Genomic DNA, 267,572 nt, shown 5'->3' on the forward strand with positions numbered 1-267,572 from the left:
AGATCAAAAATTCATATGTCCAAAATCATTTATTTGAAATCACACTTTCCAAAATTGAAGAATTTCGACTAATAAAAAAATTTGGTGCACAAAACAAAAAAAATTATTTCTCTCAAAAAAAACTTTAGGCACCTGTACTATAAAATAGAAAAAATCAAAAATATCTAAAAAATTATATTTAAAGTTGGTTCATATCGCCCTGTAAATAACGGAATATACATTTCTATTCGCTATCGGACAAATCTGAAGCATCTGACGAAACATTGACGGATGAATAAGCTTTTAAATCTTTAATATACCAATTTCCAGCATTGGAACCATCTGGATTCCTAAGAACGTAAACTAAAGAGGATAGTTTTTTAATTATGGTACATAAAATATATTTGGGAGCCAATTTTGCCATGAAATGTTTCGGGGCGCTAGATAAAACCATATTTTTCTCCAAACTTGATCGCCAACGTTAAACTGTACGTCGCGTTTACGCAAATTATATGTTTTTGCATTTCTCTGATATGCACGAGACAAATTTTTACGCACGGCCGTGAAAACTTCTTTTATTCCCGTTACTTCGGACGCGTAATTATCGCGATCACCCGGTAGGATTTCTATATCAACAAAATCATGGGGTATTTGACCGTAATAATTTCCAGACAACGGTACGTGTCTAGCGAAATTTAAAAATGCCGGTGAATATTTGGTTACTTCATGTTTCGCGGTGTTCATGGCTTGCCGAATTTCATGTATGTGTTTGTCCCAATCGCGATGTTCGTCAATATAACTTCTGATTGCCGTACCAATAGTACGATTGCTCCTTTCAACAAAATTTACTTGGGGAGAATAAACCGCAGAGAACCAGATTTTTTTGAGTGCATATCTCTCACAAAGATCTTTCATTATTTTACAATTTAAATTAGAGGCATTATCACACATGAGATGTTGTGGAACTCCAAATATGAGAAACACCTGTTCCTCTAAAAATTTACAGATATTTGAAGCAGTAGCCTTGCGAAGAGGATGTAACAAAGTGTACTTAGAAAACCAATCTGAGACCACCAGCAACCACGTAAAACCGTTTCTACTTCTGGTTAAAGGGCCTATTAAATCAACAGCGATAATTTGCCATGGGTATTCGGCTTTTTTCTCTTTACCCATTTTACCCATTTGCGCCATATTTGGTGCTTTTTGTGCTCCACACGTTTTGCAGACACGGACATATTTAACAACATCTCTTCGCATTTTTGGCCAGTAATAATTTTCTTGGATTCGAGCAAGAGTTTTATAGACACCAGGATGGGCACAAGTTGCAGGATCATGACACGACTTAATAACATCCTCACGTTGAGGTTTGGGAACAAGGACTTTCCACTCGATTAAATTTGAATTAAAAGGAAGACAAGCCGGAATAAATTTGTATATGAGGTCGTTCTCTACTTTCCACTGTGGAAAACTTTCTGGGTTAGACAAAATCTTTGTACGCAAATCATCGTACCAGGGATCGATGCGATCAGTATCAACTTCAAGATAAGCAATTTGATCATTCTCATGAATCCTACTAAGTGCATCAGGCACCTTATGACATGCTCCTTTACGATGGACGATTCGGAAATCAAACTGTTTGAGACGCATAGCCCAACGAGCTAAACGGCCTGTGGGATTTTTTAAATTTCTAAGCCATAACAACGAATAATGGTCAGTGATGAGGGTAAATTCAACACCATCTACGTAAGGACGAAATTTTTCAACAGCAAACAAAGCTGCAAGGGCCTCTTTCTCGGTGATTCCATACGAACGTTCTGCTCTTGTCAAAGACCGACTAGCATAGGAAATCACCTTTTCTCCACCGTCTATTTCTTGAGTCAATACAGCTCCTAGACCGGTGTTACTTGCGTCACACTGAATAGTGAAGGGACGAGAATAATCGGGTTATACTAGAACTGGGGAAGATACTAAAGCTTCCTTTATGGCGATAAAAGCATTCTCAGCTTCTGATGTCCAAACTATAGGTTCTTTCTTTTTCTTTCCTTTCAAAAGATCATTGATAGGGGAAACAAGGGTAGAAAAATCTTTGACGAAGCGTCTATACCAAGAACAAAGACCAATAAAACGTTTAATCTCCGTTGTGTTAGTTGGACGGGGATAATTAACCATAGTGGAAATTTTGTCGGGGTCCGACCGAAGAGAGTTATCACCAACGATATAGCCTAAATACTTCAAAGTTGTTTTGAAAAATTCACATTTGTCTACATTTATCGTAAGGTTAGCATCCTTTAGTTTATCTCGCACTTGTCCTAACAAGGCAACGTGTTCCTCAGCAGTGGAAGAACAAACAATAATATCATCCAAGTAAGTAAAAATAAAAGGTTCGAATTCTGGTCCAAAAATTTGATCTACTAATCTTTGCTGGGTTTGAGCACTATTACAAAGACCAAAAGGCATCACAGTAAATTGAAATGATCCACGGCCAACAACAGCAAAAGCAGTTTTTTCTCGCGAAGATGGATCAAGAGGGATCTGCCAAAAAGCTTTTTTCAAATCTATCGAACTTATATATTTAGCGTTACGCAATAATGACAAAATTCGGTCAATATTGGGGAGAGGATATGTGTCATGACGAGTAACTTCATTAAGATTCCTGCCATCAAAACAAAACCTAAACTCGCCTGTCTTTTTCTTTACAAGCAAGACTGGACTACACCAAGGACTGTTACTTGGTTCTATAACTTTAAGTTTGAGCATCTCATCTAATTCGCGATTTAAAATATCTGACATGTATGGCGACATAGGAAAAGGACGTTGTCGAAAAGGCTTTGCGTCACCCGTATCGATAGTCATTTTGATCTTATCTGTTCTTCCTATACCATTCTTTTTGTCTACCTCCTGAAAACTATGGATGACAGCATCCGCTAGAGGTCTTAACTCGGCGGCAAGAGAATCAATCGAACACAAAGATTGTGGAAACGAAACATCGCCTTCAGGTTTTGAAGTTACTATCTCACAACAAGGATTTCTGACACTCCATTTATTTTGTTCGAAATTTATCGCTAAAGAAAATTTTGAAATGAAGTTACTTCCTAAAATAAAATTTATTGGTAGCGATGGCACTACAAGACAACTAATCACATGACAAATTCCATTCGCCACAAACGGCAAATCTACAATACCAGAAACCTTTTTACTCGATCCGTCGGCTAAAGACACATTCTGACTACACGGTAAATCGATCTCAATGTTGTTTCTCTCAAGAAAATCCAATCCCTTGGATCCGACTACAGTAGTGGAACACCCGGTATCTAATAAAAGCGTAAAGGGTTGCGAAAGAATTTGAACCTCCAAGTAAGGTCTGTTATCGAATGGCTTTGAAGCAATGACCGGAGATAATTTTGACGAATGTTTATAAAAATTTTTTACTGTACCTAGCCATTTGTACCAATCAGAGACATTAAAATTTTCTGGAAACTTATTATCGGCCGCAAAACATGAATGTTCGGGGTTTGAAATTTTATTGTGAACACTCTTACCGAACTTAAGGGTGTTGGTTATTCGTTTTTTGAAGGTTTGACACAGTTTGGGCATGTCCTTACCGTAACATTATCTGCGCCACATCGGAAACAAAAATATCTATCAAAACGCTGTTTACAGTCGTTGAAATTGTGCCCGCGTCTTCGGCAATTAAAACAAACGATCATCTTCGATTTATTCGAAGTACTTTTACTAGGGTTTTTCGCCTCAGAATTTCGCGGAGCCGAGCGATCGTCATTATTTTTAAAATTTGCTTTTCCGTTAGGAACATTGGCTTTTCTGGAGGGACCGGGGAACTCATGATTAACATAAGCGACGGACGTTTCCTTCTTGACACTAGGCACGACCACATTATTCTCTAGTTTACGAATAACAGCAGACAACTCCTCAACAGTATTGGTATCGACTAATGCAATCAACGGAATATATTCAGGGATAATATTTTGCCTCAAGTGTTTCACGATAGTTTTCTCTAAAGGCTGCACCGTCAGCCGTTTTGCCAAAGACATAACCTGTGCCTGAAATAAAGAGAACGACTCATTTTTCTTCTGCTTCCTGGATTTGATCTGGTTCCATAAATCCTCGTCGTAGTCTTGGGGAAGAAACGTAGCCTTCAAAAGACCAATCAATTCGTTCCATGAAGAAACGGTACTACGAACACTCCTGAACCACACAGCAGCGCTACCTGTAAATAACTGGACAGCTGATCTGAAAAGAACCTCTTGTCCTACATTACGGGATTCAGCCAGGTCTCTAACTTTTTCTAGGAAAGGGAAAACTCCTTTAGAATCTCCACTAAACTTAATGTTCCAATCAGCTAAATTAGTTGGATGCGACACCTGAACGACGGGAGCTGGAATATTAACGACCGGCTGTGAAGGAATTATATTCGAAGAAACTAATGGCCCAACAGGAACGACTTTGTCATCTAATTGCCCTTCTAAAAGTAAACAATCTGCAGAAGCCTCTGCCTTATACTCTTCTTCTTCCTCAAATTCTACGGGTAACCTAGCTATTCTAAAAGATAAATGCGTAAGATGAGCCTTTGCCCTACGATAGACCGAATCTCTAACGTCTCCTTCGAAATCTCCAATTAAACTACGGATGTCAACAGCAGTTTCGTCTATCTGCTTCTTCTCATCGTTGAATATTAACCTATTTTCCTCTAAATCAATAACGGCCTTTTTACTAAGTAATTTACGAAGCATTGTTTTTTTGTCACTAAGATTTTTCTTAGTCTTAACCCCTCGTATAAACAATTCATAATCAATTTCGTCATTTTTTAAATATTGAACCACGGAGGATTCCATTTTGAATTATATTCTCTCAAAAATTATGCAAAAAAAATTCAACAAAAATATTTAAACTCAAAATTTACTGTAAACTTGGAATTGAAAACTAGCAGTTATTATTTTATTTACCTTTGGAATTTTCTCTTTTCATATTTACATTACTATCTTATTTCTTATCTGCGCATCCATCGAAATTTTATAAACAGTATAAAATCTCTATTCAGACACCTTTAGACAACAAGGAGCCACATTTTAAATTAGTGCTGGGAAAAATACCATTTACGTGTAAAACAAAAAAAAGGAATGCAATGTCGTTGTTTTTAAGTACTCGTTAACACGGAGCAAAAAGAAACAAAAAAATGACAGAAACCTCTAGGTGCGGTCGCCGTTTTATGAATAAAACTTAGGTTGCGTTAAAAATAAAAAAGCATTTTTGTGATATTACTAATTAAGAGTTAGATGAAAAACTTAGCGATATTTTATGAAGCAATAATGAGCAGAACAACGTGGACAAAATAAGAAAACAAACTAATAAGAATTAGACAAGAGATAGCCCCACATGTTGCGGCGTCATTTTATGAAGCACGGCAAATTAGCTAAACATGTGATGTACATAAACTTAAAAAAATACGTGCTACATAATTTAAAATCGCACCGGCGGCTCTAATCATCAAGAGATTTTAGGGTGTGAGTTCATACAATAATATTTATGCTAGAGAAAAGAAATTATTAATTTTTTGGGCGCCATTAATAGATCAGAATCTATTGCTATTTATCTATATAAAAATTACAAAAGTGTTACAAAAAAATGGTATCCCTTTGACTACTAATGGTACTTACCCTTGTTGTCTGTAGTAGGCTGCGTTTCCTAATACAATAAGGATACATAGATGGATTGTGCGAACAGAAAAAGACGAAATAAGTTTTAACATAGTTACCATTTATTTAGATAGAAAATTGTCATTAAACTGAGTTGATTAGAAAAATAAAAAAATAAGTCTTTCGCGTTTCATCTTAAAAGTTCAAAAAAAAGAAAAAGGAACGAAACAGTTTATTGCAAAATACCTGGTGATGATCCATTGTTGTTGAATTGCTGGAATCGGGTTAGCTCGCCAGAGTTGTGGATTCGACGAAATCACTTTCACTTTTCACTTTCATTTTTAGAGTTAAAGTACTGTTACATAATTGTTATCATATTATATGAAAAATAAAAATTCCATAGTTCTTTTTGTTTTATGAAAAGAAAATGACTGCATTCATGATTATTAGTGATACTTCTCACTGACTTGATAATTAAACATATTTTATTTAGACCATTGTCTTTAAAAAAAATGGAACTGCGTTCCACGAAGATTGAATTAAGTGCGGTTTATATGAGACATATTAAACGGAAGTCTTATCCGCAAATGTTGAACTAAGTTCTGTTTGAACGAAACATATTACACGCCGTACTAAGAAAACTATTATTTTATCGTACCGGACACAACACAGAGAATATACCGGTATGGTATTTAAGACAACATATCGCACTTGCGATTTTCACGACAGAATCTTTAAGATTCCATTTTGCCTATCTAGGCACAGACAAGAAAAAATGCAGGTCTTCACTGCATGACCGCTAGAACTTAATTCCTCTCTTCTTGTCCTAATCCCGGACAAGATTCCTCTCTGCTCTCTATATTCACCTCCCTTTTTCACAGCTATCACCTAATTTGACCAATAATCATCATTCCGAAATTTTCGTACTAATCACATAGCTGGGAAATAATGTTTAGACCAGCCTTATTATGATCATACGTTTCTTTTTCGGCCAATCACCACGAGTGTCCTTTTTGTAACCGTTTAAGGATTCCCACGAAAGTTACTGCGTCGTACTTTTGTGGAATTCTTAGATTTCTATCACTCAAACATTTAGCAATCTTTCCTATTCTTCTTTTTATGAGGCATATCCTGTGCAAAGTAAATAATTCTTAGGAAAGCTGTCTTCGAGCTCTAAAGTGTCTTTGTGATTTTACTGCCTGCAATAGCTAAATTATCAGCTTAGGCGTCTAGAATTTCTTAAAATATTAATCCTTCCGCTTTCTTGTGGGTGGCCCAAGAGAAACGCGTTGGGAAGTACATTTTGTCTTACTTCTATCTATAACGACAGAGACGGACTTTTGCGATATTTAGATTGTGATTCTTCCAGCCTGTTTCAAGATGGTCTGCATAATTTTGACATTTTGTTTTATTATTTGTATTTGAGAATTTTTTAATTTTTTGCCAGACGTAACTACTGTTGGTTTCTCTATTTAGTGATGCACAAAAAGTTCTGAATTTTTCTTTTTTCTTGTTGTTAAGCCTCTTCCTTGTTTGTGCTGTTATTCTTTTTACATTAATGTAGTTTTCTAGGGTTGGGGCATTGTTGAATTTTTCTAGAGGCTTTTCTTTCTCTTATCCATTCTGCACATTCCTCGTCCCACCATGAATTTCCTGTCTTCTGAGTTGTCCCACAGTTTTTATATGGTATAGCATTTTCAGCTGCCTTGTTGATAATATTACTCCAAACATTGTAGGTGACTACGTCCTGCGCCTCAAGTTGATTTGCTATGTTGTTGTAAAATAGTTCCCAGTTTGCTTTATTAAAATTTCTTGTTTTGTAAGTGCCGAGATGGATGTTTGTAAAGCTGTTGTTGTTTTTCATGTTCACTTCTAGGACTGTAGGAAAGTGATTGCTATTATCGCAGTCTGAAAGGGTGTACCATGTTTTTTTTTAAGGCTAGATCACTATTTACTATTGTTAAGTCTACTGCACTCAAGTGATTATTGGGATTTTAAAGGAGAGTTGGGGATCCGTCGTTCATTATTACCATGTCATTGTCCATTATAAACTCAGAAATAATTTTCCCACCTCTGTTGGTTGGGCATTTGTCCCAAATAGGATGGTGTGCATTAAGACCTCCCATTATAATGGTTTTATTTGATGGTGAGTTATTATATATGTCAGGCAGCAGTTCATGATTTACATGAACATCAGAATTGCTGTACACTGTTGTTATATATACTTCACCTATTTTAACAATTATGTATTGGATATTTTGTGTATTAACAATTTTGACATTATCATGTAAAATATTATTTCTAATGGCTATTGCCACTCCTCCATAGCCGTCGTCCCTATCAGCTCGAATAATTTTATTAGATTTAAGTGTAAACTGTTTAGTGTTTTTTAACCAGGTCTCATTTAGTAAAAGTACATCTGGATTTTCCTGCGCTACTAAGTTCATTAAATTTGTTCTATTAGAATTGATGCTTCGTAGATTCCATTGTATTATTTTAAATTTGTGCATTATTGTGTTTTTAGTTATCAGATAAGTCAGCCAGGTCCATTGAAGATGGTCCTGGTCTGGTGTTTTGCCATTTTCAGTTTGTGTCAGGGAGTAGGGATGAAGTGTCACTGTCATATCAGCGAAACACACAACACAGAACATGAAATTTGAAATAACGACTATGGAACACAAGATTAGATCAGATGCTAGAATGTAAGATTATGAAATATGTTCAGTATGACTGAGATGAAAAGAGAGTTGCCTATAGAACGGGCGCCAAACAAATTTTTAACGGAAAACAAGTTAAAACGAATATAGAAGATAATGATTATTGAAATATTAAAGAAAATAAAATAAAATAATTATTTAAAAAAAATAACAAAGATGTGACGTTTGTAACGTTACAAACTGGTTCATTTGTCAGAAGAGGATCAGGTACAAAATGCCTCGGTCCAAAGCCAGCCGTGAGAGTAAAAGTATCGTTCGATGCCGGGAAAAGCCTGGCTCCGAAGGTAATAACTTTTACTGAAGATATATACCCGGTGAAACACATATCAAAATGTAGCTTTCAAAATCCGTATACTTACCATCAAATTATTTCAGAAAACCGTAATCTTAGGCTTATTATATTTGAATGGTGTGGTTAAGTTTCCGGCCCAGGTATAAATTAATAAATTTTAATCTATTGTCCTTTTTAATTATTATACATGCTATACAGTATGCTTACCTCCCGAACTGCAGGATTCCATTCAAATACAAATTAATTTTTAATAGGATTAAGATACGGTTTCTGCAAGTATAAAGTATTTATTAATGTTTATTAATTTGCAATTTGCAATTTATTTAAATTTTGAAATATATTGTTTTTGTTTAATTTCATTATCTATTATTTTGTAATATTGTCGATATTTATATATCATCATCATCATCATCAACAATGACGTTACAACTCTTCGTGAATCTTTACCGCGTTTAGGTACTATTTCCTTCCATGTTTGTCGGTCCTGTGCCCCTATTTCCCACTATCTCACTCCCATTTTCTCCAGATCTTCTCTGATTGCATCTTTCCACCTTTTTGTAGGCCGTTCTACAGACCTTCTCCCATCTGGCCTTTCCCAAAACACATTTTTTATAAGGCGATTGTCGATACTACGTATCACATGCCCTGCCCATCTGAGTCTATTGGCCTTTATAATATCAGACTAGATTTTCCTTTCCAAAGAGAGACTCTAATTCGTTATTATATTTCCGCCTCCATTCGTTTGTCATGTTGTCTCTACAAGGGCCATATATCATTCGAAGGATTTTACGTTATAACACCAACAATTTATTTACTTCTTTTTTTGTTAGCGTCCATGTTTCACTTCCTTACGCGATTGCTGGTCGTATAATAATAATAATGCGTACCAGCTGTTCGTTGCAAATATTTGCGTGCTCGAAGTAAATTTGTGCTAGTGTAGACGTGTTCGTCGCATAAATCGGACGCAAGAATTTTCGACGCACACAACGCACACGCTACATCGGTTATCGTTTTCCAGCAAAGATCAAATAATCTGAGCACCGCGTCCTAACTGGTAAAAATTTGCGACGAACAGCAAGAAACCCATTATGAATGGCCGGCACGGCACAGCCCGGCCCGGCACAGGACAGTCCAAATTCATTTGTATAGTTTTAAATGCAACGTAACCCATTATGAGCGGCCGGCTCGGCCCGGCACAGGCCAGCACGCAAACGGAACGGCCAAAATTCTCCGAGGAGAATAAAATCCGTTGAAGTCGAACGGCCTGAACGGCCAGTCGACGCCAGTGCGTCATAATTGGTAATAAGCAGATATATTGTTGATTTTTTAATTGAAAGCGCGTTGTTTCTTTTGAAATAAAATAATATGGACGAACTTTTCATTGAGAGTGTCAGAGAATACCCATTTTTGTATGATGCATCGGACTCAAGTTATCATGACAGTAAGAAAAAGGACAATACATGGGTACAAATATCCGAAAATTTGGATCAATGGACAGGTACGTACATTATCTTTTAACCATGAATTCGTTTTTTTAACATGATGCATATTCTTTAAAATTGTGTAATTTATGTTTTTTAAAAACTTTTATTTTACGATAGTTTTTAAAATATATGATCATTTTTCCGGTGCCGTGCCGTGCCGGCCGTTACAAATGGGTTTTTGGACGTGCCGGCCTGTGCTGTGCCGTGCCGGGCTGTGCCGTGCCGGGCGTTCATAATGGGTTTCTAGTTCAATACGCACGAAAAATTTATCAATGCGGACACAAGCCATTATATATCTGGATTTTTGCACCTCGTTCCTCGCGAGAGAAGTTAAATAATGTTGCATGGCAAAGAAAGATCTCTTTCCTGCCATTATTATTGTTTCAACTTCTCGATCTATTTTGTTGTCATTTGTGATTGTTGCTCCTAGATATTGAAATCCTTTAACCACTTCCAAGATTTATGTAACTTCAGTAAATTGTACCTACCTATTTGTTATTGTCATTTTCTGACTATTTGTAAGGTTTGTTCATAAAATTGTAAAATTTTCAGTGACAACAAAGCATATTTCTATTCTATTACATTACATTAGCGACAATACATAATTTTCCGCTAGATAAAAATCACGTATACAATAATGAATGATATAATCTGAAGGTTTTCTGATTGAAGACAAAAAATTATAGAATTAACACTTTCAATGTCATTTAATAAATGAATAATATGCTGCAACAATGTTATAAACGCCAAATCACATTTTGTCGAAAAATTGAAAAAAACACCTTATATGCCTGAATCCCGCGAGCCAAAAACCAATGGATTAATAGCAAGCTGAAAATTTGTTAATATAGGTCTGGATCCCGCGTACGAAAAAAAAGTTGATTAATAGCAAGCTCAAAATTTGTTAATAGCTTAAGGGTGTCTAATCGGATAAACTTTGATATATGGGAACACTGGAACAGGGGCAGTTTTAATTGTGGAACAGGTTAAAAATTTGGAACGGTCACACCACGAAAACGGCACATTTATTCTGTCCGACAGAACAGACTTAAACTCTCCGAACAGAGATTAAACTCTCATGCAAAAATCAGACTGCTGTTTATTACCTGTCATAATTCCTGTCATTTGACATATTCTACATGTTCCACTCATTAAAACGTCCATTTGGTGATAAATAGCAATCTGATTTTTGCATGAGAGTTTAAGTCTGTTCTGTCGGACAAAATACATGTGCCGTTTTCGTGGTCTGACCGTTCCAAATTTTTAACCTGTTCCACAATTAAAACTTCCCCTGTTCCAGTGTTCCCATATATCAAAGTTTGTCCGACTAGACACCCTTAAGCTATTAACAAATTTTCAGCTTACTATTAATCAACTTTTTTTTCATACGCGGGATCCAGACCTAATAGCTTAACGGTGTCCTGTCGGACAAACTTTGATGTACGGGAACACTGGAACAGGGGAAGTTTTAATTGTGGGACAGATTATTTGTTTATATACAGAATAACGATGATTCTTGGATAGGACCAGTGGGTGATGAAGCATTTGACTGCAATCGTGACCCTGTAGAGCAGGGGTGGGCAAACTTTTTTTACTAAGGGCCACAAAATGTTTTTGCGCTATTACCGAGGGCCGCAATAGTTGTTATCTTAACTACATGTTCGAATTTTTAACTCTTGACTAATTTTCTTTAAAGGGGGGGGGGTATGGTTTGAAATCAACATTTCAAGCAAATATGTGTAAATTTTGTTTGAAACTGTGGTAGAATTATTTTATTTTTAAATTAAATAATTCGGTATAATCAAAAAAAAATTCAACCAAATATTGAAAAATAATTAATGGTCGCAAATTTTTACAGGGGTGGCGTAACTAAGCGGTAGTGTGCTTGGCTCGCGTGCTGGTAGTCCGGAATTCAAATCCTACCGCAGCGCCGGCAAGAACAACTAGACATTTTTAAGGTGTTTATATTCCCCAGGTCGACTCAGCCTGAATAAAATGAGTACCTTGGGTAAAACCAGGGGTAATAATAGGCGGTTGAAGCGTAGCACTGGCCATGTTACCTTCCTTATATACCGTAGGCCCTAGATATAGCAGACTACCTGCTATACTCCAAAAGCCACCTGAGCGGTATAAAACGGGAGACTATTATTATTAAATTTTTACAAACGCCTTAAAAAAATGGATTTTGCAGTAGACATTAGAACTCGTCATTGGATCATAATATGAAACAAAAAATTAAAAAATATTTTATTAGCTTATGCGTTTATTGAGCTGTCTAATTTTTTTAGTTTTAATTAAAAAGTGGTGAAAATCAACATATTTATTATTGTTAAAGAAAATATATCTCGACAGCGTTACCTCACGAAATATCTAAAGAAAATCTATAAAAAATTTCAGGTGGATCTGTAGTAGTTTTTGAGTTAGTTTCCGCCGCCTTTGAAAAAAAAGAAGTTTTGAGAAAAACGCTTTTAAAGTTTTGAAAACTTTTATTTTCAATTCCTTTTTGTCTGTCAAATCGTAAAGTGATGAAAACCTAAATATGTTTTTGAATTGCGGAGTAATTTAAAAAAGAGAAGGCAATAGCTGTTAACGTTTCTCACTACGCTCAAGCCACTGCAAAGCGAGTCGAAGGTTAGGATATTAAACATGTTTTATTTCCTGTAATTTTACTCCGATCAAACTGAAATTTTTAGAGAGTATTCTTGAAGTTAGTACTTTCATTTAAAATAATAAAAAATATCGAAATCGGCTTTAAGTTTGAAATTAAATTTATTTGACGTTTCGATTTCCACTTCGGAAATAGTTATAAAAATACAAAACATTAAATTAAACTAATTAAATAGATAATTAATTTATTAATATTTTGTATTTTGATAACGATTTCCGAAGTGGAAAATAAATTCTTTCTTATTTCCAAATAAAATAGTAAATTGCATAAGATGCCACAAGGCACTTCCACTTCTATTCAGAACAATATTAGTCAAAAAAGAAATAAGTTCATAGATATTGAGGGCATATTGAGCATGCTTAAATAAGTGCAAATGTTATTTAGGGAGATGTGTTTAAAATGTGATATTAAAAAAAAATCGAATTTTTATAACGATTTCCGAAGTGGAGATCGAAACTTCAAATACATTTAATTTCAACCTTAAATTGTGGCTTATTTTCTAGTTGAATGTAGACTGCTACGGAATCAATTTGAACTGAAAAATGATTTCTTAGAAGTGGTAAGGGAAAATATATCTTCAAAATCTTTGAAACGATTTTCAATATCTGTCAGCAAATTACAAAGTTTACTTCATCAGTTTTAAATTTATTTTATGGTACATACATTATTTCATGATTTTAATGAGGGAAATAAATTGAACGAATTCTTGCTTTTTTATGTGATTTATGAATAGTTTGAATTTTATTTTAAAAGTTTCATTTTACGTTCAAAACTTATAAATTTAGCAAATTTGTCGCAGTTTTTAATTTCTAATAATAAAGCAATTTTTTTAAAAATAAAGCTTTTCCACACTTAACTATCAAATACGATTGTGGTGTAAGACATCTGTTCCTATAACTCTTCCGAAAATGCTATGAATGCATGATGATTTAATCCTCTTGAACGAATAGAACTAACAATATTATAATTGAAATGACAATGTTTACTTGCAAACCGTTTTTGCACAATAAGTGACAAAATAATAAATCATATTCTAGAAATTGTTCATGAACGTAATCTTTAAGTTTTCTCAACATTACAATATTTGCTCCTCTTAAATTTGGTCCGTCAGTTGTTACACTTACTAGGTGATTACGGCTTAGTTTAAAATTTTCCAAACAGTTCCTGACTACTTCAAAAATATCGTTTCAATTTGTTGAAATTTCGTATATTTCATTGAGAGAGCCGACAAAACTCTGTGCCGGAAACCCAAATAATTGCCGCGTTATTTTGAAAATTTGCGGAAAAATCACCCGCTTCGAAAGTGTTAATTAATAGCTGTATTATCTATATTTAATTATTAAGATTAGCAATAATTAAAAAAAATCTTGAAATGAAAATGATTAGCTTCCACGGGCCGCAAAAAAATGTCTAAAGGGCCGCATGCGGCCCGCGGGCCGCACTTTGCCTACCCCTGCTGTAGAGGGTAATTATGTCTTAGTGAAATTCAAAGAAAAGTCCAAAAATATATTTTACGTGGGACTTGTTGTATCGTGCGACAATTCAGAAGTAGAGGTCAATTTTATGCGCAAAACCAACAAAATAGATGCCTCGTGTTTCGTATTTCCCACTGTTCCTGATATTGCTTTTGTGAAGAAAGAAGATATCAGATTTCTTCTTCCAAATCCAACGCCATTTCGCAATAACAAGAGGCTGACAGCATCTTACAATAAATTTGAAATAAATTTTGGTCATCTAGACGTTCGCTAATTAGCCTTCATTTCAGATATCAGCTCTTATGTTTTTTTGGGAAATATATAAGTATTTTACGAAGTTATATTGACTATTTTTTTATTTTTCTTATCGAACTATGGAATATATCATGTGTCTCACTGTGTACTAGTAACATGTCTCAATGTGTACCAGGGGTGGTTCACACTGAGACATGTGCAAGGTTATTTTTAAAGTTACATAACTTTTTTGAATTAAAACTACAGGCATTTATATTTGTGGGAGTGTTACACAAAATACCAAAAATCATTATGGCTGAAGCTGTCAGTTCTTATCGATGATTAAAAATATTAAATCGCCAATAATTCATTTTTTGTCTCACTGTGTACCACCTTCCCCTACGCACATTTTTATAGAGTTCTAACAAATACGGAAGGCGAAAATAGACAAAAGTGCACTTTACATCAACAATAAATTGAACAATAAATTGACCAAGTTATTCAAGGCCAAATTTGACGTGTTCTCAAAGCACAATTTGACATCCAAGTTTGTTCGTTATTAACTTGACGCCAATAAATTCGTGAATTTCTTGAAAGCAAAATTTTCTTGTCCTCAAAAAAATTGAAGGAACTTGGAATAAATGTTGTAAAAATGTCAATATTTTCAGTAGTACCAATGCAATGATTTTTTTATTAGAAGCTTTTGAATGTCGTTTGTTTCTTTGTTTGAGTAAAGTGTTTGATTTGAAACAGAATAGAATAGAACAGATTAATAAAATAAATAAAATAGAGAGATAGATTAGAATAGATATATAGTATAAAATAAACTGAAATAGAATAGAGTAGAATATAATAGAATAGATGTAATATATATGTAGATACTTACTAATAAAGTATTTGATTTAAAACAGAATAGAGTAGAATGTAACAGATTAAATGAAATATATAGATAGATTAGAATAGATATATAGTATAGAATAAAGTAAAATATAATATAATAGGTGAAATGATTGTGAAAAGCAATAGTTTTAAGTACCTAGGATCGGTATTACAGAGTAATGGAGAAATAGATGGAGATGCATGCAGTAGAATTAGGGCTGGATGGATGAAGTGGAAAGAAGCGAGTGGTGTGTTGTGACAGAAAAATTCCAATGAAGCTGAAGGGAAAATTCTATAAAACAGCCACAAGACCGGCTATGATGCGCGGAACTGAATGTTGGGCAGTGAAAAAGAAAGCGGAACAACGAATGCATGTGGTGGAAATGAGAATGCTTAGATGGATGAGTGGAGTGACAAAGAAGGATAAAATTAGATATGAGTATATTAGGGGAAGTCTAGGTGTGGCACCAATTGATGCCAAAATGAGAGAGCATAGGTTAAGATGGTTTGGTCATGTTCAACATCGAGACGTTAATCACCCAATACGAAGAATAGCTGAAGTGCAGATTCCTGGAAGGAGTAGGAGAGGAAGACCAAAGAAGACGATAAGGCAGGACATGTTGGTAAAGGGGATTAACATTGATATGACTCAAGATAGAATTGTGTGGAGAAATGCAATTAGGGAAGCCGACACTGCATAGGGATAAGGCAAAGAGAATGATGATGATGATAATAGGTGTAATGTGTAGATACTTATATAGAATAGGTTTGAAATAGAGTAGAATATAATAGAATAAAGATACTATATACCTACATCCCTAATAGCACAAGGATGTCCTTCACAGACTTTAGGGAGGTCCGTTTTCGTCCAAGGAACGTCCTATTTTGGTCCAAATGTCGCGCTACCGAATGTCTGTTGGACGTCCACTTAAGGTCCGAAGGGACGTACATTGGACCTTAATCGGACGTCCTAGGGGACGTAAATTGGACCTTAACAGGACGTCCTATTTTGGTCCAAATGCCACGTTGCCAAACGTCCAATGGACGTCCACCTAACGTCCGAGGGGACGTTCAGTGAATGTCAATTGGACCTTCATAGGATGTCCCAGTTTGGTCCAATGTCTTGCTGCCGAACGTCCATCTAACGTCCTGAGAGGACCTCCGGTGGACGTCTAGCATCGATATTTAGACCTGTGGAGAATGTATGGTGGGAAATAAAAAATATATTTTTAAGGAACTTATATTACATCTTATATTAAATTACAATTATTGGATATTACATTATTTACATTAAATTACAATACACTTCTCCAAGAAATTAACGCACCACCTTAAAAATAGGGCATTTTTGATGTCTCGAATTTTCTAAACCTGTTGTCTCATCTGAGTGATTTTTTTATAATATAGCCTAGGCTATAGGTTACATCCTTAAGCTTGTCATGCACTGGTAGCTATACTGTAATATATGTATATTATATCATATCGCTCTCTATAGTAATGAGTGAGCCTGCAGACAGGGAACTAATGGTTCCGTATGTGCAGGCTCACTCATTACTATAGAGAGCGACGTGATATAATATATATTACAGTATAGCTCCCCGTGCATGACAAGCATAAGGCAGTAACCTATAGCCTCAGGCTATATTATTATAAAAAAATCACTTAGATGGGACAACAGATTTAGGAAATTCGAGACATCAAAAATGCCCAATTTTTAAGGTGGTGCGTAATGCACTGTATATATAGGTAAACTTATATACAGGCTGTAACAAAAATAAAATTTTTGTGTTTATTTAGTTGGCTATCTATTATAGTGTACAATCATCTAGAATATTTTGAACAAACTAAAAACATGAATATATCATCGAAAAAATAATAAAAAGGTCTTAAAATGCTTGGTTAGATATTAAGATCTAGTTAAAAAGAAACCAAAAACTGTATATTTTCTACAGAACGTAGATTAGGAATTTTTAAGCCAGCTAATCCCATTTATTATACAGGGTGTCCCGAAAAGATTGGTCGTAAATTAAATCACATATTCTGGGACCAAAAATAATTTGAATGAACCTAACTTACCTTAGTACAAATATGCACACAAAAAAAGTTACAGCCCTTTGAAGATACAAAATGAAAATTCGATTTTTTCGAATATATCGAAAACTATTAAAGATTTTTTATTGAAAATGGACATGAAGCAATATTATTGCAGTAACATCTTAAAGAAAAATTATAGTGAAATTTGTGCACCCCATAAAAATTTTATGGGGGTTTTGTTCCCTTTAACCCCCCCAAACTTTTGGGTACGTTCCAATTAAATTATTTCTGCGGTACCATTAGTTAAACACTGTGTTTTTAAAACTTTTTTACCTCTTTCTATTTTTTCGATAAAGCTCTTTTTATCAAGATATGGCTTCTTTTTAAAATGGTTCAAAATATACCTAAAAATGTAAATCATAAATAAATTTTCATATTATTAGTCTCTACAATCGTACTTAACCATATACAAATATGTGGTGGATTTGACAAATATTCAAAATATCACGATAAAAACTGACTTCAAAAAAGTACTAAGAGGCAAAAAAGTTTTAAAAACATTGTGTTTAATAGTACCACAATAATAATTCAATTGTAACTTACACAAAAGTTTGGGGGGGGGTTTAAACGAACAAAACCCCCATAAAATTTGTATGGGGTGTCGGGTGTCCAAATTTCACTATACAGTGGAACCTCGATTATCTGTCTCTCTATTAACTGTTAACCATTTTGTAAGAGAGACTAAAAACTTTTTTTACAGTCACCTCCTGTTTTCATATGATATTTTTTGACATGTTTTGTAGTAAATTCAATTATCTATTTACTACAAAACATGTCAAAATTTACATGTGAAAACAGATGACCCTAAAAATGGTTTTTCGTCTCCTACAAAATTCATGAAAAAGCAGATAGGAGGTATTGTCACATCACCGACGATATACCAGAAGTATATGTGGCCATACCAAATAATACATCCTTGATAAATATAAACATTTTTATTGCACAAAATATATATATTTCTATATATATATATTTTTTTCCATAATCATCACTACGATGATGATTCATTTGTATTGAATTGTACATTGCAATTCTCTGATGTTTGGGAAAAAGGGCTTAAGTCAGAATTGCACATCGATAATGTTTTGATGATTTCTGGACCAGAAAAATCGGCTCTTTTTATTGGTACATACAGTTTAAGTCTGCAACACTTTTTTTATGGTCCAGAAATCATCAAAACATTATTGATGTGCAATTCTGACTTCAGCCCTTTTTGCCAAACATCAGAGAATTACAATCTGGTCATAACTGACCAATGAGCAATTTTAATTTAACCTAAATTACTACTGTTCCTTAAAATGAAGAGCTTACCCTATAGCGTCTCTTATCTAATCTAACAAGATCGTGCACTATTCTAACATACACAGGCACACAAGCACTACGCTCTGCTTTTCACTATCACCTATCACTCAAACTAGTTCAAAAGGCTTTGTCCTCTTCAATCTTCTAGTTTGTCCAGTAGTAGATATCGAGGAGCTGGATTTCCTCAATATTCTCATACTTATGAAGTTGTTGTTGCTCATGACCTCCTGCTATCTTCTTGATGACTATATTATCCAGGTTCCATTCCTAGGTCTTGATATTTGTTTATAAAGTAATATCTTATTATGCATCGACAATGTGGAGTTTCTTCCAACTAGTCAATACACTTTTTATAGGTATCTTTCTTTTGCCTTTCATAGCCACAACAAGGCTATAATACGTTTCCTTCCTGGTTTTTTTGTAGACCACTTTCAGCTGATTCTAAAAAATTAAAATGAATGGTAATTTTTCTATTCTTTACAATTAAAAATCAAAAGAAATAGGAAATAGGTACTACTATTTACAGGTAATAATATGCATAAATAATTCGTTTCCTAAAGAATACAGAAAATTGAAAACGTTTTTATAATACTTACATAATTGTTTAAACAAAAGAGACCCAGCCAGAGCAAAACTAACAGACAGAACTGCAAAAAAGCCACTAATTTCCATTTTCCCACCCCCTTATCTTATATGCATTTTCCAATCAAAATTTTTAGGTTGTCATGAACATGAAAGACTCAACCTCAACAAATAATAATAAATAAAAAGCTCTACAGCTCTACTTCCACTTCCCGCCAAATGGACACAGGTTGGTGACACTGAATTCACGCCAAATAAATGAAAAAATAGAACAATTTTCTTTTTCGTCAATTTCTTCACGTGAAGTTTATAACGAACAAACTTAGATGTCAAAGTGTGCTTTTACACGTCAAATTTGGCCTTGAATAACTTGGTCAATTTCTTGTCCAATTTATTGTTGATGTAAAGTGGACTAAAGAAATCGTCGTCGGCATTGTCGGCAAAATTTTTCGGAAGGTGAAAAACTATCCTTTACTAGGGTTGTCTAGGCAGTCTAGGGTGTTCCAAAATTAGCGGGACGGCTTGCAAAATATAAGGTCAGTAGGGGCAATTGGGGACACTTACCTCAATGTCAAATATATTAAGATATTTTGGGATCAATTAGTGTGATTAAATTTTTCGTATATTTTTATGTGATCGAGGAGAGAAAACTCTTTAAGAAATTATTACTTTCAACATATATTTGTGTTGTTTTGTAGAACAAAAGTTGCTTTGAATTAGTCAGTTTATCCATTTCCGGTCTTATCTTGAGAACGTATATTTTTTCATACCCCCATAAGGGGTGAAACTGTGAAACTCACCCCCAGGGCAAAAGCACACATTGGCCCAATATCACTTTTCTTCTTTGATATGTTATCTATAGGCATGCCAAATTGCATGTCAATCCAAGCGGTTCTTTAAAATTTGGAGCAAAAACCGTGATTCAATGTACTTTTAGTTGCTAAGGGCAACCGACACAATAAATCACAGTCGTAAAGAAAAATAACTCGCCACTCCACTTTAAAAATCATTTTTAATAATTAAATGTAAGTTTCTTTAAAATAATTTTTATTTTAAGATATTAAAATAATTTTTATTTTAAGATAATATGTCTTTCTTTAGTCACTGACTGAGAAATAATTTCTTAGTTGTTATAAATGAAGTCACTACGATTTAAGAAAACAAAAACAATTATCTCTGCTTCAGTTGGTCGCAGAAAATTTTTATTTTGTTTTATATTATCTTCGTTTTGTCTTCCGCAATAGTAATATGTAAGTTAGATACTCACAGGTTGTACAGGGGCCGCTTCAGGTCTAAATGTTTATAACGAAAGATTAAGTTTTTCAATCCTCATAGCAACATTAATAATATTAAAAATATTAAAAATATTACTAAAAGATTTTTAAATTAAAAAGCTTATTGGTACATTTTCCTGGTGACACATCCAAGGCTTCTACAATTTGCAAGCCAAATGGATGCTGCAGTGAAGACAAAGGGAAGGAATTCTACACTATGAAATTCACATCCCCGTCTGCAGCTTGGCAAAGTTCCAACGTAAATGCACCTAGTTACTCTACGGAGTAATACGAAGATAAAATAAAAATGTATACCATTTTTATTATTCAGTTGCAATGCGAAGGCAAAACAATCTTACTTTTCAATTAGAATACGGAGTGCAATCCAGCTCTCTGAATCGCGATTTTCGATTCTTATTGGAATCTCATCGGAGAGAGCGCAGGCTTGTTCTCCATATCCTAACTGACCAGCACCGAGAGCTTTTCCCACACATTGTAACCGAAACAAATAGAGTAGGTGACTAGCGTCATCTGGCAATTAAAAGATTAAGTTTTTCAATCTTCATAGCAACATTAATAATATTGAAAATATTAAAAATATTACTAAAAGATTTTCAAATTGAAAAACTTATTGGTACATTTTCCTGGTGACACCTCCAAGGCTTCTACAATTTGCAAGCCAAATGGATGCTGCAGTGAAGACAAAGGGAAGGAATTCTACACTATACAATTCACATCCCCGTCTGCAGCTTGGTAAAGTTCCAACGTAAATGCACCTAGTTACTCTACGGAGTAATACGAAGATAAAATAAAAATGTATACCATTTTTATTATTCAGTTGCAATGCGAAGGCAAAACAATCTTACTTTTCAATTAGAATACGGAGTGCAATCCAGCTCTCTGAATCGCGATTTTCGATTCTTATTGGAATCTCATCGGAGAGAGCGCAGGCTTGTTCTCCATATCCTAACTGACCAGCACCGAGAGCTTTTCCCACACATTGTAACCGAAACAAATAGAGTAGGTGACTAGCGTCATCTGGCAATTAAAAGATTAAGTTTTTCAATCTTCATAGCAACATTAATAATATTGAAAATATTAAAAATATTACTAAAAGATTTTCAAATTGAAAAACTTATTGGTACATTTTCCTGGTGACACCTCCAAGGCTTCTACAATTTGCAAGCCAAATGGATGCTGCAGTGAAGACAAAGGGAAGGAATTCTACACTATACAATTCACATCCCCGTCTGCAGCTTGGTAAAGTTCCAACGGAAAATGCACCTAGTTACTCTACGGAGTAATACGAATATAAAATAAAAATGTATCTATCTATCAGCGAGGTTCCTACAGCCTCTGCCGCTTCTCGCATTTCGACCGCCATCGTTTTCTGTCCATCCATTCGTCTTCTTTGATGGCTCTATCTTTCATGATATGCCGTACATTTTCTTCCCAGGCAACTGAAGGTCTTCCCCTTCTTCTTCTTTGGTGTGGTATGTAATTTAAAGCTTTCTTTGGCCATCTATCTTCATTCATTCGTTTCACGTGACCATACCACACTAGTTGTCTAGTTTCAATTTTATCTACACTGGAATATACAGTATGTGTCCTCCTTCTAATATCTTCATTCCTGATGTGATCTTTTTTAGATATACCACACGCTCTCCTTAGATAATCCATTTCTACTACTTCTATTCTTTTCCTATCTTTTTTTTGTCATCTGCCAAACTTCTGCCCCATAAGTCATAATAGGCTCTACCAAGGTACGATAGATTGTCAATTTCGTTTCTTGCCTTATATCTTTAGACCACAGTAGAGAGCTCAGAATGTTTACCGCTTTTTTGCCCTGCTGCGTTCTCTTTTCGATGTCTCTTTTGGTAGTGCCTTCTTTAGATATTATAGTTCCGAGATATTTATATTCATTACATCTTTTCGTGGTTCTAATTTCTAACTCTGGATCTTCTTCATCATCCCCTATTTTAAGATACTCTGTCTTTGACATATTCATATTGAGGCCCCATTTTTCATATTCTTTCTTTAGTTTTCTAAACATGTAGTCCATGTCTTCCTCATCATTCGCTACGACTACCTGATCATCTGCAAAAAACAAAGTTGTTAGACATTTACCACTGCCTATGTCTATTCCCATTCCGGATACTTGTTTCCTCCACTGCTCTAGCGATGATTGAATATATATTTTAAATAAAGTCGGAGACAGACAACATCCTTGTTTAAGTCCCTTTGATATAGGGAATGAGTCAGATATAAAGTTTCCTTCTTTAACGACACTTCTTGCATTTTTGTATATATTTGCGATAACATCCACATACTCTCTACTGAGACCTACCTTCGTCAATGTTTGAAACAGTTTTTTCAAAGGTACCGTATCGTATGCCTTCTCCAAATCTACAAACAATAGGTGGGTAGATAGATTCCTTGCCTTCCGTTTTTCTATTACCTGCTGCAGAACGAATATATTATCAGTGCACGATCTTCCTGCACGAAATCCACTTTGTTCTTCCATGTCTTCGTATTCTGATTCTATTCTTTTCTTTATTATTCGACCGTACAACCTCCCTACTGAGCTGGTAACAGTTATTCCTCTATAATTAGAGCATATGCGTTTATCCCCTTTCTTGAATACTGAGCTGATGTATCCAACATTCCAATCATCAGGGATATTTTGTCCTTTTAAGCATTTATTAAATAATTGAACCAACATCTCATGTAATATGTTTGGTCCGTACTTTACCAACTCAATTGGGATGTCTCCAGGTCCTGCTGCTTTACCGTTTTTAGATCTTTTGAGGGCTTCGCTTAACTCTCCGGTTGTTATCTCAACTATTTGTGTATGTTCGACTAAATCTTCCATTTCGATCTCTTGGAATTTACATCTATCTTCTGTCAGTAAAATCTCATAATGGTGTTTCCACTGTTTAAGATCTATTAACTTTATGTTAGATTTTTCCTTTTGTATGTAAATGTATATGTATACCATTTTTATTATTCAGTTGCAATGCGAAGGCAAAACAATTTTACTTTTCAATTAGAATACGGAGTGCAATCCAGCTCTCTGAATCGCGATTTTGCCAGATGACGCTAGTCACCTATCCTATTTGTTTCGGTTGCAATGTGTGGGAAAAGCTCTCGGTGCTGGTCAGTTAGGATATGGCGAACAAGCATGCGCTCTCTCCGATGAGATTGCAATAAGAATCGAAAATCGCGATTCAGAGAGCTGGATTGCACTCCGTATTCTAATTAATTGAAAAGTAAGATTGTTTTGCCTTCGCATTGCAACTGAATAATAAAAATGGTATACATTTTTATTTTAGTTTATAACGAAATTTGCCCCCTTATTTTCAAATCCGAAAAAAGAGGTTGAACAATGTTTTATGCATTTATTTACGTCAGAATATCAAAATATAAGTCTTTAGAAGGAGAGTGGATCTAGGAATGACTCTCTACGATTTTTTTTTCAAAAAATTATAGCCTTCGACATTTGACTTCTAGAGATAAACAATTTGTAATATCTAAGCAAAAATTTCACCAACCGGGCTTTACAATTTTTTTTATGTTTGGAATTGAAATGTCTTCATTTTAAATGCATAAAGAATAAAAGAAAGTTATTTTTTACAATAAATAATGCAATTGGAAAAAACGGCCATTTTGGACCTTTCGCAATGTTTTGCAATAACTAATTAACGAAAATAAACTTGCCATAGCTCAAATTATAGGTTTTTTATTTACTATAACTTTCTATTTAGAAGATTTTCTCTATAATGAATATCCTAAGCTGCAAAATGAAAAATCTTTAAAACTTGCAAATTTAACAAATGAAAAACGTCATAAATAAAAAACCTAAAATTTTTGGTTACATTTTAGTAGAAGTTATTCCTGGCATCGTCCTTTACACAAGGGCGGATCCAGGACCGATTTTCGGGAGGGGCCATAAACTTATTTTGGGGAGAAGTACCAGATGTACGGGGGGTAATTTTTAAAAATTAGGATTACAATGGTGAGTTTTAAGTCACTTCTCACACACTTTGAGAAGTGCCTTAAAACTCACCATTCCTGCCATAGTACCGATTCCTACACATTTCTTCGGATCCAAGTGCAGTTCTTTCAACAAGTTTAATACTATTTTTTTCAATGCTTCTCCTGCCAGGCCTTGTTCTTTCCCTCTTTCTTGATTTTCACTAATTGGATATTGGATGAAGATGCTGTGGATAGGTGCTATTTAAGAGTCTTATCTCCTGATGCGATTTTAAACCTGAACACTGTGGTGCTAAGACAAAACCCGATATGCCAACAAACGTGATTTTGCAGCAGATAAGTTTAAAAGTTCGCGATGTTGTAATAGTGGACATATCGGAAACAATTTTATTATCTACTGGTTACATGGATGCGTTTAGCCATGTAGGGTTTAGTCATCATATTCTTCATCACTCAATGTACATATTAGCATTAAAAACGAAAAATCGATCATTTTTGACATATCGGGTTTTGCCTTAGTACCACAGCAATTCCCCTCATTCCTAGGTCCAGCAACTTCGTCCAGAAGCATAAGGAAATCATCACGATGGTCTCTTAGAGGAATATTTTGTCGACCTAAGAACACTATAGACCCTACTTTATTTTTTGTTTCTGTTTAGACCTCTGAGAGTCTATCTGGTTAATAACTGACTTTTGAGGGTTGCGATAACTTTTTAGAAAATCCAGCTCAACCTGAACGCACTCCTTGTGGTATGATGTTTTTTCATGGGTTTATATGACTCCGTCTTTGCCCATGAGTTTGGCGAAAGATGTTAAAGGTTTCGTGACAAGGCTTTGGGTTGTCATCCCGTTATTGTGACCATATTTTTATCACAAAAATGAAACGCAATATTTGTAAAACAATTCCTTTTGACTGTGCGAAAATACCAACCAACTCCTTTGTTCTAAGTGCTAGTGACCCAAGTAACGCTTCTTTTTTATTCTTTGTGTGTATAGAATATGGAAATTTATACGATTTTGATGGCTGTCAAGATCGTTCTAACAATTGGCACTCTGTAAAATTATCAACATTTTGATTTATAAAAAACCCAAAAGTCATTCTTGAAGCTTCTCCGTTATTTCTTTTTTTCAATTCTAGTCCAGAAAACGTATTTATCCCCTGTTTTGTACATATATGTGTTTGAAATTAAAAACATTTGAACTGCAAATATTTAAATTTATATTATTCTAAATTCTCGGAGGGGGCCATGGCCCCCATGGCCCCCTCCCTGGATCCGCCCTTGCCTTTACAACACCTAATAGGTTTCAAAAATTCCTGAATTATAACACGTTTTTTCACTCACAGCCTGGGGTAATTACTAAACTTTTTGTTTTTTGGGCCGATAGTTTCATATTCATTTCTTTTGCGTTAATGTTGGATTCCTGAAGTTATCCTTGTAGGTCGTCTTCGCACTCTGCTACGAACACGGTAACCAACGTAAACAGAGTAATTTTATCGCCCATTTTATACCCTCTTTTTTTCTTCACTTGTTTTATTATTGCATCCAACATTATGTTAAACAGAAGAGGGCTTAGTGAATATCCTTGCCTGATTCCTGTGTAACAACAAATAGGCTATTGGTTATGTATTTTAGAAAGGAACTACAACGTTATTGTTTCATATAGTCAATCGACCTCTAAATATGAAAAAACCGCGGAGTGCTACTATTTAAAGGGGTGTGTTTTTGAGAAAGGGGTGAATTAGTCCCTAAGCACAGGGCGCATTAGGGTGAGTTCTATGCACGTTTGGTACAAAGACGGCTACAGGGAAATGTTCCCAGGTTAAATTTAATATCGAAATATCACATTTGAAAATGAAAAATATTTTTGTTACAAAAATATACTCAAAAGAAAAGCAAGAAAAAACACGAAAGATAACAATTTTGTTTCTTGCCCCATAACTTTTTTCCACGGAAATATAGGTATAGGCATTGCTTCAGAGAAAAAAACTCCCATCTTTGTTCTTTAAAATGATGTTTGGTAAAAGTCTCTATAATTTATAGTTTCCAAAATATAATTATTCAAAATTCTCCACTCACAGCGATTTTGGACCATTTTCATTTGTTACTTCGCAAACATTGTTCTGTAACTTTTTTTTACTTATCTTTAGGTAAGTATATGCAATGTTACACTAAATAGGAAGAAAAGTCAATTACCTTTCAAATGGTCTATAGTAGAAGGCTGTATGACTATTTTTAAGCAAGATATGGTTTTTCAAAGTTTTATACTTTTAATGATTTTTTATATGTTTTAGGTCTATTTTTAAACAAGGCATTTATGCTTTTTCAAAGTTTGACATATTTATACACATGCAATAGGTCCCACTAAGTTTTAACCATATGGAAAACGTTTTTATTATTAACTTTATGAAAAAAAATATTGTTTATAAAATGCTCTGCATTGTTTAAAACCTAAAATCAGATATAAAATTTTATCAATAGTGTACGAGGTATGTTAAAAATATGAATTTCGCTCAAGAGTAAAGTACCATTATATTTCACAATATCGAAAAGTGTTATTAAGAAAATTATTTAGAATTAAAGATTATGTTATAATATACAATTATATTCTTCTAATTGAAAAAAATAAAAAAATTAAAATTTTTCTCAAAGTACGGATACCCTTGGATATCCTACGGATATTTTGTTTAAAAATAGTCCTAGAGGTTTTTTGAAATACCAGTACCATGAAATACCAGGTTTTTTGAAATACCATGTACCATTTTAAAGTACAGAAAATAAGCTTTTTTCATTCCACAACGTATATACCTAAATGTACAAGAAAAAAGTCCTAATGAGAAATTAAAAAAATAATCATAAAAAAAACAAAAATCATTAAAAGTATAAAACCTTGAAAAAGCATAACTTGCTTAAAAATAGTTGTAAGTACAATCTTATGCAGTAGAGACCATTTTAAAGGTAATTGAATTCTCTTTCTACTAAATGTACCATTGCATATATATAGATATGCGTAGAAAAAAGTTACAGAACAATGTTTGCGAAATATTGGGGAAAATGGCACAAAAATGCTGTGAATAGCGAACTTTGAAAAATCCTATTTCGGAAACTATAAATCCTAGAGACTTCTACCAAACGTCATTTTAAAGAGAAAGGACGGAAGTTATGTTTCGCTGAAGCAATTATACCTATATCCCTGTGGAAAAAAGTTATGGGGCAAAAAACAAAATTGCTTTCTTTCGTGTTTTTTTTTTCTTGCTTTTTTTGTAGGAACCTGGAACAATTTTCTTGTAGACGTGTTTGTACCAAAAGTGAATAGAATCACCGTAATTAGCCCTGTGCTTGGGGACTAATTTACCCTTTCTCAAAAATGCACTCATTTAAATGGTAGCACTCCGCGGTTTTTTCAAATTTAGAGGTCCTTTGACCATGTGAGACAATAAAATCCCGTTAAAGTTGTAGTTTCTTTTAGCTCTCTTGTTTTAAACATCATCAATAGCCTAAAAGTCATTATAAATAAACCAGTTATTGATATACAGTTATGACCGCGCTAATAGCCGGCAATATAACGCAAAAGATAGAAAATATAATACGTTGTGAATTAAAAAAGAGCGTGGCACTCCGAGAGTGCCGACAGAAATGAATACTTCTTATCTTCTTCTTCTTTCAGTACCTTGTCCGATTATCGAACGTTGGAGATCATATTGGCAATAATAACTTTGTTTACGGGAGCTCTAAACAGATTAGCGGTGGTCTCTTGATACCACTCCCGGATATTTCGGAGTCAGAATGTTCTTCTTCGACCTGGACCTCTTCTTCCGGCGATCTTATTTATAGCGCGTTATTACTATACTTATGCCGTTTAAATTTTTTTTATTGTATTCCATTCGATTCTATTTGAATCGATTCTATGCAATGCAAATTTGATCCTAATACAGAAATGAGTACTTCTTATAGCGCGTTATTATTATATGCAGGTTAATGAAATTTCATTTCATTCCATTCGATTCTATTTGATTCGATTCTATGCAATGCAAATTCGATCCTATTCGGTTTTATTTAATTCTATTAAATTTTAATTTAATTTAATTATATTTAATCAGCACCTATAGGGTTGAAACCTTCCCGAACCCAGTCAACAATAGAAAATTAAGAATATATATTTAGTTTTAACACAAAAAATGGGTCGTGGTATAATTTTTGAAAATACTGAACAAATCAACCCCTATAACGTTAAACCACCCCAAAGTCAGTGAAGAATTGAAAATATTTACATATATTTAGTTTTAGTATAAAAACATGTGCTGCACTATATTTTTTGAAAAACAAAACAAATCATCTGCTATAGGATTGAGACTATCCCGAACCCAGTCAATAATATTAAATTCGGGATCCGTGCTTAGTTTTATCATTAAAAACATGTGTCGCACTATTTCTTTGAAAAATTGAGCATATCAACCCCTGTAAGGTTAAAAGTACCCCGAAATCAGCCAATCATACAAAATTTGGAATCTATATTTAGTTTTAGTATAAAAACGTGTCGCCCTATATTTCTTGAAAAAAACTAAACTGATTAACCCCAAAGACACTTTGCGCCACTTTGTCTTTCCTTTAAAAGACAAAGTGGCGCCCTTTTTGACATAATATTGCCATTTGTGTTCTTTTGTTTTTCTATCCATTAATTTCTAATTTAGCTTTTGTAGCTACTTCCTTTTATTTTCTTTTTTACCATCTATCTCTTACTTTAGAGCTAATCAAAAAGATAGTAAGAACCCACCCCATATCTCATTCTGAGCTACGGACCTTTGTTACAATACCAATATATCGCACACCTAGTTCAATATTGCCACGAGTGCAAAACACAATAATTTCGAGAAATGAGCAAAACGTTCTGTAGCAAACGCGTTATGCCCTGTAAATAATTTATTATGAGAATGACTGGCTTTAAAACTACAATTTAGTTAGAAAATTATACAGTTGTTCGCTGGATCTTAAAACAATTTATTAAAAATAAAACGTTAATTGAATTGAGAAGAAAGTCATTTATAAATTGATACCTAGAAGATACGGCGGCAATATAATGAAAAAATCATTTAGTTATTACAAATAATATTTTTATTATTGTTATTACAAGTGTATAAAAACATGTTTTTCATTATTATTAACCAAGTCCCTAAAAAATTTATGATGAACAGGTATTATTAGGTTTACAATTCCAAAAGATGTTGCTTGGTTTTTGCAGATATCGAGGGTGGCTTTATGTACGCTTTGTTTTTAAATATATTATTGCTTCCGAAGTAGTTGAGTGCCCCCTTGTAGATCTTTTAAGATGGACGGACCTCTTTAAACTCGTTGGCATTATAATCTGTCTTATAGAGGAAAGAGCCAGTATTGCTTTTGTCAACTTTAATAATTTGGGTATCATTCCAGACTACCTTTTCATATTTTGTATTCTTTGTAACGTTTCCCCCAATTTTTGAACTAAGATCTTTAAAGTCATAAAAGTCTTCTGTTGACATTTCCTTTACATTGTACTGATTTCCTTCTTTTTTGCAGACCTTATGATAACAGGCCATTGGGCAGGCACATAAATGGGACCTGTTTTAAGTATTTGCTTCTTTTGCCTCTCAATAGTTGTGCATGGCGGCCCCCCTCATTTTGGGTATGTCCCACTGTTAAGAATTTGTGTGGGATTGATTTAATATTAATTTTTGCAATTGCATAGAGATACATAGTAACTATAAATTCATTTTTGTTTTGCCCAACACAATTGTCGCTATAAAATATGACGTCTTTATCATTACAATGAATTGGAATATAATCAGACACGTAGCTATTTCGTTTGAGCTGCGGTTAGCAATAGCTTTGTGCCAAAAATAACAGTAACCACTCTTTTGAACCATCTGAAAAATTGTAAAGTTGAAGCTACTACTACTACATTGTTTGATTTGCTTGTCTGGATAATGTTCAGAAGAAATGCGTTCAATGTGCTTCCCCGTTTAGGATTTTGTCCTCTTCAGGGTTTGAGGTGAATGTTTAGTGTTGGCAGCAAAAGCAAACAGTCCGAAAAACACACTGGGGCAAGCGCCGTGTCCTGGTGTTCTTGGATCCTGGGTTATGCCGGACGGTGGTGTCCAGAAGGCTAAGAAGTCAACAGAGAAGAAAGTTTGATGGATTGTTGTTGGTTCCATAGACATTTACGTGTACTGTCCGTGCTTTGCTCTCGACCAGTCTCCCTAGAAACCATTGTACAACGACAGGCGAACCTGCGTCCCTCGTCGGCGGTCAGGAGGTGGCTTTGAGCGCAGCGTGGACAGTGAGCGTTCGAGTGGAGAAAACAGTTGCGGCTATTTTCTTGGGACGAACAGGTATAATTGTGCAATGAAGTTGGGAAACCGCAAAAAACCAGCTTCTCCCTGTTCGGGGTAGGGAAGAGGAAATGTTAGAGGTGGGTACGGTAGGCTAACGGGGTAGCCTCAAGGATGTTTTCGTACTCCACCGGGAGTTCGTGAATGCATGTTTGCATTAGAGCGGACGGTACATAAATCTTTTTGCGTTTGGGCTTTCGGTGGAGTACGTGGCCGGAAGATGAACAGGAACATTTGAGAGATTCTTGTGTGTCGGAAGGGGGCCGTTGATTACTTTGATTGTGAAGTTCCTGTTCAGAGAGTTTATTCTCTCGGTGATTTTGGGGGTGTTCGAGATGTTATGGATTTCGTTTGAGGGATATCGCCAGTGCTCATAGTTACATCTACGCAAGACTCTACGCTCTGTCCTCAACAACCTCTCTTGTTTTTGTCTTGAGCATAAAGAGTAGATACATGATTTTTACTCCATGACGGGTCGAATAAAGGTCTTGTAAGTGTGAATGAGAGTCTTCTTGTGTGTCTTGCCAATTTTTCCAGAGAGAGCGTTGAGAAGTCTGGCCCTGTTCCTTACCCTATCTAAAGTTGCCTTTAGATCTGCGTCCCAGTTGAGAGTCCTGGTAAACAGTACTCCCAAATAGTTCACAGTCGGGCTAACAACAAGCCTTTCTCCCAACAGACTCAGAGGATATTGGTCGTCTTCATTGCGAATGATTCTATTTGACACAGAAGGGGCGCGAAACACAATTGTTGTTGTTTTGTTCGCGTTCAGCGTGACTCTCCACTTACAACACCATTCGCCGACGCCGTCCAACAGAGCCTGGGCTCTTCTGAAGAGGAGTCTTGGGTTGTATCGAGAGGTAGTTGAGAGCAGAGTCGTGTCGTCTGCATAGAGAAACAGCCGAGTACCTGGGATATTTTGGTTTGTGATGTCGCTGTTGTAGATGATGTACAACAGCGGCGCTAGGACTTAAAGTTGAAGCAGTTCAGGCGGCATTTATAGTAGAAGCTTGAAACATCCCCACAAGGTGTAGGAAGGACCGCCTATAAATCAAAATAAGCTAACAACACTTGAGGATCATCTTTTGCTTCTGCTACATCTTGTGCTTTTTCTTCTCTGCTTCTGAATTTATTTTGGATATGTTTATTATAAGTTTGATCAAGAGTAGCTTGCTACTCAGGCTCAGCAGAAGAATTTTTGTATGATTCACAAACCGCGCACTGATCTTTTTCTGGCCGAAAGAAGCTTATGTTAAACTCAGAGACGCCGCTAACAGTTTGATCGCCCGCGTGCAATTCCAATTATGCCGCCCCCTCTTCAACTATAACTTTCTTATATGGACTGGGCTTTCAGAAAGACCCTTAGTTTTCTTACATACATACATATTATGCTTTTTGCTGTGGGTTTTAAAGAGCCGCTTGAATTGACATGAAATTTGGTACACACATAGCTAACAATGCTAACATGTCAAAGAAAAAAGGGATATAGTACCGTGGGTTTTCAGCCCTTCTCGGAGGTGAAAAAACATCAGTTCAAAAATAAGTCCGCAATTGGGTAAACTGATTAATTCTAAAGCAACTTTTGTTCTAAGTAAATGCTTTTCGAGTTATTTGCGAGTGAAAGTTCATTTTTCAACAAGAAAAACATGTTCTTCGACGGATTTACACAAATAACTCAAAAATTAATTATTTTTTCGAAAAAATATTCATACCAAAAATATAGCTTAGAAAAATGTGAAAAAAATGGTGTATATACTGAGTCTGTAGACCCAGTAGAAGCAGAGTTATAGCTAATGAAAAGTAGGTTGTTATCAGTCAAATTTCAAATTAAATATTTCAGTGAGTTGTGGTTTATCTTTTGACAAATTTGACAAATAAGATATTACTTTTCATTAGCTACAACAACTCGGCTTCTGGTAGGTCTACACTACATGTTTCGAGGCTTCATATATACACCATTTTTTTAAACTTTTTTATAAGCTATATTTTTGCTAAGAATATTTTTTTGGATAATATTCTTACCTTTTGAGTTATTTACCATAAACTGTTGAATAGAAACGCATTTTTGTTTGTTGAAAAATGAACATATTCACTCGCAAATAACTCGAAAAGTATTGTTTTGTAAAAAAAGCACATAGAACAAAAGTTCTTTAGAATTGTCAATTTTATCCAATTACGGACTTATTTTGAAAGTATGTTTTTTCACCCTCTAGAAGGGGTGAAACCGGGAAACTCACTTTCAGAAAAAAAAATCACGCATCGGCACAATATCACTTTTTTCTTGGACATGTTAGCTATGTGTATGCCAATATGCCAAATTTCATGTCAATCCCAGTGGTTCTTCAAAATTCGGAGCAAAAACCGAGTAAATGGACCATAATATCTATGATTCGAAATTGTGAGGTTTTGCAATATTTTACCGTGAGTGAATGGACTAATATTATATTCTTAAATAGCACAAATTGTTACAAAATTAGACTAAGTTTTCACTCTAATGGCATATAAAACAACATAATGCTATTCTACATCCCACCAGAATGAAAACAATGGGAACCTTCTCTGGTTACACCTCCGAGGCTTCTACAATTTGCAAGCCATACGGATGCTGAGACTAAGGAAGATGAGGGAATTCGACAATTTACAATTCACGTCCCATCTGCTCAGCGCGGTAAAGTTCCAACGAGAATGGTTCCCTTCATACTCCACACAGAGTAAATGTAAATCAAAAATGAATAACCATTTTCAATTTCGTTGCAAAACGAAAACACAGCCGAACCATATTCTAGTCCAATCATAGAGTGCTGCAAGCACCCCTACCGGTTTCGAAACTTATTAGTCTCTCATCAGGAGGCACATATGCTGCTCTCCCTGATCCAACCAAAACAAACCCCAGTTCTCGTTGGAACTTTACCGCACTGAGCAGATGGGACGTGAATTGTAAATTGTAGAATTCCCTTATCTTCCTTAGTCTCAGCATCCGTATGGCTTGCAAATTGTAGAAGCCTCGGAGGTGTAACCAGAGAAGGTTCCCATTGTTTTCATTCTGGTGGGATGTAGAATAGCATTATGTTGTTTTTTATGCCATTAGAGTGAAAACTTAGTCTTTTTGCTAGCAGTTGCCGCTAGGGCATCTATGCCATTTCGTTCGTTGCAATCCGGGACTGCACGCTGGGGTTTGTTTTGGTTGGATCAGGGAGAGCAGCATATGTGCCTCCTGATGAGAGACTAATAAGTTTCGAAACCGGTAGGGGTGCTTGCAGCACTCTATGATTGGACTAGAATATGGTTCGGCTGTGTTTTCGTTTTGCAACGAAATTGAAAATGGTTACTCATTTTTGTGTTACAAAATTATTTAAAAGTTTGCTTGTTTTGAAAATATGTACATTGCAAAAAAGTGCCAATTTTTTTATAATTAAATTTAAAAAAATAAAATAACTCAATAATTTTATAAATAAAAAATGTTTTTGATCAAAACGATTTAAACATTTTAAACGATAAAAAGAAAAACAGCTTTAAAATTTAAGAAACTTGCTTTAGTTTTAACTTCGCGAATAATTTGCTATATCAAAATGGATTTTATTTCGGTTAATGTAATTGAGGGGTGTAAAGTATTACATTTTGGACCTAATAGAAAATTTTAAAACTACATTAGTGATTTTATAAAACACTTACTTTACCACTGACCACTGTAAGATCCTTCAGTTTGATCTTTGATTGATGAATGAAGCTTCAGCTGCTTTAACACAATCACTCAATTCACAATCACAAAGAATTTTGTCTTTTTTAGAAATTTATAATTTACACTGTTATTCCGTATTCGTATCCTAATCGTAATTGATGCTTACTTGGTGGAAAATAGTAATCACGAAGCCACTCAAATAATGAAAATGAATGACTAACAGAAAAACAGTTTAGGGACAAAAAGACAAGCTCAGCATCAATTAATAAAGCGATAAAAAAGTGTTTCATAGTAAATGAAATATAATATTCCCAAAGTTCTCGAAATTTATTACCTAAACAAATGTGAGTAGGTATACATTAAGATAAGGTTAAGTGCTTGCTCTTTTGTTTATATTGCTGGTTCTGAATTACATAGTTATATTTTTATGTTCAAACGTGCATATTCAGCTGGAATGAAATCGGACTAATAACTTACATCGACAGATTTTTGTAAATAAGCGATTATATTTCCAGTTAGTGATTCCGCTGACTCTATATGTAGTATATAAAAGAAATATACAAGATTTGTTGTAAAAAGAAAAATAGTAATTTTGCTCTCTGTCGTTAATTGTTCTACATATTTGTTTGATTTCTGATTTGGCGCCCCCCCAGGACATGGCGCCCTTGTGCGGTGCACGCCTTGCACGCCCGCTTACGGCGGGCCTGGTTAAACTCAGTTTTGAAAATATGCTCATAAGTGCATTTTTTAGCCACAGGTGTTCCTTCACTCTCTTCCTGTGGTTTGTAGTAGCGATACATTTGTGCTAAAGTAAGTGAACCATCTATGTATTTCTTTGTAGTGTGTGCTCTTAAGTAATGTGATTCTACCATTTGGAAAGAATTGATGTGCTCTCTTATTTTATTTTTCACCGGTTCAATAACCGGTGTTCGTTTCATGCAATTTCCTGTCTTGTTCTTTTCCACGGATCCTTTACCATCTGATTTTTTCCAAGTTTTTCTAATAAATTTGTCACCAATGTCCAAGGTACTCATAAAAAATCTCTGAATTGTCTCTCATCATCTTTAATTTGCAAAGCTAGATCAACAATTTTGCTTGCCCTTGACATCATGTTTGATATAAAGTTAATAATAATATCACTATACACTGTTTTCAGGCTTTAAATCAAATAGTTTTACTTTACACTAAACACGTTGATTACTTGTTCATGAATAATTGGGACTGATAAAATTATAACATTGTACCACTGACCTAACAATTTTTGCATTTGTGGCCGTATTGAATTACATCGGTTTTATTGTCGCGGTGTTTAATATCGCCACATCTCCCTCTCCCAGTTATGGCCATATTGCATTTTCAAACCTTCCAAAACCCTACAGTGAAATACCGAAGTATCTTACTTTATACTTATCCAAAACAATATTTTAGTTCAGGCTGTATTGCTAGATGGGGCATAATATAGGCAATCTTTTACAGCCTTAACTCAAAATTCGAATTTTTTGCAGTTGTGGCACTATTCAACTAGGTGTGCGATATGTTGCTATTTTCATCCCCTTTTTGACGCATTAACCTCTTACGTCGTTTGATTGCCACACTGGCAAATATTCATGATATTGTTTTATATCTTTGCATTTTGGAATTTTACCTGTCCTATAAATAGATCACTGGGAGTTAGTATTAATTATTAGTCACATGAATGACTTTAAAACAGTTACAAGAATTAACATTTCTATGTCCTACGTGCGTCTAATAAAAATATCTTTCTCTAAACTTTCCGTTTCTCCATGCATGAAGTGTTGTTTCGCATCGAAGTTTACGAAATACTTTAGATATTGATGTTCTCGATCTTCCTACTAAGCACTAAAAGTCAAATTTAAGAAGACTGCTACATATCGACGACAATCTAAGAATGTAATATTTGACTCGTTTTTAGAGAAGCCATAAAACTAACGCCGGCGCCGATTCAATCAGTTGTGTAAATATTGGCCAATGTAGCTTTAAAAAATATATAAGCAAGGAAATTAGAAGAAATTTATATAATATATATTTTAAATAAATATATTTAAAATATATATTAAATATATAAATAAATATATTTTAAAATTTTTATATTAAATAACTATGATAACAAAACCTGGAAAACCATCAAACGAGGTAACATCATATCGGCCAATATCGTTGCTGCCAGTGATTTCAAAATTGTTTGATAAACTCTAATTAAAAAGACTAAAACGTATATAGGGGAGTCAAGATAAAACGAGAACATGCATTGTTTCGGAATAATTCAAACAAGCTTATTTTTTTCTAAAACTTTTTTTTGTTAGTTTATATACATGTTAAAGTAAAAAGTTTTACTCACAGATTTTGCCGATTATTTTTTAATGATTTTAACTTCCAATCGTATAGTAAGATTTTTGATCACGTGTTTAATTCTGTCCAATCAGATTTAAATTATACTGGGAATAATCTACTGTAGAAAATTATCGATAAAATTTTTTTGAGTAGATTGTTTTTGTTTAATTGCAACCAGTTTCCTAGTTTTGACAACTGTCACATTTAAGAAAATATCCATATTATACTTTTAGTTCTGCATCTAATGTCAAATTGTCACGAAGAGAACACAAATATAGTATTTTTACTACAAAAGCGATATTACGTAGGTCAAAATTTTTGATGTAAGAGAACTGTCAAAACATTAGAATGTGACTTTTCATATTGCCATGTTTATAATAAACATGGCAATAATGAAAAGTCACATTCTATTGTTTTGACAGTTCTCTTACGTCAAAAATTTTGACCTACGTAATATCGCTTTTGTAGTAAAAATACTATAAGCACATTTAAGCGCTTGATTTAATTCGGTAAGATTATTTCATGAATACAACTGTATTTATAAATAAATTAACTAATATTTTATTAATATCTTCATCTAAATATTTGCTAAACTGTGCTTTTCACTTTGACAAGTTGAAAAATGTGTGTCACATTAATTGGGAACAATGTCACTGACTGTTTTTATACAAAGACTTGAATTTTATATGTAAGTATTAAAAAATAATCTTACGAATATCACACGACAGTAAGAATAAATAAGAAAATAATGCTTCGTTTTTTCTCAAATTTGTTGTCATTGGGCAATAGCCACTCGAGCCCTGCGGGCTCTCGTGTCTATTGCCAGACAACAAATTTCCAAAAAACTGTCGCATTTTTGTCAATTTATTCTCACTCTCTTGTGATATTATACCCGATAATTGTTTATTAATTTTTTAAACAATAACAATTGTTTTGTATAAATAATTATAAAAAATTTCGTTGAATTCATCATTTTACTTTGATTAAATATGTTTTTTTTTTGTTTTTAATTATGCTGAATCCGAATATGGCATTACAATTTGAAAATACTTATACAGAAGCTCTTATATAGTATGTCTGCGTAGTTAGGAACCATATGAGAAACCGTAGCTAAGAACCATTTTTTATTATCAACTTTACGAAAAGAAGTTATTCTCCATAAAACGCTCTACATAGTCCAAAATTTAAAACTTAACCATCAGATATTAAATTTTATCAAGTTTATACGAGGTATGTCAAAAATGTGAATTTCGCTTAACAGTTAAGTACCCTTATAGTGCACAATTTCTAGAAAAACTAAATATCTAACCAACGAATCTCTGGATATAAATGGAAATTCTGGACAACAATAATATAGAAAAAGTTGAGTCGTATATATACTTGGGACAAAAAATAGAACTGTCAAAGCTTAACTAAAAGGCTGATTTAAATTGAAGATGTTCCTTAGCGTGAGCAGCATTTGGTCGATTACAAACAGTATTTAAATCAAACTTGCCAAACATTTTAAGAGCAAACAGTAGCGATCAACAGGTAGCAACAAACGCGTTCCAAGATTGCGGCTTTAATTTTGAATATTTTTTCGAGATATTTGGCACACATATTCGTAATATAATAAAGAATGGCGGTACAGAGCCCAATTTCAGAAATATGTTAATATGTGGAAATTACTCTATAGACAAAAAAATACACGTTCTTCAAATAAACTTTTTTATCCCGTACCTAGATTTTGTGTCACATTGGAACTACTAAAAATCGTTTTTTTTATAACAAGAAATCGAACGTCACTGACTTGGCAACATTTCGCGCCTATGTGTATAAAAATTATTGTTTTTGATAGTATAAACGTCACTGCCAGTGTCGAATTACCGACGTACTGTTGCCTCACTTTTGAAAGTTCGCAGAACTTTCGCAATCATGGACCGCGTTTGTTGCTACCTGTTGATCGCTACTGTGTCCTCTTAAAGGCAAAAACGTTCGATCAGTACGTGTTGCTAGTTCTGACATACGGAACTGAAACTTCGGCTTTTAACAACAGCATAGTCCACAAACTTCAAGTGACTCAGAGGGCTATGGAACGGAGAATGCTCAACATTAAGCTCAGTGATCGGTCCAATGAACAGATAAGAAGGCGATCAAAAGTAACAGATGTGATCCAGAAGGTTGCCATGTTAAAATGGAACTGGGCAGGACACATAGGAAGAATGGAAGACAACCGCTGGACAAAGCGAATTCTCGAGTGGCAACCAAGGACAAGCAAAAGAAGTAGAGGCAGACCTCAAACAAGATGGACTGATGATATCAATCGAATGACTGGCCACGAATGGATGCAAAAACAGCAAACAGATACGAATGGACACACCTAAGGGAGGCTTACATCAGACGATGGATGGAATAGCTGTTGATGATTATGATGATAGGGCACAATATTTCCATTAGAAGGATGTAATTGAACACTGAAACTTAGTTTTTAATTGCGAACAACTTTTCTTAATAACAATTTTCGATATTGTGAAATTTAAAGGTACTTTTGAATGAAATTCATATTTTTGACATACCTCGTATAAAATTAATAAAATTTGATATCTCATGGTTGCATCTTAGACTCTATACGATGCATAGTATTTTATAAAGAATAACTTTTTTTCGTAAAACTGATAATAAAAAAGTTATCAATAGGTTCCTATTTACGCGGACATACTGTATAAGAGCACAAAAAGAATTTTTTTGTTGAACATTAATTATTGTTGAAGCTTATTAATAAATGACATGTATTTTAGGTAAGTTTTATAGAAAAAAGTTTTGATCACTTTGTATAAAGATTTTTTTAGCAGGTAACTTTCGGTTTTTTATTGCATTTTTTATCTTTCTTAATTTTTAAAAAAAAAATTGTTTATTTCATTTCTAAAGTAAAATAATTTACTGCATTTTAAAGATTACATTCTAAGCTTTAAAAAACATCTTCAAAACTGTAATAAATTTGTTCAAACTTGAGTAATATCGTCATAAATTGGTAGTAATTCTGAAAACTACGAAGTTTTCAAAAATTAGATCTTTTGAGACGCCGTATCATTCGAATTAAATTTTTGAGATTTAAGCTGTGCAAATTTTGAGAGTTGTATAAGTAACATTGTATTAGTTACACATTTTTAAATAATTTTTAAACAAAATTCATGTAAGTCTCACTTTCCGCCCACACCGTACATGCCCACACATTTTATTTCTTTTTATCATAATTGTAAATAGCTTAATTGTTCTTTTTTCATGTCTAATGTGTAAAATTTCATTTGATCCATTAGTTAAATAATTGCATTAATATAACTCAACCGTGCACTTCGCCGAATGCTAGTTTACAGTGCGCAAATGTTTGTGAGAAGGGCGACTTTAGCATTATAAATAAAAAATTGTAGAAGGTATAGATTTAATTTTAGAAAAATTTTTATATAAATTTTTTTTTTGTAAAATTTTCTAAATTGTTCAATGGTCAATCAAGTCAGTTTTTTTCTAAAATTTATATTTTCGGAGTTATTTAAACAAACATCTAATTTCACAGTTCATTTGTTTAATAAAAACATCAAGCACCCACTTCTCTAGTAGAACTTTTGGATATGTTGTTTATTAAACATTTCTTAATGAAAATACAAAAAGTTCTATCTTGTTTGATTTTTTCCGAAGTGAAAATCTATATGCACTTCCCTAATAATAGAACAAAAATGTATTAAAAAATCAACAAGGAAAAAGTTTTCCTGTAGTTGGCTGTATACCATATAATACAAAAAACAGTAAAATCCTTTATAAAAGGTATATTTAAAATCCCTCAAAAGAGCTACATCAAAATCACAAATGATTTTTTGTGATTTTGATGTAGCCCTTTGAGGGCTTTTAAATATATCTTTTATAAAGGATTTTACTTTTTTCTTTTTTTTTTAATGTATTAATATCCCTCTACATCAATTTGGGTTTAGAAATACTTGACCAGGTCCACATAATCACTGATCAAATATAAAAAGCACTAGAGGAAAAAAAGTATGTTCGGTAGTTTTTCTGGATGTTACCCAGGCTTTTGATAAAGTCTGGCATGATGGGCTAGAATACAAACTGAATTTAATTTTATCTAAAGAAGACAGCCAATTATTAAACTCGTATATCCTCCTGAGACCTGATGTCCAAGAAAATGGACATGTACATATATATTTTTTGGCAAGAACTAAATTTACAGCGCCGAGTCCCACAGTCCATCGTAGTGTATTTACATACATACAAGTGAACCTAACAACAGCGCTCCGTATTACTATGAGCACATTTTAACTTAACTAACCTGTTAATCGCAAGTGAAAAAAATGGCGGCTAGTTGTAGGAAAACAATTTATGGTAAGCAGCTAATTGTATTATATTATTAACCTAAATGTTGCTTAGTCTAATAACTTAGGATATTATAAATGTATTCATGTGATGTAGTTGTCTTATCAAACCATTTTGAGTTTGTTTTTTATCTAAAACAGGGTTGTCCATTTTTATGGACGTCAGGTCCTCGTGCATACATAAAATATAACATCCGACGTTTTTGTTTCGGTTGTCTTTGGTAATAAAAAATATTTTAAGACTCGAAGTTGACAATGAAAGACTTCTTGAATGTCTGGTATAATAATGGGATCCAGAATACTCAATGCAGTTCATGTAACATCGGATAAGGTGATGACTCGATTGGGTTGTGGTTCTTCTGAGCAGGATATAAGATCTGAGGGAAAAATTAACATACTCCAATGATATGATATGAAAAGAGTTATGTTAGCGTCAACTGCATTGAAAATAGAACCTTCAGATGAATGTAAGCGATATGATAGGGCACCCCAAAAAAGGACTCCCGATATGATGAGGTACCTAGACCAAACATTGTTAAAAAGTACAGTGGATGCACGGGGGAATAGATTTAATTGACAGGATGATCAGTTATTATCGAATGGGAGCTAGAAGTAATAAATCGACAGGCAAAACCATGTTTCACGTATTTGACCTTGCGATTGCCAATTCTTGGATTCAATACAGAGGTGAGCATAAGCAACTCGGTGGTGCTAATAAAACCGTTATGCAGTTCCTGGAGTTTGTTGTCTGTAAAACTAAGAAGCTTTCAAAAATTAGATCTTTTGAGACGCCGTATCATTCGAATTAAGTTTTTGAGATTTAAGCTGTGCAAATTTTGAGAGTTTTATAAGTAAACTTGTATTAGTTACACACTTTTTTAAATCATTTTTAAACAAAATTCATGTAAGTCGCACTTTCCGCCCACACCGTACTTATGTCCAGATATTTTATGTCTTTTTATTATAACCATAAGATAGCTTAATTATTCTTCTTTCGTGTCCAACCGTCTCAATAAATAATCAAGTACTACAACAAAAGGATGACGTAAAATACCTAGGTATGCACTTGGACCGCAGATTAACGTGGAAGAAACACATATTCACGAAAAGAAAACAGTTGGGTCTGAAACTCAATAAAATGTACTGGCTGATAGGAAAAAGGTCACAACTGAGTTTGTACAATAAAATTTTAGTATACAAGGCAGTGATTAAGCCAATATGGAGCTATGGTATCCAACTGTGGGGATCTGCGTCGAGATCCAATATCGACATCCTGGAGAGATTCCAATCGAAAACCTTGCGCATTATCACAAATGCACCGTGGTACATGCCCAATGAACACATCAATCGTGATTTCCAAATGAAGACTGTCAAAGAAGAAATTGCCAGTTACGCCCAAAAATACGACATCCGACTACAAAACCACCCCAACAGGCTAGCGAAGAACCTAATGAGACCCCAGGCAAACAGAAGGCTAAAGCGCCACACTCCAAGCGATCTACGAACAAGATTTTAAATTTTAAATTTTCAAAAATATTTTATTTATTATAGAGTTTTATTTATAGGGTTTTATTTATTAGTCACAAATAATTTTGTTAAGTACTAAAATTATGATTTTATAGGTTATTGTCACTGGACAGTCTCCTGCAAGTCTCTTTTAATTGTTAAACAATTTACTTATTGTAATCATTATTACAGATTGTAAATAAATGGGATGTTAAAAAAAAAAAAGAAAAATCTTTATATAAGGTTCATTTTGTAAAATTTTCTGAATTTTTCAATGGTCAAGTCAGTTTTTTTCTAAAATTTATATTTTCGGAGTTATTTAAAAAAACATCGAATTTCGCAGGTCATTTGTTTAATAAAAAATGAAGCACCCACTTCTCAAGTAGAACTTTTTGATATGTTGTTTATTAAACATTTCTTAATGAAATTACAAAAAGTTTTATCTTGTTTGATTTTTTCCGAAGTGAAAATCTCTATGTACTCCCCTAATAAAACACTAATAGCACTAAATGGCACAACTATACCATATACCAATACAGCAAGATATTTGGGTATGATTGTTCTGAAGCTATTTCTTTGTGGCATTTTTGTACTTTACTTTTCTAATTGGAAAATAAGCCACAATTTAATGAATTAATTATTTGATATAAATGAGATTAAATTAAATTATCTATTAGAAGAATTTTTTTACTAAGCAACAACATTTTTGTTTAATTTATTAATATTTTGTATTTTGACAACGACGTCCGAATTGAAAGTCGAAACGTTAATAAAACTATTTTTTCAAGTTAAATTGTGGCTTATTTCCCAATTATAATAGTTAATTTGGGTATGAACCTAGATGTCATACTGAGATGCAAAGAACACATCAAAAACAAAAAAATAGAATTTAACATCAAATATAAAAAATTGTACTGACTCCTCGGAAGAAATTCAGAACTGTCAGTACATAAGAAGCTCATGATATGTACCCCGTATATATAAACAAGTACTGAAGCCGGTAGGGACATATGGCATACAGCTCTGGGGATATGCCAGTGCGAGTAACATCCAAATGATCCAAAGTTTTTAGCATAAAGTACTAAGAGACATTGTAAATGCTCCCTGGTACATAAGAAGTAGCGACTTACACAGAGAAATGGTGACAGATGTAATGAAAATATTCGCAAAGAAGCATGAAAACATACTTCATAACCATGCAAACGTAGAGGCTATTCAACTCCTGGATCAGCATGGAATAGTGAGAAGACTTAAGAGAACTAAACCTTCGAGTTATTAGTGTAAAATCTTTTTTTTTTTAGTTTGTGTAAATAGTAATTATTGTTAGTGTAGAGTTATGTGCGTGTTAAGTGCTAGGCTTAAGCTGGCTAAAAAAAATTGAGGAATACCATTAACAAACATTAGTTTTAAGATTGTTATTAAAGAAAATTTGCTCGTTAGTCTTAATATTTTGTGACTAGTCGTAAATAACCAAGGCACCGCCTCGGAGTTGTTTAAAATAAAAAAAATTAATGTTCCACTCCTATTTGAGAGGGCACCTATAAGTCAATTATTATCATTACTAAAGTTATCAAATATGAAACTTTTTCTGCAAAAATCCGAATGTCACCTCTCGTATCTAAAATTTTTTTCTGATACATTCGCCCTGGTCTATCAACAGTTTTATGATTATTCTTTTTTTTTTTCATTAATATTTAATAATACCTGCTATGTTTTTTCCGTCCATTTTCAGCAAGATTTTTTGAAAATAAAATTGTTTAAGAAACACACAATTGGTCCTCATTTGAACCGCTACTGAATATTGAAATTATTTAGTGCTAAGGCCTTCCGAAGTAACTTCAAAAATTCGATTTCTGCGCTGGAGCAAAAATGTGCAAATTAGGATCATCCGAATTGTAGGCACCTATAATCTCTTCTTAGAAAAAATGGCATAGCGTATAATCAAAAGTTATATATTATTAATACCTAGAACTTCTTGCTACCAGTTCTCATCATTATATTAATGGAATTATGCCAATTATGGCCGTTCGTGTATTCGGTTAGTAGGTGCCTATCTATTGAAAGCTATTAAGAGTGGACGGAGGAAGTTCGAAGTTCTTACAAAATATGTTTGAATAATTTAAATGTTTATTAATTAAGATCAAAAAGCATTTCCTATATTACTAAACCACATATACACTGTGAGGCATAAGTTAAGGATATAGAAAATGTGAAAATGTATGCTCATGTTCATAGTTAATTTTTTCGTGAACGGATTAACGGATTTCGCTAATTATTTTTTAATATTTTAGATATTTCTTTAGTATTTACATAGTTATGCAAATCTTTACCCAAACTTCTTTTTTGTATTTATACTGGGTGGAAGAAAAGAAATGTTTTTCTTGTGTTAAGTTTGAAACACCCCGTAGAGAGAACGAGGTATAAATCTGAGTATAGATTGTAATCGATTGTAGTCTTATATTTTGTGAATATGTTGTTTTTTGAATCTCCCTATCTTTAGAAATAAAAAAAATAGGTGGTTTTACTCCGCAACATGTGTTTTAACTAATAAAACTAAATTAACATAGTCCAGAACAAAGTTTTTTTTAGGTTTTTTGGATCATTCCAAACAGAAAAGGTCTTTAGTGACATTTCTATAAAGTTGATAGTTTTTGACATATAAGCGATTAAAAATTGAAAAATTGCGAAATCGGCCATTTTTAACCCTCAAAAACTATGTGAAAAACTGAAAATTTGAATGTTGCCAAGGTAGGTAGATATTCTTTAAACATCGATTGATGAAATCCCGAAGAGTTTTTTGCAATACAATATTCAAAACTCCTTTGTTTTTTAATTGCTAATCAAGCGTGCGCGACACTATTTTCCACCGACAGTATGGTGCAAATGAAAGGAATAAATTCGTTATTTCGTAAACCGTCGACTTTAAGAAAAAATCCCGAAACAGGTCGATTTTTATTTTTAAGTTATGATATGGTGGCATATATGGTATACTAATGACGTCATCCATTTGGGCGTGATGACGTAATCGATGATTTTTTAAATGAGAATAGGGGTCGCGTGCTAGCTGATTTGAAAGGTTCTTCAATTCTCTATTCAGTAATATAAACATTTATATAATTATATTTATTTATACATTATATTATAATTTATATAATTATTTATAGAGGGTGTCCTTCTACTTCTTTTTTTGTCAAATAATTTAATTTAATAAAAATTTTTTGGACACCCTGTATAAATAATTATGTAAATGTTTACATTGCTGAATAGAGAATTGAAGAACCTTTCAAATGAGCTACCCACGGCCCCTATTCTCATTTTAAAAAAATCATCGATTACGTCATCACGCCCAGACGGATGACGTCACTAGTATACCATATACGCCACAATATCATAACTTAAAAATAAAAATCGACCTGTTTCGGGTTTTTTTCCTTAAAGTCACCGGTTTACGAAATAACGAATTTATTCCTTTCATGTGCACCATACTGTATACACATGCAACCGTGGAAAATATTGTCGCGCACGCGTGATTAGAAATTAAAAAACAAAGGAGTTTTGAATACTGTATTGCAAAAAACTCTTTGGGATTTCATCAATCGATGTTTATAGAATATCTACCTACCTTGACAACATTCAAATTTTAAGTTTTTCACATAGTTTTTGAAGGTTAAAAAAGGCTGATTTCGCAATTTTTCATTTTTTAATCGCTTATATGTCTATAATCATCAACTTTAGAGAAAAGTCACTAAAGACCTTTTCTGTTTGGAATGATCCAAAAAACTTTGGTCGATGCAAAAAAAATAATTTTAGGAAAAAATAAAAAAAAAACGTTTAAAAAATTTTTGACCCACTTTTGGTCCTGGCAACATGCAAATTTGTTAAAAGGGGTCCTTTTTGAGTAAGCTTGTGTAAAAAATCCGAATCGGAATATTTTTCCTAGCGGATGCGCAGTGGCTTTCTGGACTAATAAAAAAATAACAGTTAACAAAACATTAAAAACAGAAAGGCACATAACGTTAAGCGGTATGCTCAGTGTAACATAAGACCAGATTGTTTAATGGAGGCTTTGTGATGTTTTGGGGTGGAATTTCCCTGAAAGTAACTTGGTGTCTACGTGGAGGCTCTTTAAATAGCGAGAGGTACATTACACATATTCTTTTTCTTTGAACACTATTTTTCTTTTGTACTATATACAGTATGGTGCAAATGAAAGCAATAAATTCGTTATTTCGTAAACCAGCTACTTTAAGGGAAAATCCCGAAACAGGTCGATTTTTATTTTTAAATTATGGTATGTTGGCATATATGTCATACTAGTGACGTCATCCACCTGGGCGTGATGACGTAATCGATGATTTTTTTTAAATAAAATAGGGGTCGTGTGCTAGCTTATTTGAAAGGTTATACAATTCTCTATTCAGTAATATAAACAGTTACATAATTATTTATACTGCTGTCAGAAATCAGACAAAAATGTTTATATCACAAATAAACATTGCTTTTCGCTTTATTTAAATGTTCAAACTTTCAAGAGGCAAGTGGCTGGTGGCAGCTGAGTTGAACATTGAATTTAATCAAAAAGCAATGTTTATTTCTGAAATAAACATTTTTTTTTTATTTTCGGGAAGCAGTAAACTGCATTTTGAGTTAAATAAATTACATAGATTCTTCGTTTTTTATGAAATAATTTAATTAAACAATTTTTTTTGGACACCCTGTACAAATAGTTATGTAAATGTTTATATTACTGAATAGAGAATTGAATGACCTTTCAAATGAGCTAGCACACGAACTATATTACTATTTAAAAAAAATATCGATTACGCTATCACGCGCAGACGGATAACGCCACTAATATGACATATATACCAAAATATCATAATTTAGAAACACAAATCGAAAAAAAAGAGCGCGTTAGAGAGGGCCCCTGTGGGGCCCGGGCCCTGTACCACGGAACCCGCGGAACCATGCTCAGTACGCCACTGCCTGAATCTCCGTATTAGAACTTCCTCGTTCCGAGTCCTGCTCTGAATCCAAATTGAACTTCACTCAGGTATTCTGCGTTTGTACCTAGCACAAATCTTATGGAAATTAGGTCCCAGTGGATTTAGTTCATACTTTGGGAAAATACTCTTTGAAGCATTGTGATGAAAAATTCTCATAGGCACAACTCGATCGTATGGAGGATTTTCAAGATATAAGGGCACAAACTCGGAAAATTATAAGATTAACTGGGTATTCCATTTCAATTCCCTGAGTTACTGCGTTACTGGTTACCTGGCAACATGTCGTAGAAGTTTGGATCAAAGAAAAGTACTAGTAGTCTAGATTTTTTCCTGGCTATCCAATGGCGACCTTTACTTTTACCTTGCCCTTCAACGGGCGTCATATTCTAGAGTTTCGAGGGTTTTCGGCATTAAATTGATATAAACAGATTACTCATGGGGTTTTGGGATCGCTAAACACGAATATGCCATCAGAATTGACCTCCGGAGGACGTGGTGGCCAAGGCCACTGCAAGGGACGTCATCTTCTAGAGTTTCGATGGTTTTCAGCATTTAATTGATGCAAAAGAATTACTGGAGGGTTTTTTGAGGTCGCTAAACACGAATAACACGAATATGCCACCAGAACCAACTCCCGGAGCACCTGGTTTCCAATGTCAATGAAAGGAGCTCCTGGAGTTTCAAGGGTCTTCGGTATTACATTAATGCAAACGGATTAGTGATAGGATTTTGGGGTTGCTGAACACGAATACGTGATCAGCACAGACACAGGAGAACCTGGTGCCTAAGACAGGTTATCTTCTTGAGTTTCGGAGGAATCAAATGGAGGAATCAAATGGATTATTTTTAAGTTTTTTGGGGTTGCTGAACATGCATACATACTATCAGATCCGACCCACTTATCACATTGTGCCTACGGCACGTCATCTTCTGGAGTTTCGCGGGTTTTTGGCATTAAATTGATAAAAATGGATTACTCATGGCTTTTTGAGGTCGTTGAACGCTGATACGCTATTAGATCCGACCCACGGAGCACCTGGTACGTTAGTTTATTAATTTTCTCGAGTTTCGAGAGTGTTCGGCATTAAATTGATGCGAATGAATTACTCATGGCTTTTTGGAGTTGCTAAACAAGAATACTCCATCGGAACAGACACCGGAGCACCTATCGCCTAAGGCACGTCATCTGGAGTTTCGAGAGTTTTCGGTACTAAATTAATGCCCAGAAGATGACGTGCCTTAGGCACCAGGTCCAGGCACCCAGGTGTCTGTTCTGATGGCGTATTTGTGTTCAGCAGCCCCAAAAACCCATGAGTAATACCCATCTGCATCAATTTAATGCCGAAACTTCAGAAGAAGACCTGCCTTAGGCACCAAGTGCTCCGTGGGTCGGATCTGATGGCGTATTCACGTTCAGCAGCCCCAAAACCTGTGAGTAATCAGTTTACATTAATTTAGTACCGAAAGCTCTCGAATCTCCAAAGCATGACGTGCCTTAGGCACCAGGTACTCCGATGTCTGTTCTGATGGGGTATTCGTGTTCAGAAACTCTAAAAACCTATGAGTAATCCATTTGCATCAATGTAGTACCGAAGACCCTCGATACTCCAGGAGCCATTTTCATTTACCTTGAAAACCAGGTGCTCAGGGAGTCGGTTCTGGTGGCATATTCGTGTTTACGACCTAAAAACCTCTCCAGTAATTCATTTGCATCAATTAAATGCCGAAAACCATCGAAACTCTAGAAGATGACGTCCCTTACAGTAGCCCTGGCCACCACGTCCTCCGGAGGTCAATTATGATGGCATATTCGTGTTTAGCGAACCCAAAAACCCATGAGTAATCTGTTTATATCAATTTAATGCTGAAAACCCTCGAAACTCTAGAATATGACGTCCGTTGAAGGTCTAGAGTCTAGGTCAAAGTAAGGTCGCCATTAGATAGCCAGGAAAAAATCCTAGACTACTAGTACTTTTCTTTGATCCAAACTTCTACATTGTCATTGATTCAATAAAATTGTGTTTTGACTAGGAAAGTTTTGGGGTAGTTCTGATTTCTTTCATTATATATGGATTTTTACTACTAGAATTTCTATTACAACAAAATCTTTACCAGATGAATAGTTTCTTCTCTAAAAAAGATCACAGAAGATGGACGTGGAAAAGCCCAGATGGTAAGACCAGAAACGAGATAGACTACATAATCAGTGACAAAAAATATATATTCAACGATGTCACAGTCCTTAATAGCTTTACCACAGGCAGCGATCATAGAATGGTAAGAGCCAAACTAAAATTAGACTTAATAACAGAAAGATCCAAAATGATTAGGAAGAAAGCCAACCCAATATGGATTGACCCAACGAATTTAAATGAATACCAAGGCAATATCAATAAAATCCTACAACAAAATGAATGCATGAATAATGTAGATGCCCTAAACGAAAATATCGTAGAAGCTATTCGAGAGGCTCAAGTAAAATGCTGTCCTAAAAGAAGCCAAGACGAAAAAATAACCATTGAAACAAAGCAACTAATGGAAACTAGAAGAAAAATCAAAGAAAACGAAAGCACTGACGAAGAAGAACTGCGAAAAATAAACAAAGAAGTATCAAAAGCTATAAGGAAAGATTTAAGGAAATTTAAGAATGAAAAAGTCCAGCGGACTATAGAAGAGAATAAAAGTCTGAAAGTCCTGAGAAGGCGGCTAAACAATGGAAAATGCGAAATACACAAACTAAAGAACAAAGAAGGAGTCCCCACATCAAATAGAGAAGAACTACTACACATAGTTGAAGACTTCTATCAAGAACTATATACAAGCCAAAGAGAAGACCAAAAGAATTTAGAAGCCGCTGCATCACGCAAAGTTATCAACCAGGGTTCAGAGCTCATGCCAGAGATCACACTAAGCGAAATCCAGGACGCAATGAAAAGGATGAAAAACAACAAAGCGCCAGGAGAAGATGGAGTCGTAATAGAAGCTATAAAGATGGGTGGACGTGTCCTTCTCAACCAAATAAAAATTTTGTTTAACCTTTGTCTAACAGATTGTTGCATACCGGAAACATGGAACAATGCAGTAACAATTTTACTACACAAGAAAGGAGACAAGGCGCACCTAGAAAACTATAGACCAATCAGCTTATTGAACCACATCTATAAAATGTTTACCCGAATAATTACGACAAGACTAGAAAAAAAGTTAGATTTCTACCAACCCCGAGAACAAGCTGGATTCCGCTCAAAATTCGGAACGAACGATCACCTACAAACAGTAAAAACCTTAATAGAAAAGTCGATAGAATATAACAAACCACTGGTACTTATCTTCGTAGACTTTCACAAAGCCTTCGACACTGTGGAATTAGACAGCATTATAACTGCTCTGAACAATAGTAGAATAGATTACCGGTTTACAAAGTTAGTGCAGACATTATACCAAAACGCCACAATGCGTGTAAAACTACATGATACTACCAGAGAAATTCATATCAAGCGAGGTGTGAGACAGGGCGACACTCTCTCACCTAAATTATTTATAGCGGTCCTCGAATACGCCTTTAAAATGCTAAAGTGGGAAAATAGAGGAATAAAGATAGATGGAGAAATGCTCAATCATCTGCGTTTTGCCGACGATATAGTACTTATTACCGAAGATCTGGGTGAAGCACAACAAATGCTACTAGAATTAGAAAACGTGTCTTCAACAATAGGTCTAAAAATGAACATCAGTAAGACCAAATTTATGACAAATTTAGTTCCCAGCGAACACCTAACCATCCAAAATCAAGTGGTAGAATTGACAGAAAAGTACATATATCTCGGTCATGAAGTCAGAATAGGCAAGGACAATCAGACCTGCGAATTTCAACGACGAATAACACTTGCTTGGGCGGCGTATGGATCACTAAGAGACATCTTTAAGAGCAACATCCCGACAGCTATGAAACGGAAGACATTTGACCAATGCGTTCTTCCTATTATGACATACGGAGCAGAAACTCTCACGCTCACAAAAACAACAGCACTAAAAATGCGAGTGGCACAAAGGCGCATGGAAAGATCGATTCTCGGCGTGACAAAAAAAGACAAAATAAGGAACCAAGACTTAAGGAAAAGAACAGGTATCACTGATGTCGTTGAACGTATAGCCAAGCTGAAATGGAATTGGGCAGGTCACATAGCGCGACTGAAAGACTCACGATGGACCAGAAAACTAATTGACTGGCGCCCAAGAGAAGACAAACGCAGCAGAGGACGACCACCAACACGCTGGATGGACGACATTAAACGAATATCCAAGAAATGGCAACAAGAAGCACAGAACCGTGAAGAGTGGCGAAGAATGGGAGAGACCTATGTCCAGCAGTGGACAGAAGAGGTTGTATGAATGAATATGGATTTTGGGCTGCGGAATCCGAATATGAGGTTTGCGGACAAAATTTCATGACGGAACATTGAAAAAATCGCGGAAAAAGCAAAAAATTTCTGCTTTTTCTCGCTTTTTTGCTTAAATCTCGAAAACTATTAACTTTTAGTAAATGATCTGTTAACATAAGTTAAAGTACTTAAAATTCTCTACAAATATCACTATTTACTTTTTTTTCAGACGAACCGTTCGGTCTAAAGTGCAAGTTGAAAATTGCGAATTTTGAATGGTCTCTCGCAAAACCCACTTTATTTTTTATTAGAATGCTGTCATTTGATAAATTTCTCCTAGATTCTTATAAATACATAATACATTTCTACTACTTATAAATAAGTAAGAATTATTTCCAATATTTCTTCTTTTTTTAATCACAGAGTAAGATTAATAATTAAGTTGTTAATAGCGTGAGGTCGTAAAAATTACAATGATGTAAAAACGATTAACGCTTACTTGAAGAAAGTTGAGGAGGATAGGGAGCAAGTTCAAAGACGTTCTACTGCACCACCTTTTAATTTCAAAACTCAATGTTTTATGTGTGGTCTCGTCATAACACTTGAGTTTATAGAAGAGCAAAGTAAAAAGACAACCAACCGCAATATGGTGTATCAGGTTCGAGTTTTAAAATTTAAAGAAACTGTTATAAAACGAGCAAAAGAACGTGATGATCAGTATGGCAAAGCCATAATCAAACGCCTTTTGCCTGTCTCAGACTTAGTAGCCTCTGATTGCCGGTATCATAGTTTATGCATGAGAAAACTGTACAATCGCCCAATCACTCAAAAAAAGATTAAAAAATCGGGTCCATCTGCCGATGATGTTGAAAGAGCAATGCAAGATGTTTACAATTATTTGGAGAATAGGGATGGGGAGTGCCAATTTTTGCTAGATGAATTGATCGACCAAAGCAAGGGTAAATATCGTCCTGACAAAAAGACAGCCAATGCCCATCTACTCAAAAATACGGATGCGATATAATTATTACCATGTCCCGAAACAAGAATGAATGAATGAATGAACTTTATTCAAAAAAAAATTACAGCTTTGTATACATATATAAATAAAATATTTGAATAAAGTAGTACATATACCGATAAGTGTCTACACACTTGTTTCGGTTACATAATAATATAAATAGGTATAATTTATAATCTATAAAACTATGTATAAAAATTTGAAATTAAAATAATATAGATTATTTAATTCGAGGGAAATATAAATTCAACAATATGTACAATATAAAATTTATAAAAATCAATTTAAGTTAAAAATATTAATGTCTAATAATATAATAAAAGGTAACAAAAACATTTAAATCTAACAATTCAATCTACCAATGGATCATTATAATATATCAAAGTAGTTGTGTATAATTGATCTGTCTGTATTCAAAAGAAATATTTTCAATTGGTGTTTAAAACTATATAAATTAACAATGTACCTAATATAGTCCGGAATAGTATATAGTTTGGGAGCCATGTAGGTATACGATTTTTGTGTACTAGTTTTTTTCATAAGAGGAACAAGAAGTCGGTCGTTTGTTTCAAAGACACAGGTTACAAAATCTTAAACGACGCTTGGTACCAACAAGCGTTAAAAAATGAAAAAGAGGAAAGACTACGGATTTTCAGACGGCTGCTGCCATTATTGTTGAGGATGTCCGGAGCCAGGTTTATGAGACACAGCAATACCCCCCACCGGATAAATTTTTAGAAGGAAATGAAGAACTAATTCCTGAAACACTACGTACATTTATGGAAAAAGTGGTACTTCATAAAAAACGTGGGAAGTATGATAACTGGAAGAAGAAAAGCAACGCGCTTGCTCATAGTCTTGTAGCGGCGGTAAGGCCCATATCATTCGTCTCACCCGTCCTTGTAGTGTTGCTACAAAAAAAAAAAAAAAAAAAATTAAAGTTTTTAAACAAAGCAATTAGTTATTGCGGATTTTACGAGTGTTTATATTTTATTAATAACATTTTAATTTTTAACGTTAATAAGTAAAAGAACATTGGCTCATTGAAAGCTGTTAGCAGCGAGTTATCGTCAGCAATGATTCCAGTGGCGTATCAACCGAGCAGGTAACATGAACAACTTTTCAACAGGCTTTTATTCCCAACCAAATTATGAACAAAATGTAAAAACCATGGCTCCAATGATCCAAAATCCTATACAAATTCCCACTTGTTCCCAACAACCTAATGATTCACTACAAATAAACCAAACAAATGAACAAACAGCCAGTATTGAAGAACAGCAATGGAATGAGGTTACCGGAAAAAGATTAAGAAGCAGTCCAGAAATGCCTAGAAGTAACAAAAGACAAACAAAACTTGGTGAGTACTGGTTAAGTAAACCTATAACAACACAAAATCAATTTGAAGCACTAAGTTCAATAGATGAAAGTGACAATTTGGAAGACACAGTTAAAAATACAGATGCAAAACCAAAACCACCTCCAATATTTGTATCAGGCGTGCAGATCTGCAAGCCTCTTATCGATCTATTGCAACAAGTAGCAGAAAATGATTTTATCACTAAAGCTATCAACAGCGAACAAATAAAAATTCAACCAAAATCAGACAAAGCATACACCGCCATAATAAATGCTCTAAAAACAAAAAACACGGACTTCCACACTTATAAACCTAAAAGTGAAAGACACTACCGAGTGGTTCTTAAAGGCATGCACCCCACGACAAATTTAGAAGAGATAAAAGAAGATCTTAAAACCAAAAACCATAATGTTATAAATATATGGAATATACTACACAACCAAACTAAAAAATCGCTGCCTATGTTCTACATTGATCTAGAAACAAAAGATAATAACAAGGACATCTATAACATTAAACAAGTAATGCATTCCATAGTAGAATTCGAAGCACCGCATGTCAAGAGAATAATTCCGCAATGTAGTAGATGTCAAAAATACAACCACACAAAAAACTTCTGCAATAAACAACCGTGCTGTGTCAAATGCGCAGAACCTCATTACACTAAAGAATGTCCAAGGAAAACCAGAGACAGTAATGTTAAATGTGCTAACTGTGGTGAAAATCACCCCGCAAATTATAGAGGGTGTGAAGTTCACAAACAATTACAAAAACTTAAATTCCCTAACTTGAGACGACACAACGCGAGGACAAACCAAGATAGAACTACAACAGTCAACTATGTGCAACCTGGAATAACATACGCACAAGCAACGCAAGCAGTTAACCAGCAAGCCTCCAACCAAACTACTACACAACATATACCAAATCAAACTAATAACCACACAGACATGTCAGAACTGAAAGACATGTTAAAAAAATTGACGGAACAAATGAGCACTATGCTCAACCTCCTGACCATGATTCTCAACCAGAAATTACTCAGTTACTAAAGCTAGTATTATGGAACGCCAATGGCTTAAGTCAACATGTAGAAGAATTAAAACTATTTATTAACACACAAAAAATTGACATAATGCTGATTACAGAAACTCATTTTACATCCAAAAACCACATCAATATTCCACGATTTACAACTTATCATACGCAACATCCCAACGAAAAAGCACATGGAGGCACTGCAATAATAGTTAGTAATAAACTAAAGCACTACGAAATACAAAAACATGAATGCGACTATCTACAGGCCACCAGCATTGTTGTGGAAGATCAACTAGGCCCACTAACAGTATCAGCTATATACTGTCCGCCAAAGCACAATAACAAAACGGAACAGTTTGAAAATTTCTTTAAAACATTAGGAAATAGATTTATAGCAGGAGGAGATTTTAATTCTAAGCATACTACCTGGGGATCCAGAATTATTACCACAAAAGGCAGAGAACTTCTTAAAGCTATAAATGCGACCAATGCAAATTACCTCACCACAAGGGAACCAACTTACTGGCCTACCGACAATGCAAAAATACCTGATCTACTCGACTTTTATATTGTTAAAGGAATTAATGTTAAATTGGCAAAAGTAGAATCTTGTTACGATCTACCCTCTGACCACTCTAGCGTAATCGCGACATGGTATGCACAAATAACAAACAGTACTAAACAACCATCACTATACAGTTACAAAACAGACTGGAGCATTTTCAAGACTAAACTAGATGAACTAATTGACATAAACATCCCATTGAAAACAGAAAGTGACATCTACGCAGCAGTAGAAAATCTTCAGAAATCTATACAAGAAGCTGCTTGGTATGCTACCCCTGACTGCTACCAAACAGAATTGAAAGAGAATTGCCCAACTGTAATAAAGGAAATGATTGCTAGAAAGAGAAAAATAAAGGAAGAGTGGCGAAGAAAAAGAACACATGAGAACAAGGCGAAATTAAATAAAATCACCAAGGAAATTAAACTACAATTGCATAATATCAAAAATAACAAAATACAAGAATATCTTACAGGTTTATCAGCAAACGCAGATAGTGAATATACCCTTTGGAAGGCCACGAGAAAAATCAAACACCCGAAACAACAAATACCACCAATACGAAACCAAGAGGGAAACTGGTGTAGAAATAATAAGGAAAAAGCCGAAGCATTTGCAAATCACCTCACTAATGTATTCCAGCCACATCCCATGGAAGATGGTGACACAGAGGAAGAAATAAATGACTTCCTGGAATCGCCCTACCAGATGGATTTACCTATACAAAAAATCACCACTAAAGAAGTTAGAAATATGATCCAGCATGAAATCAGTCCAAAAAAAGCTCCAGGGTATGACCTGATCAACGGGAAAGTACTGCAGCAATTGACATGCAAAGGTCTGAAAATGATAACGCAAGTATTTAATGCAATATTTAGGCTAGGTTACTACCCAGAACAATGGAAAGTTGCTCAAATTATTCTCATACCTAAGCCAGGGAAAAATAAAACTCAGGTGACTTCATACAGACCAATAAGCCTGCTACCTGTTCTATCAAAAATTTTGGAAAAACTTCTCCTTAAACAATTATCCCCAGTTATAGAAGAAAGGAAACTAATTCCCCAACACCAATTTGGGTTCAGAACACAACACGGAACGATAGAACAGGTACATAGACTGGTAAAACACATCAGAAGTGATCTAGAAAATAAAAGGTATTGTTCTGCTGCATTCCTGGACATTGGTCAGGCCTTCGACAAGGTATGGCATGCTGGTATGCTCTTTAAACTAAAGAAAAACCTTCCTCATCCTTTTTATCAAATCCTAAAAAGCTATATTTCCAACCGACATTTCCTAGTCAAGCAGGATAATGAATACACAAGCCTAAGACCAATAAAAGCCGGAGTACCACAAGGAAGTGTCTTGGGACCGATATTGTACTTGCTCTACACTGCTGACCTACCCACAAGTAACAAAACAACGTGTGCAACTTTTGCTGATGACACTGCTGTACTAGCCTCTCACCATGATCCAAATACAGCATCCAGAACCCTTCAGAAAGACCTTAATAATATACAAATATGGCTTAAAAAATGGAAGATAAAGGCGAATGAGAGTAAATCCATCCATGTAACCTTCACCATGAGAAGACAAACATGTCCATCTGTAACACTAAATGAAACTCAACTCCCACAAACCGATACTGTCAAGTACCTAGGAATCCATCTTGATAGGAGATTAACTTGGCAAAAACACATTTTTACAAAAAGAAAACAACTAGGAATAAAATTTCGAGAAATGTACTGGATCATCGGTCGTAAATCTCAACTATCACTTGAAAACAAACTGCTGATATATAAAACTATATTAAAACCAGTGTGGACCTATGGTATCCAACTTTGGGGGACAGCCAGTCAAACTAACCTAGAAATATTGCAGAGATTCCAGAACAAAGTCCTTAGAACAATGCTGAATGCCCCTTGGTACGTGCCAAACTATGTGATAGAGCAAGACCTCAATGTGCCATCCATAAAAACAGTAATAACGGAATATTACAAAAAATATTCCAAGAGACTAGAATCTCATCCAAATGAGTTAGCCAGCAACCTTACTGATGACCACAATGATGTACGACGCCTGAAGAGATTCAAAGTAGTGGATCTAGCAAGAAGATTCGAATAATCTGTGATAACTAAACTTATTTTAATTTGTTTTAATTTAATTTATGTAAAGAGGGTGATCACTGGATCTCCCTCTACAGGTCAAAATTTTCAATTTTTGTCAAATAATTTACCTATTGTTCTCAGTTGAGGACAGATTGTAAATATTACAACATTAAATAAAAAAAAAAAAAAAAAAAAAAAAAAAAATTACAGCTTTGTATACATATATAAATAAAATATTTGAATAAAGTAGTACATATACCGATAAGTGTCTACACACTTGTTTCGGTTACATAATAATATAAATAGGTATAATTTATAATCTATAAAACTATGTATAAAAATTTGAAATTAAAATAATATAGATTATTTAATTCGAGGGAAATATAAATTCAACAATATGTACAATATAAAATTTATAAAAATCAATTTAAGTTAAAAATATTAATGTCTAATAATATAATAAAAGGTAACAAAAACATTTAAATCTAACAATTCAATCTACCAATGGATCATTATAATATATCAAAGTAGTTGTGTATAATTGATCTGTCTGTATTCAAAAGAAATATTTTCAATTGGTGTTTAAAACTATATAAATTAACAATGTACCTAATATAGTCCGGAATAGTATATACAGTCGGAAAAATGAAAGAATACCCATGAACGAACATATAAAACACGCTGTATTTTCCTGTCACCGTGTCACAAAGAAAATTGTCCAGTGCAAGTACATGTAACAATAATTATTACATATACTTGCGCTGGCCAATTTTTTGTGTGACACGATGACAGGAAAATACAGCGTGTTTTATATGTTCGTTCATGGGTATTCTTTCATTTTTCCTACTGTAGTTTGGGAGCCATGTAGGTATACGATTTTTGTGTACTAGTTTTATTCATAAGAGGAACAAGAAGTCGGTCGTTTGTTTCAAAGACACAGGTTACAAAATCTTAAACGACGCTTGGTACCAACAAGCGTTAAAAAATGAAAAAGAGGAAAGACTACGGATTTTCAGACGGCTGCTGCCATTATTGTTGAGGATGTCCGGAGCCAGGTTTATGAGACACAGCAATACCCCCCACCGGATAAATTTTTAGAAGGAAATGAAGAACTAATTCCTGAAACACTACGTACATTTATGGAAAAAGTGGTACTTCATAAAAAACGTGGAAAGTATGATAACTGGAAGAAGAAAAGCAACGCGCTTGCTCATAGTCTTGTAGCGGCGGTAAGGCCCATATCATTCGTCTCACCCGTCCTTGTAGTGTTGCTCTACAAAAATACGGATCAAGAAAATTGGTTGATGTAGTTTCCTCTTTGGGGTTTTGTTCATCCTATAAAGAAGCTATTTGTCTGAAAAAATCAGCAATCGCAGGCGATCCGCAGAAAATTGACCAGCCGTGCTTTACACAGCAGGTGTACGATAACGCTAATTTTAAAGTACATACAATCGACGGATACAACACTTTTCACGTCATGGGTGGCAATGGTGGCATTTCTTCTATTGCACCAACAAATGCAGTAGCACCTAACCAATCCATTCCTCGGTTAAAAGCGAAACTCACGCCTGAGATTTATGCACGCCAGGGAGCTGTTCAACTAATTCATTTTGAAAGGACAAAACCTCAAGGTTTATCAGAAATCAAGATAATAGTTCCAAAGGGAATGTTCACATTAAACTATGACTCCATCTGTGCCTGATCTTCTGTGGCTCTATTGGAAAAGTAGAGATATTCCCGGCCTCTTAGGATGGAATGGATTCATGGAAGCTGTCACAAGAAACATGCCATATGAACTAACATTTAGTGTTTACCAGCTATTTATCAACGCTCCTCCAAGTAATTATGATACAATATTTACAGAATTGTTGAACGGAGTAGAGAAAACTAAATCCTTGAAGTAAGTTACATGTCTGGTGACATTTGACCAACCCCTCTACCTCAAGGCCAGAGACATCCTTGCTAGTCGTCCCGATGATCCTGATCTATCAAATGTTGATAAAAGGCTCGGTGAATTTCACTATTGATGTCCTTCATGGGGGCAATTGGTTACATTATGCAAGGTGGTGGATTGGCTGAACTTTTCAATACCATATATGCGGCAAAATCAACCGAGAAAATTATGTCTGGTCACGCTTACACAAGGGCAGAATGCGATCTCATATGTTGGCTCACAGAACTCTGGCCAAAATAGTGATTAAGTCAATGGCCCTATCATCAACAATGGTGGATCAATTAGAGGAGATCTTGTTCAACTTACACAGAACAGTGATTCTTTCTAATGATGTAAAAAATATTGTAAAATATGTGCCACAAAAATTTAAATTCAAGCTCCAACTGTTGGCAGAACGTGGCCCCCTGTCTGGCCTGTTGTGATACTGAATTTGTACAATTTCGACTTTTTTTTCTTTTTAATTACTTGTGCAGAAAACTAGCAGAAATGTATCAAATGACAGCATTCTAATAAAAAATAAAGTTTTGGAATGTAAAAAGTGAGTTTTATAGAGACCGTTGAAAATTGGCAATTTTCAACTTGCACTTTAGACCGAACGGTTCATCTGAAAAAAAAGTAAATACTGATATTTGTAGAGAGTTTTATGTACTTTAATTTTTGTTAACACACTATTTACTAAAAGATAACAGTTTTCGAGATTTAAGCAAAAAAAGCAGGAATTTTTCGCTTTTTTCGTGATTTTTTCAATGTTCCGTCACGAAATTTTGTCCGCAAACCTCAGATTCGGATTCAGCAGCTCAAAATCCATATATAATGAAAGAAATCAGAACTACCCCAAAACTTTCCCACTAGGGGGCTCGTAGAGTACAAATTCACTGAATCACATGTTGCCAGATAACTAGTAACTCAGGGCATTGGAATCTTATAATTTTCCGAGTTTGTGCCTCTATGTCTTGAAAATCCTCCATACATCGAGATGTGCCCATGAGAACTTTTTATCAGCATGATTCAAAGAATATTTTCCCAAAGTATGAACTAAATCCACTGGGCCCTAATTTCCATAAGGTTTGTGCGGGGTACATATGCCCATATGCGATGCTGGTGGTTAGATGAAAAGTTTCAGGTTTTTTGACAAATGTGTTTGATGTTTTTATAACCATATTATTATTGTTCAATAAATATCTTTATGAGTTCGAGTCGAGAAGTCGAAGTGGCCAAAACAGCGGCGATATCTCAATTTCGTATAGGTACCGGAAAATATCACGTTGTCGAGGTCAAAAATGTAATAGTGTATTTTGGTGTCGGAAACAAAAACGATAAATCTATTGTTTACAAACTTAAATGAATTGAATTATTTAGAAAATCTATTTAGGGAAGAGTGTAAAAAATATAAATATGTAGTATTATTAAGTACCTATAGTGAATAAATAGTATTACATAAGTATAGTGAATAACGTAAGTAACAAAATTAACAAGAAAGGACTAAGGTAAGATCTCCAATATAAGTTTGCAGTTCAGTAAAAGTCGCTGAGAAAAGTTTTGGCCTCTGAAGTATTGACCTTTGAATAAGCTTTTAAGGGTCTAGGACGTTTCATCGCCGCCAGTTCATCGCCGCCGTTTCGATGCCGCCAGTTCATCGCCGGCCGATTCATCGCCGGCCGTTTCGATGCCGCCGGTTCATCGCCAGTCAGTTAATCGCTAACTGATATATTTCCGAATTTTCGACCAATTTCCGACAGTTACATTTATTATTTATTTTTAGTAATAATTAGGAATTCTAGGAAATGCGAGATATGACCATTCCCGTTGCCATACTTAATCTTTTAATAGACTTTTAAACTTTTATAATATAAAATATAATTCAGCACTACAAATTTAATACTGTTTAGTATCAAATTTAGGGGAAGTAGAAATAGAACAGTAAATTAATATAATAATATTTTTTATCTATTTATTTGTCATAAGTTTTGAACTGAATTTAACGTCGTGTCGTGTCATCTCCCATAATACAAAATCAACTGACGATGAAACGGCCGGCGATGAAACGGCCGGCGATGAAATGGACTGGCGATGAACCGGCGGCGATGAAACGTCCCATTCCGAGCTTTTAACGCGGAGACTGCTAAATAAAGTTAATTTCAGAAATGGAGGAAACGCGGAAAATACTTGAAGATATGAGAAAGAGAAAGGACAGAAAAGAAGACATAAAAGAAATAAGACACGGACAGGAAGAGTACCTGCAAGTAATTATGGAACTGAAAAGAGAAAACTTAAGCTTAAAGAAAGAAATATTGAAACTAAAATGAACACGTCGTCGAAAGATAAAAATAAAAATAAGGTCGTAATCACAGGGTTAAATCTACAAAGCTTAAATCAAAAAGACATGAAAACTGAAATAGAATTTCATAAGAAAAGAACTAGAAGTGGAACCAGACATAAAAGAAGTTAAGAAAATCAGCGAAAACAAATGCCTAGTGGAATTTTTAGATGCAGAAGGAAAAAACGAAAGTAATAGAAAATAAACATACATTAAAAAAGAGAGAAATCACGTATATATTAACAATGATCTCACCGCAAAAGAAAGAAAACTAGATTACCACATAAGAAAAAGGGTACAAACAGAGAAGAACAGGAGTAAACAAGTACAGATTAAATATCAAAAAATTATAATAGAAAATGAAAAATGGATATGGAAAAAAGAAAAACGAGAACTCGAAACCAGAAATGAAAAATTCGAAACAATGTAGAATGTAGACGACAATGGCAGAAATAAGGACAAAGGACTTGGAGAACGATAATAAAATAAAAAATAATAACGGAAAACAGCAAGAGCGTGAATTAATAAATAACGAAACGATAGAAATAGGAATTTGGAACACAAGACGAATATACATACGGCAAAGCAGAGGAAATAATCGAAGAAATAAAAAAATTGAAAATTGACATATTAGGAGTCACAGAAACAAAGAAGAAAGGAACAGGAATGGAAGAAATAAAATACGGATACAATATATGGTGGCCAGGAGTGGACCAAAGTAGCACAGCAAAAGCAGGAATAGAAGTAATTGTAACTCCGTCCTACATAAAATGAAGAACATCATCGATGTCCAATTCACAAACGAAAGGATTTTAAAAGTTAAACTAAAGATTAAACAAGAAAATTATAGTAATATCATAACATATGCACCAACTGATAATACAAACAGGAATGAAAAAAATGAGTATTTTGAAAAACTTCAAGAAATATGTAGTACACAAGACAGAGAATAACAATTTAAAAAAAAATGGGCGATATGAATGGAAAAGTGGGAAACCAAAATGTTGGCATAGAAAAATGACTAGGAAAAGAGGGAGAAGAGACGAGAAACGATAAAGAAGGACTATAAATTTATGCATCGAAAATGATGTGATAATCAGGAATTCAAAATTTATACACAAAGACGTCCACAAATATACAAGGGAATAGAGCGGTAGAGGCAAGAGATCAATCATTGATTATAATTATTTACTAATTAACTCCGAGATATGGACAGCAACCAAAAATATTAAGGTAAAAAGGAGCGCAGAGATTGGAAGTGACCATTATCTAGTCAAAATGAGCTTTAGAATAATAAAAGACATACAAAATGACAACAAGATAAAAAAATAATAAAACAAAAAATTAGAAGCTACAAACTGAAAGAAATGGAAGTTAAGAAGAGATACTAGTAATTTCAAAAGTTGTGGAGTCATAAAAATAAGTAATAACCCCAAAATATGCACGGTATTGTGGACAAGAGACTTAGAAAAAATAGTAAAAGAAAAGAAACAACCGTGGAAAAAATACCTAACAAACAGAAAGCAAGAAAAGCTATGACAAGTACAAAAAGAAAAGAACAGAAGTTAAACAGGTGGTTAAAAATAACACAGGCAAAAAGGGGGTAGAATTTGGAAATAAATTAACAACAGCATTCGGTGAAAACCAGAAATTGTTCTATAATACACTTAAGAGCATGAGAAAACCAAAATCAAATACAGTAGGAAAAATGAAAGAATACCCATGAACGAACATATAAAACACGCTGTATTTTCCTGTCACCGTGTCACACAAAAAATTGGCCAGCTTAAGTACATGTAATAATTATTGTTACATGTAATTGCACTGGACAATTTTCTTTGTGACACGGTGACAGGAAAATACAGCGTGTTTTATATGTTCGTTCATGGGTAGTCTTTCATTTTTCCGACTGTATATTGAAACACGTGAAGGATAAGAATGGCACAATACTTAAAGAGAATCAGATTATGGAGAGGTGGAGAGAATATTTTGAAGAACTCTTGTAAGTGAAACAAGTAGAAGGAAATAAGATAGAACAAAACAAAAATCAACTTACCCCAGAAGAGCAACAGGAACAGATAGGAAATATAACACAAAAAGAGTTAACAAATTAATGCAATCAACAAACTTAAGATGGGCAAAGCACCAGGACATGACGATATTACTGCAGAAATGGTCAAATACATGAATGAAGAAAGACAACAAGAACTACTAAAAATCATGAACCAAGCTATGACGGAAAATAAAGTTTCACTATATTGGCAGATAGGCATTATAACACCATTGTATAAAAAAGGATATAGCAAATAATGCTCAAGCTATAGAGGAATAATACTTGGAAGCACAGTAGGAAAACTTTATGCTAGTATACTAAAAAACAGCCTAAGAAAAAAACTAGAAAACACCTTTGAGGAGAGCCAGAGTTATTTCAGAAAAGAAAGACGGACGAACGATCAGATTTTCATAATGAGGCAAATAGTAGAAAAGGCTCTTAAAACAGAAAATGAAATACATGCATTTTTCATAGATATGGAAAAAGCTTTCGACAGAATTAAAAGAGAAGATATTTGGAAAAAACTAAAGAAGAGAAAAATTGAAGAAGATCTAATAGGATGCATCCAGAGTTTATACGAAAAAACGAAAAGGACAAGAAATGAAAAATTAAAAATATTCGACAGCAACATTCATTGGATTAAAAGAGGGTTGTATCCTGAGCCCACTACTCTTTAACCTAGTACTAGATGGCGTAATAAAAAAAAATGCAAATACAAATAGAGAAAATATAATGTAGGATATTGGAAGTTGAGAATGATACAAATAACAAAGCTATGCTACGCAGACGACCTGGTGATCATTGGGGAGTCAGAAAAACAATTACAAGAAAATATAAACATACTGTATGAAGAGCTAAAAATCAGAAACATGAAAATAAACAAACACAAATCAAAAACAATGATAATTGGAAGACAAAAAGAAACACAAAAAATAGAAGTAGATGGCAAGCAACTTGAACAGGTAGACAGATATAAGTATTTGGTGGTAATCATAAGCCGGGATGGAAAATTAGAAGATGAGATAAATGAAAGATTTGCAAAGACTGGTAAGCAGTGCAATAATATCAAGAGTAATTTTTTTAAAAATAGGAAAGAAATACCTAAGAATATAAAATCGGAAATATGTAGTAAAACAGATTGTGAAACCCACTCTAACCTATGCCTGTGAATCTTGTGCATTAACAAATAGACAACTCAAACTAAAATGAATAGACAAATAAAAAGTATCGACTAATAAGCACCGAAATGAGATTTTTGACAACAATAGAGAAAAAAACAAGGAAAGATAAAATTAGAAATCAAACCTTTAGAGATAATCTGAAAATACACCCAGTTAGAACAACAATTGAACAAGCACAACTCAGATAACTCGGACATGTACTGAGAAGAGGAGAAGAAAAAATAGTAAGACAGATATATATGAAGCGAAAGATATGGGAAGAAAGAAGAGAGGAAGACTAAGAAAGACGTTGACAGAAGAAGTGAGGGAAGCGGCCGACAAAAGAGGAATAAAATGGGAGGAAACAAATGCATTGGCTATGGATAGAAGGAAATGAAAGTAAATGTGGAAGAAAACGACGGAGAACACAACTTCGCAATAACTCACACCGAGTCAGAAGAGTTCTGGATTAAGTAAATAAGTAAGTAAATATCTTTATTTTTATTCGTGACTTGTTTCTTTGATGGGTAGCGCTGCTTTAAATTATCCCGTTTGTGTATTTTGTAAACAGGATCTGATGGAGCAATTCTGATGGGATTTTTGGGTTCAGCAGATCCAGATTACTTACCTACAAACGGTGGAAAAAGTTATGGCAGCAGATTGTGTGTTTACCAGTGTAGGTAAAGAGTAATCTATGATTATTTATGCCAGTCTACTTTTTTGTTTCTTTTGATTGCTGCATAAAGATATTTAAATAAAAACTTCCCTACATAAATATTATATTAAAAGCAATTATTAAATTTGTTTTAGGTATGTTAATATTTGCATTAAGAACAATTTTAAAAACAACATTTAATGCGCGAGTCGCAACTTTTTCTATATCTCTTGTATAAAAAAGAGTTGTTTAAATTTCTGTTGTCTATTAAATATTTAATTTCACGTTCGGTTTCATTCAGTGCTACTCGAACTGCGTTTCGTTCAGAAACTCAAATGTCTCGACAGCAAAATAGTTCATAGAAATTAAGTGTTGTGTAGCAGCTACGTATACCTCCAATTCAGTGCGGTGCCAAAAATAATATTAAAGTGCAACAACTACAATGAAATACGCCGCGCTCTTATTTACTTTTCTAAACCTATTGCATTTGATTTTCTGCGATTTCGACCTAGTAATTTTACATAATAACGACATTCACGGTAGATTTGAACAAACTGAACGAAATTCGGGAACTTGCCAGCCGAAAAACAGGAACACCACATGCATTGGAGGTTTTGCCAGGACTGCCCATGTGATACGGAAACACAGGGAAGCTGCACAGAATGGAACAGGACCGGAAGTTCTTTATTTATACGCTGGTGATACTTTTATCGGAACTGTATGGTATACTGTACATACATGGAACATAAGTTCGACTTTCATGAATCTTCTTAGACCTGATGCACAAGTAAGTACCTACATTTTATTGCGTACAATTATGAAATCGACAATATCTATTCATTAATTCTTTATTTTATTATTTTATTTATGTTATTTTAAAGTGTTCAGAGGTCAGATTTTGTAATATAATTTTATAAATATTCACACTTCCTAGTAAACGATCCGATATAAGGTCGATCTGCACCGATCTGTTTTGGATAAAAATTATTTCAAACATCGAATTTATTTAGTATCTACTTATGTTAAAAATTATAAAAAACAATTTTGTCCTGACTATAATAATTAATTGATAATAAAAAAAATGTTTTTTTAATCGCAGATAGTATTTTAGATTTGTTGGATCATTCGAAACAAAAAAGGGCATTTAAATTTCTTTTTCTCTTAAGTTGATCGTTTTTGAGTTATAAACAATTTAAAAGTACAAAATCGAAAAAAATGTTCAAAGCTCAAAAACACAATTTTTTGTAATAATCAAGTACCTAAATTCAAGTTCAAACCTTTTTCTCTTAGGTCCCGATAAGAATTTTTGCCATATTTTAGTCTAAAATAAATTTAATTGTTAATGCGAAAGGTTCCTTATAGAAAGACGAGCATTATCAACTAAAAAACAATGATTTAGAATGAAATAAGTCCAAAATTCTTATCAAGAACTCATAGAATAAGGTTTGAACTTGAATTTAGGTACCTCGTAATTTCAAAAATGAGGTTTTGTTACTTGTTTTTGAGCCTTGAAAATCGTCATCCTTCGTGCTTTTTTTCAGTCTTAAATTGTTCATAACTCGAGAACAATAAACTTAAGAGAAAAATTACAAAAGACCTTTTTTGTTTCGATTGATTCAAAAAAATCTAAAATAATTTCCGCACGGGCCAATTTTTTTTAAATTCTAACTCTTTTTAATTCTTAACTCTGAACCGAAGCCTAATTGTCAAACTTGCTTTAGTGTTTTAAGCGTGAAACACATCCTTACTGAGTGTCCTCAGTATGTGACTCAGAGAAATCAACATAAACTTAAGTCAAATATTAAAGATATTTTAAACTCGTCCGATCAACTTCGTAACCTAATTAGTTTCTTGAAAGACATTCAATTATTTAACACAATATGATCTTTTGTCTATAATCTCTATCTGTTATTCAAAATCCAGTAATTAATAATTAATCATTATAATTTATTAATTAATAGTTGTTGTAATATTTAGTTATTTGAATCAATTTTCCCCCACTGTTAGCATCACCATGTCTGGACCCAATTCTTCCAGTAATCTTACTAGTTCATATGCAACTGCTACTCTAACTAAACAACGTCCGAAGTATCTCAAGAAGACCGAAGCAATTTCATAATTAGTTGTACGTCTCTATATCCCATGATTGTATATCCAATTTTTTTTTCTTCATACTTTTTACCTAATGTTATTTAAGATTAAGAAATTAACTGTTATAATAATTAGTTTTAAGTCATTATTGTAATTAATTATTGTATAACCAATATTGTTTGTGTCAATGACCATTGCAGCCGAGACACATAAATTTAAATAAAAAAAAATTCTTAACTTAAAAACAATAAATTTAAGAGAAAAATTACAAAAGACCTTTTTTGTTTCGATGGATTAAAAAAATGTAAAATAATTTCTGCCCGAGCCAATTTTTTTTTAATTACAAAAAAAAAATTTTTTTAATTATTAATTCATTATATCAGTACAAAATATATCGGGCACCCCATGATGTGACGTGATCCTAAATTTAAACGCAAAATAAGATTACAGTATTACCGATGACCGAAAGTCCCTTAGAATAAACAAAAAGTTTCTTTTGAATGAGATATTTAAAATTAAAAAATACACTAAATTTTCTCTTTTTATTTTCTCCCCTGTAACTTATGAAAATAAACATTATAGAAGTTTTCAGGTGCTTTCGGTCCTCGGCAAATTTTTCAAAAATACACATTAGTGTTCTCAGGATTCGAAAAAAATGAATGCATTTAAAAAGCACTGGAGCCGAAATTTTGCGCCTACTCCCTTAAGAAAAATAAATATATTAATTATTTCAAAATATTTTCCATAATAGTCAAGATCCGAATATAGGTCGACGTGGGTGCCCGTCGACCTATATTTGTTACACCCTGTATAATGTGTATAGCTTTTAGTACGGGATCCGAATATAGGTCGACCTGCACCCATCTGCTTTCCGGATGAAACTTTTTTTTAATAAATTTCATACATAGACAAATATGACTTGCATGGGTTGCCTATTAAAATGGTGTAATAGCTATCCTAAGGGGGGTGGGGGGTGTAGAGGTTGAAATCAATATTTCAACCACATTTTATTGTAAAGTATGGTAGAAATATTTTATTTTTAAATTAAATAAGTATATTCAGTACAATTCATAGATTATAAAAAATTCAAGGAAAAATATTGAAAAATAAGCCAACGGTGGCAAATTTTTAAAGAAACTTCAAAAAACAATGAATTTTGTGGTGGACATCAGAACTTATCATTGGATCATGGTAAACAAAATATTCAAAAATATTTTATTAGCTTATTAGCTTTTGGAGGATATGCTGTCAATATCTTTTAGTTTTATCGATTTTTGACTTTTTGATATCATTCAAAAGTCAAAACAACGATTGTTTTGCAAAAACGGTGAAAATCAACATATATTTATTATTGTTAAACAAAAAATAAGCATAAAACAAAAAATATATCGACAGCGTTACCTCAAGGAATGTCTAAAGAAAATATGTACAAAATTCCAGGTAGGTCAGTCAAGTAGTTTTCAGTTACAATGTCTAATATCTACAGCTTTTGAAAAAAGTAGTTTTGACGAAACCGCGTTTAACGTATTGTCAACTTTTATTTTTAATTTCTTTTTTGTCTGCCAAATCGTAAAGTGATGCACACCGGAATATGTTTTTGATTCGCAGAGTAATTTACAAAAGAAAATGAACAGCTGTTAATCGTTGTTCACTACGTTCAAGCGCGCTGGCACAACCCCGCTGTAAAGCGAGTGGAAGGTAGGGATATTCAACACTATCTCCCTGCCTCCCTACCTTCGACTCGCTTTGCAACAAGTTCGCGCCAGCGTGCTTGAGCGTAGTGAGAAACAGTCAACAGCTGTTCTCATTTTCCTTTGTAAAACCGTTAGAGATTTTTTATTGAAAATTGACTTGAAGCATTCTTATGAGAGGAACATGTTAAAAAAAATAACAGTGAAATTTGTAGACCCCATAAAAATTTTATGTAGTTTTGTTCCCTTAAGCCCCCCCTTTTTGTGTACGTTCCAATTAAATTATTATTATGGTACCATTAGTTAAACACACTGTTTTTAAAATTTCTTTGCCTCTTAGTACTTTTTCGATAAGCCAGGGTGTATCGAGATATTTTGAATAATTTTCGAATCCACCACATATTTGTGTATGGTTACGTACAATTATTAGCTCGATCAAAGAACAATAATTATTTGACCCAAAAAAAAATAAAGGAATGATGAAAATTTGGGAATAGGTAATTAAAATTGTCTATTATTATATAAAAGAAAGTTTACAATTCTACATCCCCTCCATTTTACAAAAATGGAGGGGAATGCCCCCTCTCGAAGGTGAAAAATATACATTCAAAATAAGACCGGAATTGGATAAACTGACTAATTCTAAACAACTTTTGTTCTATCTAGTTTTTTCGCTAAGTCAATACTTTTCGAGTTATTTGCGAGTGAATATGTTCATTTTTAACAAAAAAAAACATGTTTTTGGACGGTTTTGCGGAGATAACTCAAAAAGTAAGTAATTTATTGAAAAAATGGGTCTACCCCAAAATCCCGACAGCCAAAATCCCGACAGCCACAATCCCGACGGCCAAAATCCCGACACGCTAGAATCCCGACAGGCCAAAATCTCGACAGGCCAGACTCCCGACAGGTTTGATAAGTTTCTTTTTAACATATAATTAAATTTATTCTTGTTTTTTGTTTATGGTCATCTGTTTTTTATTTTTTGTTACTAAACAAAAGTATTTACCATTTAATATGCACTAATTTTCCAAATAAAATTTCTAACAGGGGTATATGAATTAAATTATTTTTTTGTCAATATATAGTCCAATAATATTATGTATAATCAAATCCTGAATTCAAGTTTACTTTCATATAATAGATATTATCATGTCACTTACAACCTTCCATTTCAATAAGTATAGCTCTTATATTATAAAATAAAGCGTTTAATAATTTTTTCTTTAAAAATACATAATAATTAGTACCCATACTTATTAGTAAGTAGGTAATTAATTTTTCAATTTCAATACTCTATACTCTATATAATATGATTTGGAATTTTTACTTATGCGAGGATTGTTGTATGTCGGGATTTTGGCCTGTCGGGATTCTGGCGTGTCGGGATTCTGGCGTGTCGGTGTTTTGGCCGCCGGATTTTGGCTGTCGGGATTTTGGCTGTCGGGATTTTGGCTGTGGGGATTTTGGGCGCCACCGAAAAAAAATTTAAAAAAAATTGTGTATGCAGGAGGCCTGTAGAGCCAGTAGAAGCAGAGTTGTAGCTAATGAAAAGTAGGTTCGTCTTCGTCAAATTCCAAATCGAATATTTCAATGTGAAATAACCCAAAAACGGAGCACTTTTCGGGAAAATTCATTTCAACTTTTTTAAAGCGTTTTAAAAAAGGTTTATTTTTGTTTTTTAAAAAACTTCTAACATTAACAGTAAGTGAGTTACGCTCAAAATATTGTTGGCCTCTTTTATTTTTTGGTAAAAAAATCGCGAAAATCACCCCCTAATTAGCATTACAAATAAATTTTATCATTACCACTTGACAAGTTACTTTGCTTATGTATTATATATGATCTGTAAGTTCATCGGTTCAAAGTGCTTATTTTTGAAAAAGCTGTAGTTAAAATGGCTTGAACGAGTAACTAATCACGAGTTTAGGCAAATTTTGAACAGCCATAGCATAACCAATTTTTGTCTAACAAGAAAACAAAAAATCAAAAATATTCAGAAAAGTAAAACGAACATTTTATTACTCTTTGAGATTTTTGGTATTACCTACTAAAAATTTTTAAGTTAATTCCATAAAAAATTCAATTTTTTTGAAGATTAAAAAAAATGTGTTAATTTAAACCCAATTTTTTCAAAAATGAGCATTTTCAACCAATGAAACTTGTAGATAATATAAACAATACATAAGTAAAGTAACTTGTGAAGCGTTAACGATTAATTTTATTTGGGTAGCTAATTAGGGGGTGATTTTCGCGATTTTTTTAGCAAAAATAAAAAAGAACAGGAATATTTTGAGCGTAACTCACTTACTCTTAAGATTAGAAGTTTTTTTTAAACAAAAATAAACCTTTTTTTAAACATTTTAAAAAAGTTGTAATGAATTTTCCCCAAACAGAGCTGAGCTTTTGGGTTATTCCAAATTGAAATATTCGATTTGGAATTTGACGAAGAAGAACCTACTTTTCATTAGCTACAACTCTGCTTTTACTTGGTCTACAGACCTCATACATACACCAGTTTTTTTAGTTTTTATAAGCTATATTTTTGCTAAGAATATTTTTTTCGCCAAAATACTTACTTTTTGAGTTATTCGCGAAAAACCGTCCAAAAACATGTTGTTTTTTTTTTTGTTAAAAATGAACATATTCACTCGCAAATAACTCGAAAAGTATTAACTTAGTGAAAAAACTCCATAAAACAAAAGTTACTTAGAATTAGTCATTTTATACAATTTCGGACTTATTTTGAACGTATATTTTTTCACCCCCGAGAAAATATTTTTCACCCGTATTTCCCAATTTTTTTAAAATGGAGGGGATGTAGAATTGTAAACTTTTTCTTATATAATAATAGACAGTTTCAACTACCTATTCCCAAATGTTCATCCTTCCTTTATTTTTTTTTGAGGTTAATAATCTGAAAATGTATTTATAATTTACATTTTTAGGCATATTTTGAAACATATTACAAAAGAAGCCACATCTCGATAAAAGATGGCTGATCGAAAAAATACTAAGAGGTAAAAAAGTTTTAAAAACACTGTGTTTAACTAATGGTACCACAATAATAGTTTAATTGGAACGTACTGTAACAAAATAATTATTGACCTACCCTCGTATACCAGCTCCCGTCTCCGGACAGACAGAACACTATCGATGTTTCGAGATACGCCGATGCAGCGCCGATGACGTGCAAGCGGTCACATGGACATAGCTGGAGATATATAGATATTTCTGGAATATCTGTATCGCATATATAAATAGGACATATTTGTAAATAGAGTTAGTCTTAAGCTAAAGTTTGTAAAGTAAACTTGTATAAATAAAAATAAAGTCGTATATAAATTACGAACCGCTGGTTTTATTGTAATTAGAAGTAATTACACAGTAAATAACCGCTACAGTGGTGTCAGGTGTGGGGTGTAAATAAATGAAAAGTGAAAAAAAAGACTTTTGAACTTTATTCGTCGGGAATAATCGGAGTGCGTTAATTGTTCGGTATTCGGAAAGACTTTTGAACTTTATTCGTCGGGAATAATTGAAGTGCGTTGATTGTTCGGTATTCGGAAAGACTTAGACATTTTGAAAAGTACGTGTGTGCCGACCAAAGATGTTGCTACAAGAACTGACCATAAAACAGCTCCGTGAACAATTAGAAGAGTACGAATTAGACAGCAGTGGGTGCAAGATAGTCCTACAAGCACGACTCAAGGATGTCCTCACGAAGAACGGAGATGACCCAGAGACGTTCCACTTCCAGTCAGCAGAACAAGTAATCTTATCGAAATTAAAAACTGTTTCTGAAACGATCAATGAAACTTGTAGAAAAAGCGACGATAAATTCGAAAATGTTGCTAAAAGATTCGATGAGACTTCTCAAATAATTAAAGACGTATGTAGTCAAAACAATGAGAAATTCGAAACCATTTCTCAAAAGATCGATGAAACTTCTATAAAGAACAACGAGAAACTTGAAGAAGTTAGTAGAAAAAGCGACGAGAAATTCGAGAACGTTGCTAAAAAATTTGACGAGACTTCTCAAGTAATTAAAGAAGTTTGTAGACAGAGCAACGAGAAATTTGAAAGTGTTTCTCAAGTAATTAAAGACGTTTGTAGACAGAACGACGAGAAATTTGAAGAGGTTTCTAGAACATTCGATAAGATACAGAAAAGCGTAGACGACAGTAAAGAAATGTTAGAAGAAAAGATCAAACAGCTAGAGAGCAGGATAACCGATACAAAAGTACAACCATCAGTTAATGCAGCAAGGTTAGATCCTTTAGTGAAAGATGAACTACCGAGAGACGAAACGTCGCATAATATGAGATTCAAATTACCACCATTTGATGGAAAGTCCTCTTGGTCCATATATCTTAGACAGTTTGAGGCTATTGCGACCGCCAATCATTGGACCGAACAAGAAAAGGCTGTTTCCTTGACTGCTGCTTTACGAGGTGATGCTGCAGATATATTAAGGTCAATTCCCAAGGGTCAAGAAAATTGTTACCAGACCTTGTTCACTCGTCTAGAAAAACGCTATGGAGATGCCCATCTACAACAAGTATACAAAGCACAACTGCGAAGTAGAAGTCAACGAGCAAGTGAGAATCTGCAAGAATTTGAAGCAGATGTGGCTCGTGTGGTGCGGTTGGCTTATCCAGAGGTGCCAGACAGCGTTTTAGAAGAAATTGCAGTAGATACCTTCGTCAATGGGCTGAAAGATAATGAACTACAGAAAGCTTTACGACTAGCAAGACCGAAAGTTTTAGATGAAGCACTTGCTATTGCATTGGAACACGAAACGGCTAGTCAAACTTCACGAGGCCATAGAGTAAGAACCATTGAAGAAAGTGACGAACACAACGATGAACGTCTGGAGGAAATTATACGGAGAGTATTAAGTAATCAGATGCCAAAGAGACGCGAGCCTAGATGTTGGAATTGTGGAGACGTAGGCCACATTCGTCGTAATTGTAAGAAGATCGTACAGCCGTCGGAAAACTAGAGCGGGTCGACACCAAGGGGCAACTGCCGACCTCGAGAACTAGAGCCCCCATAGTAACTGTCAACCTTACGTCCTCCGGTGGAATCCACAACTTATACATCGAAGGTCGTATCAGTAATAGATGTAGATCATTTTTGGTGGATACAGGTGCAACGAGAACTATCGCACGTCCAGATGTAGTACGAGACCATAATAAATTATCACCTGCAACAGTAAAGCTTAGAACAGCGACTGGTGAGCTAATTAATACATATGGCGAGGCTAATATGTCAGTATCCATTGGCCAGACAACAGTTGAACATCAAGTATTAATTGCCGAGATCTCCGACGAATTCATATTGGGGATGGACGTACTAAGGAAAGTGGGGGCAATATTGGATGTTCAAAATGGAGTTCTCAAGATCAATGGTGAAGAGTTGCCCTTTCACGACGACAAAGAAGATGTCATCCGCTTACTTACTACATGCGACGTAACCATACCCGGTAATAGTGAGAAAATTCTGATGACCATGCTTGATGGACACTGCCGAGAGGGAAGTTTAAGGATGGTCGAAGATGTGGATAATGTCGAGTTCCTAACGGCGAAAACTTTGGTAAAAGTTCGAGATGCGATTCCTGTAAGAGTTATGAATTTAAGGGAAACTGCTATCAAGTTAAGTAGAGGAGCTTTGATCGGGCAGTGTGTTCCCGTGGCTTCAATTTGCTCTGTGAATACCAATGAGAAATCATCGAAGGCGAAGTATCCAAAGGAGCTTGTTGAGATGATCATTGAAAGATGCCAAGATCTTGATCATGAACGAACGGAAAAAGTGACATCTATGCTGATAGAGTATCAAGATGTTTTTGCTATTGACACGAAGGATAAGGGAAAAACAAGCATAGTAACGCATAAAATAAATACCGGAGACGCTCAGCCAATCAGACAACGGCCTAGACGACTTCCATTTGCGAAAAGAGATGAAGCCGAAGAGATTATCAAGGATATGGACAAACAAGGGGTAATTGAACCATCGAACAGTCCATGGACATCACCAGTAGTTCTGGTAAAGAAGAAAGATGGTTCAACGCGTTTTTGTATCGACTACCGCCAGCTCAATGCGGTAACAAAAAAAGATAGTTATCCTTTGCCCAGAATAGACGATACATTGGATACTCTCTCCGGTTCTCGTTGGTTTTCCACACTCGATTTAAAAAGTGGATATTGGCAAGTAGATATGGAGCCAGCCGATCGGGAGAAAACCGCATTTTCTATAGGATCAGGGCTTTGGCAGTTTACGGCTATGCCGTTTGGTTTATGTAATGCCCCTGCCACATTTGAAAGATTAATGGAGGCAGTTTTAAGAGGTCTAACATGGAAAACATGCCTGGTTTACTTGGATGATGTAATTGTGGTTGGAAGGTCCTTTGATGAACATGCCAAGAATCTAATAGACGTCTTTCAACGATTGAGGGCAGCGAACTTGAAGTTAAGTCCGAAGAAATGTCACATGTTTCGACGAGAAGTTAAGTACTTAGGACATATTGTATCGAGTAATGGTGTAACAGCTGATCCTGAAAAGATTGATGCAATTAAAGATTGGCCAGTACCAAAAGATAAACATGAAATTAGAAGTTTCCTTGGCCTATGTACATATTACCGACGATTTGTCAAAGGATTTGCCAATATCTCCAAGCCCCTAACAAAGTTGACGGAGGAGGGCAAAGAATATACATGGAGTGAGGAGTGTCAAAAAGCTTTCGAACAACTACAAAGGGCTCTGATCAGTGCACCGATATTAAGCTACCCGGGACAGGCAGGAAAATTTGTTTTGGATACCGATGCTAGCAACAGTGCCATAGGAGCTGTTCTCTCACAAATCCAGGATGGACAGGAAAAAGTCATCGCTTATTTCAGCAAAGTCCTGTCGAAACCAGAAAGAAACTATTGCGTTACCAGAAGAGAACTGCTGGGTGTAGTGAAGGCTTGCGAACATTTCCATAAATACTTGTACGGCAGAAAGTTCCTTCTTCGAACAGATCACGCTGCTCTAAAATGGCTCATATTCCGTAATCCAGAGGGCCAGATGGCAAGATGGTTAGAACGACTTCAAGAATATGATTATGAGATAGAACACAGGGCCGGAAGAGTTCATTCAAATGCTGATGCCCTTTCGAGACGACCATGCAGTGCAAATTGTAATCACTGTGCCAAATTAGAGGAACGATTTTGCCCCGTGAGACGAACCACCGTCGTTAATGAGCAATGGCAGCCACAACAGTTACAAGAAGCCCAAGAAGACGATCCATGTATAAAAAGAGTATTGGATTGGATGCGTCGAGGTGAGAGACCTAGTTGGCAAAATATTAGTGCATGTAGTCCGGAAGTCAAGGCCTACTGGAGCCAATGGAATTGCCTGATACTAAAAGATGATCTTCTGTACAGAACCTTTGAGAACGATGATGGTACAGAATCTAAGCTTCAGTTGATTGTACCTAAAAGTAAAGTGTCAGAAGTATTGCGTCAGTTGCATGACGGTACATCAGGTGGACACTTTGGTATTACGAAGACTCTGCAAAAGGTTCGAGAACGGTTCTATTGGGTGAACTGTAAAGATGATGTAAGAAGATGGTGCCGGAAATGTGGACTGTGTGCATCCGGTAATGGTCCAGTTGGTAAAAAGAGAGCACCCATGAGACAGTACAATGTTGGAAGTCCTATGGAAAGAGTAGCAATCGACATTGCAGGTCCATTTCCAGAAACCGATGCTGGAAATAAATACATTCTGGTAGCCATGGACTATTTTACGAAATGGACCGAGGCCTATGCATTACCGAATCAAGAAGCTGCTACCGTTGCAGAGGTACTTGTTAAAGAATTCTTCAGCCGATTTGGTGTTCCCTTGGAGATCCACTCCGACCAAGGGCGAAACTTTGAGTCAGCTCTTTTCCAAAACGTTTGTAAATTGATTGGTGCCAATAAGACCAGAACAACACCCCTGCATCCTCAATCAGATGGAATGGTCGAGAGGATGAACCGAACGATGGGTAAACACTTGTCTAAAGTTGTATCTGAACATCAGCGAGATTGGGACCAACACATTCATTTATTCCTGATGGCCTACCGCTCGGCCGTGAATGAAACTACAGGTCAAACACCAACCTGCCTGATGTTGGGTCGTGAAGTTCGTTTGCCCTGCGACCTAGAGTTTGGCTGCAGACCTTCCGAGGAATATGTTGCAGGCGAAGAATACGTAGACCGCCTGAAGTTACGAATGAACAACATTCATGAACTTGCCCGACAACACATCCAGATAGCCAGTGACAGAATGAAAGATCAATATGATTCTCGCTGCAAGAATGAAAGCTTCGAAGTAGGTGATCTTGTCTGGCTTTATAATCCACAACGTCGTCGAGGCCTGTGTCCTAAACTGAAAAGACAATGGGAAGGTCCGTATGAAGTTAAGAAGAAAATAAATGACGTAATATACAGAATTAAGAAGTTACCAAACGGTAAACCAAAAGTTATTCACATAAATCGTCTTGCACCATATGCTGGCTCAAATGAAACAGAGGAAGCCCGAGTCCTCCAACAGGAGATGAAAGATGCACCACAGCCAAGTTTTAAGGAATTTATGTCAAATTACGCAGAAAGAAAGAGTGCTAGATTCGGCGTGACCACAGAAGTTCAGCAAGATCTGTTTGGTGTTCCAGAAAACGTCTCTCTAGCCCACTGTGTTGCACAAGACCTCGAGATGACTAAAGGAATCTCGTCCGTATTCAATAGAAAGTTCGGCCGCCTGGACGAGTTAAGGAATCAACAACCTAAAATTGGAAGAGTATTGCGATTGGAAGATGGTCCTCGATCTTTGCTGTATATAGTGACCAGGAAGTCTTATACGGACACGCCAAGCTACGAGAACATATGGCGTGCTCTAACTAATTTGAAGAAAATGGTCTGTAATTATGACATCAAAGATTTGGCTTTACCAAAAATTGGCCATGCAGTAGAAAATCTGGATTGGAAGATTGTGAGAAGCATGCTGGAAGTGATCTTCAGAGAAACTGGCGTACGGATTACTGTGTGTTGCATGAACCCGAAGATGTCATACCCTTCAAAGACAGTAGACTGTTACTTCTTTTCTAGGGGTGTATGCAGAGCTGGAGAATCCTGTAGATTCCGCCATCCTGGGCCATCTAGAGTTGCTGATCGGGACGCTCAGATCTTAAGAGGGGAGCAGTGTAACAAAATAATTATTGACCTACCCTCGTATACCAGCTCCCGTCTCCGGACAGACAGAACACTATCGATGTTTCGAGATACGCCGATGCAGCGCCGATGACGTGCAAGCGGTCACATGGACATAGCTGGAGATATATAGATATTTCTGGAATATCTGTATCGCATATATAAATAGGACATATTTGTAAATAGAGTTAGTCTTAAGCTAAAGTTTGTAAAGTAAACTTGTATAAATAAAAATAAAGTCGTATATAAATTACGAACCGCTGGTTTTATTGTAATTAGAAGTAATTACACAGTAAATAACCGCTACAGTACATTAGCATTTGGGGGGTTTAAAGGAACAAAACACCCATAAAAATTTTATGTAAACATATTAAAAAATAAGTTGTACCTCGAGAAAAACTGCCTTATTGAAAAAATACTAAGAGGCAAAAAAGTTTTAGAAACATTGTGCTAGGTATTAAGGTATTAAGGTAAGTTAGGTTCAATCAAACTATTTTTGGTCCCAGAATATGTGATTTAATTTATGACCTACATTTTTGTTACACCCTGTCTAATTATATAATATTCGTCTAACCAATTTTCGTTAGTTGAGACCGTGAATTTCTGCACTTTGTAATTTGGTATATTTTTCTTTTTTAATTTTTTCAGTGTATTGTAGTTTTAAGGGGTAGGAAGTAAACATATATAAATCAAGAGTTTCTTTAAGCAAGATTACTAGGTTCGCAAATAAATAATGGAAAATAAAAGAACTTTCCAATTGCCCGAAAATTAGTTCTATTAAAAATACGCAAATGTGACTTAAAACAAGTTTTTATTTCTTCCTGTACCGATGGATGTTACAATATTAACTAATTTCTATTTTATATTTTAAAATTTTTATATTATTTTTTACATAATATTGTATGTAGCTTTGTCAATGAGGGTTGGCGAAATATAATGATTCGGTAAACACCTGTACAACCTGTTTTTCCATTCAGCTGCATACCCAATAAACCTCAACCTCATTTTCATATACCAGATCAGCTGTTATTTTAAAGGATATAAATAAATGTATATAAACATATTTATATAATAATAAAAGACGTTCATTTATAACAATAAAAACGGTTGTTTTAATGTTTTTAAATGATCGCGTCACCATAGAACCAAATTTTGATATTAATTTGGCAAAGATGATACTTTTTCTTGGTTATTAGCAACAGATTTTTTGCATTTTTATTTGCATTTCGATAAATTCCACGTTTATTCTGATAAATTCAGGTGACTGTTCCTTAGCATTTTTTCAAATCATGTTAGTATGAGTATTACGTTTACGATGTCTACGAGTTTCTTTAGGCAAAGATTCCTAGGTTCGCAAATAAATAATGGAAAATAAAATAACTTTCCAATTGCCCAAAGCAAAAAGCTGGAGGAGCTTTTTCATATTGCAAATTCCGCTCTAGCTCGTTCTATTCTCGCCTTAAGTTTTGTGCCCTCGTTTTCCCAGACCTGTTGAGCTCCCCCTCCATTTGCAAAAATTAAAAAAAAAAAAACAAATAGCGCTGACTTTCGAGCTATTTATAAACTTTCTAATTGATATAGTTTCGATTTTTGAGCTCATCCCCTTAATCCCCAAACGACCCCTTAATTAATTCAACTCAAGGAAAAAATGTTGCGAAAAATTAAAATATATCGTATTGAGGATATAATTCATATAGCGTATAAATCCTAAGAATAAACTCTTAAAACACGCGAATTTCGACTATTGAGCTTCGCAACAAAACCTCCAACTCAAAAGCTCATTGTACTTAAAATGAATATAATCAATTATGTTAAAACTACATATCGTTTACTATTTCATGAGCTCGCAAAATACGCGCTTTTCGATTTCGTATAGTACAGTCACTGAAGTTGAAAATCAACTATTACCTTCGATTTAAGTGAAGGTAAGATTATTGTGAGATTACAAATTAAGGGATTAATTTGTGACTGAACATAAATCTTTTGCCTGTTCCTTTTCCCCTTCAAAATAATAGTTACTGCCTTCTCTACCGCGAGTTTCAGATCGTGCTGTGTTATCCATTTCTTCACGGAAGCCATTCGGAGGAAAGGCTTAAGTCAGATCTCTAGAAAAACTGGCCGTCATATCGACGACCGTGCCTTTTTCCAACATATTCCTTCTCTCGGACACTCGGAAAGATACTCCGCCACCACATCCATCAGATAACCATGCCATTCTCTCTCGTCCATCGCCTTCATTACCTCATTTCACTGCAGCGTATTGAATGTATTCTTAACATCGAACAACAGCAGGGCCATCCGGAGGTGTTCATCCCCTCTATTACGCAGTACATCGAATACACTCATGATAGGATAAATCTTACTTTTCTCTTTGCAAAAATCAAATTGCTTCGGTAATAAGCGTCCTGTTATATCAATCATGTCAACGATGCATCTTAGGTGCGCCCAATGCCTCGACAAGTTCATCCGTGGTAAAGGGTAGGTACCACCAATTCAGCTCCCTCGTCTCTCCATACTCCATGCCATCTGCCGGCCAGGAAGAGTTCTCGTGTTACTCCGAGCTTCTTGTCCCTAGGCATTTCGTACTGAGGGTACACATAGAACTTCTTCATTGCGATCCTGTATCTCTGACCCTGATGTCCTCATCCAGCTTTTCAGCCAGTTCTTTCTAGTTCATTCTTTTTTCTGTACAAATATTCCTGTAGAGTTCCACGCGCGGTACTTTTAGCTTAATTTTATACACTCGCAGCTTCCTATTCTACTCTAAATTCACAATCAAAATGCAGTAGAAATAAACAAACCAAGACACGTTAAATGTTACTAGGAGCACTCTCAAATCATAATTTACAATGTTATGTACATTAATCCCAAATGATCATTCACAAAGTTTATACATTGTAAATTATGATTCGGGAGTGCTGCTAGTAGCATTTAACGTGTCTTGGTTTGTTTATTTCTTTCTACTGCATCTTGATTGTGAATTTAGAATAAATTAGTACAAACACTATCAGTCGTATCCACGAACTATTCTTTACTTCTCACCGCTGTTTGGCTCCGCTGTCACCACACGTCGATGTTCTCTTCTATGGTGGCAGTCGCGACAAGATCATAAGCTAATCTTGCCATTCCCACGTTACTTTGGAACCCCAGCTCTCATATTTTATTTCCTGTATTAGATATTTCTTAGCCCCGAAATTTTTTCGTACTCTATTTCGTGGTGTTTTCACTAAACGCACTTTTCTTGGGACTACTCCTCAGTAATTCCTACTTTTATCCAGTTGATTTAAATTTGGACATCTTCTTGAATTCGCCATATGCCCGGTCACATCGCACTTGAGGTACCCTTCGTCCACATCTACCACGACACTTTTATCATCCCTCTTACTTCACCTCGTGTCTCGGTGCAGATATCACTGGTTCGCTGTGTGCCTTGTGCCTGCTGCTTTCTTCTCTAAGTTCTGTATAAAAGTTTTGTATCTTTTTTCTCCTTTTTAAATTTCCGTTTACATTCCTCCTTGAGAGAGAAGGCTTAAAATCAAATTTTCAATAATTAATATTTACCTACAATTATTTAATCTCAGGAATTTTTTGAAAACGATTTTCGGTTTCGAAATAGAAATGTAAAATCGCAAAGCAAAAATAATTTTTTAAAAATAGTAAAAAGTAAATGTATAGGTTTTCATTCCATTATTACTCAACTAAATATTTATTACAATTTATGTTAAATTAAAGCCAACTTAGACTGTAATAACTATTATGTTATATTAAGTTAAAATTACTCTATTATATTTGGTACATTATCATTCAACCGTCTATTGACTATTGGATTCAGTATATAACATACTTATTTCATAAACATAGTTTCAAAAGTTATGCATCACCTAAAATTATACTCATTTTCATAGTTGATTTTTTCATGACCAGATTAACGCATTCCGCTAATTTTTTTTATTATTTTAGATTTTTCTTTGGTATTTACACACTTGGGCAAATGTGTACTCAAATTTCTTTTTTGTACTTATAACATACCGTGTGGAAGAAAAGAAATGATTTTCTTATGTTAAGTTTGGGACACCCTGTAGGGAGGACAAGGTACAAGTGTAAGTGTACATACATCGAAATCGTATTGTTGCCTTATGTTTTGTGAACAATTTGTTTTTTGAATGTCCATGATATCTTTAGAAACAAAAAAAATAGACGGTTATATTCTTTAACCTATGTTTCACCTGAAACAAAAGTTAGGTAGGGTGAAAATGGTACAAAGGTAGGTTATATCAAAATTAGGTTGGAGTTACATATCTTGTGAACATTTTATTGTTTTAGTTTCTCTGATATCTTTAATAACAAAGACACAATACTGTTTTACTCTTTAATATGTTTTTAACTGACGACATGCGATACGTGAGGAGGATCACTAAGATGAAATTATTTCCTATATATAGTGCGAAAGAAACAAAGTGTTCCAAGAGGTTTGTCTCCACGTAGACAGCAAATCCGTAGTTGCTATCAAGGAAGTTCCACCCCAAAACATCACAGAGACTCCATTAAACAATTTCGTCACTATTATGTTGCGCTATGCATACCGCTCACTTGGTCGACAAATAACCCATAAGGTGTCGACTACAATTGTTAACATTATATGCCTTTCCGTTTTTAAAGTTCTGTTAACTGTTTTTTTATTGTTATTTTAGTTTTGTTTCAGTTAAAGAATAAAAGCGTCTATTTTCTTTGTTTCTAAAGATATCAGGGACATTCAAAAAACAAAATATTCACAAAACATAAGACTAAATACGATTTCGATGTATATTCTTTTTCTCATGAGCATCTTTCAGTGCGTCACAGATTTTCGATTTCTTTCTAACGCATTAAATTGTATGTGACAGAAAAAAAAGCACGTCTGTGATTAGAGACATTTATAACATTTATTCCAGTTGTCGATAGATGGCACTATAATCGAAAAAATTATTTACAAATTATATAATATATCTACGAATATAAGTTGTACAATTTATATGACTATACAAATCAAAGAAAATACCATTTTGTAAATGCAACAAAGACAATTGATTTGTTTTTATGCCAAATTGCAAATAAAATGTGACAACTGTCAGATTTACCTAACTAAAACGTCATGTTTGTTAGAATAAATGTTATAAATGTTTATTATCACGGACTTACCTTTTTTTCTATCATTTGTGACTCACTGAAAAATGCTCATGAAAAGGACTTAACCCATACTTAAACATTGTCCTCCTTGCAGGATGTCTCAAACTTAACATAAGAAAAACATTTCTTTTCTTCCATCCGGTATAAGTTCAAAAAAGAAGTTTGAGTAAACCTTTGCCCAACTGTATAATACCAAAGAAAAATCTAAAATAATAAAAGAAAATTAGCGAATGCGTTAATCTGTTCACAAAAGATCAACTATGAAAATGGCCATAATTTTAGGTATAGTATTTTTACTACAAAAACGTTATTACGTAGGTCAAAATTTTTGACGTAAGAGAACTGTCAAAACATTAGAATGTGACTTTTCATTATTGCTATGTTTATTATAAACACGGCAATAATGAAAAGTCACATTCTAATGTTTTGACAGTTCTCTTACGTCAAAAATTTTGACCTACGTAATAACGTTTTTGTAGTAAAAATACTATAATGCGTAACTTTTGAAACTACATATAATATGTATAATAATAATTTAACCGTATTTTATGTGACAACTACTTAATACTTATATTTCGACAAAAAGTGCGCTAATTACTATTCTGAAAGAAACCACTAATGTTAAAAATAAAAAGTCACAAAAGGAACCTGTATTCTCGTCGAAATTCCTATGGTATTTCCTGTTGCTCCATATTGGTTTTACAGATTTTTTCTGCGTCTGGAACTTGAGACCTTTACATTCATCTGCTGTCGAAGCTTAGTTGTCTTTAAATGAGTAGTTGATTAATCAGTGGCGTGTGTATTATTAACTATGCTTTTCAGATAAAACTATCCACCTTAAATGACTTATGAACCATTGATTTTTAGAAAAAGCGCAAAAACACGTCAAATAATATTTGAAGGGGGGACACATTATGCCATATTTAAGCTTACCGGGAAAGGCACCCTCTCACCCCCCGTATCATCCCTTAATTTTTTTTTTAAATTACTTGCACCTTTTTTTATTTGATATTTGGATTCTCCTCTTTTTACCGATTTCAAAATTGTACTGATTTTAAACACATGATGCTTAAAGCGATTAGTTTATGAGAAAAATAAATAAATAAAGCAAAAGCAAGAAAAGTGGATTGAAAAAAATTATTTTTTTTTAACAATTCTATTACAAACATTTAGAATGAACATTTCACTGTCAAAAATTTTACCAATAATTATTCAAAATTTTAATAAAAGTTTTTTTGAATAATTATTGTCAATTGTTCATCTTAAAAATGTTTGTAATAAAATTTTTAAAAATATTTTTTTTTCATTTCAGTTTTCTTGCTTTTGTATTTATTTTTCTCATAAACTAATCGCTTTAAACATCATGTGTTATACATTTGTGAAATCAGTTCAAAGAGGAGAATCCAAATATCAAATAGAAAAATTTGGAAGTAATTAAAAAAATTAAGGGATGATACGGGGTTGAGAGGGTGCCTTTCCCGGTAAGCTTAAATACGGCCTAATATCTACCGTTCAAATATTATTTGACGTGTTTTTGCACTTTTTCTAAAAATCGGTGGTTCAAAAGTCATTTAAGGTGGATAGTTTTATCTGAAAAGCACTGATATCCTTTTAACAAAAATATAAACTGCTATGCTTCCTATCAAATACTACACTGAAATTCTTAGTTACATTTAATTCGAGGATAATTTTTTGTATCCATCTTTTAGTTTTTAATGTTAAGTGTACCCACGTACTCATTACATCTACAATTAATTCACCGTTTAAACGAGAATGAACTATATCAGGTTCAATGTCAGACATTGTCCCCTTATTAGTATGAGATGGAATGGAGAGCCAATGTATCATATTGTTATTCAACTAATTACCATATTTCGTTTTTTAATGACGATAATGTCGTAGGAAGTTTTTTTCAATACTTTTTTAAAACTCTTTTCAATCAAGAACATCTGGGCCAGAACTTGAAATTTATAAAGGTGTAAATTAATAAAATAATTATAATTTTTTTCTGAGTCTGGCTCTATGATCAATCGCTCCATTTCTTATTCATTTCTCTTATTTCATTTTTACTGTTCAATTTCCAGTGATTATAATTGCTGACGCAATCCTGTTCCTCAGAGGAAGTTTCGTGTGTTTGGAGGTTTTATGTTAAATCCTCTTTTTGTTCTTGTATCTGCTGTACCCCCAAGTAAAGTTTCTTATGGCGCAGGTGCCTGATAGTGAATATATAGAGATTTTATCCTCTACCTCGCAGAATTAGCATTATGTCCCATCTACTACCTCAAATGTTGGAAGATTCTTGTTTTAGCCGAAATGGCTTGTAATGAAAGACAGTTCTCTCCTCTATCTGTTCTCCTTCGTAAGGATGTAGTGGCGTCATGTAAGTCGTTTGACTATTTCTATCCAATCCTCTCTCTCCTGTGCGTGTTGTTTTGCTTCGGAGAACGAGTAACCAGTCATGTCCCTTATTTGGTCCGATCATCGTAATAGAGATCTTCCTCTGGATCTTCTGCCCTCTACGTTGCCTTCAACTATCATTCGTTCCATGCCTTCTCTTCTTCTAGTTATATGTCTAAAATATCTCAGTATATTTTGGTTGATAGTTGTGCTGAGTCTAGTTTTTATGTTAAGTTAGGCTAATATTGAATTATTTGTGCGATGTGCGGTCCATGGTATGCGCAACATTCTCCGGTAGACCCACATTTCACATGCCATTATACGTTTTGAATCTGCTTTTTTGATGGTCCAAGTCTCTGAAGCGTAGGTGGCGATAGAAAATATTAACGCTCAAACAAGGCGTAATTTTGTGTTTTTTGTAATGTCAGTATTCTTCCATATTTTTGTGAGTTTGGCTGTTGCCGATCTGGCCATTATGATGCGCCTACGGATCTCGTCTTCGCTTCGTTCACTGTTAGTAATAACGGAGCCTAAGTAATTAAATTGTCTGACCACTTCGTAACCTGTCAAGTCTCTTATCTCCGGTTGGTTGTTTCTGATTCTATCGATGATCATTACTTTGGTTTTCTGTATATTTATTTTCAAACCATATTCTGTACTCACCGTTCTTAGCCTATTCATAATTTCTTCCAGTTCTTCTGGTGAAGACGCCAATATAACAGTGTCATCAGCATAACGTTTTTTTTTATTTTTCTTCCTCCTATCGTTGCTCCACCTTGCCATTCCTCAAAAACTTGACGCATAATGTGTTCACTATATATATTGAATAGAATGGGGGATATTATACATCCCTGTCGCACTCCAGATTTTAATTTGAAGTTTTTTGAAACCACATTATTAACTCTTATATTAGCGGTGCTATTTACATAAAGTGCTTGTAATAGATAGATTAGATGTTCTGGCGTACCTATTTTCTCTAAGTATATGCCAAATTTTATCCCATTTTACGTTATCGAAGGCCTTGGAGGAGTCAACAAAGCACAAATATGTTTCTATGTTAAACTCTCGAGATTTTTCAATAATTTGACGAATATTAAGAATGTGTTCTCTTGTTCCCCTACCTGGGACGAATCCGCATTGTTCTTGTGGAATTTGCGGTAAGAGAATGGATTTTAATCTTTCATTGATTATTGTTAGAAGTACTTTGCTCGCCTAAGATATCAACGCTACTGTACGGTAATTACTGCAATCTGTCGGAGAACCTTTTTTGTATATGGGAATAAACGTCAGTTTACCCCAGTCATTTGGCCACTTTCAGGTATTCCAGATCTCATTGCAAATTCTAAGCATTACTTCCGTCCCTAATTCTCCCATTTCTTTGATTATTTCAGCTGTTATTCCATCCTCTCCTTGTGCTTTTCTACATTTTAGCTTTTTTATTGCTCAATTTCAGATTTCAATATTTGAGGTTCTTTTTCATAACTTCTTTTCTCTGTATTATGGTCTGGGTCGTTGTTAGAGAATAGTATTTCACAATATTGTTTCCACACCTCTGCGATACCGTCTGGGTTTGTTATGGTATTTCCACTATTATCTTTGATGATCTGTGTCTGTGGTTTGAATTCTCTCGCTAGATATTTGACTTTGGAGAAAAGTTCTCTGGATTCTTGGCGGTCAGCATGTTTCTCTAGTTGTTCACATATGCTTTTTATATAATTATTTTTGTCCCTTCTGCACAAGTGTTTTATAGTTGTATTTATGGTGCTTATCTCTATTTCTTTTTGTATTGAATTTGACGTGCCGTTTCTAAGTTTTCGTTTTTCTTCTACAAGGTTGAGAGTTTCTTCAGTGATCCAATGTTTTTTCCTATCTATTTTTTCTTTGGGATTTGTGTTGTTGATGGCTTCGGTGATCATCTTCTTTGTGTATTCCCACGTTTTGTCAGGGTCTCCGGTAGTCACTGGTAGGTCAGCTTTTGCTAGTGCCTCTCTAAACTTTTCCGGGTGTTTTGGAACCAATTTTTGTCTTTTTGTCTTTTTTTGCAATTGTTTTACTGTGTAACTTAATGCGAAATTCTGCTTGTAGCATTTTATGGTCCGAACCACAGTCTGTAGCTGGTTTTGTCTTCACATTGGTCACAGAGCTCCTCCATCGTTTAGTAATAAGAATATAATCTATTTGGTTCTTGTATCGTCCTCCAGGTGAAGACCATGTTGATAATCTTCGCGGATGATGTTTAAGCATTGTGTTTACTACACTGAGATCCATATAGATGGCAAATTGAAGGAGCCGTTCACCTCTGTCATTTCGCTCGCCTAAGCCATGCTCACCTATCGTTCCTTTCAAATGTTCGTCTACTTTCGTTCTTCCTATTTTTGCGTTCCAATCTCCTATTATCATCATTGGTTCTTTCTTAGGTATATTAGAGATGGTTTCATGTATCAGATGGTATGTTTCTTCTACTATATCTTCTGTCGCTTCGGATGTTGGCATATATACCTGTATAATGTGCATTTTGATTGGTTTAGCGTTTAGGGCTATTTTTATTATACGACCATTTACTGGGAGGTATTCATGTACATATTTTGCCCAACGTTTTTGAAATTGCCTGGTCGTCCACAATCATCTGCCCGGTCGCCCATTTCACACCATTCGACCCGGAATCGATACTGCACCGGTTGCTAGCCGGATTGCAAAGCACAGAATTTCCTTGCCTAGTCGTCATTTCATAACGCTCTCTGGGAAGATAATCAGGTGGTTTCCCCTTGCCTGCCTGATCGCAGTACCACAGCCGGTTGAACTAAGATGTTGTTGCCGCCTGTGAGTATTTTACATCAAACCTGTATCCCTGTATGAATCACACAACCCCAGTGCAATAATGACGTAGCTGCTGCCCTATGTCATGCCCTCAGTTGATCCGCGGGTACTTATTTGGTTTAACCTTATTCGTACCTGACCTGCATATCTACAGGAACGTTCCCTATCAGTTATTGGGACGCGCCGTGTCGGGGTTGAGGACATCCCCCTCCCAGTCCGTCTTCCGTGAAGTACTGAAGAGCCCCTACTCAATTCAGAGCTCCTCCCCCACGCAAGCTAGGACCGGCACGGATTTCATTTTGAGACAGTTAGGATTTCATTTTGAGACCACCACCATAGGTTTACGTACGTTTCCTCCCCTTGGATCCGTCAGAACGGCCCGTGGTGTGCTCTGAAACAAAACGAAACAACTGTCACTGTCACGTAAGCAAATGAACACGAAATAGTTTGTTAGTGGACGCAATAGTGACATGTATTTAAGACAACCAGAAGTCTAAATAACCGAAGATCTAAAGATCGAAAGACTAAAAACGTTTAACAAAATGTGGAACCAGAGGAAAATGCGAAAGAAACAGGTTTACCCGTCAAAATGGATAAAACTGAAACCCTTACGTATACTAGGTATAGATATGCGCGCCGAAAACTTCACGCCGTGTGTGCGATATGCATTCGTGGCTGGTTCGTTAGATTAATTAGTACGCGCTAGTACGTGTTTTCACGTGATCCAACTTCTGTCGGCGCCAAGAACACACGGCGTACACACGGCGCGAAGTGCGCGGCGCGCATATCTACACATACCTTAATACAAAAAGAAAACAACGAACCATGCAAAATTTGACAATAAACGCTGCGAAGTTGGATCACGACAAAAACGACTAAATCTTATCAATATTTTTAAAACAAAGATATTGAGAGCAATATTGGGACCCATTAGCAGTAATGGTGTGTGGAGAATAAGATTCAATAACCACGAGTTACATATCGTCCCTTAGCTTACAACACCGCTTAAGTCGAAAATTAACGGTTTTGACATATACATACCGTTGGATAGGTCTGCTCATTGCGCATCTAACCATTTGTCACATGATTTAAATTTCAGTCAATCAGATGCCGTAATTCAAAAAGTAGTGACACCGCGCAAGTCGTCAACACCTGTATTATGGTCAACACCGCACAAGTCGCTCTGTGATTATATGTTTGTACGTGAGTTTTACTGCTGAAAAGTCTAGTATCCAAAAAGTTTTTATAGAAGATCAAGAGGTAAACTATATAATAAAGTAATGTTTATTCATTTACGCGTATTAATATAGAAAGAAATCATAATAAAATAACTTAAGCGGTGTTTACTAACGGTATTTTTTTTTTCTTAGGCGGTGTTTCAAAAAGTAGTTTTTTTCGTCTCCTGTAAAGTTGGTAAAAATGACTTATGCGATGTTGTTAGCTAAGGGACGATATATCGATATTACAAAGAACCCACCTGATACGAATGATAATAGAACAGAATGATCCTGTCACCTGCCAAGCAAAAGGTGGTTAGATAAAATGAGCTCCGTTGCTACGTGATGTAGAGGAGAATGCTTGGCGGCAAATTCAGGAAGATATTAGATTGCGATGAGGAGAGAAAGAGAGAGAGCGATACATTAGGGAAAATCTATGTGAATTATCTCTAGATGAGAAATAATTTATGACAAAATTAGAAAGCATCAGCGGCGGATGTAAACATTTGTCTTTGAGGGGGGAGAGACTTCCAATGAAACACCAACCAAAAGACATAAAAAATAAACCCAAATTACATAAAAAAACATAAATGCATTAAGTTACCTTAATTTTCATAAATAGCATAATTTTTATGTTTCAACAATTTTCTGACTAAAGAAGACCTACTGGAATACCCTTACGCCCGGTTTCATTCAACTTAAAGTGAACATTAACTAAAGTTCACTTTAAAGTTGACATTTTCCCATATGAATTGCATTGATAAAGGTACCAAGTTAAAATTTAAAATCCATTTTAACTGATTATGAAACCGAGCTTTAGGCTTGTTTGTATGTTGAAGGGTACTAATATTGGTATGTGGTTTGACCCAAAATAGAAACTTATGGAGAAATGTAATTAGAAAAGCGCAAGTCGCATAGCCATAAAGGTAAAAAGAATAACTATAAACTATAACTCATGTGGGCGTCATTGTCATATTTCATATTGTTAAAATTTTTACAATATTCCTACTATATTTATACGAGAGCTATCCAGAAATTTCGTTACGTTTTGATCTGTAACCGCTAGGGGCGGGGCTAGCGCGGTCACCTTAGCATCGTGGCGTTCCTCCGTTCAGTGGCTGTCCAGTGCTAAGTCACTGTCTCTTCTCTTTATTTTACAACAGCTGTTTGAAATGTGTGCCGCGATCGAAAACCCCACCAGTTGTGAGGTGTGATAATTCGGTTCTTGTTGGCTAAAAACAACAAACCAACTGAAATTTATCGCGAAATTTGTGCTGTTTATGGAAACAATGTGATCACTGAAGGTGGAGTACGTCAATGGTGCTTCAAAAATGGCCGAACCGATGTGCACGACGAAGAACGAAGTAGACGGTGGACGGCCAAGCATTGTGACTGATGAACTTGTCTCTTCTATTCAAGTATGAGGTGTTTCCTCATACGCCGTATAGTCCGGATCTTTCATCTAGCGACTACCACCTGTTTCGAGCAATGAAGACCTGGCTTACAACCCAGCGCTTTGATAACGATGCGGAGCAACGGGACGGCATTGAACACCTGGTTGAAGTCTCAGACAGCAGAATTTTATAACAGTGGTATTTCAAAGCTAGATCACCATCGTTATGGTAAGTGCCTGAATTTGTTTGGAGATTATGTAGAAAAATAGTATTTGAGTGTCTCTTTCAAATGTATATAATAAAATATTTTTCTTGTAGGTACTTGTTTTTTTTCTATTCCAAAACGTAACTTACTTGGTTAGCCTGCGTATATTCCATAAAACGTGCATAAGTATCCGTGTTTTATTCAGTAGTTTTTGGTTTACATGTTATCGGTTTTGGAATTTTTATTTTTCTTAACAAATCACGATTACTTAATTCAACTAAAAAAATCTGGTTTTTACAATAAGTATATAGATATCGTAACCATTTATTGCGCCTAATGAATATAAATATTTACATTTTGATATTTTTAAACAGCACATCTAACTCAGTAAGGAAAACATAAAAGTTACAATCAAGGTCTGTAAATCTATAAAAAAAAATTCTGACGAATTTGATTTCATAATTATTACGAAATAGGGATCGACATTATGACCTCAGCATCAAGGAGGCCATAGTTGCAGGTTGCAGCTGTTTTGTTATGGAATAAAATTTTCAAAAAAGTCTCTCACTGGTTTTAAATAATAAACATAGTTTCAAAAGTTGTGCATCACCTAAAATTATGCTCATTTTCATAGTTGATTTTTTCGTGAACAGATTAACCGATTTCGCTAATTTTTTTTTATTATTTTAGATTTTTCGTTGGTATTTACACAGTTTATCAAAGGTATACTCAAACATTTTGAATTTATACTGGGTGGAAGAAAAGATACGTTTTTTTTATGTTAAGTTTGAGACACCCTATTGTGATGACAAGGTATAAGTGTGAGTATACATCGAAATCGTATTATAGTCTTATGTTTTGTGAACATTTTATTTTTAGAATGTCACTGATATCTTTAAAAACAAAGAAAATAGACAAAACTAAATTAATAATAAAAAATAACAGTTAACCCGCCATCAGACGCGCTATGAGGGAATCCCTCACCATATTTGTTTATAACCAATGAAATTGTGTAAACTAATACGATAACCTTAAGCACCCAGGAATGCCTTTAGCATGGTTCATGAGAGGTTATGAAAAAGTTATAGAATATTTCAGGCGGTCAGTGTGCTGTGTGATAGTTGAAACAAGAGACATCCCTCTTCAAGTGAGGGAATTCCTCACTGCGCGTGCAATCACAGTGAAATCACGTTTCTATTATCTCAAAGAAACTTTTAGGTTTTTATTTAATATTTAGGTAGGTTTAATTAAAATATTACTGTTTGGATTAGGTTTGGAACAGTGGCACACCGAGGGGGGGTTGGGGGTTAAAATCCCACCCAGAGCATATAGAAATATATATAAAAGAAAGTAGGAAATGTAACTTGTCTTTCACAAATAATACAAAAAAAAACTTTCGGTGCCCAAGCAAACCCCCTCCCCCCCCCCCAGAGGTAAATTCTAGGTGCGCCACTGGTTAAGAACCCATTTTTAAATTTACCTATTCTAATTGGGAAATAAGCCACAATTTAACTTGAAAAATTGATTTTATTGACGTTTCGAATTCCACCTCGGACGTCGTTATCAAAATACAAAATATTAATAGTTAATTACATAAATGCCACAAAGAAATAACTTCAGAACAGTTGTTAATTTTAATTTGTATTTTTAGTAAAATGAATTCGCGTAAAGAACGTTAATTTCTTAAGTGGCTTGCTGAAATTGAAAATTAGAAAATTTGCTTTTGATCTATATTATTTTTACATTTGTTTTGTTAAATTAATAAAAAAAAATTGGTTTACGAGACTTTCTATAATATGTGAGTACAACCCATTTTATATTTCTACATGTTGACATTCATTCTTCCTCGAAATAAGTCGAATTTATGTAGGTGAGGGCGACGCTCATACGCGTGCAACCACGTCACAATAGAAGACGCGTGTAACGGCGGGTTAACAAACCTTTAAAACAGAATGGCACACAACGTTAACAATAATTCTGGTCGACACCTTAAGAGTGGGTCTATTGAATAAAAGGAAGTACATATTTGCTTTTACTTCCTCGTATTTAAGTATTTACTTAATAGTAATTGAATAAAGCATTAAAGAAATGACTTTATTCAATAAGTATTAAGTAAATACTTAAATACTTGTAAGTAAAAACAAATACTTCTTTTTATTCAATAGACCCAATGTTTGTAATGAACATTGAATCCGTGAACATGTTCATGAAAAATCAACTATAAAAATGAGCGTACCTAAATTTTTTGGTGATGCTTAGCTTTTAAAACTGTGTGTATAATAATATGGAAATATCTATGGTAGAGGAGCGCAAGCGGGATTTTTTGCATTTACTCGAGCGCGTCAGATTATCACATGGGGAGAAACTGTGTAGCCTGTAAATGTACCTCTACCTTATATGTATATTGGCTCTTAATACAGGGGAGTTCGTTAAGTGGGGTCCGAAAAAAATATATATCCTTACAAAAACTCGAAATCGTCAAATTAAGATAAGGTAAGTCAAGTACATGCAAAACAGTGTATATTTCAAAAAGCTGAAGATTTGAGCAGGGCGTAAGGAAATGAGTGAGTCACAAAGTTTCACAAAAAAGCGAATATTTCGCGAAATGAACGTCAGATCGATAAACTAAAAAATACGTGTTGAACATGCTTCAAAAATCTGTCGAATGATACCAAACACGACCCCCACGGAGAGGGGTGGGGGTAAAATTAAAATTTTAAATACGAACCCCGCGATATTTCAAGAAATGAACATCAGATCGAAAAACTGGAAAATACATGTATTCAATATGTTTGAAAAATTTATCGAATGACACCATACACGGCCCCCCGAGGAGTTGGGGTAGGGGATTGCTTTACAATATTAAATAAGAGTCCCCATTTTTTATAGCAGATTTGGACTCCTTACGTAAAAAATAAGTAACTTTTATTCGAGATATTTTTTCAAATTATGGATAGCGTTATAATCAGAAAAAAAGATGGTTGGAAATGGAAAATTAAATTAAAAAATGGAAAGTCCCCCACTTTATGGAAAACTTAACTTAACTTTTTTTTTTGTCTTAGGACCTACTCTTCACAACCCAATAGGTCCCCATAACGCTCGAGTAACTGCAAATTTAGCATACTTTCCTCCCCTACTACTACTACTCATGCAACTTTTGTTTTAATAGTTAGGCTTTAGATTGATAATGTTGTATCGTAAATAAGAGTAGGGCATTTAGGAAAAGATAAATCGATTATTAAATATAGCACATATCAACTTGAAGCTTTTCCCTTTGTGTTCGGGATGACGTGAAGAAAAAATCTACAATAAAAAAACGGGTGGAAAAGCATAATTGCATTTTAGAGTGCATAAAATACATCAAAATACATTTGGGTATTCTTAATGCACTCAAAAGTGCATTAACAGTAACCTTACCAGATTACTCCGGTATTTTTGGAATTGCTAAACACAAATACGTCATCAAAACCGACCACTGGTTCACCTGGTGCCCAGGGTCATTTCTAAGGCATGTTATCTGGAGATTCGAGGATTTTCGGCACTAAATTGATACAAACATATTACTCGGGGGTTTTCTCGGAACACCTTGTACCTATGGTGACAGCGATACACGTCATCTGCTGGAATTTCGAGGCTGTCCGACACTAAATCTATGCAGAGTACTCGGTACAGCAATCTGTTTACACCAATTTAGTGTGGAAAACCCCCGAAACTCCAGATGACGTATCATAGCTCGGGGTATTCCCATCTCGGCCCACTATAATCCTTTAATACTTTATGATACCCCAGGTACATTTTAAAAACCCCCAGCTCGGCTCGAATATTAACAGGTAGGTATTAGGGTGTATTCCCATCTCGGCCCACAAATTTATCTTGGAATTATAGATTAGGGAAAATATACTGTTTGGGTATCTGCTACGCCACTTCTCATGTAGTCAAAAACAATTACTTCTAGTTGAAGATACACTAATGTCACTCTTTTTGTACTATGTTTTAAAAAGCATGTTATTCGGTCGACACCTCGTAGTGTAATTAATGTATCTTTCAATTAACTACTAGTTCAGTATCCAGGCAAAATCTAAATGACATCTTTAAGTATAAATGAAATGTTTAGTCAAAGAGGAAAATTGTTATTAGTGTGTGAACGTTATAAATTTAAAGAAGAAAAACGAAAATTAGCTTCAGGTGAAACAAAGTGGAGATGTGTAAAGGATAACTGCAAAGCATTCATCAAATCAATTGGAGAAAATAAGAATCGAATTACAACTAGTATAAACAATAGTCATAATCATAATCCGGACGCAGAAAACCTATTGAGTTGACAACAAATGATTTACATTGTGCAAAAGAAATCTGTATTATGCTCGTCGGAAATCACAACCAGCTTTACCAAAATCAGTTTTTGAAGTTCATGAAGTTTTAAGAAAATTAGAACCAAAAACAAATAGAGGGGAGAACTTTTTATTAGTGAATGACTCGATCGAAAATTTAGTGATATCTATTATATCAATTTAATATTCAATTTAATATATTATATCAATATAATAATAATAATAATATATATATATATATATATATATATATATATATATATATATCCAATTTTAATCCTTTCCATTTGTATATATATATATATATATATATATATATATATATATATATATATATGTTCGGAAAGGTTTCCGCGGTTAATACAATGAAACTTAAAGCTAAAATCAATATCAACAAAAGAATTAATATTAAAATTAAACTCACCAGGCTTCCGGGTTGAACCGCGTCGTTGGTTTCTAGGCCGAGCTTTCGACGTCCTCTCTGACGTCATCTTCAGGCCTTCCGGGGTCTCAGTCTCCTGAGGCTCCAGACACTACACTCACTACTCACTACTTCACTACTCACTGCAATACTGTTGTTGCTGATGCTGGGGCGGTCATTTATACCGTGGACTGGTGTGACTGACGTGGCTGTCGATGACGTGGCGGAGTGGGAATTAGCGCGAAGACGATTTGGAGAGGCGCGAAGATTTTTGACGGCGGGAATTGTATTTGTAGATGGAGCGGACGATGTTTTCTTTAGGAGGGGTCTCCAAGTCGAAGGTAAACGGATGCCGTCATCTCTTTTATTGAGACAATTTGGCCGTTTTTCGATTTCTATGGCTTCTCGGATAATTCTTTGTTTATAGAAGCGGATGGGGGCTATGGTTCTGGAGTGTTCAAAGTCAATTTTGTGACCTGTATGAAGATGGTGTTGGCCTAGGGCTGAAACTGAATCGGAATTGCGAACAGATATGGAATGTTCATAAATCCTATTTTGGATTCTACGATTGGTTTGTCCTATGTAAGATCGGGGGCAGTCTGCACAAGGAATTTCATAAACTCCGTGTTGTTCATTTGGAATGTTGTCTTTGACGGATCGGACAAGAGATGAAAGTTCCCCCCAACAAAAACTTTCATCTCTTGTCCGATCCGTCAAAGACAACATTCCAAATGAACAACACGGAGTTTATGAAATTCCTTGTGCAGACTGCCCCCGATCTTACATAGGACAAACCAATCGTAGAATCCAAAATAGGATTTATGAACATTCCATAACTGTTCGCAATTCCGATTCAGTTTCAGCCCTAGGCCAACACCATCTTCATACAGGTCACAAAATTGACTTTGAACACTCCAGAACCATAGCCCCCATCCGCTTCTATAAACAAAGAATTATCCGAGAAGCCATAGAAATCGAAAAAACGGCCAAATTGTCTCAATAAAAGAGATGACGGCATCCGTTTACCTTCGACTTGGAGACCCCTCCTAAAGAAAACATCGTCCGCTCCATCTACAAATACAATTCCCGCCGTCAAAAATCTTCGCGCCTCTCCAAATCGTCTTCGCGCTAATTCCCACTCCGCCACGTCATCTACAGCCACGTCAGTCACACCAGTCCACGGTATAAATGACCGCCCCAGCGTCAGCAACAACAGTATTGCAGTGAGTAGTGAAGTAGTGAGTAGTGAGTGTAGTGTCTGGAGCCTCAGGAGACTGAGACCCCGGAAGCCCTGAAGATGACGTCAGAGAGGACGTCGAAAGCTCGGCCTAGAAACCAACGACGCGGTTCAACCCGGAAGCCTGGTGAGTTTAATTTTAATATTAATTCTTTTGTTGATATTGATTTTAGCTTTAAGTTTCATATATATATATATATATATATATATATATATATATATATATATATATATATATATATATATATATATATATATATATTATATATATTTATATTATATATATATATATTATATATATATATATTATATATATATATATATATATATATATATATATATATATATATATATATATATATTATATATATATATATATATAATATATATATATATATATATATATATAATATATATATATATATATATATATATATTATATATATATATATATATATATATATATATATATATATATATATATATATATATATATATATATATATATATATAAAGAAGTTTGGTATTATTGACTGACAATATGTAGACTTTAGTTTTTTATTGAGGTTGCAGTCATTTATTTCTAAGGGGCAGGGTAAGAGAAACTCTGTGTTATAATCAAGCTTTCGCAAAATTTATTTGCTTCGTCAGGATTAGCTAAAATTATTGGCTAATTATTATTATATATATATATATTATATATATATATATATATATATATATATATATATATATATATATATATTAATTAAACGAAAAGATTTCTCTGGTATACAGAAGAAATCTTTTCTGTAGCGGACGCGAAAATGTAAATTTCAAAGTCTTCATAACAGAAAAGATTTCTTCTGTATACCAGAGAAATCTTTTCGTTTAATTAATATAGATGTCGTACCAAGTGTACTGAAGTCTGGTTATTTTATTATTACCAGAAAGGCCAAAAGCATTTTCTTACACCTCGACCATCCACCTAGATGTTCCTGACGAGAGCTTGACATGAGCTCGAAACACGTCGTGTAGAATATCGGTGGTGGTCGAAGTGAAATAAAATGCAATTGCCGTTTCCTTTCATATATATATATATATATATATATATATATATATATATATATATATATATATATATATATATATATATATATATATATATATATATATATATATATATATATATTTACTCCCAGCGTATGAAGTGAGCCACATATCAAAAGAAACTGCGGTTGAAGTGAGGTCCTATACAAAGTGAGGTCCAGTATACGGACCTCACTTTGTCAATCAATGTAAGACTTTTTCTTAGACATGTACTGATAGCAAACACTGTTTTTTTACAAAAAAAAGTTGGACCTCATTTTGTATGGTTCACATCAATTTTTAGTTCAGACATTTTCCGCATAGAGGCGCTGACTTTGGCGTATATTTTCTAACCATGTATATTCTATGCCCTGTTGAATAACTTACGATACACATAGTGAGGACCATACAACTGGCAACATCGTTCAGCCAATCTTTAAAACAGTGGATCGTCGCGTAATAAATTCAAACAGTACAAAAATGTATAATACCTACTTTAATCCTTTTTGAGAGCTTAGGCCCAAAATTTCGGTCGAACTCTTTTTAAACGCATTTATTTTTTTCGAGTCCTGAGAATATTAATAGGTATTTTTTAAAAATTTAAACGCAGAATAAAAGTCTACATTATTGCCGAGGGCAGAAAGTCCCTTATAATAAACAAAAAGTTTCTTTGAATGATATATTTAAAATTAAACATCAGACTAATTTTTATGTCTGTAAAGTCAGCAGCACCACTTTATAAGGCCGAATTCAGACTAAGACTATATTTTATTGCTAATTTATTGCTAATTTATTACGCAAAGAAAAAATTTATTGCTGTAGCCGTTTCCGAGAAACAGTGGGTGCTTCTAGCTTTACGGTAAAGCTAGCAGCACCCAACCTATATCTCGGCAATGAAAAGGAGTAGAGGGCCCATTTTAACGGCATATTTTATTGCTAATTAATTGCTCTTGATTGGTATATTAACCGATCCCGAAAAACTACCCCATCATCCTTAGCGCAAAACTCACCCCCGAAAAAATGAGGAAATCCGAAAATTGAATAGCAGGGAATTAATTACTAATTTATTGCTAATTTATTACGGAAAGAAAAAATTTATTTCTGTAGCCGTTTCCGAGAAACAGTGGGTGCTGCTAGCTTTACGGTAAAGCTAGCAGGACCCAACCTATATCTCGGCAATGAAAAGGAATAGAAGAGGGCCCATTTTAACGGCATATTTTATTGCTTATTAATTGCTCTTGATTGGTATATTAACCAATCCCGAAAAACTACCCCATCATCCCTTAGCGCAAAACCCACCCCCGAAAAAATAAGGAAATCCGAAAATTCATTAGCATGGAATTAATTACTAATTTATTGCTAATTTATTACGAAAAGAAAAAATTTATTGCTGTAGCCGTTTCCGAGAAACAGTGGTTGCTGCTATCTTTACGGTAAAGCTAACAGCACCCAACCTATATCTCGGCAATGAAAAGGAGTAGAGGGCCCATTTTAACGGCATATTTTATTGCTAATTAATTGCTCTTGATTGGTATATTAACCAATTCCCAAAAACTACCCTATCATCCCCTAACGTAAAACTCACCCCCGGAAAGATGATGAAAATCGAAAATTCAACCCCAAGGAATTAATTGCTAATTTATTACGGAAAGAAAAAATTTATTGCTGTAGCCATTTCCGGTGCTGCTAGCTTTACGGTAAAGCTAGCAGCACCCAACCTATATCTCGGCAATGAAAAGGAGAAGAGGGCCCATTTTAGCGGCATATTTTATTGCTAATCAATTGCTCTTGATTGGTATATCAACCAATTCAGAAAAACTACCCCATCATCCCCAAGCGTAAAACTCACCCCCGAAAAAATGATGAAACTCTAAAATTCAACTCCAAGGAATTGATTTTTAATTTATTGCTAATTTGTTACGGAAAGACAAAAATATTGCTGTAACCCTTTCCGAGAAACAGTGGGTGCCGCTGACTGTACGGTAAAGCTAGCAACACCCATCCTATATCTCGGCTAGGAAAAGAGGTACAGAGCGCATATTGGCGACATATTTTATTGTAAGTAATTGCTAAATTGACCAACCTTTAAAAACTACCCCATCCTCACCTGATACAAATATGTACACACTTCTTTACATAAAGAACATTTTACTTTATCATAGTATAACAAATAAATCCAGTTAGATATTTCTTCACCTTATTTTCATCGTTGGAGATAGTTCTGGAATAGGTATCTGCTGCTTTTATGAGAATTTGTCTTCTAAAATATAATAACATCCAGTACCTATATATTATTATCATAGTTGACATTGTTAGATATTTGTTTAAGCTTTTTGAGCATCATTATTTTTGACGTAAGTTTAGTTCCGTATTTTGCAATTTCACTCTGTATTACCGAAGCATGTATGAGCTGAACGTCAAATACAACGAAATAATAGATTTTAAAAAGCGTAGTAGAATGTCATCATAAATTATAATTACCAATTTTTACTTTAGTATTATGTATTTAGTTTTCTTGAGAGCTCTTTGGAACTTAGATAGATGCAGATTACACGGGTAAACTTTTATTTGCAAAAGCAGATGCATAAATCGTATAAAACTTGGATTCTGCATATTAATTTGACATTTTACTTAGGTTCTTTAAAGCGGCTCTTAGGATTCTTTGTGCCTCTCGATATATATTTATGTACTATCAAGTTCCTTTTCAGTTTTGTGCTATATTTATATTATTTTAAAAAAATATTAGATATTGCGTAGAAAATGTGTTTAAAATTGCTGACAAGAAATACGAATCAAGCCAAGGTTGTGTGTAGTAAGATACATTTTTTCGTCTCGAACGAACTGCCTCAGTCATCAAAAACTGCAATAAACAGTGGGCGGCGCGGTATGAATGAAAGTCACTTATCAGTATAGATTGATTTATCACACTTGTTAGAAATAACATTGTTTAAAAAACAATGATATTGTAATCTTGAATTTTTGGCAACTTTGGAAAGCTATAAATGATTTGTTTCATATTTTATGTTTCATTAATTTTTATCAAATAAATTTTTTAATGTTGTTCTGAAGCTATTTTCTTGTGGCATTTTTACAATTTTAACTATTTAGAATGGGAAATAAGCCACAATATTATTAAAAAATGATTTTTATTAACGTTTCGACGCCCAAATCGGGTGCCGTTGTCAAAATACAAAATACTATATAGTATTTTGTATTTTGACAACGGCACCCGATTTGGGCGTCGAAACGTTAATAAAAATCATTTTTTAATAATATTGTGGCTTATTTCCCATTCTAAATAGTTCAAATAAATTTTAATCGATGAACTATTTGACGAATAGGCAAATGGATGAAGAAGTTATATATTTTACTATTTTTTTCTTGTATAAGGAAATATGACACTTTGTAATTTCTAAATTTTTTACTTAATTTATTTTCAGTTTTCTTAAAAATAAGACGACAGAGATCAGAATTACAAAAGGAAATACGAGCAAGGAAATACAAATTCTAATAATGAGTGGGAAAAGAATTTCATGTTTATTGACAATAACGGAAAATCATTATGTTATTTGTAATTCTATGGTCAAAAATTATAAAGTTAGCAATTTACGTCGATATTATGAAATCAATCTTCCTCAGTGTTCTAAAAGTCAGTATCCACCAACATAGGCGTAACCAGGGGGGGGTTTGGGGTTATAATAACCCCCCATTTGGATGTACTTTGAGCTGTATACGCTTAACACAATTACTATTCCATACCCCCCAGAGACCATCAAGTAGTTGTAACCCCCCCCCCCCAAGGATCATCCTGGTTACACCTCTGTCCACCAAATTCCAAATAAACTTGCTTCTCTAAAATCAAATTTAAATAAACTACATTCAATTTTGACGCCAGTTTTGTTTATTTCCTGGAATATTGTTCGTAAAAATCACCCGTCCGGAGTGTGGAGAGTAGAGTTGATTAAAAAAACTTGAAAGATGTAGGTAAATACATACTTTTGGATCCAAATAATGCATTGCATAAAGTTGTTTCGCAATTCTCCATCTCGAGACACACAACCGAACGACGCATATCTGCAATTAATTAATCTCTTGCATAATTTAATAAATAATTTAAAGAACTGTACTCTGTACTGCATTCAGTTTAGAATTTGAAGTATCTGCTGCTAACTACTTGCTTAATAAACATTGCTGGAAAAATAAAACATTTGGCATTTTCCCCGAATAAAAAAAATCGTTGCAATATTAAACAAGTGAAATGGAAGTTGAAACGTCAAATTAATTTAATTTATTCCTTATTTATTTAAATTTAAATTGTGAACTTTTCCCAAATAAAATAATACATAATATGGTCTTTATTACTCATCGTTGCAGTCCATAAAAGGAAAATAATTCAATTTACTGCTTCACTCTTTTCCAAAATAAAACAAAAAATATTTTAGCTTTATACTTAAGCTACAATAGGTTTGGAAGGAGGTGCATTCATAAAAGACACAGCAACTATGTATTTCAAGAAATTAACAACGAAAGACGCATGTGTGTATTGCTCTTAAAACTAAATTACATATTTTCAATTTTTGTGAATCCAGGGGAGTGAGATCGGTATTGTGTGAGGGATGCTTTAAATTAGGCATATTTAGCAATAAAATAGGCACTAAATCAGATATATTTATAATAATAATAAGATTCTTTATTTCCCCTATAACCAGGTTTCTAACAAAATTTATTCTCGGTAGAATGATTTCGGCGTTAATCCGAAAACCCGTGAATATTTTGACAGATATCAGTCTATTTACCAAGTTAAAAGAAAGGGTGGTTTTGGTGGACGCCATGTTATTTACGTTGCAAAACCTTTAAAACTAAAATTATTTCAGTTACTTTAATTTTATATAGCTCGATGTTCAGATAAAATCTATTGCGAAACTTAATCGGAAAATAACAAAAATTAACTTGAATTTTTGAATATGCTTCATCTGCTATTTCCGTTAAAATTGTATTCTAGACAAAACACAACGTTATTATAAAATTTAATGTTCCTGGTACATATCGGCATTCTTTTCATCGGCTGACACAGGACATTAGTAATATTTATTATTTCACTTGCTTTGCTTAATACAGTACAGTTTGTTAATGTGAAGCGGAAACATCAAACTTTTATTACTTGGTGCCGATAACCTAAACATTTGTAATATCAAATATCACTCATCATGGACATCTGTATTGATTTGAAATAGTAAATCTAGGTAAATAGTTCTATAACATAATATAATGTAAAATATTTGGATAAAAATTTTTTTACTGTCCGCATTTGTACCATTATTTATTGTCCGCGTCCGTTGTTGAGAGTGTCCGTTGAAAGGAGTTAAAAAGTACAGGTTCGCATATTGTCGAATGATTTTTGTTTTAAAAATCGTCCGTACAGAGGAGTTGTCCGGCGAAGAGAGGTGTCCGTTAAGAGCGAGTTTATTGTATTACTTTTTTTCACTAGTTAAAAAATGAAACTACATATAATATAGTAGTGGAGGAAAGAATGCTAAATGTGCAGTCACTCGAGCGCTTAGGGGACCTATTGGGTTGTGAAGAGTAGGTTCTAAAACCAAAAAAAATTAAGTAGTTTTCCGTTTTAGTGGAGAATTATTGTTTCAAATAAAAGTTACTTATTGTACGTAAGGAATCCGAATCTGCAATAAAAAATGGGGGCTCCTATTTAAAATTTTAAGTAACCCTCCAACCCAATCTCCGTTGGGGTCGTGTTTGGTGCCATTCTATAGATTTTTCAAACATATTGAATAAGTGTATTTTTAAGCTTTTTCGTATTAAAAATTTAAATTTTACCCCCACCCCTCTCCGTGGGGAGTCGTGTTTGGTATCATTAGATAGATTTATGACAAATATTCAAGCGAAATATTCGCTTTTTTCTTGTGAAACTTTGTGACTCACCCATTTCCTTACGCCCCGCCCAAATCGTCAGATTTTTGAAATATAAACTGTTTTGCATGTAGTTAACTTACCTTATCGTAATCTGATGATTTCGAGTTTTTCTAAGGATACATTTTTTTTTCGGCCCCCCTTAACGAACACCGCTGTGTTTAGAGCCAATGTGTGGTAGAGATACATCTACAGGGTACCAGGTATCTCCCCATGTGATAATCTGACGCGCTCAAGTTACTGCAAAAATCTCCGCTGTCCGCTTGGGCTCCCCTACCAATAGGTAGCTAGGATTTTGACGTTTATTAGGTACCTACCTAAATAAAATTACTTGACATTGTCAAAATTTATATCGCATAAGTTTACAGTAAACTACATTTTATTGTCTAAAATATATTTTAAATATGATATTATTGAAGTTTGTGGTCTAAATACATACTAGATTGGTGTAATAAGCCAATTAAAAATATTCAGAAACTTGAGTCTATGTATTATAAGAAGTTACTGTTAATAGTATATAACCACGTTACAGGAAACATTGTTGTATAAGAGCGATAACCTAGTGAGTAGACCTCGGATTCGTAAACCAGAGGTTTCGAGTTCAAATCCGGGGTGTGGATCTCCGATTTATTTATTTATTGTTACTGCATTCATGTCTATAGACAATGTTGCAATCTATAGGGGGGGAGCAAAGTATGCTAAATTTGCAGTCACTCGAGCGTTATGAGGACTAATTGGGTTGTGACTATTAGGTCCTAAAACCAAAAAAAGTTTTCCACTTTAGTTTCCATTTTTTAATTTACTTTTCCATTTCCAATAGGTAATCGTTTTTTCCGATTATAGCGCCATCTATCCATAATTCGAAAAAATGTCTCGAATAAAAGTTGCTTATTTTTACGCAAAGAATCCAAATCTGCAATACAAATTTGGGGGTCCCATTTAAGATTTTAGAGTAACCCCCCACCTCACCTCCGTTGGGGGTCGTGTTTGATACCATCCGATAGATTTTTCAATAAAACTTTGAAAGTGTATTTTGCAGTTTTTCGATCTGATGTTCATTTTGCGAAATATCGCGGGGTTTGTATTTAAAATTTTAAATTTACCCCCCACCCCTTTCCGTGGGGGGGTCATGTTAATTTGATAGATTTTTGAAAAATAGTGAAGACGTATTCTTTAGTTTTTCGATCTGATGTTCACTTCGCGAAATATTCGCTTTTTTTGTGAAAGTTTTTGACTCATCCATTTCCTTACGCCCCGCTCAAATCGTCAGATTTTTGAAATATACACTCTTTTGCTTGTACTGAACTTACCTTATCTTAATCTGACATTTCGAGTATTTTTAAGGATAGATTTATTTTTTCGGAACATCCTTCTTAACGAACATCCCTGTGTTAACAGCCAATATGCGGTAGAGGTACATCTGCAGGGTACCAAGTTTCGCTCGACCCGTTCGAGTAACTGCAAAAATCCCTGCTTGGGCTCCCCTACCACTATTACAATGCGGTTTATAACTATACATTTAACATCAAACTAGTGCATATCTATATCTAATTGAATATACAGGGTGTTTGGTAAAGAATGGGCCATAACTTAACCTCAGATTCCTGAGCTTAGAATAGGTCGATTTAGGCTAACTTACCTTGGTAAAAAAGTTGTTAATCACCGAAAGTCAAAGTTAAACTTTTATATTTTATTTATTTTTGAATATTTCCTGACAGGTATGGGACAACAACACGAAATTTGGTATATGGTGCTGGTATTGTACAATCTACTAAATTATGTTTAAAAGAACGTTTCTGGCTACTACCAGAGGCGTCCGACGGCAGAACGTGAATGGTTGACCCTTCCCAAATTCTACGCCACTCGCGGAATTGATATTTTAGTGCAATTTTTTGATTCTCCAATACTTTATTATACAAATCCATTAGTTTTTGAGATATTTGAAGGTAAAACGAAGGAGCATAAAACATTAACCAAAATAAGTGTGCCTTTTCATTTTTAACTTCAAATATCTCGAAAACTCATGACTTTACCGTTACGAATGAAAAGTATATTATTTGCAGAGAAAGTATTGCAGAATCTAAAAATTATGCTAAAATAGCAGTTTCATCAGTGGCGTAGAATTTGGGAAGGGTCAACCATTCACTTTCCCCTGCCGTACGCCTCTGGTATTAGCCAGAAACGATTATTCAACATAATTTAGTAGGGTGTACAGTGCCTACACTTTCTGCCAAGTATCACATGGATGTCAAATTATTTTAAAGTATTTTTTTAAATAATTTATTCTTTATTTAAAACTTTAAGAACTTTAAAAACTATTTGACATGTCCTTATGGTACTTGACAGAAAGTGTAGGTACTGTACACCCTACTAAATTATGTTAAGTAATCGTTTGTGGTTAATACCAGAGGCCTACGACAGGGGAAAGTGAATGGTTGACATTCTACGCCACTGAAAAAACTGCTATTTTAGCATAATTTTTAGATTCTCTAATACTTTATATGCAAATAATATACTCTTCATTCGTAACGATAAAGTCATGAGTTTTCGAGATATTTGAACTTAAAAATGAAAAGGCACCCTTATTTTGTCGTTAAATATCTCGAAAACTAATGGCTTTGTCGTTACGAATGAAGAGTATGTTTTTTACATAAAAAGTGTTGGAGAATCAAAGAATTGCACTAAAATAGCAATTCCGCCAGTGGCGTAGAATTTGGGAAGGGTCAACCATCCATGTTCTCTGTCGTACGCCTCTGGTAGTAGCCAGAAACGTTTGTTTCACATAATTTAGTAGATTATACAATAAGAGCACCACTTACCAAATTTCGTGTTGTTGTCCCATGCCTGTCAGGAAATATTCAAAAATAAATAAAATAAAAGTTTAACTTTGACACCTTGTATTTAGGTTAATATCAGCTTTTCTACTAAGGTAAGTTAGCTTAAATCGACCTATTTAGAGCTCACAGGAATCTAAGGTAAAGCTATGGCCCATTCTTTACCAAACACCCTGTAGGTATTAAAGTTATTAATTTGTTTATCTTTATTTTGTTAGTTTTATTTTTGTTAGTTTAGTGGAGCTGAAATCAAATAAGTGTTTTGCCTGTAAATAAAATTAACAAACAGTACGAGCAAGAACAAATCGTCCACATCCTTCTTATAACTACAAGTGACTGAAACAGGAAACGTCGGTAGAAACGACTAATCTCATATTTACCGACAACACTGTATGGTCCTCACTTGATGAGCTGTAAGAAAATATACACGTAAAGTTGTCCTCACTTTGTGCGCATAACAAAAAATTATATACAGTCTCGCTTTAATAGCTGGGTATAATGGCCTCACTTGGGTGGCAATATACTTGAACAATACGGGACAAATACACGTAATTTTTTTTGTGTATACTGGTCATTTTTTAATTGCTATTTACTTGTCAAGGTCACTATGAAGAGATGAAACGATTATGTCTACGTTTTCTACCGGTCCTCACTAAGTGCGCGTAATGTCAGGACCTCACTTTGATATCTGTGCATAAATATATATATATATATATATATATATATATATATATATAATATATATATGACCTGTATATGTATAACCTGTCGGTTATGATCCGTGTTCAGCAACTCCAAAAACCCGAGTAATCATTTTGTATCAATTGTCGAAAACACTCGAAACTCCAGAAGACAACGTGCCTTAGCGTTACCCTAGGCACCAGGTGCTCCGGGAGTCCGTTCTGATGGTGTATTCCTGTACAGCGACGACAAAAACCCCCCGGAGAATCTATTTGCACCAATTTAAAGCCGAAACCCTCGAAGAACCATATTACTGGCCTTAGCCGTAACCCTGGACACTAGGTGTTCCGGGGGTTCTGAAGGCTTATTCATGTTCAGCGACCCCAAAAACCTCCGAGTAATAAAATCTGGCCCTTAATATACTGATTTTGACATGTATATGCACTTCGGGATGCATTTTATGCACTTTAAAATGCAATTATGCATTTCCACCCATATGCAATGCCGGTGCCGCCCAAAATCCCGACAGCCAAAATTCCGACAGCCAAAATCCCGACGGCCAAAACACCGACACGCCAGAATACCGACAGGCCAAAATCCCGACATGCAACAATCCTCGCATAAGTAAAAATTCCGACCACTACATTTTGAATATTTATTGTTTCCTTTTCAAAATATAAAAAACAGATGGCCATAAACAAAAAACAAGAAATAAATGTTATTATATATTAAAAACAAACTTATCAAACCTGTCGGGATTCTGGCCTGTCGGGATTTTGGCCTGTCGGGATTCTGGCGTGTCGGTATTTTGGGGTAGACCCATGCAATGCAGTTATGCAAGTCGAAATGTGCTGTATCGATTTATTCCGGTGTTTTTTGTTCTAGATGCCCTGGTCTAAATTATTCTGAACACAATTCAATGTCAATAGTAGTAACAATTATTAAATTTACTACTTAGTGATAAAAATCCTCACATAAAGTGCTGTTGTGACTAATTATTGTAGAAAAATTCTTCTTTAATTGTCATTAATACGGTTGTTTTTTTATAAACATTTGTTACGTTACCTCTGTTACATAAGATATGATAAGGCAAAAACATATTATGACACAATACAATTTTTAAAGAGGTTCTAAAACTGTTTTCTTGTGGTCTGTTTAAGTTAAATATTGTTTTATACGGGATTAAGCCACAATTGATTGTAATGGTAATTACATTTTACATTTGCTTTGACGTTTCAATTTGCCGAATTTGCAATGGGGAAATCGTTTTGAAAAAACAAATCATTACTTAAGAAAATATTGGATTTAACCTGTAAACCAATTTTTAAAATTGATTTACAAATTATAATTATAATTATACCAAAGATTATTCTCAGTACGTAGTACTGTAGTAGAATTTTTATTTTTTTTTTACAAATTACCAAACGTTATTCTTAGTACCACTAAGTGGTAGCTTTAAGATCACATCGGTATTTCACTAGAAATATGATGAAAATGGCTGGAAATGCATAATTGCATTTTAAAGTGCATAAAATGCATTCAAAACTACATAAGCATGCATGGGCACCCATACCCATGGGCAGGGAGGGCCGTGGCCCCCCCTAGCTTTTCGGTTGCTGTAAACTATATATGGTTATCCAAAGTATACAAAATATAATGTGCAACATTGTCTGCCCCCCACCAGAAAATTTTTATATAGGCGCCCGTGTAAGCATGTTGAAATCAGTATATTAAGGTTAAGATATGGTTACTATGGCAGTTTTTGGTTTTTGGATCTCCTAGAGTTTTGAGGATTTTCGGCATTAAATTGATGCAGATTACTCGAGGCTTGGCTTATTTGGGGTTGCTAAACATGAATACGTCATCATAACCGACACTCAGAGCACATGGTGCCTACGGTCACTACTAACGCACGTCATCTTCTAGAGTTTCGAGGCTTTTCGGCACTAAATGCATGCATAATATGGTTTACTTGTTTAGTAGGGGGTTTTGTGGTCGCTACGCCGAATACGCTGTCTGAACCGATCCCGGACCCGTTATACCCAAGATTACTGCTAAGGCACGCCATCTCCTGGAGTTTCAAAGGTTTTTGAGCACCAGTTGCACCGGAAGTCGGTTCTGATAACGTATTCGTGTTCAGCGACCCCACAAATCCCCAAGTAACAAAGGCTGGCCCCTAATATACTCATTTTGTCATTTTTATGCACTTTTGGATGGATGTTACGTACTGTAACTACAATTAAGCATTTCCACCCATTTTTTATTTTAGACCTTTTTCCTGACGTAATCCCGAACACAATGCAAAAAGTTGCTAGTCAATAGCTGCTGTATTTAAAAATGTATTTATATATTCCTAAATGCCTGGTCTAATAGGTACATAAACATTCATGTTACATAACATGAGTCAATTAGTCACAACTCAGAATATGTTAAAAAAAACATTTTAAAAACATTTACTATTAAAAATCTAATTGAAAATAATCCAAACAGCGATTTGTATTTGATATATATCAGCTTGGAAAAAGCTTTTGACAGTACATATATAGAGAGAAACAATTTGGCATAGTCTTAAGATTATCCCATATTAAGCGTTTGTAGGCTATCGACCCGTGTTCTGTGAAAAGAAGGTAGTGTTGCTCAAAATAGTTTAGAAGAACATTGACAGCTTCCTCAGCCTTCTGTTTAGATACCCTTTTGATTGATACCGTTCAGTCATTTTCTTCGCTTGACTCTCATTTTCGAATGAATCAGTTTGTGACGTACCGGGCTAATAATTCAAAAGTAGTTCGACAATAGTTTGGCAAATAATTTTGTCTGATGCCATGATCGCCAGATTTGGCCAGATCTGCTGGCGTACTCGTGTTCAGCAACCCCAAGAACCTCTCGAGTAATATATTAACATCAATTTGGTGTCTGAAACCTCGAAACTACAGAAGATGACATGCACATCAGTCACTCTAGGTACTAGGTGCTCTAAGTGTCAGTTTTATGTCATATTCATGTTCAGCAACCCCAAAACCCTCGAGTAATATGTTTGTATCCATTTAGTGCCGAAACCCCTCGAAACTCCAGAAGATGGCGTGCCTCAGCAGTGACCCTGGGCCTGGGCACCAGGTTCTCCGGGGGTCGGTTCTGATGATGTATTCCTGTTCACCGCTCCTAAAACCCTCGAAACTCCAGATGAAGTTCCTTGGCAGTAACCCTAGGTGTCATGTCAGTTGATATGGGGTCGGTTCTGATTGCGCATTCGTGTTCAGTGACCCCAAAACCCCGTAAATAACAAAATCTGGCCCTTAATATAGGTACTGATTTTTGACATGTTTATGCACTTTCACATTATTTGCAATTATGGATTTCCACCCATTTTTGACGTCCACCCATCTTTCTTGACTTCATCCTGGATACAATCCAAAAAGTTGATGCAAGTCTCTAGGTGCGGTATTTAAAAATCGATTTATTTTGTGCTAAATTCTCTGGTATATAATTTTAGTTCAACTAATTTCATGATTCATTCACTCTTTCACTCGACTCTATGCATTTGCCACTAAAAAAATGCATCATTGATAGTGAACGATTTGCAAAACTTTATCAGATCAGCTTCATCATGAAAGCGCGAGAATTTTTCAAATTCATTTTCAGTCTATGACTACCAGAGGTATTGGCATAACATAATACTGTTATTTTTGGTCCTTTTTTTTATATCCAGGTGCATTCATCGCATTACTTGCAACTAAGGTTTTGTAGGTACATATTGCTCGCAAGTCATCATCATCATCATCATCATTCTCTTTGCCTAATCCCTATGCAGGGTCGTCTTCCCTAATTGCATTTCTTCACACGATTCTATCCTGGGTCATATCAATATTAATCCCCTTTACCGACATGTCCTGCCTAATCGTCTCCCCCCACGTCTTCTTTGGTCTTCCTCTCCTACTCCTTCCAGGAATCTGCACTTCAGCTACTCTTCGTATTGGATGATTAACGTCTCGACGTTGAACATGACCAAACCATCTCAACCTATGCTCTCTCATTTTGGCATCAATTGGTACCATACCTAGACTTCCCCTAATATACTCATTTTTAATTTTATCCTTTCTTGTCACTCCACTCATCCATCTAAGCATTCTCATCTCCGCCACATGCATTAGTTGTTCCTCTTTCTTTTTCACTGCCCAACAGTCAGTTCCGTACATCATAGCCGGTCTTATGGCTGTTTTATAGAATTTTCCTTTCAGCTTCATTGGAACTTTCTGTCACACAAGACACCACTCGCTTCCTTCCACTTCATCCATCCAGTCCTAATTCTACTGCATGCATCTCCATCTATTTCTCCATTACTCTGTAATACCGATTCCAGGTACTTAAAACTATTGCTTTTTACAATCAGTTCACCATCCAAAGATACCATTTTATTTGTAATAACTCCATCTTTAAATGTACATTCCAAATACACTGTCTTTGTCTTACTAAGCTTTAAACCTTTCTCCTCCAGAGCTCGTGTCCACTGTTCCAGTTTTTGTTCTAAGTCTCTTTCACTATTTCCTACTAACACGACATCATCAGCATACATTAAGCACCATGGAATGTTACCCTGTAGTTTCGCTGTTACCTGGTCCAAAACTAATGAGAATAAATACGGACTAAGCACCGAGCCTTGGTGCAATCCTACTTTCACATGAAATTTATCAGTCTCTCCCACACCTGTCCTAACACTAGTCGTTACTCCCTCATACATATCCCTTACAATCTTTACATATGCTCCAAGGACTCCTTTCTTATTGAGTGCCCGCCACAGAATCTCTCGAGGAACTCTATCATATGCTTTCTCAAGATCAATGAATACCATATGAGCGTTTGTTTCTTTACTCCTGTATTTTTCCATCAACTGCCTTATAATGAAAATTGCGTCTGTTGTTGATCTGCCCTGCATAAAGCCAAATTGATTCTCGGATATGTCGGTCTCTTCACGTATCCGTCTATCAATTACTCTCTCCCATATTTTCATGGTGTGGCTAAGCAGTTTTATAGCCCTGTTGTTTGTACACTGTTGTATACCTCCCTTGTTTTTGTATATAGGTACTAGTATACTGCTTCTCCATTCGTCTGGAATTTGTCCAACTTCCATAATTCTATTAAATTAACCTACTAGCCACCTTGTTCCTGTCTCTCCCAATGCTTTCCATACTTCCCCAGGAATATCATCTGGTCCTACCGCTTTTCCTTTCTTTATTTTTTGAAGCGCTTGAGCCACTTCCTCGTTTGTTATTTTGGTGACCATTGCTGCTACTGTCTCCATTGGCTCCACAGGCTGTCTGTCAAAATCTTCATTTAATAAGCTGTCAAAGTACTTTCTCTATCTCTTTTTGACATCCTTTTTGTGAACTAGTATTTTATTATTTTCATCTCGGATACATCTAATCTGATTAAAATCTGTTGCTTTCTTTGCTCTCTGTTTGGCTATTTTATATATCTTCGTTTCGCCTTCCCTGGTATCAAGTTGATCATATAGGTTTGAATATGCTTCTGCTTAAGGTTTTGCTACTGCTACTTTCGCTTCCTTTTTCGCGACCATATAGTTTTGAAGATCTGTGTTGGATCTGGTTTCTTGCCACTTTTTATATAATTTTCCCTTCTCTTTTATTTTTCCTTGAACTTCGTTTGACCACCACCAAGTCTCTTTATCCTCAAACTTTTTTCCTGACGTTTTCCCCAGTATTTCAATAGCAGTCTCTCTAATACTACTGGCCATTTTTCTTCAAATTGTAGTAGCTCGCAATATTGCTCGCAAGTATACAGTAATAATGCATTTAGTTACCCCGATCAAAGAACAATCTGACCTCAAAAAAAATAAAGGAAAGATGAAAATTTGAGAATAGGTAGTTGAAATTCTCTATTATTATATAAGAAAAAGTTTATAATTCTACATCTCCTTCATTTTACAAAAATTGGGAAATACCCCCTTCTCGAGGGTGAAAAAATTGACATTCAAAATAAGTCCGAAATTAAATAAAACGGCTAATTCTAAGCAACTTTTGTTCTATAGAATTTTTCACTAAGTGAATATGTTCATTGTTATCAAAAAAAATTATGTTTTTGGACGGTTTTTCGCAAATAACTCAAAAAGTAAGTATTTTATCAAACAAAATAGTCTTAGCGAAAATATAGCTTATAAAAAAGTGAAAAATGGTGTATGTACGAAGCCTGTAGACATAGTAGAAGCAGAGTTATAGCCAATGAAAAGGAGGTTCTTATTCGTCAAATTCCAAATCGAATATTTTAACGTGAAATAACCAAAAAAATGAGCACTTTTCGGAGAAAACTTATTACAACTTTTTTAAAGAGGTTAAAAAAAGGTTTATTTTTGTTTTTTAAACAAACTTTTAACATTAAAAGTAAGTGAGTTACGCTCAAAATATTGTTGGCCGCTTTTATTTTTTGGTAAAAAGTATCCCGAAAATCACCCCCTTAGCATCATAAATAAAATTAATCGTTACCGCTTCACAAGTTACTTTGCTTATGGTAGGTGAGCCCAAGCGGGGATTTTTTCAGTTACTCGAGCGCGTCAGATTATTACATGGGGAGAATCCTTGAAATGGTACCCTGAAATTGTACCTCTACCATTATATTGGCTCTTAATGCAGGGGAGTTCGTTAAGGGGAAGCCGAAAAAAATATTTCCTTAGAAAAACTCGAAATCGTCAGATTAAGATAAGGTAAGTTAAGTACATACAAAACAGTATATATTTAAAAAATCTGACGATTTGAGCGGGGCATAACAAAATGGGTGAGTCAGAAAGTTTCACAAAAAAAAAGCGAATATTTCGCGAAATGAATAACGGATCGAAAAATTAAAAAATACTTGCCCAATATTTTTGAAAAATCTATCGAATGATACCAAAACCACTTCCCACGGAGAGGGGTGGGGGGTAAATTTTAAATTTTAAATACGAATCCCGCGATATTTCGCGAAATGAACATCAGATCGAAAAACTGAAAAATACACTTATTCAATATTTTTGAAAAGTCTATCGAATGGCACCAAACACGACCCCGCACGGAGGTGGGGTGGGGTGTTACTTTAATATCTTAAATGGGAGCCCACATTCCTTACGTAAAAATAAGTAACTTTTATTCGAGACATTTTTTCGAAATATGGATAGATGGCGCTATAATCTAAAAAACGATTGTTGGAAATGGAAAATTAAATTAAAAATGGAAAGTCCCCACTAAAATGGAAAACTTTACCTAACTTTTTTTTAGGACCTACTCTTCACAACCCAATAGGTCCCCATAACGCTCGAGTAACTGCACATATAGCATACTTTCCTCCCCTACTACTACTACTCAGGCAACTTTTGTTTTAATAGTTAGGCTTTAGATTGATAACGTTGTATCGTACATAAGAGCAGGGCATTTAAGAAAAGATAAATCGATTATTAAATACAGCACATATCAACTTGCAACTTGCTCCCCTACCGTTAAGTATTCTTTATATGATCTCTAAGTTTCATCTGATCAAAGTGCTTATTTTTGAAAAGGCTGTAGTTCAAATGGCTTGAACGAGTCACTAATCACGAGTGTATGCAAATTGTAAACAGCCATAGCATAACCAATTTTTGTCTAACAGGAAAACAAAAAATCCAAAATATTCAGAAAAGCAAAACGTACATTTTATTGCTCTGTGAGATTTTTGGTATCACTAATAATTTTTAAAAGTTCTTCTTCTTCTTCTTCTTTTATATAGGCAGTACTGCCTGTTTTTCTTCAACGGTGCCTTTCATTCTGCCCCTAAGTTGTCATTCCATCTTTTCCTTGGGCGTCTTATACTTCTCCTGCCTAACGGTGACTTGTCCCTGGCTATTCTTACTATCCTTGATTCAGACATCCTGCTTATGTGCTCATTCCACTCTTCTTTTCTGTTCTTTACGTTATATGGCGAAACCGACATATTAACACTGCGATGAAGTCAATAATTTATAAAGCCAGTGTACAACCAATAATGACATATTGCATCAGAAACAAGAGCCGATACAGCTACAACACAAAGACTACTGGAAAGGAGACTATTAGAGATGAGAGTACTGAGAAGAGTTACAGGAAATATGCTGAGAGATCGAAAGAGGAGTAAAGACATTATAGTAAATGTAACGTACGTAAACAAATGGACATTAAATAGAAGAAAAAAGAACAACCACATAGCAGAAGAGAGGGGCACGTGTGGTCAAAATAAAACGAAATAAATCACCAACTGGTAGAAGAAGTATCGGCCGACCAAGCAAAAGATGGAGTGATAATCTTCCATAGAGGTTATTAATCTGCCAATGAACAAGCAGAATTGCTTAGAAAGAGGAATAAGAGGATATTGGATGAAGAAAGAAGCTGCGAACATAATACATGCGGCACAAAACAGAGAAACCTATCGTTTGATGGTCGCCAACCTTCGGTAGAAGACGGCACATAAAGAAGAAGAAGGATGAAGAAAATATTTTAATTTCTTGGCAACAACCGGCCAAAATTGTTGTCTTTAAATGTATTATCACTGCATATTTTATTTTCAAAATTATAAAGGCATGCCAGACAAGTTCTATAAATTTTTTGTCGTTCAAATTGAAACGAAATAAGCGGCGATGGACTATGCCAGCTAATTGAAATAATGTTCGAAAATATTACCTCAATTATCCAAGATAGCCTCGCTACACCCCAACCTAGCTCAGTCACTCAGGTATGTGTTCGTCTTGTCCTAATCTTAGAAATGAATTATGAAAGTTTGGAATGAAAGTAAACAAAACAGTATTTTTAACTAACCATGTTTATTGTTCAATAAAGATATAATAAATATATGACTTAGTAAATGCATTAACACATATATTCAAATTCTTGCCAAAAATTAACAATTCTGGATTATACTTATGGCTTTTGGTATCTGATGGTAACTTAACTGAGATATAGTAAATAGAAGATAATAAAAGAAGATAATAAAAGAGGATAATAAAAGAGGGCGCCAATGAGTTTTTAAAGAAGAAAACAGGTAAAACAAATAGAAGAAAATTATTACTAATGAAATATTAAAGAAAATAAAGTAAAATAATTATTTAAAAATAAAATATCAAAGATGTGACGTTTGTAACGTTACAAAATTTATCTCAACAACTTCCACTGAACCACTATGTAAATATATTCCCCCTATCCATATCCTACCCTACCCGACAAGTCACACCTTGTCGCAGAAAAAAAATGCGTGACTGAACCGCGAGGTAATAGCAATATTCACACTATCCATAGGGTATCCGAGATGTCGCCGAAAAATATGTGGCCGATATTGAACGCAAGGCTTCGGGAATGGTAGGTACACGTAACGGAAAGTGGGCATATAGTATGATATAATTGATCCAAATAATGGCATAACCCAGACATCCAAAGTGAAAGTTATCCTTAACACCAAATTGTTCTATATGGTCCACATAATGTTCAGAAAAAAGTCACACCATTTTGATCGTCGGGTTTGGGTGAGAGAGGGGGGAGAAATCGGTAAATTCGTACTTTTTTAGGTTTTTCGTCAATATTTCTAAAACTATGCGGTTTAGCATGAACAACCTTCTATACAAAAATGTTCTACATTAAGTTTGCAATAAAAAAAGGTCCTATGCATAATCCTTCTAAAATGAACGGTTCCAAAGTTACGGAGGTAGTATAGTTATAATTGGTCCAAAAAAGGCCTAACCCAGACATCTAAAGTAAAAGTTTTCCTCCAATAACAAATTGTTCTATATGGTCCACATATTGTTCAGTAAAAAGTTACACCATTTTGAGCGTCCGGTTTGGGAGGAGATGGGGGAGAAGTCGGTAAATTAGTAGTCGGTAAATTAGTGAAAAGTGGAGGTTTTCGATACTTTTTATATTATCTAGGCAATTGATGATGATTTTGGGTGGTGAGGTTGACGTTTCTTCAAGGGCTTATCACTAACATATCATCGGCCACTGAAATAGCAATTTTTTTTTTACAAAACACAATCCTGTTAAAGAAAATTTCTATAAATTGCCCAAAGAATATAAAAAGTATCGAGAACCTCCACTTTTTACCCTCCGTAACTCTGGAATCGTCGATTTTATAACAATTATGTATAGGACCTTTTTTGTTTTAAAGGGTACCCCCCGTTAAGATAGGCAAAATGCCCTCACTCCCAGAATTCAATTTTATAATTTTTTTTACGTTCTATGCAACTAAAAAATGAGATAACGCGGATTTTTAGCTCGCCACCCCCCTTACCCCTCCCCCCACAGCCAAAAACGTAGATTTTTAGATTTAATTTTTTTTAGTTGGGTTGCAATCGATTTAAAAATTTCAAAAAATTCACACGTGTAGCCGAGGCTTTTACAAAACATGTCTATTTTTTATGGACCCGTAGGTCGAGTGTACATAACCTCAAATTTTTTTTTAACTTTTTTAAAACCTATAACTTTTTTTTGGAGGGGGCTACAGGTCCAGTTTTTTTTGAATTTTGTGTATTTTATCAAAGTCTATCTCTCTGATTTTTTTCAGATTTTTCCGTTAGGTGCGCCATCTTGAAAAATCAGGAAAACTGTATTTTTAGGGGGTTTTTAGGGATTTTCTCCATTTTATAGACTGCAACATAGATCAACTGAAGGTTTTTTTTAATAGATTATGTATAATTTGAAATAACTATTTTAGGATTATCAAAAATTGGGCAAACCACCTTTAAACCCCCCCAAAAACCATGTTTTTTTAAGTTATGTAAGGGTTTTTGCGGGCTTAATGATATTTTTTGAGATCGATACAGCCTGAATATTTTTTTAAATTTTTTTACGTTATATGTGATTAAAAAATAAGACTAATCGCATTTTTAGCCCACCACCCCCCTCCCCTGCCCCCACAAAAACGTCAATTTTTCTATTTTTTTTTTGTTTAGTAAAGTTGCAATTAATTTAAAAATTTTATGAGGCTTCTAAAAAACATATCTATTTTTTTAGACCCGTAGGTCGAGTGTACAATACATATAACCTTTTATAACGAATACATATAAACTTTGAGTTGGTCACTTTATGACTTTCATAATAATAATTTTTAATCGAGTTAAAGCCTTGAAAATGGCTATTTTCGCGTTTTTCAAATTTTAAATTGCATGTAACTCGACAACAGTTAATTTTATAGAAAAATCACAAGAGGCCTTTTTTGCTCAGGTTGATCCAGAGAATCTAAAACAAATTTGTCCTAAGTGAAAAAATTGATTTTTTGAATTCGTTTAAAAAATTGTTTAAACAATTTTCCGACCGCGGTACTGCCTTTCACCTTGTGGATTTGTTATAAGGACCTGTTTTTGAGCAAGTTTGTGCAAAAAAATGAATCGGAATAATTTACCTAATGGGGACAAGCATACAGCATGGACTATTTGCAATATGAGCCAAACGAAGATGGTTTGGAAAACATTAAACGATAGATACTGTTGTAGATGTGAGTTGCGGAAACGACAACATAACCATAGGCTGTTGTTCGCATGTAGCTGCCATAATATGATATTTATCGCATGGAAGATATTTTACAAAAATCATCAAGCCAGCAGAATATCTTACAAAACTCTTTGACAATACAGATGTTATACCTGTAATAGACGAAGACAGCGATGAAGACTTTAGAACTGTAAAGTGTAATACCAACGAATATACTCTCCGAATACGCTAAGGGTATATACGAAGCTATATATTCTTTGGTAATACATTCTTTATTCTTTTTATGGTGTTTTACGTGGCAGTAAACGTGAAGCAAAATGACATTTTAATAGGCAGAGCAGAGATATAGGTTATGTAGATGGTACAAGCACATATTTGAATAATTACAATATGTATAATGTAAGGTAATATTAGGGTACCTACTAAATACAAACTAATGAACAAAGAACAAAATGTTTTGATTCACAAAACGACAAGAAGTATGATATATTAAAATAATGTATTTTTCTTAAATTGATTATTCTGTTTTATTTTGGTTTTTTGTATCCTACCTAAAAGATATCACAATGACATATTTACTTTATACAAAAATATTGCAAAAATTTGAAATTATTTTGTTAAATGTAGTTTACTTGAGGACAAACTGAGCAACAGATATACTGAGAAAAAAAAATGAAAACGAAAAAATGATGATTTATTGGGCAGGTTGAGAGGGAGGAGGGCTAAAAGTGAGCTAAGGCTTATTTTTAAACACATCAAACGTAAAAAAAAAACGAAAAAAAGAATATTCAGGCTGTATTTATCTCAAAAAATATTAAGCCTGGATCCCGCGTTAATGGTATCTAGTCGGACAAACTTTGACGTAGGTATGGAAACAGGGGAAGTTTTAATTGTAAAACGTAATTTTAATTGTGGAACGTGTCATCCTGGCAAGTTTATGATTGTGAAAACTAGCAGGTGGTTTTTAAGTTTATTCAATAGCAAATTATATAAAATATACCTAAAAACTCAGTTATTTCAAATTATTCCTACATAACCTATAAAAAAAACCTTGAGTTAATCTATTTTGAAGTATATAAAATGGAGAAAATCCCTAAAAAGCACCGAACAAATCAGTTTTGCGGATTTTTGAAGATGGCGCACCTTACGGAAAAATCTGAAAAAGTCAGAAATATAGTTTTTGATAAAATACACAAAACACAAAAAATAGACATGCAGCCATCACCAAAAAAATATACGTACCTATTAAAAACAAAAAAAAAAAGAGGTTATAATATGTACACTCGACCTTCGGGTCCATAAAAATAGATGATCTGTAAAAGCCTCAGCTTGTGCGTGTGAATTTTTTGTAAATTATAATTTAATAATTATTAATTATTAAATTTACACAATTTAACAAAAAAAAATGACCATTTAGAATAGTTAATTACAAAAATGCCACAAAGAAATAGCTTCAGAATAACATTTGTAATTGCAAACCAACTTAAAAAAAATAAAATCGAAAAATTGACATTTTTGGCTGTGGGGGAGGGGGAATAGGGGAAGTGGGCTAAAATTACAGTGACTCCTATTTTTTAAAATCATATAGAACGTAATAAAAATTAACAAAATATTCAGGCTGTATCGACCACAAAAAATATAATTAGACCCGCAAAAATCCTTACAAAACTTTAAAAAAACATGGATTTTGGGGGTTTAAAAGTGTTTCGCCCAACTTTTGAATATCCTAATATACTCAGTTATTTTAAATTATACATAATCTATTAAAAAAACCTTGAGTTGATCTATGTTGCAGTCTATAAAATGGAGAAAATCCCCAAAAACCACCTAAAAAACAGTTTTCTTGATTTTTCAAGATGGCGCACCTGACAGAAAAATCTGAAAAAAATCAGATACATAGCTTTTGATAAAATACACAAAATGCAAAAAGAATTGGACCTGTAGCTCTCTCCGAAAAAAAGTTATAGGTTTTAAAAAAGTTAAAAAAAAATTTGAGGTTATGTACACTCGACCCATGGGTCCATAAAAAATGGACATGTTTTGTGAAAGCCTCAGCTACACGTGTGAATTTTTTGAAATTTTTAAATCAATTGCAACCCAACTAAAAAAAATTAATTCTAAAAATCTACGTTTTTGGCTGTGGGGGAGGGGTAAGGGGGGGTGGCGAGCTAAAAATCCGCGTTATCTTATTTTTTAGTTGCATAGAAAGTAAAAAAATTAATAAAATTGAATTCTGGGAGTGAGGGCATTTTGCCTATCTTAACGGGGGGTACCCTTTCACGTAGAACATTTTTGTATAGAACATTTTTTTTGCTAAAGCATAGTTTTAGAAATATTGACGAGAAACGTAAAAAAACTACTAATTTACCGACTTATCCCCCATCTCCCCCCCAAACGGGACGCTCAAAATGGTGTAACTTTTTACTGAACAATATGTGGACCATATATAACAATTTGGTGTTGAAGGAAAACTTTTACTTTGGATGTCTGGGTTAGGCCTTTTTTTGGACCAATTATACTATACTACCTCCGTAACTTTTGAACCGTTCATTTTAGAGGGATTATGCATAGGACCTTTTTTATTGAAAATTTAATGTAGAACAATTTCATATAGAAGGTTATTCATGCTAAACCGCATAGTTTTAGAAATATTGACGAAAAACTTTAAAAAACTACGAATTTACCGATTTCTCCCTCCCTCTCTACCCCCAAACCCGACGCTCAAAATGGTGTGACTTTTTTAAACATTATGTGGACCATATAGAACAATTTGGTGTTGGAGGATAACTTTCACTTTGAATGTCTGGGTTTGGGTCTAGTTATACCATACTAATATACTATATGATTTGTAATTGATGGATTCGACAGTTACTTGATGGAAGTTCATTTTATCTAACAATAAAACACTGAAAACTTTTGTTTTCTCTACTTCCACAAAATTTATTACAACTAAGTGACTACAGCTGTTTCGGCAGAGTGTCTTTCTCAAGTGATTTAGTTTACAATGGTTTGCCTATTTAAAGTCTTTAACTGAAGAGGTCGAGGAGTGGGGAGCTGTTTGTCTCTAGTTGGTCATTCAGAATTATATCTGTATTTTTCAATTTAATAATTTCCATAGATTCTAATAAAGATAGCTTAAGGCCTTTATTTTGAATATGCAGAATTTGAAACTGTTCATTAAAAGAATGATTATGATCTAGAAGGTGAAGTGCGTATGTAGAAGTGTCTGTTTTTCAATTGTTGAAAGCCCTTTTGTGTTCTGCTATCCGTTTGTCAAAAGTTCTGCCAGTTTGACCGATGTAAGTTTTCGGACAGTTAGCACAAGTTAGTTTGTAAACACCACTCTGTAGTTGTTTTCTCTTTCGGCTCTTATTGTTCTTAATATATTTGCTTAAGTTGTTGTTCGTTCTGAAAGCTGGTGTTATCTTGCCAGTATATGTGATAGAGCAGAAGGTACTGGGTTCTTTCTGTGGTGGTGGATAGACTAATTTCAGGGCTTTCTTATGGAGTTTTTGGTTTAAAATTTTGTTAATTGTTTGTTCGTTATAGCCATTGTTTACTGCTATTTGTTTAATGATGTTCAGTTCTATCTCGAAGTTATTTTTTGACATGGGAATTTCTGTCAGTCTATGTATCATGCTATGGTAGGCTGCTAATTTGTGTTGTGTAGGATGGGTTGATGAATTGTGTATAGTTGTGTCAGTATGGGTAGGTTTATGATATACGGAGAACTCATGTTTGTTGTGTAGTCTGGTAATTGTTACGTCTAGAAAGTTTATGGACTTATTCTGTCCTGTTCTAGACGTAAAAATTACCAGACTACACAACAAACATGAGTTCTCCGTATATCATAAACCTACCCATACTGACACAACTATACACAATTCATCAACCCATCCTACACAACACAAATTAGCAGCCTACCATAGCATGATACATAGACTGACAGAAATTCCCATGTCAAAAAATAACTTCGAGATAGAACTGAACATCATTAAACAAATAGCAGTAAACAATGGCTATAACGAACAAACAATTAACAAAATTTTAAACCAAAAACTCCATAAGAAAGCCCTGAAATTAGTCTATCCACCACCACAGAAAGAACCCAGTACCTTCTGCTCTATCACATATACTGGCAAGATAACAACAAAAATAGCCAGATACATAAAAAAGAAAGGAATAACACCAGCTTTCAGAACGAACAACAACTTAAGCTAATACTCGTATATTAAGAACAATAAGAGCCGAAAGAGAAAACAACTACAGAGTGGTGTTTACAAACTAACTTGTGGTGACTGTCCGAAAACTTACATCGGTCAAATTGGCAGAACTTTTGACAAACGGATAGCAGAACACAAAAGGGCTTTCAACAATAGAAAAACAGACACTTCTACATACGCACTTCACCTTCTAGATCATAATCATTCTTTTAATGAACAGTTTCAAATTCTGCATATTCAAAATAAAGGCCTTAAGCTATCTTTATTAGAATCTATGGAAATTAATAAATTGAAAAATACAGATATAATTTTGAATGACCAACTAGAGACAAACAGCTCCCCACTCCTCAACCTCTTCAGTTAAAGACTTTAAATAGGCAAACCATTGTAAACTAAATCACTTGAGAAAGGCACTCTGCTGAAACAGCTGTAGTCACTTAGTTGTAATAAATTTTGTGGAAGTAGAGAAAACAAACGTTTTTAGTGTTTTATTGTTAGATATATGATTTGTATTTAATAATATTTTATAGAAACGGAATGCCACGGATATGGAAAGTAAACGGAAGGTATAGTGAGAATCGACCTTTATGCGTCTCCCTCACGACGTGTATAGTTTCTGTCGGGTAATTTACAGTTCACCAAGAATAGCTGAAAGTCTGAAAATAACCACGCCCATGATGCGCATTCGTCATTCGACGGATCTCGCACTGAGCGTTCACTTAATATCTACCGTTTGTAATGTGAACAAGTCGGTACAGTCTGCGAAATATTTTTTGTAAGTACGAACCGCAAAGGAGAATCAATTTAAAATTTGCAAATTTTGTTTAAATCGAATCTGAAGGGAAAAGTTTTAAATAATCAGACACGGGAAGTGATAGCAAACGTGATTCATTTTATGATAAATGAAGCGAAAAACAATGAACCGTGTAGAGATTTGAAAAAAGTGCAGGAACGTGTGGTATTGGCAACAGGTGTTAGTTTAAGCAGCGTTCAAAAAATTGCTCGGGAAATGCAATTAATTGAAGATGGCGAATATTCCTCATTTGTAACTCCAAACAAAAAGAGAAAAAAAAAAGCGCTTCAAAAACGTGCTTGGACGATTTTGATATAGGGCGTCTTCGACGTTATATAATGGATTTTTGTATAACACAAAAACAAGTCCCAACTGTGAAACGCATACACAGAACATTTGCAGTGGAGTACAACTACTCAGGTTCCATAGAAAGCCTACGAACAGTAATTAGAAAGATGGGATTTCGTTGGCGAAAAACCAGAACTAATAGAAAATTATTAATGAAAAAGCCCAATATTCAACATCTTGGACTGAATTTCTTACGTAGTATGAAACGTTACAGGAACGTAAATCGCCCAATTATATACATGGATGAAACATACGTCCATTCATCTCATACCTACCAAAAGAGCTGATCTGATAGTTCAAACAAGGGCATACAAAAACCAGTATCTAAAGGACAGATGCTTGTGATAGTGCATGCTGGAGGTGAAAGTGGTTTTATTAAAAACTCTTATCTGCGCTACAAAGCTACTAGAAAAACAGGAGATTATCATGATGCAATGAACTACGACAATTACAAAAAGTGGCTTCAGGATAAACTGATACCAAATTTGCCCCCTAACAGCGTTTTAGTGATTGATAATGCACCGTATCACAACGTACAAACTGAGAAATGTCCAACTATATCTTCCAGGAAAGCAGAAATGCAGCAGTGGCTGACAACGCGAAATATTTCCTTTACAGATGACATGTTGAAATTTGAATTATACGACATTATAAAATTACACAAACCTCTGTTTAAAACCTATGAAATTGACAAAATACTCGAGGATAAAGGACATTCAGTTTTACGGTTACCCAAGATATTATCCGGATTTGAATCCTATAGAGTTAGTATGGGCTTCTATGAAGCAATATGTCGCTGAAAAAAATGTCAGTTTTGATTTTAAATTAGTGAAAAGTTTGTGTGGACTGAATAAAACGATGACGACAAATGCTATGGAAATGGATACGAGAAAGAGAAAGGTTATAAATATCTCTTTTAACAAAAAGTACTGGTATTTACAAAGACACCATATTTATGCTTCACCGGGACCGAACATCTAATTTCTATTTAGTATTGCAATAGACGATTTTATTACTACTTTATTACCCTACTGCTTACGCCCTTTTTCTCCGAAACCTTTTGGTCAATATAATGGTAATATAAAATATAAATAGTCAATATAAAAATATAATTTTTGGTTTATAATGCCATAATTTATAGCAACACAAGCGGTTTTTGTTGGATCTATTTTATTACATCTCACTTTGTAAAAAAATACTACAAATATACTGAAGAAAAGTAATGACAGTAATAATAATTGTGTACGGGACCTATTATAAACTATTCAAACTTTACGTTTATATATTTGTGTCTCCGATTGTACCTATATTTTAAAGTTCACCCGCGCGTACAGGCTATCTTTTTCATTCCGAGTGCGTTCTCACTTCATTGTTCGCGCAGGCAGTTAGAATTTCAGACTTTCAGCTATTCTTGGTGAACTGTACGGTGAAGAAATTTCGATAAAACTTCAAAAATTAAATTTGAATAATGGGAAATTATAACCCGGATAACTCGCGCACATAAAATCGAAGTTCTACTATTTAAAGTGTTGTGGATATCCTTTTCTCCAACATACGACGAGAACAAAAACTTCTTTGTTTTGGTTGATTATAAAAGACGCCAATTAATTAATGTTTTATTGTGAAGTGTTTTATTTTATATGGAATAACGCCAATGTGAAGTGTTTTATTTTAAAATGAATAAACCTTTTCAATTTCTTTGCAACACGAAAATGCAGCAGCTGCATAATACCCTGGTTAAATCGGAGAGTACAGGAAGAGTCTATACCGGTTTCGGAGGTTTTTGCATATATCCATATCCTCTTCTTTCCGATTTCCCCAGACATCACACTTTGGGCCCTTCCGAATTGCAAAGAACGAAATGTCACGATGTACTAGAGCCATCTACCGAAAAAACACAGTAAGTTATCGAAGTAGCACAGAACACGACAATAAATATCGTTCCCATACCACCAGATTGATAACAGGTGGAATACTTTCTTTGGTTACAACCTCCCGAGATTTTCAACAATTATAAATCATACAGGATGCCGAGGAAATTAAGATGAGAGAATTTTAAATAATTCACAACCCATCTGTTCAGCGTGGTAACAGTTCCAACAAGAAAGATTCCTTAGTACTCAACAAAAGAGTATATGAATTAAAATGTATAAACATTTTCAATTTCTTTGCAACACAAAAATACAGCAGCTGCATAATACTCTGGTTAAATCGGAGAGTGTAGGAAGAGTCTATACCAGTTTCGGAGGTTTTTTCCTCCTCATCAGTAGTCCCATATCCTCTTCTCTCCGATTTCCCCAGTAATCACACTTTGGGCCCTTCCGAATTGCAAAGAACGAAATGTCACGGATGTACTAGACTAGAGCCATCTACCGAAAAACAAAGTAAGGTATCAGTCGAAGTAGCAAAGAAAACGACAATAAATATCGTTCCCATACCACCAGATTGACAACAGGTGAAATACTTTCTTTGGTTACAACCTCCCGAGATTTTCAAAAATTATAAAGGAAGGAATCTTTCTTGTTGGAACTTTTACCACGCTGAGCAGATGGGTTGTGAATTATTTAAAATTATCTCATCTTAATTTCCTCGGCATCCTGTATGATTTATAATTTTTGAAAATCTCGGGAGGTTGTAACCAAAGAAAGTATTCCACCTGTTGTCAATCTGGTGGTATGGGAACGATATTTTTTGTCGTTTTCTTTGCTACTTCGGTTGATAACTTACTTTGTTTTGTTTTATTTCAGCACAGTTCATTTTATAAACACTTGCATTACAATGTTTCTTAAAAACTGAGTTTAAACAACACTTTGCTATGTCAAGTATATACGTTTAATATGTAGAGAGCGAAAGGGATGTGCACTAAGGCGAGATAGTTCTCATAGAGCGTCAAGATGATTTTTATTGCTGTGAGAGCGAATTTTTTAAACATTACACTTCAAAATATTACACACCATTTACATAAACTTAGCGAATCACTTCTCGCAAATAATACGGCAAGAATAATAGGAATTTGCCGCTTTTTGCCGCTAATTAGTTGTGGAAAAATTAATTTTGTCGCTTTTTTATTTTTTTCGAGGCTAACTTCGAAAGCTAACTTCATACTCTATGAACAAAGCGAATCACAATAGCGAATAATGTCTCAAATTCAAATCGAGTTGGTTCTGAATTTACGGCTTATTTGCCGCTAATTAGTTGTGGAAAAATGAATTTGGTCGCTTTATTATTTTTTTTAATACATATTAGGTGTTTCGCTAACTTCATAAAGGGTGGGAAATTAGTGCGAGGAAGTCCAATTACTCGTTTATCTTAAGAGATACGAAAAATTGAGATAATGTGCATTACACAACAGTACTCAATCATGAACTATTTTAAATGGAAAATAAGCCACAATTTTACCAAAAAAATGAATTTATTTAAATAAATAAATAATTTAAATAAAAAATGAATTTATTTAAATAAATAAATAATTTAAATAAAAAATGAATTTATTTAAATAAATAAATTAATTTTTTTGGTAAAATTGTGGCTTATTTCCCATTTAAAATAGTTCATTATAAAAATGCCACAAGGAGATAGCTTCAGAACAACTAACAGTACTCAATCACTCATAGTCTGGGCAGATTATCGGACAATAGGCCATTTTTGGGAAAAGTTATTTACCAGCAATGTTATTGCTGGAATCGAGTCTTATGATTGTATATATTAATAATATAGGTATGCAAAGTCCGCAGATAGTGTGCTACTTTTTTTATAAACAAAATGGCGCCCGAAAATCGTGTTTTTTCAATTTTTGCTCTATAACTCCAAAGATTTTAACTTTAACCGAAAACATCCAAATAAAAATTCACTGTAATTAAATTATGCATAGAGACGTGTTTTTCCTGATTTACTTCGACGAAAATTTTCCCCGGAAAATGCGGGTCTTTCCAACAAAATCTTTAATTTTCAACTAAAATTTTAAAAAAGTAATTGTCTATCAATAATTAAATAACTTGGTAATATAAAAGCTCTTTTCGTATAGATTATAATTCCAGAAGCCGATGGAAAGTGAATAAATAGTTTAGCAACAATAAAATTGTTAATTAAAAATTTACGGTCACTATAATAGCCACAATAATTATAATACATAAGAATAACTACAATTTTTGTATAAAAAGACAGTATACCTATCTAATGTACTTTACGGAATTAAAATTGGACTATATAAGCGGTCTCAGGAATATTTTAAAATTATAAACAATTTTTTGGCTTATAAACAAATAGAATATCTCGGGAAATATTAAATTAAATTAAATCACAAAAACGGTATTGGAAAAAAAGCAGCAGGACGCTTCTTTAAAAGAAAAAACGTTTAATTATGATGAGTGGTTCCTGAGATACAGCCTTGTCAAAGTAGACCGGCATTTACGACAAAGATATAAACAATAGGATCATAATTGTCAAATCATCACCTTTGTATTTCGGTCCTCTTCCTCCACTCCAATTTTCATATCTTTAAAATACTCATAAGATATATTATTATAAAATCAATGGGAAAATCCCAATAGTTGGCTGTATACCATAGTTTAAAAAAACCTATACAGAAGTAAAAACTTCAAATTGTATTTTGGTATAAAATCGTTTTATTTAAAAAACTATCTAAAAGTCATCCACATGGATTGCAAAACGTTTTCGTTCTGAACAGAACATCTTCAGTGCATTCCGCAAAGTAGTTGTAACTAGCACACCAATGAAGGTGGTAACCTCATAATATATGGCTTACATTATAGATTTTAATAAAATATTGTGACTACTAGTCGATGTTAATAGATTAAAGTACACACACACATACTTCAATCTATTAACATCGACTAGTAGTCACAATATTTTATTAAAATCTATAATGTAAGTCATATATTATGAGGTTACCACCTTCATTGGTGTGCTAGTTACAACTACTTTGCGGAATGCACTGAAGATGTTCTGTTCAGAACGAAAACGTTTTGCAATCCATGTGGACGACTTTTAGATAGTTTTTTAAATAAAACGATTTTATACCAAAATACAATTTGAAGTTTTTACTTCTGTATAGGTTTTTTTTTTATATATTATTATAATAAAGACTATCGATATTACGAGCGAAAATTGCCAAAACTAGCAAAATTCCAATGAAAAATTAAGTTGGAGAAAATGTAATCTCAAAGTTTAAAATCGGTATACGTTAAAAAAATGCATTTTCTCGGCTTCCCATGGAGCAATTTTGTTCATTCTTTTTTTGTTCCCAAGTAACTCGAGTAGAGCCATCTAAATAATGTATTATTAAATGTCAAAGTTGCTGTTATTTTGTTATAATAAATGAATTTATTTATTATAACAAAAATTTTAAATTTGTTTAAATAAAGATTGTTTAAATAATTATGCAGCTTTCAAATGAGAATATTTGTGTTTTTAACGTTAAAAGGGACACTTGTAGTAAGTTTATCTAAAAAAAGTATACAACTGGAAAAAATATGTAGTTTTCTTTTCTTATAAATAAATTAATCTATGATAACAAAACAAAAGTCAGTTTGACATTTAATAATGCGTTAGTTAGATGGCTCTACTCGAGCTACTTGAGAACAAAAAAAGAATGAAGAAAATTGCTCCATGGGAAGCCGAGAAAATGCATTTTTTTAACGTATACCGATTTTGAACTTTGAGATTACATTTTCTCCAACCTAATTTTTGATTGGAATTTTGCTATTTTTGGCAATTTTCACTCGTAATATCGATAGTTTTTATTATATTAATATATCTTATGAGTATTTTAAATTGGTGTGGAGAAAGAGGACCCAAATAAGAAGGTGATGGTTTGAAAATTATGATCCTATTGTTTATATCTTTGCCGTAAATGCCGGTCAACTTTGACCGGTTATATCTCAGGAACCACTCATCACAATTAAACGTTTTTCCTTTTAAAAGAAGCATCCTGCCTCTTTTTTTCCAATACCGTTTTTGTGATTTAATTTAATTTAATATTTCCCGAGATATTCTATTTGTTTATAAGCCAAAAAATTGTTTATAATTTTAAAATATTACTGAGGCCGCTTAAATAGTCCAATTTCAATTCTGTAAAGTATATTAGATAGGTACAGTGTCTTTTTATACAAAAATTATAGTTATTCTGATGTTTCATAATTATTGTGGTTATTATAGCGACCGTAAATTTTGATTTACAATTCAATTGTTCCAAAACTGTTCATTCAATTTCCATCAGCTTCTGTAATTATAATCTATACGAAAAGAGCTTTTATATTACCAAGGTATTTAATTATTTATAAACAATAATTACTGATTATTGATGTAATCAATTGTAATGTAATTAATGTAATTGTATAATCAATGTAATTATTGATGAGTAATTATTGATAAACGATAATTACTTATCTAAAATTTTAGTTAAAAATTAAAGATTTTGTTGGAAAGACCCGCATTTTCCGGGGAAAATTTTCGTCGAAGTAAATCGGGAAAAACACGTCTCTATGCATAATTTAATTACGGTGAATTTTTATTTGAGTATTTTTGGTGTAAATTAAAATCTTTGGAGTTATAGAGCAAAAATTGAAGAAAAAAACACGATTTTCGGGCGCCATTTTGTTTATAAAAAAGTAGCACACTATCTGCGGACTTTACATACCTATATTATTGATATATACAATCATAAGATTCAATTTCAGCAATAAAATTGCTGGTAAATAACTTTTTCTTGTATTTTGCTAATTAGCCCAGAATATCAATAAAGTACAATGGAGTCATTTTTGGTAAAAAATGTAAAAAAATATCTAGTATGTTTTGTCTTCATCTTAAGAAAATAGTTATACTTGTTAGATATATTGTACTCATTACAAAATTATCTACCTTGATTACTCAGCGCATTATATCTTTATCAAATATCATTAAAGAATTTAGTTAGACTATTATGTAGGTTATATAAACACTGTATGTGCAGTCACATTTATCAAATTAATTATATTTATGTTCTATTCAATCAAAAAATAATAATAATTCGTATCTGTTAAACTGTATACTATAATACGATAGATATAATAACGATATAATAAGATAAAACAAAAATTACTCACATAAATACTTTGTCGTGGTCTATTCACTTTTGTTCCTACGGGTTGGATCCAACTATCCAACGATGCGTCCGTGGATCTTCCTGTTTTGTTCGAAATTTAGGGTTTCAAGGCAGTGACTGTCATGTAGTGTTGCAGGGTCACCATGTAGTGTCCGTCTTTCCACCTAGAGCTCAGCAGGGCTTACATTCAATATCACCAAAAAAACACAGATATTACTGTGAGTACAATTTTCGTACTTATCCCAATAAAATAAAATAAAATCAAAATGTAGTCCGTACAGGTTGGAATACATTATTTATCAAAGTTTAGGTCCAAACAAAAGATATTTTTAAGAAAGTATATGATTCATATGAGGGGACCATTGTTTAAATAATGAAAAATGGGTAATCTTTGCACAAAATTTACTTTATTAGCTGCTGCGGTAATTAATGTTTTATTAAGGTTTTTCCAATTTTTTTTCTGCAAAGCTGAAAAAACAATCTTTTATATAAGACTTACTAAATTAAATTGACCCTTAATTTATTTAAATATTTGTAAATCAAAATTGAAAAACAAATTTCCAAAAAAAATTATTTGCATTATAAATAAGCACTATAAAACATTTTGTTTTGCAGAAAAAGTTGCGCCTTAAATAACTCTTCGTAGTATTTCTCCCATATTTTGGCATCAATCTTAACTGTGGGTTTCTTCTTGTTTTGTGATTTTATATATTTGTAAAGCTTTACATTATTCTTGCTATTTACTTCCAACTCTTCTATAACTTATCAGTCTATATCTTTTTTTTTATTTGTACAGCATTTGTCTGAGTCTTTCTTTTTTCTTCTATACTCTTCCAGATCTTCTTCTCTACCTGTCTTCAGCCATTTCTTTCGAGCTAAGTTTTTTTCCCTGGTTGCTGTTTTCGTCATACCATTCTTTTTGCCTTTTTATTTCTTTGTATCCTATTACTTTTTCTGCTGCTATCGAAATGTGGCCTTTTATTTCTTTCCACGTTTCTTTTATGTTATTAGTAAAGCTCGGATTTATAGGCAACAAAATTGAAGAAAAAGGCGCCTATATAGGCAAAGATTTTTATTAAAAAACTCAGGAATATTAACATTTAGGCAAAATATAGGCAATAAAGGAATATAACTTATTATTTATTGTACAAAGTGAATTAACGTAATATTAACTTAAGGCAGGTATATTTACACATCATAATCATAACATTGGTATAAATAAACTAGTAACTAAATAACTGTTAATTAATAATTAAACATTGTAACCACTTAAAATTTTATCATTAATAGAAACAACTAAATTTTTTTCAATATTTTCGGTCTTAAAACTATGTCTTCAATCACTTAAAATTAATTTGTACATTGAAAACGAAGGTTCGACATCGACAGATGTAATTGGAGCATATTTCAGAGCGGATAATAAATCTGGCATAATTGGTAATTCCTCGGAAAATGTCCCATTCAAAACTTTAGCAACATTAGATAAAAACGAAAAACCTTCATTCTTGTCGAAAATATGTTTCATTTTTTTTTAAATTAATTGACCGTTACTTCCAGGTGCCGATTTAATTTTCGTCTTTAAATTATCTATTAATTTTACTGACTCACATAAATTTATCTCTTGTTTTTCTAATAAGGTAATTGTGGTAACTATTAATTTATAATTGTCATCGATATAAGCGAGTTTCTGTTTCAATGTGGGATTTTTTAATATTTTTTTTTGCTTCTCGAATGGCTTCGGAAATATCATCATCAAATTCTGACATAACTAATTCTATTTCATTGCAGTGTTCAAAGTAAAAAAACTGCTTCGAGCCAGGTTCCCCACCTTGTAATTACTGGTTTAGGTGGCAAAGGGACACCGGGAAGTCTTTCTTTATATATTTGCACCCTCAACGGAGCCTTTACAAAAACTTTTTTCATAAAATTTTTAAAATTATTTACCAACGGAAACAGATTTCTTATTTCTTCAGCAATTCTATTTACCCCGTGGGCTACACAAGTGCAATGAATTAAATTAGGATAAAAAATCTTTTAATTAACAGCAGCTTTTAACATATATGCCGCAGCATCTGAAAGCATTAAAACTATTTTATTCACTGGTATAGGGTTGGGTAAAAAGAGGTTTGTTAAACTATCTTGTATAAATCGACTTATTGTTAAATTGTTTGTTTTTTCCAATTCTTTAACGGCAACTAAATAAGGTTTTCTCGCAAAGTTTTCGTTCAAAATTCCAATCATTAAATTAGCTATATACCTGCCGCATACATCTGTCGTGTCATCCACGATAATATACAAAAAATTGCCCTCTAACTCCCGCTTAATTTTTGAAATACATTCCACATAACATTTTTCCACAGTATGTTTTCTCAATGTACTCTCGTCCGGTAAGGATTTATTAAGATCTTTTTCGAAAAAGCATTTTTTTTTATTATTGGCTTTAGGATTAGACCATGCGGCCAGAAACAAAGTAAATAGTACATACATAAACATAATATATCTTATCTAAACTATCTAATTATTAATCTAATTTAAGGTTATCTAAGTGTGACCGACCTTTTTGTTAAGAATAGATATAATAAATATTTTATTTTCAAAGTGAATTTTTGCTAAATTAATCTTAATAAAAATTTTGGGATAAGGACCAGGGTCACACTTTTCTCATTCAAGGGTTTTTCTTTTTTCTTAAAATTATTGATTACCTATATACCCACCCCATACGGTAAGGCAGGCATGTAGGCAATCAAAAGGAAAGACATTTAAGGTTACAAGCCTAATCTAGTCATTCTATAACTTAATTTTACAGTCATATAGGAAAAACAAAATAAAATCAAAAATACGTTTATCACTCAGTGCCAAAAGATACATAACATTATAGGGACCGTAAACATTTAAACTTCTTAAATTTTTTGTAAGAATGTCCGACTGGTGTGTGTACTTCTTACAATTAAAAAATATATACATGATCATCACCCCCTAGTTAATATCTTAAATGAACTTAATCGTTACGACTTCACAAGTTTCTTGACTCGTGTATATATTGTTTATATGATCTGTAAGTTTCATCGGTTCAAAGTTCTTATTATTGAAAGGGCTGTAGTTAAAAGGGGTTGAACGAGTCACTGATCACGAATGTATGCAAATTTAGAAACACAAAATCTAAATCAATTTTTGTCTAACAGAAAAACAAAAAAATACATGATATTCAGAAAAGCAAATCTGACTTTTTTTTGTTTTTCGAGATTTTTGGTATCTCTAACAATTTTTAAGTTATTTTGAAAAAAAAGCATATTTTTCAAAATTTCAATTTTTAAAAATTTTACTTTGAAACCAAATTTTTTCAAAAATAAGCACTTTGAATCGATGAAACTTACAGATCATATAAACACAACATAAGTAAAATAATTTGTGGAGCGGTAACGGTTAATTTAATTTAAGTTGCTAATTAGGGGGTGGTCTTCCTGATTTTTTTTGCAAAAACAAAAGGGACCAACTTTATTTTGAGCGCAACTTGCTTAAATTTAATGCTAGAAACTTTTTGTAAAAACAGAAATAAAGCTTTTGGGTTTTCCCCAAAAAGTGCTTAATTTTTTGGATATTTCACGTCGAAATATTCTATTTGAAATTTGGTGAATATGAATATATTTTTCATTGGCTATAACTCTGGTTCTACGACATCCAGAGACCTAACGCGTACACCATTTTTTTTTACTTTTTTATAAGCTATAATTTTGCTAAGAACGTTTTTTTCGACAAAATACTTACTTTTTGAGTTATTTGCGAAAAACCATCTAAAAATGTGGTTATTTTGTTGAAAAATGAACATATTCACTCGCAAATAACTCGAAAAGTGTTGACTTGGCGAAAAAGCTCTATAGAACAAAAGTTACTTAAAATTAGTCAGTTTACCCATTTCCAGACTTATTTTGGACATATATTTTTTCTCCCCTAAGAGGGGGTGAAAGTCACCCCCAGGGCAAAAGCATACATCGGCACAATATCACTTTTTTTCTTTGACATGTAAGCTATACGTATACCAAATTTCATGTCAATCCAAGGGTTCTAGTTCATGACACCACTTACAGCATTCCGAACACCTGATCCATGTTTCTCTTCAATTTTCTTGTCTAAAACGATTTCCACAAATGGCACATGGTGCATCTTCAACACTAGAACTATCCCCATCATCGGTTGACACCAGTGGACGTCAAAGGGGACGGATTTAGGAATTTTGTTATACCTTTAAAACATGGCTGCTGCTCGTGACGAAACGAGTAGAACTACACGGCTGTAACAAGTTGATTATAATATTCAAAGAGCACTCTGCTATTATCAATCACTAAATAAGCCTAAATTTACCTTGAAGATGAAGAGTATACTAAGTATTTAAAATTTATTACACACTGAAGCCAGCTAGCACAAAAACTATTTATGAAAAATTAAAGAGTAAATGAACAGAACAAAGAAACTACATAGATATAATTGAATATTTACCTATATTCGTACAGTATTTTTCTGGAACTGTTTTTACTACAAAATTAAAATAAACTAATCATAATAATAAAGATTTATGTTCATAATGGATATTTTATCATACTGCCCTTTAGAAAAACCTCTTCGGTAATTTAAAAAAAATTCTTAACAAAAGCACTCAAATATTATGAAATAATAATATATTATGCAGTTTACAGCAACTTAAAGATTTATAAAACTGAAATAAAATGTTTTACATCATAAAATGATTACTACAAGTAAACGAATACCAAACGTAATGCATTAATGGCGCGGGCTTCAAACATTACAATAATACGATGTCACGAACAATGAGGTCGCATTTTTGGCTGGCTGCTATAATTTGAATTTTTTCTCGATTTTTATCGTCTTTAGGGGCCAAACGAAAGACAAAAACAACTTTTTTCTTTGATATACATATATTTGAATTATGTTCTATTGTGATTTATAGCATTTTTTCGAATTTAAAATTTTATGCAAGTTCCCTATTATGTAGGGCTCTATGAATATACAACTTAAGATAGGCAACAACCTTATTTTAAACCTTTATTAATTTTATGATAGGGGAGCAAAGTATGCTAAATTTGCAGTCACTCGAGCGTTATGGGGACCTATTGGGTTTTGATTACTAGGTTCTTAAATCAAAAAAAAGTTAAGTAAAATTTTACATTTTAGTGGGGACTTTCCATTTTTTAATTTAATTTTCCATTTCCAACAATCGTTTTTTCCGATTATAGCGCCATCTATCCATAATTGGAAAAAATGTCTCGACTAAAAGTTGCTTATTTTTACGCAAAGAATCGAAATCTGCAATAAAAATTTGAGGGCACTATTTAAGATTTTAAAGTAACCCCCCACCCCACCTCCGTGGGAGGTCGTTTTTGGTACCATTCGATAGATTTTTCAAAAACATTTTAAAAGTGTATTTTGCAGTTTTTCGATCTGATGTTCATTTTGCGAAATATCGTGGGTTTTTGTATTTAAAATTTTAAATTTACCTCCCACCTCTCTTCGTGGGGGTCCTGTTTAGTACCATTCGATAGATTTTTGAAAAATATTGAAGACGTATTTTTTAGTTTTTCGATCTGACCTTCATTTCGCGAAATATTCGCTTTTTTGTGAAACTTTTTTTAAATAGATTTTTGAAATATGTATACACTCTTTTGCATGTACTTAACTTACCTTATCCTAATCTGACAATTTCGAGTATTTTTAAGGAAAGATTTTTTTCCGGGCCCCCCTTAACGAACTTCCCTGTGTTAAGAGCCAATATATGCTAGAGGTACATCTGCAGGGTACCAGGTTTCTCCCCATATGATAATCTGACGCGGTCGAGTAACTGCAAAAATTCCCGCTTGGGCTCCCCTACCATTAAAAGAGTGATATATTTATGTTTAGACTCCACTGAGGTCACTCTCGTCTAGCATTTCAAAAAGTTTATTTAAGGGTACCATATCGTAGGACTTTTTTAAGTTGATAGATGTGAGGTCCTTAAGAGATTTGACTCGAAAAAACCGTATCCGCAATTGAAGACCCTGGTGCAAGAAGGGGATAAGTACCAAATTCTACCAAAGCAAGGTAGGTGCTTATTTAGGTTGAAAAGTAACTGTTCTTGCCTGGCGCAAATATAGGAGATGTACAGGTAATAGATACTGAAATTATAAGAGAAAACTACTTATCCCCTAGTATGGTCTGGTGCAAGAACGGTATAAGAAATGTGTAACTTATTCCGTTCTTGCACCAAATTTTGAATTAATTTTTATGTGTGTTATTCTGTCCCACTACTGCACCGGTGCGCGGTGGCTTGACGCGATTGGGTAAGGTACCGGTATCTGCATGAGCCACGAACGCGATCTAAAGCGCGTGATACACACGCAATCTTTAAGTACGCGGGTTTAAAGATCGCGGACTTACTCGGCTCGCCGTCGGTGATACACGGCAGACTTAAAGTACGCGGTTTTAAAGAACGCGGTCACCGTCGGTAGCAAAAAATTTAGAAACTGTCCTCGTGGTTAAATTTTTTATTTTCTGTGTACCTAATTTTGCTGAAATCTTATGTTTTTTAGTAGAGTTTGATTATTTTTTGATCAGGTTTTGTTAAATAGAAGAATAATTTTTTTTGTAAGTGTAGTAAGCTGTCAAAATCATGATGTGAAGTATAGCACTTGTTTTGGATCTATTTTAATTTAATACAAGGTAGGCATAAACAAACAAAATATCATAGATAAGATGGTAATATTTTCATCAGGAGGATAAAACAGCCTATAAATAATTAGGTTTACTCAAAAACAAATAATCAAAATAATTTAGTATAGCTTAAAATAGTGTTTTACGGTTTTCTCAAAACTTATAAAATGTAACTTGTCTCCTTTCAACAATAAACGATTGAATTATTTCTAGGCAATTTGCTTAATTAGTGAAAATATAAATGTAACTTTAAACGCAATAACATGATGGCTCGAGGCTCGTGGCTCGTGGAAGTGATACACGTACGGGTTACGAGTAAGATTTCAAACTTGTTGGATCGACGGCGTACTTACTCGGCGGACTTAAAGTACGCGTACTTGCGGTGATACACGCGCGAAAAAGGTCGCGAGCCATAAGTTCGCGTACTTACTCGCGTGTGTATCACCCCTTTAAGTCACGTAGTAACCGAGAAACTGTTGGAGAGTTAACATAGTGCGAGAGGTACGGTTTAGTAAAATATCGAGGATTTTTTTATTATTACTATATCATAGGATATTATTATGAGTTCAAATAGTGAGGATGAACCATTTCAAAGTTCAGGCAGTTTCTGCCTTCGAATGATTCTGGTGCATCTGAAAATAATTTATATGAAGAGAAGGAGTCCGCTGATAAAGACGCTGCAAATAATAAACATGGACGAAAGAAAACAAGAAATCCCAAGAGCTGGAAAAGAAATGTGCAGAAAATAAAAAGAGCTAGAGGTGAAGCTTATAAATCTACGACAACGGGAAAAGTGGTACCAGAAAGGAAACAAGGCGATGATTGCAAGTGTAGTAAGAAATGCATAGAAAAACTTTCAGAAACCGAAAAGCAGGAAATAATATTGGTTTTTAATACTCTTTCAAGTCAAGAAAAACAAGACTCTTATTTGTCAAGTTTGATACAGGTTTCGCAGATTACTCGAGACATTAGAAGAGATAGAAGTTGATTCAGATGTCACGGATACACATACACATAGCTCTGTCGATGATGAGTCTGATTAATTAATTTTATTTTATTAAAACGTTTATAATGGATACATGTTTGTATAAGAAATATACTTTCTGTTAAAATTTGCGTTGCTTTATTTTATATTCATTTTTATTAATAAGTAGTTTACATTTAATAATAAAGTATTTCTTCTGAAAATGGGTTTTAATGTAACTTATCCCCTTTTTGCACCTGCTGTAAACTACAATACAAAAAAAGCTTAAACTTATCCTATTATTGCACCAATTTTTTTTTCCTTAATAGCATTGTTGTTTGGCTGTAGAATGGTTCATTTATACCTGTTGTATTAGTTAGGCCCTACTTCATGAATAACATAAATTTTAAATTAAAAAATAAAACTTTTTTTGCTTCTCCTGTAAAATTTACATATTGTTACTTACCCCTTCTTGCATCAGGGTCTTCAATTAGAAAAGAGTTGCAGTTTGAACCTATTATAAAACGCGTGAAAAATTCACGGACACTTAGCAAGAAGGACAGACAATAGGTAGGTAAAAAAAAGTTTGGCAACAAAAATAAACATAAAAACCATAAACTAAAAAGTTTGGTAACAAAAATAAAGAACGTTAAAAGAACGGCACATAAGAACAAATGACGAGTAGTAACGGATATACTGAAGAGAATAGAAAAAACCTGCCAAGAAGAAATAACAAACATGTCAAGAATTAAGATATTATTGAGAGAATTTATTTATTACTAAATTAAATTTTACTACATAGTAACCGATATAGCTACTAAGTTTTTGTACTAAGTTAAGCATTATTAAAGGAATCTATAGAATATTTTTATTTATTTTCAGTGTCTTGGAAATCATGAGTTCGACAAAGGAACGAAAGAACTTGGACAATATTTATCGAAGTTGACATTCCCTACAGTTACTTGCAACTTGGACTTATCACTAGAACCTAACATCACACCTTACGTTCAAAAATACATAATTATTGAAAAAGCTGGCAGAAAGATCGGAATAATTGGTAAGATATACTTACATATATTTTGTTTTTGGTTCTCGTAGAGCTTTTATTTTTCTACCGACATTTATTTGGGAAACATATTTCGTGCCTCCTACTCTCATTGTTTATGTACATGTTTCGGTTTTGAATCATTCCATAGTATAACTTATAATCAGCGATTATTATGTCACATTATGTCATATTATGTCATATTATGACATATTATGTCACAAGGGAAAAGCAGGATAAAAGCGCCTCACGCTAGCCTGCATTGATCGGTTAGGACACCATGTTGGAGTTTATACCCAGGACTCCAACATTAAAAGCGTTTGGCTGGCAAGAGCGCCTCTATCGCTCATCATAGTGCTGTAGGGGAGAAAAATATGGTCTGGAGCATTGGAGCGAACATTGAATTGTAACACCCGCACGCCATTTTAAGACTATTATATTGAATGGGCATGATGCATTAGTTTACAAAACACTACTGTTCGGGAAATCATTGGTTGTTCTTCAGTAATGACTAGAGTTGGGAAAGCAACAATTTATCGATTTCTAAAAGAAAGGAATGCTGGAGGAAGGATCGAGCAAAAAAAACTATCGGAAAAAAACTAATGGAAATTGATGACTTCGTTAAAACTGCATACCTCATTAAGTTCATTATTTTTAATACGAGGAAAACAACGAAAACGTTATCTCTTCATTATATTTATTTACATAAAGAAATACCTACCACAAACAAGATTTGGAATAGTATTACATAAGACGGCGAACTACCGGTTTTTAGTCAAACAACATTGTGGAAGTGTCTTAAGGAATTAATTTTTCGTGGGAAAAAGCTAACAAAATAGCTTTACTTCTTGACAAAGATTATATTGTTTGTTGGAGAAGGGAATATCTAAGAACAATTAAAAGATTCCGAATAAAAGGAAAACAATTTATTATTTAGATGAAACCTGGTTAGCGAAGGACACACTTTTTCAAAATGTTGATAAAAATATTATCAATCCACGACAGGCTTTTATGGAAGGTTTGAACCCATCTATTGGAATAGGTCGTAGCCTAATAATTATGTACTCATATTGGATTTGGTACTGGCTTTGTAAATGGTGGTTTATTAGAATTTACTTCAAGAGCCACCAAAGATTATCATGAGGAAATTACTGCAGACGTAATTGAAGAATATTTCTTTCAGATGGAACAAACCTCAAAATTCTGTCATAGTAATGGATAATGCCAGTTACAATACCATTCTCTTTTAATTGAAAAACTACTACCTTTGCATGAAAAAGAATGAAATAAATCGGTTACTAGGAGATCACATTTAATAATACGATTGTTAAAAAGAACTCATGAATATCGTTTAACAATTGTATACTTATATTGCACATATTATTATGTAATAAAACATTATAATAAAATTTTATTTTCCAAACATTTATACCCAATTCCCCGTCACTGAATTGACCAAAATCCTTCGTTTTCATTCTCGAACCATTGTTATAAACTACCTGAATGGCATAATACAGAGAAGATGGAACGAAAGATTCGGGTCGCCTGCATTTCAAAATAATTTTTATGGTAACATTTTAATGGTAATTGACTTCCTACTGTACCATTGCATACTCACACCTAAAGGTACGTAGAAAAAAGTTGCAGAACAATGTTTGCGAAATAACATGGAAAATGGCCCAAACGCCCAAAATCATATTTCGGAAACTATAAATCTTAGAGACTTCTAAACGTAATTTTAAAGGAAGGATAGAAGTTTTTTCTGTGAAGCAATGCCTATACCTATATCCCCGTGGAAAAAACTTATGGGGCAAAAACAAAATTCTTGTCTTTCGTGATTTTTTTTTGCTTTTTTTAATATGTTTTTGCAAAAAAAAATATTTTTGACTTTAAAAGGTGATATTTCGATAGTAAATTTAATTTGGAACAATTTTTCTGTATGTAGAAGTGATTGTACCAAAAGTGCATAGAACTCACCCTAATGCACCCTGTGCCTAGGGACTAATTCACCCCTTTCTCAAAATCGCTTCCCTTTAAATGGTAGCACTTCGTGGTTTTTTAATATTTAGAGGTTCATTGACCATATAAAAAATAAAACCCAGTTAACGTTGTAGTTCCTTTCTAAAGTACATAATCAATGTTGTTTTGAAGCTATTTTCTTGTGGCATTTTTGTAATTAACTAGTTTTGATGGGAAATAGGCCACAATTTTACTAAAAAAATGATTTTATTAACGTTTCGACGTCCAAATCTGATGCCGTTGTCAAAATACAAAAAATATTAATGAATTAAATAAAAATTAAAAATACATAATCAATAGCCATTTCTCAACTGTTATCAATACGACGACTAATTTTACGCGTAACTTTGATACGAGAATTATAAAAAAATATGCATTGAAATCCAGATCCCGTAATTTTTTGAGCATTATAAAGTGAGTACAAAGACATACATATTTTTTTTTTGTAATTACACCTTCAATTTACCGTGCACTACTCGTAAACTCTGTCGGTAAGGTAGAGTCATGTTGAGAAACTGCAGCGTGTCCGAAAGATCCGGGTAAAGTAAAGGTGGTAAATATATATTTTTCATGAAAAACTGCTGAGTCGCTTAAATTTTTTGAATGACCCTATAGTGATTCGGACACATTTTTGGGTTTATATTGAGGTGATGAGCTATCAACCTCACGAGGAGAGCCTATAGGTGACTACCATTCCGACTTTAAACGTTCATTAAACATCTTAGTTTAGATCTCTCAAATTGGCATGAATTGGTGATAATATCGCACATCCCGTTTTAAACCGTAACAACTCAAAATATTAAAATTATATTATACACAACCAAACTTATATGGAATCAACATATATTTCAAAGCAATATTTATTTCTTTTGAAAAAACTTGTTATTGTTGCGAAGAATAAAGGTTTTTATTGAAAATAAACAAATCGACAAGCAGATAGTACAACTCGGTACGGTATAGGTTATTTGCTTGACTTGCAAATTGAACGAAAATAAATAAACTAACTTTTGCGTCCAAAAACGAAAATATACGTCATGTGGGGTTATAGAACTTACAACGGGGAAAGCTATTGGTCTTGTGGAGAAAGTAAAATGGGACGTAGCTGTAGAGCTATGCGTAACACAGGGCGTTCTGTCCAAAACCTATGCTAGGTAACAGGAACTAGGAAAGCTTAAAAATAAAGCAAGGGAAAGTCGCCAAAAAGTAATAACGGCTCGCCACGATCGTTTAATTGTCCAATCAGCTGAAAAACAGCTATTTCTCACCTGCAGCTCCAAAGGCAGCTTTTGGAAGCTACAGGTGTAACTTTTTCAGTTGAAACGATAAGAAGAAGAGTTCGTGTCAAGAATTATACAGCAGGAGACTGTATATGTGCTATTTTCAGAAAAACTCAGGATTGGTGTAAAATCAGATGACCCACGAAATCGTGTACTTAGAGGTCGAAGAAGACAAGCAAGAATGAAAACTGCCAGATCTGTTCACAAATATGGAAGGGAAAGTATAATCAAAAATGAATAACCATTTTCAATTTCGTTGCAAAACGAAAATACAGCCGAACCATATTCTAGTCCAATCAGAGAGTGCTGCAAACACCTCTACCGGTTTCGAAACTTATTAGTCTCTCATCCGGAGGCACATACGCTGCTCTCCTCGATCCAACCAAAACAAACCCCAGCGTGCAGTCCCGGATTGCAACGAACGAAATGGCATAGATGCCCTAGCGGCAACTGCTACCAAAAAGACTAAGTTTTCATTCTAATGGCATATAAAACAACATAATGCTATTCTACATCCCACCAGAATGAAAAATTATGTTGTTTTATATGCCATTAGAGTGAAAACTTAGTCTTTTTGGTAGCAGTTGCCGCTAGGGCATCTATGCCATTTCGTTGGAGACTCAGCGCTATGCGTTCAGCACTCTCTAATTGGACTAGAATATGGTTCGGCTGTATTTTCGTTTTGCAACGAAATTGAAAATGGTTATTCATTTTTGATTTACATTTACTCTGTGTGGAGTATGAAGGGAACCATTCTCGTTGGAACTTTACCGCGCTGAGCAGATGGGACGTGAATTGTAAATTGTAGAATTCCCTCATCTTCCTTAGTCTCAGCATCCGTAAGGCTTGCAAATTGTAGAAGCCACGGAGGTGTAACCAGAGAAGGTTCCCATTGTTTTCATTCTGGTGGGATGTAGAATAGCATTATGTTATTTTATATGCCATTAGAATGAAAACTTAGTCTTTTTGGAAAGTATAATGTTCTCGAGAGGAATTGTGATCCGTAAAAAAACTAATTGAGGGCCGGCGTAGCCGAGTGGTAGTGTGCTAGGCTAGCGTGCCGGTGGTCCAGAGTTCAAATCCTACCGCCGGCAAGAACAACTAGACATTTTTAAAATGTTTATAGGCCCCAGGTCGACTCAGCCTGACTAAAATGAGTACCTTGGGTAAAACCAGGGGTAATAATAGGCGGTTGAAGCGTAGCACTGGCCCTGTTACCTTCCTTGTATACCGTAGGCCCTAGATATAGCAGACTACCCTGCTATACTCCCAAAGCCACGTGAGCGGTATAAAACGGGAGACTATTATTATTAAAAAAACTCCTTTAATTTTCATCCAATTAACTTTAACTGCTCACAGGTATGTTGATAACCTGTAGTTAGGCTCTGGAGAGATGCAACAGGAGAGAATTTAATTTTCATGCATGATAATGGACCTCTACATACCATTAGAGTGACTAGAGACATCATTGAAGCAGAAGGTATTCCTTGTTTGGAGTGGACTGCTTGCTCACCCGAGCTTAACCCTATAGAGTATTTGTGGGATATGCTTAATAGAAAAATTAGAGCTCGCCGGGATAATCCACAAGACACCGCAAGGCTAGTATAAGCTGCTCTTGAAGAATGGAGCAACCTACCACACCAAAATGTTGAAATTTGATTAGGAGCGTGCCCACGCAAACTGAAGCTTGCATAGGACTAGAGGTGATAACACTGACTACCAAAAAAAATTAAAAAAAAAAATAAAAACAATTTAAACATTATTAGTTTTCCATTGAAATTTTTTATTCTATTAACTTTAAAACAACAAGTTTCAATTTGTGTGTTACTTAAATACTTTTTTGTTTTATTTAATTTTTACGTATTTGTTATTAAATAGCTTTAAAATAAATTCTGTTTGACTTCGTGTGTTCGTTTTTTTTTTAAATTCGCACGAAATAATAAGAAATTTAAGATGATTCCATATAAATTTGGTTGTGTGTATTTTTGAGATGAAACAAAATATTTGCTTGGATAAGTACCTATAGTAGGGTGCTACTATACTGTACCGTCTAGCATCGCGTTTATAAACAAGAAGAATTTATTATTATTTATTTATTAATTTTAAAATATAAATCCTTTGTTATATCTCTATTTACTATTTTAGTTAAATATAAGCCAATTTTTGTGGCTTATTCCCAATTAAAATAATGATAAAATAATAATAATGATAAAATGATAAATTGATATCACAAAGTATTAACTTGCAAAATTAAATTGATAATTCTTCTGATTTTTGCGTTTTATTTATTTTGTAAAGTTTACAGTGTGCAAACCCTATGAGAAAAGATTGAAAAGATTATGGTATTGTTCAGGTAGGTACCTATACAGCGCCAGCAGAAAAATCTTTACAAAGTGAATAAATAATCTTTATTTATACGTCCATGGAATAAAACACATAAATTAGAAGAATTATTATTTTAATTTTGTAAAGTAATACATTGTTATAGCAATTTATACTATTGTATTACTATTATACTACAGTAGACTGTAGACTCCCTCTACAACGAGAACTGAAGTGGCTGACTAATTACCTCGTTATAAGCGGATATCGTTATATCAGACAACAATAATATTCAAATGTTTTGATGCCTCTTAGGTAGTTTATTAGGTGGATGGTCGACCTGAAGAATGAGACTTCGCCAAGGTAAATTGTAAATTTCCTATAGTATTCAATATCGGTCGATAGATGAACAAAACGAAGTTTATGACAGGCGGTGGAGATTATTACAGCACTGGCCTCGATAATAATACAGATGTTGGGCATTTCTATATACAGGCAGTTGGGGTTTTATTTATAGCCATTGCCATTACTGCGCTAAAAACAGGTGAAGAAACATATTCTTCGATTTCATTTTTCCTCATTATAACCAAATATACCTCGTTATAGAGGTGTTATAGTTCAATAGGAATTTTATGAGACATCTAGTGTACCTCGCTATAAGTGAAACCTTGTAATATCCGTGTTCGTTATAGAGAGAGGCCACTGTATTTCAAATGGGAATGAGCCAAATTGTCTTTTTTGCACACTATAATAGATAGGGGCAGGTAGATCGCATATTATACTAAAGTAGCAGACGAGTAATACACATTAAATTTTTGTATCAATAGTTTACCTGTTATAGTAGTAGTATAGTAGTTTAGTGTAGTAGTTTATTAACTGAGCTAGAGTAACATAGAAAAAATATTTGCTAAAAAAACTACCTAATTCTTAAATACATACAGAATGCTTGATGAGTGCCTAGTGGGGTAAAGCTCCGTAGATCCGTTATAGTAATAGCGTCGATGATTGATAAATACGGATATTTATATTATATTTACCAGTCAACGGTAATATATAAAAGTTAACAACAAAAATTGTAGCCAACTTTGAGCTTCACATTTCAAAATTAATCCCACCAGACTGAAGACAATGGGAACCTTCTCTGGTTACACCTCCGAGGGTTCTACAATTTGCAAGCCATACGGATGCTGAGACTAAGGAAGATGAGGGATTTTTACAATTTATAATTCACGTCCCATCTGCTCAGCGCGGTAAAGTTCCAACGAGAATGGTTCCCTTCGTACTCCAATCAGAGTAAACATGTAAATAAAAAATGAATAACCATTTTCAATTTCGTTGCAAAAACAAAATACAGCCGCACCAGACTCTAGTCCAATCAGAGAGTATAGCAAGCAAATCTACCGGTTTCAAAACTTATTAGTCTCTCATCAGGAGGCACATATGCTGATCTCTCATCCAACCAAAACAAATATCGGCGTGCAGTCACGGATTGCAACGAACGAAATGGCATAGATGCCCTAGCGGCAACTGATAGCAAAAGACTAAGTTTTCACTATGATGGCATATAAAACAACATAATGTTACTCCACATCCCAACAGACTGAAAACATTGGGAACCTGCTCTGGTTACAGCCCCGAGGCTTCCGCAATTTGCAAGCCATACGGATGCTAAGACTAAGAAATGAATAACCATTTTCTATTTCGTTGCAAAACGAAAATACAGCCGCACCATATTCTAGTCCAATCAGAGAGTACAGTAAGCACCTCTACCGGTTTCGAAACTTATTAGTCTCTCATCAGGAGGCACATATGCTGCTCTCTCTGATCCAACCAAAACAATCCTCGGCGTGCAGTCACAAATTGCAACGAACGAAATGGCATAGATGCCCTAGCGGCAACTGCTAGCAAAAGACTAAGTTTTCACTCTGATGGCATATAAAACAACATAATGTTACTCTACATCCCACCACACTGAAAACAATGGGAACCTTCTCTGGTTACACCTCCGAGGGTTCTACAATTTGCAAGCCATACGGATGCTGAGACTAAAGAAGATGAGGGAATTTTACAATTTATAATTCACGTACATCTGCTCAGCGCGGTAAACTTCCAACGAGAATGGTTCCCTTCGTACTCCACTCAGAGTAAACATGTAAATCAAAAATGACTAACCATTTTCAATTTCGTTGCAAAACGAAAATACAGCCGCACCAGACTCTAGTTCAATCAGAGAGTGCAGCAAGCACCTCTACCGGTTTCGAAACTTATTAGTCTCTCATCAGGAGGCACATATGCTGCTCTCTCTAATCCAACCAAAACAAACCCCGGCGTGCAGTCACGGATTGCAACGAACGAAATGGCATAGATGCCCTAGGGGCAAGTGCTAGCAAAAGACTAAGTTTTCACTCTGATGACATATTAAACAACATAATGTTACTCTACATCCCACCAGACTGAAAACAATGAGAACCTTCTCTGATTACACCTCCGAGACTTCTACAATTTGCAAGCCATACGGATGCTGAGACTAAGAAAGATGAGGGAATTTTACAATTTATAATTCACGTCCCATCTGCTCAGCGCGGTAAAGTTCCAACGAGAATGGTTCCCTTCGTACTCCAATCAGAGTAAACAAGTAAATCAAAAATTTATAACCATTTTCAATTTCATTGCAAAACGAAAATACAGCCGCACCATATTCTAGTCCAATCAGAGAGTGTAGCAAGTACCTCTACCTGTTTCGAAACTTATTAGTCTCTCATCAAGAGGCACATAATATGCTGCTCTCTCTGATCCAACCAAAACAAACCCCGGCGTGCAGTCACGGATTGCAACGAACTAGTCACGAGCATCTATGCCGCTAGGGCATAGATGCCCTAGCGGCAACTACTAGCAAAAGACTAAGTTTTCACTCTAATGGCATATAAAACAACATAATGTTACTCTACATCCCACCAGACTGAAAACAATGAGAAACTTCTCTGGTTACACCTGGGAGGCTTCTATAATTTGCAAGCCATACGGATGCTGAGACTAAGGAAGATTGTATTCTATTTTTCATCTGATCTCTTGTTGTTGGAGGCATTTTATAACCTTCATTCTTAAAGTTACCCCAAAAAAATCGGTCCGGTTTATTAAATTCTGGTAATCTGGGTGGCCACGTTACTGTTCCATGGAAAAATGAAAATATCTCGAAAACTAATAAATTTAGGCATAGGGAATGTTGTATATAAATTAAAGTACGGTAATGGTACTTTTCAATAGTGATATAAAATACAGGGTGTTATATTTAAAATTAATGAGAAAATAGTGGACTTGCGTTTTGACTCACCCTGTATTCAATATAAAGAAAATTAGCAATATCAATCATTTATGAAAATTTTGACAATAACTAAAAAATATGGCCTCAATAAACCATTGCCGTTGTACTTATTTTTATTTATACAGGGAGTTGAACTTTTCGATTTTCATATAAAATTGGTTATAACTTTGTAAATACGCTGTTTAACATAACAAACCTTTATATTTTTGTAATGGAGAAGTTAAGAAGAATTCGAATATAAAATAAAATACAGGGTCTTCTACTTAAACAAAAACATAAGTTTGGTCTGCCACTATGTAATCCAACACCCTGTAACATTCTAACTAATTTTTTAATGTGAAGCTCAAAGTTGGCACAATTTTTGTTATTAACTTTTATCGCTATCTATTACTATAACGGATCTACGGAGCTTTACCCCACTAATCAATCACCCTGTATGAATAAATAAACACATATTATAAAGGAATTTAATTTTAAATACTTTCTGTTTGATTTTCGTGATGCATTCTAAACAAATATGTGTGGTGATTGCATGCTCTTTACATGCTGATTTACTGCATCTTTGGCACTTTATTTTGGTTACTCTATTTTGTCGGGCGCACTTTCCTTTTTCCTACACCTTCCTCTTCCTTTTTTCGGGTAGTTTTTTCCAGTATAGTTTGGTAATATTTGCCCTCTGTTGCAAATGGGGTATCATTAAGGAAAAGCTAAATTTTTAAAAACATATCTGTTACTTAGGGAATTATCGCAATTATTAGTAATGATAAATAAAATATATTGGAATTTATTTCTGCAATGTTCATGAGCTAATAAACTATGGCGAATGGTCACTGTCTAGTTCGTATATAAATAGTCAGGGGCGTAACAGAGGCCCCCGCAGCGTGAAGCTTGCGGGGGGCCCCAATCGATTAGAGGCCGCATCTTGTCATCTGATATTATGTAAAAATCTGTTATTGTTATATTATTTTCCATTGTGTGTTTAAAATTAAACGTAAATTTCTAAATAGACGTAAATTTCTAACGACAATAAACTTTAATGCTTTGTACGTGACTATTGAAAGATTTGAGAATTGCAATTTGCCGAATTTTAGAACAATATTTCTAAATCTAGAAATGAGTTTTCTCTTTAATCCTTACCTACGTTTAGTATTTCGATGCAATTATCCAGAAGCGTAACAGAGACTCCCGCAGCATGAAGCTTACGGGGGCCCCAATATATCAAGGGCCCCATCTTGTTGTCTAATATATGTAAAAATATGTTGTTATATTGTTTGAATACATACGTTTTTTAAGCAGTGCAGTATTGAAAATGAAGTTGGCCATCCGAATTCATAAAATTGTAGATATATTCGCTGATAGTAGATAGTGCACGAAGAAAGTTGTTCATCTCATAGAATAATACTAATGTAATCATTTAGTAATTTTTGTTCTATTTTATTCTATACCAATAAAGATGAAAAATGTAAGTCGTCATAAACAATGCATTAATACACCAATAGCTCAGTAAATGACAGTTTTGGAGTGATATTATCAGCGTCACGACGGACGTATTTGCTAGACTGCTAGACAATTTGGATTTAGGTTCTAGTTACACTCCACTTCAAAATTGGATTTATGCCGTCTGGTTACTTTTACTTCGGGGGGCGACACCCCTCCTTGGGGTGAAAAACATACGTTTAAAATAATTCCGGAAATATATAAATTGACTAATAAGCAACTTTTGTTCTTCTATAGAGTTTCTTTATCTATGCTAATACTTTTTGTACTAAGTCATTTGCGAGTGAAAATGTTTATTTTTCAAAAAAAAACCACGTTTTCAGACGGGTTTTTCGCAAATAACTCAAAAATAAGTATTTATCGAATTAAATATTAGATATCGAAAAAATATTTGTAGCAAAAATGTAGCTTATAAGATACAAAATACAGTAAATGGTGTACTCATTCATGAAGTCTATCGACACAGTAAAAGCACAGTTGAAGCTCATGAAAAATTATTCTTATTTGTTCAAATCCAAATCGAATATTTCTACCTGAAATAACCAAAAAATTAAGCAATTTTCGGGAAAAACTCTTAAAACATTTTTTAAATGTATAAAAAGCTTTATTTTTATTTTTTTATAAAAGTTTCTAGCACCAAAACTATACGAGTTACGCTCAAAATAATGTTGGCCCTTTTTTTGGTAAAAAAAAAATCGTGAAAATCTGCCCCTATTTGGCACCCCAAATAAAATTTACCATTAGCGCTTTACCATTTACTTTAAATATTTATTGTTTATATGATCTGTAAGTTTGACCGGTTCGAAGTTCTTATTTTTGAAAACATTTAAAAGTTTTTTTTTATTTTGGAAAATGCCTTTTTTTTTCAAAATAACTTAAAAAGTATTAGTGATACGAAAAATCTCAAACAGTAAAGAAATCTAGGTAGGTCTTGCTTTTATAAATATTTTGGCTTTATTTTGTTTTTCTGTAAAATAAAAATTGGTTAAGACATGGCTGTTTAAATTTTGCATATATTCGTGATTAGTGACTCGTTCAAGCCCTTTAACTAGAACCCTTTTAAAAATAAGCACTTTGAACCGGTGAAACTTACAGGTCGTATAAAAAAGTTAAGTAATTTGTAAGGCGATAATGATTAGTTTCATTTGGGGTGCTAAATAGGGGGAGATTTTCACAATTGTTTACCAAAAAATGGGATAAGCTGTATTTTGAGGCCTTGAGGGTAACTGGCTTAGTTTTGATGCTAGTAACTTTTGTAAAAACTAAAACTTCTTTTAAACACTTTAAAAAAGTTCTAATGAGTTTCCCCTAACAGTATTTAATTTTTTGGTTATTTCACATTAAAATATTCGATTTGGAATTTGACGAATAAGAAAAACTTTTAATGAGCTACAAGTTTTCTCTTACTGAGTCGATAGATTTCATTTTTGTTTCATTTTTTTATAAGCTAGATACATTTTTCTAACAATATTCTTTTCGATCGATTACTCTTTGAACTATTTGCGAAAAATCGCCTAAAAACGTGGTTTTTTGTTGAACAATAAACATTTTTACTCATAAATAACTCGAAAAGTCTTGAGTTGACCACTTCGGTGGTGACACTGAAAATTACACGGTATTGCCATATTTTACGTTGATTTACTGGGCTGTAACACATATAGGTATTTGTTACACACGTCGCATTTAGTAATTTTTAAAGAGGGCCCTATTTCCAATTCTGCGGGGGGGCCCCGACGGAGTATGTTACGCCACTAAGTATAATGTTTGGTTTGCATAACATTTCATCTACATCTACAGAATCATCAGAATGCTGCGTAGAAAGTAACACTCGGACAGCCTTATTTCTTTTTCCTCTCCTCTGTGGGATACAAGCGTGGTTTCTTTAAAGCAAAAATTGAATGTATAGGTCTAGTTTTGTTTGGTTGGAACTCCGATGGGTTTTCCTTTTCTATTTACTTTTATCAAACTGCCAACCAAAGTCATTGTTAGGTGAAGAAGCTCTTGTGACAAAGGATAACCGATGAGCTGTAGCAATTATCTATGATCAAATTTCTCTTAGAATGTTTGAAGGGTTCAACCAATACGAGTACAATATCTTGGTAGATTATATTTTTCTTTGTAAATTTCTAAATATGAGACATCAAATATATCATAATCTCACAAGATTTTTATTTTAGGCAAATAGTTGGCTTGTTAGGCAAATATTGTACCAAACTACAACGACCACGATATGAAATTGGGTCCACATTTCGTCAATTGGAATGCGTTCATCTGGTTAGAAATTTTTCCGACAGTTGTCTGCGAATTTTTCGCCCTGTCGCTAACTTATCTGTCTGCTTCTGTTGTTCACGACTTGTTTTGTCGTCGAATTCTGAAAAGTTTTGGATTCCTGCGCCATCAGTTGACCATGTCTCTACTCTTTGAATTATTCTAATAAGAATCTGTATGTACGATGCTCACTTTTTACCATATCTTTGGATAAAAAATTGAAAAAATGCACTTAGCTCGTCTTTTGAATTTTCCGCATCGACTAAAGGTCTGGGAAGAATTTTCACAATATTTTTTGGGGTCCACCTGCTTGGCAGATTTTCATGGCGACTAAATCTAGGCACTTTTCTACTTCTGCGTTCATTTGCTGATCACATACTCCTTGAAATATTCCGTTATCACTTTCCTGCTCTGAACTGGAATCATTGCCACTATATTCAATACATTCTTCGGACGCATCGGGATCAATACCACCCATGTGTTCATCATTATATTATTCCATTATTGTTCTGGCTATTTCCTCTATCTCATTCCTAGTTAGTTTTTATCTACAATTTTGTAGTACGTTAGACCTAAAATAAATAATTACAGCATAATAAACTATATTTTTACTTAAGAGGAAACAGTAGCGATCAACAGGTAGCCAAAACGTGTTCCAAGATTGCGGCTGTAATTTTGAATATTTTTTCGAGATATTTGGCACACATATTCGTAATATAATAAAGAATGGCGGTACAGAGACCAATTTGAAAAATATATTAATATGTGGAAATTACTCTGTAATTAAATACAATATTAAAAAAACGAGCCTGTACCGCCATTAAGAAGAACAAAAAAATACACTTTCTTCAAATAAATTTTTTATCCGATGCCTACCTAGATTTTGTGTCATTTTGGAACTACTAAAATTTTTTATTTCATTAGTAGTTCCAAAATGACACAAAATCTAGGCATCGGATAAAAAAGTTTATTTGAAGAAAGTGTATTTTTTTGTTCTTCTTAATGGCGGTACAGGCGCGTTTTTTTAATATTGTATTTAATTACAGAGTAATTTCCACATATTAATATATTTTTCAAACTGGGGTCTGTACCGCCATTCTTTATTATATTATGAATACGTGTGCCAAATATCTCGAAAAAATATTCAAAATTACAGCCGCAATCTTGGAACGCGTTTTGGCTACCTGTTGATCGCTACTGTATCACCTTAATTATTTGCCCTGATAACCAAAAAATTATTGTTACTTACGGAGTCGTTTGGCGTACTTTATCTACCACTTAGTAACACGCAAAAACAATGACGTCTAATCTAGTACTAAATTTGTATTGACGATAACTTGACGATAACCCGACTCAAACGACTCATGTACTTGGCGAATAATTATTGTTACTTGCTTATACTTCTGCCATGTCGTGTGAGTGGGTTACTAGCACAATTATTCGTCACTCGTTACCACTCGTTGGTTTTGTTGGTAATATGTAGTCCAAAATAATGTTCTGTGAAGACAACTCTAAACTTAATATCATATGCAATGTACTGTATGAGGTGATGATATGATATAATTAACAGAATGTTTGATTACTGAACTCTAACAAGAGCACATGGTGTTTTAGTTTTTCTAATTTCCCAGTGGGCTATCCACTGTGTTGATTCTTTTAACAGGTTTTCCATTTGTTTTCGGTGAAATACGGTTTCGGTTTCCGAGTACATAGTTATCTATAGCTTCATTTACACTGGTAAGTTTACTGGATGAAAGTACTTGCGGCCACTAAACTTGCCATGTGTAAACCATATAGAAAAGTGCACGTGCTAGCACTTTCTTTTTGTTTACACATCGCAAGTTTAGTGCCGCAAGTATTTTCAGCCAGCTAACTTGCCGACACTCGGAGCACCTGGTGACTAGGGTCACGTCATCTTCTGGAGTTTCGAGTGATTTCGGCACTCAATTCATGCAAACAGATCACATGGGAGTTTTTGGTGTAGCTGAAGACGAATATGCCATCTGAACCGACCCCCGGTATATCTGGTGCTTACGGTCACTCCAATATATATCACAATTTAACACATTAATTTACTTAGCACTCATATAATCACTCCGTCTCACTGGGATATTAATCTACTTTTAGTTTACTTTTTATTTTTTACTTTTTATATCTACATCAATACTGATTAATATAACAATTTTTTAGGATATTTGACACCCGAAACCAAGAAAATATCCAGTCCGGAACAAACAATATTTTTAGATGAAATTGAAGAAATCAATAAACAGGCCGAACTTTTAGACCAACAGGGAATTAAAATCATTATAGCAGTAGGTCATTCTGGCTACCTAAAGGACAAGGAAATCGCCGAAAAGGTCCCGTTAGTAGATGTGGTAGTGGGTGGGCATACGAACACCTTTCTTTGGAATGGACCGCAACCAGATACAGATACAATTGACGGGCCATACCCAACCGTAATAACTCAACCTTCCGGGAAGAAAGTACCTGTAGTTCAAGCTTATGCTTATACAAAATATTTAGGTAAGTTTTTTTCTTAACTTTAAAACTTGAGATAATTGAGAAGCTATAAAAAGATATCCAAATAAGTAGTGCAGTCACTGAAGGTGGATATGAGCTATTACCTCCAATTTCGTTGAACCTCCATTGATTTTCACAAAAATTGGTGTGTTTAAAGAATACCTTAGAACCAAAAGTGACAAGGTGTCAAATTGCGCTTTTACGCCAGGGGAGGATGCTACCCATCCTCGTGGGTGAAAATGATTTTATTAAAAATAACCCCATTAATCGATAGAGGGACAAATTATAAGTAACATTTGTTATATCAAGTTATTAAAATAAATCAATACTTTTTGAAAAACACATTTTAAGATCAAAGATTTTAATTTTTCGTGAAAAAATATACACGTTTTAAAGCAGTTTTTCATAAATAACTTAAAAAAAGTTTAATAAAAAAGTCATAAATAACTTAAAAAAAGTTTTTACAAAAAACTATTATTACCAAAATTGAAGTTAATGCAAACCATTACTCGAAAAACCCTTTAATATTAAATCAATTATAGGTAATTGAATGTATATCTTTTTCAGCAAGTACTCAATTCTAAGTATTCAAGCTTAAATAGTGCGAAAACGATGCATGCTATAATATACAGGGTGTTAGTAAATAAGTATGACAAACTTTAACGGGTAATTAATTCTACATGAAAAAATAATGACAGTTTGCTCTATAAACGTATGTGAGCAAATGCTTCGTTTCCGAGATACGGGGTGTTGAAATTTTATTTTCAAACTGCCAGTTTATGTATTGCTCCAAGACCGGTTGAGCTATGAAAATGAAATTCGTTGGGTTTTAAGATGTAGTTATTGCACCTTTTTTGACATACAATTAAGAATTTTGTATTTATCATTGGTGCGCCTATGGGTAATGGTCTGAATTTTTTTAAAGAAAAAAATAGTACGCCTCTGAGATATGTCAAACTAAAAATCATTTTTAAATTCCTAGTTTAATTTGCGACAAAAATCTTCTCTCGTCTTATTTTCATATGATGTACCGTTTTTATGCAAAAAAATAAAACATCTTGGCACGTATTTTTCATTTCTTAATACATTATCAATAACAACTATTCAATATAATAATACTAAACTAGAAAAATAATAAGAACAATAGTACAATAGTACACAGAAACTAGAACAATATTACTAATAAGATTTTAACTAGGTGCAAAGCTACAACAAATGTTCAAAATGACCTCCTTCACTGGTGACAAAAGAATTTTATATTCATCATTGGCGCGCGTACGGGTAATGGTCTGAATTTTTTAAGAAAAAAATAGTGCGCCACTGAGATGTATCAAACTAAAAATAATTTCAAAAATAAAAATGTATACCCCCAGACGGGGGTTGTGAATTTCATAGTGTAGAATTCCTTCCCTTTTGTCTTCACTGCAGCATCCATCTGGCTTGCATATTGTAGAAGCCTTGGAGGTGTCACCAGGGAAATGGACCAATAAGTTTTCAATTTAAAAATCTTTTAGTAATATTTTTAATATTGTTCAATATTATTAATGTCGCTATTAGGATTGAAAACTTTACCTTACCTTTTAAAAATAATTTTTGAATTCCTTGTATAACTTGTGACAAAAAATATATCTTGTCTTTTTTCATATAAGGCGCCGATTTTATACAAAAAATAGAACATCTTAACGCTTATAAAGTATTCGAGGTAGTTTCCATACGGATATAAACTTACTTCAAATACTTTGTAAACGTTAACATGTTTTATTTTTTTGCATAAAAACGACGCCTCATATGAAAAAAGGTAAGAAAGATTTTTTGTAGTAAATTGAACGAGGAATTCAAAAATGATTTTTAATTTAAAATATCTCAGTGGCGTACTATTTTTTCTTTAAAAAAATTCAGACCATTTCCCGTACGCGCGCCAATGATGAATATAAAATTCTTCTGTCACCCCTAAAGAAGGGCATTTTGAACATTTCTTGTAGATTTGCACCTGGTTAAAATCTTATTAGTGATATTTTCTGTTATTGTTCTAGTTTGGTATTATTGTATTGGAAAGAGGGAACCTCTATATGTATACTGTGGTATTACGAAATGAAAAATACGCGCCAAGATGTTTTATTTTTTTTGCACAAAAACGGTGCACCACATGAAAAAAAGACGAGAAAGGTTTTTTATCATGGATTAAACGGGGAATTTAAAAATCCATTTAATTTGACATATCTCAGTGGCGTACTATTTTTTTCTTTACAAAAATTCAGACGATTACCCGTATGCGCTCCAATGATGAATACAAAATTCGTAGTTGTATGTTAAAAAATGCGCAATAACTACCTCTTGAAACCCACCAAATTTCATTTTCACAGCTCAATCAGTCTTAGAGAAATAAATAAATTGGCACTTTGAAATAAAAATTTCAACACCCCGTATCCCGGAAACGAAGCATTTGCGGACATACGTATTTAGAGCAAACTGTTATTATTTTTTCATGTAGAATTGCCCCTTAAAGTTTGTCATACTTATTTACTAACACCCTGTATACTTATTAAATACTTGTCAAAGTACTAAAAAATACTGATAGTATTAAATAGTATTAAAAATATAATATTAAAAAGTACTAAATAGTTGATAGCTTCACACTTTATGCTCCAAAAATTTTTCAAAATTTATGCTCCAAGAACTTTTACAAAAAATGGTATTGTTTTTATTTCAGAATAATTCCGTTAATTTTTATGATATTAAGGTTAATCCAAAAACCATTTGAAAGATAATGTAAAGGGCTATAAAAGCGTATTAAACATAATCTCTTAAATGCCTAATTTTTCAAAGATAAAAGATTATCTTTGGCACCGGTTAAAGGGTTCTTGCAGTAAAACTTAGGCTTTAAACGGTTCTATCTCGTTATTTTTTATCATAAGAAAGAAAAACAATTAAAATCTTTGCTAACAAAAAAAGTAAAATGTTGTCCTGTATCATTTTTTACGTATATCGAGTATTTTTGGAATTATTATCCAAAGAAAATGAAAGTACCCCGCACAAACCTTATGGAAATTAGGTCCCAGTGGATTTAGTTCATACTTTGGGAAAACACTCTTTGAAGCATCCTGATAAAAAGTTCTCATGGGCACATCTCGATCGTATGGAGGATTTTCAAGATATAGAGGCACAAACTCGGAAAATTATAAGATTTACCGGGTATTCCAATTCCCTGAGTTACTGGTCATCTGGCAACATGTAGAAGTTTGGTTTAAATAAAAGTACTAGAAGTCTAGGATTGTTTCCTGGCTATCCAATGGCGACCTTTACTTTGACCTTGACCTTCAACTGACATCATCTTCCAGAGTTTCGAGGGTTTTCAGCATTAAATTTATATGAACAGATTACTCATGGGTTTTTGGGATCGCTAAACACGAATATGCCATCAGAATGGACCTCCGGAGGACGTGGTGGCCAGGGCAACTGCAAGCAACGTCATCTTCTAGAGTTTCGATGGTTTTTGGCATTTAATTGATGCATATGAATTACTGGAGGATTTTTTGAGGTCGCTAAACACGAATATGCCACCCCAACCGACTCCCGGAGCATCTGGTTTTCAAGGTAAATGAAAGGGGCTGCTGGAGTTTCGTGGGTCTTCGGTACTACATTGATGCAAACGTATTACTCATAGGTTTTTGGAGTTGCTGAACACGAATACCCCATCAGAACAGACATCGGAGTACCTGGTGCCTAAGGCACGTCATGCTATGGAGATTCGAGAGCTTTCAGTATTAGATTAATATAAACCGATTACTCACAGGTTTTTGGGACTGCTGAACGTGAATACGTCATCAAATCCGACCCACGGAGCACCTGGTGCGTAAGGAAAATCTTCTTCTGGAGTTTCCACAAGTTTCGGCATTAAATTGATGCAGATGGGTATTACTCATGGGTTTTTGGGGCTGCTGAACACAAATACGCCATCAGCACAGACTCCGGGGTACCTGGTGCCTAAAGCACGTCGTCTTCTGGGGTTTCGATACTAAATTGATGCAAGCGGATTACTCTTGTGTTCTTGGGGTTGCTGAACACGAATATGACTTAGATAAAAGACTCTGGAGTATCTAGTGACCACGATGAATAACACTATCAAAATAGAATAATATAGTAAATCCATCTTAAAATAAATGAAGGAAAAACATTGTCAGATATAAATTGAGTTTATATTTATAAATAATTATAACAATAATTGAATAGCACAACATAGCTATTTTAATAAAAATCTACAAATAGCAAAAAAAACTTTTCACCAATTTGTACGCTTTTTTTGAACAGCAACTCTCCGAGTACTCGGTGTGTACCAATCCGTTTGCATCAATTTATTACCGAAAACTCTCTAAACTCCAGAAGATGGCATGCCTTAGGCGATAGGAGCTCCGGTGTCTGTTCTGATGGCGTATTCGTGTTCAGTAACTCCAAAAAGCCATGAGTAATTCATTCGCATCAATTTAATGCCGAGAACTATCGAAACTCTTCTTCTTCTTTAATCCATTTCTTTCAAGCGCTTCTATTGGTGGCCAGGTTCTTCATATCCCTCATACTCATGTGTCTCTTTTCACCTATATCCTGGATCTGGTCCATCCATGTCTTCCTCGGCCTTACCTTTTTTCTTTTGTTTCCCATTTTGGCTTCATGTACCTTCTTTGTAAGTCTCTTTTGCTTCATTCGTTGTATATGCCCAAACCAGCTTAATTGTTTGTTTTAGATCTTCCTCATTATCGGTTCTTGTTCCAGCTCTCTTCTTATATCTTCATTTATGAATCTATCAAACTTCGTAACTCCAGCTATTCTTCTCATGTATTTCATCTCGGCCGCGTATATCATTGATTCATGTTTCTTTTGCACAATCTAGGTTTCCGCCCCATATGTCATTATCGGATTTACTATGCTGTTATATACTCTGAGTTTTGTTTTGTTGTTTATTTTTGACTTTCCAAAAATTGTATTATTTAAAGAGTAATACACGTTAGTTGTCTTCTTCAGTTTATTACTTAGTGCCAAGTCCGTTTTCCCATCATCTGTTATTATATTTCCCAAATATTCAAAAGTTAATACGTGTTCTATTACTTGTTCCCTTACTATTATATTAGTATTCCTTTCTTTTTTCTCATCTTTGTTTATTATCATAAGTTTTGTTTTGTTGAGATTCATTTCCATTTTTAAATTATGTCTGCCTCTCGAAACTCGAGAAGATGAATAACCTTAGGCAACAGGTGCTCCGTGGGTCGGATTTGATGGCATATTAGCGTTCAGCGACCCCAAAAAGCCATGAGTAATCCGTTTTTATCAATTTAATGCCGAAAACCCTCGAAACTCCAGAAGATGACGTGCCGTAGGCACAATGTGATTCGTGGATCGGATCTAATGGTGTATCCATGTTCAGCAACCCCAAACGCCTAAGAGTAATACATTTGATTCCTCCGAAACTCCAGAACATAACTTGTCTTAGGCACCAGGTGCTCCTGTGTCTGTGCTGATCACGTATTTGTGTTCAGCAACCCCAAAAACCTATAACTAATTTGTTTACATTAATATAGTACCGAAGACGCTCGAAACTCCAAAAGCCCCTTTCATTGACCTTGGAAACCAGGTGCTCCGGGAGTCTGTTCTGGTGGCATATTCGTGTTTAGCGACCTCAAAAACCATCCAGTAACGCACTTGCGCATCAACTAAATGCCGGAAACCATCGAAACTCTAGAAGATGACGTAACTTGCAGTGGCTCTGGCCATCACGTGCTCCCGAGGTCAATTCTGATGGCATATTCGTGTTTAACGATCTCAAAAAACCCTCCAGTAATTCATTTGCATCAATTAAATGCCGAAAACCATCGAAAGTCTATAATATGACGTCCCTTGCAGTAGCCCTGCCCACCACGTCCTCCGGAGGTCAATTCTGATGGCATATTCGTGTTTAGCGATCCCAAAAACCCATGAGTAATCTGTTTATATCAATTTAATGCCGAAAACCCTAGAAAGCCTAGTAGATGACGTCCGCTGAAGGTCAAGGTCAAAGTAAAGGTCGCCATTGGATAGCCAGGAAAAAATTCTAGACTACTAGCATCTAGTACTTTTCTTTGATCCAAACTTCTACAAGTTGCCAGATAACCGGTGACTCAGGGAATTGGAATACCCAGTAAATCTTGTAACTTTCCGAGTTTGTGCCGCTATCTCTTGAAAATCTTCCATACGATCTAGTTGTGCCTATGAGAACTTTTCATCACAATGCTTCAAAGAATATTTTTCCAAAGTATGAACTAAATCCACTGGGACATAATTTCCATAAGGTTTGTGCGGGGTACTTTACGATAATTTGAAAAATAATTGATGGATTCGATCGTTACTTGATGGAAGTTCATTTTATCTAACAATAAAACACTGAAAACGTTTGTTTTCTATACTTCCACAAAATTTATTATAACTAAGTGACTACAGCTGTTTCGGCAGAGTGCCTTTCTCAAGTGATATAGTTGACAATGTGTTTGCCTTTTTAAGTCTTCAACTGAAGAGGTTGAGGAGTGGGGAGCTGTTTGTCTCGAGTTGGTCATTCAGAATTATATCTGTATTTTTCAGTTTATTAATTTCCATAGATTCTAAAAAAGATAGCTTAAGGCCTTTATTTTGAATATGTAGAATTTGAAACTCTTCATTGAAAGAATGATTATGATCTAGAAGGTGAAGTGCGTATGTAGAAGTGTCTATTTTTCTATTGTTGAATGCCCTTTTGTGTTCTGCTATCCGTTTGTCAAAAGTTCTGCCAGTTTGACCGATGTACGTTTTCGGACAGTCACCACAAGTTAGTTTGTACACACCACTCTGTAGTTGCTTTCTCTTTCGGCTTTTATTGTTCCTAATATATTTGCTTAAGTTTATTTTAAGTTTTAAGCAATAAAAGCCGAAAGAGAAAGCAACTACAGAGTGGTGTGTACAAACTAACTTGTGGTGACTGTCCGAAAACGTACATCGGTCAAACTGGCAGAACTTTTGACAAACGGATAGCAGAACACAAAAGGGCATTCAACAATAGAAAAACAGACACTTCTACATACGCACTTCACCTTCTAGATCATAATCATTATTTCAATGAAGAGTTTCAAATTCTACATATTCAAAATAAAGGCCTTAAGCTATCTTTTTTAAAATCTATGGAAATTAATAAACTGAAAAATACAGATATAATTCTGAATGACCAACTCGAGACAAACAGCTCCCCACTCCTCAACCTCTTCAGTTGAATACTTAAAAAGGCAAACACATTGTCAACTATATCACTTGAGAAAGGCACTCTGCCGAAACAGCTGTAGTCACTTAGTTATAATAAATTTTGTGGAAGTATAGAAAACAAACGTTTTCAGTGTTTTATTGTTAGATAATTTGAAAAATGCTGATTTTTTTTATTCATATTTATTTTTTCAAAAATATGCATTATAAACCGGTCAAAATGTTTAAGGTCATTACTTATGCTACAGCAAAGACGGTGTTATAGGAATTACTATAAATTTTTATTTTGTATTTTGACAACGACACCCGACTTGGGCGTCGAAACGTTAATAAAATCATTTTTTTGATAAAATTGTGGCTTAGTTCCCATTGAAAATAGTTGATTATAAATTTTTATTTTTGTGGAAATGTCGTAGCTTTGTTTTAATTTTCACTTTTTCGCAGAAAATCCGAAAAGGTCCTCTTATTTTCATCATAACTTGCTTAATTTTGATGCTATCAACCTCTCCCGGAGCCCATTTCATAGGTATTTCTGAGTACTTTGACAAGTAGTGTTTAATAAGTATAATTTATAAAATGCATAGTTTTCCCGTTATTTAAGCTTGGATATTAAGATTTGAGTACTCGCCGAAAAAAATATACATTAAGTTACGTATATTTCACTTTGGACAATTATTAAAAGGGTTTTCGAGTAAGGAATTTATTTCGTTTTTTATTAGCTTCAATTTTGTTAATAACTTTTTTGTAAAAACGTATAGTTTTTGAGTTATTCATGAAAAATCGCTTTTAAGCATGCATTTTTTCACGAAAATATTAATTTATTTTAATAACCTTGATATAACAAATTTTGATTATAATTAGTCCCTCTATCGATTTATGATGTTATCATTAATAAAATAATTTTCACCCCTGAGAAGGGGTGGCATCCACCCCCAGGGTAAAAGCGCAAGTTGGCACCATGTCAATTTTGTTTCTTAAGGTAACCTTTAACTACTCACCAATTCTCATGAAAATCAATGAAGTTTCAAGCAAATCTGAGGTGAAAGCGTTCAGTGACTTCACTCAATGCAAATAAAATTATGGGCCATTCCATTTCAAATCACTCAATTTTGGAGCAAAAAAAATTTTGGACCTCCGATTTGTCTGAAAATTGGTATATAGCTTCTACGGGACGTAAAAATAAGATATTTAAGATATTATATTTTAAATTTTCTTCTTCTTTTTTTCTCAAAATGTTATTTTATGCGATTTTACAGTGATTTGGTGTTTATTTATACAAATTTGCATTTTCTATCGTAAAGTATCAATGGAAAACATAATATTTTAATAGAAGGGACTCAAAAATGTCATTATATGGCATTATAACAAGTTACTTTGATTCAAAATAATCTTTTGATCAAATTTTATAGTGTAGAAAACGTTAAAATACCGTTTTTTACATTTTTCTCCATTCCCAAAATACATCATAATCGATTTGGCTGAAAACTTGCCCACAGATAGACAAAACATAGGACTTTAAGTGGTGAGAAGGATTTGAATTATATTACAATACCAAAAAAGTTACATGCAATATTATAGTCAAAAATATAGGCGTCTAATGTAAGTACAATTAACTCGAAAATATCGACCTCACGACAAAAATTGTTAAAAAGAAATTGTAATAATTGTAAATACGATTTATTTGGAACAATTTCAGTTCCTATCATTTTTGTCGAAAATTTAAAAATGGCGGAGATATTGAGCAAAACAGGTTCTCCTTTAAAATCAAGATGGCTGCTAACGTAACGGAGGAATTCATTCGTGATTTTAAATTTAGGCTACTATTGACTCCCCTAAAGATCAGAAAAATAAAATTTTGGGCAGCTCGGTATTCAAGGTCAAATGCTATCCCGACTTTACTAATATATACTTTTGAGTCTGATATTACTGCATGTAACTTTTTTGGTATTGTAATATAATTCAGATCCTTTTAACCACTTAAAGTCCTATCTTTTGGCTATCTGTAGGCAAATCTTCAGCCAAATCGATGATAATGTATTTTGGGAATGGAGAAAAATGCAAAAAACGGTATTTTAACGTTTTTTACACTATAAAATTTGATCAAAAACTTGTTTTGATTTAAAATAACTTGTTATAATGCCATATAATGACATTTTTGAGTCCTCTCTATTAAAATATTATGTTTTTCATCTATACTTTACGACAGAAAATGCAAATTTGTTTAAATAAACACCAAATCACTGTAAAATCGCATAAAATAACATTTTGAGAAAAAAAGAAGAAGAAGATTTTTTGACCTTAAATATCTTATTTTTACGTCCCGCAGAAGCTATATACCAATTTTTAGACAAATCAGAGATCCAAAATTTTTTGCCTGAGTGATTTGATATGGAATGTACCTAATACATACAATACATACATACAATATTTAAACAATAATAGGTAACGGCAATTTTCTAATAATTTAATAGCTATTTGTATAACAAGGGAGGAAAGTGCTTCTTTTCCTCCCGAGAATGAAGTTTACTGCCCGACGCGTAGCGGAGGGCAGTAATCATTCAAGGGAGGAAAAGGCACTTTACTCCCATGTTATACATATGGTTTTTCCACCTTCCTCAAATAACAAGTCATTTTATCATTTTTACTTAATTTATTTATGTAACTAACCAACAAAATTTATTAGAACTAAAACTAGCAAGTAGGTACAATATAACTGTCAACTGTCAAATATAAGTCAAATTATTAATGTAAACATTGTTAAATCAGAATAACAATTTACTGTTTTTTACCATTCTGCAAAATACAGAGTGTTTTTAAATAAACGTTAAAATGTATAGATACTTACGTAATAGAAAATAGATATTGTACAGGGCGTCAATAAGTTATATTTCATGAATGAAATACCATGACGTCACTTTTACTTTTCCTCCCTAGGGAGGAAAAATATTTTCCTCCCTAGGGAGGAAAAGTACAACTTTGCTCCCTACAATCAGGTCCGGAAAAGTATACTTTCGGTAGAGGTAGGTGGAAAACATATTTACCCGTACACAGTACATCGTCCTTTTTGGAAGATGATTACAAAAGTCTTAAAAATGGTCTTAACTGCTTCGTTTGAGCGAGTCTACCACTTTCTGGAAAAATTTCAGAGTGCAGGTTGGACGCGTTTCTGCGTCCCGCGGCATTAACATATATAACGTTGTCGGACTAACGAAACGCGGCTGTAAATTTGTCAGACAAGAGATCGGCAATCTTTATTGATTAAATATAAGTACTTTAAATTGAAAATTAAGAGTTTTGTAATAACAAAATCGTAGAGTCACACACACACACACACATGCTCGTATCAACCCCAGCCCCGGGGAACATGTGTGTTCCAATGGAAAAGTGGAACCCACATGTCCGAAGATCAAACCGGTCACACCCCGTAATGGAGTGGTACCTATCTGACCCCCAAGCTATACCTCCACCCCTCCCCATCGAAGGACATACCGAATGGGGAGGCGTTGATCTTAATGTTACTTTGGATGCCCTGGGTAATGGGACACCCTTTGTATTACTTCATGTAGTTAAGCCACCTGGTTTTAGGGGTAGCTAGAAGAGCTTTTCTCCCTATTAATGACTAAGTTAATTTTTTACTTTACTTTGGACTTGAGTCCTAAAAAAATGTGTTCCGGACATCAAGGCACCAATCTAAATCGGTGTCCTGCTGTCCAGACCGTGTGTGCTCGGTCACTCAGCCGGCGAATTGGCAAAATAAATTTTGTTCTCATCGACAGCTGAGCGCCCGAAAGGTGTGGCCATCAAGCCCACGTCTGTCGGTACGTGACCTTGATGCTCACATTCCGCGGCTATGGTCCATTTGACCTACCTGAAGGGTACTTAGTGCCTGAAGGGCGACATTTGTGTTTCGATATTCTGTGGTTATCTCAATTTTTCATTCTTAAGGGTTTCCTCTATATCCAGCTAACTGCTGTCTAGGCCGTCTATGTACCGTTCTTTGGTTTTCGTCGTAGTTAGTCAATTCTCTTAATAATCTGCTAGGATGGTTTCTGATATTGTTAAATATTTCATGTGCTCTTTCGTCTATCATTCTCAGGACTTTCTTTTGTTGCGTATGTCCAAATACATATCTTAATGGGACATTTGTAGGTATATTCAGAGCTTCCCTGATCATGTGGTTTTGGATGGTTTGTATTTTTTTCTTATTGGTTTTACACGTGTGCCCCCATGCGGCTGAGGCGTATGTTAGTGTTGGCAAAATTATACAATTTGCCATCCTAATCTTTGTCTTAAATCTCAGTTTACTCTTTCGACCTATTAGCGATGACAGTTGACTCCTAAGGGCTTTAGCTTTGTTTACCGTTTGTTTTACGTGTTCTGTAAAGGTCAGCCTTTTGTCCAACATTACGCCTAGGTATTTGGCTTGATTTGACCATTCAATTTGGGTATCAAATAGGGATAGTACCTCATTTGGTCTGCCTCTTCTTTTTTGGTACATAACGGCCTGTGTTTTGTCAGGATTGACAGCTATTTTCCACTGCACACACCATTCTTGTAGTTCGTCAAGAGCTCTTTGTAGATGTCTTGTTGCAAAATCTGGGTGGGTACTGCTAAAAGCTATCGCTGTATCATCTGCGTATAGACTTAGCAACGATCTGGGTTGAGTTGGGGTGTCTGCCGTATATATGGTATATAGATATGGCGACAACACTGCCCCCTGTGGCACACCAGCCTCCATGGTCCCAACTTCGGACAGGGTTGGCCCTATCCGAACTCTGAACCTCCTGTTGGCTAGGTATGACGAGAGAAGACACGTCATCGCCTCACTATAACCATATTGCTTCATTTTATACAGCAGGCCGTCGTGCCATACCCTGTCAAATGCTTTACTGACGTCTAGAAAGGCGGCCGCTGTATATTTCTTTTCGTTGAACCCTTTCGTGATATATTCTGTTAACCTCAGCACTTGAAGTTCACACGAGTGCTCGGATCTGAATCCGAACTGTGCTTCAGGTATTGTTCCGATTGCTTCAGATTCTTCTTTTAGCCTAACTAATATGACCCGCTCTGCGATTTTGCTTAATGCTGATAATAAGCTTATCGGTCGATAATTCTGTGGAAATGTACCATTTTTTCCTGGTTTTTCAATCATGATTACGTGAGCCTCTTTCCATCTGTCAGGAAAATGTCTTAGTCTTAAGATGTTGTTTATTAAATTTGTTATGTACACTATTGCTTTTCCTGGCAGATTTTTCAGAGCTCTGTTTGTAATCTTGTCCGGTCCTGGAGCTTTTTTAGCATTAGTACGCTTGATCAGCTGTCTGACCTCTTCAGGGGAGGTGTGTGTAATACCTATAATGCCCTTTCTTCTTTTTAGAATTCTACATCTTCGTTCGACTTCTTCTGTGAAGTCTAGATCTTCATCGGGATGATAGTTTTCCCTACATTCTCTTTCTAGCGTGTTTTTCATTACTTCCGCTTTGTCTTCTTCTGTGTACACAATTCCATTTTCACCGTGTAAAGGAGGGATTGGTTTTTTATCTTTTCTTAGTATTTTAGATAGCTTCCAGAACGCGGATTTATTTGGGTTTAGTTGCTGGATATAGTTGTCCCAGTTTTCATTTCGATGATCGTCTAATTGTTTTTTGACTTCCCTATTCAGTTCATTAGCAATTCTTTTGTCCTCTGGGTTTTTTGTTCTGTTGGCTCTTCTTCTTTTCCTGTTTTTCTCGTTTATCAGTTCTTTCAGCTCATTGCTGATTAATCGTAGAGTCCGACACCCACAAGATGTCACTCTAGGGCGATAGTGTTGTTATTACAAAACTCTCAATTTTCAATATAAAGTACTTATATTCAATTAAATAAAGATTGTCGATCTCTTGTCCGACAAAACATCCGCGTTTCGTTAGTCCGACAACGTAAATATTCTAATGACCCGGAACGCGGAAACGCGTCCAACATGCACTCTAAAATTTTTCAGAAAGTGGTAGACTCGCTCAAACGAAGCAGTTAAGATAATTTTTAAAATTGTTGTAATCTTCTTCCAAAAAGGAAGCTGTAGGTACTGTGGACTAGCAGTATAGCAGCTATACAATTTTGATTGGGTGTAATGCCACAAAATAGAGAAATAAACTTGGTTTTCATCTTTTTACTTTTTCTTTTTTTAATAGAAAAATGATTTTAGATTATTTATCTCCCCTGAATATGAAACAATTTTCTTTAACAGGTATATTTGTTTCTAAAGTATCCATAAAGGATACCGCACACATCTGATGGAAAATTTAATGTTCCTCAAATACAATAAAATTTACATGCAGTGATTGGTCCCGAAATTACAATCATTTCATATTATTGCGCCAACTCTGAATTTTTGATTAATAATGGCCTAGATTATAATGAAAATTTATGGAAATCACATTTTTGATGTCCTTAACAGTGTCCTATTCATAAAATTTATGAATATAAATTGAAATATGAATTAAATTTATATAAATAAAAAATCTAAAGTTAAATGGGCATGTACATAAGAGAGAGAGAGAGAAACATTTTTTACAAAAAGGCACTTCAAAAATCTTTCTGTATATATTAATAGTATTTAATACTATTACACTAAAATATATTCTCGATATTAAACAGCTTAACTCAGCATGAGATTGACCCTTATTTTGCGATGTGTCACTGGATCATTTATTATCTATATGATAAAAGACCTTAATACTTACAGAAAGATTTACGAAGTGCCTTTTCGCCAAATCTTTTTTCTCTCTATCTTATGTACATACCCATTTGATTTTAGATTTATTTATATCAATTTACTCCGTTATTAATCAAAATTCAGAGTTGGTGCAATAATATGAAATAACTGTAATTTCAAAACGAATCTATCTATGTAAATTTTATTGTATTTGAGTGACATTACATTGTTCATTAGATGTATGCGGTGTTTTTTATTTGCTGATGTTGAAGAGAAAAAAGGGTCACGAATTCCAAAATTTTGTTTGTATAAATAATTATGTAACTTAAAACAACGCTTACTTGTGCCCAAAGCATCATTTTTATTGATTTCGTATAATAAAATGGCCTATTTCTCAATGAAATCGTCTCTGAAACACGCCTAAAACTATTGATAATACATACTATTTAGAAATATTAATCTTATTAATAATATCATGTATTATAAAAATATTAATAGAATTTGTATACAGTGATGAATGCCCTAATAACCGGCAAAATAACGCAAAATATGGAAAACATATTATGTTGTGAAATGTATTATATAAAGCTAATTCTTATACGTGGCTATTTGACTTCAGTCACGTATGACGTCAAAAAATATTTTATGTTTCGGCTGACTTTCTGCAGATTGTGTAATGGTCAGCAGTTATCCCTGAGCGAGAAAAAATGTTACCTTTGTTGTATTTGTCCCATATCAAATCCAAATTGCAGGTGAATGAGGGATTTTTCCTTTATTCCGAGGCGATGAGCTGGCAAAATACCCGAGTAGGTGGAGGACACTAAACCAAAGAAAAATAAGTAGAAGAATAAGGTATGCATAACCTTATAAAACTAGGTTGAGAAAAACGTCATACTTAAAAAAATAGAAATCAACTAGCTCTTAAGCTAATAACGTCTACAGTCGGAAAAATGAAAGAATACCCATGAACGATCACATCAATCACATATTTTGTGTTTGCTGTTTTTTTTTTTTCATAAATAACAAACGAGAGAGATAGATTACTAATAATCTGAATAATATGTGATTGATGTGATCGTTCATGGGTATTCTTTAATTTTTCCGACAAAGGTGGAAACTCCCGATAGTGGTAATGTAAGTAATTTAAATTAGGGCATGGGCACAAAATGTCGCCTGTCAAAATGTTCAATGTGTTTTAAATGTAACCATTTTTTTCGAATCATGAGAAAACTAAAAGTGTTTTTGAAAAATTTAAACGCAGAATGAAAGATTACGTTATTAATTACCGAGGGCCGAAAGTCCATGAAAACTTCTATGTTTATTTCAATAAGTTACAGGGGTTGAAAAAACGAGAAAATTTAGTGTGACTTTTAATTTCAAATAGCTCATTCAAAAGAAACTTTTTGGTTATTCTAAGGGACCTGCGGCCCTCGGTACTAACGCAATTTTTAATGCAAAATGGAAAATATCGCAATACCGATATTTTTCCACTTCTACTAGTTTCATCTCTTTTTATTGCACAACGTATTGTGTTTTCCATCTTTTGCGTTATTTTGTCGGTTATTAGCGCTTTATCACTGTATATAATATGAGTATATATACAGGATTGGGATAAAGTATGGAACCAAGTAAATATCTTTGAATAAAAAAAGACGCCATTCATGAAACTTTTCGTGCAAGTATAATGGCACATAAAGGGTCCCATAGATGTACCATGTACCTGTATCTTGAACTCGTACATGCACAAGTTTATTGAACGGTATATATTACACAAGTACAAGAACTTGAAGAGTAATTTTTACTTGTGCAAGTCAGACTTGCGTAAGTGTAATTGAGGGTGTGTGTGAAAAACTTATACAAGTTTGGTTTTCGCTAATATTTCGTGAGGACGGACGTAGGTATATGGTCCGAGAGTTGTTAGACATTTTATGGGTAGGTATTTTAGGCAACCTAAAAATTTTTTATGTAACTCTTCCATGATAGCCTAATATAAAAATTCCGGTCTGGCTGGAGGTTAGCGGTCATTTTCACCAAATATCCAGCGGTCATTTTCCGGCTCTTGAAGCCGGAATTCGAACTACCGGAGAATGTATCAATAACATTAGATACACAGACGATACGGTGGGCATCTAAACATTCCGTATATGTATTTGGAACCTAGGAGTTTTCTATTGGTTCGTTGCAGCACGCGGTCATATTTTAACCAATAGGCGGCGAGGTCCCAAACGCATATACGGAATGTTATTCGGTTCCAAATTCATATACGGAATGTTAAATATTCGTACACCGAAAAATATAAGTTTTTATTAGAGTCTCTTAAAAGGAGATTGATTTTAAAATACTTGTTACTGTTTAATGAAACAAAAATAAAACAATTATAGTATTTGGAATGATATTTGGTGCGAAATTCATATACGGTATGTTAAATATTCGTAGAACAAAAAGACGATTTTTATTAAAGCCAATTAAAATGAGACTGGTTTTTAATAGTATATTATGCAACGAGCATTTAATGATGGCCATTATGAAGCGAGTATAAGGGATACGAAACGAGCCGCCTAGCGGCGAGTTTCGTGTAGAGTACGATCTTCATAATGATAATTAAATGTAAGGTGTATACACGATTTTTTCTATAATCGTTCACAAAAAAAATATATTTAACTTTATTAATTTTGTAACGCAAACAAATTAAGTAGTTTGTCAGTCTGACAGTTTGTTTACATATTGAGAACTGTCAAAGCGTATATATTTGACTCGCCATTGGTTACTGCGCGTGTGCCACCTTTATCGCGAATGTCATATCGCGATTCTATTGGTTAAAAATCTGTATCATATTGAAAATCTGTATCATAATGAAGTTCATTATGATACAGGTAGTGACATCATAATTTATATAATATATTATGAGAATAGAAAAATTATTTTTAATGTATTATTAAAGATCCATAAGGAAAAAGGTTTTGCTGTAGTTGGCTGTATACTATACAGGGTGTCCCGAAAAGATTGGTCATAAATTATACAACAGATTCTGGGGTCAAAAATAGGTTGATTCAACCTCACTTACCTATATACAATAGTGCACACAAAAACAGTTACAGCCCTTTGAAGTTACAAACTGAAAATCGATTTTTTTTCATATATCGAAAACTCTTAGAGATTTTTTATTGAAAATAGACATGTAGCATTCTTATAGTAGCAACATCTTAAAAAAATTAAAGTGAAACTTGTGCACCCCATAAAAATTTTATGGGGGTTTTGTTCCCTTAAACCCCCCCAAACTTTTGTGTACGTTCCAATTAAATTATTATTGTTGCACTATTAGATAAACACAATATTTATAAAACTTTTTTGCATCTTAGTACTTTTTCGATAAGCCAGTGTTTATCGAGATATTTTGAATATTTGTCGAATCCACCACATATTTGTATATGGTTATGTACGATTATACAGGATGTAACAAAAATACAGGTCATAAATTTAACCACATATTCTGGGACCAAAAACAGTTCGATTTAACCTAACTTACCTTAGTACAAATGTGCACATAAAAAAAGTTACAGCCCTTTGAAGTTACAAAATGAAAATCGATTTTTTCCAATATATCGAGAACTACTAAACATTTTTTATTGAAAATGGGCACGTAGCATTCTTATGGCAGTAGTATCTTAAGAAAAAATTATAGTGAAATTTGGACACTCCATAAAATTTTATGGGGATTTTGTTCCTTTAAATCCCCCCAAACTTTTATGTACGTTCCAATTTAATTATTATTGTAGTACCATTAGTTAAACACAATGTTTTAAACACTTTTTTACCTCTTAGTACTTTTTCGAAAAGTCAGTTTTTATCGAGATATTTTGAATATTTGTCAAATCCACCACATATTTGTATGTGGTTAAGTACGGTTATGGAGACTTGGTAATAACATGAAAATTTATTTATGATTTACAGTTTTAGGTACATTTTGAACCATATTAAAAAAGAAGCCACATCTCGATAAAAGATGCTTTATCAAAAAATACAAGGAGGCAAAAAAGTTTTAAAAACACTGTGTTTAACTAATGGTACCGCAGTAATAGTTTAATTGGAACGTACACAAACATTTGGGGGGATTAAAGGAACAAAACCCTCATAAAAATTTTATGTAAACATATTAAAAAAGAAGCCGCAACTCGATAAAAACTGCCTTATCGAAAAAATACTAAGAGGCAAGAAAGTTTTAAAAATATTGAGTTTAATTAATGGTACCACAACAATAATTTAATTGGAACGTACACAAAAGTTTGGGAGGGTTTAAGGGAAGAAACCCCCCATAAAATTTTTATGGGGTGCAGAAATTTAACTATAATTTTTCTTTAAGATGCTCCTTGTATAAGAATGCCACATGTCCATTTTCAATAAAAAATCTCTAACAGTTTTCGATATACTCGAAAAAATCTATTTTCATTTTGTAACTTCAAAGGGCTGTAATTTTTTTGTGTGCATATTTGTACTAAGGTAAGTTAGGTTTATTCGAACTATTTTTGGTCCTAGAATATGTAATTTAATTTATGACCTGTATTTTTGTTACACCCTGTAGAGAGCTGTTAATAATCTGAAAATTTATTTATAATTTACATTATTAGGTATATTTTGAAAAAGAAGAAACATCTCGATAAAAGGTGACATCAAAAAAAGACTAAGTGGCAAAAAAGTTTTAAACACACTGTGTTTACCTAATGGTACCACAATAATAGTTTAATTGCAACGTACACAAACATTTGGGGGGTTTAAAGGAACAAAACCCCCATAAAATTTTTATGTAAACATGTTAAAAAAGAAGTCACATCCCGATAAAAACTGGCTTATCTAAAAAATACCAAGAGGCAAAAAAGTTTTAGAAACGTTTTGTTGAACTAATGGTACCACAATAATGAATTAATTGGAACGTACACAAAAGTTTGGGGGGTTTTAAGAGAACAAAACCCCCATAAAATTTTTATGGGGTGGACAAATTTCATTATAATTTTGTTTTAAGATACTTCTGCCATAAGGATGCCCCATGTCCATTTTCAATAAAAAATCTCTAATAGTTTTCCATATATTGAAAAAAATCGATTTTCATTTTGTAACTTCAAAGGGCTGTAACTTTTTTTATAAGCACATTTGTACTAAGGTAAGTTAGGTTCAATCGAACTATTTTTGACCCCAGAATGTGTGGTATAATTTATGACCAATCTTTTCGAGACACCCTGTATAATACAAAAAAACGAATAAAGTCCGTTATAAAAGGTCTATATTTAAAATCCCTAAAAAGGGCTACATCACAGAACTAGTTTTCGATTGGTTGACCAATCATCATCAGTGCTTTCGTAAAATGAATATCACCTTATAAAATGGTGCAAAGGTTTTAAAATTTTGACTACGATTAAAAAAAGTTGTACGTTATACTCACGTGATCTTCTTACATGCTAACCACCAAAATATTTGTAATTATGTGATATATGTAAATAAAATTTGTATATTTTGGTGGTTATATTTGGGTGGTTAGCATGGTAAGGTCACGTGAGTATAACCTACAACTTTTTTAAACGTAGTCAAAATTTTAAAACCTTTGCATCATTTTATCAGGTTATATTCATTTTACGAAATCACTGATGATGACTGGTCAATCAATCTAAAACTATTTCTGTGATGTAGCCCTTTTTAGGGATTTTAAATAAAGACTTTTTATGAAGGACTTTATTCGTTTTTTTGTATTATATGGTATACAGCCAACTACAGGAAAACCTTTTTCCTTGTGGATCTTCAGTAATACATTAACAATAATTTTTCTATTCTCATACTGTAATATATCAATTATGATGTCACTACCTGTATCATAATGAACTTCATTATGATACAAGCAAGCAAGCAAGCAATTTGATTCCACCCGATCTGTGGGAGATGTCCACCCTATCGAAAAAGTACATTCGGGTGTAACAATTCATTGGGGCGAGGTGTTTTGACCCGAGTAAAAACAGGGATCACCCCACCTCGCTCCAATGCCCCAAGCCATCCCTTTCCCCCCCATAGCACGCTGATGCGCGATGAGGGCACAACTATCGAAGCCAAATGCTCTTCACAATGGAATCCTGGGTAATAAGATTCCATGTGGTACCCTAATCGAATGCAAAAAACTAGGCCCAGCGTGATGCGCTCTATGCCTTTATCATCTTACTTACTTAACCGCGGGAACTAAAATTGCTTGCTTGGGCCCCAAGTCATTGTACCAAGCCCCATTGAGCTCGGTCCAGTGGCTTGGAACTCAAGAATTTTATGATTTTTTTTTGTTTTTGTGTGATTTTTTTGTTGGCTTACGCCTTTTTTGTTTTTTTGTGTTTTTTTGTTTGGCTTATGCCTTTTCCTCTATTTTCTAATTTACTAATGGTTAGCTTACCTGGTCGTGATGTTGGACCTACGCTTGGGTTGCGTCTTTTCTTCGGCACTTGGAGTTTCGAGCTACGAACCGTTCACTGTTTACACTATTTTATTTATCCCACTTTACAATATTTGTTGCTTTGGACGTTTGTGCTTCCACCGGTGGAGAGCGTCGTACCTTAGCATCTCTCGCAGTATTGGGCTTGGATGGTGTTCCAGTTCTGCGAATTTTACCCTGGCCTTGTCTGTCATCATTTCCGTGACTCTCACTTGCTGTAGTTCTCTGAAGAGGAATCGCTCGGCAACGTATTTTGGGACTTTGGCTGCTTCTCTTAGGCTGTTGTTGTGGACCGCCTGTATCTTCGTTTTGGTTGTGTTACACACGTGTCCCCATGCGAGAGATGCGTACGTTAATATCGAAAGTATTATGCTATTTATGAGCCTTATTTTAGTCTTCAGTCTTAGTCTACTTCTCTTTCCTGTTAGTCCTCTGAGTGTTGCTCTTGTTATGTTGGTTTTTTGGACTGTGGCTTCTACGTGTTTCTTGAAGGTTAATCCCTTGTCCATGATGACTCCTAGATATTTGGCTTCGTCTTTCCACTCGATGGGGGTGTTCTGCACCGTCAATTGTTCTTCTGGCTGTTGTCTTCCTTTCTTGTGTAGTACCGCTTGCCTTTTCTACGAGTTGATGGCTATCTTCCACTTTATGCTCCATCTTTCTATGTCTTCTAAAGCTGTTTGCAGGTTGGCCACTGCTATATCTACATTTCTATGTTTGGCCGCTATCGCTGTATCGTCGGCGTAGAGGCTCATAAGGGTTCCTGGTGTTCTAGATACATCAGCGGTGTATATTGTGTACAGCAGAGGTAACAAAACCGCTCCCTGTTGTACTCCAGCCTCCGGGCTTCCGAGCTCGGACAGGACTTGTCCTATCCGAACCCTGAAGCTCCGGTCGCCTAAGTACGACGAGATTAGCCCCGTCATCGCTCCGCTGTACCCATACCCTCGCATTTTGTATAAGAGTCCCTTATGCCATACTCTGTCGAAAGCTTTGCTTACGTCCAGGAATGCTGCTCCAGTGTACTGCCTATCGTTGAAACCAGCTGCTATGTACTCAGTTAGTCTGAGTACCTGTAGCTCACTGGAGTGCTCTGCTCTGAATCCAAATTGAGCTTCTGGGATTATCTCTAGTCTGTTTGTTTCCGCTTGCAGTCTGCTGAGGATGATTCTTTCCACTATTTTGCTGATCGCTGGGAGTAAGCTGATTGGCCTGTAGTTCTGCGAGAACGTGTGGTTTTTGCCTGGTTTTGGGATCATGATGACATGGGCCTCTTTCCATCTATTTGGGAATCTTTTGAATCTTAATATCGCATTCACTATGTTTGTAAAATACACTATGGCTTTTCTGGGAAGGTATTTTAGGGCTCTATTTGATATTTCGTCTAGACCAGGCGCTTTTCTCGGTGAACTGTTTCTTATATGCTCGTTTATTTCTTCCGGTGATGTTGGGGGGATGATGTCTTCTGGATCCTCTGGTCTTTCTTCTTGCTCTTCAACTTCTTCTAAGAAGTCGTTGTCCTCGTCTACATGGAAGTTTAGCCTGCATTCTCTTTCCAGTGTGGACCTCATCGCCTCAGCTTTTTCTTCTATGGAGTATACCATGCCGTTTGGTCCATGTAATGGGGGGATGGGTTTTCTGTCGCTTCTTAGCATTTTCTGGAGCTTCCAGACGTTTTTCATGTTTGGGTCTGATTCTTCCATCTCTTGTACGAAATTGTCCCATTTTTCGCTGCGGTGTAGTTGAAGAGCCGTCTTCACCTCTCTGTTTAGTGTATTTGCCCAGGTTTTATCTACTCTGTTTCTCGTTCTTCTGGCTATTTGCTTCGCTCTGTTCTTTTCCCTTATAAGATCTTTTACTTCTTGTGGTATGTCTTTGAACCTTCCCATATGGATCTCGACTTCTTCTATCGTTGTGCTGTTTCTAATTGCTTCTTGTATGATGTTTTCTAGCTCTAAAACTTTTTCTTCTATTTGTTCTGGATCGTTTATAGTTGGCACTATGTTTATTCCTTCACTAACTAATCTTTTATAATTTGTCCACTTTATTTTCTTTTTAGTTCTCTTCGGTTGATTTGTTTCTTCCCATGTTCCTAGTTCTAGTAGAATGGGGTTGTGGTCTGTGTTCCCTTCGTCTAGTGTGATTATTTCTGCTTGAAGTCCTAGGTTCTTTGCGACAAGGATGTCTATATGTGTGGGTAGTCCATTTCCTGGGAAGTGTGTTGGATCTTCTGGGCCCATTGCCATTGTGTCTTCGTTATTTTCTATGTAGCTGTTTAATAATCTTCCGTTTCGGTTCGTAGCTCTATCGTTCCAGTTGGGGGATCTCGCTTAGGTCTCCTATTATTATTGTTTGTTCTGCGATGTTTAGGAACGCGTCGAGGTCTTCATCCATTAATGGGTCTTGCGGTCTTACGTAGGCTGATGTTATTCTGATTGCGCCTTGCCTCATTTTCACTTCTATTGTTGTTGCCTCCATGTTTACTAGTGGTGGAGTCGCGAAACTTGTGTGTTTGATTCCCTTCTTGACTAGGATGGCTGTTCCTCCTGATCTTCTTGTGTGGTCGTTCCTATATACATCGTATCCAGGAAACTTTAGATTAAAGTTGTTGGTAAGTTTGGTTTCCTGTATGGCTACGATGTCCATCTCGTATCGTTCTGGTTTGTTGTTATGCGGCCCGGATTCCAGGAGCCTATCCTCAAGTATCCCCTGTCTGCCAGCATTACTTCTGTGCCCCCCTGGTGCCCAGTATCACTTCTTTGACTACCTTAGTCACTATGTTGGTGACCATTCTGACTAAGTAGTCCTCGTCGTGGGGGATCGCTGCGTTATTCTGCGTGGCCTGGGCGTAGGAGACGCCGGTTGCTTGAGGTCGTCTTTGCTGTGGTTGTTGTTGTGGCCTCTTTGGTGGTGGTCTTCCCCATGTAGGGCACCTAGGGAATCCTCGGTAGCTGGCTGGATGGCTGCCTTTGCAGTTGGCGCATGTAGCTTTAACATCTCTGGCCCGTTTGCACAGCTTTGTGGGGTGATCCTCTCCGCATTTGACGCATTTAGGATCTTTGTGGCACGCGTTTTGGGCATGGTGGTATCCCTGGCAGTTGAAGCACTACGTTGGTCCGGTTGCCTTTCGTAAATCCTCTACGACGACCTTCATGTGGCACAGGTTGGTTATGCGCCTCGGCGCCTCGACGTCCCCCTGGTTCAGAGTCACGACAAACATCGGTAATTGTTTTCTTGGGCCGGCTCTTGTAGACATATTTTTAGCTGCTTGGCAGTCAATGTTGTATTGAGCTGCCATTTCGTTCTTGATATCTGCCTCTGTGATATTCGTGGGTAGCCCTCTTATTACCACTTTGGGCTTTACTTCTTCCTCGAATGGGAAGGCTATCCACTGTAGTCTTTTATCTTTCAGGGTCTTCGCGTATTTCTCAATGATGTGAGTCATTTTGCGGTAATCTTCCGGGCTTTTCGCCTGGATGAGGGTTTCCCTACCACTCTTGGAGATCCTGTTTACCGTGATCACATTTTGCTTTTGGGCTATACTGAGGATTGCCCCTGTTTCGCTAACACTCTGTAATTTTATTACAGGTTGCTTTCGTTTGTGTGTTACCTGTTGTTCAGGCAACACGGCAGCTTCTTCTTCTTCGTTTGTCACCATTCGGTCCGACTCCGAAACACTGGGGCGCCGTGCGGCAGGCGCATCTCCACCCGTGCTTGTAGATGGATGGATTGGTGGAATTGGTCCTCGGGGCAGGCTGAGGGTGTCTTGTGCTGGGGGTGAAGCAGCCCTCATGGCATTGTTTGCTTGGAATTCCCATGCCGTCGCCTCTTCCTTTGAAATCGGTGATTTCAATTCTGGGAAATCTTCTTTATTCTTTGGTTTTTCTCCTCGAATTTTCTTTAGTCTCTCCTCTGCGGGTGACTTTTTGGCTTCAGGGAATGGCTGTTTGGCTTCGGAGGCTGGCTTCGGATTAGGCTGGTTTGTCTGTTGTAACTGCTCAAGGAGTTTTGTAGTTTTTTTCTGCTCGTTCACCATGTCGTCCATCCTTTTTGCCATTTTCATCAGTTCTTCTCTCAGTCGGTCGTTTTCGGTTATGAGTCGCTGGATTTCTACTTCTTTATCTGCCGTCATCTTATTTAGCAGCTCTATCATGGCTGCCATGTCTTCTTTTTCATTCTTCTTTTTTATCTTCTCTTTCATGGCTTCTTTTTCTTCGCTGTCACTCTCTTTGGCTCTTTTGGTAGTACCTCTGTTTGCCTGCTCTGCCTCGTCTTCTACCATGGGCTCTACCTCTGGATTTTCCCTGTCTTTCTTCGTTTCTTCTTCGCTTTTCTTGTTCTCCTCTTTCTTCTTTTTCCTCTCGCTCCTAGGGAGTTTAAAACCATCTTTCTCGTTTCTATCATCCACGGATGAGTAACCCTCGGTGTCGGAGCTTAGTTCCTGAAACAGGTTTTGGCCCACTTTTCGTGAGCCATCATAGATTGGCAGGGAATGCGCCATGGAACGGGGCTGTGATCGAGACCTAGCTCGATAAATCGTCTGGGGTTGGGGGCGAACGGTCCCAATTTTGACAAAGCCTTTTTTTTCTGCCGACTGGCCCGACGCCAGCTCGACTTCAGGGTTGGCTCCCTGCACCAAGCGCGGTTGTTCACGTACCCATACAGAACTAGGTACGGGTTCCTCTTGCGTTTCTCAATCTACTGACCTAGGGGCCGGGGCTGCACGATGTAGAATTCTAGAAAACTACACCTTGCAGTGTCGAGGTGCAATGTTTTAAATTACACCCATCCCTTACGGAGGCACAATAGATATCCCGTAGCGGGCTCACGTCGAGCCCGCTATTTCTTTTTCCGCTAGCCGATCTCTAGCTGTGGCGTCTCAGAGAATCCAATAAAATAAAATTCCCTAAGTTTCACCACATCCAGTCGATCGGCCTTTGCCTCTCCTTCTCGCCTCAGAGAGTGAAAACGCTCAACTGCTGTCTTGCTTACATTCAAGACTGGACTGAAAAGTCCACAGCCAAGCTATCCCCACTTCTCGTTGGCTTCCTTCGCTGCTGCTGCTCCGCTCCGCTCGTACGCGTGTTACTAGTCCGGTGGTCGGCACCGAACTACTAATTACTTCATTATGATACATATTTTCATTAGGATACAGATTTTTAATCAATAGAATCGCGATATGACATTTGCGATAAAGGTGGCACACGCGCAGTAACCAATGGCGAATCAAATACATACTCTTTGACAGTTCTCAATATGTAAACAAACTGTCAGACTGACAAACTACTTAATTTGTTTGCGTTACAAAATTAATAAATTTGAATATATTTTTTTGTGAATGATTATAGAACAAATCGTGTAAACAACTTGCATTTAATTATCATTATGAATCTCGTACTCTATACGAAACTCGCCGCTAGGCGGCTCGTTTCGTATCCCTTATACTCGCTTCATAATGACCATCATAAAATGCTCGTTGCATTATATACTATTAAAAACCAGTCTCATTTTAATTGGCTTTAATAAAAATCATCTTTTTGTTATACGAATATTTAACATACCGTATATGAATTTGGAACCGAATAACATTCCGTATATGCGTTTGGGACCTCGCCGCCTATTGGTTAAAATATGACCGCGTGCTGCAACGAACCAATAGAAAACTCCTAGGTTCCAAATACATATACGGAATGTTTAGATGCATACGGTGGTGTTCGCTGACAGTTCTGAAGCCCTCCAGGAGTTAATGAATAGAATCACAGAAGTAAGTCAGAGATATGGACTTTTACTAAAAGAAAACAAAACGTATGATGATCTCTAAGAAGGAACACCAATTTGGCCGAATCGGTGTGAACGGTCAACAAATAGAAACAGTAAAAACATACATCTATCTTAATACGAACGTCAATGAAAATTGAAACCATTCCCTAGAAATCAAATGTAGGATACAGAAATCAAGATCGCCATTTCTTCTTCTTCTTCTTTTCTTTTTCCTTATGCCTACTACGGCGTCGGGTTATGGTCCGTTGTTTCTTTCACCCATTTTTCCACGATTTTCTGTTTTTGGCTTGGCGTTTCATTTCTTCTTTCGTTTTCCCTCGTGTATTTCCTATGTCCTCTATTTGATCCCTCCAATTCTTTCGGGGACGCCCTCTTCTCATTTTTATCGTATTTTTCATTTCCAGAATTTTCCTGGGCATCCTTTCTGGTTTCATTCTTATCAGATGTCCATACCATTCTAAATGTTTATTTTGGATGTGATATAATATTGGCTCTATTTCCGTTCTTCTTCATATTTCTTCATTTCTTATTTTATCCCATTTTGATTTTCCTGCGATCTCTTTTAAGTGTTTCGCCATGGCTTCTAATTTTGTCTCATGTTTCTTCTATATTGTCCAATTTTCACTTGCATAGGTTATTACTGGTCTTGTTATTGTATTATGAATCTTCCTTTTCACTTCCATTTTTATGTATTTATGCCCTAGTATGGGTTTATTTAATGCATAAAATATTCGTGTCGATTTGTTTCCTCTGCTTGCTATTTCAGCCAGTCTCAGCGTCTATTTTCCCGTCGTCAGTTATTACACTCCTTAGGTATTCATAGGTTGATACTTTTTCTAATGTTATCTGATTGCATTTTATCTCTCTGTTGTTTAGGTCCTCCTTGTTATTTATTATCATTGTTTTGGTTGTTTTGGTTTTGTCTATGTTTATTTTCATTTCCATCATTTCAATTTCTTTAGTCCACATATTAAGGTTTTTCTGCATTTTATTTTCATTATGGGCTATAAGCACTATATCATGTGCGTATAGTATAGGTACTATTTATTTTTACTAGTTCCAAATTTCTGTAGCCGGTTATGGTGTTAACTTTTTGTCTCCTTGCTCCGATATTTTTTATTATTCGGTCCATTATTATTACAAAGAGTAAGGGGCTGAGACTGTCACCTTGTTTTAGTCCTTTGTCCATTAGAAACTCTTCTGACCGCTGACCTCCAATTTGTACTTTGGCTTTCACTATTCACTACGTCATAATATTATGTAATTTTGATAATCTTGATTAATTCTGTGGGTACTTCCAAGTCCTTTAAGCATTTCTAGATCTTCTCTCTATTTATTGAATCGAAGGCAGCTTTCAAGTCTATAAATGTTAGGAACAACTCTTCTCCTTCTTCTATTTTTCTCTCTATCAGACTTCTTAAATTGAATATGCTGTCATTAGTCTGTCTTCCAGGTCTGAATGCTCCTTGTTCTTCTTCCAGATTTAGTTCTACATATTCTCTAGTTCTTTTTTCCAATAGTTTTGTGTATATTTTACTTCAGCTAGGCAGATTGCTCTATAGTTGTCATAAAGAGTTTCCTCGCCCTTCTTATGTATTGGTAGTATTAAATTGTTTTCCCAATCTTTTGGGATCCTTTCTTCCTTCTATGCATCTTTGCATATTGTCCACAGCCAGTCTTTCCCTTTCCCTCCTAAGTATTTGATCATTTCTGGTGCAATTTCATCCTCCCCTGGATATTTATCTATCTTCAATTTTCGTATCGCTTCTACCAGTTCTTCTCTTAAAATCTCTTTTAATTGTTCCTCCATGTCATGTGTTTCTCCCAGCCTTTCGTGCGGTGTACTTCCAAATTTTGCTTCATAGTGTTCCTTCCATGTTTCCAAATTTTCCAGCGTATCTGTCCTTAATTTATTTACTTTGTCTTTATTGCTCTGATTTCTTTTTTCTTACTTGTTCGTAATTTTCTTATCCTAGTCCAAAACGATTTATTGTTTACTACGTATTTTTCGTTTTATATCTTCTCCAGATTTTCTTCAACTTTCTTTTTTCGCTTCTTTCACCGCTGCTTTCGCTATTTTTCCCTTTTCTATATAGTTTTCTCTGTCGGATTGTTTTTTTGTTTTAGAATATTTTTTCATGCTGTTTTCTTTTCTTTGATCTTTTCTTTTACATTAGAGTTACACCATTCTGTTCTTTTCCTGTTTATTCATTACTATTTTTCCACATGCCTCTAACGCTGTCTTCAGTATAATTTCTTTAAAAGCTTTCCATTTTTCTTTCATTGTCCTCCTTTGTTGTTCCTCCGCTATTTTATCAAATTCTGTATCTGTGTCTTTTCCATATTTTTGTTTGATTTCTGTATTTTTTATTTTATATATTGATATTTTCTTATACTCTTGTATTCCTTCTTCACTTATTGTACTAACTATACAATCGTCTACTACCATCTTGAGGTTGGATCCTCTTTCAGTTTCCGTTTTAGTTTCAATTTTTTGTATTGTTTTTGTTAAATGTTTGGAGTAGACAATATAGTCTCTCAGGCTTTTAGCATTTCGTTCCTCTGCCACGAATGTATATTTGTCTTCCATTTTTTGGTTCCAGTATGTATTTTCTATTTTTAAATTATTCTTTCTACAGAATTCTATCACTGTGTTTCCATTTCTGTTTAATACTTCTTCTCCATATTTGTCCATGTTTCCCATTCCTCCTAACATCCTTATTAATTCTGGCGTTCCAGTCCCCCATTATTATTACGGGTTCGTAATCCTCTCCTGCCTCATCCAATTCATCTTGCAATTTTCTGTAGAATTCTATCATTTTTTCTTCTGGTGTACCTTCTACTAGTCCGTAAATTTGAATGATGTTGATTTTTACATCTAATTGTATTCTTAATATTATTATTCTTGAGTTGACGGTCTTAATCTTGATTACTTTTAGGTTATCTAGATTATTATTACTGCCCCTTCTTTTCGCTGCTTTCCGTTCTTTCTCCTGAGTAATAAAGTGTGTATTTATTACTTAGCTTCACTTAGTCCTAGAATTTTTAGTTGATATTCATCCAGTTCTTCCATTCGTTCCACCTCTTTTCCCGTTAGTGATGTTATATTTCAGGTTCCCATTCTCATATTTTGTTTTATCCTCTCCGTACCTGATAAGTTATTACAGTCATCATTACTACCTTTACATTATCTTCCTCCTTTCCATCATTACCATTTTTGTTACTATATTTATTTTCATTATTATCATCGTCTGTCTTATTGCCATTATTCCCATTATCAACATCGATATCATTTTCATCCTTAACCGCATGATTATTATTTTTCTTTATATTTTTCTCATTTTATCTTTATCCATGTTACCGCCATTATTACCCTCATTACCGCAATAATTTTTATCATTGTTCCTATTGCCACTATTGACGTTATTACTACCACTACAGATACATCTAGCTATATTACCAATATACACGCCACCAATCTTATATCTAATATTATTATTGATTTTAACCCTATTCTTAAAACTAATCTTATCTTATCACTAATGGAGTCTATATTTTCATTAATATTGTCTTGCTTTACCAAAGAAAACAAAGTCCGCATCCTGCAGTGATTTCCGAACCATCAGCTTAATGAGCCATATTTTAAAACTATTTCTAAAAATTATACATCAAAGAATATATAGACGGTGCGAAGAAAAAATCAGCCGAGCGCAGTTTGGTTTTTGAAATGCAGTGGGTACAAGAGAGGCTCTATTTAGTATACAAGTGCTGTTTCAACGACGTAGAGACGTAAATTTCGATATTTATGCATGTTTCATTGATTACCATAAAGCGTTCGATACAGTAAAGCACGACAAGCTGATGGAGATGTTAACCAATATTGGAATAAACACCTCTGATTTAAGGATTATCAGCAATCTGTACTGGAATCAAACATCATCTATCCGGACAGAGGCAGGAGAATCCGATGATAACAAAATCAAACGTGTGGCCCGTCAGGGATGTATACTATCCCAAGTGCTGTTTAACATCTACTCTGAGGAAATCTTTCAAGAAGCAGTGGATGATGTTGAAGCCGGAATTCCAATTAACGGAGAATGTATCAATAACATAAGATACGCAGACGACACTGTGGTATTCGCTAACAGTTCTGAAGCCCTCCAAGGGTTATTGAACAGAATCGCAGAAGTCAGTCAGAGATACGGACTTTCACTAAACACTAAGAAAACAAAATGTATGATGATCTCTAAGAATGAACAGCAATATGGACGAATCAGTGTGAATGGTCAACAAATAGAAAGAGTAAAAACATACACCTACCTTGGTACGAACGTCAATGAAAATTGGGACCATTCTATAGAAATCAAATGTAGGATAGAGAAAGCAAGATCTGCATTTCAAAAAATGGCAAAATTATTCAAATGTCATGATTTGTCAATACCCATAAAAGTCAGATTACTACGATGTTATATCTTTCCTATACTGTTGTACGGAGTTGAGTCGTGGACTCTCACAGACGCCACCTGCAAGAAAATTGAGGCTTTTGAGATGTGGCTTTATCGTCGAATCCTGAAGACATCTTATACCGACCACATTACTAATGAGGGTGTTTTGCTGAGAATGCAAAAAGAAAAAGAGCTGTTAATCAAAATAAAAACAGCCAAAATCGAATACCTCGGTCACATCATGAGGAACAGTGAAAGATATGGACTGCTGCAACTGGTCTTGCAGGGAAAAGTAGAGGGAAAGCGAGGATCAGGAAGGCGAAGGATTTCCTGGCTGAAAAATCTACGTACGTGGTTCAACACAACCGTTACAAATCTTTTCAGAGCAGCAGTATGCAAAGTACAGATTGCCATGATGGTCGCCAACATCCGAAACGGATAGGCACTACAAGAAGAAGAAGAATATTGTCTATTGTACTTGTGGAATTTTCTTTTTCTGGTTTGACCTCTACTTTTGTTCTTTTTCCCTCTACTCGTTTTTTGAACCCCCTAGTTCTAGTTCCAATAAATTTTCTTCTTTATAGTCCCATCCTTACTGGTTACCGTCCACTATAATTTTATTGTATCCTATTTTTACCATTTTGCCGTTATTTCTCATCTATCTTGCTTTGTCCCTTATAGTTTTCATATCCTCTTTCTCTTCTTTTGTATAGTCCTCTGTTATCCATATTTTTTCGGGTCCAACACTCTTTAGTTTACTTTTGTTTCGTAGGATGTCTGTTTTTCGTCTCCATTTTCTAATTCTATTAAACATGTTTTTTGGCTAATTTTTTGTGCTCTTTTAATGTCAATATTGACTCCTAGATGCTCTCCTATCATCTTTTTTATTCCTCGTTTTAGTGTCATTGTATCTTCAGTGTTTATTATTAGTCCACTAATGACTAAATTATGTTTCCTTTTTTCTTTATCCAGTTTTCCTGTTATTCTTTTGAGTTTATTTTTATCTTCTTTTACTTATTATTTTCTGACTTAAACATTTCAATTTCTTCTTTCAATTCTTGTTTCTCCCTTGTCCATTCACTTTTCATTTTTTTTATTTCTAGTTTTAAAATTTTTATTGCTTCATTGTTTTGTTTTAATTCTTCTGTTAGTTCTTTTATTTTGCTCCTAGCCTCTTTATTTTCCTCCTTCATTTCTGCTTTTAACTCAATTATGTCATTCTTAATATCTCTACCCAATTCTTTCAACATTTCGTTTATTTGATCCATTTCTTGATTATCTTGTTCCTTTCTTTCGTTGTTATCCTTTTAAGGCTATCTTGTTGTTGTTTTGCTTTGGTCGAGAATACGAAAAGAAAAAGAGCAGCTGTTGACCACAATAAAAATTGATAAAAACGAATACCTCGATTACATGATGAAGAACAGAGAGAGATGTGGACTGCTGCAACTAATCTTAAGGAAAAAGTAAAAGAAAAACGAGGAAAAGGAATTCGAAGGATTTCCTGGTTGAAAAATCTTCGTACGTGGTTTAACAACCACAAATCTTTTCAGAGCAGCAGTATGGAAAGTACAGATTGTCATTATGATCACCAACATCCGAAACGGATAGGCACTACAAGAAGAAGAACAATTTTTTTGACAAACGGTATTTATGAATGGAAATAACAAGTTCCTTAAAAATCTGCAAAAGAAGTATTCCCATCTCGGCCCACTATAATCCTTTAGTCCTTTATGACACCCCAGGTACATTTTAAAAACCCCCACACTCTAATGTCACTATTTTTGCACTATGTTTTACAAAGCACGACAAAATACAGAACGATGTTACTCTCTCGACACCTATTAGATTAATCAATTTATCTTTCAATTAACTACTAGTTCAGTATCCAGACAAAATAGAGCATAATGACATATTTAAAGCTCAGTATAAGTGAAATGTTTAGTCAAAAAGGAAAATTATTGTCATTAGTGTGTGAACGTTATAGAGGGGAAAACTTTTTATTAGTGAATGACTCGATCGAAAATTTAGTGATATTTTTATGTGCCAGTATAGTGGAGTCAATGAAGGTGGATATGAGTTATTACCTCAGATTTCGTTGAACCTCCATCGATTTTCATAAAAATTGGTGAGTGGTTAAAGGATACCTCAAGGAACAAAGGTGACATAGTGCCAACTTGCGCTTTTTGCATTTTAGGGGTGAAATACACCCCTTTTTTAAAAATTATTTTTTAGATTTCTGAAAGTGCAGTCACTGTAAGTTTTCACTTCCTATTTTGTTGAACCTTCATCGATTTTCATGAAAATCGGTAAGTAGTTAGAGGATACCTCAAGCAATAAAAGATATATAGCATCAACTTGCGCTTTTGCATTTTAGGGGTGTAATACACACCTACTTTTTAAATTGTAAAAAATGCAGATTTCCGCATTATGGCGCAAGTAATCTCGTTTAATTAAGAAAAATAAATATTTTTTTTATATTTATTTGCATAAATTACATTTTTTTTTAATTTTTCATACCTTATAGCAACCAAAAATCCGAAAATTAACAAGTCGAAAATCACGAAAACCTTTATTCTTCTATATTTCTGAAAGTGTAGTCACTGAATGTTTTCACCCACGATTTCTTTGAACCTTCATCGATTTTCATGAAAATTGTTGATTAGTTAGAGGATACTTCAAAAAACAAAAGTGATATGGCACCAAGTTGCGCTTTCTGCATTTTAGGGGTGAAATCCACCTTTTTTTTAATGATAAAAATGCAGATTTCAGCATTCTGGCTCAAGCAATCTCGTTTAATTAACTAAAATAAATATTTTTTTACATTTATGTGCATGATTTATAATTTTTATTAATTTTTTAAACCTTATAGCAACCAAAAATCAGAAAATTAGCAATTCGACAATCACGAAAAAAATTAATCTTTTATATTTCCAAAAAGGCAGTCACTGAAGGTTTTCACCCCTGATTTCGTTGAACCTTCATCAATTTTCATGAAAATTGGTAAGTAGTTAGAGGATACCTCAAGAAACAAAAATGATGTGGTACCAACTTGCGCTTTTATCCTGGGGGTGGATGTTACCCCTTCTCACGGGTGAACACTATTTTATTAAAAATAACCCCATAATTAGATAGAGGAGTAAATTCTAAGCAAACTTTCTTTTATCAAGTTTATAAATTTTTTATTTAAATAATATTTCATAATTTAATAAAATATTATTGGTACAGTAAAACCTGACAATAACGGCCACTAAAAATAGAAAACAATTGGCCGTTATAGAAATGTGGCCGCTAATGCTAGGTTTCCTTTTCCACAAATACATAAAATATAATTGAAAATTTATTTATTTTAGTAATTAAAGCAAATCTAATTAAATATAATTCTACAAACAAACGGAACATACTAAAACTAAATTCAATTTACTACAATATAAAACAATATCTATACGAAAAAACAACTACAAGAAAAACAGAATTTTTGTTTGTTTTACATTTTTTTAGATAAACGAAACATACTAAAACTAATTTAATATAGGTAATACATAATATAAAACAACATACTATAGCTACTACGAAAAATACGCTTATCACTAAAGTATCGTCATGCTTCCATGCTATATTCAACAAAACCAACTTGGTAGGGCCTTTAATTAGATATCGCAAATCACTTTGGCTGATTTTGTCTGCATAGATATTATGTTTGAGGAATCCCTTTTTTTGTGAGACTGGATATAGGACATTTCTCAAGTATGAATTCATATTCATGGTATATCGTTGCTATACAGGGATAATAATCTGTGCAATGTTATGGTACAGGTTACGTTAAATATGAAGTAAATGTGGAAGATATACACTGGTTATTCATTTCAATTTAATTTGATTGTTTTTTAATCGTTTACAATATTTAAAATAATTAAAGACATAAAGTTAGGGATTTCAAAAATAAATTCAGTTCTCACTGGCAAGGTGGGAAATAATAAAGTGCCATACAATAGCATTTCATTACAATGCTCATTATAGGCATTACAGGCTGCTCCGTTTAAGAAAACTCATACTCTCAAACTTTGAGAAAACACTCATTCAGTTTCGACCAACCCTGTATTAGCTAAAATTAAACGTTTTGCTAGATTAATAATTTTTAACAATAATAGATTATATTAAAAATCACTTGAACATAAATTGATTTTCTGATGTCAAATTACTACAATTATACAGGGGGTGAATATTGCTATGAAATTTGAAAATAAAAACGTAATTATCTTTTAAACTACTTCGTATAACATCACAAAACCTGATATTTTAAGAAATAAAACATAGAGGAGAATCCAAAAATGTAAAAATATACAGGGTGTTCCATTAACCAAAAGATAATTTTGTTTCACCCTGTCAATATGGGTGGCCCTGTATATTTGGAAATGTATTTAAATTCTGATATTATCTATGCCCCAATCTCACCTAAATAAACTTTTTTCGTATCTCCTACAACAAACGACTAATTGTACTTCCCACAACCTGTATACATACAAAATCTCCGCTATAAAATTTTTTCAAAGAAAATGTTATTGGTTTTTTTAAAATAACTCCGTTAAATTTTGAAATATGAGATTTATCCAAAAACCATTACAAAGCTAAGTAAAAGTTCTATAACACTGTATTAAACATAATTTTCTAAATCCTTTATTTTTTTTTAAATACAACGTGAAAGGGCCCCGGTTACATGGTTCTCGCAGTAAAATTTAGGGTTTAAATGTTTCTATCTCGGTTATTTTTTGTCGTAAAAAAATTTAAAAAAAAAGAAAAAGCTTAAATAAAGTTAAAACTAAAATTTTGTTCTCTACCATTTTTTAAGTATATCGAGTATTTTTGGAGTTATTATCAAAAGAAAATGAAATTCACGAAAATTTGAAAAATTCTAATTTTTTTTAATCGTATTTTTTTTTCAAAAATATGCATTCTAAACCGGTCAAAATTGTTGAAGTTATTACTCATGTTAAAATAAATAAAGTTTTAAATGGGTTACTATAAATTTTAGGGCCGGTTGTTCGAACGCTAATCAACAATGATCATTATCAAATATTTAATTACTGTCACCAAAACTGTCAATGTCAACTTTGTTTGGGTTGCTGAAAACATAATTAATTACAATTATGAGATTTATTATTAATTATGTTAATAATGATTGATATATTAATTGATTATAGACTCCACAGACTTTTTAACAACCCAAACAAAGTTGACATTGACAGTAATTAATTATTTGATAATGATCATTCTTGATTAGCGTTCGAACAACTGGCCCTTAATTTTTGTGGAAATGACGTATGTTTCATTTTTCATTCTTCCCTAAAAAATCTGAAAGGGTCCTCTTATTTCCATCATAACTTGCTTAATTTTGATGCTATCGACTTCTTATACAGCTTTTTGATAGTTACCTTTAAGTACTTTATTAAAATGTTTAATATCTATATTTAACAAAGTGCATCGTTTTCCTGTTATTTAAGCTTGAATACTAAGATTTGAGTACTCGCGGAAAAAAATATACATTCAATTGCATATAACTCACTTTGTAAATGTAATAAAGGATTTTTCGAATAAGGAGCTTATTTATTTTTATATTATCTTCGATTTTGGTAATAACAACTTTTTTGAAGAAACTTATGGTTTTTGAGTTATTTATGAAAAACTGCTTTAAAACATGGATTTTTTTCAGGAAAAATCAAAACTTTTGATCTTTAATAACTCAAAAACTATTGATTTATTGAAATAACTTTATATAACAAATTTTACTTATAATTTGTCCCTCTATCGATTAGTGGTATTATTTTTAATGAAATAATTTCCACCCCCGAGAAGGGGTGGCATCCCCCCCCCCAGGGTAAAAGCGCAAGTTGGCACTTACCAATTTTCATGAAAATCGATGGAGGTTCAACGAAATCGGAGGTGAAAACCTTCATTGACTCCACTAGTATAGTAATTTAAAATTTTTATGTGAATCGAAAATTATTTATATGGATGGTACATTTCTGTAATGGTAAGTTTTTTTAAACAAATGTTTACAGTTCACGACTATTTTAATGGTCATTATATTCCGTTACTATTTTGTCAATTGAAAGACAAAAAAGCGAAAATTCTTATACACAATGCATTATGAACATTTATCAATATTGCGTTAGTAGAAGTTTTATATTTTCGCCACAAGAAGTAGTCGTTGATTTTGAAATGGCTATTCATAATGCTGTAGTAAAAATTTGGCCAAATTATAATTATGTACTAACAATGAATATCCCATGAGCCGAGCTGGTAAATATAATATTTTATATCGGGCAGTTTTAATATTTGCGCCCAGTTAAGACATTTTTAAAAAATGTTTCTGTTTTAAAAAACTGTTTCTTGGGCCGAGCTAGGCACTGCCCCTGCAAAAATGTGAGTGGCCCATTTAAATTAAATAATTTTTGGGTATTTCCGGTAAAACCGGAAGTAGACTAAATATGGCGTGAAGCAGGTGCGTTATATCATTGTACTTATATGAAAGGTGTCATGAATGGCGGCTTTTTTGTTTGATATTTAGTTTGTTCCATATTTATCCCAACCCCAAAAAGATTTGTTGACAAATTAATTAGAGATAACGATACTTATTGTTATATGTTTTTTATTTAGAAATTGTCAACAAGTTTTCTAGAATTTAACCTTACTTTGCAGGAATACTCAATCTGACATTCAGTGAAATGGGGGATGTACTCTCCTACTCCGGCCAACCTGAATTTCTTGTTAATTCTATACCACAAGACGAAGATATCTTAAAACAATTAGAATCGTATCGACCATCAACAGAAGCAATAAATGGAGAAATCGTAGCTTCTTTGCAGGTAACTCTCGATGGTCATAGTTGTAGGTTAAAGGAGTGCAATTTTGGTAACTTAATAGCTGATGCAAACGTTTTGTACAAAGCAGCGTATTCCATGATTAGCTGGACTGACTATCCAATCGGATTAATGAACGGAGGAAGCATTAGAGCATCGATAAGTAGAGATTCAAAGTTAACTGTCACTCGCGGCGAAATTTTGGAAACGCTGCCTTTTGGAAACCAAATAGTATCGCTAAAACTAAGTGGAGCCGACTTAATAAAAACTCTAGAACTGGGAATAAGAAGCAACGGAGAAACCTCTAGAGGTGAATTTTTACAGGTTTCTGGGCTGAAAGTTGTTTATGACAGATCGAAGCCGCCGATGTCTAGGGTAGTATCTGTTCACGTCAGATGTGGTTTCTGCAAAATTCCAAAATATGATCCTATACAACTAAATAGGAATTATTCTATTGTGACTATCGATTATCTCACAGATGGTTTCGATGGTCATTATATTCTCAAAGAAAAAGGATTTGACAAGAGATATGAGGATGTGTCAGATGTAGACGCTCTTATTTGGTATCTCAAAAGAAATGATCCTGTTTTTGCAGAAGTTCAGGGAAGGATTACATTTGTAAATAAATCTAATAACCTTAGTAGTGCCAGTAGTGGGGGTCTTCGACATAATTGTGGTTTAACAGCTGTGATATTATTAGTGTCGTTTTTATGCGTTATTTAATATCTACATGTATAAAACTTAAATTTTAGAACTTTGCTTTACATACTTATAGATTACCTACTTTTATAATATTTATATTAATTTGTGATAATAAATAGAAAAAGACCGAACAGATTTTTTAATAGTTAATAACTCAGTTTCGTTTTGGTAAGAATTTAATCTTCTTAGGAGCACAAGATTTTTCTTAATCTTCATGTTTATGCATGAAATACATGCATTGAGTTTTGGATTCCTGGATCTAAAGCACATCTAGAGTAAACATTGTTTTCAAGCATCCCTACTTAATTTCCCACTTCTTTTTTTACCTATTTTCGTTACTTGGTCGTTTCTAGATATTCTGCACTATTATTCCCCTTGTACAAATTATACATACACCTACATAATATAAGTCGTGAATCTTAATTCGAGTGAACAGTAAAAAATGTAAAAGATATTGGCATATCTGGCAAAAAGAAAAAAAAAACGATGGTATATAAGATGGAACGCAACCGTCAATCTCTGACTATTTGTTCGTCTCAGTACAGAAACAATGTGACCAATTTATGACAATAGTAGTTAGAAGGCATTATATTATGTGTATGTGTGTGCTTTCTTGAATAAGAAATAATCTAATACTATAAACTCACAATAATCTTGCTATTAAATCCCATTTAGTTTTTTTCATTATTATTCTATTTTTAATCTCTTAATCTTACAATTATTACCCTTGTGTTTCGTAGCCAAAACATACTTAAAAATAGGTACTATTTTGGATCTATAAATCAAATAAAGAGCAGATAAATATGGAGGCTGTATTTTATCACAGGTACAATTTTATTATACTTTTTGGATTATTGTACGTGTTGTCATTAAAAATGCTTTTTTGCTTTTCTTAATTCAAGCATTTCATTACACTTTCGTCATTATGTAGATGCGCCTACATTTCTATCACTGTAAATTTTCGTCTGCGTACGTGCGTATATTTCAGTCTTGTGATAAACCTTCATTTAGATTTTGGATATTACGGAATTGTGGTATATATTATAGAATATTTTTGGCAATAATAGGGTGCTTAAATGGTATTATGTTGCGTATGTGTTAACATTTTTATTAATACCAAATAAATCGAATTTATAATTTTAAAACATTTTTGTGTAACTTTTTTTAGGATTTTACTCAAAAGATCTGACAATATTAGAGACGTATTAAAAAAAACTAACTGTAAAGTAGAAACTTCTAGTGTAAAACGGCATATATTTAAAATAATGTATTATAAAAAATTTAAATGTTCAGACGGATTAAAATGTCAGAACGTTTTCGGTCTTATCAACCATCATCAATGAAAACATTGTTAGCAATTGAAACTAACCACTTAGTAAGGTGTAATTACCTTCGACTACATATTAAAGTAATTCAGTGTTAAAATTGATGCGACAAAAGGTCGAAAGATTTTACTAAAGCCGGCCACTCACGGTACTGCGGCGTCGCTCAATTTTGTCGACTTATTGACAAAATCTTTGATCGTGTGTGACGGTGCATCCAACAAGATCGTACAATTTGATCACAGAGAAACTGGTTTCTCTGCTGCAGTACTGCAGAATTGATATCATCAACGGTTTTGTCAAACGATACCGTAGTACCGTGAGGGCCCACTACTCGAAACAATGTCTCAACTCTGTGTGTGGACTTAGGATCAGTATATTTATTTTAAGTGAAATATTTTTACAACAACCGTATGTGGCATCAATTTTAACATTTTATCAATTAAATATGTAATCTGTAATAATATTGCCATAATATGTACTATGTAAGTGTTAGTACACTATACTAAGTATCTAGTTGTTAGTGGCATTGCTAACGATGTTTTCACTGATGAATGTCTGATAAGACCGAAAATTTTCTGAAATTCCAATCCGTTTGGACAATTTCAACTTTTTATAATAAAAATTTTAAATATACCATTTTACACTAGAAGTTTTGAACTTCACTGTGTTTTAAACTACGGTATACAGCAGGGGTGAGCAAAAGCCGGCCCGCGGGCCGCATCCGGCCCTTTTGCTTACTTTATCCGACCCGTTGAAAAATCCCGCAAGCAACGTTTTTTTAATATCTTTTATGCGATTTTGTTGAAATCAACAGTATGAGTGTATGTAGTGTTCATATAAATATTCTTCTTCTTCTTCTTCTTCTTCTTTTTGTATAGACATGACTCTTTTGTCATGTCTTTTTTCAATGTGCCTCTAGTAAGTTGTCGTTCCATCGTTTTCGTGGTCTTCCCACTGATCGTCTTCCTATTGGGGAACCATCTCTCGCTGTCCTGACTACCCTCTTTGGTGTCATTCGGCTTATGTGGTCATTCCATTATACTTTTCTGTTGTTTACTCAGTTATTAATGTTATCCATATTGCATCTCCGTCGTATATCTGTACTTCTAGCTGTGTCCCATAGAGTCTTACCATCGATTTTTCGAAGGGTTTTCATCTCCGCTGTTTCGAGCAATCTTTTTGTCGTCTCTGTGTCGGGTCGTGTTTCTGATATTGAGATATATAAATAATAGAGAGTAGTATAATTTCGAACAGCCTACTTTAAAGTACCCAACATACTTTTATAAAGCGGGGGTCGACTGCCTACATAGAATTGAATGTGCATTTCTCTTACTCTTCGCGATAGATTCGTCTTTATATTCTGCTTTTCTTATAGTAGCCCAGTAAATGACCGGTTTGGCGTGTAATTTTCAGGGGCAAGACGGATTTGCTTGAAAATTTGGATTTAGGTTCTACTTGCCCTATATTTCAAAGTTGAAATTGTGCCGTTGGTTGCTTTTACTTGGGGGGTGAAATTTACCCCTTCTCGGGGGTGAAACAACATATGTTTAAAATAAGTCTGAAAATGGATAAATTGACTAATTCTAAGCAACTTTTGTTCTATAAGGTTTTTTAACTGCTTTAATACTTTTCGAGTTATTTGCGAGTGAAAATGTGCATTTTTCAACAAAAAAAAAACACGTTTTCTGGCAGTGTTTCACAAATAACTAGAAAAGTAAGTACTTTATCGAAAAAAATATTCTTAGGAAAAATGTAGCCTGTAAAAAAAGGAACAAAATGGTGTATTCACTTGGACTATAAAAAACCCAGAAGAAGCAAAGTTGTATATCATGAAAAATTCGTTCTTAATCGTAAAATTCCGAATCGAATGTTTCAAGCTGAAGTAACCAAAAAATGAAGCACTTTTCGCAGAAAACTTATAAATACTCTATTAAATCGTCTAAAAATATATTTATTTTTATTTTTATAAAAGTTTGTAGCATCAAAATTATGCGAGTTACGCTCAAAATAAAGTTTACCCGTTTTTATATATATATATATATATATATATATATATATATATATATATATATATATATATATATATATATAAGTCTTGAAAATCTCCCCCTATTTAACATGCCAAATGAAATTAATCGTTACTGCTTTACCATTTACCTACTTTATATATGTATTACTAATATGATCTGTAAGTTTGACCGGTTGGAAGTGCTTATTTTTGAAAAAAATTGGTTTTATATTAAAAAAACTTTTTTTTTTATTTTGGAAAAGTTACACTATTTTCAAAATAACTTCAAAAGTATTAGTGTTACGAAAAATCTCAAACAGTAAAAAAATATAGTTTTTACTCGCATAATCACTCCGTTTTTTTAATTTTATGTAAGATAAAGATTGGGTAAGATATGGCTATTCAAAATTTGCATACACTGGTGATTAGTAACTCGTTCAAGCCCTTTTAACTCGAAACTCTTTTAAAAAATAAGGGATTGAAAAAATATATTTAAGTACTCTTATTGCCCTTAGAAAAACCTACAAATTGGTTTTTTTAGCACTTTATATCTTAAAAAGTAACTTAGTTATGAGTAAAAAACCAACCACATACAGGATGGGGCATTAGTGCGAGGAAGTCCAATTACTCGTTTGTAGTAAGAGATACGAAAAAAGTTATTTAGATAAAGTTGGGACACAGATAGGACCATACCCTAAATATATTTTCAAATATACAGGGCCAGTCGTATTGACAGGGTGACACAAACCTATGTTTTTTTAAATGGAATACTCTGTATATTTTTGCATTTTTGGATTCTCCTTGATGTCTTTTCTTTTAAAATAAAGGATTTTGTACTATTATATGAGATAGTTTAAAAGATATTTATCTATAGTTTTTGTCATTTGGTTGTAAGTCCATAACATATCGAGGATACATTTATATTTTAAAATAATTTACATATAAAATCAGAGTTTGTAGTGAATTTTGAGAGTAAACTAAATGTAAGGCCAAATACTTACCATGCCGGGTTAGTATAATAAGGTTTATTTTCCTGGTTTTTCCCTCGTGACTTATTATGAGATCACTAACACGAGAATTTTGATCAAATACTACAATTTTTACTACAAAAGTTAAAGTTGATTTACAGAGGAAAGGACTATCTTCCAATAAAGTTGTCGAAGCCACGCAACTCATAAATATTGGCAGTATCATTTTAGTCATCGAATTTATAATGTATAATTCAAGCAATTGAACTCCGTAATTATGTTAATGTTAACATTACTGAATGGAGAGTTGAATAACCTTTCAAATGCGCTACCACACGAGTCCTATTCCCTATTTAAAGATAAGGGGTGGGGGAAGTGGAAGGGAGGGGGTTGACAAATGACAGATGTATGTACCCTAAAAATGTGTCCCCATTAGGTCAAAAATCAACCTGTTTCGTCATTTCGTTAAAATCTAATAAATACTGCCAAATATCGAGGTGGACTGTTTTCTTTGACCCACACTGTATACACAATGCAACTATTCGAATTTCTTCGCAAGGGGTAATTTTTATAACGGTAGAAATTATGTGGCAAAAAATTTAATCAGTAAAGGAATCTAAGTTTAATGTGACCGTATAATTAGATAATTCCAAATTGCTTGAATTTACAATTATATGATTTTTTATCATAGGGGTAGTTTTCACCCCTAAAAAATTAAAATCAACTAACGGCAGTATTCAAATTTTGAAATAAAAGGTAAGTATAACCTAAATCCAAATTTGAATGCAAATCAGTAACGACATGGTATTCAATTACATTGTTTGTTTGAATTCTAACTATTCTAGGGGGTGAAATTTAAGGGTTAAACTGTGATAAAATCTTAAACTATGTTATTTCATGTTAATTGACATTCATTCATTTTATTAAAATATGATTTGAATCAATTACCCGCTTTAATTTACAATTATACGATTTTTTTATAATAGGGGTTGTTTCCTCCCCTAAAAAATAAAAAGCAACCAACGACACAAATTCAACTTTGAAGTGGAGGGTCAGTAGAGCCTAAATCCTAATTTTCATGCAATTCGGTGCTGCCCCTTAAAATTACACGGTATCGCCGTATTTCCCGTTCATTTACTGGGCTATAGCGTTTGTGTGTTTAACCTGGTCCAGTCGCGAATGTTTTTCAAACAGGATATTTATCGTCTACCAAGACCGCTTTTTCCTTCGATTTTACCTTTCATAATCAGCTGTAATAACTCGTACTTATCATTATTTCTAAGTATGTGCCCGAAATATGTTGTTTTTCTCCTTTTGATGGTAATCAAAAGTTCTCTGTCTCTTCCCATTCTGTGCAACACTATTTCGTTCATAATATAATCGGTCCATGGTATTTTCAAAAATCTCCTAAAATGCCACATCTCCTCAAAAGCTTCCAGCTTTCTCATTAAGTTAACATTAACAATCCAAGCTTTGGCACCATAAAGAAGAATAGAGTGGTTATAACATTTTACGATTCCATATATCCCACCTTGAAAACCATATGGCAATATCTGCAATTTTTTCATGAAATGACCTTGGAATGCAGTCTAATAGGAAAAAAAATCTATTTTTTAATGCTATATAGCAGCGTCTGCAAAAAATTTTAAGTTCGGCACCAGAAAGATACATCCCTATGGCTTTTGTCAAAAATCGATTCTTCTTTTTTCTACGGTTCTAAAATTGGAACAAAACCTCAGATCTATATGGCAATATGTGCAAAATGTGACACACGCTCGTAAAATAAAAGCAATATCTACTAAGGAAACATCCTTTGAATGCAACAAAACATAGAGTGCTGCACAGAGATTTCATTGCAACACTGGAAATAAGCGACAAGACTATTACAAATTGATATACAACGTCGTACTGCAGATGAGTTTATCCCAAAAGAAAAGCGAAGAACTCATAAGAATGGAAAAATAATCAACAATGTCGTGAAACAATACATAATGATTTACATCGAGTCCATTCCTAGAGTAGAATCTCACTACCTAAGGAAACAAACTACCAGATAATTCGTCAGCGATGACAAAATTTTTGCTGATATTCATCGCGATTATATAAAATTTTGCAAAAAAAAAGGTTCGGTGTTCGGAAATTACGCTACGATAATGACCATATTTCACACTGAATTTAATATAAACTTCTTTAAGCCCAAAAATACTTTTGCTTGCTGTGAGAAAGTTACAGAAATTAACTAGATAAATCGACATTAGAAACAGCCTATAATACTCACCCTCGAGAAGTGGAACTCAATAGGAAAGAGCAATAAATGACTTAAAATCTGCAAAATCCAACACTTGTATCACTGCTTGTTTTGATTTACAATCATTACTACCGACGCCTTCAGGCGAAGTCTCTTTATTTTATTACAAAAGGAGATTATCAACATTTTTTAATTTCACAATTTTTACTTGACCACAAATGCAGGACACTTCTGTCTTTGGTTCGAGCGAATAGCTAATTGTGATTCAAATGAAATAGCGTTGTTGGGCAAAATAAGAACAAGTATATTGTCTATCTTTACCAATCTGCAGTACAGAAATTGAACATACCTAAAATTACCCACAAATTTTTGATAACGTGTCACTCCCAAAATACGGTAGATAACGCGCATTCTTTGATTGAGAAACAAAAAAAGGCTTTAAAATATGACCAATTTACGTGCCTGCGCAATGGTTCACAGTAATTTAAACAGCAAAAAAAACAGGTGAACTTTATAAAATTAATGAAATGAATACCTACATCGGATATATTGGATTTTAAAAAACGATGTAAGGAAATGGGGAACAATTATAACATTGACGAAGAAGGAAATCAGGTCGTCTGGAATGACATAAGATGAGCTAGGTGGAGAAGACACTTAAAAATAAGTTTCAGGTTAAGGCAAGCTTCAAGGATACAAAGTTCAGAACCGTTAATATAAGGCAAAGACAACGAGGGATGGTGGCTAATATGGAACTAAGTAAGGCTAATGTTATTCAAGAGCACTATCATAGGTTTTATTCAGATTTACACGTGACCAATGCGACAATAGAAACCGAACAGACAGATTATAATATGCAAGACTTTGATTAAGTGTTAACACTAAAAATTTGTAATAAATAAGTACAATCAATAAAAAAAACTGTTATTTTATATGAATTTTTACTGTATCATGTGCGAAAATTGATATATTTTTTAAAACCATATGGCCGTATGTGCTAAAATACCTATTTCCTGGGGGAAATTTTACGTACTTCTTAATTCATATAAAAATATGCAAAATTAAAGACAATTGTGCCAAATACCAGGTTTGCAGCTTAATTTTTGGAATTACAGTAAATAAAATTAACTTTACAAAAACTTAAAATGCTCATAACTCAATATTATGATTTTTGCAGTTACTACCCTATGGTTTTCAAGGTGCGATATGATTTGTAGATTGAATGTTTGCTTACTTAGAAATTTTCTCATCTTCAAAAAGGCTATTTCTTGACCGAATTTCTGATTTGGGATTTAGATATTCCCTAATCCAGACTCATAAGTATTTTATATTGTCCATTTGTTCAATATCTTTATTTCTATCTGGGTCTTTGTTAGGACTATTAGAATAGAACATATTTCTTTAAATATTACGTGACAAATTTTACTGGGTATAAATTGTTCGAATGTATACCCAAGTAAGACAATTTATTGGGTTTGTATTACTATTATCTATTAAAAGTCAAATTTCTTTGTCCAACTGCTTTAAAATGGTACTTATAGTATTGGTCAAAATAATTTTACACCAAATATATTCGCATGTGCACAGCGTACATTTATGCGGTTATAGTTCTATGGCCCGGGAGACATTTTGAAAATTTCATTTTGGCCCGCGCTTAAAAGTATTTGCCCACCCCTGGTATACAGTCAATCACTGGGATTTTTCCTTTTATTTTCCTTTTATAAGTTTATTTAAAAAAAAGCAATAATTATAAAAATACGAGATACCTTGTACTACAATCTTGATTGAAACGACAAAAAAACCTATTCCACAACTGGCAACTGCTAAAAAGAGGAATAGGTGGACAATGATGAAGCAAAAAGTGCCAGTAGATTTGGATTAATGTTGAACCTATTGAGCGAAACAATTAAAATTTTTAACAAAATAAACAAAACATATTGCCTAAGTGTGGGTTATAAAAAATATTTTGCTGTAGGTGAAAGCACCACGATCAATTTCTATACATCACCATTATTTTCTGCTTGTTTATATTGATTCATGTTTTTAGTGTTTATTCCATAACTACCTTTTTCACAATATAACTTTAGTACTGTTTACTATAATAACATTTAAATTTGTAGAAAGATTACATGTTTTGTAGTTTAATATTAATCTAATGTGGAGAATTCATATTACTACAAAATTTTAATGTTTTGGGTTTTTACTTCTTGTTATAAAGGCTAGCGAATGGACAACTTGTACAACAGATCTGTAAAAGTTCTTCATTCACTTCATCCACTCTGTTATTAGCTAAAACAAATATCAACTAGCCTGACATTTTCCCCTAAAAACTTCTTAATATTAAAGCTATCGATATTTTGTTATCGTACAGTTCTTATCAAAGCGGTATGTCGCCAAATTTCTTCTTTATTCAATATTTTCATTAGTTCACCTTTGGACATACACGTTCTCTATTCATGTCGATGGGTCTAGGATTTGTGCTGTGTTCATCTATTTTTGCTACTGTTTTCCTTTTAGACCGCTCAAATAAAAATTACAATACATGTAAATCAAAATGTAATTCCGTACAATTGTTTAAATAATTAAAAATGGGTAATTTTTGCACAAAATTTACTTTTTTAACTGCTGCGGTAATTCGTGTTTTTATTAAGGATTTTACAATTTTTTTCTGCAAAGATGAAGAAACAGTCTTTTATATGAGACTTACTAAATTAAATTTGACCCTTAATTTATTTAGATAATTGTAAATCGAAATTGAAAAACAAATTTCCAAAAAAATATTATTTGCAATATAAATAAGCTCTATAAAATATTTTGTTTTGCAGAAAAAGTTGCGCTATAATATAATATCACTATAAATTGACAAAAAATTGGTCGATAAATATTGAGTAGTTTATGAGATATTTAATTTGCTTATAAGAAATTACCATTTTTTCAATTGCAAAAACGCGGTTGTTGCCGATAGAGTATACAAGTTTTTAAGGTCTCATTTGTTTTGCTTTAATGTATATTCTCGATAAATGTATTGACAAATCAAAATTTCAATTAGACACCCTTCCAAAATGGCGTTTGAAAATTGGTGTAATTTGTTTAAAACTTATTTTTTTAATAACATCGCCGGGATTAAAAATCTTGAAACTATTTTTCGATATTCGTATTCTTGGTAATTTATGACATATCCACAAAAGAATAAAAATTTTCTAGAAGCATTTTTGGCCGAGATAGCTTTTCCCAGTTTAAAAATTCATAATTTGTTTATTTATCAATATCAAATTTAAAAGTATGTACGTGACTACATCTATTAACCTTACTACTTAACAATATCATTTATACACGTTATCAAAATAATTGTAGAATATTTTGAAAAATTATGATTTTCGTAGCACCTTAAATGAAAACTTTTTGTCTGAAAATTGGCGGAGGAATAGTTTCCAATATCTCTGTTAAAAATTATGGGCCAATTTCAATGTTTTCTTTTAATTTGGGGTAGCATATAATAATAGCATCTGCATGACCCTTTTTGCCATAAATAATCAATAATTAGTTATAAACATATTTTTTTCTCTAGTATTGTGATAAACAAAAGTTGGCACCAAATATAATCACAAAAGAGCATTAAAAGAAATTTTTATTTTAAAATTTAACAAAATAGTAAATTTTTCTTAAAGAATCATAAAAACTTTTTTCTTTGAACAAATCATTGGCAAAATCTCGCAAAGATAATGTGAATACAAAATATAATATATAAAAAAAGAATGTGTGTGTACTTTGTACGCACGTAAGAAGTTATACTTCTATTATATGATTTAAACGAAATTAATATACTTTTTATTTATATTTTGTTTAAATATTAAACTAATTTATACTTACTACTTCTCAAACATTTTTATTAGAACAGTGCCAAAAATTAAAATAATAAAAGAATAAAACACACACAAACACATTAAACAAGCCACAAATGATGTCTGAACATTAATTGTCGAAAATTTTTTTAACTAAATACGTATTTTCTGAAAATACAATTATATAATAAATATACTTACAATCATAAAATGTATTAAAAAAAAACAAAAAAGAAAGTTTCTATTGGGACTCGAACCAGCGCTGATTATCGCGGTTGGTATTGGAATTCTTTCGCCTTCAACGCTTAGCCACGGACACTATGTGTCATTATTTACGAAGATCGACTAACTAAACGGATTAAACTTGTGATATTTTGAAAATTGATCAAATTATTTTAATTTTGAATTGAAATGATTTAGAATTGAAAAAATACAACAAAACATAGAGTAAGAAAACAATATATTAGGTGAATATTGATAGAAATTTTGATGGTAATCAAATTATATCCCCCTCTCATGGGGGTGTAAGTATATATATTAAAGAAACCTTTGATTCTGTTTCATTAAATCTTGAAAGTTTGTCTCTTAAAAAACATTGTGAAATAACAGGTGTACATTTGGTAAAATTTGATATTCAACTTGTCACTGTGTATCGTACCCCAGATGGTGATTTAAATCAATTCTTCAATACAATGTCAAAAGTTTTCAAAAAGTTAAATACAAATAAACCTCTTATTATAACAGGGGATTTCAATGTGCACTTCAATGAACGGGATATTGCAGCCCTGGATCTGTGCAATTTCTTTAGATCCTATAACCTCAAAAAATCAATAAAATTTAACACCCGTTATAATAGATGTCTTGATAACATATTTACAAATATTAATAGTACCATGTTGCAATCCGAAGCTGTTGATCTTTCACACACTTCAGACCACAAAGGCATATTGTTTAAATGTGAAGTGTCCCAAACTACTTCTAAATCTAGAATAAGCTACAGGCCCATTACAGAGATGGGACTGGCCTCTTTAAATAACAATCTTTGCTTACAAAATTTTGAGTTTATTGATAATGAATGTATTGATGTGGACTCAAGGTTTAAAATGTTTATCGATATTTTAACGCAGGCAATAAATCTGTCTTTTCCTGAAAAATCTAGGCTTGTTGAGCAAGGTAAACAATGTAAAAAAAATTCTTTGTTTAATGATGATTTGAAACTTATGAGGGAGAAACTACAATTTTTGACATCTTTAAATAAAAGTGACCCCGTTTTAGTGACAAAGAAAACACTCTCAGAATATAGGAAAAAATACAGACATGCTATACATAAGGCAAAGATTAAATCTAATGATGATTTTATATTAAACTCTAACAACCGTCAACAGGCTATGTGGTCCCTAATAAACTCAAGATGTAAGAATTTACCAATAAAAAATTCATCACTCAATGCAAATAGTTTTAATGATTTCTTCTGTGGTATTGCTGAAAATGTAATAAATACACTTAATCATACTGACCAATCATTCAATACATACCTTAGTTTTATACCACATGCTCCTTCATTCGCCTCTAATCATTGCTCCTTCAGATTTGAGCCAACAAATTTGGAGGAAGTTGTAAAAGCAATTGAAGAATTAAAAAATAGCCAGAGCAAGGACCCGGATGGAATGAACACAAAAATAATCAAGGCAATTAAACACAACATTAGCTTACCTTTAACTAAACTAATAAACTACTCAATTTCATCCTGCATTTTTCCTTCAGTGTTTAAAACTGCGAAAGTCATACCTCTCTTTAAACGTAAAGGTTCGGCTGATGATCATAATAACTTTCGTCCAATTTCTCTTTTGCCAATTCTTTCCAAAGTGTTTGAGAGAATCCTAAAGAAGCAGATCAATGCCTATTTTGAATCTAATCGGCTTTTTGCAGTGCAGCAATTTGGATTTAGAAAAAACAAAACAACAACACTTGCTATCGATCATTTTACAGGCAGTATTTTGGAAGGATTTGAAAACTTTCTTGATACCCTTGCCTCGTTCCTTGATCTTACTAAAGCTTTTGATTGTGTCACTCATAGTATTCTTCTTAAAAAATTACATGCCTATAATTTTCATCCTATGTCTATTCAATTGATTGAGTCTTATCTATCAGATAGATTTCAATATGTGTTTTTTAACCAGCTCAAATCTGATAAAAAACCTTTGATGTATGGAGTGCCTCAAGGGTCAGTTCTAGGTCCAATATTATTTCTCATTTATATAAATGACTTGGGATTTTCACAAGAGGGCCCGGTAAGCACAGTCCTATTTGCTGATGATACTACATGCTATCAAAGTTACCACCCTTCCCAAATCAGTGATATTGATCTTGAGACCACAGAGAGCAATTTGTTCCAATGGTTTTTGGCAAATCGTCTCTCTCTCAATAACTCAAAATCACAAACAGTGAACTTTACCCTAAGACATAACACCATTACACATCCCATTTTAACAGATTGTTCACAGGAAGCTAAATTTCTTGGTGTTTATCTTGATCAGGGACTCACTTGGGAACAGCACATACTGAAACTTTCCCAAAAGCTCTCAAGCCAACTCTTTTTATTTAGAAACCTATCTAAGGTTACCTCCCTTCAAACCCTTCTTACATCATATCACAGCAACTTTCACTCACGACTAACTTACGCAATCCTTTCCTGGGGACACTCTTGCCATATAGATAAGGTGTTTGGTCAGCAGAGAAAGTGTATTCGCATAATCACAGGTCAGGGTTATCGGGACGATTGTAGGCAGTCTTTCAGAAACCTGAGGATTCTCACACTACCTTCTGTGTACATTATGCAGTGCCTGTTGTATGTTCATCAAAATGTAGATCTGTATAAAACACAACAGCATACTTATCAGACTAGAAATCATGATGCCCTTGTACCAGACTTCAGTCGACTTGAGAGGACCAGAAATGGAACCAGATACCTAGCATTGAAATTTTATAACTGTATACCAATATCTATTAAAAGTCTTGATTTTAACCAATTTAAGAGACAAATTAAAAATTATCTTCTGATGGGTGCTTTCTACTCATTTGAGGAGTACTTCAGATCTAAATTTTGTTTTGTCCTGTAATTTAATTAGTGTTTAGTTTTTAAATTTTAGTAATAGGTTTTTTTTACTGAAGTACTGTCAACTTTTAATGTAATTCTAGACAATTTTAATTATTGCTGACCTGTAAAAGTACATTTGTACATTATTACCAATAAATACTCTACTCTACTCTACTCTACTCTATATAAATAAAAGTATTACATACTATGTATTTTGGCAGATCAAATAGGTAGGTTTATACCCATGATACATTAACAATTATTACGTACCTGTTGCTTTTAAAAACTATTTAAAAGTCACTACAATATTATAAACTTTTTTGTTTCTGTCCTCACAACAATAAAACTAATATATTATACATTTGTTTACCTTTACCTTTACCTCCAAACCACAGCTGTCCTACAGCTGCCATATCGGATAATTTTTGACATGTCATTTGAACATCCAATCAGAACAAAGGTATAATGCGCATGCGCCGGGCTGATAGGTTTTAACATGTAAAAATTCACCCTCTATCGCCGGTAAAGAAGTATAACTTCAAAAAATGGAGAATAACCTCTATATAAATATATGTACATATATAAGTGAATAGAAATTAACAAATATATACACAATTTTTAGTGTATTACCTGTTAAAAAGATTATAAAATTAATTAATGTAAAATACATATATACAGTGAGCACGTAAAGGTTGGAATAAATTCATTTTCTCGAGAATGGACAATTTTGGAAAAAATCTCGAAACAGGTAAATTTTTATTTTTAAATTACGACTTTTTGGCATATATATCATACTAGTGACATGACGTCGCCCATCTGGGCGTGATGTCGTCAACGATGATTTTTTTAAATGAGAATGGGGATCGTGTGATAGCTCACTTGAAAGGTAATTCAATCCTCTATTCAGTAGTATAAACATTAACATCATTATTTATACAGGGTGTCCAAAAAAATTTTTTGCATTAATTTTGTTGACATAAAAAGAAGAATGTATGTAATTTATTTAATTCAAAATACATTTAACTGCTCTCAGAAAACGGAAAAAAATGTTTATTTGAAAAATACTCTTCGCTTTTCGCTTAAATTAAATGTTCAAACTGTCAAGCAGCAGGTGGGTGGCTGCAATAATATTGATTAAGCAAAAAACAATATTTATTTGTTAAATAAACATTTTTTCTGTTTTCTGAGAGCAGTAAAATGTATTTTGAATTAAATAAATTGCATACATTCTCCTTTTTATGTCAATAAATTGAATTAAAAAAAAATTTTTTTGACACTTTGTATAAATAATTATGTTAATGTGTATACTACTGAATAGATAATTGAATTACCTTTCAAATGAGCTATCATTTATTCTTATTTAAAAAATCATCGATGACGTTATCACGCACAGATAGGTGACGTCACTAGTATGATATATATGCCAAAAAGTCGTAATTTAAAAATAAACATTTAATTATTTTTGGATTTTTATCCAAAATCGTCCATTCTCGAGAAAATGAATTTATTCCAACCTTTACGTGCTCACTGTATATTTTAATATTGTACAAAGCAAAAAGTCTTTAACAAATTTTTAATGCTAATTCAGTATTATTTTGTTAATTTTTTTATAAAAAATCTTTTCTGTCAATTTTTATTTATCACATTTAGAGAAAAAAATTGTTTATAACAAATTGACGAATATTTATTGTTAAAAGTGTCATTTAGATGTTACTATTCTTATAAGCTACCATAAACTAAAATAAAAAAACATTGAAATCGGTCCATTATTAACGAAGATATTGCAAAGTACTACTGCACCACTCTTCATGCACAAAGTTTTCAGTTAAGGTCACTACGAAAATCATTATTTTTTAAAATATTCAATTTTAACTCTATGTATAAATGACATTGTTAAGTAGTAGGGTTGATAGATGTACTCGCGAACTTTAAAATGTTAATATTGATAAGTAAACAAATTATGAATTTTTAAACTTGAAATAGCTATCTCGGCAAAAAATGGATCTAGAATTTTTTTTCTTTTTTGTAAGTGTGTCAACAACTAACAGGAACTGAATATCGAAAAAAAAATTCATAATTTTTAATGCCGGTGATGTTATTAAAAAAAACAAATTTTAAGCAAATTACAACAATTTTCAAACGCCATTTTGAAGCGGTGTTTAATTAAAACTTTAATTTGTCAATACATTTATTGAAAATATACAAACATTAAAACAAAAAAAAATGAGACCTTAAAAACTTGTATACTCTATCGGCAACAACCGCGTTTTTGCAATTGAAAAAATGGTAATTTTTTATAAACAAATTAAATCTCTCATAAACTACTCAATATTTATCAACCAATTTTTTTTTCAATTTATAGTGATGTCGTGATGTCATAGCGCAACTTTTTCTGCAAAACAAAATATTTTATAGTGCTTATTTATATTGCAAATAATATTTTTTTGGAAATTTGTTTTTCAATTTTGATTTAAAATTATTTAAATAAATTACGTGTCAAATTTAATTTAGTAAGTCTCATATAAAAGACTGTTTCTTCATCTTTGCAGAAAAAAAATTGTAAAATCCTTAATAAAAACAAGAATGGCCGCAGCAGTTAAAACAGTAAATTTTGTGCAAAAATTACCAATTTTTAATTATTTAAACAATGATCCCCTTATATGAATCATATACTTTCTTGAAAATATCTTTTGTCTTGACCTAAACTTTAATAAAAAAATTTTTCCAACCTGTACGGAATTACTTTTTGATTTTATTTTATTTTATCGACTATTTCACTAATAGACTGTTTTTAACTGATAAAACGGCATAGCAACACAACGTATTCTACTGACAAAACTCCTTAGCGACGTGATTTTTCAGCGACAAAATTATGACAGATCCGTCACGAAAGTGTCTGGTAATAACAAATAAATAAAGATTATATTTCGTTAATATGGTGCACTAATTGTCTCGTGAAATAGTCTTGTCGAATATCATTCGAGAGAAAATTATTTCTGGCAAAATTTTCTCTCTTGTGATATTATATACGATTATTTCATTCATAGGAGATTCTGACCAATAGAAAGCTACAGAAATCTAAATTAAACTGATAACTTTTTTGATAATTGCCCGTCGTTAAGCATATTACGTCAGATGCCCTTCGTTGCTACGAAAAAATACATTCAGTGGCATTAATGACAAATGTTTTAAAAATTATAAAAGTGATGACTTTCAACCGTCAAATACATATTTATAACAACTGTGTGTTTAATTATACTAATTTGTACTTACATAAATAAATTACAATAAAATTTTGGTTTTGAACAGTTTTATTCATGAAATAATCGCAACAAATTGCACTCGATCTCTAAAATTAATATAGAATTTTAGAGCTCTTGTGCAATTACTACTGATAATCTGATCATTGGTCGGCGTTGTCTTTTTTTTCAAGGTACGGCTTTCATTGTGATGTTTTTTTGATGTTTGGTTATTCCTCTAATACACATGGATTTCTGCTGTACGTACACATTTCTATTGTGTATATCAATACTAGCATTATTCCTTTATTCCTTTAGTTATTCCTTATCTCTTCGACCTTCAATTTCGTTAACAGAAATTGTAATATTTCTTTAATCCAGATTGTCTATTAAAAATAAATCATCTTCATAGTTTAGGTGTTGGAATTCCGATAAATTGGTTTGGTTGTGTAAATAGTTCCAAAGCATATCCCATTTTTACCCTTCTCGACGCCCGTGTTCCTTGCTACCCATGTGTTCCTCTTATCGATATCGCAGTTAAGGAATGTGGGATGGGTCGAGCGGGTACCACACTTAAAATGCAAGATTCTACCCTATGGCATAAGAAAAACAGAGAGATGCATCGAGAACTCGAGTGTGTAAAGACGTGAATACGTTCGTTTGTTTTTTCGATCGTTGTGTCTCCAGCCAGATGGGGTAAGCATCACCTGAATTTAATTACATATATTATATTTCCTTTGTTTCTTTTTTGAAATATTTACCAATCAGATTAATTTAAATATGTGTTTGTATTATGCGCTTATGAGGAAACTCCATTTTCTCTACCAATAGACGCTATCAGAAGGGATAAAAACTTTATAAGCAGGTGTTGTAATTAGTTTATTGTTTGTTTTGATTGTATTAATTGTTTCGTTCAATACCTGCTAGTAAAGCATACATTTGATCAATCTCACCGGGTGTGAATTATTTGTCAATTAGTTAATACACATATATTTAAATTTTAATTGTGGTCGCGTCGTGTCGAAGCATATGTTTAACCGTGATTACTGAGTGGACGTGCTAGATCGGAGGGTCGCATCTCATGGTATATTCAAAGTAGGTAGTTTTTGAGTTTGGGTTTTAAAGATTTAATTATCGCTTATCTCCGTTTTAAGAAACAAAATATTACGTTGTATTTATCCGGATCGACGCAAAGGGCGTAGATAATTATTTTTTTTTGTTATACTTTGAGTTTGTGGATTTAGGTCTATAATCGCCTTTCGTGTTAGTATTTTATTGCATTTTTGATCGTCGCTATTTTAATACAGTTAATATTATTTTATTCTTGGTCATTTCAAAACGGTTTGAAATTTTTATATAAAAAGTTAGAATGGATAAATCCAGAAAATTAAAATTCCTTCGACATACAGCGCTTAATGATATTCAGTCGATTTATGATTTAGGTAGTAAAGCAGTGTTAGACTCGACTTTAAGCTCTTTGTTTAAAATCAGATTTAGCGAACTAGATGTGATCAAGGAGGAATTTTTAAAACAGCATACAAGTATTATTAATAATGTTTTGTCGGTACCGGATTTGGATACGGGGGACGAAGAAAAAGTCCGAGAATTATTCTTGGACTTATTCTACAAAATAAAAGTTTTTAACGCCGAATTCTTCGGGTCACCATCTGAAAGTCCAGGTCCAACGTCTTGTGCTTCATGGAGCTCATCCATCCCACATTCGTCTGCCTAGGATCGATCTTCCTCGTTTTCAAGGAAATTTCACAAATTTTGCATCCTTTTTAGACCTTTACAGTTTGATAGTACATAACAATGCAGCCCTAGGAAACGTAGAAAAATTCAAATATTTGAAAGGGTGTTTAAACGGGACTCCGCTTAGTTTGATTCGAAATTTGCCCCTAACTAACGAGAATTCCAAGTGGCTTACGGTTTAATCGTCAAACGGTACACAAATGTTCGTCGTTGTACGACCGCCCATTGGGACGCGATAATGAGCGTTCAAAAAATATCTGCGGTTAATTCGAAAAATCTAGCAAAATTGGTAGACACCTTTTTGGAAAATTTAGCCGCATTGAAAACTTTAGGCCTTCCCACTGCGCATTGGGATTTCATTATGTTCAATTTGATTTTGTCCAAATTAGGTGTTGATTCCATTAAGTTATTTGAGTTGGAAAATAAATCTAATGAAATTCCGTCATTCGAAAAATTAGTAGCGTTCATCGAAACACAATACATAGTGTATGTCGTCGCGGGCCGCAACTAACACGGAGTCAAAGGTCAACTCGAAATACCAGGCTAATGGTCCAAGACATAATCGTAGTAGCTCGTCGTTCGTGACAAACTCGTCATCAGTATGTTGCGCGTTATGCAAACAAAGCCATTATCTCAACCAGTATTCGTTGTTCTTAGAAAAATCGCCAAAAGAGAGATATCAGTTTTGTAAAGAGTCTTCTTCCTGTTTTAAGTGTCTTAATCAGGCTAACCGTCTAGTCAAGTCGTGTCCTAAATCCTTCAAATGTAGCAAATGTAGTAGTCATCTCCATAATAGTTTGTTGCACTTCGATAGAAACCGTTCCAATAGTCAGTCGTCCTCAGAAAATAATAGTCCAGGGACATCGGGAATCGAATCGTCTACGGAAGTATCCCATTGTGCCGCTAATTTTATGGGAAAGAAAAATGAATCCAAAAAGGAAATCTTGATCGGTACTGTTTTGGTTCATGCAATTGACAGTAAAGGGTGCAAACAACCCTTGAGATGTCTTCTTGATTCGGGTTCGATGGGTTCGTTCATTAGTCGAAAGGCCGCCAATCGATTGGGATGGCCTAAAACTCCTTGCTCGTTCGAAATTAACGGACTCAATTCGATGCAAACGAAACTAAATCAGGGTCAAATAAGTTTCTCTATCCAACCTCGTCATCAGGAGTCACCGGTGTTTCATTTTGAGGCTATTCTTACAGATCGGGTTTGCTCGGATTTGCCCAACACCCAAATAGATATTTCTGCTTGGAATTATATTAAAAATTTGAAGTTAGCTGATCCCAAATTTAATTGTAGTCAATCTGTAGATTTGTTAATTGGTTGTAGTATATTTTCGAAGGTGTTGTTAGAGGGTAAAATTGAAGGTAAACCGGGACAACCTGATGCCCTAAATACCGTTTTTGGATATATTTTATTGGGCCCAACTAGCACACCTAACCTTTCGTCAACGTCGCTTGTTTGTCTTTCAAATGTGGAAGACTCGTTAGATTCTTCGTTAAGGAAATTTTGGGAACTGAAGAACATACCGGAAGAGCCAGTGTCAGAACTGGAAGTCGTTTTGTGCGAAACCGTTTATCGGGAAACACATAGTCGGGACGTCTCGGGAAAATATGTTGTGTCTTTGCCTTTTCGTGAATCACCACCTTGTTTAAGAGATAGTTATGATGTTGCTTTAAACAGATTTATGTCATTAGAACGTCGCTTGTTTCGTCAGCCTAGTCTGCAAAAGGAATATTCGTCCCATATGCAGGAGTATATTGATTTAGGTCATATGCAATTATTGGTCCCTGAGGTCGAAAAGACAAAGGGAAAGTATTATATTCCACATCATTTTGTTGGTAAATCGGAAAGTGTCTCTACCAAAATTCGAGTGGTATATAATGCGTCTCAGAAAAGTCCCAGACTTGGTAAATCGTTGAATGATTGTTTATTTGTCGGCCCTAAGCTACAACAGGACATCGTCTCGCTTTTGTTAAATTGTAGACTTAATCGTTTTGCGTTGTGTGCAGATATTCGTCAGATGTATCGTAATATTTTAGTAGTACCTGAGCATACGGATTATCAACGTGTGTTATGGAGATTTTCTAGCCTTGAGGAGATTCAGGAATATCGTTTGTTAACTGTCACTTTTGGAGTTGTATCCTCGCCGTATCTCGCTCTAAGAACCCTTCAACAACTAGTGTTGGACGAAGGCTCTCATTTTCCTAAAGCCTCCTCGCTCGTTTGTAATGCTTCGTATATTGATGATTTTGTTTTCGGTGCTTCGACGCTCGAAAAAGCACAAAGTTTAGTTGAAGAATTAGTCGCTTTGTTGAAGTTAGGAGGATTTGAGTTACGGAAATGGTGTTCGAACGAACCCAAATTGTTGTCGCAATTTCCTGAATCACATATTAATCCCCATTCTATTAATTTTGATCCAGAATCAAATGGTCCTTCTTTAAAAATCCTTGGTTTGAAGTGGATTGCACAGTCTGATGTCTTTAAATTTTCAGTCAAATTGCAGGATGTCCCTTGTACCAAAAGATGGTTTTTATCCGAATTAGCTCGAATTTATGACCCTTGTGGTTATCTAACACCTATTACCTTTTTCATCAAACATTTAATCCAACGACTTTGGGCAACTGGTCTTGAATGGGATGATCGTCCTCCCTCAGAAATTATTCGTGTATGGGAGCAAAATAAAAGTGAATTATCTCTTATTTTACAGTTTAAAATTCCTCGTTTTTTGAATATTTCCTCTTGTCCCATCTTAGAACTTCATGGATTTGCCGATGCCAGTGTCGTTTATATTCGTAGTATTAATAGTCAGAACATGGTTCAAGTTAATTTACTCTGCGCCAAGTCGAAAGTAGCTCCTATGAAACAGATTACAATCCCTCGATTAGTGTTAGCTGCTGTTCATTTGGTCAAACTTATGTCGTTTGTGTCACAGTCGTGGAAGAATATAATCTTTCAAAAGGTGTATGCTTGGGTAGACTCGTAAATAGTATGGCACTGAATTAAAAGTTCACCTTCTAGGTTTAAAACTTTCGTCGGAAATCGCATTTCGTATATCCAGACCCATAGTCAAAATTATTCTTGGCATTACATTGAATCTCAAAGTAATGCAGCCGATGCGCCTTCGCGAGGCATGCTACCGGCCGCTTTTGTAAGTTTAGTGTTTGGTTCCACTCGTGAGTAACATTTTTGTCTTGTTTGTTAAAAAACCAATCGTCTTTTACCTCTATCCAAAGAATTTTGGCCTTTATGTTGCGATTCGCCCACAACTCTCGTTTTAAAAGGTCAAGACGTGTAGGACCCTTGAGTTCAGTAGAATTGGAAAGCTCGTTGATTATTCTTGTCACGTTCACACAGGAAAAGTATTTTGAAGAACAGCTTCAGTCGAACTCGTTTCCAAAACCATTTCGCAAATTAGGAGTATTTTTAGATGATAATACTCAGTGCTTAAGAGTAGGTGGTCATCTATCGCAGTCTTCCTTGTCGTATGAGGCAAAACACCCCTTTCTGTTGCCAAAGAAATCTCGTCTTACGACTCTCCTAGTTCGTTATTATCATGAGAAGTACTTACATGCGGGGTTTAAAAGTACTCAATTTTTGGTTAGTCAAAGGTTTTGGATATTGTCTTCTAAACAGTCCGTTAATTCAGTCTTATCTAAATGCATTAGATGTTGGAGGCAATCTCCTAGGGCCTTACAGCCCCCTATGGGCGATTTGCCTAAATTTCGTCTCGGGGCCATTAAACCCTTTTCGATTTGTGGGGTGGATTATGGGGGACCCTTTTCGATAACTATGTCTCGTTATCGAGGAGTTAGAAGTCAAAAAGCATATTTGTGCCTCTTTGTTTGTTGCGCCACAAAGGCTTTACACCTCGAATTGGCTAGTGACTTATCCGCAGAAGCCTTTTGAGCCGCTTTACAGCGTTTTATTGCTAGGAGAGGTCGAGTATCGCAAGTGTTTTGTGATAACGGTACCAACTTTCATGGCGCTTATCGACAATTGCGTAGCTTAATGGAGGGTGCTCTCGATAAAGAAAATATTAAATTTTCTTTTGCGCCTCCGGCGGCTCCACATTTCGGTGATATTTATGAGCGCGGCATTCGTTCTGTAAAAGAACATATTGCTCGGATAGTCGGGGCTCAAATCTTGACGTATGAAGAGTTTAACACTGTTTTGACGTTGATTGAGTCCGTTTTAAATTCACGTCCTCTCACCCAATTGACCAATGATGTTGAGGATCTCAACGCTTTGACCCCAGGGCATTTCCTGACTCTTGAGCCTTTGACATCATTGCCTGTGCCTGATCATCATTGCCTGTGCCTGATTTTTCGGAGGTATCCCTCAATCATTTGTCCAGATGGCAGTTATTACAACGCATCCATAGGGATTTGTGGGCTCGATGGCGTAAGGAGTATTTACATACCTTACAACAAAGGTCCAAATGGTTAGATTCTGGCTTTTTACCTAAAATCGGTAGTTTAGTTGTTTTAAAGGAGGATAATTTAGCTCCGTGTAAATGGCCCCTCGCGCGTCTTGTTGAATTGCATGAGGGCAAAGACGGGGTAGCTCGGGTAGCCACCGTGCGTACGACTACCGGAACATTGAAACGTCCTTTTGTCCGACTCTGTCCCTTGCCGATAGAGGATTAGATGCCAACTTTTCGTTACTTTAGACTTAGTTTTTTTTAACAAATTGAAGAATTGAAGAACAAAATTATTATTTTTAGTTTTAGTTTTTTTTTATTCGGATTTGTTAAGACTGCGACAAAACCACCATTTTAATTTTAGTTTTGATTTAAGCTTAAGTTTTTAATATTTTTTTTGGTTAAGAATATATATTGGATTTGTTTGTATTGTCATTGCTTGTTGCTCAAGTAGTGATATGTAGTATTGGTCATTGCTAAATGCCTTATGGCCTTTACAGGGGGAAGAATGTTGGAATTCTGATAAATTGGTTTGGTTGTGTAAATAGTTCCAAAGCATATCCCATTTTTACCCTTCTCGACGCCCTGTTCCTTGCTACCCATGTATTCCTCTTATCGATATCGCAGTTAAGGAATGTGGGATGGGTCGAGCGGGTCGACCGAATGTGGTCGGGTACCACACTTGAAATGCAAGATTCTACCCCTATGGCATAAGAAAAACAGAGAGATGCATCGAGAACTCGAGTGTGTAAAGACGTGAATACGTTCGTTTGTTTTTTCGATCGTTGTGTCTCCAGCCAGATGGGGTAAACTTAACATGAATTTAATTACCTATATTATATTTCCTTTGTTTCGTTTTTTGAAATATTTACCAATCAGATTAATTTAAACATGTGTTTGTATTATGCGCTTAAGAAGAAACTCCATTTTCTCTACCAATAGACGCTATCAGAAGGGATAAAAACTTTATAAGCAGGTGTTGTAATTAGTTTATTGTTTGTTTTGATTTTATTAATTGTTTCGTTTATTACCTGCTAGTAAATCATACATTAGGTGATTTCTTCGTTCACCATATATGGTATCCCCTCCATTTTTTTAGTATAGTTGGTTAAATATGTTCCATAGTAAACCTAAATAGTTTTGGTAATAATGATCTGGTCTTATTTCTTCTTTTAATTTTATAATTTTTATATCATAATATTATGTTCCTCATTGATGAAGCTCAACTCAAGACATTCGGGAGAAAAATACTGAGAAAAGTATATGGCTCGGTGCAAGAGGAGGGCGGCACATGGAATCAGGAGAAACAACGAGGTTAAGGACTTGAATGCAGGTTAGGATTTGTAAGATTTGTGAAAAGTCAAAGATTGTATAGGCTGGGACACGTCCAAAGACAAGTCGATGCAAAAACAAAAAAGAAAAGATTACAATGAAAGCCGATAAGAAGGCGAAAAAAAGGAAGACCCAGAACCTAACGACCTGAAAACAATAAACATAAGACAATGGAGAAGAAGAGCACAAGAGAGATCTGAATGGAATGACATAGCTAGACAGGCAAAGGCCCATTCAGGGTTATGATGCCAAAAGAAGAAGAAGAATATAATTCTAATTGTTTCAATATGATCTAATGTTTGGTTTTATTTTCGGATGCCTACGTACATTGTTAACTGATAAATTTGTTAATCTGTTAGTTCTTATTTAATTTTATAGGTTTGGTAGGTTTGGTATAGTAGACTCATTGGTTCGTAGTTGCTTTTTTCACTTCGAATCATCTGACACTTATTTTCGTTATGCAGGACATTTTTGAAGTGAAAACTTCTTTAGGGACGTTGTGCGATTTTTGGATAGGGGAAAAAGCATTGAATTCGCGACCGTCATCGCGACCGTCATTGCGACCGTCATCGCTTATGCTATATATTATTTGTATGTATATATAAATTGTATAGAAGTATTTAAATTTAAAATAAATGTAAAACCTATTTTAGGATGAGGAAAAAGGTTTTATTTCGCGACCGTCATCTCTTCGGCGAAATAAATTTTGTACGTATGTATATTATATGTATGTATACATATATTGTATAGAATTATTTAAATTTAAAATAAATGTAAAACCTATTTTTGGATGGGGAAAAATCATTTATTTCGCGACCGTCATCTCTTCGACGAAATAAATTTTGTACGTATATTTATTGAAGTGAAACCTTCTTTAGGGACGTTGTGAACTTTTTGGATGGAAAAATGTATTAAATTGGCGACCGTCATCGCGACCGCCATCGCTTCGAAGAAATAAATTTTTGAAGTGAAAACTTCTTGAGGGACGTTGTACACTTTTTGGATGGGGAAAAATATTAAATTAGCGACCGTCGTCGCGACCGTCATCGCTTCTACGAAATAAATCTTTGAAGCGAAAATTTCTTTAATCACCTTGTACACTTTTTAGATGGGAAAAAAATTGAATTAGCGACCGTCATCGCTTCGAAGAAATAAATTTTTGAAGTGAAGACTTCTTGAGGGACGTTGTGCACTTTTTAGATGGGGAAAAATGATTGAATTAGCGACTGTCATCGTGACCGTCATCGCTTCGGCGAAATACATTTTTGAAGTGAAAACTTCTTTTGGGGACGTTGTGCACTTTTTAGATGGAAAAAAATAGTGAATAGGCGACCGTCATCGCTTCGACGAAATAAAATTTTGAAGTGAAAACTTCTTTAGGGACGTTTTGCACTTTTTGGATGGGAAAAAGTAATAAATTAGCGACCGTCATCTCTTCCACGAAATAAATATTTGAAGTGAAAACTTCTTTAGGAACGTTGTGCACGTTTTGGATGAAAAAAGTATTAAATTAGCGACCGTCATCGCGACAGCCATCGCTTCGATGAAATTTATTTTTGAAGTGAAAACTTCTTGAGGGACGTTGTGCACTTTTTGGATGGGAAAAATTATAAAATTAGCGACCGTCATCGCTTCGATGAAATACATTTTTGAAGTCATAACTTCTTGAGGGACGTTGTGCACTTTTTGGATGGGGAAAAATTATTAAATTAGCGACCGTCATCGTTTCCTCGAAATAAATTTTTGAAGTGAAAATTTCTTTAGGGACGTTGTGCACTTTTTGGATGGGGAAAATTATTAAATTAGCGACCGTCATCGTTTCCACGAAATAAATTTTTGAAGTGAAAATTTCTTTAGGAACGTTGTGCACTTTTTGGATGGGGGAAAGTATTGAATTAGGGACCGTCATCGCTTCGACGAAATAAATTTTTGAATTAAAAACTTCTTTAGGGACGTTGTGCACTTTTTGGATAGGAAAATATGGGGAAAAAGCATTCAGCTCGTAATTTATTTACTATAAGAAGGTTTCATTTCTGTCGGCACTCCCACGAGTGTCTTCAATTTTTTTTATTAAATGTAGTTTTTAGCTATTCCAATATTTAACTATGTTCTATGGATACACATGCTGAATTTTCCTCTTCCCTTCTGTTGGTGATCTTCTATTTATGGGTCTATGTAGTTCCTAGGGGTACTTGCCGGATACTTTTATTATCTTATTTCTACCGTTTGTAATCTCTCCATCTTCCCTTCGCTGTAATATTTTTGTGTCTTAATGTGCTGTAATGTTTTCTTTTTTGGCATTTTTTTCTGATTGTTCATTTGCTGAAATATCTGTTCTTTTTAGTAAATGTCTTTTTTAGTGGTATATTAATTCATGGGTGTTATATTTTATTAAGTTTAATTCATTTAAATCATTGTCTTCTTTTAGTCTTTGAATTTGAATCGTTAAGATTTTTTTATTTAAGAATGCGGTAAAGTATTTGTGTTAAAGTAATATTAACCTTAAATCCTTTACAAATGTTTATTGGAATGTTACAAGCCTAAGATTTATGTAATTAAAAGATTTAGATTACCTATCTAACCCATAACTGGGTTTTTCTTCAATTTCATAAGAAATGACATGTGTTCTATCATTTTTAATGTGAATGATATATTAATAAATACACTCACGGACAAAAATATTGCATGTTTTGAAATTAACGTGTGAAATAAAACTTTTTGTGCTGCCCCCAGTGTCGTAGGAATAGGATTTCTTTTTCGACTGTGATGTTTTGAAGTAGGTATCATATAAGTGGTATAATCGGATTAAAATTTGATATGGGCGATATGGTGGCCAATATAATTTTTAGATTGAATCTCATCAAGGTAAGTATTCACTATTCTACCGAGATGAAGACCTGCGTCATAATGCATTAACACGAATTTGTTATCCAGTATGGCTGGCAAATGGAAAACATGATCTTCTAAAATGTTTTTAATGTACATTCACCCATCATCAGCTGCCATTCACCCAATCTCCTTCACAAGTTCGGTATCTCCTATCTAAGGAATACCACTCCATAGCACTATGCCGCCACCACCAAAATTAACACTCTGTATGACGTTACATCTGGCATAGCGTTCATCATATGGAAGCAAGATTTACAAAACTTCGTCTACAGAAGAGTTGGCGAACAGTATGAGTTGTAACCTCATACAGAGCATTAGTTTTGTTGGTGGTGGCATAGTGCTACGGAGCGATATTGATTTGAAAGGACATACCGAATGCGTGTGTGTGGTTAGGCAAATGCCAGATGATATGTACATTGCAAACATTTAAGAGGATTATGTTATGCCATTTGAAAGCCATATTGGTGTTAACGCACGTCTTCATGTCGCTAGCATAGTGAAGACTTACCTTGATGAGATTCAATTTAAAAATTATACTGGACAGCATAAAGCCCTGATCAGATTTAAATTCGATTATAGCATTTATATGATACTTTAAAACATCCAATTGAAACGAAACTAAGCACGGTGGGTGCCAGTGAAACGATACGATAGACTACCCCAGACAATCGAAATAACACTTAATAATACTTCAATCATCCATGGTAGCTATGGTTTACCCTGACCTAGCTCAGTTTCCCAAGGTGTGTGTTCGTCTTATCCTAATCTTAAATATGAACCATGAAAATTCAGAATGGAAGCAAATAAAACAATACTTTAACTAATCAATTTAACAATTCTTAGATTATACTTATGCATGGCTTTTGATATTTGACGGTAGATCTTCTTGATGTCGGATGGTACAGCTGGTGACTTTTCAACCTGGGCTGGATGGTCGGCCCCAGGTCACTGCAGCTTTAGTTGTTGGTAGGTTGCTGTTGTTGTCTAGATGCATCTTGTTCTTATTTGTCTGGAAGTGGCATCACCGGTGATGTATAAGGCTGGAGGCTCCCGAAGGAAGAAAGATTGATTTTTTTCCAAAAACTAGAATACAAAACGTGTATCAGGTTGACATCAAGACCAAAGAAAGAGTACCTTGCCAAAAAGTATTCAAAAAATAGCAGGTGGCAAGGGATTATGATTACTACTAGTTAAAATCATTTGATTAACCACGTGCATACATGTAAATTAGAAAGAAATAGCTATTTAAAAATGACCATGTGCATGGAAGGTTAGGTATAAAAAATCATTATAAAAACTATTATATGTAAAAAGTAATTAATATAATAAGATTCCTATCCCAAGAGAAGAAGTCATGGAATAAAATTAATCTATTTTCAGCCTTCAATTTGCTTTTATAATTTTATTAATTCTGCCCTCTCCATTATTGTCACTGTCACTGACATGACACTCATGACAGCGCAACATAGGAGATGGCAGGCATGTTACGTCTTAAAAAATAGATACCTACAGAGTAAGAATATATGAAGTACGTTCAGTATGATGATTTAGATGTTAGATGAAAAGAGGTATAGTAGATATAGAGGATAACAAAAGAGGGCGCCAAACAGGTTTTTAACGGGAAAACAAGTTAAAACGAATTCAGAAGATAATTATTAATGAAATCTTAAAGAAAATTAAATAAAATAATTATTTAAAAATACAATAGCAAAGATGTGACGTTTGTAATGTTACAGCATTCGGAAAAGAAATCCTATTCCTATGATACATGGGTGCTAAGGATAACCGCACAAAAAAAGGTCATTCCACATGCATCAATATTTTTGTTCGTGATTATATATCACTTACTCGAAATAAAGCTTATTAGTTTGTAATCTTGAATCTGCAAATCGAGTTTTTGTTTTGTCAGCCACATACTAAAATGCATATACCCTATTCCACGAACATACGCCTGTTTTGGATTACTTCAAGGAATATTTTACTGTGAAAAATAAGAAGAACGAAAGTAAATTGCAAATTACATTTTTGTTTATTGGAATAATTATTAGCGCCATTTACTTTCGTACTTCTTATGTTGCACAGTAAAATATTCGTTGTCGAAGTAATCCAAAACAGGCGTATATTCGTGGAATGGCCCATATTATGTAGGGGACTCGAATGTAGATCGAAAACATGCATTGTTTCGAAAAAAAAAATCAAACAATCTAATATTTTAAAACTTTTTTTGTTAGTTTATAAATATGTTAAAGTAAAAAATTTATTCCCACAGTTTTAGCCGCCAATTGTTTAAATAATAAAAGCTCTTTTGAATAAATAATTTTACAAAGGCTAATTCATCATTTTACTTTGATCAAAAATGTTTCTATTTTGTTCTTGGCCATGCTGAATCCGAATGTGACATTACAAATTGAAAATTCAAAAAAAAATAGCTCTTACACAGTAGGTATGTCTGCGTAACTTGTAACCATATGAGAAACTTTTTATTATCACTTTTACGAAAAAAGTTATTCATAAAATACTCTCTATGGTCTAAATTCTAAGATGCAACCATCAGATATCAAATTTTATCGATTTTATACGAGTTTTTTACTGAAAATTGTTGTTATTTAAAGTTGTTCAGAATTAAAAACGATGTTTCAGTATGCAATTACATCCTTCTAATTGAAATATTTTGAACTATAAAGGTACTTAACTGTTGAGCGAAATTCATGTTTTTTGACATACCTGTATAAAATTGATAAAACATGATAGATATTTCATGATTGCATCTTTAGATCATGCAGGTTTTAGACCATGCAGATCTTTTTATGGACAATAACTTTATTCGTAAAATTAATAATAAAAGAGTTATACAGGGTGTTACAAAATGCAGGTCATAAATCAAATCACATATTCTGGGAACAAAAATAGATCAATTGAACCTAACTTGGTACCTTACTATAGATGTGCACATAAAGAAAGTTACAGCCCTTTGAAGTTACAAAATAAAAATCGATTTTTTCCATATATCGAAATTAAAATTTTATGGGGTTTTATTTCCTTAAACCCCCCAACTTTTGTGTACGTTCTAATTAAATTATTATTGTGGTACCATTAGTTAAACACAATGTTTTTAAAACTTTTTTGCATCTTAGTATTTTTTCGATAAGCCAGTTTTTATCGAAATGCTGCTTCTTTTTTAATGTGTTTACATAAAAATTTTATAGGGGTTTTGTTCCTTTAAACCCCCTAAATTTTGTGGACGTTCCAATTAAACTATTATTGCGGTACCATGAGTTTAACACAGTCTTTTTAAAACTTTTTTGCTTCTTAATATTTTTTCGATTACGAACCTTTTATCGAGATGTGGCGTGGCTTATTTTTTAATATGGTTCAAAATATACCTAAAATATACTATAAATAAATTTTTAGATTATTAAGGAGAAATGCAAAATTTTGACGCCTGTCAAAATTTTTAATGTATTTTAAATATAATCATTTTTTTTTTCGAATCCTGAGAAAACTAATAACTGTTTTTAAAAAATTTAAGCGCAGAATGAAAGATTACTTTATTACCGAGAGCCGAAAGTCCCTTAGAATGAATAAAAAGTTTCTTTTGAATGAGATATTTGAAATTAAAAATCACAATAAATTTTCTCTTAGTTTTTCACCCCTGTAACTTATTAAAATAAACATTATAGAAATTTTCAGGGTCTTTCGGCCCTCGATAATAACGTAATCTTTCATTCTGCTTTTAAATTTTTCAAAAATACCTATTAGTTTTCTCAGGATTCGAAAAAAAAATGAATCCTATTTAAATAGCATTGAAGCCGAAAGTTCGTACCCATCCTCTTAACAGGTCTCTATAATCGTACTTAACGATATACATACAAATATGTGGTAAATTTGACAAAAATATTGAAAATATCTCGATAAAAACTGGCTTTTCGAAAAAGTACTAAGAGGCAAAAAGTTTTAAAAATATTGTGTTTAACTAATGGTACTATGTACAATAATAATTTAATTGGAACGTACACAAAAGTTTTGGGGGAGCTTAAGGGAACAACAAAACTCCAATAAAATTTTTATGGGGTGCACAAATTTTACTATAATTTTTTAAAGATACTGCTACCATAAGAATGCCACATGTCCATTTTCAATAAAAATCTCTAATAGTTTTCGATATATGGGAAAAAATAGATTTTCATTTTGTAACTTCAAAGGGCTGTAACTTTTTTATGGGCACATTTTAGTCCTGTCGCCAGGGGGGGTACAACGGCCTCCTTTATTCAGATGGATTTACCCAAGTTTTTTGTATGTATTTTGACCCGTACTCGTAGAACACGAATTTTTTGGGTAACAGTTGATCCGGATGTCGATAAGATTGTTAAAAACAAAGAACTTGAGGAATTACATAACAGCGATTTTTCGCAAAACAATACTGTTTTTTGTATTTTTTGGTTCATGCTAAGCAAAAAATGTTGTGACAAGTTTTTTCGTAGGATGCATAGTTTTAGAGATAAACGTGGTTGAACTTATACCCGAATTACTTTTGATTAAAAAATAAAATAGCAATTTTGCTTACCGCATTTGAAAGTTCAAGTCAAATTATACCGGTTTTGTTAAACCGGTAAATTAATTTTTTTATTGTTAAACAAAGCTATAAACCACATAGTGCTTGAGTGATGTTTTCAATCCATTTCTCATTTAAAATCGAACGAGTAGGCGGGCCTTCAAACAAGCAATTTATACGTAGCATGCATTACAACGCATTTAAACAGTATTTGTTTATAGCTTTTTTGACAATAAAAAAATTAATTTTTAGCAATGCAAGTAATCAAAACCGATATAATTGTGTTTGGACTTTCAAATGCGTTAAGCAGAATTGCCATTTTATTTTTTAATCAAAAAGTATTTGAATTCAAAAATTGCAATTTTATTTTATACGTATGTTAAATGTTTTATTTTGCGAAAAATAGCTGTTATGTAATTCCTCAAGTTCTTTGTGTATAACAATCTTATCGACATCCGGATAAATGTTACCCAAAAAATTCGTGTTCTAATGGTCAAAATACATAAAAAACTTGGGTAAGTCCATCTGAATAAAGGAGGCAGTTGTACCCCCTGGCGACAGCACTATTTGTACTAAGGTAAGTTAGGTTCAATCGAATTATTTTTGGTCCCAGAATATGTGATTTAATTTATAACCTGTATTTTTGTTACACCCTGTAAATAAGTACCTAATAAATGAAAATTTAATCATGTTGGATATCAGTAATCTAAAACAAAATTTCAAAAGATATTTCTGTTTACAATTAGAAGGATTTAATCGCATATTAAAACACAGTTTTAATTCCAAACAACTATTTATGTAGAACATTTTATGAAGAATAACTTTTTTTCGTAAAATTGATAATAAATCGATTTCTCATAGGTTCCGAGTCAAGCACACATAGGTACTGCATAAGAGCAAATTTTGTTATTAAATGTATTTTAGGTAAGTTTGTACAGAAAAACAATTATGACATTTACTATTTTTTTAAATGATATTAGTCGGTTTTCGAATTTACTCTGGGCTAATTAGCAAAATTCATGGAAAAGTTATTTACCAGCAATTTTATTGCTGGAATCGTATTATAAGATCCTGTATATTAATAATATAGGTATGCAAAGTCCGCAGATAGTGTGCTACTTTTTTTATAAACAAAATGGCGCCGACAAATCGTAGTTTTTTCAATTATTGCTCTATAACTCCGAAGGTTTTAACTTTACAAGAAAAACACCCAAATAAAAATTCACCCCAAATAAATTCGAAAATTTTCCTCGGAAAATGCGGGTTTTCCTAACAAAAACTCTAATTTTCAAATAAAGTTTTAGGTAAGTAATTATTAATCAATAATTAAATAACTTAGTGACATCAAAGCTTTCTTGGTATAGATTATAATTCCAGAAGCCGGTGAAAATTAAACGAATATTTTAGCAACAATTAAATTGTTAATTAACAATTTACGATCGCAATAATAACTAAAATAATCATGATACATTGATCAAACTTATAAAGATTATAAAGATGAGATGCTTATTTAATATTTTATCGACAAAATAAGAATTTTTCTTTTTTTTGCATAATCTATAAATTTTGAAAAAAAAAATAGTTATAATACGCTGGTATAATTAGTAAAGTACAAAGAAAGGTTATTTACCAGCAATTTTATTGCTGGAATCGAATTATAAGATCCTATATATTAGATATGCAAAGTCCGCAGATAGTGTGCTACTTTTTTTATAAACAAAATGGCGCCGACAAATCATATTTTTTTCAATTATTGCTCTATAACTCCGAAGATTTTAAATTTACACCAAAAATACTCAAATAGAAATTCACCCCAATTTAATTCTAAATAGACGCATGTTTTTTCCGATTGGCTCCGACGAAAATTTTCCTCGGAAAATGTGGGTTTTCCCAACAAAATCTCGAATTTTAAAATAAATTTTTTGGGCCAGTAATTATTTATTAATAATTATATAGCTTGGTGAAATAAAAGCTTTCTTGGTATAGATTATAAATTCAGAAGCCGGTGAAAATGAAACGAATATTCTAGCAACAATTCAATTGTTAATTAACAATTTACAGTCGCAATAACAACCAAAATAATCATGAGACATTGATCAAACTTAGAAAGATTGTTAAGGTGTGATGCCTATTTAATATTTTGTCGACAAAATATACATTTTTCATTTTTTTGCATAATCTTTAAATGTTTTAAAAAAATTGTTATAAACAAATTAACATTTCTCAGAAATTGTTTATTATATTCTAATTTTAAAAAATACTTAAAACTCGTATTTCATATGTCTTGAAAATGAATGCTTTAAAAAAATGTTCCAACCATTTGCAAAAAAGTTATGAAACAGCAAAGTAAATATACGATTTCTTCGTTGTTTATAATTTGTTTTAATTGTTTCAAAGCTTAAAAGTGAGTCTATGGTACAATCTAATTACTTACAAAGAATGTCAAAAATTAGTGCAATGGTTATATTTTAATCAAAGATTAAAAATACTTTTTGTTGTAATTTTTAGCGCAAAAGTAGGCCTGATACAGAGTCGAAGCTAAAATGTTCACTCGAAGCGACTGACACGCAGCATGTATTATTTATAAAAGTGTACGTCTCGCGCGGCCGGTCATCGCTCCGAGTGAAAATTTTTGGCTACAGTACTGTATGATTCTACTTTCGTCCGTGTAAATGACAAAAAAATATATTTATAAACTTTAATTAAAATATAACTATTAAACTGATAATCGATTTTTTTTGTAAATAATTAGCTTGTACTTTAAACTCACTTCTAAGCTTTGAAAGAATTTAAAAAAATTATAAACACCGTAGCAATCCTATGTTTACTTTGCTGTTTCATAACTTTTTTGCAAATGGTTGCAAAAAAGTTTTAAAGCATTCATTTTCAAGATATTTGAAATGCGCATTTTAGCTATTTTTTAAAATTATAATATAATAAAAACTTTTTGAGAAACGTTAATTTGTTTATAACTATTTTTTTTAAACATTTAAAGATTATGCAAAAAAATAAAAAATTTATATTTTGTCGACAAAATGTTAAATAGGCTTCTCATCTTTATAAGATTTCAAAGTTTGATCAGTGTATCATAATTATTTTGGTTATTATTGCGACCGTAAATTATTAATTAATAATTGAATTGTTGCTAAAATATTCGTTTAATTTTCACCAGCTTTTGGAACCATAATCTAAACCAAGAAGGCTTTTAAGTCACCAAATTACTTAATTATTGGTAGATAATTACTTATCTAAAACTTTATTTGAAAATTAAAGATTTTGTTGGGAAAATCTGCATTTTCCGACGAAAATTTTCGTCGGAGCAGATGCGGAAAAACACGTGTCTATGCAGAATTTAATCACGGTGAATTTTTATTCGAGTATTTTTGTTGTAAAGTTAAAATCTTCGGAGTTATAGGGCAATAATTGAAAAAAACACGATTTTCGGGCGCCATTTTGTTTATAAAAAAAGTAGCACACTATCTGCGGACTTTGCATACCTATATTATTAATATATATAATCATAAGCTTCGATTCCAGCAATAAAATTGCTGGTAAATAACTTTTCCCAAAAATGGCCTCTTCTCCGATAATCAGCCCAGACTAATTACATTTTATTATTTTTCTTAATTTTCTCAAAAAGCAGTTGTTTATTTCATTTTCAAAGTAAAATAATGTCGTGCATTTTAAGGATTACATCTTCAGCATTAAAAAAATACTTATAATAGAAAATTGTAATATAGCCCTTTAAACTTGAGTACCCAATATCTTAAAAGTGGTAGTGATTCTGTAAAACTACGAATTTTTCAAAAATTATATTTTTTGAGACTTATATCATTTCAATAAAAATTTTGAGATTTGTTTAATGAAACATCGTTTAGCACGAGGTATGAAAAATAATTTGTTTGTTTTAAATTTTCGTAAGTAAAATTAAAATTCATATTTCCCAATTTCCGCCCACACTGTACATATGCACGTATTGTTTTTTCTTTGTAATATAACTATAAAAGATTTAAGGTTTTTTCATCTCCAATTTGTAAAATTTAATTTGATCATCAAAATTTAATTCATTAGTTAAACTAAGTCAACCGCGCGGTCTGCCGAACGCCACTATATAGGGTGAGGCAGATAATTGGCCTATTAGAAATATCTCGAGAACTAAAGAAAACAGAATCATAAAAATTGGAATAAAGGGGTTTTGAATGATGATCTATTAAATGAAAATATTTTCATCTCTTTGCAACTTCCGGTTATACCGGAAGTTGCTTATAACTTCGTTTTTTTAAATGGGACACCCTGTATATTTTTACATTTTTGGATTCTCTTCGATGTCTTCTTTCTTAAAATATAAGGTTTTGTAATATTATACAGGGTATTTTAAAAGATAAGTACGTTTTTTTATTAATTTCGTAGCAAAATTCACACCCTGTAGAATGGTAGTAGTTTGACATCTAAAACTCTACTTACGTTCATATGATTTTTAATATACTCTACTATTGTTAAGAATCATTAGTATAGCTAAATTTTTAATTTTAGTATACAGGGTTGGTCGAAACTCGGAATGAGTATTTTCTGAGTTTTCTTAAATAGAACACCCTGTATTTTTGTATTGTAGTGAAATGATATTTTATAGTACTTTTTTATTTCTTAAGCATTCCCTATACCTAACTGCTTTAATTTGTGAGTTATTGGTGATTCAAGCTAAACATTAATTGCAACAAAAAATACGTAAAATTTTATTAGGTTGGCCGTGAAAATACTCAATCCCAAATAATTTTTCAGAAATAAATACATATTAATCCAGACTGGTTCTTAAAATTACCAATAATGGTTTAGCTATCGAAATACCTACTTAGTTAAGATTGTTGGTGCGATTAACAATTAAGCACAAATTAAAGCAGTTAGGTATAGGGAATGCTTAAGAAATAAAAAAGTACCATAAAATATCATTTCATTCCAATACTAAAATACAGGGTGTTCCATTTAAGAAAACTCAGAAAATACTCATTCCGAGTTTCGACCAACCCTGTATACTAAAATTAAAAATTTAGCTATACTAATGATTCCTCACAATAGTAGAGTATATTAAAAATCATTTGAACGTAAGTAGAGTTTTAGATGTCAAACTGCTACAATTCTACAGGGTGTTAATTTTGCTACGAAATTAATAAAAAAACGTAATTATCTTTTAAAATACCCTGTATAATATTACAAAACGTCATATTTTAAGGAAGAAGACATCGAAGAGAATCCAAAAATGTAAAAATATACAGGGTGTCCCATTTAAAAAAACGAAGTTATAAGCAACTTCCGGTATAACCGGAAGTTGCAAAGAGATAAAAATATTTTTATTTAATAGACCATTCCTCAAAACCCCTTTATTCCAATTTTCATGATTCTGTTGCCTTTAGTTCTCGAGATATTTCTAATAGGCCCTTTATTTGCCTCACCCTGTACAGTGCGCCAATTTCTCGGAGAGAGATAACTCAAGCGTTATAAATAATAAATTATCGAAGCTGCAGATTTAATTTTAGAGAAATCTTTATACATGGTTTTTTGTGTAAACTTTACTGCATTTTTCTATGGTCAGGTCAGTTTTTTCTAAAATTTATACTTTATTAGGTATTAACTCATTTTGCAGTTCATTTATTTAATAAAAAAAATTAATCACCCACTTTTGGAGTAGAACTTGATAATATGTTGTTTATTATACATTAAAATTTATTTAAAATTATAAAAAGTTCTTGTCTTGTTTGATTTATTTCGTAAGTGAAAACTTCATTGGTTCCACAATGTCAGTCATTTGTGATGTTTCTACAAATTTTCAACACAAAATATTCTAAGATACGAATGTAGGTGGACCTTCATCCGTCTGTTTATCGGATGAAACATTTTTTTTAATTTCATACATAGACAAAAATACGACTTGCTGGGGTTGACTATCAAAAGCTTGTTATAGGGGTAGCAGGGCTTGAAATCAACATTTCAAGCACATTTTTGTGAAATTTTGTTTAAAGTATGGCAGAATGATTTTATTTGTAAATTAAATAAGCATAATGAGTACAGTTCATAGAATATTAAAAAAAATCAAAGAATACTATTGAAAAATAAGCCAACGGTGGCAAATTTTTAAAGAAACCTAAAAAATAATGGATTTTGCAGTGGACATCAGCATCAGAACGCATTATAGGATCATAAGAATTTTAAATAATATTAAATAATTAAATTTAATTAACAAAAGGAGTGGTTGATAAGTTAATAGTGTTGAATAAGTTTACCTTGGACTGGCTTTGCAGCAGATTCGCGCCAGCGCGCTTGAGCGTACTGAGAAACGTTCAACGACTGTTCCCATTTTTTTGTGTAAATTACACCGCGATTCAAAAACATATTCCGGTGTGCGTCAATTTAGGATTTGACAGACAAAAAAGTAATTGAAAATAAAAGTTGACAAAACTTTAAACGCGTTTTTCTTAAAACTGTTTTTTTCAAAGGCGGTAGACATTGTAACTAAAAACTACTTGATCGATCCACCTGAAATTTTATATATAGTTTCCTTAGACATTTTGTGAGATAACGCTGTGGAGATATTTTTTGTTAAACAATAATAAATATTTTGATTTTCACCCTTTTTGCAAAAAAAAAATCGTTAAAAGTAAAAAACTTGACAGCGTTACCCCGAGAAACTTATATTATAGGCTAATAAAATATTTTTGAATTTTTTGGCTCACATGATTCCATGATGAGTTTTGATGTCCACCACAAAATCCATTATTTTTTAAAGTGTCTTTAAAAATTTGCGACCGTTGGCTTATTTTTTAATATTTTTTTTTTGAATTTTTTTTGACTATTCTATGAATTGTACTGAATATGCTTATTTAACTTAAAAATAAAATAATTCTACCATACTTTCAAAAAAAAATTCACAACATGCAAGTCGTATTTGTCTATGTATGAAATCGTATGAAATTAATAACAAAATGTTTCATCTGGTAAACAGATGGGTGAAGGTCGACCTTGATTCGGATCTAGTACTAAAACAATATCATATTTTATATTTTATTGTTCTGCGATTCTAACATATTTTATATTACAGGTAAACTAAATCTAAAATTCGACGACAACGGTGATTTAGTTCATTCTTACGGCCAACCAATATTATTGAAAAACTTAATAACGCAGGACAAAGATGTTTTGGAGCTCCTCGAAAAATATAAACCCGAAGTTGAGAAGTTGAGCACAGAAGTGGGAAGATCATTGGTAACGTTGGACGGCGAGGACAGTAGTTGCAGATTGAGAGAGTGCAATTTTGGAAACTTGATAGCAGATGCTTTTGTACTGTACAAAGCATCAAGCTCGCAAACAGTTTGGACAGACACTCCAATTGGTATAACAAATGCTGGAGGTATACGGGCAGCTATCAATCCAACACATAAAGGCGCGATTACAAAAGGCGAAATTATATCTGCATTACCTTATGCCAAAAAGCTGGTGTCTTTTAAATTATCGGGAGCTGACTTAGTGCAAACTTTGGAGTGTGGAATTAGAGGAAACGGAGAAACGTCAAGAGGGGAATTTCTTCAAGTATCTGGGATAAAAGTTGTATATGACGCATCAAAACCATCTTACTCAAGAGTAGTATCTGTGAAAGTCAGGTGCGGAAATTGCAGTATACCACTGTACAGTGATTTAAATCTTTCAAAAAACTATACAATTGTCACTTCAAAGTATTTGACAGATGGCAAGGATGGTTTTCACGTTCTCAAAGAAAAAGCTATGGATTTAGCGTACGAAAAAGTAACTGATGTAGATACTGTAGTCTCGTATTTTAATAAATATTCGCCAGTTTTTGCTGAGGTCGAAGGAAGAATTACATTTATTAAACATGATGCAGTAAGCAGAGGATCAGTATTTTTATCGTTTAATATTGTTTACTTAATTCTGGCGATGATAAATACTTACTGTTTTTGTTAGTTATTTTACGTTATAGTAAGAATTATTTTTGCTCTTTATAAGATACATTTTTGTTTTTAATAAAAACTCACAACATTTATTGATTTTTTTTTTCTGTCATCGTCGTATATAGACCTAAAGGCCAAACTATAATTCTTACACATTTCTTTTAGAGTGTTAAAGAAACATTTAATTGCAGAATTTCATTCCAGGCAGGAGTGATAACAAATAGTTTTTTAAAGTAAGCTCAAGCATGTTTTAACTTTTATATTTTGGTTAACAAAAGGTTATAACTAGGGTTTCTTTAATATTTAACTGCATGATTTAAACTAATTGGTCCCATTTAATTCCTAATTGAACTTGCTTTACTAGCGTTTTGGAAACTACATAGATATTATTCAGATCGGTAGCAGTGTTACAATCACATCAGTGCTATATCCACATCACAAAATATCATGATACGATGAATTCGTAATAAAATGGAAGGTATTCTACAAGCCACTTGCCAGAAAAAAAACAATAAGATAAAGACAGCACACACATCACAGACACACACTCACTCACACGCACGACGCACACACACAACACACATACACAACACGTAATCGCACAACCACAACCACACACATGCACGAACATACACGAACCTATATCATCATCATCATTATCATCATCATCATCATCATCAATATGGCATTACAACCCTGTGTGGAGCTTAGCCTCCTAAACGCCTTCCTTTGCCAAGCACGTATTCCCTTATTTTTTCATATTTTTATCGATGTTATCAAGAAACCTTGTTCTGGGACTTCCTCTTCTTCTCTGACTAATGGAGATCAAGGACAGTTTTTCTAGCTAGTCAGTTTGTTCCATCCGCATTACATACCCACTCAACTCACACGTCATAGCTTAATGGATTGTACTATTTGGTTTCCAATATATTCCATAAAGTTCAAAATTGTATCGTCTTCTCTACACTTCAGCAGTGGCGGATCTAGAATTTTGCCTTGGGAACGGAAATAAAAGACATAAACAATAACTTATTTAAGTTCCCTTAATTTTCCTAACTAGCATGTTTATTGGGTTGAATTTTTCTGTCCGTGGTTTAAGTTTCATGTTAGCTAATATATTTTTATGTTTTAATAATTTTTTCTTTAATTTTGAATCTTGTTATGGGGGGAAATTTCCCCTTTTTCCCTCCCCGTAGATCCGCCACTGGGTCATTCACCGCTTCATAGATTCGCCTTAGTAGGTAATAAGTAGGCCTTAATACGTTTCTTTCGAAATATCCGAACATGTTTTCATTACTTTTTGTTGGAGTCCAGGACTCTAATGGTTGGCTGCACCAACAAATCTTAAGCTCCAGCTTAGCCCAGCTCAGCTTATAGATAGGTCAACTTTAAATCTCACTTACGTTGCAGCATCATTTTCGATCCTTTAAAATGCACGTGGCAATCCATTGTGGAAACCTGAAAATTGATCTAAGACCGTTGATTGAGATATTCTCAATCAACGCTAAGACTCAATGGTGCAACGCGTATGTTTCGTAAGCTAAGCTTAAGCCATCTCATAGGCTTAAGCTCTGTTGGTGCAACCAGGCATTAACCATTTGTTAGGACTGGGCGTATTATTATTTGGTAGAGTTTTACCTCCGTATTTATTGATATATAATTGAGAATTTAAGAAAGAGTTTGAGCCCAAAATAGCAAACGTTGGCCGGGCAAAATCTGCTATTTATCTCTGGGGTAGTGTTATTTTCAGTGTTAACGAGCGCTCCCTTGTAGGGTGGGCTTTGTAGTTGCGTGCTTAATTTTATGTACTTCGTCTTTGGTATATATCATTTTTGTAGCAACTTCTTTTAGTGCTACATACCCCACTCGTACAACATTTTCCGTTCTCCCAACATTGGCATACACTTAGGTTCACCTGAAGAGGACAAAATCCTAAACGGGGAAGCACATTGAACGCATTTCTTCTGAACATTATCCAGACAAGCAAATCAAACAATGTTGTTGTTGTGTAGGTTCACCTATTAGACAAAAAACACAAATTATATCAACTAAATTATTTTCTAAATTATTTTGTTTCGGTTTCGCTTACCAGTTCATGTCTGCATCTATCATCCTGTACCTTTGAATATAATTATACTTAGTCCAGGCTGTATCGTCGCCCCCGTTAGGTAAATTATTTCGATTCGATTTTTTTCCACAAACTTAACCTCTTTAACAAATCCACTTGGTGCCAGGCGGTACCGTGGTCGAAAAATTGTTTAAACAATTTTTTTAACAAAATTCACAAAAATAATTTTTTTCACTTTGGACAATTTTTTTTAGAGTTTTTGGGTCATTCTCTTGGAATTAAAAAAGGTTTTCTGTGATTTTTCTCTAAAATTGATTATTGAAGAGTTATATGCGAAATTAGAAAAACGCGAAAATATCGACTTTTAAGGCTTAATAACTCGGTTAAAAATAATTATTACGAAAGTCAGAACTGACCAAATCAAATATTAAAGCCCCCTCTACAAGATCCTGAAGAAATTTTTGTCATTATTTTTATTACTAAGATGTTATTTTTAATTATCAACAATGAGAGCTAAGCGAGTATTAGGCGGCTGTCAATGGTGAGTACGAAAGAGCTGAACCATTCCAGCCGTCCAATGGTGCATCTCACTCGCACTCATATTGACGGTCGCCTCAATACACGCTTAGCACGCATTGTTGATAATTAAAAATAACATCTTACTAATAAAACAATGACAAAAATTGCATCAGGATGTTGTAGAGGGGGCTTTAATCTTTGATTTGGTCAGTTTCTGACTTTCATAATAATTACTTTTAATTGAGTTATTAAGCCTTAAAAATGGTTATTTTCGCGTTTTTCTAATTTTAACCCTTAAACGCCCAAGGGTGGGTAAAAAATGTCCACCTAATGCGTATTCCCTTGTAACATATTTATTACGCGTTTAAAAATTTTTAAAAAATTATTTATTGTTAAAAATACAGCCCTTTATCGAATGTTAATTTGGTTTTACCGATATTTTTGAAAATAAAAGTAGCATCTTGAGTTAAATATGGGTGGGCATAAAAAGTACGCCCTTGGTAAAACTTGTTACTAAAGGTTTCTATATAATTTCTCGTTCGTAGGATGATAATCCATATAATTATCGATGTATAATTACATAATTTACATAATTAACCGCCAATGAGGAGGTTGAAAGGAAGAATGTGGAGAAAATCGACAAATCTCAATTACTGGCTTTTACTGGTATGTTAATTTTGATGTACATTGTAATTTTGTTGTAAGGTTTGTAAATTGCCTATATTAATATTGTAAAAAATGCTGTGTTTATTAAGCATAAGATTCTTAAGTTTAATCCATTTCCAACAACTCTCAATAAATATATCAGCTATTTTCGAGGTGGACATTTTTTACCCACCCTTGGGCGTACATGGAACCTAAAAAAGGTTGGGAGTTTAAGGGTTAAATCACGTATAACTCAACAACAATCAATTTTAGAGAAAAATCACAGAGAACCTTTTTTAATCAGAATGACCCAAAAAATCTATAAAAAAAATGTCCAAAGTGAAAAAGTTATTTTTGTGAATTTGTTTTAAAAAAATTGTTTAATCAATTTTTCGACCATAGTACCTACTACTGACACCTGTGGATTTATTAGAAGGACCTCTTTTTGAGTAAGTTTGTGCAAATGTCAATTCGGAATAATTTACCTAACGGGGGCCACGATACAGCCTGGACTATTAAGTGATTTTAAATGTACGTATATATTTTACAGAAAAATTATTATTTTAGTCATTAACTTTAATGGAAAAACCATGTCTAATTATTATTAAAAAATAGATACATGTTTTTCTATTTCTCGGAATGTTTATTATCGTGCATGCTATTTTTTAAACCAAATGTTGGTTTTTTAGCAATAAATTGCAGCTAATCAAATGTATTAACTTTACTAACCAATGTATTTTAACATTCTTAGTTTAAATATTAAGAGTAGATCATATAATTTATATCAAATATCGACGAATTTTTTTTTATTTATTTATTCATTGCTAATTTACAATCTACTTCAATAAAGTAATAAGTAAATAAATATGATGTAAATTTTTTCTTGTGGCAGGTGTCGTCCATTGACGACTCTCTGGAATCCACCTAGCAGTTAGATCTTCTGGTCAAAGCCAGAAGAAAGATTTTTAAAAATATCTTTAATGTTTTGAAAATATAAGAAAAGACAAAATTATATTGCTTCACACACCCATAATAGTCCAATTGGAAGCTGTAGGTACAGAGTTGGTTGTTAAAAGTCGGACTTTAATTGTTATAAAAAGTTTGCAAAAAGATTTTTTTATAACTAGAATTTCAGCTTTCACGTTAACCGGTCCCACCCGATTTCAGGACAAACTAGTTTGACCTAAGCTAAACTAATTTATCCTATAGGTATACCTACATGGTCCGATATACTACTTTGGCCTAAAATGTCAGATTTCATGTTAAACAGTATATACCTACCTATGTTACCAGCCAAACCCGATTTCAGGGCAAACTAGTTTGGCCTATACTAAACTAGCTTATCCTAAACCCGATTGGATAAACTAGTTTTTACCCTAGGCCAAAGTAGTTGATCCTGATATAAATACGCACACTCCAGGATAAACTAGTATGGCCTAGTATAAACAATAAACTTTATTATATACCTACACAGCCAAAATAAATAGATACACTGAATAAAGTACTCTGTAGTGAGAAAAATAATCATTTTATTAAAACGAGAATGAGTCGTCGTTAAAATCAATGGACAAAATTAATAGTACAAACAATCATATTATCTACATAAACAAATAATAATTTTTTATAAAAGGTATAATTATACCTCAATTATAATAATTATTATAATTGAGGTATAATACTAAATACATATACATATACATACATATACACATACATATGTATATATGTATTATAATACATATTATATGTATAATTTATAATAAAATTTATATATTATTAATTATTTTTCCATGGAGTGCTTTGGTGACATTTAAAATTATGAAGCATCATTACCTTCTTGCATTTTCATAATGTTTGTGGAACAGTTTTTGTTGCAGCTCTATTAGAAAAAAAAACCTTGTACTGATCAATCTGAATCTCTCGCAGCTGCAACCCTTAACGATATTTTTTAGAACCTTGGTTTATATATGCTTCATCCAAGAAAGTTTGATGGAATATTACGTTGAATTCTGTTCTGGAAAAAAAAATTAAAAACATATTAGAGCTTAGAAATTTTTTTCATAAATCTTTTGAAAATGATTTCTGGAGTGAAACTCAAAACGTCATATTGTTTAGGTAACAATGTAAAATTATCATTAGGTACAACCAAACTGTGGCTAATCCCATATAGGTAAACATAGCATTTTTAACTTAGACATGCCACAAGACAACAGCTTCAGAATCTTATATTAGAGAAGTAAGAAGATATAATTACCGCAATATAGTTTCTGAAGTACCTACTCCATGTTCGATGAAAACCTTGTAAAATCCTTCGTTATTTGTCTGAAGAATAATTCCAATGATGTTTTTGAGATCACCTCTGCTTTGTCAACATCTGAAATCGGTATAGTCAAATTATCTCCATCTCCAATGTTGGATGGTGGGTGAGACTTGTGAGAAGTTGTTTTCATTTTTTTGCCCATTTCCCACGATTATTTGCTGCATTTTTTTCTAGCTTTTTGAATGTCATTTTTAGATAAATATAACTTTGTCTTGATTACTAACTACTTTAAAGTTATCATCACTATCTTCTCTTAGCTTAACATTGCAATTATCCTCTATCTATTGCATTCCTTAAGTCCTGAATTTAATTTTTGATTTCTTGCGACAAAGAGGAATTCAGAAGTCTTACGCTGGGTTCTATTCTAAATAATGCCTTGTATTTAAATTATATAAACTACTTTATCCAATCTAACTTAGGACGAACTAGTTTAACCAGTTTATCCTAACGCGTACCTATAACATTTCGCTGTATACTTTTTTTAAATCCTTAGTTCAAAAACAGTTTGTAGGTTCTTTGAGTTGTTATAAAAACTTCTTGATTACTTAACATTAAAGCAAACGACTAACCAAAAACAGAAAAACTAAAACCAAGCACTGTTGGGTATTACTTATTGTCTAGTGACTTTTAAGGGAATACTTAAATAAGATATTTCAACAAAAAAAAAGTAAAGTCCGACTATTGCTAACTAACCACCTACCGTCAACGTGAAGCACTTTTGGACAGCCTCGACTGCGACTGGACTAAAAAATGTAATGAATAATCTTATTTTATTCTCTTCTAAATTTTCAGCTTTGCTTATAAAACTAAAATAAAAAATTTTTAGAACAATCTTGAGTGTGGCGTATTTTTATTTGATATGATTTATATTCAGTTACTAAATCTATTACTTACTCTTTATTACATATGTATATTTCTGGGTAATATACTAAATTCCTCTGAATAAATATAACATTATGGTTTTTTAAATAACATTTTAATACAACTGCTTAGCAATAAGTACTTTTGGTGTTAACATATTATGTAGTTTTGCATGCTGGCTGGGTCTACTAACCATACTTTTCTTTCAGGAAGACTGAATCTTACTTTCAACGACAATGGTGAAGTAACTGCTTATTCTGGTCAACCAGTACTGCTTGAGAACTCCTTAGCAGAGGATGAAGATATTTTGAATGAATTAGAAATTTATCGACCAGAGGTAGACAGAGTTAACAATTTAACAGCGGGGGCACTACAAGTTACCTTAGATGGAAGCACCGCCAGCTGTAGGCACGAGGAATGCAACTTTGGTAATTTAATCACAGATGCTTTTGTACTCTACATGGCAAACCAATCTGCTGAAAGTTGGACGAATGCGCCGATAGGTATTGTAAACGGTGGAACTATCAGAACTACAATCACCCCATATCCATCGAAATCAGTGAGTCGGGGGGAACTGTTAGCAGCTCTACCCTTTGGTAATCAGGTAGTAAGTTTAAAAATTAAAGGTAAAGATTTGGTTCAAACTTTGGAACTAGGCATTAGAAGTGACGGTGAGACTTCCTATGGTGAATTTCTACAAGTGTCTGGTCTTCGAGTGGTCTACGATAGATCCAAACCACCGATGTCTAGGGTAGTTTCTGTCAAATCAAGATGTGGAAATTGTGATGTACCAATTTATAAGGACATAAATCTTTCTATGAATTACACAATCATTCTGCAAGATTTTCTGGCCGACGGTAACGATGGGCATTATATTTTAAAGGAAAATACTTTCGACAGAATAAGTACCGATTTGGGGGACGTAGATGTTACACAATGGTACATTCAGAACTATAATCCAGCTTTTGCTGAGATTCAAGGTAGAATAAGTTTTGTAACAGATGGTGAAGTTCAAATATTTAGTTCTAAAAAGTTGTTATTCATCGCCTTATCTTGTTTAACATTAAATATGTTTTAAGATATGATTGTGGTTCAATATAATTGAACTGTCACTTTCAATATTTTTACATTAAACAAAAGTATTATGAATATTGTGATTGGACTGTAGATGTGAAATAAATAAATAAAAATAATGTTTAATTGAACACCCCTCCCTACAATCCTTATCCCCGGAAAAAGCAGGCTACCACAAAGAACGACAAATACATATCACCTCATACAATGTGAACTGTTATATCGGACCAGAAGATGATGAACCTGGAGCAAGAGTTGAAAACAATAAAATGGGACATCATCGGCATTAGCCGATGGAAAGGACGAAATCAGACGAAGAGGAGAAGCCCAAATTACTATTAAATCGGAACACTTATTTCATTTTAGAGGAGAAGAAGACACTTCAAATGGTGGAGTAGGATTCATTATACATAGAAAGCACAACCAAAATATACCTAAAATTAACAGCAAGTCCAAGGATTGTGTACCTCATCTTCAAACTAAATACAAGATATAACCTTAAGATAATCCAGACATTTGCTCCAACGACTAGCCACTCAGATGAATAAATTGAAAAATTTTTACATACTACACCAGCATGTTACACAATAATTATGGGCGACTTTAATGAGAAAATGGGCTTTAAACAAGATGATACAGAAGTAGCAATGGGCAAGTATGGGTATGGCGGAAGAAATGAAGGAGGGCAAAGGCTACTCAATTTTTTACATCGGGAAAATTCATCCATGATGAACTCTTTTTTCGATAAAGAGCCTCAGCGTAAATTGATATGGATAAGCCCAGATGGCAATGTCAAAAATGAGACAGATTTTATCATAACGAATAGAAAAAAAATAATTAAGGATATTGAAGTGCTTAACAAATTTTCGATAGGAAGCCATCACAGATTAATTCGAGCAAAAGATACGATTAAATGGCAATTTCGAAAGTACCAAGATGATCTCCAAAACACGAAAGAAGAAATGGATTCCCCCAGAAAACAACGACCTCCATTTAGTTATACTAACCAAACGTACACAAAACTTAGAAAACAACATAGAAGTCATTGAACAAGCAAATAATATAACGAAGGCACTGAAAGAAACAAAAAGGGAGTGCTTCCCGACTGTCGTGACCCATAAACAAAAATTAAGCCAAAATAAGTAAAAGAAGCCAGCTGATGGAAAAATGCTACTCCAACTACACAACACTGAAGAAATTAAATAAAGATATCCACCATCAATCCGAAAAGACATAAGAGAAAAGAATACAAGAGAAATAACTCAAATAATTCAATAAAACAAAAGTTTAAAAGTCTTGAGGCGAAATACGAATAACATTGGCAACAAAAATATGTACAGAATAAGAAATATGATAAGATGGTATATAACATTGCTACGGATAGAGCCGAAATCCTAAAGGTTGTCGAATAGTTTTATCGCGAAATATATGAGAGCACCAATGAAAGGCAAGATCAGCCCCTGCCCAAAATCACAAACCAGGGATCAGAGTTAATGCCAGAAGTAACACCATATGAAGTTAAAAAGACACTTTCAGAAATGAAAAATCATAAATCCCCTGGCTATGACGGAATAGTGATCGAGGCAATAAAAATATGGTGGAAATAAAATTATCCAGGCTTTGGCCAAACTTTTCACCGAATGCATTTACCAAGGAAAAACCCCTTATCAATGGAACAATGCAGTCATTGTTTTATTACACAAGAAAAGTGATATAACAGATCTAAAAAACTACCGTTCTATCAGTTTTCTATCACACATAATATATAAACTTTTCACAAAAATTATCAAAAAAAGACTGGATAAGTTAGACTTCTCTCAGCCTAGAGAACAAGATGTGTTTAGATTTGGATATAGCACTAACAACCACTAACTGGTAATAAAAAACCTGATAGAGAAGTCTGCAGAATACAACAAACCATTGGCATCGATACTCGTGGACTACGAGAAAGCATTCGATACGATAAGCCAGCATAAAATTTTAAAAGCATTGAAAGAATGCCGAATAGCCTATCGCTACACTAACATGGTCAAATATATCTAACAAAAGCAAACGGTTAGCGTAAGACTATCTGAACAACAAACAAATAAATTCTGTATACATCGAGCAGTACGGCAAAGAGACACCATCTCACCAAAGCTATTCACAACCTTTTTAGAACATACTTTTAAGAAGGCAGATCTAAACGAATATGGTGTCAACATAAATGGAGAGAAGCTCAGTCATTTGAGATTCGAAGATGACATGATCCTTATAGCCGATCGTATGGATGATGCAATAATAATTTTGAACAAACTATATTACGCTTCCTTAGAGGTCGGACTAAATAGTAACATCAACAAGATGCAAATAATGACTAATCTGCTGTTAAATCGTAATATTATTGTCGATGGAATGGATATTGAGCAGACCGCTTCTTATAAGTATTTGGGACATGAAATTCGGTTGGAAAGAGATAACCAGACGTGCGAGCTCCCATGTCGCATAGGATTAGCCTGAGCAGCGTTTGGTAAACTGAACTATTTACGTGTTTAAATAGGACTTAACCATATGCTTCAAAAAGAAAATCTTTGACCAGTGTGTGTTGCCTGTATTAACTTATGGAGTCGAAATATTAACACTCACAAAAAAGGTAGTGAACAAGATTTGCGTAACTCAGAGGGCAATGGAGCGCCAGATGTTGGGTGTCTCCCTGAGAGACCGGATACCAAACGAAGAAATACGTCTTAGAACAAAAACAAAAGACGCTGTCGAAAAAATCGTGTCGTTAAAGTGGAATGGGACAGGACACGTCGCCAATTTGTCAGACAACCAATGAACAAAACGTATTGTCGATTAGAGACCACGAGAAAAAGCACTACGGAGCAGAGGACGCCCACCAACCAGATGGGCCGACGATCTGAAGTATGTTATCGGTAACTGGATGCAAGTCGAACAAAACAGAGACAGATGGGAAGAGCTGAGAGAGACCTATGTCCAGGAGTGGATGTAGTGTATAGTGGATTCTTTTGTAGAGGGTGTAAGCAGAACTGAAGGGTCCTGTAGATTCCGCCATCCTGGGCCTTCATCTAGAGTTGCTGATCGGGACGCTCAGATCTTAAGAGGGGAGTAGTGTAACAAAAGAATTAACTACCGACCGCAAGTAACAGCTACCAAACGGTTCCATCTCGACGTAAGTCGAGAATATTCTGGCGAGAGCACGATATGTATGAAAGCGGTGGGGAGAGACGTGCGGTAGATGGAAGGTGACACAATAACTAGAGGTGGTGAAGTCCGGAATTTCCAGAATGACATTATTATGTATTTAAGCGAAGCGCGGTATAATTTGAGTTAGCGTATAAGATAAATTTGATCTGTAACTAGTATAAATAAATTCGTACCTATAAACGAACCGAGAGTTTAATTTTAACAGTAATCTCGCTACAATATACTGAGGAAATATAAATGAAAACAATAAACATGAAAAAGGTATTGCAATAATAATATCAGAAAAAGGAAAAAATGCTCTATTTCAACGGAAGGCAACAGGGCCGGGATAACGGGTCTGCAAGGGATGCAATTCAGGCAGGCGCCCCTGTTTGTGGGCGCCAAGATGGGCTTTTTTCTGCTGATGTTATACAAAATACTAATTTAAAAAAAATCGAAGGGCGCCTATGAAAGTTTTGCAGGCGGGCTCCTTATACCATAGCACCGGGACTGGGAGGCAACATCTGAAAGTGAGAGATTCAAGGCAAAATACTACAACATATTAGTAATCAACAATTTACGCCGCGCCCCCACAAACGAAATAATGAGAAAGAAATGGATGATTTCTAAGATCAGCTCCAAGCAACGTATGACAATTTAAATAAATACAAACAAGTTATAAAAATGGTAATTGGAGATATGAACGCCAAGGTAATGAATGACAATAAGTACAGGACATAAATCAGTTATGGGAATGGAAGGATTATGAGAAAACAATGATAGTGGAAGTCTACTGATATAGTTTTGTGAACAAAACGAGATTATAATAAGTGGAAATATGTTTAAGCACAAAAAGATACACAAAGAAACGTGGAGGTATCCAGAAGGAAGATACAGAAATCAAATTGACCATCTACTGATCCAGTCAAAATAGAAAAATTGGCTAAAAGATGTTATGATTCTACGAAGCCCATATGTGGGATCAGACCACACGCTAGTAAGAATCAAAATGAAGATTAAATTAGCCAAAGACAAAAACCGAAAGGTAAATGGAAGAAGATAAAATGTCGAAGCTCTTAGACAAGTAAACACAAGAATTGAATTCACAGAAAGAGTGAAAATAAACCGAACAGCAATACCCCAAAATAAGGAAACAATGGTGTTATGTATTTCATAAAACTATGGGCCGACTTTGACTACTTTATTGAAACACATTAATTTGTATCTTTACACGGGACAAGATGGACATCTTCAACATGACATCATTGCCGACATTACAGTTTTCTGTCTGCCCGTGACATTTCTTTGACAGCTCCCAAAGTATGTTATTGGAGTGTGTTCCGAAATGCCATAACTTAAATAAGTAAATATACAACATTTCTCCCATTCTTTTTAAAGATTCAATCTGGTAGGTGCTTTAATCATTATACCAGATCTAGTGTATAGGGGTGATTGAATAGAAAGTGAAGTTCTAGTTGTAATAGAACTAGCAGCATGCTGAGTTGTTTCTAAAACTGGTGACTGAATAAAATTATTTTGTGCAATTTCAACTTCCATGACATTAGTCTGATTCTTATTACCTCTATCTAAAATGAACGAAGGGCTAGCATTTATTTTTGGTTGCACAACTACATCACGCACATCCGGTAAAACACTATCTTCTATTGGTAAAGTCTCATAAACACTACTTCTTAAATCATCTGAATGAACAAACTTAATATTGTCCTCTATTTGAACAAGGTATGTACTAAAAGTTAGGACTTTTTTAATAACACCCTCTTGCCACAGCTTAGTACGCTTACTTTTTACAAAAACATTTTGGTTTATCTTATATAAATATCGATTAGTTATGTTATTAGATTTAATATATTTATTTTGACTTGATGGTTTTAACAAATCAAAGCGTGATCTAGGCCTATTTTTAAAAGCAGCTTCGGCAGGTGAGACTCCTGTTACAGTCGAAGGGGTATTTCTGTAGCTAAAAAGATAATTTTGTAACTTATTCAAAACTAATTTTTCTTACATATCTTTTCCCTTTTCTGAAAACAATGTTTTTTCTAAAGTTTTTTTAATTGTTTGAACGCCCCTTTGTTTCTGAAGCATCTGTGCCATTTTTCATCATTTTGATTTCTAGCCATTTAGACTTTTGATCCAAAAGCAACAAAAAATTAAATCCTTTCTTAAAGAAATCAACATGAACTCTAAAAAAATTATGTGGTGCTGATGACCATGATGACAACATGCTATTATTATTAGTAAAATTTTGATTCTGTTGACATATGTCATAAGATGCTACAAATCTTTATATACTCTCATTCATATTAGGTCACCAACAGTAGGATCGCATTAGCATTTTACTACGTGCTATTCCATCATGCTGTTCATGAAATAACTTTAAAACATCATTTTGCAAGACTTTTGGTACAACTGTTTTATTCCCTAGTAAAATGCAATTGTTCTCCACACACAACTCATTTCTTTTTTTAAATTAGGGCTCTAAACTAGGGATGGCGGTTTTTGACAAAACACCGGTTTTCGGTTATACCGGTTTTTTGCTTACGGTTTAACCTGGCGGTTATAACCGGCCGAAAAAAACCGGTTTTTCCAAAAACCGGTTTTTGTTTTTTTTTAATCCAATAGGTTATAATGTTACATTTACAATGCACTTTAGTTTGCAATACTTCACTCGACTCAATACTTGATATCAATATGATCAAAATTAGTACTATCGAAAAAACATCAATATCAGTATACATAAAACACAATTTTTAATAAAACTATTTTATTCTATTAATTATTATATTTATTTATTATATATTAATTGATTATTATTAAATGTAATATAGCGTAAGATTAATATACAATTAATATACATATTGCAATAATATAAAATTTAAACCCAACCATTTCAACTTATAAAAAATTTCCCAGACTCTTTCAAATGGGATTTAAAAAAAAATAATATCAACATAAATATTTTACTTAAAAATAAATTGGATAATGCAATTTATCTTTTATTTTTACTACCATCAAAAAATCAATAACCATTTATCATGTATTTCTTTTAACACGTTTGTATATTTGTATAATAGGTACATTTTAACTCATTTAATACTGCCTGTATAGGTATATCGTTTTAAAAACGTAGGGAAATCCTTGGAGATTCGTATTCCTAATCGGTACTTCGATATTCATAGTCAGAAAATTATTTTTGGTAATCAGAAAAAGTCATTCACCCAATTTCAATGTCAAGAGTCAAGTGTGAAAAATAGATGATGTTTGCGTCTACTTCAACCAGATCACTTCTTATGTAAATATTATGATTACAAATACCTTTTCAACGAAATATTTTAATAATGCTTAATTGTTTCTGGCTGATGTGAGTTTGTACTTTCAGTTTGCTTCTGTATTTTTAAAATAAAATTTGAATTATGGTTTTGTTTGGAATAATTACTTGAGAATAATAATTATGATTGGGATCCAAAATCCTAACCTAATCCTAATCACCGTAAAAACCTAATTAACGGTTTTTACTTTAAAAAGAAAAACCGGTTATAACCGGGACAAAAAACAACCGGTAAAACCGGTTATTGCGAAGTAAAAAAACCGGTTTTACGTTAAAACCGGTAGGTTTTTCCCATCCCTACTCTAAACTAGAATCTAAGACATAATTAGGCTACCCAGAAATAGTAAAATCTTTTACCTTAAGCAAAATTAGATCTTTACTTGTTTCTTTGGCTATATCTTCTGCATTAAGAGGTATTTGATTCTTCTTCTTCTTCTTCGGTGCCTTATTCGGTCCGGATGTTGGCGATCATCAAGGCTATCATTGTTTTGTTGACTGCTCTGCGAAACAGCTCCGCGAAGGTTATCCCAAGCCATTGTCGGAGGTATTTCAACCAGGAGATACGACGGCGTCCCGGTCCTCTCCTGACAAATACTTTGCCCTGCATGACGAGTTGAAGAACTCGATATTTTTCTTTGTTCCGCATCAAGTGGCCAAGGTACTCAAGCTTAGGTTGTTTTACTAAATTAAGCACTTCTTTTTCTTTTGTCATGCGCTGTAGGACCTCAATGTTGGTGACATGGTCCACATAAGATATTTTTAGTATCCTCCTGTAGATCCACATCTCGAAGGCTTTAATCCGATTTTCAGTGGTTTGCGTCAGTGTCCAGGCTTCAACTCCATACAGTAGCACTGGAAGAACATAGCACCTCACTATCCGCATCTTGGTTCCCAAACTGAGATCACTGCAGCACAGCAAGAATCTCAGCTTGATAAATGTAGACCGTGTCATTTCAATTCTGGATCTAATCTCTGGAGCGTGGTCCCATTGTGAGTTGAGGGTAGTTCCGAGGTAAGTGAATCTGTTGACTCTCTGGATCTCTTCGCTATCTGCCATTAGTGCCCCGGGATTTATAAATTTACACGGCTGACAACCATGAATTTAGTTTTCTTAATATTAAGGTTCAGTCCGTATGTTACGCTCACAGTTCTCACACGGTCTAGTAAAGCCTGTAGATCATTTAGGCTGGTTACTAGTAATACAGTGTCATCGGTGTAGCGGATGTTATTGATGTATTCACCGTTCACTCGGATTCCCATCTCTAGGTTTGCGAGGGCTTCAGTAAAAATTTCCTCAGAGTATATATTGAAAAGAGTCGGCGAGAGCACACAGCCCTGCCTTACTCCTCGCATGATCTTCACTTGGTCGGTCAACTGGTCTTCGACCTTCACTTGAGCACGCTGGTTCCAGAATAAACTAATGATGATCCGAATGTCCTTCTCATCTAATCCTACTTTTTGTAGGGCGGTGACCATCTTCTGGTGCTGGCAACGGTCAAATGCCTTGGCGTAGTCAATAAAACAAGCATAGACATCACAGCTAACATCGCGGCATCTCTGAAGTAGAACTTGTAAGGTGAAAAGTGCTTCACGTGTACCCATGGAATCGCGGAATCCAAATTGCATTTCACCGACATTTTCCTCGCATTTCTTGTAAATTCTGGCATGTATGATTTTAAGAAAAATCTTAAGTGCATGACTCATAAGGCTGATCGTCCGGAAATCTTCGCTCGTTTTCGCTGATCGTTTTTTGTATTTGATTAACCAAACTAAACGAATACAAAAAATCAGAAATCTCTGTTTTCTTATTACTTATAGACGAACCTTTTGGATATTGAATGTCATATTGATACCCAGCTAATGTAACTGCCCATCGTGTGATTCTAGATGCAGCAGATGTCGAAATACCTTTGTTTTTTCCAAATATGAACTGTAAAGGTTGATGATCCGTAATTGAGACAAATTTTCTTCCATACAAATATTTATGAAATTTTTTTATTGCAAAAATAATTTCAAGGGCCTCACGCTCTAAATTGCTATAATTTTTTTTTCGTTTACAGACAGAGTACTTGACCCAAACATTACTGGTTTTTCAATATTATTTACTTTATGACTTAAAACACATCCTACACCATATCCACTAGCATCACACGTTATATAAATTGGCAGACTAGGATTATAATGGGTTAAGACACTTTCAGAGGTTAAAAGTTCTTTACTTAATTGAAATGTTTCTTCACATTCTTGTGTCCAGTTTTTAGTGAAATCAATACCAGACTGACACAAACGATACAAAGGTTTTAGTTTACTCGACAACATGGGGATAAATTTTCCATGGTAATTTAGTAACCCTAGATAAGACTTTAACTCTGTTAATGAATTTGGTGAAGGTGCAGATTTTATTGCATCAACCTTCTCTTGAGTAGGGTGGATACCATTAACATCAATATATAATATATAACATGCCCCAAGAACTCTATTTTTGTTTTAAAAAATTTACATTTTTTTTTTCATTGACTTTAACATTAAAATCCAAAAGTCTTTCTAAAACCTTTTGCACATTTTGATAACATTCCTGCAAGGATGCACCAAAAACAATTATATCATCCAAATAGCATTTAGTTTCACTCAAACCTGACAAAATGGTCTCTATAATGGATTGAAAAATGCCTGGAGCCGAGCACACCATAAGTAAAGTCTGTAACGGTCCACCCGTTATAATATCATTTTTAGCGCTGTAATTATTTTTAAAAAAATTATTTTCTCTTGATCGCTTAATCAATTTCTTAATTTTCTCGTAAAGGACTTCTCATGTGACGTCACACTGTACGGAACATAGTTGTTGAACCGTTCCTTGTCATTTAATTCGTGTTCCGTGAGAGTTTGACGTTTTCCTCGCTGACTGTGGGAGGAATGAGAGTGAATGAGAGAGACTTGGCCGAGGCTGCGAGGTTGACAGGTTGGTGTTGGTAGTTAGTACCATAGATATATAATACTCTAGATTGCGCCTTACGATCTTAAAATGGGTGACGGTTGCGACAGAGATAAATGAGCCTATTTGGTCGGTAGTCTCTTTCTAATTCAAGGGGAGTATCGACGACGTCACTATCCTACTCTGTCGTCGAGTATTTTAGATGGTTTGACAGTTCGAGCGGATGGCGACGAGAACTGGTCGTTTGTCTTCGGACGTGGATAATCCTGGTTCGAATCCCGTACCAATCTTTACTTTTTTTATTTTTTATTTAATCAATATTGCGTTTATTAGATATTATTACATCTCTAAAGTAAATCTATCCAAAGAAATATATAACAAATAAGAAAAACTGTATAGGTACCTATAGATTTTTAAAAATATAAAAGCCAATGTTATTTTTTTAATAAGTTAATTGTAGAATAGTATAAAGTAATTGTTAAAAATATTCGTAAAAAATTACCAATAATTAATATCAGCATAATGTACCATCGATTTATTAATTGAATCGGTCATTTCAAAACCAACATGAGTCACATATTCCTAATTTTACAGAAGAGCAAAGAAAACTAACTAGTAATAGTCGAAAGATGGATGAAATGGATGACATCAAAATTCAGAGTTATATTGTAGTTTTGTTGCTAATGTTTTTACTGGACTGGTGTCGTTTTTTCACACAACGTTTATCTTAAAGGAGTCTATTCCTCTCAAAAAGTTAGTTTCTGAAAATTGTGGACTTTGCTGTTTTTGAAATGACCGATTCAATTATAAGTAATTAGACATTATTTTTATTTATGAAACTATTGTTACAATTTTTTAAAAAAGTAGAAGCAAAACAAACATTCACATCATTCGAATAAGGACGAATTTATATTAATAACGAATGACTTTTATTTTACTATGCAGTTCACAAATTATGTATTCCAATATTAACTTACTATACATACATTTATTATCTGCTAGATTTACTTAGGTCCATTTTTCAGATGTAAAAATATCTAATAAACGCAATATTGATTAAATAAAAATAAAAAAAGTAAAGTTGGTATGGGATTCGAACCACGATTACCTACGTCCGAAGACCAAAGACCATTTCCCGTCACCACCCGCTCCAACTGTCAACACATATTACTCGATAAAGTGGGATATTCACGTCGCCGATATTCCCCTTAAATTAAAAAGAGACTACCGACCAAATAGGCTCATTTATCTCTGTCGCAACCGTTACCCATTTTAAGATCGCAGGGCGCAATCTAGAGTATTATATATCTATGGTTAGTACCATAGAATTGAGGTTAATTTCTTCAAAATTAATTTTTATTTCAACTAAGTATAGTGAAAAGTTACCACCACTTGTTTCCTGGAGTAAGGATGGGAGTACCATCAGTGGAAGAGGAATAAAAAATTAACCGCCATTTGGAAGAAGGCTAACCCTCCTGGGAAGTCGTACCCACTTTGACCACCTAGGGAACTTAGGGAAGCCACCTTGATCTTATTGCAGCCACCGCCAAGTCAAACTGGGAGTATGTTTTTGGGAACAAGTATTCTTTGGGGAGCATTCCAGCTCAATTTCCGTCTTCGCACCTGGGTCTACAGGAGGCATGATTTTGCATCATCCTGATGCTCATTTCTGAGGATGCATCAGCAACCTCTTTAGGAGTCGTTTGGGAACAATTAGTGTGGTGATAAGAGTAACTAGGGTTTTTTATATTTCAGACATTTATGTGATACATTATGTTTATTAATTACTTTTTCAGATTTAGTGTACCTTTTTTTTATATGACATACTTGTATACATATGACATATTTGAATATTAATATTTGGTTCCCAAACTATTGTAGCTCTGGTAAGTTACTTGTGTACACAAGGTAATAAGCCTAGAAAATTAGGGTTTTATATTTTATTATTGGTTTGATATTTATTTTTTGTAATATTACTTGCTTGTTTCCCAAATATTTTCTTATTTATTCGCTTTATTTCATTTGTTCGGTTAATTCGTCGTTACTTTATTTTATCGCATTTGCTCAGGTAATTTTGGTCATCGTTTCGGTATTTATCTTAACTTCATTTCTATAACTTTCATTCATTGTATATTTAACTTTGCTTAATTCATTTAGTATTTTCCCTTAGTTAGGCTCATGTCTATTTATATATATTTATTTGCATTATTTTCATCTTCGTCGGTTTCGATTTAGTTGTACGTAGCAAGCGTACTATAACCATTTGGTAGAAGACTCATGTTAGTTGTACCCTATATGTAAGAGGTATTTATATAATTTTGTAATAGATAACATTATTTTAGTTATCTCAAATATAACTTTTTGTATAACTTATGTCATTTTAGAGTCACATGATATGCACTTTGTGTAACTCAGAGGTTGTCAAAGATCTAGTAGTTATTTTTAATAAATATTTACTTATTTTGTGTATCAATTATTTTATTACTCCTTTATGTTCATTATTACAGGTTTGATATATCTAATATTTGACAGCAGTATAAGATACCTGGGAAAATGATCGAAGATCATTTTCATGGTGCCCATGATTTGTTAGATTTATTTATCTTTTTCGTCTTTAGAAATTATTCATCTTCATTCCTTTTCAGTACCTTATTCTTATTTTATCATTTCACCTTTTAGTCCTCTTTACTATCCACTTAGAGCTACTGTTCTTCGACAGGCATGCAAACGAGCCGTATCCATCCTTGAGTGTCAAGTTGTTCTCTTGCATCTCTTGCTAGCCAAATCTATTCAGTTTGCCTCTGTCTCTTCCCACTTCTACTTATACCCCTTTTTATTCCCCTTTCTTCAGTACTACTGCAAAGTAGTATTTTTTTTTTGTTTTCCTACTTCGGCTTCAACGCTGAAGCCCCTTCATTTTTATTTTCTTAAGAGCCCCAACTATATAATTATTTAGTTATATAGTCTTTTCTTTTTTTTTCCTTACTTCTGTTGGAGTATATCTTTCTTTTTACTTTCACTCCAACAGAAGTTTTCTTCTTTTTGTTACAAGTCTAGTATATGAAAAAAGACCTAAGTGAGTATTAATAACCAACAATTTTTGTGCTGACTCACTTACTTTTAATTGTTGATATGCCCCCTTCAAATCAATGACCGAGAAATATTTTTGACCGCTGAGACATGCAAAAATATCCTCAGGTAATGGCAAAACACAATGATCTGCATCTAATGCTTGATTTTGAGTTTTTTTTTTAAGTCTACACAAATCCTAATTTCATTTAAATTCTTTTTAGGCACCACGACTATGGGACTAGCCCAGTTACTATATGTTACTTTTTTTAAAATTCCAGACTTTATTATATTTGATAATTCTAACTCAACTTTTTCTCTTAATCCTCATTCTCTTTGCCTTATCCCTATGCGGGATCGGCTTCCCTAATTGCATTTCTCCATACAATTCTATCTTGAGTCATATCAATATTAATCCCCTTTACCAACATGTCCTGCCTAATCGTCTCCCCCTACGTCTTCTTTGGTCTTCCTCTCCTACTCCTTCCAGAAATCTGCACTTCAGCAATTCTTTGTATTGGGTGATTAGCGTCTCGACGTTGAACATGACCAAACCATCTCAACCTATGCTCTCTCATTTTGTCATCAATTGGTGCCACACCTAGACTTCCCCTAATATACTCATTTTTAATTTTATCCTTTTTTGTCACTTCACTCATCCATCTAAGCATTCTCATTTCCGTCACATGCATTCGTTGTTCCTCTTTCTTTTTCACTGCCCAACATTCAGTTCCGTACATCATAGCTGGTATTATGGCTGTTTTATAGAATTTTTCCTTCAACTTCATTGGAATTTTCCTGTCACACAGCACACCACTTGCTTCCTTCCACTTCATCCATCCAGCTCTAATTCTACTGCATGCATATCCATCTATTTCTCCATTACTCTGTAATACCGATCCCAGGTACTTAAAACTATTTCTTTTTACAATCTGTTCACCATCCAAAGATACCATGTTATTTATAGTAACTCCATCTTTAAATGAACATAGCAAATACTCTGTCTTTGTCCTACTAAGTTTTACACCTTTTTCCTCCAGAGCTTGTCTCCACTGTTCCAGTTTTTGTTCTAAGTCTCTTTCACTATTTCCTACTAACACGACATCATCAGCATACATTACCCTGTAGTTTCGCTGTTATCTGGTCCAAAATTAATGAGAACAAATACGGACTAAGCACCGAGCCCTGGTGCAATCCTACTTTCACATGAAATTTATCAGTCTCTTCCACACCTGTCCTAACACTAGTCGTTACTCCCTCATACATATCCCTCACAATCTTTACATATTCACCAGGGACTCCTTTCTTATCGAGTGCCCATCACAGAATCTCTCGATCAAGGAACTCTATCATATGCTTTCTCAAGATCAGTGAATACCATATGAGCGTTTGTTTCTTTACTCCTGTATTTTTCCATCAACTGCCTTATAATGAAAATTGCATCTGTTGTTGATCTGCCCTGCATAAAGCCAAACTTATTCTCGGATATTTCGGTCTCTTCACGTATCCGTCTATCAATTACTCTTTCCCATATTTTCATGGTGTGGCTAAGTAGTTTTATAGCCCTGTAGTTTGTACATTGTTGTATATCTCCCTTGTTTTTGTAGACAGGTACTAGTATACTGCTTCTCCATTGGTCTGGCATTTGTCCAACTTCCATAATTCTATTAATAAACCTGTTAGCCACCTTGTTCCTGTCTCTTCCAATGCTCTCCATACTTCCCCAGGAATATCATCTGGTCCTACCGCTTTTCCTTTCTTTATTTTTTGAAGCGCTTGAGCCACTTCCTCGTTTGTTATTTCGGTGACCATTGCTGCTACTGTCTCCGTTGACTCTACAGGCTGTCTGTCAAATTCTTCATTTAATAAGCTGTCAAAGTACTTTCTCCATCTCTTTTTGATATCCTTTCGTGAACTAGTATATTATTATTTTCATCTCGGATACATCTAATCTGATTAAAATCTTTTGCTTTCTTTGGTCTCTGTTTTGCTATTTTATATATCTTCGTTTCGCCTTCCCTGGTATCAAGTTGATCGTATAGGCTTGAAAACGCTTCTGCTTTGGCTTTTGCTACTCCTACTTTCGCTTCCTTTTTCGCCACCATATAGTTTTGAAGATCTGTGTTGGATCGGGTTTCTTGCCACTTTTTATATAATGTTCGCTTCTCTTTTATTTTTCCTTGTACAGTGGAACCTCGATAAGTCGGCCCCCGATAACCCGGAAGTCCGGCTAACCCGGACCGATTTTCATCAGACAAACATTTCAACAATAAAAATGTATGTACTCGTATTATGTTAAAACATTTTATCTGTAGCCGCTTCTGGAATGTCTTAAAAATATCGAGTTTCATTGATAAAACTTGGCTTGGACCATAATATAATATTTGAGAGATAATGGGTATTTGTGTAATTTGAACTATACGGTAAAAATGACTCATGGCACACGGCGGCAGAGCGACGATCAGTATCCATTATCGGGCTATCGCAAACAACAGGCACCTTTTATTCCTTTATTTATTTTCAACTGTCTTTTAAAAAATTATTTTTAGAACAATGGTCTCTTAAACTTTAAACAATGAAAGAGCCACTGTTCTTAAATAACATAACATCGTTTCGATGGCAGACGAAATTGACACAACCGAAACTGACTGAGTTTTTTTTACCTAGAAGTGAACAATACTCTATCTATACTGTCTATACTATACTCTATACAATATACAACTATAATAGGTAGATAAGTTAGATGTGTACTGTGCATATATATTTCATGTTATTTTAATTATAACGGATTTTATCTATAAGTATACCGTATTTTATTAATTTTTGCAATGCTCTCCGGCTAACCCGGATTTTCGATAACCCGGATCGGCCGCGATCCCGATTAATCCGAGTTATCGAGGTTCCACTGTACTTCGTTTGACCATCACCAAGTCTCTTTATCCTCAAACTTTTTTCCTGGCGTTTTCCCAAGTATTTCAATAGCAGTCTCTCTAATAATGTTGGCCATTTTTCTCCAAATTGTGTTAGGGCTTCCTTTCATGTTGCAGCATATTTTTTCTACTATTCTTTCCCTGAATAAACCTTCTTTCTCATCTTTTAGCATCCACCACTTGATTTTTTTGTGGTCCTCTCCGATATTTTTGTTTAGTTTCGCTTTTTACTTCGATGTCCAGAACAAGCAGCTTATGTTGTTGGCTGACTGTCTCACTAACTATTACCTTGCAGTCCTTGCATTCACGTATGTCTTCTTTCCTTATCATGAAGTAGTCTATTTGGGATTGATGTTGTCCACTTTTGTAGGTAATAAGTTGAGTTTCTCTCTTTTTAAAGAATTTGTTAACAATCGCCATATCCAATGCTGTTGCTAATTCAAGCATATCATCTCCAGCTTCATTTCTAGTTCCAAAGCCTAATCCCCCATGTATTGTTTCATATCCTGTCTTGGCTTGGCCCACATGTGCATTAAAATCACCTCATATTATAACTTTCTCCTCTGCTGGAATATCACACAGTACGTCTCCTAATTGGTCATAGAAAGCTCTTCTTTCATTCTCACCCAGACCTGTTTGAGGAGCATACACACACTGTTCCGTCCCTCCACATATTCTCTTTTATATATATATTTAGTAATTAATATTCTAAGTTTTATTATTATTCATTTTCTTTTGCTGCTTAATCATGTGTGTGTGTGTGTGTGTATGTTACGTACCAATACGGTCCTGCACTACCCCAGGCTCAAAGGTCACTTAAGACGGCTTGGGGAAGCGATACACATACGCGCATCCCTCAGATTTGTATAGACATTCAGTGCGAAACCACAGTTTATCTAGTTTTAAACCAAACAAGTGCCAAACCGCCACCCAGCCTTAGTCGACTAAGAAGAAGAATAAGAAGACATCATAAAGGTACTGTACATATACATAAACACACAATGTAATTGATTAATTTTGATTTAACCCCTTTTTCAAATTATCATATAAACCAGCACCTGTTCTAATTAAGTGTCTTATTTCTAATAAAGAATATATAAGTATACATTGGTCCTTCGAGTGCGAATGAGAAATTAATTAAAGTAATTAATTCAATTAAATAATTAAATTATAAAATTTCAAATTATTCAGTGCATTATTCTTCACAAAAGGTCGACTTTCGCCTAATTTCAACCCAAAGCAGTGTTGCCAATCTGCGGATAATTATCCGATTTGCGTACCTTTTGGAGAGTTGTCGTATCTTCTTCGTACCTTTAAATAAATCGGATATTTGCGGATATTTTTCAATATATCTACCATCGACTAAAACTTTCTCATCCATATACATATTCCCAACACTAACAACACATTAATTTTGTTTGGTTCCACACAAATTTTTATAAATAGCCTATACTTGATGAATGTTAGTGACATCCGATACTTTTCATCTTTTGACAAAAGGGACATGTGCCGATTCTTTTGTTTAGAATTTAAATGCACAAGTGCATCCACTTAAGGCATACTAATCCAATTCAAATTTCAAAAACCGTTATACAGTGTGAAAGGCACTTGCGGAATAAAATTATCTGTGTCCTTGTTTTAAAGAACTATAAAAAGCGCTGGGACCAGTCGATTTTAATATATATAAATGTGCATTTTTTAAATATAAATTTAAATCTACAGGGTGATTGACGCAAGCCTGGCAGAGTCCATATGTTTTATTTTTATTGGAACACCCTATATATTTTTATATTTTTAAAAGCTGCTTAACAACCAATTATAACGAAATATAATTAAAAATAATACAGGGTGAAATTTTGAAATTAGAAAGTATGGAAACTACTTATGGAATAAAATAGTTTGTGTACTTATTTTAGAAAATTATTAAAAAATGCTGTGACCCGTTAACTTTTAAATTCAAATGGGCGCTTTATAAACATAGATTTAAATATACAGGGTGCGTCACGAAAGTCTAGCATAGTCCATGATCTTTAGTTTTAATGAATCACCCAGTATATTTTTGTGTTATTAGAAGCTAATGTTTTATCTAATTATATTTATGATTTTTTTTATGAATGTAATGGTACTATGCAGAAAAGAACTTCCGGCACAGAAACGTCACTTTTCTGCACACTACTGTCAGTTATTCTGTGAGAAAATATTAAGTTTGTTAACATAAAATTGTGCAGAAAAATGCATTTGGAATAGTGGTTGTAGAAAAATCTACTTATCTGAAACTAGTAATATCTAGATATCTACTAATTAACTCAAAAATACTTCAAATTTTTTGCCTATAAAAATTATTTAGCCGGACATTAACGTTGAACGCACCACGGGTATTATGGATAATAACTTTGATACCTTAATAACTACAAGACTGTCAAATACATTTCTATTGTTTTAGTTGTAATAAATCTTTGGTTGTTAAAAGAGCGTAGGCGCAAAATTTCGGACCAATAATCTTTAAACTTATTCATTTTTTTCGAATCTTGAGAAAACTAATCAATAGTTTTGAAAAATTTGAACGCAGAATGAAAGATTACATTATTATCGAAGGCTGAAAGTCCCTTAGAATAAACAAAATGTTTTCAGAGACTTTCGGCCCTCGGTATTAATGTAATCTTTCATTCTGCGTTTAAATTTTTAAATAATACTTATAGCTGTCTCAGGACTCGAAAAAATAATGCATTTTAAAAGCATTGACCAGAAATTTTGCGCCTATGCTTTTAATGTAGCTGTAGCGTTATATTAATAAATTAATATAACGATCCAAATAATGAAATATTTATATTTATTTATTTATTTATTTAGAATTTAACACTTACTATAATACAAAATACGAATAATATAATAATAGTAAGTAAATAGTATTTACATACATGAATTAGGTAATAATCAGCTAGGATACAAGATTTTCATCTATAAACGAAAATTTTTGAACTTTGAAATAGAGAATCCAGTATAGTAGATTAAAGGGCCGGTTGCGGTTGTTCGAACGCTAATCAGAAATGGAATCAACTCATCATTATCAAATATTTAATATTTAATTACTGTCAATGTCAACTTTGATTGGGTTGCTGAAAACATAATTGATTACACTTATAAGATTAGATTAATTAATCAATTATCTTAATAATTGTTACGTTAATTGATAATTAATAATTAATTAATCAATCAATTATGGTAATTATCATAATGATAATTGATTACAATCAACTAATTGGCGTACGAACAACGGATTTTGTTATTTGATGGTTGTTAAGGGGACTAAAAGAAAAACATTGGCAACATTGATTTTAATAACAGAATAATTTTTGACCTTGCGTACCTTTTCGTGACAAATCGGATATTTTTCGAGCGATTATCGGATAATCTAGAGAAATGCGATTGGCAACACTGACCCAAAGTCGCATCGACGGCGACGCCGCTAAACATCTGTTTTTAATTCCTCAACATAGATAAACAACACTTGCCAATCCATTTCCAATTTCTACCTAGTTTTCGGGAAAGGTCAAGTGATATTTACAAAATATATGAATTCTTTAAAAACATATGTACAGGGGTGGCGTTGTAATTTTTGAATATAAAATAATTAAAAATATATTTTTACTCTTAATGCATTATTATTATTATTTATTTATATTTTAAATAACGCAAGAAATTAAAAGCGCAATATTTATTGAATACTTTATTTTAAAAATATTTTAAGCGTAGATTTTCTAGTTACAAGGGAATATAAATAAATATATTGTTGTTTTTCTAATAATTCTGTGTTAATTTCCGGCTAATCTATCTCAAATATAATAAATATTAAACATTATTGATACTTACTGAGTTTTCACTTTAAAAGTACATAATATTAACGATTAAACTTATTGAGAGCGTATCTTTAAAGGTTTAGTTAACAAATATTTTTAATAAAAACATTTTATCATGGCAGCAAGAACACAAAATCGCGTCATAAGGTTACGCGCGATGCGTAATATTGAAATCTGTAAAATTAAACAAATTGAAAAGCTTGCAGATGAACTTTTAGTGGATGAATCTTTAGTTCCAGGGTTTCTCTTTGCTGCAAAAGATTACGAAACTATCAATACTAGCTTTAATGATCAACCTGTTGAGGAAAATGCTGATTTAGATGGGGAAGAATTAATTAGGTTCGAATTCGCTAATTCTATTAATAAAATAGCTTCACTTTATTTTAAACATCATCCAGCATTAAACATTGCTTCTAGTGGACCTCAGAACGTATCTTCTGATCCACCGATTAGATCTAAACCTAATGTAAGTCCCCCCAGACTGAATTTGAGTATATATAATGCAGAGATTACAGATTTTCCTACACATATTGATTTATATAATGCTCTTGTACATAATAATTCAGATCTTTCTAATATAGAGAAGTTTAGTTATCTTCTGCAATCACTTAGGGGAGCACCTTACAATTTAATTAAAAACATCAAAGCTGCAAGATTCAAACTATATAATTGCATACAATACCCTAATTGATCGCTATGAAGGTAAAAGAGCATGAAGAGGTATCTAGAGCATTATGGAAAAATATTCAGAATGCCAGTGCGGTTAAAACTGATGATCCTGTTTCACTTAGGAAATTGCTAGATATTTTCAATGAAAACTTAGCTTCTCTAGAAAAATTACTTTTTTCTCCCGCTCAATGGGACTTCATTCTAATGAATTTACTCATGGATAAGTTGGACGAAGAAGTTGGACGAAGAAACAGTTAGGGCTTTCGAAATATACTTTGCTTCAAAAAATATACCTACATATGAGAAAGTTTATAAGTTCGCATTGCAGCGTTGCAATTCATTGGAGTCATATAAAAGACAAGTGAGCAAAAATAAATGATCCAGTTCAGATAATTCTAATAAGGTAAAACATTCGTCTCGTCAAACTTCTACATTTCTGACCAGTTCTGTCAATAATAAATGTCTCTTTTGTGATTCCGACCATCCTATATTTAAATGTAATAAATTTCTTGCTGAATCACCTCAAAAACGCTTCGAATTTGTTAAACAGAATAAATTTTGTGTAAATTGCTTGTCTAATACTCATGCCACAGTCAAATTCCTTTCATCCAGAAGGTGTGCCCGGTGCAGCAAAAGGCATCATAGCTCTCTACATTTTGAAAATCCCAATGATCATTCTCCTTTAACTCATAACGAGGTTGCAAGTTCATCTAACGACCATGTGCCTTCTGTTTCCGCCTTAACAAATACGTTGACAAATAATGTCTTGCTAGCTGCAGCTACAATCCATGTTCTTGATCTGTGCGTCTCAAGCTAACTTCATTAGTAAAGAGTGTGCAGATAAATTAAGTCTCCCTAAATTTAATGGGGCTTTATGGATACAAGGTCTTGATAGGATGTGTACTATAGCCAAATCAGGCGTAAAACTAAACATTTCTTCATCTTATGACATAAGATTCCATTGCGAGCTAGATGCAATAATTCTCCCTCAGATTTACCAAAACACGCCAACTGCTCCCATTTCCTTGGACAACTTGTCACATCTGCAACATTTGAGGTTAGGTGATAAAATGGCACACATTCCCGACAAAGTTGACGTCCTATTAGGAGCCATCATTTTTCCGTATATCTTAACAGGGGGAATCATTAAAACTCGGAATGATCTCAGCCCTTGAAACTAGTTTCGGTTATGTTTTGATGGGAAATATTCCACCCACAAACATTACAAACATCCATTCCTTTCTTACTGCTTTCTCAACTGATGACACAGATCAGTTGGATGCAACATTGAAACAATTCTGGGCAGTTGAGGAAGTGCCAGAAGTTAAATCTTGTTCTCCAGACGACTCGTTCTGCGAGAAATTATATTCTGAATCAACTTCTCGAAATTTAGAGGGCAGATTTATTGTAAGTCTCCCTTTTAAAAATGAAATACCTTCTTTCGGTGACACAAAACGTTTAGCCTTACAAAGCTTTAGTTCTTTAAAGCGCAGATTTGCCAAGAATGAATCGCTTAAGATTCAGTACTCAAACTTTATTAGAGGATTCATATACAATAAGTATTTAAATCCTGTTCAGCCAAGTGCGGCCATAAATAATGCTTATTATCTACCGCATCATTGCATTTACAAGGAGTCCAGTACTACGCCCCTGCGCGTTGTATTTGATGCTTCCGCACATGCTCCCACATTCCCGTCCTTAAACGACGCTTTATTTCCGGGTCCAAAATTACAAAACGATCTCGTAAAGTTGTTACTTAAATTCAGGTTTCATAAATACGTATTCACTGCGGATATTAAATACATGTTTACTCAGATTCTTATTGCTCCCGATCAACAAAGGTTTCAACGAATACTTTGGCGTTTTTCGGAACGGGAATCTATTGCTGAATACGAACTCTCTCGCGTTACTTTCGGTGTGTCTAGCTCACCATATCTTGCAATTCGTACTCTACAGCAGCTGGCACTCGATGAACCAGACTTACCTGTAGCCTCGTCTATACTTCTGAATGATACTTACGTAGACGATGTGGTGACAGGAAGAGATTCTTTACAAGCTAGTGTTGTCTCTATAAAAGAATTGATATATTTATTAAATCGTGGTGGATTTGAGCTACACAAATGGGCAAGTAATGCTCCTCAATTATTCTCTCTTGCTGATATCCCTTTGGAAAGTATTCTGCAGCAGTTTTTTTCATTCGATTTAGATCAATTATCGTTGAAGTTGTTAAGGCTTGGATGGAATCCAACAACTGATAATTTCTTTTACAAAATTCTACCTCTCCAAGCTTCCTGTACAAAACGAAACCTCTTGAGCCAAATAGATCGCATATTCGATCCTTACGGGATTCTTAATCCTGTCACTTTGATAGTAAAAATTATTATTCAGCATCTTTGGTTACTTAATTTAGATTGGGACGCAACTCCACCTTTGGAAATTACTTCAAAGTGGGAGCAATTTAAAATTCAATTGCCTTTACTCTCAAAGTTTTCTATACCTCGCTATATTCCATTAAGTGGAAATATTTTCTGTGAACTTCATGGGTTCTGCGACGCTTCTTTACGTGGATCATCTGCTGTTACATATCTTCGTGTTTGTTATGATACAGGAGTCATCAAAACCTACTTTCTCTTAGCTCGAACAAAGGTGTCTCTTACCAGAGTTCAAACTATTCCTCGTCTCGAGCTCAATGCAGCCGTGATTCTTAGTAAATTAATGTCTTATTTACTGCAAATCCTTACTATCTCGTTTAGTAGAATTTATGCGTGGTCAGATTCGACTGTCGTCCTTCATTGGATTAATTCACAACTGTATAAATGGAAAACTTTCGTAAGTAACAGAATTTCTTATATTCAGGATAGGGTTGTTTCGAAACACTGGCGATATATTCCTTCGTCATTAAATAGTGCGGATCACGGATCCCGTGGACTTTTCCCTGAGGACTTCTTAAATACTCCTACTTGGTGGGTGGGTCCGGAGTTCCTTCGCACTACTGAAAATAATTGGACATTCTCTTTGCCCGATTCTATCGAACATGATATAGAATTGAAACCGAAAAGTTGTCTTTTATCTTTTCCAACAGATGAATTCGTCGATAATCTCTGTAATCGATTTTCTTCATTTTCAAAATTGAAACGCATCTTCTCGTATGTTCTCAGATTCATTGGTAATCTAAAATCAGCCAATCAACGAACCGTTGGAATGCTTACTCTTCAAGAGCAAAGTTATGTCACTAATAAATTAATTAAATTAATGCAACAAAGATATCTGAAGGAGGAAATAGAGTAGGTTAAGGGTAATGCTCTCAAATTCAAATATTTGAAAAAATTGAATCCTTTCTTTGACTCACATGATCTTCTAAGAGTAGGTGGAAGACTTAGCCAATCAGAATTAGCATATGACAAGCGCTTTCCTCTTCTTTTGCATTCCAAAGGTAACTTTGTCAAACTCCTCATCTCAGAAATTCATGTTATATATCTTCATGCAGGCATTCCAGGTACGCACTTCGCCTTGTCACAAAACTTTTGGATAATTTCGTCCAAACGTGTTATTCGTAGTGTCCTTTCAAAATGTTTTTCCTGTTGGAGACTAAAACCTTCGAATTATCAGCCACCCATGGGGGCTCTTCCCGACCTACGGATATCCAAAGTGAAACCATTTTCTTGCGTTGGCGTCGATTTTGGCGGCCCTTTTCTGATACGGGCCAATAAACTCAAAAATACTAAACGCACCAAAACCTATATTTCTCTCTTTGTATGCTTTGCCACTAAGGCCTTGCACTTGGAATTGGTATCTGAGCTTAGTACAGAGGCATTTTTAGCCGCATGCAGACGTTTTATAGCACGGCGAGGACGTTGCTCGGTTGTATATTCAGATTGTGGAACAAATTTTGTAGGCGCAAAATTATATCTAGAGGACATTAAGTCACGATTTGATAAAGACAACGCCATTACATGGCATTTAAACCCCCTGCAGCTTCCCATTTTGGTGGATTGTTTGAAACAGGTATAAAAAGCGTAAAAACTCATTTGTATAGGGTCATAGGCGAGCAAGTTTTAACGTATGAAAAATTTAATTTTGATGCTTATTCAAATAGAGGCTGTCTTAAATAGTCGTCCATTATGTCCTGTTAGCAATGATCCAAATGATTTTTCAGTATTGACACCTAGGCATTTTCTGACCTTAAAACCTTTGAAGATTATTCCCGATCACGATTACAGTGATGTTAATTTAAATCGATTAAATCGTTGGCAATTACTGCAACGATTACATGCAGACTTTTGGCGAAGATGGAGTAGAGAATATTTACATACTCTTCATCAACGCACCAAGTGGCATAAAAATGAGGGTAATCCTAATATAGGTACACTCGTATTAATTCGTAATGAGACCAAGACTCCCTTACAATGGCAAATGGGTCGAATTAAAACTTTAATTTTCGGTACAGTCTTGAGTGATCGCTCGCAGTGATTAGTCGATTGTAACGTGGACGTTCCGATAAGCATTCACAGAAAAACCTAAGTACTTTTTAAAAAGTTAATTATTTATTTATTTAATCAGTTAAGCCCATTCGTACCTTTCGGTGTTGGGCTAAAAAGTTAATTATAGTGTCTAATTTGTTTAGTGTAAAATTTATCAATGGATATTGATACGGGCGGCCCGTCTCCCGGGTCGCCCCAGGTAAATGATAGCTCTAGTAGTATTAATGATAATTCTGTTAATAATAATTCTAGTAGTATTAATGATAATTCTGTTAATAATAATTATACTTATGACTTTAACAACAAATATAAGATTTTTGATAATGGTCCATATATCGTTTACTTGCAGCATACGGATAAGAGCTTGGGAAAGTTGTTCCCTGTTAGAGTGAGACACCATCTCCAACAAGTTCCAGAATTTAAAAGGGACATCTTAGATATACAAAATATTGGCAACAATAGAGTGAAAGTAATTTTCAAAACATTTAGTATTGCAACTCATTAGTAAATCATGAAATTGTACTTAAAAATAATCTTATAGCATACATACCAAAGTTTTTCACACACAGAAAGGGAATCGTGAGACAAATTGACACATTTTTCTCTGAGGCGATGATATTAGAAAACATCGTTTCGGTGAAAGAAGTATCTGATGTTAAGAGAATGAAACGGAGAAAAGTTAATAGTGATGGTACAGTGGAATATGTTGATAGGCAGATC

The 267,572-nt window shown here is 33.9% G+C and overlaps 2 protein-coding genes across 5 annotated transcripts; both read left to right on the plus strand.

The window, feature by feature from the left end:
- The first annotated feature begins 66,765 nt into the window (after positions 1-66,765).
- On the plus strand, positions 66,766-242,501 carry LOC126890547 (protein 5NUC-like). Of its 4 annotated transcripts, none has more exons than XM_050659554.1 (4): positions 66,766-67,286; positions 141,684-141,858; positions 156,742-157,077; positions 194,399-195,392. In XM_050659554.1, exons 1-4 carry the CDS (start codon positions 66,942-66,944, stop codon positions 195,280-195,282), a joined length of 1,740 nt encoding a protein of 579 aa, XP_050515511.1. In that variant the 5' UTR covers positions 66,766-66,941; the 3' UTR covers positions 195,283-195,392. The 4 variants fall into 4 exon arrangements, with proteins under 4 accessions (XP_050515511.1, XP_050515512.1, XP_050515513.1 ...); XM_050659555.1 differs by lacking the exon at positions 194,399-195,392 and adding an exon at positions 234,031-234,985 and having other exon boundaries at positions 66,767-67,286; XM_050659556.1 differs by lacking the exon at positions 194,399-195,392 and adding an exon at positions 241,518-242,501 and having other exon boundaries at positions 66,770-67,286.
- Positions 242,502-263,529: 21,028 nt separating this feature from the next.
- Positions 263,530-265,659, plus strand: LOC126890224 (uncharacterized). Its single transcript, XM_050659078.1, has 2 exons — positions 263,530-263,778; positions 264,328-265,659. The coding sequence occupies exons 1-2, from the start codon at positions 263,530-263,532 to the stop codon at positions 265,657-265,659; spliced, it is 1,581 nt and encodes a 526-aa protein (XP_050515035.1).
- The last annotated feature ends 1,913 nt before the right edge of the window (positions 265,660-267,572 follow it).

The sequence above is a fragment of the Diabrotica virgifera genome, chromosome 8, assembly GCF_917563875.1.
Source record: "Diabrotica virgifera virgifera chromosome 8, PGI_DIABVI_V3a".
Taxonomy (NCBI): domain Eukaryota; kingdom Metazoa; phylum Arthropoda; class Insecta; order Coleoptera; family Chrysomelidae; genus Diabrotica; species Diabrotica virgifera.

Excerpts from the sequence above, each read along its gene's own strand:
- LOC126890547 (XM_050659554.1), top strand. The coding sequence starts at position 66,942 with ATGAAATACGCCGCGCTCTTATTTACTTTTCTAAACCTATTGCATTTG. Across the intron at positions 67,287-141,683 it reads TTCTTAGACCTGATGCACAA|TGTCTTGGAAATCATGAGTT; the intron begins GTAAGTACCTAC and ends ATTTATTTTCAG. Across the intron at positions 141,859-156,741 it reads CAGAAAGATCGGAATAATTG|GATATTTGACACCCGAAACC; the intron begins GTAAGATATACT and ends ACAATTTTTTAG.
- LOC126890224 (XM_050659078.1), top strand. The coding sequence starts at position 263,530 with ATGATCTCAGCCCTTGAAACTAGTTTCGGTTATGTTTTGATGGGAAAT. Across the intron at positions 263,779-264,327 it reads ATTTAGAGGGCAGATTTATT|CAGCTGGCACTCGATGAACC; the intron begins GTAAGTCTCCCT and ends CGTACTCTACAG.